At 54.5% G+C, this 228,507-nt stretch overlaps 3 protein-coding genes and 2 long non-coding RNA genes across 10 annotated transcripts; 2 read left to right on the top strand and 3 right to left on the bottom strand.

Annotated features, from left to right (window-relative positions):
* Positions 1 to 20,635: 20,635 nt before the first annotated feature.
* On the top strand, positions 20,636 to 103,770 carry PAPPA2 (pappalysin 2; the record flags this gene model as incomplete). Of its 3 annotated transcripts, XM_083846842.1 has the most annotated exons (22): positions 20,636 to 21,119; positions 24,189 to 25,248; positions 39,636 to 39,781; positions 45,976 to 46,269; positions 46,772 to 46,964; positions 48,086 to 48,207; positions 49,830 to 50,322; positions 50,874 to 51,002; positions 51,386 to 51,477; positions 51,745 to 51,938; positions 53,116 to 53,253; positions 56,222 to 56,357; positions 56,511 to 56,730; positions 66,554 to 66,725; positions 68,689 to 68,866; positions 70,742 to 70,955; positions 77,055 to 77,223; positions 77,338 to 77,470; positions 78,525 to 78,634; positions 81,188 to 81,259; positions 93,681 to 93,779; positions 95,218 to 103,770. In XM_083846842.1, the coding sequence occupies 22 exons, from the start codon at positions 20,651 to 20,653 to the stop codon at positions 95,290 to 95,292; spliced, it is 4,908 nt and encodes a 1,635-aa protein (XP_083702968.1). In that variant the 3' UTR covers positions 95,293 to 103,770. The 3 variants fall into 3 exon arrangements, with proteins under 3 accessions (XP_083702968.1, XP_083702967.1, XP_083702966.1); XM_083846841.1 differs by lacking the exon at positions 20,636 to 21,119 and having other exon boundaries at positions 23,678 to 25,248; positions 68,692 to 68,866; XM_083846840.1 differs by lacking the exon at positions 20,636 to 21,119 and having other exon boundaries at positions 23,678 to 25,248.
* Positions 98,279 to 143,516, bottom strand: ASTN1 (astrotactin 1). 2 transcript variants are annotated; one of them, XM_083846843.1, is made up of 23 exons: positions 143,202 to 143,515; positions 128,085 to 128,272; positions 125,356 to 125,749; positions 124,472 to 124,618; positions 123,986 to 124,093; positions 123,645 to 123,794; positions 123,058 to 123,225; positions 122,908 to 122,992; positions 117,422 to 117,496; positions 116,718 to 116,855; positions 116,387 to 116,537; positions 115,935 to 116,101; positions 115,445 to 115,639; positions 115,070 to 115,197; positions 113,367 to 113,471; positions 113,040 to 113,228; positions 110,183 to 110,451; positions 109,870 to 110,003; positions 109,373 to 109,524; positions 109,032 to 109,167; positions 108,851 to 108,951; positions 107,858 to 108,041; positions 98,279 to 104,777 (listed from the first exon to the last, which is right to left on the bottom strand). In XM_083846843.1, exons 1-23 carry the CDS (start codon positions 143,482 to 143,484, stop codon positions 104,543 to 104,545), a joined length of 3,882 nt encoding a protein of 1,293 aa, XP_083702969.1. In that variant the 5' UTR covers positions 143,485 to 143,515; the 3' UTR covers positions 98,279 to 104,542. The 2 variants fall into 2 exon arrangements, with proteins under 2 accessions (XP_083702969.1, XP_083702970.1); XM_083846844.1 differs by lacking the exon at positions 123,058 to 123,225 and having other exon boundaries at positions 143,202 to 143,516.
* Positions 143,517 to 143,620: 104 nt separating this feature from the next.
* Positions 143,621 to 155,890, top strand: BRINP2 (BMP/retinoic acid inducible neural specific 2). 3 transcript variants are annotated; one of them, XM_083846846.1, is made up of 8 exons: positions 143,621 to 143,690; positions 149,453 to 149,800; positions 151,325 to 151,515; positions 151,669 to 151,856; positions 152,198 to 152,303; positions 152,622 to 152,858; positions 153,427 to 153,649; positions 153,938 to 155,890. In XM_083846846.1, the coding sequence occupies exons 2-8, from the start codon at positions 149,520 to 149,522 to the stop codon at positions 155,052 to 155,054; spliced, it is 2,343 nt and encodes a 780-aa protein (XP_083702972.1). In that variant the 5' UTR covers positions 143,621 to 143,690; positions 149,453 to 149,519; the 3' UTR covers positions 155,055 to 155,890. The 3 variants fall into 3 exon arrangements, with proteins under 3 accessions (XP_083702972.1, XP_083702973.1, XP_083702971.1); XM_083846847.1 differs by lacking the exon at positions 143,621 to 143,690 and adding an exon at positions 145,201 to 145,359 and having other exon boundaries at positions 149,453 to 149,785; XM_083846845.1 differs by lacking the exon at positions 143,621 to 143,690 and adding an exon at positions 145,201 to 145,359.
* An 8,953-nt stretch (positions 155,891 to 164,843) lies between these two features.
* Positions 164,844 to 228,093, bottom strand: LOC310903333. Its single transcript, XR_014587460.1, has 20 exons — positions 227,794 to 228,093; positions 213,152 to 213,331; positions 211,268 to 211,311; positions 210,951 to 211,043; positions 209,522 to 209,725; positions 207,601 to 207,778; positions 206,743 to 206,839; positions 206,173 to 206,368; positions 204,798 to 205,400; positions 202,823 to 202,990; positions 201,436 to 201,503; positions 199,677 to 199,929; positions 184,062 to 184,220; positions 179,595 to 179,779; positions 177,735 to 177,809; positions 176,737 to 176,841; positions 173,387 to 174,342; positions 172,193 to 172,308; positions 166,865 to 167,039; positions 164,844 to 165,754 (listed from the first exon to the last, which is right to left on the bottom strand). It is a non-coding gene; the product is annotated as an uncharacterized lncRNA (long non-coding RNA).
* On the bottom strand, positions 191,437 to 195,745 carry LOC310903334. Its single transcript, XR_014587461.1, has 4 exons — positions 195,536 to 195,745; positions 195,241 to 195,340; positions 194,742 to 194,838; positions 191,437 to 194,143 (listed from the first exon to the last, which is right to left on the bottom strand). It is a non-coding gene; the product is annotated as an uncharacterized lncRNA (long non-coding RNA).
* Positions 228,094 to 228,507: the final 414 nt, after the last annotated feature.

Genomic DNA, 228,507 nt, shown 5'->3' with positions numbered 1-228,507 from the left:
TTTCCCTACGAGAAGCTGGTAGCCCCTGGTTTTACGGAAGCAAGGGCAGACCGCTTCCATATAGTTCCAGAAAGTTAATGCATAAAGCAATAATGAATGATGCCCCAAAGACGCTTTGCGTGTCATCAAGGGAAACGTCTCCTCCAGACCCAGGATTCCATGAGACAAACTGAAGGCAGAGGGCTTCATGAAACAGCACTTGCCTGCTTCTCAGCTTGGCCAGACGTACTGCAGAAAGATACCAGTTGTTTCATTTCTCTTCAAACGACCTGTAGAGGTGTATTGCCTGCTTTGCATTGAGTAACTGTATTGTCTGCCATCAGCTTTCCCTGTCTAGGGTTAAAGAGATTTTGAGGCAGCTGGAGAAACTCAAGGGCATTCCCCGAGGATGGTAATCCTAAACCCAGGTATGGGAAAACGCCCAGAGAGATCAGCTCTGCAGCACTCCTCCCAGTGCAGGCAGCAGAGTGCACCTTCAGTCGTCTGCAAAACCAGTATGAGAGCTGGTAAAACTGGTCTGAGAGAAAAAGGTGGCTTCAGGTAGGCAGTGTTGGTCAGATGTCTCTGGTGTGTGTGGCAGGGCTGGCCAGATTCTGCATCTCCCAAAGGGAGTGCAGTGAAACCCAGCTCTTGTTTTGCCAGGGGAGTGCTGATGTGCAGGGACAGCTGTGGAGTGCAATCTCTGATCTCCCCAAATGCAGCTGGGTGTTTGCTTTTGTGTTTGCTCCTAATGTTGAGCAGAAAAAAAAAAAAGAGTCTGGGAAGTCAGAGCAACTTTTCTTTAAGATCTGGGTCAACAGTCTCACCTTTACAAGATGACATCTGCCATTACAGTCACTCCCATGATTTAACCCTTTGTTGCTTTGTTGCTGCTATTGAAAAGTTTCCTTTTTATAGTTATTGTGGGTTTTGTTTGTTTGTTTTTGGGTGGGTGAGCCAAAGATTCTGTCCCCTTGTTTCTATAAATAGCCTTCTGACTGGCAAGTCTCAGGACTAATCCCACAAAGACACTGAAACACATCGATTCCCACTGATTTCAGTGGAGGCTAAAGACAAGTGCCAAAATATCTTTCTTTGAGCCTGACTAGACATCTGTGTGCATCACATTTCCTTTTGCTAAAAGAAAGGAAAGCAACAATTCCTTGTCTTCCAGAGTGACCAGAAGCTTTATGGATGAGTATCTGCAGTGGACTATTAAATTTTCCAGGGAAAAACAAAGTTTTAGTAAGCACTAGTATAGGCAGTAGTTTGTCTACACGCTTCATGCATACCGAAATACTGGCTGGTCCTTTAAAAGCCATGCAATTTTTTGATACTTAGTATTATTGGCTGTGCTCCAGGGAGGAAAAAGCGGCCCAGGTAAAAGCTTTTAAGGGTCGGATATTTCCCCTCCGAGGCCTCTGTGTAACTGGCCTTCCCTGCACCACCTCCACCTGCAGGCCTAGTGGTGAGTGTGGCACTCAGCACCTTCGGCGTCGGAAGACCAACTCCCTAATACCTGAGCTTCAGGATATCATTATGAACTCCCAGAGGCCCCTGAAGCAAAGACCTTTTCTGCACTGCCCAGATGAATACTGAACAGCCTCTGGCTTCTGCTAACCACCAGAGACCTTTCCTTCCCAGGGTTACCCTGCATTACCAGTTTCAAGCTCAATGTATGCAGCCTAAGGGAAGATTACATGCTACTTCTTAGAGATACCTGTGCATTGTAGCAGGATAAAGGACACGGTTTTAATGTTCACGGCTTTAAAGCTCACCACAGCTGGAACAGTGGCATGCCAGCTATCCTCAAGTCCCTGTTAGCACAAAATGAGCACTAAATTAATTTGTTACAGTCCAAATATTGACAACAGTTATTAGGCTCAGTGGCAGGGGTACAGGAGTGAAACAATAGATCAGCTGTAAGAGATTTTTCTGTTCCCTGCAGCAAGCTGCATGCCCATTGCTTACATTGCCCTGTGGCTGGGATCCCATTTGGGAGCAAAACTTGTGCTGGGTTCAGTGCAGAGGAGAGTGGGGATCTCTGCACCCCGTGTACTGCGTTCTTCCTGGGGTCCTGTTCAAACCCGTCCCAAAGAATCACTCTGTTTCCTCACTTAACCTGGGTGTTACGTTTGTATCTCCTCTTAAAGGAGATAAACGTGTCTGTACCTTCGAAGGTGTGTGGAGCACAGCAAGGCAAGTGCCTCGTACCCAGCCCATCACTCAGTGCCCTGAAACCTAGTCTGAAAACAGGTCGGTTACCCCGGGATAAGCTGCCTCTATCTGCCTTAGTGATTACTTTGCACAACAAAACTGGTGTTTCTAATAGGCGTACATTTTGGAAAACTGGCTGTAGGAACATGCTCTTATTTTACCACATTGTCCACCCTCCAAAGGTGATCACTGACCGTGTCCTGAACAGCAACGTTCTGGTTCTTATCCTGCGCGGGCAGGGGTGACACACTAGCCCTGACATAGGAAGGAGCAGAAAAGTTTGTGTCTATAGGTGAGTGAACGTTAATAGCAATGTAGGTTCTGCTCTTGTGGGTACATAAATCCCGCTCATTATAAGCCCCACTTCGTGACTTTTATATCTGCAGATCTATTTCCCTGTGCAACAGGCCGCTGCAGCCGTGATACCCACTGCTGGCACGGCTGCAGGAATCATGAAGGACACCAGGGAGCCTGCAACTCCTTCCACGCAGAGCAACGCTGGCCAGGTGTTTGGGGAAGCATTCAGGTCCCCAGCTCTGCTCCTGACTGCCGGTGACTCATTAGGAAAATTACTTCTGCTCCCGTTGCAGAGCCTGTGGCTGCCGCCTAATTTCCACCAGGGCCGTTACCCTGTTCAGGTGCACTGCAGCCCCCGCTAGGAGCTGCCATCAGGCTTGGGAATTGCTGCTCCAGAGGTCATTAGAGAGCCTTATTAATAACCATTGCATTAACCTCCCAGCTAGCCAGTGACAGAAATGCCATTTCTCTCATTTTCTAGCTGAAAAAAATGAAGCATGGACAGATCCATCACCTGGTTACAGAGTCAATGGCAACCCTTACTGCTCCATAAATCTGAAAATTAGGCTGTCAGCAGCTTCTCCTAAAGCAAACCTGCAGCACAGCTGTCCAAGAGACCCAGTTCCTACCCGTTAGGCACACTCCCTCCTCTGCTTACCGGGAGAAACCAGGACACACATCTCCAAACTTTGATTCCTGAAGCCAGCCACAGAGGAGTAGGGATCTGGAGGGCACGGTGGACGGGCAGTATTGGCTTTTTTCTTTTAAATTTCCTTTCTGTTTTAAAAGTGCAGAATCAAATATTGCTGGGAGGGAGGGTGCTTAGTGACGTCTGTTATAGTTAGGATTATACAGTGTTATTTAAAAATAGGTTTTTTTCAGTGCTTTATAACAACACCTTTGCCACTCCCAGGAGAAATTTTGTGCAGTAGCCTCAACCTAACTCCAAGCAAGTGCAGAGATTTTGAGCAAAAGCGGTTTAAGCATCATCTTCAGAAATAAAGAACCAGCAAAGTAAAATATTAACATTTACTGCTGCGTTTGAACAGCTCTGATCGTTTAAAGAAAATAAAAAGTGGTTATCTGGGAAAGGTGTCATCTCTTGGCTTCCAGCTGGACCGTTCAGGTCTTCTGAAGTGGGGTTTGATTTGGCTGAGCTAAAATGAGGTTAAAAACACTCGGTGGTTCTCCTGTGATACTGAAATGCTGTCTCCAAGGTTCCTGGGCGCTGCAGAGAGCCGACCAGCAATGCACGTGCGACTCTGCTTCCACGTATGTGGGCTGAGGCGAAGCTGCAGGGGAGCCTGACTTCATTTCTGACCTACCCGAGCAGAAACACCCAATTCCCTGCTCAGAATTTTGAAATCTCTTTTACGAGGGGAAAAACAAACAGATAGTATCTTATTACTAAACACCGCGTTGAAATGCGCGTGCCCAGGGGTAGGGTGAAGGTTGCCTTATGGGACGTACCTTTGCTGAGAGTCTTTGACCCTGCATTCAACGAGTGGGCTTTCCAGGAAACATTAACTAAGCCCCTGCCCACCGCTCAGTGTAAGCAGGGCTGCTGCAGGTTTCTCTCTCACACAGGCTTGGCCCGTCCTCGAGTTGAGCAGCCCTGAGTCTGTCTTGGGATGCTGCAGCCCTGCCGGAGCGTGCTGGTCCTCGAGCAGCATGAGGATTCCTTATCCATCGTGCCTGCTCCCAACTGAGCCCCCCGAATCTGGCCCAGTGCAGCCCCTGCTATCGCTCCAACTCTCAGCTAGCACACCGTGCCTAAATACATCCATGACCAAATGCATTCCCTCTGTAACTGTACTAATTGTTTTAATAAAAATGAATTTGACATCTCTGCCCAGGTTGATTTCTTTCCCACAAAATATAATCAACAATGATGTAGTTTGTGTGCCCTTATGAAGTAGAACAGGTCAATTTAGTGGCTTGCAATTGTTTTTTGAGCATTACCGTGTGCTGCTATCTCCTGTGAACCTTCTCCATTATGTTATGGACAGCGAAATCATCTGCCTTTCCTGTTACCTCCTGTGAGGACTTCCTTCATGGCTTGAAGTTGACATCTCCTCGTGGTCCCAGCTGCCAAGGTCTGGTGCTTGCCTAAGCCACGGGGCTCAGTGGTGTTTTTAAAGAAGTGTGTGCGTGGCTTAAGTTGTTGTAAGTTTTCAAAAAATCAGGAACTGAAACTCATATGCAGAAATCTATTTCAAATCTTGGCATTTTGGAGCCTGTTGAATGACCGTGCCAGGGCTGACCGGGCTGAATATGTTCCAGTCCACTGTCATTCACCAGGATCGATCCTCCTGGTACAGACCAACGGGTTATGAAAAGTTTCCCCTTCTACGGAAGGCAGCTGCCACCAAGGGCATGTCAGGGGGTGACGCACTGACCTGCTGAAGGTTTGCAGCCTGGGAAATTTCACGCTGCCCAGTTGTCAAACTGAGCTTTTCCCTCTGTCAGTGTGCTATTCTTCATCGCCCAAAGCCAGTGCTGGGTGCAAGGCAGTCCCTGGCGCATCTCCGCCTTGAAGTAGGAAGCAAAGTGATGTATGTGGTGAGAAACATTGTCCTAAGAGCTCTGCAGTTTTCATCACACTTGCACTTTCCTTCTCTGACCCCAGAGTGCCCAGGCACATGCAAGTGTGTGCATGGAGGGGAGCTCTACCCTTGTGCAGTGCCTGCTTTACAAGTGGATTTCCCTGAAGCTGGAGCAGCCCAGAGCTCTGTCATTGCAGGGGTGCATCCCTGGGGGCTGATTTTCAGCAGAGAAATAGGGGGGAGGTTCAGCTCTGCCTCTTGTGTCACGCTAGAAACCCGAGGGCACCAAAAAGCCTCAGTCGCCCTGAACAGCCCCACCTAGAACCTGCACCCACGCACCCACTGGCTGGGGATGTATTTAGGGTCAGGTCTGGGCCTCTCCTCCTGCTCTGAGCTGTGCTTGTGTCCACCACTTGTCCTGTCTTCTGGCTGGGTGTGGGGTCTGCTCCCCAGCCCTGCCTCCATCTTCTGCTGCTCCCGGGTGGGCTGGGGGCCTGACCCATGGCTGGCGTGCCCGAGGGACCCCCCTAGCAGCACCCAGTGCAGCCGGGGTGATGGCAGGGCTCGTGTGAGCCAGCGGCTGCTGGCTTTGGGCAGGCTGGCGGCTGGCTGGTGAAAGCTGCTGGCTTCCCCCTGCTCCCTGGGTGAGCTCCGACACCGAGGGTGCCCGCGCAGCAGCAGCACTGGGGGGGGGGGCGGACCCTGGCGATGGGAAGGCTCCCCCCGAGCCTAGGGGTGCGGGTGGGTGCCGAAGGACCGGCTTGCTCTCACTACCGGGCTTTGCCATCAGAGGGCAAGCTCAGCACGGGCAAAAGAGCTGCCAGGGCTCCTGCCTCGGGTACCAGCACAGCCAGCAAGCCCTTCCCTGCCCGGGACTGGAGACCCAGCAGAAATTGCATCCATGCAACGGACGTGGAGCTGGAAAAAAAAGGCAGTGCTGTCTGGTGTTTGCTTCCTATCCAGCATCCTGCTGCTCCCCAGAGTGGCTGCGCAGCCCCAGCGAAAACGGTGGTGTGAAAAAAGCACCCCGAGGGGGGCAGGGGGCTGAGCAGCTCCGGGTGCTGGAGCTGTGCTCCCCTGGTGCTGAGCTGGCCGGGACGTGGAGCACAGCGCTCCCCGGGGTGGGCTTGCTGCTGCCCACCACGCTCAGTTGGGATTATTTCCCAGCAGGGGAAATGCTCCCTGCACCCCGGGTCTGAGCGGCTCACACAAAGGCAGCCTCTGTGGGAGCGGTTCCCCCAAAGCCTTCATGCTGTAGAGGAAGGCAAAAGGCCTTTTTCTGGGCTTTTTTTGAGCCTCCCGCACTGGCACACGGTCCCCGCTGCCAGCCCCCGTCTGAGAGTCTCCCGGGGCATTTGGCGAGGGTCCGCATCTCGCCAGCCCCACCGCCACACGCTTCCCCCTCTCCTTGCCTCTTCCAATGAGTTTCAGCCCTAATCCACACCCCCCTCCTCGCCCAGAGTCTTCCTTCAAAAAGCCTGACGCTGGAGAGCTTTTCAGAGAGGAATAATGAACCAGACGCTTTCCCGGTGTCTCTCTTTGTTTTTTTCCAGCCGTGGGTCTCCCCTGAGGACAGAGGGCCCTTTGTGCTCCATGGGGTCCCCTTACAAAAGGGGGCTTGTGAACAGAGCATCCTCCCCTCGGGTACCACATCAAACCGAGTTTTTTCCACCTGCCCTCCTAGGCACGGCCAGGGTAAAAGCCCTTTCTGTGAGCCGATACCATTAGCCTCGGCACCGCACCATGCGCACATGCAGGATCGCTCGGTGCCATCCCGCTGCCCACCCTCTTCCAGCCAGAGGGAAAACGAAGGGTTAACCTGGCTGTCATCTTCTCCCCTGCCCGTTCGGTGTTTGGACTGAAGCCACGTTTCGTTCTCTAGATGGCTGATAATTGAATAAACTCTGCATCTCGAGTGAATTTAAAACCAGAGAGCTCTCCCCACCACAAGTCGATGCGTTCCCCTCGCAGGGATTTCTGTCTGGAGCGAACTCCTCAGCTGGAGCAGCAGCCGCCTCTTTCGGGGGACAAGGGCATGCCTGCGAGCGGTCGGTTCTGCCTCATGGGGCTTTACATTTAGTCCTGTACGTGCATAAAGGAGATCTCTGTTTGTTCCCTGCTGAAATGTAAGGCTGCAGCCTCAAAAATGACCTTAAAGCTGCTTAGCCATAAGCAACTCGCCTGTGGCTCGGTGATGTCCAGGATCCTTGCCCCATAGCACAGGGAGAGAAAGACAGAGGCTTCACATGCTACTGAAGTGGGTCTTGGTGTGGCTGGAGGAAGGGAATTATGATGTAGCTGATTAACATCATGCTAATTAAATATTGGGTACTTCTTATATACCCTCGCCATGAATCGCCCTTAGTTTCAGGTGGCAAATTCCCACTGTAACTTAATGTGTGGGCACACGGTGAACCTGAGGAAAGCTGTCTCCTGCAAAACCAAGACCGATGATTTATTGAGCTATTTGAAATATATTATCTTCGGTCCTTCTTTGTATTCCCTTTTCACAGATATTCACACAAATGCCTTTGAGTCTGGGAACCAGCAGCTTTTTGGCACGTGTTCACTTTGCAAACAGGGGCATTCACACCAGAAATGCAGTTCTAGGCTTCCGTATCCACGCGGCCGGCAGGCAGAGATGCTCCCTGCAATCTGTGCCCCAGCAGAAATACCTGGCACGGCTCATGTTTCCAACCTCACCCAGCAAAATAATTGCACAGAGCTGCTTACTGTCAATCTGCTGACTGCGTGTTATTAATAGGAGAGACGGATTGAATAATTAGGACTAATGATTAAACTAGAGAAAGTTGCCATCTACTCACGAATAGTTTGGGGAGAGAGGCAGCATTCAACAATTAAACGGATAGGCAAAAATGATTTGTTCCTCGTTGCAAGCATGCTCCTCTCCCACCGTCTGGCTTTCATCCCTCCTCGAGCAGCCACCCCGAGACTGGGGTGTTCGGGCGGCGTGAGAGATTTGTGAAGTTGCAGGATGCCCTTTAACTAGCTTCGACCATCCCAAAGCTAGTTGTGGCAGCAAAAGCTGTCATCTGAGATCCCTCAATTGCCAAAGGGATGATCAAGCAGATGTCTGAGAGTGATTTGTGCTGTCTTAGCCAGTTTCCTCAAATACCTGGGATAAATTAACCTCTGAACTCCTTCTCATCTCTTCACTGACCAAAGACAGAGCCTGGATGTTTTGCTCAGTTTAGACAACCAACCTGCCAGATACCTCACGTGAGGTGAGATGAATTCATCTCGGGTGTTGTAGAGATTTTCCATAGAGTAGTCCAGGGAAGATTGGATACCCAAGGGTCTGGTGAACATGTAAAAGTCTTCCCTAGACCACCCTGGGCTCACCGCTGTCCACAGACAACCCTCGTACACACTTTCTTCTCAGCCACCCTCTGCCCACGAGCACATTTTTGTTGAGACTGGTTTTCAGCAAAGGTGGGGAAGCTCTGAAAAAGGTCATCCCGTAAAAGTTCACTTCAAGTGTTGAAATCCCTTTGTTCCCAAGCGGGAACAGTTCTCGGGGTGGTTGCTCTCCCAAGAACTGTTGAGCCAACTCATTTTCTGGTAGGAAAGGTGCCAGCGTGTTGAAAGCTGAGGGAATTCTGTGGAACACGTTCAGAAAGCAAATGATTGATTCACGATCATCTGTGGTGGAAAACTGATTCCAGGAATTGCGTGCGTGCCAAGCTGAAGCCCATCAAAGCCAGGGAAAAGGCATCTCTGAATTCAGGTCATCAGTCAGCGATGGGAAATGTCCCGAGGCCCCGATACAGGAAAGCTGAAACATCTAGCGTGCGCTTAAGTTTAACCAACCTCCGTTAACGTCAACGGTGATAAAATTAAACATGAGGTCAAGATTTTGGATAAGGATGCTTTATGGCCCGGAGGCTTACGTGGCCGAGAAGGTCAGGCCGAAGAGCCGGGGCGTTCGATATTGAGGAATCTAATCAAGGAGCTCCTGCGTAAGCTGCCGCGTGAATCAGTGAATAATTTGGAATAACAGACACATCTGAGTAATTCTTGACCTACTGGCAGACAATTCACGCAGACAGGCAACATCCATCAGCAGCGTTATCCCTCACAGAGGTCCTCTTTGGAGGCTCACTGGCCTCCACCCAGCTGATGGAAGGAGAAGCCGGGGGCAGCTGGGGGACGAGGGGGAGCAGAGTCGGCCCTCCACCCGCCACTGTCCCAGGCACCACTGGAACAACAGGAATTTAGGGCAAAGGGAGACCCCCGGGTGTCTCAGGCTGTCCTTGAGAAGGATGGGGTCAAGGCAAAGTGTAGGGCGCCGTGATGGAGACGCAATGCCCTGTACTTGCTCAGCCTGCCCCATGGCCCCGTTTAGCCATGGCTTATAACCCCTTCTCCAAAGTGAAGCTTCGGTGCACGTCTCTGCCCTCAGCCCCCAGCACGCTCCGTGGGACCCAAAGACACCCTGATGTATGCGTGAAACGGGAACCACCGCAGGTATGGAAAAAGCCTAGCCTGGAGCTCTGACCGAAACAGGGAAGCGAAGATTCAAAATCTGGAGAAAGCCGAACTCGGTCCTGTTCATCCCAAAGCAACCTGTTTTCTGACGGACAAAGAGCCGCCTCCGGAGAGAGGCAGGGTAAAACCCCTGCCTTACCCCCCAGCCCCGACACGCGTAGTGCTGTGGCACAGTGTATTTATTTATATTCACGGTGGGGCTGTGGTCTGCTGTGCCTTGTGGTTCTCCGTGTGGTATCTGAGACACGGGGCTCTCCGGAAGGATGCTGCTGTAGTGAGCAAATCTAAGGGGATTTGTAAATTGTAGTAGGAGCAAAACAGAGCTGCTCAGGAGAAGCAGCCAAACAGCACAGCCTGCTGTGAGCTTCCCCGGGGGTCCCCATGGACCAGGGGGCTCCAGGCTGTACCGGGCATTTTGGGAGCAGGAGGACCCCATGTCCTGTGGGGACGTGGCCCAGCCATCGGCCTGGCTCCCAGCCGTGGAGAGGAGAGGGGTGCTGGGGTGGGAAGGGGGCATCGCGGCACGATGGGACTGGGAGCACCCAGAGCACCCAGCAGGGATGGGAAGAGCTCCCTGGGACCCCACATGGAGATCTGCACCTGCTCCAAGCAGAGAGGGAGATCTGCTCCAAGCCGTCATCTGTGGGACTGACAATTTGCCAGAAAGTCTTAAAAAAATAGAGTAAAACCCAAACACAGCCAGAACAAGAATCTATAAAATATCAACAGGGGGAAAGAGCATCTTCAATGCATTTGCTTGATCAAGGTCAGGCCTGGAGATGCCAGAGTAAGGGACAAAAAATATTTTATTTTATTTATTTTGTTTTATTTTTTTATATATTATTTCCAGTGGAAAGTGAAGCAGCTTGTACATCTCTTGTTTCCCCAGAGTGCTCCCACCGTGTCTCAGGGGTGGGCAGCAGCTCGGAGCCGTGCTCAGCCCCCTACCCTCCCATTTCTCCCCCGGTTTCTGTGCACCCTTTGTATCGGTGGTGCTGTGCCAGTCTTCAGTGGGGGGACAAGGCGCTGCCCCCGCCAGCTGGCATCTGCGTGCATGGCAGATAGCCATCGAGCTGCTGCTGCTGAGCTTTGAGAGCCACTATAAAAAGAGGTTGACAAGATCAAATGCTAATAGCGAGGTTTTCTGAAGGTCGAAATCGATCTTCTCGAGGGCATTCGTGACAGGGAGATGCCAGAAGAAACCAAATAACCAGTGCATCGTGGAGTAAATCATTTAATTTTAAATGCTCTCTGGGAAGGACCCTATGAGGGAAAAAAAAAAAAAAAAAGAAACAACTTAAAAACCCAGCCCTAAGTGCTTGGAAAGCTGCAGCTCTTCTATACCTCCCCTTCACTGCAACACCTATAGGGCATCACAGTCCTGAGCTAGAGGTGACAAGCTGGTTGCTGCTCCATGCTGCCCTGCAGGTGGTCAGTCCCTGCTTGTCTTCTCATTTCGGCTCACAGATCCACCTCTGTCCCCGTGGGCAGCAGGACAGGGCCCGTGGTTAGCCCTGCCTACCAAGGACATGTTCCCAGCCTCCAAAAACGCACGGCTCAGGGCACCCCGAGCGCCCCACTGATGTGTTAACAGCCCCTGCAGGACTTTCCTGGCTCAGCCCTGAGCACAGGTTTGGGTCCGGCCCCAAAGCCAACGCAGACATGCTTTTAGGAAGGGCTGGCCCGGGCCATCCAGCAAAGCACCACGAGGCAGCTCGTAGACCCAGAGGTCCCGCGTGCAGTCCCCATCCTTGCCTTTCCCCTCCTTCTCCCCCTGTTCCTCCTCTCTGTGGCTCTCTGCTAATGGATCCAGCGTGCAGAAGGGAGGTTTCCGAAAAGATCTCTGAACCCAAAGAGACAGCCAGGAGATGGAGAGAGAAAGAGGCTTTCTGAATATTGAATTAAGGCTGTCTCCAGTATTATTGAATTCCCATAAGAAGGCAGCCAGTGAGCCCACTGCTTTAGTGTCCTATGAATATTTCATTGCTTGACTCCAGCTCTGTGCAAACAGTTCCACTGCACAAAAGCACCTTTTTGGCTGGTGGGCTCCTTTCCGAGCAAGTGGCGAGTGCCACCAGGCTTGCACCGGCTACCAAGTCACCGCGGCTTGCGGATGCAGGCGTCTGACACCAAAACAAGCTAAATTTGTCAAAGCTGGGAGATCCTTTTGCACAACCCAGCCAGCACTTTCCAGAAGACAGCAGGTCGGGGCTCAAAATGAGTTGAGAAGGGGAAAGAAAAGGGGAGCAGAAGCGATAAAGAGCTGGGATGTGGCAACTGCTCTGCTGGCAGCCCTGTGCCCAGTGCTGACGGCAGTGGGGCTCGGTGCCTCCGTCCCCATCAAAATTTTGTTTGCTCCTGCTTTCAGATGGGCAGTAAACCCTGTTCACCAATGCTACGGAGGATTCTGGTGCGAGAGCATCGCTTGCCTACATTGCAAAAATGAAAAGGGGGCCTCGGGTGCTGCAAGAAGAGGTTTTCTTTTCCCCCAGCATTGTTTCTGCCTGTCTCTTGCCTGAATTCAAAGCCACACAGGGGGAAAGACAGAAAAAGAAAAATCAATCAAACCACTCCAAAACTCGTAAATGGCTGAGTGTGATTTGGTATTGAAGCTCTTCCTGGGTCTGCTCTTGGCTGGCTCACCTCATCGTTGTTTGCTTCCCCCTCTCAAGACGGTGTTTTTTGGCAGGGTCAGTGCCCTCCTCGTGCCACCCCCTGCTTCTCCTCTGGGAGCTTCCCCTGAAATCACTCTGCCATCGGTGATCCCGCTCGGAGGCGGCCGTGGCCAAAACCCCTCTCTGTTTGTCGGTGAGCTTGGAGCTCTCCCAGGCTCAGCACTTCACACCTCCCCGCGCTCTGCCAGATGCTGCTGTGCAGATCTGGAGTAATCCAAGTCCGGAGGGGGCTGGCTAATTCCATTGCTTTCTTCTTGTCTTGTTTTTTTTTTTTTTTCTTTCAGTCTGGAAGCGATCTTCAAAGGGCAACTTAATGAGAATTAATTATTTTATTGTAGGCAGGGCAGATAATGCTGCTTGTTGCTGAGGTTACCCAATACTTCCCATTATAAGGCTGTGTTTCCCATTGCTTAGAACAGCGCCCAAGGCACAACCGTTTAGGCAGAAATCATCTGCCAGAGGTTTGCCTCAGCCTGAACTCTGGAAAATTTCAGCCACATTGGGTCAGCTATTTCCAAGAAAGGCCGGAGGGATGACATTTGCTTTGCCTGTGCCCAAACAGCCTTCCTGAACCTCTTTGGAAAGCTGTAACGCCCTGCGCTTTGTCAGGGGATGGGGAATTTTGGCAACAGCCCTTAATGAGCCCTTGAAGAGTGCCCTTAATGCCGCCCTGAGCAGAAGCCCCATGAAAAGGCTCCTGATGGGACCACACTTGCGACCTCCTCCAGGTGTGTCCCGCTCCCTGGTTCCTAGGGGGAGCACGATGCCCTTGCAGCTTGTTTGAGCTGGTGGAGGTGACTCTCTTGGCTGGACCTGCCCACCAGAGTGCTGTGAGCGTACCTGTCCTCCCTGCGTCCTGTCCCTGGGCCTGGGCACCCTCCATGCCCCCACAGGACCAAGCATAGGGGTGGTCCCATCCACGGCTGCATCCCTCACCAGCCCATCGAGCCCAGGATGGGGAAGGGGCGCAGGGACCCTATTTCTCCTGCTGGGCACCTGCCTGGTGCAAGCGGGGGGCCTCCAGGCACCTTCAGCCTGTCTCAGGTGACAAGAGAGGTGGCACGGTACTTTCCGAGCATCCCACCTTCCTCTCCTCTGGGGCGAGAGGGAGCAAGGAGCTGCCTCTCCCGTGTGCCGGTGTGGCCCCGGAGCAGCCTGTTCTTTCAATAATGAATGAGAACACGTCGCTCCGGCACCGCGCCGCTTTTGCAATTCAATGAGGAGAAAGAAGAAGCCTGGGTTAAACGGGGCGGCGCGGCTAGTCCGTGCACATGCACTCCTCACGCATGCGTGGGGTCTGCACGGGTGGGCTCCTCCGAGGCGCCCATCGCATGCCACCGTGAGCTCCTGGCCCGGTTGCGGCTGCAGACGGCTTCAAGCCCAGCCTCGGATCCCGAATCCTAATCCTCCGGGAGGGCGATGGTGGGCATCCAGCTCGGGCCGGCGTCATCGCAGCTGGGTTTGGGCCGTGGGGAGCCGTGCCTGCTCCGTCTGCCCTGGCGGAGCCCGCGCGGTGCAGAGTCGTTTGGCGTGCATTAGGGCAGGCAAGATGGATTGCTCGGCTCCTAACTAGGACAGGGAGATAAGCATAATGGATGGACGGTCAAAGAGCAACCGTGCTTTAGACGGATGAATAAATCACTTTGATTGTTCATACGTAAACAGGAGATGCCAGTGGGACTTAGCTCTCCAAGCGGGGCGCATCTAAATTAAGCCCTATGATTGCTTTTGAGGATCTAAAAGGTGTCTGAAATGCCCCTTGTTAATTGAGGAACCCCCCCCTGGCCACACACCTGCAGCACAACCAGTATTGCTCAGCACTCGGCCATGAACCTGCATCCCTCCAGCCCCTTGGGGACCTCTACGCCACGTCCCCCTGCCATCATTTCTGGAGAAGAAGAAGGCAAGGGAGAAGGGCAGCATCCTTCTGCCAAGGGAGGTGCCTGCACAACCTTGCCTTCCAGCACCCCTCCTACCGGCACAGGCCATGGCCACCGCCCAGGACATCGGCCACCCCTGGCAGCAGGATGGGTCTTCGGCAGGCTTTGCAGCAGGCGCAGTGCCCTTAAGTCCAGAGGAAGCTCTACTCCAGCATCTCCGGCACCTGGAGATGGGGCGATGGGGTTGGGCAAAGCCAGCACTGGGACACATCCCTGGTCTCCTCTTGCTCCCAGCAGCCCACGTGCTCTGCACGGCAGTGCCCACCACGCTCCCGGCCCGGAGCACAGGGACATATTTCTCACCCCAGGTGGTGGAGAGCGCATGCCTGGTTTCAGCCCAAAACGGGGCTGGAACAGGGATGCTGGCTTGCAGCTGCCGAGCAGAGGGGCACGCTCCCGGTGCCCACCCGGAGCAAGGGGACCGCATGGTCTGCATCTCCACGACGAGCCCCAGGAGCCAGCAAGGCAGTGCTACCTCCATTAAGCCTCCCTCACACCACCAGCTGCTGGTCTGTCCTCTGCAGCCTGGCTCCAGAGATGCTTCTCACCTTCCCCCAGGGCTGAGCAAGCCCTGTGGTACCCCGGGGGTCTGTCTCCCATCGTTTCCCCCAGCTCCAGCCCCGCCGGGCCCTTGGGTGCCATCCTGCTCCCTTACCCAGCCCTCGTCCCGCCAGCCTCCCCCTCCTTCCCTGCCTGCTCGTTGCCTTAATCACCCTCTGATCAGTCTCAGGGGGAACCAGCAATGCGGGAATGGCAGATGGGGAACAGAGCATGAATATTAATTAGCACCGAATTCCAAACAGAGGACTTTAATTACATTAAAAGCACAGGCTCGGAGGCAGTGACTTACTTCCTGCCGTAAATCTGTTGACAGGCCATTTGCCTCCGTGGTGTCAGTGCTCCCTAACGAACGAATATATACATTTAGAGGGCTCGTGCATGTGGGGAAATCAGTTCTTGTTTCCTAAAATGCAAAAGCAAGCCGGCGCGCCGGCGAGAGGGCTTCGCTCTCCGGGAGGATTCGGGGAAATAATTATTAGTATAATTACCTGGTAACGATACGCCTGTTCTGGGAGCTCTGCTCCTCGGGCTGGAAAACTCCAGCGCACGGGTAAGACCTGCTGCTTTGTTATTTGTGGTCTGGTCACTGGGGGGAGACCAAGAACCGCAGCGTCCTCACCGGGGTTTGGGTGATGTGGTCCCCACCGAGCCGCCACGCGCCCGGGAGTGTCACCATCCGTCCTCTGTCCTCCTCGGGGGGCTTGGCTGGGGTGGCCCTGCCAAAGCTCGGCGGGGGTGAACGGGAGCCAACGGGGTCACACCTGAGCCTAGGGGCAGGAGGGGGCACGAGCACACGGTCGGGTGGCTGGCGATGAGCTTCTGCCACCGCAGCTGCTGGCTGCAGGGGATGGATGCCTCCGGAGATGCCTCCAGAGCAGCCTCCCCCTGAGCCACGCTGGGGCAGCTTGCCATGCACAAAAAGCGAACCCCACAGGCACGTTGCCCACATTTGCCCTTTTTCTGCATGGTTCTGAAGCTGGAGCCTCCAAGCCATGATGGGCATGGAGGGTGCACAACGAGCTCGCCACCCCTCTGCCCCTCCTGCCCCCACACACAAAGGTGGAGGTGCCGAGGTGCAAGGCGAGGTGTGAGCTTTATATTCCTCCAGCCCAGCCCCTTCTCCTCCATGAAGCGCCATGTTCCCCAGCAAAGGTATGGGTGCATCCAGCGAGGTGATCGCTGGGTGAGGGGGTTGTGCTGGGCAATGCTCCAAGGCCCGCTGAATCCTTGGAGCTCCCCCAGCTTGGCTCGGGGTCACCAGCTTCACGGAGGCCTCACGGGAAGGACCTGCCAGCAGACAGCTTCTCACCTCCCTAAAAAACAGGAACAACGCTGTGGGGTGGGCACCCACCTCCGAGTAACCTCCAGCACCCCGGGGACCATCTGTGCAGCTCCAAAAGAAGCCGCAAAAAAAGAAGTTGAGGGGAAAGAAAGGGAAAACCCTGACCTAGGAAGGTTAGAGGAGACTCAAGGGCTTATGTGGGCTTTGCCAACCAACAGAGAAACCACAACACGGCACAGCATTTCCTTGCCGTGATGCACAAGGCCAAAAGAAGCCAGGATGGCAGCGTGTTTTGGAGCAGCATTCAGGACGCACCTCTGAGTGCCAGATGTAAATGCATAGAGAAATGCAGGGGGCAGAGCAAAAGCTGTCTGGAGATGGCGAGGCTTGTTTCCACAAGGGATTGCTCTGACACACGGGGAGAGCCGCCCCAACCCAAGGCAGAGATGCTATCGTGAAGGCAGCACATCCAAGGGGCACCAGCGAGCAGATGTTGGTGCTGGCACAGGGAGGTTGGAGATGCAGCAAGGACATGTCCCTGTCCCACCTGGACCCGCCTGCTGGGAGCGTGGTGCTCTCCTGGAGCTCCTGCCAGCAGACCGGGGCTCTGCGGGGAGGGATTTTGGAAGCAAACTCTGCCTCGTGCCGTCTGTATCAAGATGCTCCTCCTGCAGGTGGCTGTGAGCTGGTGTCCTCCAGGAGCACGCCTCTGCTGCTGGCACGGGGACCACAGCATCCTGCCTCTTCCATCTCTTCCCCTAAGCAGATGCCAGGGACACAGAAATACGCTTACAAAACCCTGACTTAATGGGGCTGAAACTCCCGACCGACAGCGGCCCGCAGAGCCGTGGGACAGCCCCAGCCTCGCTCCTCGCATTTTCATGCACGCTGGAGGAGCTGCGTGGTGTAAAGGCAGCTACGTCCCTGCCCTGTGGGAGTCACTGGAATAATTTTCAATATCTGAGACACCCCATCTGGCAAAGGTCGTGCTCTGTTCTCTAGACGGTCTTAATTTAGCACCCGCAAGTTCTTGGTGATGTGCAAAATGCCGGGGCACAGACATTCCCTGCAGAGATGTGAACGTCTGCAGCATCCTCACCTCCCGGCTGGGAGCAAGTGGTTTGTACTGGGGGCTCATCGGGGCTCACTGGGTTCGCCCAGGGCTCCCACTACCCCTGCCGCAGACCCAGGGATGTGGGAGCAGACGGATCCTGCTGGGCTGCTCCTCGCTGTTATTTAAAGCTCGTTCTGCAGCTCTCTATCCAAAGGAGCTGAGGTCATGTACATCGCTTTTCAAATGCTTGAGCTGGTTTTAGACAAATCCAGCTCGGAGAAAGTATTGTCACATGGGAGCGAGTGGCATGGAGAGGGCTGCGGGAGCTGAGCCTTCCTATCAGACCTTGGAGAATCCCATCCAGAGAGCCCGCGGGAGGGCTCTGGCAGAGACAAGCAGCAGTTACCCCTGGCCCCGTTACGAGAGATGTGAGCTCGGCCATGAGGCACACAGGAGAGGGGGCTCGGGGGGGTTCACAGCCGGATTTTCGGTGCTGCTGGCACCGGCACCGGCCGTGCATGGGGGCTTCTCTGCAGTGCAGCCCGAGGCAGGAACCCAGCGAGTTCCCAAGCAAACCTCCAGCGTGCGAGGCCAGAGCCTGACCTCAGGAGTCCCGGCCGTCTGAACGGGCTCCTAATCTGCTTGGGAAAAGATGCGGCGGCCGGGGGGAGGCCGGGCTGTGCCCCCAGCCGCTTTGATTGCTCAGGCTTGCTGCCTCGGCCCGCAGGGTTTGGCTGCCCTGTGGTGAACAAAAAAGCCAGATTCTCCCCGTGTCTTTATTCCTACGTCGGGCTCTCCGGTGGTTTCCTACAGAGGAGCAGAGGGTGAGGAAGGCTTTTGCTGATGGCTCTTGACAGGCGTGGGGAAAGGCAGGGCTCGGCCTCGGCTCCCGCTGAAACGCTGCTGCTCGCCTCCCCCCAGCACAGGCAGCGTCAGGTCAGGCACAGCCCTGCCCCTGCCCCAGCTGTGCCACCTCGGGGGGCACCTGGGGCCCAGAGGGAGCGGGGGGCACCCGGCAAGGACCTGCAGCCTCTTCTCCTCCCTCCCCTCCTGCATTGGGCTCCCCGGTGCAAGCATCTCCCTCCCGGTGCTGCATGCAGGGCTGGCACCCAGCTGGGACCTCTGGCAGATGTCCTCCCCTCGGACACCCCTGAGGGAGCCCACGAGGCTGCATCGTCCCACGGCACCGCCGGGCTGGGGCAGGTGGAGGCCGGGGTCTGGAGCATCTTCTGCCACCTGCAAGCAGCAGGGGAACGAGGCTTGGCAACAGCTCGCGGTGGCAAAGAGAAACAGGGGTGGCTCTGCTCTGTACCCCCGTCACCCCGGGGAGATTTCAGCCAGAGATTTTGCCCCGATGCTCCTGCCCGCCTTGTCCTCCTGCGGAGCCTGCACAGGTGCATTTCTGCATTTCGGGTTTTGTTTCTGCGGTGCTGGATCCACCCCAGCCAGGCCATCTCTTGGGTGCGGGCACACACATTTGGGGCTCTCCTGGCTCCTTGGGGTGCAGGCTCCTGGTCTGGTGGCCGGGTAGCACAGCGGGGTGCGTGGCAAGATGATGAACAACTGCTTAACATCAGGTCACCGCCATTCAAAACGGGCCGTCCCGCGGGATCCGCCGTTATCAGGCCCTCGTAGACGGGGCTATCGGGAGCTCGGCTCATTCCTGAATGAGTACGCACTGTAAGCAATGCCTGCTGGCGTTTGCCCCAGGACAACACGCCCGGGGCCGCCCCAGCCGTGCCAAGCGCTGGGTTATCTCGCTCGGTGCTCCCGCGCTGCCCGGGGAGCCCCAAACCTCCCCGCATCCCTGGGTGCTGGACCCCGCTCACGCCGCGGGGCAGGCAGCTCCTTCCCTCCCCTCCTCCCGGGAGGGCTCTCCTGGGACTCCTGCTCCGGCTCTGATGTCCTCGCGTGCCCTACGTGTGTCCTCTCCCCTTCACGCGTGTCCTCCCCGTGCCCTTACCTCTCCCCGTGCTCGCACCTCCCTCCCCGCTTCCCAGGGGCTCGGCGATTCTCCGTGCCACCCCTCTTGGCCCTCCTGTTTTCCCAGCCCTACTGTTTTTTGTGCTCCCCCCCCCCCAGCTCCCTGGGAAGAAAACAAGCCCCCCGCGGCCAGCTCCTGCTGCTTGTTATTAAATCCCTTCCCTCCTGCCTCGCTGCTTCGAAAGCCGGTACCCTGGAAGGGGCCTCCCAGCTCTCGCTGGCAACCCTGCTTCGGACTGACCGCCACAGATAGTGTTTTGGAGAGAAATAAAAAAAAAGAAAAATAAAATAAGAAAAAGAAAAAGAAAAAGAAAAGCCTTGCTGAGGTTTGCGAGTGTACCTGCCTTGCCGAGCTTGCACGAGGGTTTTTTTTGGGGGGGAGCGCTGGGAGCTGCCGTGCCCACCCGTGGGCTCGGGGCACCCCTTGTGGGGTGGGTGCCCCCCCGGCCGGGTGGGGGCCACACAAGGTGGGTCTGGGGGGCTTCGCTCTTTCCCTCTCGCCTGGCCGAGGTGCCTCCAGCCCACCTTGCTGCACGTGGCCAACAGATGGGATCATTGTTCGGGGAAGGGAGACGGAAAGAAAAAAAACACCAAAAAACAAGAAGGAAGGAAAAAAGAAGGGCAGGCCGGCCGGGGGGCACCCCGGGGCCCTCTCCGGGCGGATTTCCCGCACGGAGCCCCCCGGCTCAGCCCTCGGGGGGGGGGCTGGGGGTGCCCCCTCCTCTCGCCCACCCCCGGGCGAGGAGCGGGATGGAGGCGACGGCACGGCCGGAGCCAGAACCGGAGCGCAGCGCGGGCTTGGTTCAACTTGGGAAGGAAATGATAATAATAATGGTCATAATAAATAAATAGAAAGAAAAGCAGAGGAGCCCTGCGCCGGACTGCCAGGCTGGAGAGCGGTGAGCGGAGGAAGAGGCGAGGACGGGGAAGGCTGCGGGGAGCGTGGGAGCGGCGGGGGCAGCCGGGGCTGTGTCCGCAGGTGCTGCCCCTGCTCCTGCTGCGGCCCCGGCTCCGCTCCGCATCCCGTCCCCGGGCCGTGCCGAGCCGTGCCGAGCCGGGGAGCAGGTCCCGGCGGGGTGCAGCGGCCGGGAGGGCGGAGGGAGGGAGGGGAGGGCGATGCGTCGCTCGGGGTTTATTAGATTGGACATAATCATCTTTAAATAAGGCAGCCCCCCCCTCCAACCCCTCCCCGGCGGGGGGAGCGGAGCGCCTCGGGGCTTTCTAGATAAGGGCGCCCGGCGCATCCCTCCCGGTGCCGGCGGGCAGCGGCGGCGCGGCGAGAGCGGGAGCCCCGGCCCCGCCGCAGGCACAGGGGGTCCCCGCGGCGGTGCCCTCGCCCTCCCCCTCCTCCTCCTCCTCCTTCTCCTCCTCCTCCTCCTCCTCCCGGGCCCGCAGGAGCGGACAGAGGAGAGCGGCGCCGGGGAAAAGTTGGGGGCAGCGGCAGCGGCGGGGACCCGGGGAGGATGCCCCGGCGCTGCCCCGGCTGCCGCCCGCCGCCCCCCTGAGCGCCCCCCACCGTCCCCCCTCCCCAAAACCCCGGGGTCTCCACCCCCGGTCCCCCCCCTCCCCCCGGCCTCCCCCGGCGCCCCTCTCCGTCCCCCGGGGCCATGCCGAGCCTCGGGGCTCCCCCGGCCGCGCTGCTGCTGCTGGCGGCGCTGAGCCTGGCCCGCGGGGTCCCCCGGCCCCCCCTCCCCGGCCCCCCGGAGCTTTGCGGCTTGGAGGCTCCGAGCCGCCGGGCCTCCCCCCCGCACCACCCCTACGGGCTGTACCCGGGCCGGGCCGCCCAGGGGGTGCTCGGCGCTGCCGCCCCCGGGAGGCCGCGGGGTCGGAGGCCGCGGGGAGCCGGGGGTGGAGGCGAGGAGGAGCGGGGCGAGGCGGAGGGGAGGCCGCGGGGCCGGGCGCCGCAGGTGCCGAGCCCCCCCCGGGCCCGGCCGCTGCCCGCCCTGTACTTCTCCGGAGGCCGGGAGACGCTGGCGGCGAGGACGGAGGCGCTGCCCGAAGTCCCGCGGGAGCGTTTCACCCTGGAGCTGTGGGTGAAGGCGGAGGGAGGACAGAGCAACCCGGCCGTCATCGCAGGTAACGCCCGGCCCGACGGGGGCACGGCGGGGCCCGTCCGGGGGCGCGGGGGGGGTCGGCGGGCCCGAGACGGGAGGGGGGACCCGGCCGGGGGGCGCGGGGGGGCTGCTCGGGCACGGGGACACCGCCGAGCGCCGGGGGCTGCTCACCTGCGGCAGGTGACATCCCCGCCCCGCTCCCCTGACCCCAAAACGTCCCCTCCCCGTCCCAATCCCCCCGCCGTCGCGGGACCCCAAACCGGCGCCCGGGCTGCGGGGCTCGGCCCCTGCGCGCCCCGGGGCTGAGGCACGGAGCCCCCCCGCTCCTTCCTCCACCCCCCCTCTCCTCCTCCTCCTCCTCCTCCTCCCCGCCGGCGGAGCCCCGGGACCCTGCGGCCGCACGGTGGCAGCCGCGCCGCACGCACGGCCCCGGCCCCGGCCCCGGCCCCGTTCCCGGCCGGGCTCCCCGGTGCCCCCCCGGCAGGCTGCGGGCTCTGCCCCCCCCCCCCCCCCCGGGCTCTCCTCTTCGGCTTTGGGGGGCGCTTGGCGCTGGGAGCGAGCCCGCGGCATCCCCAGCCGAGCCAGCGGGCGGGTGATGGAGAGCTGCGGGCACAGGGCACCGGCACACGGCGGCCCCTCGGGAGAGCTGGGGGGCTGCTGCATCCCCGTGCCGAGCCGGATCGGAGGGCTGGGTGGAGAAACCCTCCCGTTATCCTAACTCCCTTCCCAAATGCCATCCTCCCCCCGGGCGCGTTGCTTAAATTCCTCGCCCCCTTTTGCTGGGCGATGGCTGCATCCCCATCCCCCAGCCTCACCGCATCCGCAGCGCAGCTGTTTGCACCTGGAGCTCGGCCCCGCAGGTGTTAGGCTTAACTTTTCCCAGCTAGTTTTCTTTCTTTTCTTTTTATCAAGACTTTTTTTTTTCTCTTTTTCCTTGCCGGGGGTGGGCCAGTCGTTACACAGCGACCACTGGCACCCGCTCGGGCAGGCAGTATCTCCCGCTCCGCGCTCAAGCTCCGGAGGCTTGAGTCAGCCTCCGGCTCTCTGAGTCACCCGCCGCTTCCCACCCTCGCCCTGCAGCTGGGAGCGCGGGGCCGGCCGCGGGCAGCGGAGGGGGACAGGGCAGCGGGGACGTCTTTGGTGCAGGCAGGTGACACGGAGAGCTGCTGGCCCAGGGCTCATGCCCTGCAGGGACCGAGCCCCGGGGCCACCTGCAGCCGTGGGGCCACCTGCAGCCATGGAGGAGCTGGAGATGCTCCGGGTCCCCTGCGCACATGTGAGGGAAGGTGGGAGGAGAGCGGGGCAGAGCTGAGCATCTCCAAGCTTCCCCACCTTGCACCGGGCTGGGATTTGGCTTTGCTCAGATCAAAGGCGGTCTTGTTGGGTCGGGAGATCCCTCACCAGGAGCAGCCCAGACTTGTTCCCAGGTGTCTTCCTGGGGCTGCAGCTCCGTCACTTCTCGGTCCCCAGGGGCGACCAGGAGGTGACACCTGGGGACCTGGGTGTCCCAAGCGGGCAGCAGAGCACCTGGCCCGATGGAGAAGGTGCTGTGAACGTGCTCCTTACAACGTGGGGCACTTCACCTCTTTGGACACTTCTCCATCGGACATTTTTCCTGACAGCTTTTGTGCAATCGCAAGCTGCAGCAGAACCAACGGGGTTTATTATTTCTTGGCTGTCTCAGCTTCCCCAGCCTTACACTCTGATGCTTTGGGGGGCATTTTTGCAGCCAGTTTTTTCACATATCAGTGCTCAAGCAGCACTGCTTCTCTTCACTTTTTGCGCTGCTGCCAGCAGCCCTTGTTTTAAAACCCGGCGTTATCGCTCTAATCACTGACGGACGTCACAGACCAGGTTCCGTTCCCCCTTCCCCATCCTCCAGACAAGATCCAGGTCCAAACACCTTCCAGCCAGCCTTCTGTCCACGAGCACGCTCTGCTTTGCCTTCCCACGGCTGCCAGGCTCCTTCTCCTGCCTTCTGCTTTTTGGCTTTGCTCTGTCTCATCCCGGGGAGGTTTGTTGGGTTGGGAGCTTGGTGGGGTGGGGGGGATGGTGCTGATGGGTTTATCCCGAAGCCTTGCTCTGGGGTGGGATGCTGAGGTACAGGCTTCGGGGGGCTCGAGCTCTGCCTGCTTGCAGGATTTTCAAGATGGTTCAAATTCCAGCCCATCGCTGCTGGCTGGAGGGAGATTCAGGATGGGGCCAAGATTTTTTTTCAAAGCAAAGCAGCCCAGCTTCATGCCTGAGAAAGGCATCTTCAAGTGCTTGGCTCTTGCCTTCTGAAAAACCCGACCTGTCAACAGCCAGAGTGTCAAAACACACAGGGAAATGGGGCCGGCCCTGTCCCCATGCCAAGGTGCCACTGGTGGGGCTCGGAAGCGATGCTGAGCTCACCAGCCCCAGGTGACAACTCCACAGATGTCTCAGCTGTGGTGGCGGCCACCAGGCAATGGCAGTGCCGGAGCCGTGGTGGCCCCAGGTGCTTCCAGCCACCCATGGCAGCGCCACAGCCATTGATCCAAGAGGATGGAGGGAGACAGGGAGTGAGTCTGGGTGACAGGACACTGAGCTGCCTCGGAGATGGAGGAGCCCAGAACCACTTTGTTCAAGCAGTGGGTCTGTTGCCCCTTGCTGGGTCGTGCACAGCCTAAAGCTCGGGTTGGCAACGCGCTTGGGTGCACAGTGAGGTGCGCACTCCTTCCTCACTCTTTGGCCTCTCCTCCCCTCCTGGCTGCGCTCTTCCTCCCCTCTCCATCCGGCCTCTCTGGCTGCGGACACCTCCTGGCTCACCCAAACGGTGACCAGCACCCGCTGCCCAGCCTCTGGCCACCTGTATTTTTCTGCGTCTTTCCCAACACATCCCAAACCTCCCCCCACCCCTTCTCCCCCAAGCAGAAGCCCGGCGGTGTGGATTTTGCATCCTTGCTGCTGCCAGTGCTCAGCTGCTCCGAGAGCTCCTCACCAGAGCATCCCAGCAGGTGCAAGAGACCCTGGGATGCCACGAGGATGCTCATGGAGCTCCGTGGAGGAGCGGCGCTGCCCTCCAACCCTCACCGCCTCTCCTTTCTCTCCATCCCCATCCCCTCTGCAGGCGTCTTCGACAACTGCTCGCACACGGCCAGCGATAAGGGCTGGGCGCTGGGCATCCGCGCCCTGCGGCTGGGCGGCAAGAAGGACGCCCGCTTCTTCTTCTCCCTCCGCACCGACCGGGCGGCCGCCGCCACCGAGGTGACCGGGTCCCACCGCTACCGCCCGGACGCCTGGACCCACCTGGCCGCCAGCTACGACGGGCACTGGATGTCCCTATACGTGGATGGGGCGCGGGTGGGCCGCGCTGGCGGGCAGCGGGGACCCCTGCACAGCACCTTCATGGCCTCCTGCCGCACCCTGCTGCTGGGAGGGGACGCCTGGGGGGACGCCCACGCTTTTCGGGGACACCTGTCCGGGCTGGCCCTGTGGCGGGGAGCCCTGCCCCAGACCTGGCTCCAGCGGCCCTTCCTGGAGGGGGCGGCCGGGGGGGTGGCACTGGCGCTGGCCGCCGGCTTGGACGCCCCGGAGCAGCGCTGGGCGCCTTTCCGCGAGGGCTCCTTCCCCCGGCGCCAGGCGCTGCCGCCTCCCGCGCCCCCCATCCTTCGCCCGCTGGGTCCCCCGGCCTGCGGGCAGACAGCGTGCGACAATGTGGAGCTGGTCTCCCACTACAATCAGCACTGGCCGCTGCGGGGGGCCAAGGCGGTGCGGTACCGCGTGGTGAGCCTGGCCGAGGACGGCGGCGGGCGGCCGACGGTGAGCCGCGAGCAGGTCTGGCGGCAGCACCGGGCGCTGAGCGACGCTTTCCGCCCCTACAACATCTCCTGGCAGCTCAGCCTGCTGGAGGTGCGCAACTCCTCCCTGCGCCGCCGCGCCGTGCTGCTGGGCTGCGAGCCCAGCAAGGTGGGCAACGAGCGCTGCGACCCCGAGTGCGAGCACCCCCTGACCGGCTACGACGGCGGGGACTGCCGCCGGCCCGGCCGCTGCTTCTCCTGGAAGCGTCGCGACGGCATCTGCCACATGGAGTGCAACAACATGCTGGACGACTTCGACGACGGCGACTGCTGCGACCCGCACGCCGCCGACGTGGCCAGGACCTGCTTCGACCCCGACTCGCCCCAGCGGTAGGTGGAGGGGGCTGGGGGCTGCGGTGCCCCCGGAGCCGGTCGGTTCTTGTGCCAGATGCAGCAGCTTCGTGGCGTGGGGTCTGGCCGCCGGTGTGGGTGGGGGTGTGAGGTGCCCATGGGGCATCCGTGCGTGGTGTGGTGCCCCCGGACGCCCCCCGTGCTGGGGGGGCTGCCCTCAGTGCGCTCTGTTTGCCGCCCTCCTCCCCCGGCGCAGGCTGCCGGAGCCTCTGAAGTGCCGGCGCTGACAGCTTCCAGCGCTCGTGGCGCTGCCAGATGTGCTCTCTGCCAGAGACAGGGAAAAAAAAAAAAGACACGGCTTTTCCTTTTTTTTTTTTTTTTTAAGTCATTTCTATCTGAGCGTCAGAGAAAGCTGCTTGTTCCCCGTGGCTGTGGGGCTCCCCCCTGCCCATCCCCACCACGGGCAGCACTGCCCCCCAGGGAAAAAATGCTCAAGGGAGTGTTTAGGGAGGCGTAGCTCCTTTGGTCTCCCCTCTCCATCACTTTTACACTCTGGGCTGTGGGAGCAGGTAGGCTGTGGCCATAAATACTTTTTTCTTCCGGAGCCAGCCTCTTATCTCCACCAGCTCCCAGGTGGGGACCGCAGGGCAAAGGGAAGCAGGTGCCTGAGGGCTGGGCAGTGGCACTGGGGCCCTTCCCTCATTCTCAAGCTTTTCTCACACTCCAGGGGAGGACGAGGAGCCTTTCTCCCAGTGCTTCCCTCCAGCCACGGAGCCACACACGATGCCTCTGCCCAAGCACCCCCAGCAGATGTTTCCCCACCCCTGGAAGTCTCTTTGGTGACAGCCACCATCACCACCCCGTCTCTGCCCGTCCTCCTGCTTGCCACCGTGGTGAGCGAGCTCTTTCATAAGCACTGGGGGACGAGCGGTCCTCCTGCCTGCCCCACCGCTCTCCACGTGTGGTGGCCACCCATGGCCACTTGGCCACCAGGCAGGGCTTTGCTTCTTCATAGGAGCATGGCCAAGGCTTGGTCCTTGCCCTGTGTGCGCAGCGAGAGGAATGTTTTCATCCTCAGACAAGAAGGGCTCCACCTTAAATTAAAAAAGGCCAAATTTTTGCTGGTATGAATCAGGACTTCCATTTGTCAGGATTTTCCCCTGAAAGTTGGGAAAGAAAAAAAAAAAAACACAACACACACACAAAGCAAAACAAAACAAAAACCTTGCTTCTGTGGGAAAGGAATGGGAAAATAGGAACACTAGGGAAATAACAAATCTTTTGCAATTTTTCTTTCCGCAGACCTCGTTGGTCTGCATATAAGACAAGATTGATTGTAGGCTAAGCTCCAAAGGAGAAATCCAGCGTGCCCAGAGTTTGGGAAATGTGGGGGCACGAATTGAACCCTGCTGCTGCCGAGCTCCCCCAGGCTGCCGTTCCCTGCCCTCGGGGAGCGCTGGCACAGCCCTTGCCTCGGGCACCCCAGCAGCTGCGGTAGGCGTATGGAGAAATTGCACCCAGTTGTTTTTCTGGGAAAAACATTGGGAAATTGGTAGCATGGGTCTGGGAAATGGTGAGGTGATCCAGAGCTGCCTGCACTGCCGGGTCAGTGCCGTTCCCTGCAGGTATGTGGGCAAATCTCCAACTACACAAGCTCAAGGCATTTTGCTCAGGGAAAGCTCCCGCCGAGCCAGTACGTTTGGCTTTGGCCATAATTTGGCCAAATGAAGGTTTATGAGGAGTGGGGCAGCTGGGGAGCTTGCGGGAGGACTTTCAGGGCGGAAGCCAAAATGAGGGAAATAACGCAAAATAAAACCAAACCAACCGAGGAAGGGCAGCACGGGAGGAGCCGGGTGCTGGGAGGTGAGCGGTGGCAGGCAGCAGGATGTCCCCGGCACCGCTCTCCAGCTGCCAACATCTCCTTTCAGAGCAAGGTGGCACAACAAAGCCCCAGGATTTTTCGCGCCGTGAATCATCCCCATCGTATTTCACTTCGAGGCAGGGGTTTGGGTGTGAATGCTTCTCAGTACTGCCAAAAATCATCCAAAGGAGAAAGCTGGAGTGAGGCACCAGGCGATTTCTTACCAGGGCTGTCGACAGATGCAGTTTTGGTGAAGGGTCTTGGTACCTTGGCTCGCATGACCTTAAGCGCTTGTAAAAGCCTTTAACGTCTTAGCGGATCCCTCACCTCCCTGGGGCTGCAGCTTGGAGAAGGACAAATGATGTTTCTGGAGGGAACTGTGCTTTGTAGCTGGTGGAGGTCTCAGTGTGCTTCCCCTCGGTGGTCCCGTGGCCCCTTGGCCGTGCTGAGCACGGGAGGGAGAGGGGGTCTGAAGGAGGGGTGGCAGGGCTGCGGGGCAGGGAACGACACTGACCAGTGCTGTGCCAGGACACCGTGCCCAGACCTCGGGGCACCTCCTCTCGGCCGCCTGGGCTGGGACACGGCAGGTCCCACGGCACCCCCACGGCACCCCCAGGCAGGGCTCAGCCAGGGGCCGGGCGCTGGCGGCTGGCTCCAGCGCAGAGCCAGCCCAGAAGGCGGCACGTCAAGGACGTCCCAGCCACCCTGACTCACCATGGGAAGAGGGAGGGGATGGAGGACGACAGGAGGGCTGTCTGCTGTCATCCTTTGCCCAGTCTCACCCGGGTTTAAAGCATTTTCCAGGAGCTGCTGGCAGCGCGGTGCCAGGGGCCGGAGTAAAATCCACGCTGACTTGCTGCAGACACGCACCTCCTTGCAGCGCCTGAGTGCTGTGGTAATTGGTGTTCTTGGAAGGAAAGCAGCAACAGCTCATTAGCAGCAATTAACACTCAGCGAGGGTCCCCCTCGGGCAGCTAGTCAATGAGTCTGGTGTGTGACACAGCGAGCCTGAAAAGGAAAACCAGAGGGCTGCCCGGGTAAAGGCAGAGCTGCCGGGCCTCTCGTCTCAGCACCCCGGAACCCCGCAGGAACACCACAAGTAACAGCAGGAGGTGGAAAACCCCCGGGCTCTGCCAGCCCCACCAGAAGCACAGGTGGTGGAGGAGATGGTCCCTAAAGGGACAGCCACAGGGGACAACGGGGCTGTGGCACCTCCCCACTCAGCCTCTGCCATGGCCCCGAAGGCCGTGTGGGAGAAGGAGACGTGGGGCAGTGTCTGAGCACGGCTGGGCTCTCCCTGCCCCACACTTCCCCTTTCCCTCCTGTATATACATCCTCAGAGCGAGGCATTCAGCTCTGCCTCCCCTGGGACGGCCACAGCTGCGGTATGAAGCTCTATCTGATCAGCCGGGCGCCTGATGAGCCTTAATGCAGGCGTAGCTGGGCTCCCTCCTAAGGGAGGGATGCTTAATTGGGTTAAGGTCGTGCAGGAGCCTCCCGCTTTCTAAGCAGTGCCTTCAGAAGCTAACCCAGCTAACTCAGAGAACATCTCCTGTGGACACCCCGGGAGGACTCATGGCTCTGAGCTGCTCCCGGCCCTCGAGTCACTGTCAGGAAATTCGGCTCATTGCCTGATGGACACTAAAAGTGTCCAGGGGAGAGCAGGTGAGGCAAGGATGGCCTCCTGTTGCTTCTCCTCTCTGGCAGAGGTGCTGGAGAGGAGCATTGATTAACAGGGCTTTTTTTGGAGTCTGATGGATTTCTTGGTGGAGGCGTTAATGTTTCATGAGAGCCCTTGGACTGAGCCCATAAAAATCTTTGTCTTTTCTTGTGGGAAAGCCCACTCTCTCTGGGCTCTTCCCATTGATTACTAATTTCAAAACTTGGCAAAGGTAGACGGGACTGTCCTGGATAGAGCCCCTGATATCACGAGGACAGGCTGCCTGCCGAGGTGCTGGCGATGTGACCGAGAGCCCATGTCCTTGCGAACGTGCTTCTGGGTGCCTGAGATCCCCCCGAGCCCGAGGCTGGGGCAAAGCTCCCAGATTTGCTTTTGACCGGCCGGGTCCCCCCAGGGTGCCATGCAGGAGGAGGACAACCCAAATCGCCTGTGAGCAGTGGGAGCGGGTCCCTGCCCAGGGCCGCAGGCAGTCTGGGTGCTTTTGGGGGAAAGCAGCCTGCCCAGATGTGAGCTATTGTTCTAGGAGCTCCCACCATCCTGGGGCACGGCTGTATCAAGAGGACAATTGGGAAGGAACAGCGTGTCCTGGGGCTGGGACTGGGGGGGCTTGCTCTTTGTCCCGGCTTTCAGCACTCCCCGTGTTCCTCCTCACCCCGCCGTGCTCGTGTCTGCGGCTGCGAGCCCAGGAAACACCGCAGCGGGGTGGCCTGGTGGCACCCCATCAGCTCCGTGTTGGGGGGGTCCTGGGGGTGATTTATCCACGTTTGGGTTGGCAGGCTGGGCTGCAGACACGGGAGTCTAGTTTTCCTTGGCCCGACCAGCCCCGTTATTTAGGAAATCAGATCGTCCCTCTGCAGAGGGGACAGGACCGCCGGGTGCTCGGCATGGCTGAGCCGCCCAAAACAGCCCAAGGCTCTGCTGGGGGGCTCTGGATGCTGAGCGCTGGTGACTGTCGCCTGCCAAGGGCTGTGTCTGGGACCAGAGGCAGCCCCGGGGTTGGCTTTTCGTGTTTTTTGTTTGTGGTTAACGTAGAATTGTTACATTACAAAGCTTCCCCAATAAATTATCCCGTGTCCTTTTTATATCTGCGAGGGAGGCATTTTTAGATTGCTGGCTTGCGCGCGCCGCGCTCCGGCTGGGACACCCAATTGCCTGGACCTAAAAATAAGTTGGAGGCTGGGGACTTGTTTTTTCCCCTCTCCTTTTTTTTTTTTTATTTATTTTTCTTTAAGAAGAGGCAGAGATGTTTGGGCTGAACAGATTCCTTTTCCTCTCTTTGTCCATATCGATCCCCATCCCAACCAATGTCAAGGCTACAAACGCATGCCCTTCAGTGAGAAGCTCGGGGTGAATGCAGTAACGTCTCAGGTCTCTCCACAGCCCTGCCTTCTTCCCGCCAGCAATCTGAGGCACTTCCCATAGAGGAGGATGCTGCAGGAGGTGGAGGCACCTGGTGAAAAGCTGGACCCTTGCCTTCCATTGAACAGCAGCGGGATGTAGGTGCCTACTTTCTTTAATGCCTTTGAAAGCCCTGCACAGCAAAGGCTGTGTGTTCTGCGTTGTTTTTAAGCATGGGCCCACCTGCCTGTGCTGCAGGGAAGGGTAATACCAGCTGGGGAAACCAAGGCACAGAACTCCCTGCCACCATGACCCCTGGCTGTGCAGCAGCGCAGTGCCGGGGCTCTGTCTCCTGTCCCTCAGTTCCTAGGGGGGTAAAAGAGGCATTTAACGTGAGGAGATGAAGCTGTTCAGTCCTGACTAACTGCAAGGCAAAAATTTGCACTGGTGTCTGCACAGTCCTCCCCTGCCTGGGTTGCTTGGAGTCTCCTGGCCTCGTGCAGACCGTGCAGTGGCAGCAGAGGACAGGAGCCTTGCACCCACCTGTGTTGTCCCTGCTTTGGGCTCCGGGGGACACTCACTTGTTTGCAGAGACCCCTTTATCCCCCTGGGCTGCTACTTCATTTATTCTGATGTGAGCAAAAAGTGAGAGAGAGCTGATTTACAGCAGATCCCCTCCCACGGTCTGAATGGGGACTGGGCTTATCTGCACAGCCTGAGGCAGGGGAAGAGTGCCGCAAGGCTCAGCCCTGGCCCGGGAAGTTTTTTATTTTCCTTTGAAACAAACAATCCAGGCGGAAACTGAACCATACCTGGCTTTGTTTAGCTTGGAGCCTGCTCTAGAATAACTTGCCACTGTTGAGTTCAGCCTGGTGAAACCGCAAGGGGCTGCGAGCATATTCCTGCGCTCCCCCCGCGCGCACACATGTTCTGTGTAACGCAGCCTCTCGGCCGCCAGCATCAACAGCAGGAAGAGCAGGCGAGCGCTTATCCTGCCCTGGGGACGGCCAGGCTCTCCAAGGCGTGCTGGTGGGCGCTGGAGCCGGGCTGCTGCTGCTGCCTGCGCTGGGTTTTAGAGCCAAGCCGTGTGGAGAAGGGCTGCGGGGCTCCCTGCCCCAGGTCAAAGCCGGGTCTGGAGCTCTTCTCCTTGCAAATTCTTTGTGTTAGCTCCCCCAGTCCAGTGCTCTTCTCCTGTTCTCGGAGGTGATGACGCCTCATGCCGACGGCTCCCCTAGAATCATAGAATCATAACCACAGAATGTTTTGGGTTGGAAGGGACCTCAAGGATCACCCAGTTCCAACCCTCTGCCATAGGCAGGGATGCCACTCATATCCCTGAAGAATCTCATATCCCTGTCCCTGCGGGGTCCTGAAAATGGGCAGCCAGAAGAGGGTTGATGGGCCCAAGGTGAGGAGGAACAGCAGCTTGTGCTGAGCCCTTGGAGACCTCAGAGGCGGGAAATAACCTTAAATCTGTGTCTCAGTTTGGGGATTTGGGTTTCCTTTGGAATTTGTTCCTATTTATGGTTTTGGTCCATGTTAACCCCCAGATAAACCAAGTTTTCTGCCTGGGACTTTGAGTGTAGGATCATCAACTGGGAGCCTGTAGGTTGAGCTTAATCCCAGGCGTCTCAGAGGTGTGTTTGGCTTTTGAGCTCTCCCTGGGAGCAATGGGCAGCCCTCGGGGCCACAGAGGATGAAATGCTCTGTGTCCTCTGCTCCCCGCACAAGAGTCCAGCCCTTCTGAAAGCCCGGCTCTCCATTGCCACCCGCCCTGATGAAAGACGTCCTCCTACCTTTGTGGGTCGCGTGTTTTCAGATGATCTCACCCGTGAGGAAATTGCAAGTCTCTTTGAGGAAGAGATGGCCATGATTCATGCCGATAGAAATAGAAAGGCCAAACAAGCAAATGGAAACTCCCTATTGACCATGTCCCTGCAATTTAAAAGGGTTTTTACTACCTATTCCAGTACGCATTTGAAAATCATATGCATTTACTCTTACATACTACAATCAGATGGTTTTTAAGCCATTAAGGCCCATTGGGTCAATAACTACCATTTTCAAAAATCTATTAAATACCCATTTCCGTGGAAATAGAGCTTCTGCAATTGATCACTGCTACCAACTCCCATTAAAATAAACCCCAAATGCTATCAACTCCCCCAAGATGTAGAGCACTAAAACACAGATTGCTGGGACAAATTTATCCCAGGGGAAAGTTGATGGCCCATTATGCTTAAGCAACACAAGAATTGTCACATAAGCCAGGAAGTTTATGGGACTTGCATGGGCTTGTCTTCCCCGAGGGGTTGAAAAGGAAGGTTCATAGGGTGAATCAGTAGTACTAACACAAGCTCAAAGCCAGCCTCCCCGGGGATCTGTTTGGGAAACATCTGGAGTATTTTGTATTAACTTTCAAGTGAACGTAGCCTTTGGTTGTTTGGCAGAATGAAATGATGCTCTAGGGCTGAGGAGCTGTAAGAAATGATGAATTTGTGGATCTGTTCTTGGTGTCACAGGGTTCTCCAAGCAGAATTATACAAGGTGTGTGTGGGTGTGGTTGACACACACCTCTGAGGCTGTAAGAGGGAAATCTGTGAGGAAGGTCACCTTACAGAAATGAGGATGTCCTTCTTCCAGTCCTTGTCTCTTTGCTCTGGGAGGGAAGCTCTTTGGGGCTGCTGGTGTTGTGATGGACCCTAAAGTGGGCTGTGGAGGTGTGAGCATGGTGGGATTGTAGGAGATCCCTGCAGGTTGTCCCTCGGTGAGTTGTGGCTTGAGGTGGAAGGATGGTGCCCAGGGGCTTGGAAAGGTGGGGGAGAAAGAGTTCTGTTGGGGACACCCACTCTCCCACATGGCTGGTAGCTCTTCCCACACGTGGGAGATGAGAGCTGTGCAAGTCCCAAAAGCCACTGTGTAGCAGAGACTCTGTGTCCCTGCTCATCACTGAGGGCGACAGCTCGGGAAGGTACCCACCAGGAGGCGGCCCAAAGAGCTAGGCCCATTGCCCCAGGCTCCCACTACAAATACCCGACACCCACCAAGTTTTGTTTATCCATGAACACTTTCATTCCTGCACTTTAATCTCAATTACATCGAGCTTCAGCCCCCTTTCCTTCTCAGAGAGCTCCTCGTTCCTTCTGTTGCTGCTCTTATTTCTCAAAGGTTTTTTTACTTATTGCTTTCAGCCTGGCTTCAGGGAGTTCCCGTTTTCCCCTGCTCTCCCCAGCCTCTCAGATGCAGCCTGTCTGCTGTTCAGTCCTGTTTTTCCATTCTTAGGTCAAGACCTGTCTTTATCCCTCTATTTAAGTTAATCTCAATCAATCCACCATTAGTTCAGGACAAGTTTTCTTTCTTTCATCGGCTCTTTCATAATTCTTACACTGCTTACCAAAACCAGGTCTAAAATAGCATTGGCTTTTTCTGGTGCAATGATTATTTAGTAAAGAATTTTGTTAGCAAACACTTCCAGGAATAGCTGGATCATGCCAACGTTAGCAGCATTTACTCTTCAGCCTATCTCAGGGCAAAATGCCCTGCACGGCTTTCTAGTCTGACACTAACGTTATTGTTCTTTCTTACCCAAATCTGACCTCAAGAAGCTGCACACTCCCCTCTGATGTAACAGCTGCTGTGTGCTAACAGGCTGCAGCCTTCTTGGTCTCTTTCCCCAGTAAATCTGCACAGAAGGGTCACAGCCTTGAACCACAGCCCCTTTCTGATCCTGTCCGCAGCTTTGCCAGTGCAGCTCTCCGACCCTGCAGCATCAGCGGCTGCTTCAGTCCCAAAGCCAAATCCACCTCCCACGTGGAGACCGAGGGTTTCCTCTGAATGCAGCAGGAATTGCTCTTGTGTAAGGGAAACCCCAGATCCTGAAGGGACGAGATAGGGGTGTTTTGGACTGTCACCCTTTTTTACATCTTGATACTCAGCCCCTCGTGCTAATAGTAAACTGTCTCCTACACAATGCTGTTAGTGGTGGCTGCTTCCTCCTTCCTATTGTCCTTTCACCGATGGTGAGGTGTATGCGATGTTCTCATCCCCTGTGCACCCAAATGGCTTTGGGCTCCTTGCCTGGGCTCGGTTTTGAGGACCACCATCAGTCTAGTCTGGAGGCAGACCAGACAACCCATCCTGGCTTGCACTCTGTGCCCAGCTGGTAGCGTGTCCAGAAGGGAGGCAAGGTTGAGCATCACCTGGGAATTCCCGTGCTGGGAACAGGGATGAGGATTCACAAATTCTAGTAAGGAGGATTCATGCATGCGAACAGAGCCTGAGTCTGGAAGACTCTTCAGAGGAAGAGTCCTTTGGTGGGGTGAACTGAGGATGTTCATTTTGGCTTGCAATCTGGAAGAGCATCTCTTCACTGATGAAATGGAGAGTTGAGGGAGTCTGTCCTCAGAAATATTCATGCCACTTGATCTAGCACCTGTCTTCATGGATTGAGTTGTGACTCTTCCGGTTTCAGCTGATTTTTCAGAAGAAAGGTTGCTGTGCATTATCTTAACCCTTTGCAACCTTGGGGGCACATGTCAGCACACCAAAAATGTTACTGGTGCTTGTTCCTGGGAAGTCTGAGGGATTCCTCATTTGTCAAGCAGAGGTTTGGGTTGAAAAAAGGAGCCTCCCTGCTTGGCAGGAGCAGGAAGAGGAATTTCCTTGTGGTGGGTGAGGGACATGAAAGCAGAATCCCCTGTGACTTCATTAGGCTGAATGGTTAGCTAGGAGCTGGCTGGGTCTCAAGTATTTTCCAGCTGTCCATGGAGGGCACTTGGACAACTTCCATCCAACCCCACTCCCACATCCCCTCTGAAATGTCTACAGGGAGAAGACTCCTATTTTTGCATTGCAGTGGAATTCCTGTGGCATTACGCACTGCATCCTTTGCAATACCCAGAGAATTGGGTTTGATTTATGGTGCTGCATGGGGTACATGCTGGCCTTGCTTTTCATTCAGAAGTGCCATCTTTTGTCTTTCACTGGTAATGGTCATTTTTATGGCTCCAAGTCTTCCTGTTGTGATAAGGGTATCACTAAAACCTGCTGTTCTTGCTTCTCTTCTGCCACCTTAAACTGCTTATATTACAGTTTGCCCATTCTACTGCTGCTTGGAGAAACACTTTGTTTGCTCTGTTGGCCAAGCCAGCCCAGAGCTTTATGTACAAACACGAGAAGAAAGATGCTGTCTTCACTGTGGGCTTGAAAAAAAATGTGCAGGCAAACGCATGAGAAGGGAGGTGAGGGTTTCCCTGTGAGGCACAGTCTTCCTATTGTGACTGGGTGGCACAGAGGAGATAGAGGTTGGCTCTGAGAAGAGCTGCATGGTGAGAGAACAGAAAGTGATGGACACAAGTGAGAACGTGAGAAGTTTGTATTAGGCATTAGGAATCTTTGTTACCATCAGGATGTCTAAATGTTGGCGAGAGAGATATTGAACCCTCTGTCCTTGGAGAAGTTCAGGTCTCAGCTGGACATGGCCCTGAGCAATTTGGTGTAATTAGACCTGCTCTGAACAAAAAAGGGTCAGACCACTTGGCCTGAGGAGGTCCTCTTCATCTGCAGCTATGAGTCTTGGATTCCACAGTTCTTTGGTGATGTTCACTGAAGCTGCTTGACTTGCCTTCCTTCCCTTCCTTCAGTAGCCTGAAATGTCACACAGTGACAGCGCGTTGTCATTGCCCACGCAGAGCTGTGTGCTCCTGACCCATTGCCAGGACCACAGAAGCATTGCTGCTGCTTCATCGTGCTGCTGTGGAGCAACACAAGGTCCAGGCTCTTCCCCATCCTGCTTCTTTCCAGCAGCCACGAGTCCTGCAGTTATGCACGGGGTACCTAAGCCTGCCTTTGATTCAGATGGTCAGCTAACGTCAATCAGCAGAACTTTAAGGCAGCACTATCACAGGTTAGCACCAGCCATGATGGCAGCCCTCATATCTGTACTAATTCCTCCAAATGCCATCATTTCAGCTGGTGTTCATGCCCAGGCTCATTTCTAATAATGGCAGTCTGCCATCCTTCCTTCTTTAATCTCTATCTACTGTTGCATGTATTCTTCTCACAAGCTGTACTCTCCCAGGGATGCAGCTACTCCTCAGGCTGAGGTGGTCTTGCCATGCAGGTAGCTGCTCACCAGTGAGGTTTTTATGTTCTTGGAAAAATGTTTGTTTTGAATCTGGCAAACCTGATCACCTTTCTCTGCCTATCTTCTGTCTTCTGCTTGATTCTTTGGGTTGTGAGGTGGGTTTTTTGGTGTTTTGGCTTTTTTTCTGCTCAGCTGAAATCTATGTCTTCATGTGTCCTTCTGGCTTTCCCTGTGTATGTGTGCTGGTTTGCAGCACTCACCGTGCCATAAATACCATCTAGTTTGGAATACTCAGTCTTGAAGGAGTTGGGAAGCTATCTGGGGAGCAGAGGAGAGGGCTGTCGTTTGGTCCATTTGTGGAGACCAAAGGCTGCTCTGCTTCCCCTCAGGGAAAATCACAGAAGCGCCAAAGAGGAGGGAGAGCATGACCTTGGCAGTAAGTGACAGACCAAGACGCCAGTTGCATGCTCCTTGTCTCAGCTGAGGATGCCAGTGGGAAATATGGACTGAGGGGAATCAGAGTTGCCCATTCTAGAGTTGTTTTGGTCTTGCTCGTGTCTTTGGGGACACCAGCAGGATGATGTTTTGCTTTCCCTGTCATAGCGGGTGAAATCGGAGTCCTTTTGTCTCCTTCTCCACCCAACCCACGAGCATCTCAGTGCTGAAACTGCTCCCCCTACCCTTGACACAGCCCCGAGCCATCCAAATCTCTCAATGGAGGAAATTAGTTATTTATAATTAAGGGTTGACAAAAAATGTTGCTAGTGTCAAGGGAACAGCAGGCGACAGCCAGAAAAACATCATGTCTCCAGAAGAGAGGCGGCGGGAATATCCCTCTGAATAGGGCTGACGTCAGCCCTCGGAATTTGGACAGCCTGGAAGGCTTTGGGGCTATTTTTCCAAGATATCATAGGTCAGGAATCAACGTTATTTTTAATTCTGTGTCCCCCGAGCAGCTCTGGTGCATGAGGGAGACTTTTTCTCCCTGTTCCCCCTCCTTACGCTCTATTTCTATGAAATTTTTGCTTTTCTTCCTTCCGACTCATGCCACAAATATGTCCTTCAGGTTTATTTATTCTTCTCCCTATCTATTCCTCCCGGCCTGCTCCCGTCTTGGTTGGGTTGAAGAGATGGCGTCAGCGTGGCGCGTGTCTGGGATGCTCAGGCGAGACATCACAGAGAAGAGATCATGTTATCCTAATTTGCCGTTTCCGGTTGGGAGAGTTTTTCTCTCCGCAAGCTGATGTGGCTGGGGAAAGTGTTCTGGGAATGCTGCTTTGTGGTGGGAGATCTCAGGGCCTGGTGAAGACAAGCTGGTCATCTCATCGCATCGTTAAATGCTGCCATACGCATCAGCCAAGATTTTCTAAAGTAGGTGAAGTTTTGGAGCTCCTTTGCCCCTGGGATGGTGGGGAGATGCCCAGGCCAGGATGGCACCTCAGGGCTGACTGGTAGGGATGAGGTGGTCAGCAGCTCCCAGTTACCTGCAGGGAGAGGCAGTCAGCAGATCCCAGTTACCCGATACTTCCCGAGGCAGTAATGGCTTTTGAAAATCTTTGCTATTTCAGATGCAGGGAAATGGTCACCCCCGGGTTTAATGCACTCCTTTCCACATGTCATCCTGCTTTAGTATGCTTCTGAAATCTTGTTCCTTTTTTTTTTTTTATTCAATTTTTCCTCCTCCTCTTCCCTTTGCTGTAGCAACCTCTCTCTTTCTAAACAAGTATGTTAGTAAAATAACTTCACTAGGGATCTTGCCATTTCAAACAGTGTATTTGCACATTTCTCACTGCTTTCCCTGCTCGTTTCACATATTGGATGAGAACATGCCTTTTTCCTCTTAGTCCATGTTTAACTTTTTGTCCTTTCTTCCATAATTCAACGCGGTGAGGAATGTGCTAATGGATGCCACTTTTACAGAAGCTGCTCGCTCACATACAGCCAGTGTGCCTTCACGGCTAGTCCAGCGTAAAGAAACTCTTGTGTTCCCTTCGTGATCTCTCCATGCAGCTCGAAGATGCCAATTGCTCCTGGAAGCATGGGAATAAGTGAAATGCTTTCCACCACCTTAATGTTGCTATTGGCTTTATGCTGCAGATTTAGTCATTCTTATGACATATTTCCACAATGGTGCATTTCCATCATCATTCCACAGTGATGTACTTGAAGCCTTTCCATGCGTTTTTTTTCCACTTAGGACCTCTGAAATTAATGCAGTCTTCCCTTTGGCTTCATAAACTGTGGGGTCAGACTCCTCAGACTTTGAAGACCTGGAGACATGTCTTCTAGGACTACCTGTCCCAGTGCTGTCTCAGACCATAAGGGTCATGGCACTGACAGTGGAAACAGTAGTACTTAATTTAAGAGAGTATCTGGCACTTGCAGCACAGCCCAAGGCCCTGCAGTCCCACTACTATTATTATTGGAATTGTTGTTGTTATTATTAAGTTAGATCCTGATCCTTTTACACGGCTGAGGACATGAACTCTGTAAAGACCAATGCTGTTGGTGTACTGGTGAAGGCAATGTAGACCTCCGACCTGTGCAGAAAGCACCACACAGGGGAGAATAAAACCTAAATCTCCCGACTACCACTTTTCTCCAAGCACGGGGACATGCCAGACCTGCAGGTGTAGTGAGGATCATTGTCGTAATGCCCAGGTGCCCATGGTGTTACTGCTCTGCTGTCTGCTGTAGGACAGGCGCAAAGTGCCCTTTAGAAATGGATGTATTGCATATCCCCATTCCAGTATTTTATTTTATTTTTTTTTAACTCCTACAACTGTTTATCCTCAGCTCTGGAGACTGGAGGAGAGACAGCCAGCAGCGTCATTAGGAGGCTTCCCCCTCTAGGCATGCCCTTTGGTGGACCTGTCTCCAGACCTGTTCCCCTCTCCTCATTAAGCTTATTTTGGAGTTTAGTTGGTACTTCTCCTCCTCCTGAAGCCATCCCAGACCACCCCCTCTCAGAGGGATCTCTCTCCAAGGTCAGGCCATGCTCCGTTTTGAGCAGAACTGGAAGAGAGATGTCTCAGAGTGAAGTTGGAGGAACCTTTTGCTCATGTTCTTCTTCCCTATGCAACGTGCAGGCGTGGGGGAGAGGTGGCACCCCGTGGCACACGCCTGTGTCCTGCAGGGACTCCTTGTTCTTACCACCCGCTGCCACCTCCCACCAGACCGCTCGTACCGAGGAAGCGGGCAGAGAGGAAAGCCATGGCTGTGAAATCCTCCAGATTAGAAAAGCTGCGGAAATGTCTTCATATTTGCGTGACTGCATCCCACCTAACCACGTCTCTAACAGTCCCTGCTCCTCCTGCACTTTACCAAGTTGGTCCCAGGCAGTTGAGGATGGAGTCTCCAGGCCTGCTGCCCCCTTCCCGCCTATCTACAGGCAGCTCTTGCTTTTCCTCTTTGCCCCACTGATGTATTTGCTGACTGTTTCCTCTCCCTCGTCCTTGCAGGGTGTACATGAGCGTGAAGGAGCTGAAGGAGGCCCTGCAGCTGAACAGCACCCACTTCCTCAACGTTTACTTTGCCAGCTCGGTGAGGGAAGAGTTGGCTGGTGCTGCCACTTGGCCATGGGATAAAGAGGCTCTTAGTCACCTCGGTAAGCAAGTGAACATACCCGTGGCGTCTTGGGGGCGTTGGCTTCTCTCTCTTGGTGGGCTTGGCCAGAAGAGGCACTAGACTTTCCTCTCAGGTAGAGTGGTAGAAAAAGTTAGCTCATGTTTTGAGACAAAGCCTTTTGCCTTCAATTACAGGTTGCTTAGGGAGGTTTTGGGGTTGTCGCCTCAGTTTAGCCCTTCTGTGGCAGGAACTGGTGTTTTGGCACTGAATTGTGTTCAGTTCAGCCCAGCCTTTTGGGATGGGGGCAGCTGGGAAAGCGAGCACAGACTTCCACAACCATGGCTTGGCTCAACACTGAGGACGTGTAATGAACGTCAAAGGTCACGGTAACAGGCTCTCTGCTGCTGTAAGGAAAGGAGTCATCTGTTCCTAATGTCTGTATGGATGGGGCTTTCAGGTAGCCACAAGCTCTGTTAGTGGTGAGGGCAGGGAAACACTGGGGCAGGGAGTGTGGGGAAAGCTGCAGGTTCGCCGTCGGTGCTGGCTCTGGAGGGGGAATAGGAGTCGCATTAGTCCGGTTGGTTTAGGTGAGGAGGATTCTCCGAGACCTTCCTGACCCATCCACCAGGGTTCTGGAAACGGTGAACTTCACTCTGCAGTGCTTAATGACAAACATATAGACCAAGAGTCTCGGTGACCTCAGAGCCAAGGCTCCTGAGCTGAACAGGCAGCGAGCTTTAGCCACTTCCAAATCCAGCTGCAAATGTGAGGATGACTATCAAATTAAACCTCGTTTTTATAACTTGGCTTGCTACCTGCTGAAGGCAAGGTACTCTTTGGCTTCAGTGAATTCAAGGCAAACCATTAAGGTCATCAATCCTGGCAGACTGTGAAATTGTTAAAACGGCAGCTGCTTCGCTAGAATGTAAATGTACCGTGTGTTTTCTCCTATTTCTGTTGTCTCTTTTTTTTCCTGCCTCTCCCTCCACCTCTTCAATGTCAGAATTTTCTGGCAAAGCCCTTTACACTTTGTAGTCAAAACATCTAAAGTGTTTCTCAATAAGTAACTGGAAATAATTACTCGTGACACCTGCGCAGCAGACCTAGACCTTCTGCTTTTACAAGTGCGTGATGTTCAACCCTTTAAGTTTTACGCCGCTCTTAAAGACCTGTTTTAAAGTTCTTTTGTGCCAGTTTCCCTCCCTCAATGAGTTTCAGGACTGGTTTTTCAATAGCATATTGCTACAATTGCTTGTCGAGGAAGGCAAACCTCCATGAAATTTATTCCTTCGGCTTCCAGAAATCACTTCCAAGGCTCAGCTGGACAATCATCTTACTACAGCAAGTGCTTCAGCCACACATGTTCTTGTCAGACCCCTCCCGATGGCTTGCAAAGAGGTGTACCAAAGGGTAATCAGGGTAACTGGTTTAATCAAAAGCTTGCATTTAACTCTGGTCTTGGAGTTCATGTCCAGCCAGAGTCCTTAAGCAGGGGTGGCACCATCTGGAAATGTTGGATCAGGGCTTTACCAGGGAGGTTCAGGGGAAAAGGGGTGTTGTCCTGGCTCCGGTGCCAGAGCTGTGAAGTGTGAAGCTGGATCTGAACTTCTCTGAGGCTCTGGCACAGACCAAAGACTTTGATTCAAGACAGTCCTTGGTTTTAGATTTAATGAGCTGGGGAGGGAGGGTGACAGATTCTGTTCTCTGTAAACAGTAGGCTCCAGCACATCATCAAGTGTTTTGTACTAGGCACAGTGTATACCAGTGTCAGTGCAGAAGAAATTTAGGACTGAGCAGGAGATTACCTGCTCTGAGTAAATCTGAGTAAATCTGAAGGTACAGTAGGGAGGAAAGAGCAAAGAAAACCTTGGGAGGAGTGAACAGTAGCTTGAGAAAATTTCCTGAGCTTTAAGGCCCTAGCAGTGACCAGGGATGCCAACAGGCCTTTACAGAAGAGAGGCATCAGTCTCCAGGAAGACACTGTCCTTCCCTTCTTGCACTGATTCTTGCAGGTCTCCTGCCTCTCCTGATGTTAATGGCTTAGGTCAGCCCACAGGTTTTCCTCCCCCTGTGCCACTGTCTCTACCTGTGGAGCAGAAATGTCACCCTGCAAACATAGACCCTGCCCCATTTGTTCTCTTTTGCTTTGATTCTCCAGCTGAATCAGGTTAATTCCTTGAGTATCACCTGAGTTCCCTAAGAAGCTAACTTGCCTCTTGGCCAGACTTTCCTCCCCAGTTTTCTCCATTTGTCTCTCTGAAATGGACTTTCTTAGATGTTTTCAAGAGAAGTAACATGAGACTTCTCTCCAACTGCGTTTCCTTATTCTGTTTCAACCCCTTCTCTCATCCCAAAGCTCACTAAACATATTGTTTCCAAATTATCCTTTGCTTCTTCTGTAGATGGTTTTAATCTCTCCTCTGGACTTTGAACTCTGTAGAAACTGGTCTCTTTCATGACCTCTGAGTGTGTCCGTCAAGAAGGTCCTCTTCACCTTCCTGTTGGCATCGTCACCTTCTGGAAGTTTCAGAAAACTTTGTTCTTTCTTCCCTTTTGTTCACCTATGATTGTTTTTGGAGTATCAGAAATTACATGAACATTCCAGTGCTGATGACCTGCAGATCTATTGCTCTCCTCCAGGTTGTTTTCCTGAATAAATTCGAATTTCATGCAGTTTCTGCAGACTTACTGTCTTAGTCCAGCAGCAATACCAACAAACAGCAGCTATGTTCATCGAGGCGTAAAGGGTAATGACCAACTTGGAGAGGGTGAACTGGTCTGTGACATCTCTATAGGCAATATTTCAGCTGCTTTACAGCTTCCAGACAGAGACAGCTTGTACCCAGCCAGCAGCAGAGGCAAAATCTCAAGTCTGTTTGCAGCGCTCCATCTAACCATACTTTGTCTCAGTGTTTCCACCAAAATCACAGTCAGTTCTTCTCAAATTCAGAGTGTTCTTGCTAGGAGTCCAGAACTAATTTTCTGAGAACTTGCAAGTAAATCTCTTTAACTGCAAAACACAGAGATGAAGAACTCCTGTCCTATATAAAATTCATCTCTCCGCAACGGAAAGCCTTGCCTCAAAAATCCCAGCAATGCAATAATGTAGACACTTCAAACTTTGTCTAGTTGCATGTGAACGGTATTTGCATAAACATGGTTGAAAGGCAATGGGAGCATGAATATTTGATGTTATAAACATTTTCTGTAGTTATATAAGCTGAGGCCAGCTCATATATCTGCTGAGGTCATTGGATCCTGACGAAGGGCCAGTCGTTCCACCAGAGGTACCTCTAGCAGTGGCCATCTTCCTGCCTGACTAACCACCGTGCGTTTGTTCCACCAGAAGCCGTTCTCCAGTTGCCCAGCCTTGGTTTGGCAGGCACGTCCAAAGACGTCTCTGGTTCACCTGCCCTTGATGCCACGGGGACATGACATTGACATTTTTAGCTTGGCTGTGCAAATGCTGATCCTGGGGGGGTTCCTTGGTCTTGTCCTCAGGCATGAGAGGAGGAGGTCGCTTAACGTCTGGTTTCGTACATCTCCCAGAGCAGAAGGAGGTAAAGGTGGAAGGAAAGATCTGATGTGCAGAGGAAGGAGGGGGGACACTGGTCTTATTGCAGCGGGAGGTTATGAACACCTCCATATCTTGCCTTCATAGCAGAGACCCTTCAAGAGGGGAAATACAACTCCCAGGTCTAAAGCTGGGCTCCTAGAGCCCTTTGCTCACCAGGGAGCTGTGGGGAGAATGGAGGGACGGGGAAGGTCTGGAAGACAGGCACTGTTCTCATGCTGTTTCTAATCCTGCCATCTAATTAGCTGTAAGAAGTACTAAAAATATGACTGTCCTTGTGGAGTGTGGGGGAGGAATGGGATAGGGGAAGCCAGCAGAGAGGAGGGAGTGACAGGGTATCCCAGCCTTGGCATTCCTCTCCTGCGACAGTTTTCTCCCTCCCTACGTTGGAATCCCATTTTTTCCCCTGTTTGGGAAGAGCATCGGGTTTCTGGTGGAAGGAGGATGGTTTGGTCGCAGGGCCTCTGGTGCCCCTCAGGCCCGTCTTTGTGGTTAGTGCTACAGGATTCGTGCAGGGCTTTCACATCTCACTCGTCTTGTTTATGAACATTATTTTCTTTCCGCATGCACATTCCTCCTTTCAGACCTTTGGGCAGGCAGCCCCCTGCCTTGTTCAGGCTTGGGTTTGGCTGCAGAGTTGCCTTTTCTTTCTGTTTTCTCTGTTTTGTTTAAAAAGAGAAGTAGCTTTCTATATGCCCGCTAGGTTCCCGTCGATGGGGTGCCCTCTGCTATCTACAGCATTTGCCAGCCGGATAGCTGGGAGAGGGGCAGTGTGCAAAAACCTTCTGAACAACAGGACACAATCGAACATGAAGGTCCTGAAAGGATTTTCAAGCTCTGTAGCTTCTTGTGTCTCATAACCAGTCAGATCTATAGGACCAGGGTACAAGGTCCTTTACTCCAGTGCTCTGGTGCACAGGATCAGGGCACCAGAGCTGGGGAGAAAGGGCATGCGGTCACTTTGTGCCCCCTCCTTTGCCTTGGGCCAACAAAATGCCTGGGTTTAGCCTCCACACCGGGGACAAAGCATGAGGAAGAACAGCCAGCGCGAGTTTTTTGCTAGGAAGTGGTGCCATTTCACGTCGCTGCTGCCTCCCAGCCCCTCCATGAGCCACACGTGCAGGGCGCTGCATGGAAGGTGCCACCCTTACTTCCTCACCCTTTCAACCTGTTGGGTTTGGAAGAATTGCTTGGGGCATCTCAGAAGGCCCTTTCCAGCCCCAGCCCCAGCCCCGTGTTCGTAAAGCACGGCTCCACCAGAGGAGTCGCAGCCCTGCTGGTTCCCTGCCAGGGACACTGTGATCTGAAGAAAGCCCTCACTTGGAGGGAATGCCCTGTACTTGAGGACAGGAGGTAGGCCAGTAGCGCACGGAGCTGATTCAGGAGCAGATTTCAAGCTGTCTATGGTGTGGCTGGAGACAGGATCGCACGGTGGCCCTGTGCCAGTTTTAACTTTGCTGGCAGGGGCAGAGATCAGCAGCAGAGATGCAGTAGCAGAGGCTTTGCTGTGAGGTAGCTGGCACAGTAAATTCTCCAGGGCCTTGCAAAGGAGGGAGCAAGCTGTGCCGGAGCCAACTATTCACTGCACTGCCATCCGAGCTGTCTAGGTTAACAGTAGTTGGGTAAAAACAGCCTGCCATGCCATGGAGGTATTGCCTGGAGTTGGCCTGGGCACACGCTGGGAGCTGCTTTTTTCCCTCTTGTCTTGCTGATATTTCCCAGCCCTTGCTTCTGCACCACAGGGCAGCATGGAGAAGTGGGTGGAACAAGAAGGGGATGAGGAAGGAGATGGCCACTTAAAAGTCTCAAAACAGGGAGAAGAGGAGCAGTTTCCAAAGAAGTTTTGGTTCGGGCAGAATGCAGAAAAGAAAAGGAAGAGAGAGGAGATGAGGGGCAAGTTTTGTTCTTGAGCATTCTCCACAGAGAGCTGCCCAGCAGGTGCGGTGCACGTCTGTCATTACAGGACATGCATCCTGCCTTGGCAGTCATATCTGGTGGCGAGCAAAGGGAAGGCTCTGCTCCTCTTGGCTTTCCTCGACATCATTGCTCCTTCCTCTTTTCATCACGGGCAGGTGGGCAGGAGAGGAGAAACACCTTGTCCTGCAGGCTGCTCGGGGCAAGGTGAGCATGGGACCTACCCAATGCTTTTGGATCTTCTGGCCTCTTGCTGAAGGTGGCTCCCAGCTGGCAAAGCCAAGCGTGTCAAGACTTTGCTAGGCAATTTGTTCTCATCTGCTGTAGGAGCTGGCATGCTTTAGTCACCGGGGCCTGTAGGTGAGCTGTCTAATCTGTCCTCTGGTTCAAAAGATTGTCCCTGTAAGCCCAGGTCTCAGTTTGGTGCCCCGGCTCCAGACTTCATTTGGAGTTTTAAGTGTGAACCAAAGTAGAAAATGACTTATAAAAACAGACGGAAATGGTAGCTGAAATGACTGAAGACTTTCTGGGGAGCAATATGGTCAGAAGGGGGAACAGAAACCAGCCACCCTACTCTGAAGCAAGGGAGCCTTCTTCCAACCCTGCAAGGCCAATACTGGCCTCCACCTGGCACCTCCTTTGTGACCTGGAAGTTCAGTGAGAAGAATTTTAGCCAGCACAAGTGAGTAAGGGCAGCTGCTCGCTGTTGCTTTCTTACGATGATTTCCCTGTGCTTGCAATTCCAGGTGGTGTTGTCCTCAACCCTGCTTATTATGGTATGCATGGCCACACGAACACCATGATCCACGAAGTGGGACATGTCCTGGGGCTGTACCATGTCTTTAAGGGAGTGAGCGAGCGGGAATCTTGTGACGATCCCTGCAGGGAGACAACTCCGTCTATGGAGACAGGAGACCTCTGTGCTGACACCGCCCCGACCCCAAAGAGTAAGCTCTGTCGGGACCCAGACCCTACCAATGACACCTGTGGCCAGACGCTTTTCACGGGGACGCCCTTCAACAACTACATGAGCTACACAGGTGAGGAGCAGTCATTGTTAGAAATGGGAAGGGGTGACCTTTGTGAGAAACTTGGGTTTCTCTCCCTTCTACCTTGCTCCCCAGCTAACGTGCTCCCTCCTGGTGCGCGAGGATATGATTGCAGGAACCTCATAGCCCCTCTCTTGCTGTGGTTTCCATCCCTCCCTGCCTGCCTGCCCGTGGCTCTCTGGAAGTGCACTGAGGCTGCTCTGCCTTCCTGTTGGCATATGCTCGTTCTCCTGTCCTGAAGCAGCGTTATTATTATTAATTTATTTATGGTTATTATGACCAGAGCCACCGTGGCAAGCGCCGGGTTGTGGAGCTGCTGAGGCAGTGCCATCTTGTGGCACTGGGGACACACGACACCAGCCATCCCTGGCAGGAGAGCCACCAGGCGCTGGTGTCTCTCAGGTCTCCTCAGGGTTCTCCGAAAGAGGATTCGGGGATCAGGGAGAGTGCCAGCTGATCCCTGCCACCCTCATCCTGACCGCTGTTCCCCCAGATGATGACTGCACCAACACCTTCACCCCCAACCAAGTGGCCCGGATGCATTGCTACCTGGACCTGGTGTACCAGCGCTGGAGCCAGAGCAAGAAGCCTGCGCCCATCCCAATCCCACCCATGGTCACGGGGCAGACTCAGGACTCCCTCAGCATCTACTGGCTGCCTCCCATCAGCGGTGTCATCCATGAGAGGTGAGAGAGCAATGTCCTCCTCACATCGGTTTACTTGAGCAGGGATCTGCTGGCAAAGCTGTTCAGCACAGCGCTGGGGGCAGAGAGCCGGGGATGGGGGGAGCCTTTTGGGAGTCAGCGAAGGCACCAGGGAGGGCTGGCACACCCCTCGTGCCCCTTGCCAGCTGGTGAGTCTCACCCCAGCCTTAGCAAGCAGCCATTCCTGCAACTGCCCTGGTGATGGGGGGTGCAGATGTGGTCCTGGCACCTTGTTCCCCGTGACCGGCTCCAGCAGAGCTGGGCTGTGTGCTGGGCTCTCCCACCAGCCTCTGCCGTCGGGGTGCCGGGAGGCGATGCCAAGGAGCATCGGGAGGTGATGCCAATTCTTAAACCCAAGAGTGCAATCACGGAATGAAAAACGAGCTTCATTTAGCACTTATTGTATAAAATAGCCATTTACCAGGAGGAAATGCAGCCTTGTGGTTAAGGCAGGGAGCTGGAACCGCAAGAGCTGGGTTTCGTTCCCAGCGCTGTCGCAGACTGGCGGTGTAACTAACTGGGGGTAACCTGGGGAACGTTTCAAGCAGGAGAAATGGAATCAGAGTCATTTGGCCTCCTGGCCAGGCAGCTGTCTTCCTTTTATCTTGCTAATGCTGGGGAGTTACTGAGACCTGGACAAAAAACCGGTGCCTCTGTTCAGCAGCCCCTCTAACTAAAGCAGTTCAGTTTCCACCAATTTTCAGGTCTATGCTTTTATTATTGGACCTTAAACACGTCTTAGAGATTTCAAGCTTGTTTTAAAGCTGCTTCACAAAGCTGTCTTTTGCAATTTAAATGAAGTGTTTTAGGGCCATTGACACAAGCATGGTTCCATGGTTGCTGTCTTTTCAAAGAATTAATGTTCTCCGTGATGGGCCTTTCATGCTGGGGGTGGCAAGAGCCTGTTACCCACCCGGGCAGGAGAGCCTCCTGGTGCTGGGTGTTGTGAGCCTTTCAGACAAGAACAATGTGCCATGGGGCTTCCTGAGAAGTTGGGTTCGTTGGTTTTCTAGCTTCCTATCTGATCCTGCTTGGGTAAATTTGTATGGAAATGTAACTGGTCATGATTATACATACGATTCCTTTGTGTCTGTGGTCTGTAGGGAGCTGGACACTCTCTGTGATGACTGTGCTGAGGACGGCACTTTCCGTCAGTACGTGCATGAGGCCTCATCCCCTCGGGTCTGCGACTCCTCTGGCTACTGGACCCCAGAAGAGGCAGAAGGTACTCTCCTTCTCTCTCTTCTTGTCCGTGAATCCTCTGGGTGGAGATGAGGTCTTGCCGGGAGAAGGAAAAGGAGCTTTTCTTTGAGAGAGTGAACCCTCTCCTCTTTGGGGAGGCTTGCTAGTGCAGAAGGTGCCCAGAAGGTACCTGGGGACTGCCAGCTGGTTTGGGACAAACAAACTCTGATGCTACACAAGTAACACCAATTGCTCCCCTGAATGGTATTAACAAGAGGCATTGGGAAATGGAGCCAAGTTTCATTGAAATAAAAGGCTTACAATATAGATACTGGGGGCTCATCCAAAACCGTGGAGACATTCCCAGGCTTTGAGACCACTCTGTCCGAAGGGAACAGGAGAAGCCCCTTGCCCAGTCCCACGCATCCTGTACCAAGTCCTGGCTGATCAGGGTCGGATGCTATTCTTGCTGGTTTGCAGAGCCACCTCACGAGCTGCCTGGGCATGCTGGCTCACGAGGTCATGCAGCTGCTACAGGAGTTGTTGGGCTTTCCATGCTGCAGAAGGGGCAGGAGACCAGGTGAAACAATCCCATGGGCTGTCTGTAGTGTGCATGCTGCTGTCGAAACTTGTGGAGCCAGAGGAGCTGCTAGTACTGTGCGTCTGCATGTGTTTGAGCCACTAAGGCTGGCTGAAAATGCGCCGGTGACTGCTGAGAAAGTACAGTTGGGACTTCGTTGCCCCCTTGGGACGAAGCCCATGCTTTGAGAACAGAAATGTCAGCATGTAGCTGGGGTTCAGTGCCTGAAAACTCATCTCTGGATTCATGGGATTATCTCTTGCTAGCATTGCAAATCACACACACATGCGCGCACACACAGGCAAGTTAAAGAAATAATCAAATTTGTGCTTATTCAGTGATACCAAACAAATCAAAGCTTGGCTCATTTATCTTCAGTAGTTCCTGTTTCCCCTGCCTGTCTGATTCACTGGCAAATTAAAACTGCAGCTGGAAGTATTGGATGTTATTTTCTCCTTTGCATGAGCCTGTAATTATCACAAGCGCATGTTGGCTCTGGTGAAAAAGAGACAGGTTTTAAGGTTTTTAGAAGAGGAAAGTTGAACGGATGCAGGCTTTGAACTGCTGCTCCCTAAGGAACGCTTGCAGTGGTTCATGGAGACGAGAGTATTTCACTACAGGATGATGAAATCTGGTGATGCTTTCTGAGACTGAAAGCCCAGTGCTACATCTCTCTTGCTGAGTGCTAATCCTCCACCAGGGGAGGAAAGCCGGACAGCTGGGGCCAGCCTGGAGTCCTGGTGGCCCTCAGCAAGCCTTCTGCACCCATGAGACTGCACAGCAAGCTTTGTGTCCCCCAGCCGTGTTCAGGCAGGTGCTAGAGCTACTGGTGGCACCGAGACCTGATGCAGTGTGGGTACCAATATCCTGTCTGTCAGAGGGCTTGGCAGATCTGATGCTACCAGGAAATGGGAGACCAGTGGTGCTTGTTGCTTTCTGGGATGTCCACGACCTCTGGAACCTGCAGCTATAGCACAGACACATAAGCTCCTATGGGGACCCTGTGGGGAGGATGGCCCCTTTGGGTCCCCTGTAAGGTCAGCTGTAGCCTGGTTCTCATCCTCTTCTTTGTCTTTCCTGCCTAGGGCCCCCAGACGTGGATCAGCCCTGCGAGCCCAGCCTGCAGGCCTGGAGCCCGGAGCTCCACCTGTACCACATGAACATGACCGTGCCTTGCCCCCAGCCAGATGGCTGCATCCTGGAGCTGCGCTTCCTGCACCCCGTCTACCCCGATTCCCTCACCCTCTGGACCACGTACCTCTCCACTGACTCACCCAAGGCACTGTCTGACATTGAAATCCTGACAGAGCAGGGGGAGTCCATCCATCTGGGCCCCCTGGACACCTTCTGTGATGTCCCTTTTACCGTGAAGCTCAACATCCACAAGAAGGTGTCTGGAGTCAAAATCTATACCTTTGATGAGAGGATGGAGATAGACACGGCCCTGCTGACCTCCATGCCCCACAGCTCCCTCTGCTCCTCCTGCAAGCTGATCCAATACCGTGTCCTCCGTGAGCCCCCCTTCGCAGACGGATCCCCTGCCACGGCGGCACAGGCGCACCGCGAGTTCGTCGACACGTGAGTGCCACCCGCGGGCCCCCAAGTGGGTTTGTGTCTGGGGGGCTACCAGGCCCGGTGCTGTGAGCAGACTCCATGCTTGAGTTCACGGGGTTACCAGGCCCGGTGCTGCGGGCAGTTCCCTGCTTGAGCTCACGGGGTTACCAGGCCCAGTCACCGTGCCCTGCTGCGAGCAGCCTCCCCGCCCGCCATCGAGGAAGCTTGTTGCTGCCCCGTCGCGCTAGCGCAGGCCTTGGCTAGGAGCTGAGGCTAGCGAGAAGGAACTCGTTAAACCCGGAAACGTGGCTAGTAAAATGATTGTTAGAGTTCATGCAGCTTCTCCCCGGCTCAGTCCCTCGGGGAAGGAATGGCAGGCCCCTCTGCATGACCTGGCAGCAGCTCTCTTCCCACAGCAGCTGCCTCTGGCAGTTTAGGGTATGAAGACACGTGTCCAGCCATAGCACTGCCTGGGCACAGACGTGTGATTCCTGTAACTGGGGCGATCAAATTTATTACAGGTTGCGTGTGTTGTTCTCTCCTGCTCCTTGCTCACATCCTGTGTGTTCCTGCAGGGAAGTGACGCCCGGGCAGGTGTACCGCTACCAGGTGCAGGCAGTCTCTGGGACAACCTTGGGAGAAGCTTCCCCACCGCTCGTCCACGTCCACGGAGCGCCCTACTGTGGGGATGGGAAGGTGACCGCGTAAGTCAAGAAACTCATGCTCTCAGCTGAGGTACTTTAAGCTGGCAGGTCAGCCTGCCCCAAAGGGAAGTGCAGGGTTGGTCCTCCACCCAGGGGTACCGGCCTGAAGATAGCTGTGCTCCCAGCATAGGAGATGGAGATGGTCTTTGTGAGGAGCAGGGTCTGGATGAGGGGTCCAACCTGAACTTTGTCCCCGTTTTCATCCCCTGGGCAAGATGCAGTGTCTTTTCTCCTCCCTCTTACCCCATGTGGTGTTCTTCCTCTTCTCCCTCCTTCTATGGAAATGGACCCAAGACATGGAGTCCTCACTTGTTATGAGGTAGAAGCACACAGGGAGTGTGAGTCAAGGGTGGTGTTAACACATCCGGGTGCTGTCCTCTTAGGAGCCTGGAGGAAGAATGCGATGATGGGGACTTGCTGGATGGAGATGGCTGCTCCAGGAAGTGTAAGAAGGAAAAAGGCTTCAACTGTGTCGGTGAGTCTGAGTAGATTTGAGATATCCTTGCTAGGCAGAAATCAAAACAGTGAACTGCTCTCACTTCCCTCATAACAGTCCTTAGAGCACGTGGTGGTGCACGTCACTGTAATAAAATGTGGATCTGCAGCTGGAGTGATCTACAGGGTTTGTCAGGCCCTTGTGATGGGAAATCCCAGGGCCAAATGACCAGCACGCCTCCTGGGAGAGGAGCTGTATGTGCCTGCAGCCTGGTTTGCAAGCAGGGCATTCTCCATCTCCTTGCAGGAGAGCCGAGTCTGTGCTACGTGCACGATGGAGATGGCGTGTGTGAGCCCTTTGAGAAAACAAGCAGCGTCCTGGACTGCGGTCCCTACACGCCCGATGGATATGTGGACCTGTGGGCAGCAAAAGCCTATGCCTCCCATCAGGATGAGAAGTCCTGCCCTGCTTCCTTGGCCACTGGAGAGCCTGTTGCAAAGGTAAGTGAAGGCGTGATGAAAAAAAAGACTTTTCTAGCAATAAATCCCCACCCGCTCCTCAGTAAAGCTGGGGGATTTGCTGTCTGAGCAGGATTTTACTGAGGCAGAAATCAAAGCTTCAGAGCATCTCTGGAAGTGTTCACTGACTACTGTGCTCCCATGCAGAGAGCCAGTAGAGGACCAGAGCATTTCCTACACCCCTCTTGCAGTAGTTTCTAGGGCCAGGAAGTGCAGTCCATGGAGGGGTTTCTCATCAAAATGGGGGGCACCTCCCCTCTATGCAGTTTAGGGACCACCCCTGTCCCACCAGCTAAGTACACATGAGCAGTGGTCCCACAAAAAAACAAACAAACAAACAAAAAAATACCTTATAAAATTGGGGCCTGAAAGGATAAAATCACATGTACATCAACATCTGTGCTGCTCTCAGGCTGTCTGATCTGAAGCCAAAGAAAAAATCAATGGGAGAATCATCTTTCATATAGGCTTTGGAGCAGGGCCCTGGAGGTCCTAGGATGGGATTTCACCTGATCAGTGTTAACATGGTGTAACATGGTGTGTGTGTGTGTGTGTGTGTGTGTGTGTGTGTGTATTCTTTCCTAGCAAGCTGAAGAAGAGGATTAAGTGTGTAGACAGGGCACATTTTTAGCCATTTGTATGAGCACTTCAGCTGACCTAACGATCTGAGTATCATGAAGATGGTTCCTTACTTAGTTAAATTGTCCGTATGTATGTGATTAGTGGGATGCCTTGGGCTTGGGTGTCTAAACCTCTAGAAGGACACACTTATCTCCCAGGCTTTGTACCCCAGGCCTAGAGGGAGGCCTGGAACACCATAGGGCACCAAATGGTGCTGAAACCTGGTATTCAGGCAAAAAAATCTCATCTTTAGATCTTGTTGGCCCAGTCACAATCCAGAGACTATGGTCCTTCTGCCATCCTACAGCCTGGCTCAGGCCCACAGGCACCATGAGGTACTTCAACAGCATGTTTACACCACCCCAAAAGGACAAAGGCCTTCTGCACACATATATGAGGAACACCTCAGGGTCCTTACCTCTGCTTCACACTGTGTTGAGCCTCCCCTTAGGTTCTGTAGGTGCTCTTTAATTCTGTCTCTTGCTTCCCTCTCTTCTTTCTGGGTTGAAAAAAAAAATACAAACCTCTCTTCTTTCAGGCATGTAAATCCTACCTTCACGCTGTGCCAAAGGACCTTTCCCAGGCTGCTTGGTTCCCATGTTCTCACAGCCAAGACAATGCTCAGGATCCAAATGAGGAGAGGATGCCCTTGGGCGGTGAGAGAGTTTGGCTCAAGGTAAGTGAGGGCGTGTGGTCAGGCACAGAAAGATATGCTTGCCTTTATCCCAACACTTTGGTGACCAAGGCCAGTCCTCTTCTGCCCTTCAGTAGGAGCTATGGCAGTCTGAAAAGCTGCTTGGATGAGACTGTATACCCTACCAAGCTCTTTGCAAACCCTGGATGCCTGTGGCTGGGTCTTAGGTAGTTGCCCCATTCCCACTGTGAACAGCAAACCCATCCTGCGGCGGACTGCCAGGAGGAGGGCTGTGCCAGAAACCAGAAGCCCACAGAAATGTTTTGAGGCTGAGAAACAACTTGCTCCTGACTACTCCCTGCAGTCGAGCTGTGCTGTTACACCCGCAAAAGGGTGGGCGCAAGCTGGCTGAGCTGTGCTAAAGGCCCATGTTGTTGTTGTTGCTCCCCGTGGCTGGGAAAAGCAGCAGCGGGTGCTTCAGAAGCTGTGAGGGTTATATAGGAAGAGCAGCATCTTTGGGGATGCTGGGTCACCTGCTGCCTGAGCCTCCGAGAGAGGCTGCTCTTGACACACAAGGATAAAGATCAGAACATCTGCTTTTCAGCCTCATGAAAATACCACTTCCAGTTAGCTTCATCTGGAGATGTACTGTCCTCCTGCCCCGGTGACTGCACCTAAGGAGACGCTTTTCTGTGCCCAAGCTGCTGGTCCCCAGCCTGCGCTGGTCTTGGGAGGGTGTCTGGCACACCAACCTCTCCATCCCAGCAGGCAGGGCAGGGGAGAGCTGAGGGCTGGGCCAAGGCGGTTTTTACAGTGTTGATTTTCTGACTGCAGCCACAGTTTGGAGGTTTCGTGGCTGCTGCCTCGTGTTACTGGAAAGATGGGTTGTGGCTTGCTGCTTCCTCAGCAGCCTGAGGGACACCTTGCCCTGCTTGGCTGGAGGCTGTCTAGAGAGAACCTCATCCTGGGACTCAGAGCCTCAGGGAATCACCAAACCCAAGTCAATAAACTTTGCTCTTGCCTCTCCATCCTCTCTGAGGTCCTCTCCAAAGAACTTCCTTTAACTGATTTTTTTTTCCCCCTCTGTCTGTGCTCACAACCTACTTTCCAGCTTCAGTCTCTGGTGCAGGCCATGACAGACGTACCTCCTTTCTTCCTTTGCTAGCAAGAAGGCAGAAATCTCCCTCTCTGCCCTACCTAGATGAAAGCTTGCTCTCCGCTTCTCACCGGGGGTTAAAGCACGTTCCAGTTTTATTGGAGCTTGTGGTCAGTTCTCTTCCTCTATGGATGTTTATATGAAAGACTTTCATTACTGGTTCTCCATGCTCTCTTTAGGAGTGCTATTATTTTCCGCCCATAAAATTATTTATGGACTAGTAATAAATATGCCCTTTTCTTTCTTTTTTTTTTTTTTCTTTTTTTTTTTTTTTTTTTTAATAGTTTGCCTGATTGGTAACATATTGGGTTGGGAAAGACAGATTCTTGTTGACAATTTGCCTAGCACGCCCGCCTGTGCGGACAGGAATGGTGCTGCTCATACATGCATGCACATTTAATTTCGTGGCTACCACCCCCCTCGGCCATTTTAGAGCTGCACCTGTGTCACCTGGGTTAAAACCATGCTACAAGCCTCAGCACAGCGTAGGAATTGCTTCCTACCTTCTCAGGAGGTAGCACCAATGAGCGAGGAAAAGGTTGGATCGTGTTGTAGGGGGGCAAGAGGTGCACGTGGCTGTACTACCTAATGAAGCATCGACTGTGCAGATGGGAATAATTACCACTTGCAGATCTGCGGCCATGCTTTGTTCTCTGTTTGCAACACATCCGATGCAGGGAGGAATCAAAATCACTTGGAGGCAAGTCACGATGCGTAACACACAGGAAATTAAATGTGAAGGGGGGGAGGGAGGAAGAAGAAAAATTAAACAGATAGCCTGCTGTGGTCAAGCACAAAATATATAAAAATAAATTAAGAACTATTTTTTTTTTTTAAGTAAATTGGGATGTTAGGTAATCAAGCTGCCCTGGCTCTAACTTGGGGCCACTCAGTGCACTCCTGCAGGCTGGGAGACCTGAGCTGGCACCCAAGGCTTGCTCCTGTCCATGGCTGTGTCACTTTGGCTGCCTGGGTGGGATAGGGAGCGGTGGGGCAGGTGCCGTCCTCACCCCATGCTGGCACCGGTCGAGAGCTGAACTCTGTGGTGTGCATGGGCAATGCCCAGCATGGCTGGGCTGAAACGCCGCTTGGTGGCTGCTCTCCGGGCTGCGCCTGGCCAGCCGGGACTTGTCCTCCTCCCAAATGCAGCTTCGCCTTGAATTTCTGGACTCCATCTATGCCTGCATTCAACAAAAACACTCCATAGGGTGGATCTGGATTGAAACACATCTTGGCGCTGGGTGTGGGGGGGGTCTGGGGTGGGGGAGAAAAACATTTCTATCCTCTTACTTCCCAGGAACGTCTGCCCTGCCGTGATTGATGCCACCCATTTCCCGGCTGCCTCCTGTAGCCTTCAGGGCTGCAGACAAGTGGGGAGCTGTCAGCTCTCCGAGCAGGCAGGACTTCCTGCCACAAATCTTTCCACGTGTTGGCTGACGGACAGCTCGCGCTCGCTCCGGCTTCTGGGGCTGTGTCTTGTTTTTAATGGAAATAGCGTGGCAGCAGAGCCTCGCTCATGTAGAAGCAGGAGCCTGGTGAGGAAGGGCAGAGAAAGGGGGATCCAGGTCTCGGTCAAATAGGGCTTCGCTTTAACAGCAGCAAATGGGGAAGCTGGGGAGGTGCCATAAATGCATGGCAAGGCAGGACTGGTGCACGTGGGAAATACTAGTGAAGGGAAAGAAGGAGGGGGAGGACTGTGTTTCTGCACCCTCCCTTCCCTCCCCCTGCCCACTCACTGACCCCACACAGTGTGTGAACCCCAACCCTCCTCTCCCCACGTGCTCCCTCCTTGCCTTCCTCTGGTGCGATCAGGAGGGTTGCATCAGGTGTGCGTGCTCCGACTCTCTCACCCAGGTGTGCTTCGAGCGACCCGCGGTGCCCACCTCCATCCTGGTCTTCCTGGCCTCTGACGGCACGGCCCCAAGCGACCAGCACAAGCCGAGGGTGACCGTCCAGCTGAGCGATGTGGACGGGCTGAACCGCTCCTTGGGTGAGCACTGGGTGCAGTGCCCCTCCTTCCCAAACTGTGCTCTGAGCTTTGCTGAGACACGTGGGCAAGCAGGAGTGGTGGTGGAGCACCGAAATGAGACACAATGCTACCAGCGCTGAGCTACTGCCTTCTTTCCTCCTCTTCACCTCGCAGGGACGCACGAGCTGTCGTGTCAGCACAACCCGCTCGTCATCGATGCGACCCGTGGCCAGCAGGACCCGTCCTACCGGGCCGGGTCGGTGCTGCTCAACTTCTCCTCCCCGCTCGTGGGCGTCGCAGCCGTGGCCCTGCGGACGCCGGCTCTGCCGGGCTCCGCTGACCCCACCACCTGCCTGCTGCCACACAAGGAGGGACACGGCCATCAGCGATACAGGTATCGCCGCCTCGGGCACATTTCCAGGGGCTCTGGGCTTGGTTTTTGTGGGTTTGGCTCCGTGTGCTCATGCAGGGAGTGCCTGAGCTTGAATGGGGGGGAAGGGGGTGGACCAGGTGGCCCCTTCCAACCCTGGCTGTTCCGTGACGCACTCTCTGAGTTGCTTTGTGACTGTTCTCAGGTGGGATTTGAGATGTTACTGGAAAGTCAGGTGTAATTAGACTTGATTTGCTTATCTTGCTGCATGGGGGAGGGTGCAGGAAAGCAGACTTTGTGCATGGCCTGTGCATATGCACAGAAGTGCATGAAGGCAGTGTTTCCTGATGGGAAAACCAAGCTTTCTCTGCTGAGCAGCTATTACTGAGGGTGAAATGTAGGTTTCTTCTGTGTGCGCTTTGCCAACATCATCCCACCCAGTCCCTTCCTTCCCTGCACTATGGGGAACACGGACGAAGCTCCCCCTGCCACGGCTGGCAGCCTCCCTTTGTTGGCTTGGGCTGCCTCGCTGATAAAGATGATAGCTGCCATACTGCTTTGATGCCAGGCACTCAGCAGTGCCCGAGTGTCTTTGTAAAGCTGTGAACAAGAGGAGGTGTTTACAAAACGGAATGCTGCTTTCCAGGCTGGTTGAGCTAGCAAAGGCACAGGTAAGGACCATCACCCAAGATAGGTTAAGGCGACAAGGCAGCAAGAGCATGTGGACATGAGGAGGGACAAGAGGATGATGTTCAGCTTTGTCCTGGAGCAGTAGTGGGGCTGGCAACCGCTGGTTGCTAAAATCATGCAACTGGGAATGCTGAGTTTGGGTCTGAGCTATTGTGGAGGCACTAAGAGCAAAGGGCTCTGGCTAGGGTCATCGCATCGCTACTCCTGTCATTATCTTTCTGCTGCTGATGGCCCTGGATGGATGAACATCCCTGATAATGAATGAGCGTGCGTATGTTTGTCTAAAAGCTTGTGGGATCACGGTGCGATTGATTTATGTAGAGTTCTGGAAGCTGTGAATATCCAGCAGTTGCTTTTTACTTTTTTTTTTTTTTTTAAGTGCATGTGTGATTTATACAGAAACATAAATCTTAGTGAGTCAGCATATAAATATTATTCTCAGCCTTACATTAAAGGATCAGTGTCCACCTGAAATGCAGTCCGTTTCCTCCTGGTAGCTGTTACAGCTATGCACACACATGCTTCCAAGCCCCTAGCCAACTGATGTGGTTTTTCAATTACATTTTCTCATCCTTTAAAATAATTTTGTGCTCTCATTGCTTAAGAGCTTCCCCCTCCCCCTCAGAAGTGGCTGGAAGGATGAACAGACTGACCAGACATAGCTCAGCATCGCTTACGCATGGGCAGAAGTACATAAAGGGAAAAATAGAGGAAAGTAAATGTTTCTCTCTTAAAAGTTTCATAAAAACATATAGCTGGTGAGAGAGGAGAAAGTTCAAGGAGAAAGAAGAAGGTTCAAGGAGAGACCCTGTCAGCTCATTTTCTGTTAGGCACCAGTGGACCCACATCAGTAAAGATCCAATCCCACCTTCAGGAAAAGCACCCTAATTTACCACTTCCAGTGTCAGGAAAGAGGAAGTCAGCAAAGTCAGGCATGGGGCTGGCCTTTGGAGAAGAGATTTCTGGAGCAGTTTCCTCTGGCCAGAGGTATCATGAGGTTCCAGCCATTAACAGGATGGACACAGGGCTGAAATCAGCCTTGTTACAGTGTCTTAAAAATCTTCTGCTCATCAGCCAGGCAGGAAGAATGGCCAAGTGATCAGCTTTAGCCCTTCCTTATCATGAAGCAGCTTCGAGCACCCCAAATCCAGGCTGCTGGCCTCCCTGCAGTGACCTTCCCTGCTCAGCTGCGAGGGGGCAGGATGTTAAACTGCAGGTTATGCACATGTCCTTAGCAAACACGCTAAGCAAATCAGATCCCCAGAGTCTCAGGAGTAGGAAATGCTATTTATAGTGTTGCTTTTCTGGACAAGAGGCTTGAATATTTAGAGGGGGTAAGGCTTTGATTTACAGTCTGCAGTAGTCTCACTAATAATAAAGGATCTGCCTTTGCTAAGTCAGGAAAGGTCCAAGTATTTTTTTTCCCCTTTATTGTATTTATAAAATCTATTTCATATCCAAAACAAATGTTCAGCAGTATTTTTATTTTTCAGGGCTAATAATTGGTTTCACATAAGGGCAGGTGGAATCTGGGGAAAAGTATCCCTATTTAAAAAGCAAAACAAAACAAAACAAAACAAAAAAAAGGAATGTAAAATCTTTACAGGTTTAGAGATATTCAACTGTAAAAGATCATAGAAGATCTGTGTTATTCCAATAAAAAGTTGAATTGACCATTCGTGTGCACCCAGCCTCACATACACAGTACGTGCATGTAAGTGCTTTCCTAAAATAACCCAAGAAAGGGACAGTAACAAAAGCAAGAAAGAAACGAGGTTTCCTGACTTCAGCCTAGAAACGCTCATTGCCAAAATAATAAATATGACTGCTTGGTATTTCTGCAACATCTTTCATCTTGAAGGATCTCAAAGTGCTTTGCAGGCTAAGGAAAACAAAGAGATCACGTTTCTGCTGGTGAAATGCAGCCATCTCCAGGTCAGGATGCAGCAGGCGATTGTCGCTAGAAAAACACATCCTTGTTTTGAAGAAAGAGTTGCCTTCTCCCTTCAAACCCACCTCAGGCATCACAGGTGGGCAGAGCATTGGCAGACCAAAGTGTCATGGACCTTGCCCCTCGCTACCAGCACCACCACCCCCTCTCCACTGCCTCTGCCAGCACCCAGGGCTCTTTTTCACATTCTGCACCAAATTGCAACCACATGAGGTTGAGCAGAAACCAGACTTTTAATAAGTTTCCTGAAAATTCCCATCTACAGAGATAAATGTGGCTGGTATGAAACTGGATGCAGGGCACTCTCCCGTGGGTCTGTCCCTTCCAAACCAAGCTGCACCTAGAGCAGGGAGTGCTGCCCCTCGACGGGACTGCCATCCCACCAGGCTTGGGCTCTCCAACTTCCATGCTTTTCTTTTTAAAACTGAGCCACAATCCCTCCTGTTTTCCTTGGTACAGACTATATATTGAACCAGGGGAACATTGTTCATTTCCTCTGTTATTTTTATTTTTAGCTCAGTTTTATTTTTAGCGTGTTTTATTTCATGTTAGCATATGCTGGGAAATGCCTTGGCAAGTTAACAGGCAAGGTGCTACAAAATGCAGGCTGCGTTGTGTTTCTATTTCCTGCGTGCCTGCCCTCCTCTGCGCCCTCAGAGCTTCATTTCATGCACCCAAGGGGAGCCTGGCCAGGCTTCCTCCTTTATGGAAGGGGACTGTCAGGGAGGGAAAGTCAGAGGGAGGAGGGGAATTGTATCTTTTAGTGTTAAACTGCTGCCCATCAGAGCAAGCTGTGTCTGTGCGGCTCTGTGCGCATCCTCTCTCCTTGGCCTGCAGGACAAAACTTCTCAAGAACCAAGTGGTCCCAACCACCACCTTTCCCAGGGCATGGGCTCACCTCAGCCTTTGGCTCTGCCCTTAAACCTCTCAGGGTGCCTCTCCTCTGGCAGCAGAGGTGACGATGCAAACCCTCGGAGGTGCTAGGACCGTCTCCAGGGGCTGCTCCATACCCTTTGCTCTCCGCAGCCCAGCTTGCTCCTTGGTTTTAATGTTTCTTATATGGGCTTTTTTGGGATGCTCAAGGCCTCTTCTGCCTTTCCCTGGGGTTAGCCAGTCTCACCTGGGGAAAACAAATCTCTCAGCACAATTTATTTTCACCAGTTTGATCCTGAGAGTTGAACACAGTAGCTGAACAGCTCAGAAACAGGCTGCTTGGTGTCACTTTAGAGGAAGGGCTGCCTGGTCCCAAAAGTGTTCCTTAAATGTGGCCAGCCCCTGATACACAGCAGGAAGGTGAGCTGCCATGGACATGCTGTGTGTGATGCAAGGGACGTTTCCTTCCTGGCTCAGGCACATCTCCTGGTGAGACCCTTGAACCTCGGTCTCAATTCCTTCCCTCTCTTACAAGTAGGGACATTACGTGAATCACACAAAGCCTTCTGTCCTCCCTGTGTCCCATGAAGAAGGGAAGGAGCTCTGGGAGACCTGGGTTTGCTGCTGGAGCCCCTCAGTGTACCACTGCAGCCAGCCTGCCCCATTCTGTACTGCCTTCCCCAGTGTTGCACAGAGGCAGTGACATTTTCCCCAGAAGCTGGATTAAACACATCCTTCAGAAAGCTTTCCTATCTCCTATTACAGGCTGCAGGAGGTGATGAGTTCAACATCTCCCCTGCTGAGCTATTCTTGCATCCAGTAGCCCTCTGTGATCAGAAGCAGCCTCTTTCATGATTTCAGGATGAAAGCTGTCCATCTCCAGCTCCAGTCACTGCCTTTTGTTCCATCCTCCCCAGCAAGGGATTGTCCCCCTCTACTCTGCCCTTGTAAGGCCCCACCTGCAGTGCTGCCTCCAGGTCTGGGGCCCCCGGCACCAGAAGGATGTGGGGCTGTTAGAGGGGGTCCAGAGGAGGGCACGAGGATGATTAAGGACTGGAGCACCTCTCCTACAAAGAAAGGCTGAGAGAGCTGGGGATGTTCGGCCTACAGAAGAGAAGGCTCCAGGGTGACCTCATGGCAACCTTTCAACACCCGAAGGGGACTTATAAAAAAAGATGGGGAGTGACTCTTTACTCCATCAGATAATGACAGGACAAGGGGGGAGTGGTTTTAAACTTAACGAGGGGAGATTTAGATCTGAGGTCAGGAAGAAATTCTTCACTGTAAGGGTGGTGAGGCACTGGCACAGGTTGCCCAGAGAGGTTGCGGATGCCCCGTCTCTGGAGGTGTTCAAGCCCAGGTTGTATGAGGCCCTGGGCAACCTGATCTAGTGGGTGGTGACCCTGCCCATGGTAGGGGGTTGGAACTGCGTGGTCTTTGAGGTCCCTTCCAACCCAAGCCATTCTATGATTCTGTGATTCTTTCTGTCGTGACAAGAAGTTTTTTCCCCTTAAACCTCCTAGCATAAGTCCTGTAGTTGAGCTGTGGCTTCTGGCTGTAGTTCCCTTTAGAAATCCCTCCAGTATTCCTACAGCCTTCTTGGTGCTAGTGTCATTACCACTGCTGCATTTATTGCAAGACCACCTCCTTCCTTCTGGAAGGCATCCTTTATATACCCCCAGGAACCCAGCTACACGTGCAAAGCTTATGAGTGAACAACCTAGTGAGAAAGAGCTTTTCAGAGGATGAACCTAGGTGTCTCGCCAACACCTTCACATAGCCCAGAGCCACCGGGCTTAGCCCAGCTGCCACAGGAGAGCCAAAGACAGGATCACTCTAGAGATCAGGTAATAATTAATTAGGAGTCTAGCTCGATGTCTGTAAGAGAAAGCTGGCTGGAGGTGTGACTGGTTTTCAGGACCAACTGGCATGATGGAGATCGCTGTAGTGGGTCAGCCCTGGGTTTGTCCATCCGGCACCGTGCTGTGCCGAGGCTCGAGCTGCCCCTTGCCCAGGCTCGATCCCACCTCCAGACAAGACAGGAGGGGGCAGAAGCAAGGTGCAGCATGTTGTGTGAGGATCGGATGTGGGTAAAGGTGATCTCGGGGACAGCTGAGTTTCCATCACTGAGAGATACGAGAGATGTTTGTCAGCTGTACCTACCATAGGAAGATGTGCGGTGGTGGGTGTGTGGTGTTGGTTCAGCAGGTTGGTGGGCAGAGAACTGAGCGTGTATGGCCGTGGTGGGTGACTGGATAAACAGATGAACTTATGTGGCGTAGGATGCACTCATGTAAATGATAATGGCTATCTGGTGCCGTGGCAAAGGCCTGAAGAATTGTACTGAAGTGGCCACCTCTCAGTGGTAGGCCCGAGGCTCTGTGTCAGGTGCAGGCAGAGGAAGCCACCGCTTCCACCTGGGGCAGCTCAGACCAGAGTGGGTTTTCTCCATCTCCTCTGTGCTGGCAAGGGCTCTGGGCTCTGGTCACAGCAGGGCATGCGGCCCGGCAGACACATCCTGCCCACGCGCTGTGTTCGGGAAGGAGACAGGCCAGCTCCACACAGCAGGATGAAGGTACAGCCCATCCTGCCTCAGGCTGGGAAGCACAACAGCCCAAACCCGGCGTCCTGTTCAGCCCTGCTTTCTGAGCTTCTGTAAACCTAGTTCGGTGCATTCGACATCTCACGGGTACCTCCTCTCTATCTGTGAGGTGGATGACAGCAGATGACTCATAGGGATGTTATTTTTTTGGCAAGTTTCTCTGGGAGTCGCATACAGAAGCAAACATCTTTTCTTGAGGTGGCGGCCTCAATGAAGATCTTAATCAAGAAGTATCACCTCCGTTGGGTCTGTACATGCAGCCTGCTCCCACAAGGACGGTTGCCATCAGGTTTACTGTAATAGTGTGAGACCTTTCCCCTTCATGAGAAACATGCCTGAAGGGAGAAGAAATTTCCAAGTATTTCCAAAACACCTTTTCTCATTTCCCAGCTATCCTCGTTTGCTAGACCACATTGGGGTAAACATCTTTTATCTCACTGATGTTCAGTGCTGCAATCCAGACTCCATCGGAGTGTATGCACCGACTACTTTCAACCTGGGGAGATTTGGCTGAAGCCTTTACCTTTCCATCAACACCTCCTATAGCCCCCTCTCCCCCAGATTTGCACTATGAGATGAACTTCATATAATAATAATTTTCCCCTGTTAAAGTTGGAGCTTGATGTTAAGGGCTGTTTTAGGAGCAATGTTTGGGTTGAAAGCTTGGGTAGATACTACAGCAATTTATGGATGATTTATTGTACTTTAGGCAGCTGCACTGTATTTGGTTTGGCTTTGCTTGACTTGGGTAAATCCATCAGTATTTTCTGGGTTCCGTGAAATAATTGCTGTAAAATGCAAAACTTAAGCTTTTCAGAATTTGGGTTCCATTACAACTAAATGATCCCTTCTTACCAGCATTGTCACCACTGGTTCAACATGTTCCCTTGGTGGTGGTTGCCTCACACATTTATTAAAGAATGATGAAGAATCCCAAAGGAAAATCTTTACCCTAAGTGTATAGGATTGGTCCCATTTCATAAGAAAGCTCTTATCATTCCAGAGCACTTAAGGCCATCGCTAGGCAGAATTTCACAAATTTCCAGGTCTGAAATTCTCTTTCATGTATGAGTTATGGAACTCGATGAGCCCAGAAAGTCCTGCAGCCTGGTGCTGATGTGGAATAAGTTAGGAGAAAAAGCTTCGTATTTTGTAAAAATGTTGTTGACAAATCATTAGTTTGAGCTTCAAAGGGTGCTGGGATAAAAATGGAAATTTTTTTAGATGTTTCACATAGAAAAAAAAAATTATATTGGCTCACCATACGTCTTAAATGGTCTGAACCATAAATGGCCAAATGTCAGGAGTTTGCAGCTGTGATACAGAAATTTCATTTATCATCAAAAGGAGAAAGAGCTCCTTCATGCTGAGATCAGAACTGGGCTAACTACACCATTTCCCTGTCCAGCCTTCGTTGGGGTGTTCCAGCGGCTGGGAGCAATGATTTATTCCATTGCGTTACCCGAGCCATAGTAAGGCACGATGGAGCCAGGCCACATGGCTTTTCTCGTCCTGCACTTGTATGGCATCAGGCTCAAAGGTGTCCTGACCCAGAATAAATGCAAAGACACTCACAGTGGTGTTGGCAATGATAAAGGAAGTGATCAAGGCAAAGTGTGTAGATTGAATGACTTTTTATTTTGTTTTTAATTGAACTTACTGATGTATTTGAGAATAGCAGCCAGCTTTCAGTGATGAGAGCCCCTCTTCAGGTCTGGAATAGCAGCATCAGACTTCAAAGTACAGGCTGAGAGCTCAGAGCTACTCAGGACTTGAGAACATGCCTCAGATCATATCCAAACTAAAATGTAGTGTGTTTTTTTTGTGGGATGTGGGCATTGGTAGTCACACAGAGAGAACAGTGACAGGGTAGTCACCTTCTGGGGATAAGAGAGAAAGCTAAAAGATATCTCTATGCACATATAGAACATGTGCAAGATAATGCATGTGTGATGTATATAAAAAGGAATGTTTTGACCTCACATTATAATACAGTTATAAATCTCCCCACACACCTACCTCTACAGATCGTGGTGCATTTGTAATATAGTCAGAAACATGCGTGTTTCTTGGTCTGCTTTCTACCAGCATTGCCAGTTGTGTGTCCAAACTGGTGGAAACCAGAGCTGAAAACAATGCGTGCTGGGTTAGTGCTGTCACCAGACAGCAAACGTCCCAAGGGCCAGGGCTGTGTCACCGCTCCACCAGCACCCGTGGAGCTGCTCGAGCTGAGCCCTTGGCCTGGCTGGATGCATTTGGAGGTGCCACCACGATGAGCATGGCCTCACGAGCAGATGCATATGGGTCAGGATGGTGGCTGCATCCCGGGGAGGTGCAGCAGGGGCAGGGACCGCGTGTGTGTGCGCAGGGGGCGCGGACAGGGAGCAAAGCAGCCGCCCGGAGAAGGTAGCTGCAGGAGGGGATAGGGCCACAATTGGTACCAGATGCCCTCAGAAGCTAATGACCTGACAAACGCTCTGCTCATAAAACAAATTCTTTAAAAAGGAAGCAAATGGAAATATAAGCTAGTGAAAGAATTTGCAGCAGCTGCCCTGAAACCATTTCTCACTTCATAAACAGGTCTGCATTGAAAAAACAGCCCCTTTTTTCTTGTTCTCCTTTGTGGTCCCCTCCCGTGCCGTTCCTCCCCTCCGTCTGTGCCCACCAGCTCTTGCAGAGCTGTGGCCCCCAGGTTTCCACTGTGCCTTTGGCTCGGCAGACTTGTCCAGACTCAGCGGCACATTGCGTTCCCTTAATATCCATGTCAGCACCAGGTTTTTTGTCATTTGAGGAATTTCTAGCCATGTGTCCTCAGCTGGAGGGCTTGAGCAAATGCGGGAAGCAAAGGCAGCACGACATAGGCTTCCTGTCGGCCAAACATAGTGCACAAAATTGGGGCAGCCCTGTGCAAAGTGGGGCTTGGCCAGGGAGCAGGGGAGCATCAAGGGGCATCTTCTGCCCCCTGCTATTGCCTGGAGCTGCAGCACCTCTGCCCCGCTCCAGGAGGGCTGATGTCAACCTTAGCACCACTTGCAAAAGGATAAAAACAAAGAAACAAGCAAAAAACAAGAGTCCTAGCCACCAAATGTCCTAGGTATTCCCCAGCTGAGCCTATAGAGCTGGACAGATGCACGTGGAGGTGTTCTTGTTCCCGAAGAGCTTGGCATCACTGCAGCTTAGCACAGCCATGTGGACATGAAGCTCTGGACTCTGCTGCCAGGTCTGGGGGGTCTGCACGTAATTTGAAGAACATCTCATGGATGGCGTGGATCTGCAGGGGTTCCTTCTCCAGATAAACCTTTTTTTTTTTGCAGTTGGAGCATCCCCCGTGGGTTCTCTGATGTCCAATGCAGTGTTTGATGTGCCTGTTGCCCTTCTAGGAGTAGAGGTTTTAAAAGGCTTCTTCATCTTTTCTTCCTGACCACTTGTTGATGCTAATCTTGTCATTAAATAGTAGCACAGGGAACTCTTATTTCACGCTAAAGCTGACTGAAATTGAGGCGTGGGTTCAAAAGTTACTGGGAAGGAGGAACATCCAGTGTTGCTGTCTGGGCTTTGTTACCTCTGGAAAGCCAAGCCTGGAAGAAGCAGGGGCTGAGGGATAGGCACGCATCTCTGTACCCATCCATGACCTGCTGGACATCCCATGCAGGTGCCACCTGGAGAGCCGCCCCCCTGCTGCACAACGCCAGGGGCCTGCTGGCTGACCCCGTCCCTCTTCTTCTCCGTAGCTGTGCCCACGGTGCCTGTGCAGGGCCGGGAAGCTGCACGAAGCCCCCTATTGCTCACACCGCCAGCATGAACTGCACCTCTGATGGCCCGAGGCACATGGAGTGCTCCGTCACCTGCGAAAAGGGCTTCGTGCTCCGCTCCAGCAGCGGGAAGAGCCTGGGCTCCACGCAGGTGAGTGGGCACCGGGGTGGGGGTGAGTGACCGCTGGGCCAGTTGAGAAAGGCTTAAGCACCCCAGGGTGGTTGGTGTGGCCCCAGGACACGTTGTCCTTCCAAACCCAGGCTTTTTCAATGAACCTCAGTCTGATGGTGGCCCTGGCACTGGACCTCAGTGCTGGTGGCCCTGCTCCGGACCCTCTCCTTCCTCTGCTGCCATCCCCCCAGGCCCCCAAGCCCTGTGCAGCCACAGCTCTGCCAGGCTAAATGCCACTGCAGGGGACATCCCAGGCCAGGGTGGTGCACTCCCACAGAGGGAGAGGTAGGCATTTCTCTTCTCTGGATGGGCACTGCTGGGAGGGCTAACCATCCCAGGGACGTTTTCTCTTTTAAATTTGAAGTTAGTGGCTCGGGGAAAAAAATGACGTCCTTGCAGAGCGACTATATTTAGAGGGCTGCAGAGGAGAGCAGCCTCCAGGAGCTTTTCTTCCTTTGTGCCGCGCTGCTATACTGCTGCCCAGCCGCTGGGGCAGTGCAGAGGTCAGCACGAAAGAGCTCCAGAGGGCCAGGGGCTGCCTTGTAAAAGCCACGAGCCAGCTCCGCTCTCAGCTGGTGACCGAGGAGACTCAGGGCTGACAGGTCCTTGGGAGCTGAGTCGCCTTGGCCGGGTCATGGGCACAGCGTGTCCCATGCTTCTCCTGTTCCTGGGGAGGGAACAGAAGCCTCAGGGCTGTGCTGGCCACCATGCAGGCCTGAAGGGAAGAGCGGAGCCAGGCCATGGAAGCAGGGTGGACCTTTCTGCCCTCCGGAGAGCTGCGGGTGCTCGCCTCTGGCAGGCACATGTCCTGTGAGAGGTGCTAGAGATTCCTTTCCTGGTCTGCGGGGAGGATGGGCGAGAGCATGGTGTGGCCAGCAGCTTGCTTTCCTTGCCTGCAGCTCGCCACATTTCCCTAGTCTCCGATAGTCTGCCTGTATGACCCTGCATACCAGTATACATCTCCCGGCATTTTAAGGAAAAATGCACAACTCTCCACTGGGTGTCCTCTCCACCTGGCTCAGTTTCACCACAATCCTGCCATGCACCAGACAGTACCAGGCTAAAATTTAGGGACGTCCCTCAGGGCCACCACGTCCAGGTGCCATCAGAATGTGCTGTCCGGGAGGACAGACCACAGGCAGCGTGGTTGTGCTCAATCAACGAAGGGGCAACAGGAAGAGTTGAAATAAACCTCTTTTTATTTTTATTTTTATTATTATTTTTATTTTATTTCATTTCATTTCATTATTTCATTTTATTTCATTTCATTTTATTTTATTTTTCTGCAGACCCTCTCTGAGGAGTGCTGGATTTGGGTTAGTGGTCTGGGGATAGCAATTGTGGCCCGCCATCATGTTTTGGCAAGGTCCATGGCACTTATTGACCACATTTAGGCCTGGCACCCCTGGTAGTTGGGACTCAGCTTCTCATGCAGTCCCCCGGATTCATAATTACAACTTATAAATGCTGTTATACGAACCTCGGATTTCAGTGGGCTCCGTGGGCATGAAAGGACGAGGACATCTGGGGAAAACCAGTCAACAGGAGAGGTGTCCATCAACAGCTGTGTTAAGACTTGGTCTTGTAGGAGAGAAAATAGCAGTGCACAGAGCTGGGAATAACCTGTAGTTCAGGAAATTCTTGTGTATTTTGAAGGGATTTTTTTTGGCCCTTAATGTGCTCTAGCACCACTTAGACAATGTCACACTTGGAGGCAAGCAGTTGCAGACCAGTTGCAGAAGGCCTCTAGAGGTGACCTGCGTGTCACCCCAGGGACCAGTCACTGCTTTCACACCCCCAGCATCATGCCTTGAACCCCAAGAACGCCACACTGTGCCACACAAAGTCCCTGAAACCTGGGCCAGCCCGTTTGGCTGCAGTACTAAAATATGCTGTTAGAGCTCGGTTTCAGGGGTCTGATGGAGCCTCGCTTTCTCCGCAGCAGGACGTGGTTCTGACGTGCAGCTCAGGGCGGTGGGACCGATCTGTGACTTGTGACCCTGTTGACTGCGGTGTCCCTGACCAGTCGCATGTCTACTATGCCAAGTTCTCCTGCCCCAAAGGGACCACCTACCTGAAGCGATGCTCCTTCTCCTGCATCCACCCGGCCAAGCTTCAAGGTACGGTCTGGAGTGCCAGGGGATTTAATCCTCCCTTTTTGGTGCCACCTCTCCATGCGTGTCCCTAGGTGTTTCAAAGTGACCATTGCTACTTTGAATTTCCTGGTTGTCCTCGCCTCTGCCAGCCAGGTGAGCTCTTGGGAGACCTCCCTACATGGTGGGCATCCATCCCTCTTGAGCAGGGACACCATGGTGTGGGGATGCTCCCTCTGATGCTCACCCCCTGGCTGGCGACCCATATCCATCCCCCTCAGGGTGTTGGGATGTCTTCTTCTGAGAGCTGGTGAGGTCTGGCAGGCTCCGGTGTTATGGGGATGAGGGAGGCGAGAAGTGTAGGGATCCAGTGCAGACAAACAGGGAGGACTTCAGAGAGCCAAAAATGGGCTGGTGGCTGTGGGAAAGCATATGGTTCAGGAAGCCTGGGGCCTTATAAAGCCGTAGAGACTGATGCCCACAGCTGCAGAGCAGTCTCGGAGATGTGCACCACCCAGACACACAGCAGTCCTCCAGACACGCCATGGCCTGGCTTTCATTCTGCCGACTCCATCAATACCCACAGGAATGTTTTTAAGCCAAGTCGGAGAAAGAGAGCTACTGTTCCTGTCTATACAAGGCTGAGCTGGATGGGATTTCGTGGGTAATTGCCTTGACAGCTTCAAGCATTGGGACTTTATGTGAGTTTCCACCAGCGCCTTTGCTCCAAACAATCACATACAACAAATCATTTTAATGGGTGCCCTATTTTATGGCGACATTTATAGCTGAAACGTATGAAAATCATTTACTGTTTTTTTAGTTAAATCTACGGAGCAAAAACTGCAGGGAATTAAGGTCTCATTTCATGACAGGAGGGACGCCGGCAGATCCCAGCGTGAGCTGATCAAAGGGTAGTGCACAAATGACAATTCGACAGACCAAATTCTGCACAAAGCCATGCCATTGCCTTTGGTGGGTCAACTGAGGGCAGGGCTTGAAGCTGATATTTCCCTAACAGCCTCCTCTTGTTCCTGTTGAAGTCAATGGGAGGTTTGCCACGGGCTCCCTTGGCGGGAGGTGTCCCATCCGTGGAGTGCCCTGGGTGGCTTCCAGCAGCTGACACAAGTCCTGGTGGTGCTCAGCCAAGGCTGTCGAGGCGCGCGAGTAGACTCGGAGAGGTCCAGCTGTCTCTGCCGAGCTGTCGAGGCAGGAACGTGTCTGCTGCTTGTACTCCCCGAAGGCTGGCGTCCTTATGGGCAGCCTCTCAGTGCTAATAAATGCTAAGAACAGGCAGGGAAGGGATCGCATGGCTGCATGGCTCCTGCCACGGCACTTGGAGGTGGGGACAACCCATACGCCTTGCCGCCGGGAGCACCGGCCCATCGGGAACGCAAGCGCTGAGCGGAGCCACGGTCTTGCCCTTGTCCAAGAGCAGCTGTAGGCAGAGCGGTGATCCTATAAAAACAAAGTGATGCTCGGTTCCCTGTCAACTCTGAGGTCAGGATTCCCAGTTACACGAGGTAGGGCTCCTGCATCTGTCCTGCTGGCACTTCCCATCTTGTGCTGTACACATGGCATGGGGCGAGATGGCTTGTAAGGGCAGGTGTTGGACAAGCTGCAGAAAGCACCCAGGGAGACTGAAGTTGAGCTGAAATAAATATGAGAGAGAGGCTGTCATACACAAAGCCCCCAGCCCACTGACGGCTCTCCTGAGGTATCACCAGAGAGGGGAATTTAAGGGAGAGTTGGGGGAAGATGTGCAGAAACAAAATTGCTTCTCCAGCCCCTAGCTGTCCAACTAGCCCATGGTCTTCCAATTTATTGCTTCCCTTCGTGTCCATACCCACTCTAACAAGAGGAATTTTGAACCCAAACGCGCTGCTTCTCTCTTGGTGCCAGGAATGAACCAGTGGCTGACCTGCCTGGAGGACGGTCTCTGGTCGCTCCCCGAAGCCTACTGCAAGCTGGAGTGTGATGCGCCTCCCGCGGTGGCCAACGCCAAGCTCCTGGTCCCGCGGTGCCTGCAGGGTAACCACGACGTGGGCTCCGTCTGCCGCTACAAGTGCAAACCTGGATACCACGTGGCCGAGAACGCAGCAGGCAAACCGAAAAAGTAAGTCTCTGGTGGGTCTGCCACCACTCTTCCCTGCCTCCCCTCTTTCCAGCTTGGAGGAGGAGGACAGGCCATGGTACACTGCCTGTAGTGAAGCCCTGCTTTGGCTGCTGGGATAGACACGAGGCAGAGCAGCTCGCTCTGGTCATGCTTATTTCCTCAAATGTGAGAGGCATTCCCCTAATGTAGGTCACAGCAGGTGGGAACGAGATGTAAGCTGCTGTTGAGCACGTGTACGTTAAGTGCCTTAACCTAAAGCACGAGTTGTCCCACACACCTCAAAGCACTTGTCACTTGCTGAAAATGAAGCACGTGCAGAAGTGTGTGCAGGCTCTCAGGTAATTAGCTAATGACATACCAAGATGCTAGAAGACTCCTGGAGCTGCTGCCTTTCCTCAAAGCAACAAACCCAGCGCCGTGACCTGTTTTAGTTGCAACAAATGACAGCCTTCTGTCAGGGTTAACATTTTACCCCCTGCATGTCTTGGCTAAATTTAATCTCAAACATTTGTATTTCAGTTGGAGAAGATTTTCCCAGTGCTTCAGGGAAAAATTCCTGGTGATTCACTAGCACTGTGCTGGGCCAATAACATGATGCTGGTGGGTAGAGCAGCATTTTGTCTGCGATACCTCCAGCTGAAGTCCCTGTTGGGTCTGGTCACTACAGATTCCCTGGCACAGGCGAGGTCCTCCCCAGAGTCTTGGTGCTAGCCCAAATCAAGTAATTACGTGCTAATTGTTTAATGCCCCCTTCCAGTTTTAATTGGATGCAGACTTCAGCTCTACTTAGCTCTGGGGTAGGGTTGTTGTGCACTGGGAAGCAGTTGCCAAATTTCTTGCCTAGTAATGAAGGAAGTGGTTTCTGTAAACAGCTTTTCACAGTGTTAGGAGGATTTCTTGGGCCAGGGGGAGCTGAGCAAATTACGATTATGGCTACGGTCACATGGACTGCTTTGCAAACCGTGGAACAGCTTGGATGCCTGTGGCATTCAGGCACTGGACGTGCAATCAGATCAACACAGCTTGCACAGTTAGGCTGTCTCACCCATGCTGCCACAAGCACTGGGGAAAACAATGCCCTCTGGGAGACCCCAACGCTCCTCTGATGTATGGGACTTCCCTACAGGCCTGAACAGCCTGTAAGTCAAGTCAAGGAAAATCACATGAAATAGTTTATGTTTTCATAGCAAAGGATGTCGAGATAGCGCTTTCACATTTGCTATTATCATTACTACTAACTCACCCAATATCTTTGATGGTAGGGCACGATCCTATTACAGCAAGCAAAAAAAAAAAAAAAATTAACAGAAGCAGAAAATCTGTTGCTTTCTCATGTAGATTAACTGCTCTGTGAGTGGCCTGATTCAAAGCAAAAACCTCTCCCTGGAAGTGTCTGAGCACTGTTTCATCTGGAGCTTTGCGTATGCACTCAGCCTTAGTGCAAGCCCCTTGGCACGTGCAGCGAGCAGCAGCTACTAGTCAGTACGTGGGCCAGTACTAGGTTGCTGGAAATCCTTCTGGCATTTCAGGCCTGGCAGGCAGACCATCAGAGCTGCCAGCGGGGTTGCTCTCTGTTCAGGGACATTTTTGGAGAATGGAGTTGTCAGAGAAGGCAATGGGGAGCTCTGGAAGGGGTTGGCACTGGTGGGGTGCAAGCTCCTGATGTGCTGGTGAGGGAGTAGGGTTTCAGCTGATGACTCAGACATCAGGTTTTGGGGTGTCCTGAGATCTCTCTGGGCTCTTTCTGGGTTCAGCAATCTGAGTTCTTGGGCTGTTGTCTCCCCATCATCCATCAACCCAGCAAGAACCAGCCTCGTAAAAGATTTGGTGCTGTACAGGTGTTGGTGGGCACAAGAAAGCATGACTGCAGCTTCTAACCAGCCTTCTTCAGTGCCTTTCCCTTCCACACACCGTGCAGAACACCATGGCTGCTACACCCGGACTGGGGCTCCAAGCCCTGAGCCTTGCCCCTAAGATTGTAGGGCGATGGTCCCCACCTTCCTGAGCCCGGCTGGGATCCAGCTGTCTCTGTCCCAGTTGAGATGCTCTTGGACACAGATGCTCGTGTGATTTCCTCACTTCTGTTTTGTTAGTTGAATGTTACTGCAGGGGCAGGCACTCACACAAGGATGCTTAGAAGGCTTCTGCAGTCTTTTGAAGTTCATTTCCCATAGCATAGGTGGAAGAGAAAGAGTATAAAGAAATACGTAGGCTCAGAGAAGATGCTCTTATCTGTTAACTTGGGTGAGGAAAAGCCCTTCACAAATTTGTGCTCAATCAACAAGGGATCCCTGAGGAAACACTGACTGTGTAAGCAAAATCCTGCCAGAGATTTGCTGCCTTTCTGCTGGAAGGATTGTTTAACTGATGGGGCTGACACAAAGGGTGGAAGCTTCTTCAGCTCTTTCTAAAGGAGATCTGCTTTCAGGCTGGAGAGCCCAGGTGACAGCCTAGTTTCCAGCACGCTGATTTCTCTTTCACACTTGACCCCCAAATAACAGAAGTAGGGGAACTTTACATGTGCAGCGATGCTTTGTGATGGGAGGTCTCTGTTTCTGGGCAGTGTCTGTCCAATGGCAGCACCACCACACCTGGTGGTTCGTTTCCTGCTCCTGCTTGCTCCCTCCCTCGCTGTTACCCCTTCCTGGGGCTACTCCTGAAAGGGCAGAGGCGAGAGGCTGGCCAGCGTGACCAGGAGATGTGTCAGTGAGCAAGGAACAAACGGCCCCTCACCGGAGATCACGGGAGCCATGAGACAGCCCAGCCCCCTGACAAGCTCCCGCGGGGATGTCAGCCCCTCCACCCCCCTGCCCTGTTCAAAGGCCAAGGCGGGCTGATGGAGAGGAAGAGGAGGTGGAGGAGAACACGGCCTGGAAGAAGTTAGCAGCCTGAGGGCTGGAAGCGCATCAGAAGGACCTCAGCGGGCAGAGCAGGACAGCCCAACCCCGGAGCATCGCAGCTTAGCAGGGCACGGGGCCATTGCACATCTGTGGTGGGTACAAAGGTGTGGGGCTCCTGCTTCCCCTGCCCACATCTGGCCCCTTCCAGATAAAAGGCAAACACGCAGGCAGTGGAGAGAGCCAAAAAGCCAGGTAAAGAAAACACAGGCTGTCAACTGGGCTCCCGTGTCATTTCCACCTCTCAGGCCTCTGATGAAGATTTACAGCCCGGGTTGCCCAGGCTGTTTGGAGCGAGGGGTGGAAAGCAGCACAGGTCCTACAGGACGGCATTGCTTTCTTCTAATTTACCGGCAAATCTCCCTCCTTCCTCCCCTCTCCTTTTTGAAGCCATCGGTCTCCTGCCCTGGGAGATGAGGTGGGCTTTGGGCTCATTTATCACCGTTCCTGCGTGGTGGACCCCAGCCCAGGGCTGGATTCTGGCCAGGCCCCTGTGCTCTCAGCTCCTGGAGCTCGACGAAGCTCATGCCTTCACGTCAGGCACAGCCCTCGCTGGCCTCAGGCGTCTCCCCTGCCTCCTTTCCCCATCAGACGTTGGATTGCCCAGTTGGAGGGGGAAGCGTTGACTCCGATTTTCCTGGCTTCCTCGTTAATCCTCGAGAAATGCCGCTAACCCAGATCAGAAGAAGTCAGGGGGTCTGGAAACTTCAAGCTGCTACAAGTTGTTTTTTTTTTTTTTTTTTTTTTTTTACAATTTTATTTATTTTTTAAAGCCTCTCCCTTCCCTTCTCCGTGCCTGAATACAAACTGCCCACTTCACACGCCCGGCAGTGGTCCCCGCGTCACCTTCTGCCCTGGGGTCAGCCCAGGCCACCCAGTTTTGAAGTTTGTGGCGCGGAGGCTCGTGGTGGGGCGAGCCTCCAGAGCAAGGCAGGCTCTTGGCCCAGGTCTGGAGGGGATGCAGGGGGGGGGACAGGGAGAAGCTGGGACCAGCACCGCATCAAGATCAGGAGCCCCAGAGAAGGCAATGGGGCTGCAAACCACAGTGCGTAGCCACGCGAGGGGCCGTGGGGTGCCTTCTCCCCAGCCCTTCCCCAGGTCCTCGCTGAAGGGCCTCCACTGCTATGTGGAAGATGTGATTCAGAAGAGCAACAGTGACGTGCAGTGGCTGCATCAGTTATATATCAGGTGGCCGGGTGTGCTTCTGCTTTGTGAAGGTTTTTTGCTCGGTGCCAGAGGCTTTGCACCACCGGTTTGCAGCTCTTGCCCCAAAGCCATCGCTTTGACCTCCTGCGTGGCTGTGGTGCAGCCGTGCACGAAAAGCCTCCTCTGCTCGGATTTACTCCCTGCCTGCTGGGCAATGCAAGGAGGGGAAACAGCTGCGTGAGGAGCCAACCCTCCGATGCACATCAGTGCCCCGCAGTACGTGCCTTCGCTGGCCTTCAAAGGTGGGCAAAGTGTTCAGAGGAGCAGGACTGATGGGGACGTCTTTGAAAAGCAGTGAGCATCATCCTAGGGGAAAGGGCAGCAACTGGGAATATGAAATTACCAGTGGGCTGAAGCTGCAGATGTCCATGATGGGATCTAGAGATGTTTCTCCCCATCACCCTTCCAAAATCTGATGTGGTTTCAGTTTCCTTCTGTCAATTCGAGGCTACTGGTCTCAGGAGGGCTTTGCAGGACCACTCACTGCTGGGATGCCCACGCCGTGGCAGCCCATGTTCCCGGCGTGGTCTGGTGGGGAGGTTTTGGGCAGAGCTCTGGGGGCCCTGCCGTGTCCCATCCCCTCCTGTGCCTTCTCCTTGTTACTGGTTGGAGCCTGTGTTTGTCAGAGCAGGAAACGTCTATCACTTGTATGAAATCTCTAGGAAAACAAAACAAAACAAAACAAACAAAAAAAAACAGGTCTCTGATTCCTGAAGGGACAAGGGGACTCTCTGAAAGCTTGGGATTGCAGAAATGTGCACACCGCCTTTGGGGTCAACCAGACATGCTCTGGGGCTAGAGAGCGCATTTCTCTGTCCACAGCATGGTCCTGCCTAGGGTCCTGGGGTGTTCGTAGCATACTCTGAAGGGTGCTTGCATGGACGTGTGAAGGGCAGGTTGACCCCCCTCTGCTCCGTGGGCTCATAGGGACATCACCAAGCCCGTTGCCTCCCGCTCTGGTGGCAGGGCATGGGCACTGTCCCCTCGCCGCTCCAGGCTGCGTGACCCTGCACTGTGCAGCGGGGGCACCCAGGTGGTGAACAAGGGACAATTTAGTGCCTCCCCCGGGGGTTTCTCCAGCCCAGCACTGGGCAGCAGAGGAGACACCAAATCCCCTCTGCGTACCTGCGGTGCGCTACAAACGCCTGGAGCCCTGCCTGCTGGCACCCACAGGGGGAGCAGGCAGAGGCTAGCAGCCGGAGCAGGCATCTGGTGGAAAGTGATGGGAGCCTGTTACAGAGGGGGAAGAGTCTCATTAAGGACCTGCAATCAGCTCAGGGTGAAGCTCATCAGCGCTGTCAAAAGCCACGTGTCATTGTTGGGCAGCGGCGATGTGTCCCCAGCTCGCCCAAAGACTCCCGGGGGGTTTTCATGTCCCTCTGCAGACGATGCGACACCTGTATTGCTGCCAAGGAGAGGAGACGGAGAAGTGGGTGGGCTCCGCTTCTGGCCTTTTGCTCCTTTTCTTTTTCATCATCTTTTTGGCAAGATGTTCTCGCTGGGGCTGTTTCAGCAGCACAAGATGGTGTTGGTCTGCTCCGGTGTGGCAGCTCCTCGGCGAGAGCGGGATTGACAGCTCTGGCCGACGTACAAAGAGGAGCCTCAGGAGGAGCTGGGCACGGGCCAGCAGGATTTACTGGGGGAGGCTCGCTCCTCCGAGCAAAATATGCAGCTACTGGCGGCAGGACAAGGCAACGCGGCGCACGTACCCGCAGGGGCTGCAGGGCAGGGAGAGAGCATTTAGAGGTGCTGCAAAAGATGGTGGGGAGCATGAGAAGTGTCCGGGACTCCTAAACCGGTGCGAGGGGAAAGGAAGATCCTGGCTGAGCATGGGTTGTGCTGGGGAATGGCATGGCAAAGCCCCACGCTTGGGGGTTTGAGAACCAAGGAGGGGCATCCAGGCTGCTCCTGCCTCTGCAGGATGCCCAGCGTGGCCGAGAGAGAAGGGATGCGTTTTGGGAGGCTGCAGCCCAGCTTTCCACCTGTGTCTCCCCAGGAAGTTCCTGAAGATCCAGTGCCTGGAAAGCGGGCAGTGGGAAGAGGGGCACTGCGTCCCCGTGGTGTGTGAGCCACCCCCGCCGGTCTTTGAGGGCATGTACAACTGCACCCAGGGCTTCGAGCTGGACAGCCAGTGCGTGCTGAACTGCGAGCCGCCGGGCATGCGGGTGAGTGACGGGGGCAGGGGGAGATCGGCCAGGCGTTGGGCTTCAGAGCACCTCAAAACAGCAGGGCTCGGCGCTTGGGTGCCACCAAAGGGCCGCTGCCCCTCTGCTTTCCAGGTTCCCATCATCTGCACCAAGGAGGGCTCGTGGACGGAGGAGTTCACGCTGTGTGAGAGCCTGCAGGGCACCTGCCCGCCGCCCCCGGAGCTGAACCTGGTGGAGTACAAGTGCGAGCAGGGGCACGGCATAGGTGAGAGCAGGCAAAAGCTAAGCATAAACGCAAACCCCGTGTCGAGTCAGCCCTCCCGGAGAGCTAGCTGGAAGGTCACGGTGACTCCTCTCCGTGTGCCAATCCCCACTAAATCCATGGAAATGTTTTCTCTTCTGTCCCCTTTCTGAACGCAGAGCCTGTGGGTGGCTTTAACCCTGTGCATAGCCTGGTTGTGTTCATGGGCAAGACTGAAGCTAAAACTCTGTAAGCGTTTCTTCAGAAGGAGCAAGGACTCGTCCCTAGGGCAAGCCCAGCCCTCTGCAGTGTTTTTCCCACCCTCCAGCCCTTCACTCCCCCCCGCGGTCTCTGCCCTTGTTATGACTGCTGACATTTGCAGGGTTAATGAGGCAGGCCCTAGATAAAAGCTGGAGTGACAATTGTGTGTAACAGGGCACTTTCACCAGACGAGGGACCACATCATCCATTTCTTTCTCCAAGACTCAGTCGCTTTTCAGCTGCAATGCTCAGTCACAGCCGTTACATCCCATCTAGCATCCTGCTGGATAGGACATTTGGGCACAACCAGGGTCTGAGCAAAATTGGCTGAGGCAGGGCTGAGGCTGAGCTTCAGACAGACCTGATGTGAAGCTGGGAATAGGGCTGGGACCCACCTGGTTTTCTAGGGTGGCTTTTTTACAGTTTTTTTTTCTTTTCTTTTCCTCCTGGGTCATAGGAAGGTGTGGTAGAAAAACTATGAGAGGTGCTTCTTGACATGTGAACAAACATCCCATAACATCCAGGCCAGTTGTGTTTTCCTGCTGGATCCCACGTCCTGCCATCAGGGCTTGGATCTGTCTCTTAGGGCACGTTCAATTCTTATCTCATTCAGGAGAGGTAAATCAGCCATCAGAAAACTCCAGTAGGCTCTTCTATAAGTCAGGATTTGGGGAAGGAATTGTCAAGTGCTGGGGGACTAAGGGTCACCTTCACACCCACAGTGCAGGAGCCCGCAGGTTCGGACCTGGTGCCCGCCTGTAACACGCCACTGCCTGGTTCTTGCTGGAAGCCCTCACGGCTGTCTCTCCTTCCGCAGGTGCTGTGTGCACACCCTCCTGTATTATACCGCCCAGCGACCCCGTCATACTGCCTGAAAATGTAACTGCTGAGACTATGGATCACCGTCTGCAGCCCACCAGAGTCCAGGTACGTGGGGAGGTGGCGTCCCTGTAGCAGGGGGTTCATTAGCCACGTAGGTGGGGCCCTCAAAATATTTATCGTGTGGCCAAATCTGTCCTCCCTCCTCTGCATCTGGTGCTTTTCCATACCAGCGCTTTCCTTTGCCCATCTTGAGCCCTTCTGGGTAAATTGGTGTGGCAGTGGAGGAGCAGCTGGGCGATGAATGCGTGTGGCTATTCAGGCTCACCCGTGCCCAGGCTGAGGATGCTACTGCACAGCCTCCTGCTCTCCGAAACCAAAGCTCAGCGTAAGCCATCGGCTCTCGAGTGAGCTTTCCAGGACTTGCAGGATGCCTCCGCGAAGGAAGCTAAAGGCAGGAATCCCGCTGACTTTTGGGACACACCGCATGCCTGAATCTGGCTGTTACTGTCAGCCAAGGCACTGGGAGGATTGAGCACGGAGCAAAAGCCGCCCCTGGCACTGGGCAGGGTGCAAGCCCCGGTCCCCCCTCACCTGGCAGCGGCGAAGCAGCCCCGGGAAGGCGTCTCCGTGCTGGGGAGGAGGCATCGCCGTCAGCTGGAAGGTGGCTCCTGCTGCCAGGACCCGCTGGCCGCCCGCTCCCCTCTCCCTCCCCAGCCCTTACTCATTCTGTAGGCAAAACAGCTCAAATAGCTCGCATAGTTTGGATCTCGACAGCACGACTTTCCCAAAAAGCAGCTCCGCCGGGGTAATATTTCTTAAAATAAAACCGAGATGCAGAAGGAAGGAGGTGGAACAAAGAAAAGCAAACAGCCTTCCCCGGAGCCGGCGCCCCCATGCAGGCGCTGCGCCCTCCTCCCGGGGGCCCAGCATCATCCCCGCTCCGTGTCTGCGGGCGCTGCCCTGCCTCACCTCGAAGCAGCAGACCCGCAGCACGTCGCTGCCGGGGGCGAGGACGCCCGTGGCGTGTGGGACTGCGGAGCACGAGCCTTGGAAGGAGGCAGCGGGTGGCTTGGCCGCTGGTTCTCGTGCAAGGGAGGCAGTTTGGAGCAGGGAAGAAAGGCGTTATTTTAAGCAGCGGCGCTGCCCCTTGCCAGCAGCCTTGTTTTCCTCTCTGCCTTGTTCCCCTTTACACCTCCCAGCCCTCCTGCCGGGCTTGTGTTCCCAGGGGCTGCCAGGCTCCCCAGGTGACGGGGACGATGCAACAACCCGCACGAGGGGCAGCACCGGTGGTTTTCAGCACTGATCCATCGCATCCCACTGCCAAGCAGGTTTGGGGATTTGTTCAAGGCGTGCAGCAACCACGTATGAAATGTCCCAGTGGGGCTGGGATTCAAGCGTCTTTTGGGATGAGCAGGAATTGGCCATCCTGGGCTTCTCTGCCCAATCTGATTGCAGCTATTTCTGAGTCTGCCTTCTCTGCCCTGGCTGAGGACCCTGAGGACACTGGTACTCTGGACCAGCTTTGCTCCTGGCAACACATCAGGTTGAACTGGAGGCTTCCTGGTGCAGGATGGAGCTGAGAAACACAACAGAAGCCCAGGATGGTACATGAAGCAGATAGAGATGCCACCAGGCAGCCTGCAGATACCTTGCCCTTCCCCAGGCACATCCAAACCTGCTGCTAAAGCACAGACCCGGGCAGAGGTGCCCCATCCCGTGCTGCCGTGCATCCTGCAGATGCCAGAGCCAGGCTGGGGGAAGACATACGTGCCCGTCCGTGCAGCTCCTGTGCTATGGAGGGCATCCTAGGACACTTTCACAGGCCAGCTCTCGTTTTATGGGGCCTCAGATTTCAAAGCCTGCCTGAGCTTTACAAGGAGGAAATTGTCTGTGTGGTGGGGCTTTTCTTCCCCCATATAATCATGTGTGCTCCCAACAACCCCCTTCTGAATTACGGGGATGGAGCGTTCCAGTCAGATGAAACCGAGACCTCTGCATCTTGCTCTTGTGTCCAGTTGGCTGCAGCAGCTAAATTCAAGCCTCGTAAATACCAGCAATGACCTCAACGGCGGGGGTGAACGTGAGCCTGGTGTATCCAGACCCGGCCAAGTTCGGGGAGGTGGGTCCTCAGGTGTCCCCCCCCCCGCAGCCCTGGGGACACGGCTCTTGGAGCCTGAGCAGGACTCAATGGGCGAATTGATGCCGGCATCCAGCAACCGCTGGCTGGGCGAGAAGCTGCTAAATCCAGCTCGGTGCAATGAGATGAACGGAGGGCTCCTGTCTGTGGTGGCCACGCATGGCTTCTTCCCAGCTTGGCTGGTGGCCACCGTGGCATAGTGCTGCCAGCCAAACCCAGTTCCCTGGAGATCCCTGCCATCTCCCCTTGTCCTCTCCCTGTTGGGCATATATATGTATATATACATATACCCACATATCTATTTATCTAGCCTCTGTTTTGAGCAACGTGCCCTGCTGTGTGGGTGAAGCTGGTGCTACCTTGGGTTTGCTGGGTTTCAAGAGGTGAAGGGAGGGCTCGGGGGTGATGCTGCTGCTCTGCCCGTGATGTCGAGGGAACCCCTACGCCCCCAGGAGGCGGTCGTGGTGGCTGCCCTCCCTCTGCCACCTCCTCTAACTGCTGTTTTCTCCTCTCCTCCTCAGCACATCGTATGCACGGGCAGGCTGCGATGGTACCCAGACCCCTCCGGCATTCACTGCATCCAGTCGTGTGAGGTGAGTCGCGGCCGGGACCCTTCACCACGCGCTTGCTCCACATGGGGCCAGGGCTCGCAGGCCAAGCAGGAGACCAGAGCAAGCACACTTGGCAGCGCGTGGTGGAAGCACTCTGGGTTTTCAGAGCTACCACGGGCACCAGAGAGGGTGGAGGAAACTCCCCAGGCACACTGAGCATTAGTGGGAAATCAGCCAGAAGTTTCCAGATACCACAGGCTCTCAGGTGTGACTCCTGGCTCTCCGGGCTCTGCCAGCCCACAGCCAGGTCTGGGCCAGCAGAGTGGATTCCTAGAGATGAAGGGACCAGAGGTGAGATGCCTTCCCCCATCTGCAGGACCTGCAGGGACAAGGTGGGGTCTGCAACGAGCTGGCGCGGGGCACAGTGATGTCCTGGCGTTTCAGCAGCTGGGGCGATGCTGGGGTGAGCCTGCAGCGTGCCGCTCCGCTGCAGAGCGGGGCCAGGGCTTCAGACTGCGTTTCCTTCCTCACGCTCTTCTTGGCCAGCCCGGGAAGAAAATTCTAGCAAAAAGGATTTCACTGGCAAGGGGTATCCCCAAAATGTGCACGCTGACTCCAAGCCTGAATATTTCCTTAACCAGAACTGCAGTTCTGGAGTAATATGGGTCCAGAAAAGCCCGGTGTGACTCACGCGTCCAACCAAAACAAGGAGGATTTCCAACGTCGTGTGTGCAAAACAAACCGCTCCCCAAGAATCTGCAGACAAAGAATTCCTTGCAGAAATTGGTTAGCCGCTCATTTCGTTTTGAATAATTACCAGGCAGGAGAAAATCATAGGCAGCCTGGAGTCAGTTCGCAGAGGAAATGAAAAATAGGCAGTCTTTGTCGAGCACTATTTGTTATTATGATTGAGGGTAAAAAAAAAAAGGGGGGGGCAGATTTGGAATGTTGTATGCTGAAAATTTGGGATTTTTACCAAAAAGGAAAATGTAAATGAAGTCTGCACACCAAAAATAGCTTTGGGTTTTGCTGGTTTTTTTTTTTTTTTGGATGCATTCATTTCAATGCAAATGATCGGTTTTGCTCACTGATTCTGCCTAGCTCAGCTCTTTGTCGGCTGAATTACAGGAGAAGGGGCAGCATATACGACCATGTGTGACCATACAGCCTCAGTGCTGCAGGGGGCACGTCCCTAGGGAGGAAATGTTGTGCTCAACAGGACATGCAGTAGTTACTTCCCAAACCTGATTGTTGTGCTGTGTCTCTCCTGTAACCCATGGGCTACTAGCTTAGGGGAATAGGCTGTTGTGTGCTAGAGAGGCATTGGATGGTCGAGTACCATGGCTTGGTGGTGGATCCAGTGTCTTGGGAGCTCCGTGTCTTTCTATAGCATGCCTTTCAGCTTGGCTCTGGGGCAATGTATTTGAGCAGGATGGTTCTGCACCTCACCTTTGGTCTGTGTCTTCAGCAAGAGGTCCCATAAAGGATGATGGAAAAATGCCAGCCTGTTTGTGTGTGTGTGAGAGAGAGGGACCAACTACCTGAATCTCACACCAGGTCTCTGTCTTCTCGTCAGCCACCTAAACATTCTTGTGGCCAACACAAGCTCTTTCTGTTCCTGGATGCTTGTCATCGCCATTTACTTTTAGAAAGCAATCCCAGACAAAAGTTATAGCTACAGCTATAACAAGCAAGCCAAAATCTTGCAGTGTCCTAAGAGCAAAAAAAGGGTCTACTCTCATCTTTCCAATTGTATACTTTTCTACACCTTCTCTGTTTTCAATTATTCTTTCAACAGGAATGACCAAGCAGTACATACTCTTCCCGCTGAGATCTCACCAAAGCCCTGCAAGAAAGCCTTTGTGTGCAGGAAATCTCTTGTTTGATAGGACCCAGGAACATAGCTGTCATTTCTGCAGTTGCATCAGTCTGGCAGCTCAGAGAGATCCTGAGGTCAGCAAGTACACCCAGATCTTTCTCTGCATCCTTTGTTTCCAACTGATGAGCTCCAAGCTAACAGCAGATGTTTTACTATCAGTATAAGAGCTTGCCCTTCAATTTTACACAAGCGAATGTCATCCTGTTTCTCTCCCTAGTTCTCCAGGTCATCTAACTATTTGTCAGATAACCTGATCCTCCTCTGTGGAACAATGTCTTCTTCCTTGTTAGCAATTTCATCAGCCCAGGACTATTTTTAAGGTCACAGTCACTCACTGCAATACTAATGAAGATTCATCCTTCAGATTGTTTCTTTTGCCCTCATGCTTTCCTTTCAGAAACAGCTCACAGTCGCCTCGTCCCTGTTCTTCTCCTCCCTTCTCATGTCTTTGATTACTCTTTTCATTGGGTTTTCTTCCACAATCTTGCAGGTCATTAAGTCTTGCTAGACAACTCTCTTTTATTTTATTTTTTAACATGGGATTTATAGTAGTCATTATATTGCCGCAAAGCACAACTATTACCAAAACTGTCTCATTCAAAGTATTTCTCTGGGGTCTATTTGGCACTGGGGAGAAGAGAGGTGTTACCAGTCCCCTCATCTGACCAGGGGAAATGCCCTGAACATCATTCCCACCTCATCTGTGCTTGCTTGCACCCACATCGCCTCACTGCTCTTCTTCTCCTGCCTCCATCCTTGTGACCAAAAGCCCTGCAGATCTTGGAGGTCATTTCACTTGGGGCCAAATTCTTGTGGGATGTGGGGACATCAGATGGCAAGAGTAGGGTAGGGATGGCATACAACCCATTAATCTGGTTTTGCTGCATGACACCTCCCTCCCCATCCCTTATTTTTGTGTCTGCTTCATTTGCCTGCACAAGAAATGTTCTGCTTTTTTAGCTTCTCTTGGGTCTGACATGGTTCAGCTTTGACTTGCTAGCTGTGCAGGCCACCTTAGTCCCAGATTCCTCCTCATTTCACAGCAATCCCTCACCAGGGGTACCTCCTTTAGGAGCCCAGCCTCTGCTCTCCACTGAGCAGCCAACTGCTGTTCCAGGGGCCTGTGCAGGTCCCTTCAGGTCCAGGTCACCCCTCGGAGATGTCATTGTCTCTCCATTGACGTCAGAGAGCACGTTGGGTGAGGAAGCATTCTCATCCGGCCACCTCAGCTAGGGGAGCAGCCCTACCCGGGAGGAATGCAGGCCTCCTGCCTGCTGTTCAGCCTCTCCCTGGAGGACTCACTTCAGGCTGGGGCATGGCAGCAGCCACCAAGCCCAGGCTCAACCCACCTGGCCCCACTTCACCCATCTCCTGCTGGAAATTTCAAGTCACCGTGCAGTGGCATCAGAGGGATGCTCGCTCATCATTCTCAAACTCTGTCGGCGAGACCAGCCTGCCTGCTCATCCCTCTCGCTCCTCTCCCCACCTCCTTTCTCTTTCCATTTAATCTGGTCGTCCATCTGCCTCCCGGTCTCTCGCTGCACCTTGCCAAGTTCCCCATCCCCGCGGCGCGGAGGCACGTAGTTCGGGATGCAAAGCCTTCCAGGAGCTCGTCAGGAATACAAGTTAGTGCTGAGCGCACTTCACCTCTCGAGGGCCAGTGGAACATCTCATCCCCTGCCATCAGTAGAAAAACAGATGGCAGCACTTGGGGGGAGAGAGGAGGGGGCTTGTGGCTGGGTGGAGGAGGAGGAGAGAAGGCTCTCCTCCCCACCCTGGGCCTGGTGCTGTGCTCAGTCCGTGCATGAGTGTGGCCAGTATTTGCCACATCTCTGAGAGGAGAGCATCTTCCAGTCCATGCTACTCACCAGCTCTGCACCCCGATTTCTCCCACCATAGGGACTCCTCTCTTTTTATACTGTGGTTCTGGTAGAAAAGGTCACTTATTTTATCATCACCCTGTTTACTCAGCATTACTCACAGGATGGAGCCACCGCCACCATCCTGCTCAGAGGAACATGGGCTGCTCTCGCGGTGATCGAGCAGACACAGACAGCCAAGACCTCCTGAAACATGCTGACCTCACCCCCGGCTCTGTTTCACCGTTGCGTGAGGGCAGCAAAGGGTTAACTGTAGTTTTAATTGCAGTAGGTGCCATTTGGGGGGAAAGGCAGAGGGTGACAGCCAAGGGGAAGGCTGGGGGGCTCTGCCTGAGGCTGGCTTGGCTAGGGCACGCCTGGAGGCTTGGCCACAAGATGGCCGCCTGGTGCGATGGGTGCCGGCAGGCCGAGCTGCTGGGGCCTTCTCAGGTCTTCGCCACACGAGGACAAGGTCTCGCTGCCCTTGTGCATGCTGCCGACCGTGTTATCACGATCGTAAAATGCTAAGCTGTTCTCTCTTTCGTGGTTTTCCTGAGTAATTGCAGAGGCAATTAGGAGTTAGGGATCAAAGCATGGTTCTGGCTGCAAGCTGTTACCGCGGCTCGTGACCCAACAGGTAGCCGAGGACCCTGAAGGATCCTTGGCCCTTCTCACCGCTATGCATAAAACCCTCCCTTGGCATGTCCGTGGCCTGTGGCCAGCATTTGTCAGCCACAATTAACCCCTTTGAGAATGCATTCAATAGGGACGTTGGGAAGTCTCATCTAAAATCAGGGTCCCACCGTGCATTAAAGCGATGGGAGATGGGGTGTGGCACCCTGCTGGGGTGTCCTCACCATCAGTGGGACCCCCTGTGTTCTCAGACCCCCAGGACTCTGATTTTATGCCATGGCAAAGCTCAGCTCAGGAAACCAGGCAGGAGCATGATGCTGGTGGGATGCTGTGCTCCGAGAGAGACCTGCTTCTGCTCTCCTGGTGCTTAGGGCAGTGAGGACTGCAGGTGACCTACTGTCTTCAAGGAGACTCTCTGGAGCAACCAGGTACTTCAGCGGGGCCAGAATTTAAAGTCACCCTCTCATCCTGCTCATATCACCACTACCTCATTTCCCATCCCCATGGGAGCATTTTGTGACTCTTTTATCCAGTCTGCACTCTTCCTCTGCCTGCCACCTGGCTTTGAAAATGGGGAGAGGATCCTACTGCTCTTTTTGTAAGCAAACAAGAGGCTGTGTGACTGCTGTTGCCTCAGGGGTCTTGCCAAAGCCTACAAGCCCTTGTGGTCCAGGTGATCAGAAAGGACTCTGTGAGTTGCCCAAGACTCTGGTACATTCGCGTATTGGTTGGTGTGTGCCATGTTGGCCTCCACATCTCCAGAGGATGCAGTGAAGCAATCAAAGTGATTAGAGGGATGCCACAGCTAGGCATCCTTAAAAGACTGGGACTCTCCAGCTTGGAGAGCAGGAGGCTGCTGGAGGTGTGCCAAGTCACAGAGGTGCTGGGTAAGATGGATGCAGAACTAGGGAGCACTGGCAAGGGGGTTTCAAACAGGTGAAAGAAAATATCTTGTACACAGTGAGCCTTGAACTCTGAACCTGGCTGGCAGGTGAGGCTGCAGAGGTGGGCAGTAGCTTTAAGTTCAGAAAGGGATTTAAAATATTGGTGGACATAGGATCCTTATTAAAGAGATACAAAAAGGACCAGGCAGGGCTGTATGAGCAGGAGAGAACCTTTGTCCCCTGCACACATGTGGAGTGTGATTACAGAGATCACATTTTCTTAAGAGACAAAGCAACCAGAGGGAAGCAAAGCAATCACACAGGAGCATGGTGAAAGGGACAGGTTGCAGAGCCCCCCGTCCCACTCTCCCCGCTCTCTGCAGTGCCTTCGCGCAGCCAGGGGCACAGACAGAGGAGTGGAAAGCCACTGAAAGCACCCGCTGAAATAAAAATCAGTGAGTTGCATTGGATAATAAACAAACATCCCCAAGCATAGCCCAGCCAAAACGCTCTTCCAACACGAATATTCCCCTTCAGCTCCTTCATCCCTCGTACATTGTTTTTCTTTCTGTTTAAGATCTGTAACAAGAACTTGGCAGAAACCAGATACAAGTGGGTCAGGAGGCCCTTGTGGTTTTCAGGGCTTGTTTTCCATAACCCGTTCTATCCTGCAACATATTTTGCACGAACGGCTTGGCAGGAGATCCCCTGCTGGGCAGCAGGCGAGGTGCTAGGGCAGGACGGCAGGCTGGTGCTCGTGGCAGGGGAAGCCCAGGCTTCCTGCATGCGGGGGCCCACCTCGGGGAGCCCTGGGCTTGCCAGGAGCACTGTCTCTGTGCAGCATCTCCCTGTGCTCCCCCTTGCCTGCTCTCTGCTGCTTCTGGGTGCTTCCTCCCCTCATCTTCTGTGAGCACTGAGATCAGGGTGTAGAAAGGATGAGGCTAAGGGGGGCCCACCATGACCAGATAATGGACACAGATGCTTTTATTCAGGCAAAGATCTGCTCTCATGTGGTGTTCACCTACGCCTACACCACCTTTCCATCCCCTCCTTCCCTCTTGCCCCCGTAGGCTGTGCAGAGCCCTTTCCAGATTGCCATCTGCTGAGATGCAGGCTCTCTGAGGAGCGAGGGTCAGGGCTGAAGAAACATCCCTGGGCCCAGATGTTTGCAGGAAACCCAATGTCCACGGGACCCACTTTGCCTGCAGCACCTCCAAATTACCAAGGCTGCTGGGAGCCGAGCAGTTACTTGCTTGCCTTGGGCACCACAGTCCAAGTGATGGTACATAGGCTGAATCCAGACAGCAGGGTGCCTCCTTTCAGCCCATCCCTTCTTCCTTCAAGTATTCCTTCGAGTACATGGAGTGCTCTTTCTCAAGCAGCCAGCCTCTGTTTTCTTTATGAGGCGTGGGCCGTAGGATGCCAGAACTGGAGCAGATTTTCCTGAAGACCTGAGAAGGTGATGAAAGCAGCCTGCACGTTGTGCTGATAAGGAATGGTTCAGAGACACCAGCAAACTCAGAAACAACTGGTGTTTCTCTGTTTTGCTTTCTGGCTGTGTCAGAGGTGTTGGGGCGGGTCTGTAAATTCTCCAAGCAAGCCATCCTGTGGGCACGTGGCTCCAAGGGACAGCTGTGACTGTTCAAAAGCAGCACAGAAACTAGGTAGTGCAGAAATATTGGGTCAAGTGCTGGATCTGCAGGAATTTCTCTTTCCTCTTCCTCGAGCCACTCGTCCCAGGTGCTTCTTCCCAAATTTCTCGATCTCTCCTCTCTAGAGTTCTCTTTCCCTGGGTGAAGTCGGCCAGGTAGCACTTGCTTGCTGTTTGAAGTGGCCCAGGGCAGCGAGGCATCCAAAAAAAGCTTTTGAGCAGAAGCCAGCTCTGTTCCCTCTCTGTCCCTCCCTGTGTTTTTCGGAGCTGATTTCCTCCTTGCGTGCTGGAGAGCCTCAGGAAAGAGAGAGGGAAAGTCAGCGTGCTTGGGGTGTCGGGGAGGGGGGAGAAAAAATAATGAAATAAAAGACACGCTGCAACAGAGAGAGGGCCAAGAAAAATATTTAATCCAAACAATGAACATTGTCATTTCCTCCCACAGTCTGCATTCCCCGTCAACTTCCCTGGGCAAGCCAGGGGAGCCAAGAATTGCCGGGCTCTCTGCCCCACCAGTGTCAGTGTGTGCAAGGAAGGGATGTGTCCTGGGGACACTGTGCTGGAGCATCCCTTTAGCTGTGGCTGTGGCTGGAGGGACTGAAAGCAGCCTGTGTTTTCTGTAAGGGAACAGCGGTTTGGAGTGATGCTGAAGGGATGGAGACAGGGATTTTTCCACAGGGGAATTTTTGGGGACCCAAGTAAAGACTGTGGGGTGGTGGATGCACTGCAGGGTTGAGTGAACCAGCTTTTTAACAAGGCTTTGGGCACCCTTCACATCTTCCAAGAGACATCCTGAAATAGCAGAGCTCTCTGAAGCACCTTGCCTGGGGACTATGGGGGCCCAGGTCTTGTGCAGACTTCTTGTGCTCACCATCCTCCCTGCAGCAGCTTTCTCATACATGCTGTGAGATCTGCAGCTGTCTCCTAGGGGAGCAAGTGCCTGGTAGAGGTTTATCACTTAGTCACATCCCTGTCTCCCTCGTTGCACCATCTCCCTTCGGTCTTCTCCAGTCTTCCCACCCAAGCCTTGGGAGGCACTCGTGCCACAAGTGCAGAAGCAGCAATGACGAAGCCGATGCACAAGGTGTGGGGCTGAGAGCAGCAGCAGCTCTTCCAGGGCTGGTCCCCATGCCAAAATGATGCTCCTCCGGGGCTGCTTTGAAAGCTACAGCTTTCCAGAGAGGCACCTGTGGGGTGGCAGGTGGCCATCCTGGCATGTACATTGTCCGAGGCATTCCACATTGAAGCCAAAAATACTGCTGCCCAAAGTGACAGACATGAGGACCTGCGTGTCCTCTTTGGATGGGATCACCATGGCTGCAAAGCCCAGGACCTGCACAGTCTCCTGGAGGCTGGGGGAAAACATTTTGCTTATTGAGGCTGGATTTAATCCCCCAAAATGGGGATCTGGGCTTTTTCTAGCTAGGGGCAGACTGAAATCACAAGCATTTTCCACAGCAGTGCAGGAGAGCTGTGCAGTACATAATTGGCCAGGTACACGCTGCATTTTTTTTTTCTTTTTTTCAACCTTCCTCTGAAGCATCTGGAATGGGTCATTGCCAAAAGCAAGGTACTGGGGCTTCAGGTCTGCTCAACCAGAGCAAAACCTGCATTCCTGAGAAATACTGTTGACCAACTGCCCGTGACACAGCACCAAAATATGTGCAGTACTGATGGCATCTGTGGTTTATCCGTCGTGCTTCGCTGCCTTCCCCAAACCCAGCCTCTCCGGCTGTCTTGCTCACCACCATTCCTGTCACACCCTTCCAGGCTCTTTTGCAGTGAATCAACTCACTTATAAGGCGGTTTGAAGAAAGCATCTGGACCCTGTCCACCTCACCGATGACACTGGGGCAAGAGCCAAGGAGGTGGCCCTGGGGCTCCCTGCACAGTCAGATTTGGATCAGCCAGCCATGGGGACAGAGCCAGTGAGTTCAGCCCCAGCCCTGGGGGCTCTGCAGGGATGGAGGAAAAAGCTGTGAGCAAAACACTGGATGCATGGTTACTCTTTTTATTAGGGCAGCGCATCGCCCGGGCCCTGCAGTGCCAGATGCTGATCTCCACGTGCTAACACATGTCCTGGCATTGCTCCTGTCTGAACAAAGAAGATGGATGACATAGCCCGACTCATGGTGGCACGCAGCCTGGCTGAGCAGCTCCCTGTCACATTCTAAAACACTTACGGGTCCTTCTGGGATTCACCAGCATGCTCCAACCTCCCTTCACCCCATGCTGGCATTGCTTCCTGCAGAGCTGCATGGCTCAAAGACAGGCTGCGGGTGTCTGTCGGTGATTTTCTCTCTCGCATCACCTGTTTGTAGCTGGTTGCACTGCCCATGTCCTCCCTGGCCATGACTCGTGCAAGACCTCAATGAGACTGATGCAAGTATGGACAGAGGAAAGCCAAAGCCCACGGATGTGCCCCCGTAAATGAAGGGCATCCAGCAGCACCATAGTTTTCTCTTTCTGCTTGCAAAGACTGAAACCAGCTGGAGGCTCTTTGGGCAAAGCGACAGGATTCGTGGTGTCTCCCCTGGGGATCTGCTGAGAGGTGCAGCATCTCCTCACCAGCCCGTCCCTGGTAGCTCACCTTGATCTGCTGCAGCCCTGTAAGCACTGAGACTGTCCCAGCCCATCCCGGGGCTGCGAGGAGCAGGGCTGGCGGTCCCCAACCCATGCTCCTGGCTCTCTGGAGCCTCCGGTCCAATTAGTCATTTCTTATTTTCCCCTCATATGTTTTTCCAATGTAATTCGGAGCATGAGCTGTTAAGTTTCCCCAACAAGTGTTGCCATAGGAGCCTGTATTTGTTTAGGGTGGGGTACGGGCTCCGGCGGGTTGAGGGGAGGGGGGCAATTAGCCCTAATAGGTGTAGGGAGAAAGCAAGAGCCTCTTCCTGCTCATCCTGTCCCTGCCTCTGTCCTCCCCCACCTTGCACACAAGACACAATCTGGAAATCATTTCAGACCTGTGCAGCCGGGACCGGCAATCCTCTGCAGTAATTAGATGGAAACTGCAGGAGCAGCAGGTGTTGTTTTGCCAGTGAGTCATGACACATGGAGCAAAGCTCAAGGAAAAACTCCGCCGCGAAAGCAAATCGCATCCAGAGTGCGTCCCCGCCAGCAGCCAGACCCCAGCCTGCGTCCCCACACCTGCCAGCCCCAGCATCGCCACCCCAGCCCACCACATCTCGGCCCAGAGACATTTGCTCGCCGTCGTTTGAGAGCCACCGGAGCTTTTCTTTGGAAGAAGACGAGGAGCGTGTGCCCTATTGCATGGTGAAATCGCACCCCAGGGTCCTCTGGGCTTCAAACAGAGGTGGATGTCCCCATGGAGAACCAATGTGGGGCTCAGCTGGCCAAAACCAGCAACCACCCTGCCTCTCTTCCTCAGTTTCCTCATGGGAGAAATGCCAGCAGTCCTCCTAAGTTTCCCAAGGGGCTGGGAGTGCTGGTGACTTCTGCGAGGCACGAGGTGAGAGCCATCATGCAGAGCCCCCTTTCCCTGGGCTTATGCCAGCACCAGGGCAAGCTTTGCAGAGGGCTTGGCTTCGGGGCTTCGTGCATCTTCTGGCAGCTGTGCTGTTTGCCCACATTCCCTGGGAAGTCAGGTGCAGTGGTTCCTGGGGTGGAAAGAGGCTTGGATGAGCAGCTGGGGCCACGAAAAGAAAACCCCTCCTCAGCTGCCCGGGTTAGCCCCAGGGGCTGTAGGTGGCTGCAGCAGTGCTAGCGCCAGCGGGCTCAGCAGCTCACCATAACCCCCGCGCCTGTTCCCTGCGCTGGGGGAAGCAGAAGGGCTGTGTTGGGGCCCAGTCTAGGGCTGACAAAAAGACATGTTGGTTTCCTGGTTTGGGCTCGTCTCTGGTGTGAACTGGTGGCGTTATCACCGTGCTGGCCTCAGCACGGTCGATGCGGGGCGGTCCCAGTGCGGTGACACTTCTCTGCAGGCTGCTATGGGGTTCAGCAGCACTGTGGGTGAGTGGCCACCAAAGGCTGGGGTCGGTTATGTTTCCCTAAGCCCTGTTGTCACCTGGGGCCTCCAGACCCAGTGAAATGGGCCGGCTGCTTTCATGAGCAAAGGGATGGCCAGGTTTCCACCAGGAACCTCTCTGATGACAGCAGTCCTCCTGGAGGACGGCCACGGTTGCTGGGCCAGTAGCTACCAGCGCAGAGCGGGAGAATTATTTCATTACTAATCATCCAGCTAATGAATGGCCTCTCCGTTCTGTTAGCACATTCGGTTGTTGCTTGGCGGGGCTGATGTGGATCTGCGATAAATAAACCTCAGCTGCAGATCGTTCCTGACAGCTTTTTGCAAGTGCTCCACATGCACTCAGTTTGGTTGCACCCGTCGCACGGCCTCGTTTCGCAGCCCCACTTGGCTGCTGCTCAGCTCCAGTTGCTTGTTTCTCTTCTCTGATCAGATGACTCATGTAACTAAACATAAAAAAAAAAAAAAGGAAAGAAAGAAAAAGAAAATAAAGTGGATTTCTGAATGGCTGTTTGTGCCATTTAATATTTCTGGTCAGAAAGCTATTCTCTTGGAATAGCTTTCTGTTTCCACATTACAGCTGAAAGTACAGGAGGTTGCTAATGATGGGGCATTTGTCTGGGCTGCACAAGGGCAAGCTGGGCACTGTTACCCCCAGGGTACCAGGTGGGGCCCCCACTGATTCATCAGTAGGCTGATGCCAGAGTTGGATTTTGCCTACAGGGAGCTAGTGCTCGAAGATCCCTTCTTGTCTTCCCACCCAGACACCAGATAATAGCCTTGCAGTCCAACCTGGCAAGGTCTGGCAGAGCCGTGCACTGTGGACTGGGCTAGAGCCTCCACTGGAGAGCCTAGAGGAATCTGGGGGCATGTCCCCTGGGGTAGGGCCATACCAGGAGCATTCTGGAAAAGGCTTAGTCCTTGCAACCAGCACTTGCCAGTGTTGGCTTGGCTTGGGCACAAGTGCTTCTGGGAGACTCCTGACCTTGCCAAACCTCTGTCATAGTCCAAGGGATGCTCCATTGCTCCTCATAACAGCCTCTCTGTTCTTAGCTGCCCAAGCCAGGTCACCAGGCTCAACCTCAGAGCCAAGCTCTTTGGGAAGAGGGGTGATGGAGGGAAGAGCTGGGCCAGCCTCTCACCGAGCCCTGCCCTGGCAGTGAGCACGCAGAGAGCAGGATTACAGGGGCAGTGCATGAGGACGGTGTTAGAAGGTGGACGAGCAGATGAGGTGGTGAACTCACTCCTAGGTGGGTTGTGCTGGGCTCTGTGGAGAAGTGCTGCGTGGGATGGGGTCTTGTGGCACTCAGCCCGGGGCACTCTCGAGCAGTGTGGATTTGCCTTCTTGTTTCCTGGCACAATTCCCTTGGGCAGAGGAAGCCCATCCCAGAGCTGCTGCCCCGCGAGCACCATCTTCTGGTGGCCCTTGGCTTGAGGTGGGCTGTGCATCCTGGAAAAAGGCCCTGCCTCATCAGGGGTGCATGGTGGCCTTGCTGAGGACCAAGGATCTCTGCTTTTGAGGGGAGCCTTCCACTTTTGAATAACCCTTTCATCTACGACTCCTTTCTCTAGCCCTTCCAAGCAGACGGCTGGTGTGACACCATCAACAACCGGGCATACTGCCAGTATGATGGGGGTGACTGCTGCTCCTCCACACTGTCCTCCAGGAAGGTAAGTGAGTGCAGGCCTGGGTTTAGGATAAAGTGGTCACTGCTAGCCATGTTGTTCAGCTTTCCTGGCTGCAGAAACTGGCCTGCAAGGCAGTTCTCCCATCAATAAACCCATGATTTTAAACCAAAGCCAGCTGAAGCTGATAGACATCGGTTCCACTGATTACAGTGAGGTTTGGACCCACGCCAGTGGGTCTGAGAGCTCAACCCAGCTCCCGCTGAAGCTCACAGGATTCCCTCTCATTTTGGGAAATAAGTCCCAAAGAAATGATTTCCATCATAGTGCTAGTCATGGTGAGTCAGAAGTCACCTTGTTGTATAACAGAGCAATCTCAAGGGACTTTGGCATTTGGCATGGTCCGTTGGCATCTGCTGTGGGTTGTGTTTCCCTCCCGCTACTCAGGGGAAAGAAGGAGGAATAGCACAGAGGGAGCAACTCGGCGAAAGAGTTGCGCAGACCCTTCTTTGTCTCCCACCACAACCACCCCTCCCATCTAACTCGCTATCCAGTACTCACAGCCCATCCTTCCTAAACATATCCAACAGCAAAACAAACCATAGGGCATGAGATAATTTCTCACTGCAAAAATATGTGAATTTGGATCTTCTTGTCTTTGTTGTGGAGCTTGAATCATTTTTCCTTTCATCACACACACATACAGAGAGAAAGGGAAAAATGAAATCCTGGGAAGATCCAGTTGAGATAGGAGAGAAAAGGCTTTACACCCAAGTGATGAGTGAAACCTGTGTACCGATATCACATCTCAGAGCCAGGCATGGCTCTCAAGGGTTTGAGACATCTGCATTTTTGGCCAAAATAAAGGATGGGTTTGCAGTGGCAGGCAGGGGGATTCAGTCCCATGGCTCTCAGGAGACCCAGCCCCAGCTCGTGTCCCCCCCAGGTCCCAGCTCTCCAGCAGCATGAGGTCCTCCAAGGAGTGCAAAAGACGAGGCTGTGCTACCTCCGTGCTATGGCTGAGCTGGGAAGAGCCAGCAGTAGGTTGAAGGACAGCACCACGGGCTCAGGCGTGGATACAGGGGGCTTTCCACCATGGGTCAAAGTAAAACCGAAATCTAAGACGTGCCTCACCTAGTCCAAATGGTTAACACCCACCAGGGGACAGTTCTCCCAAGGGTTTGACTTTTGGAGCACAAGACTCAAGCTGACCCCGATGGCAAAATTTGAAATGCAAGTTACTGAAGAGGAAAACGCTAGGAACAAACCTCAGCTGTGGGTCGCAGCTACCACTGGGGACACCCCATGGTGGAGCTGTTTTCTGGTGAGCGTAGAGCCTAGCAGTCACCACCACACCAACATCAGCCCAGAGTCTGTCCGTACCGAGGTGGAGAGGGTTGGTGGGGCTGCAGGGCTGCTGGCAGGCCAGGGACCTCGAAGAGGAGGCTTGGTCTGGGCTTACCTCTCCCTTGTGTCCCTCCAGGTGATCCCATTTGCTGCTGACTGTGACCAGGACGAATGCACGTGCCGCGACCCGGCGGCAGAGGAGAACCAGTAGCGGGGCCGTGGAGGACCTCTGTCGGTCAGGCGAGCGCCTGAGGAGCGAAGGGGCACCAACGGGTGGTGGCAGGGTGCCGGGGGCAGGAGGCCTGAGGACGAGCCGGGCAGGAGGATGGCAGTGGAAGCCACCGAGCAGGTGGTGGCTGTGGAACAGGAGGCCAGGCGGTCCCATCCCCATCACCGCACCCTGCCCCACAGGCTCCTGCCCGGGACTTCAGGGTCTGGCCCGAGGGGCTCAGCGCAGGGTCCAGCACCAAGAGCCCAGACGCTGCCACGGACGTGTGTCCTGGACCGGCGTCTGAGCGTTTGTCTTTGCTCTGGATTTTGTCACTATTCACCCCCCTCCCTCTGCTGTACAGGCTTCTTTTAGCAAGGTCGAGGTAGTTGTGATCTTTGCAAATATTTAAACTTAATTATATATATATATACATATATATATATAATATATAAAAATATATATTATATTTTCTTTGCTCTTGATGAAGCTGAGAAAGGATACCCTTTGTCACACACCCATGCTGCTGTGAAGTACAAACCATTGGGAAAAGGGCAGGTCCGGGCGGGAAGAGCAGGGAATTCCCCCTCGTTTGCTGAGAGGGAGCTGGAAGGAGGACAGAGAGAGAAGCCAAACATCTCAGCCAAGCCAGGAGAGAGCTCCCAGGTGGGAGGCATGGAGGCCAGGGCCTCAAGGTATTCTCGGTATCCGCTGAAGGCAAGTTTTGCCCTTGGGATTTGCCTGCTGCTGGTCCTGGAACAGGATTTTGAGGTTGAGAAATGTTGCTGTGCCCTGGACTCACCACAGCTGGTGAGATCCAGCTAGATGAGGGATGTGACGGGCAAGCTGGAATAACTGTGATGCTCTGAGATGAAGGAAGCTGAAGTGGCCCTTCTTTCCTTTCCCCACATCTCCAAGCATGAGCTTTAGTCAGCAGCTCTTGGGGGAGACCAGGCCCTGTAGAACAGGGAGGGACAGGACCCGGATGACCTGTCAGGACACCTTGAGCATCATCTTCTCCTGCTGAGCTTTTCCTTATTGCTATCTCTGTGGCCCAGCCCATTGCGCTGCACATCCAGTCCATGAGTTTCTTCCTCCTGTAGATACCAAGTGAAAATCTTCAGATTCTCTCCTCACCCCAAAAAGGCCCGGCTAGAAACTTTGCCCCCCCAGAAGCTTGGCTTGGGAGCCCGGGCCAGCCCCATAATGTGGCGGGCTGGGAAGGGCCCAGCTCCAGCTGGGGCTGTCACCGATGGTTTTGTGCTGCTAAGAGAAAAGGAATGGAAGGAGGAGAGATGAGAAGGGACCCCAGAGCAGGAGCACAGAAACCCATCGGTGTCCAGGAGGCTCTGCAGCCCCAGGCTCAGGCTGGGAGGCCGAAGGCTGCTCAGCTGCATCCTCGGTGCCTGTCCTGGGCTGGCGGAGTCAGGCTCCAAGCCAGGGTTTGTCTGGTGCAGGAGCGATGGAGAGAGGGTGACACGGTGTGGAGAGACCAGGGATTTTCAAGGCATCCTTTGGCTTTTGCTAGCATCCTCCTCACAGCCCTTTTTGTCAGGCATCTCCCAAAGTTATATTTGGCTGGAGGACAGGAGCAGGGGGCAGAGGCACCTGGACATCGCACCAGCACCCAGGCAGGAGATGCCGTGTCCTTCTCCAAGCCCTTTCCCTGTCCTGAGTGCTCCAATTACCTGGGGCTGGTCACATCCTGTCCTGCCCTCGCTGCCTGCCCTGGCCCAGGCAGGGATGCTCAAGTGGGTGCTGGGGACCCATCTCCTCTTCACATTTCTGGTCCTGTCATGCACAAACAAAAACACCCCATCTTTTCACCCAAATGTACCATCAGTTTGGCAGAGTTGCATTTTTTTGGCTTCAAGCAACTTTTCAATCCAAAAAAAAAAAAAAAAAAAAAAGGAAATGGAAAAAAAAAAAAGCCCTCTGTGAGTCTGATGCCCCATGGAAGGTGCAGCTCAGGTGTCCCATCCCGCTCCATCACAGGGAAGGGAACCCCCAGGGCCCCCCAGGCGCAGGCACAGCGGGCGTGGGGGACACCATGGGGACCTGGTGGCCATGGGGTTGTGGTGGCCACACATACACAGGATGAGGGTGACACGCAGAGGGAGATGGGAGAATTTCAAGCCTTGGCATCTTGTCACCTACCTGATGTCAGCGTTACCTGGGCACCTATGTGTTTAGATGCTGAAATTGCACACTTTTTGCATGAAAATCCTGGTCTCAGTCATGGCTTGTCCCTGATCACCAAGGGCAGGAAGGGACGGGGGAGATGGAGGTGCTGGCTTGGCTGGTAGAGATCTGTGCTTCTCATGGCTGAATAGCTTCTACATACCGAAATATTGTTCTTCTATAGCGACACTGAGCGGTTTTTGTCCCCTTTAGGGTTTTATTCACAACGGAGGCTGCTGCTATTTTTATTTTTTTGTATTTGATAATTATTTTTTATAAAAATCTATGAAAAATAAATAATCTTCTCATCCACCACCTCTCCTGCCTCTTTGCTTCAGCTGATGGGGTCCGGGCTGGGGACAGAGGTGGTCCGGCGGCTCCTGCACCCCCCTGACCCACAGCCCTCCTCTGCCCCAAACCACGGACTCCCCCAGCACTGTCCCAGCCCACCAGGAGAAGGCTTTTTGGGTTTGGGGGGACCTCAATGCCCTCCACATTTAAGGCTACCACCCAGGCAGCTGTGCTGTGCCACCAGCTGCAAGGACAATTTTGCAGCCAGGCAAGAAGGGTGACCATCACCTCTGTCTTTTTGTGCCAAGTGGCCTTTCACTGCTTATGCCACAAACTGGCCCACAGCAGGTGTCTTTTGGTAATTAACCCACCATAAAAGTAGGAAATTTGTGTGTTTGTGTATTTCATGTGCCACCTCCCTGGGGACAGGGAGCACGGGATGGCTCACATCAGTGCCCAACATGCCAAGTGGTACCCTGGCAAGACAGTTAAAACCAAAAACAATAAGAAAGGTGCTTAATAATTTTAGAAAGCCTTTTATTAATTTAATTTTTAACAACCACATATTCTTTGCACATACAGACAAAAAGCCCTGCATGAGGTGGGTGGCACCATGGTGCTGGGCTCCAGTTCTGCCATCAGATGGCGGTGAGCCCAAGGGATGCCAATGACTTCAGCACCCACCATCGTGGAGTGTAATGGGGACCAGCTACCACATGGGACCACAGTACCAGCTGAGCCCGGTCCCATGGATGTCCCCAAATCCCACAAACATCCTATGTCCCCAAGACAGGGGACATCCACAGATGGTGGCCACATCCCGACCGGGACCAGCCCGCTGTTTGGTCATGTCCTTGGGGCTCCAGGATGGTTTGTTCAGAGGAAATACTGTTTTTTATAGACTTTGGGGAAAAGAGCTTCCAGGGCTTCTCTTTCCCGTTGCCAATGTGACTATTCCAAGCCTCTGCCCCCATCGGACCAGGGCTGTAGCCCACGAGCCAATGCCCCCTGTCAGGACACTGGCTTTCAGCGCTCACCTGCCCCAGTGTGGGGTGGTCCCCAGGGAGCCCCTGCACCCTCTGGCAGCTCCACGGCAGGGTTTGAGCAGCCCAAACCCGAGCTAGGAGCTGTTTGTCTTTCCTCCACCGCACGCCTCCCTTGCAGATGCCGGAGAAGGTGAGTCACGGCCGAGTGAGCGGAAAGGTTGGGAAGGACTGGAAAACACAAGCGACGGCAGCGGGCTGGGGGGCTGATGGATGCCGTGGGGCAGCGCCGAGGCTACAGAAGGCAGTAAGATCCCAAATTTCCTCCTGGCGTGAGCATGTCACTGGCCCCAGCCCCAGAGAGGGGCGATGGGAACAGAACATGCGAGGAAGAGCCCCTCGCGCTGGCTGTGTGCTGGGTGAGCCCCGCTCCATCACCAGACACCTGGGGGGGGCGAGGGCGGCTCGGTGCTGTCGAACGCCCGTCCCCTTGTCACCGCAGCCCGGGTGTGTGGGGCCCTTCCTTCTGCCAGCAATTGGAGCCAGATGTGCCGATGGAAACAAGCTGAGCTGCCCGGGCTCATGCTGCTGCTGGAAGGCAGGCAGACCATGGCAAGCCCTGGGGATGCCGGGTGTGGGGACACAGCAGGGCTGCCTCCAGCACTGCCCTTCACAGCATGCCCGGGGGGGTCTGGGGTGCTCCTGCTGGGGATGCTCAACCCATCCCAAGCCTCCCTCTGCATTATCTTCCATCTGCCACGTCCCTTGTCCTGCCGTTACACACTGCTCCCTCTCCTCCTCCAGCAGCCACACACCTCCCCCTGGTGAGCACCAGCCCCTCCTTTGCTCCTGGTCTTTGCAGGAAGCCTCTCGCCACTCCCCGGAGGAGGAACAGCAGTTCCCAGTGACACCCAGTGTCCCCAGAGCACAGATTCCCACCAGGACCAGATTTTCATGGAGGACAATTCATTAAGAGGCCCCACAGCCTCAAGCATGGGAGGGAGCCACCAAGCAACCAGCACTCCAGCTGTGGGGTTTGTACTTAAAACAAAACAAGGCCGATGTCTAGGGCAGTAGCCAAGTGAAGAGCAGTTTTTCCATCCCATCCCCTCCTTCCCACCAACCACCCAGCCTTGAAGCAAGAGAGGCCGGCCCCTGCGTCCCCAGGACAAGGGGGACATGCAGTCGAGCAGGGTGGTGGCTCTTCCAGACGCACAGACTGGGTTTTGGGAAGCTTTGGCAGCAGTTAGGAAGCCCAAGAAGTCCATGCCGAATTACAAAATGAGGTGGCTACTGGCACCATGGGGACACGGTGTCTTGCGTGAGGGCTGCAGTGCTGGGATGTTATTCATGCCTGCTCTAAAATGAAGAAATCCCTGCAAGCACCTCCTTGTAGAGGGTAAATAAAGTCTGCTGGCCAACAGCAGCCCTTCCGGCACACACACACGGAGCTGAATGGCACTTAAACCGGCAGATTTTCTTAATTTTAGAATGCCAAAATCATGGAATCATACCTGCTTGCTTCTGGGGAGCTGGGAGACACTGGTGGGAGCAAGGCTGGGCCGTGCCTGCCCCCTCTCCAGGGCCTAACGCTGCCTTTCCCTTCAGCTGGCGGTGCATCCTTTACAGCCCACTTTGCCCTGTTGGGGGTGACCTTCTCCCGTGGCTTTCACATCAGGGTCTTCTGACACAGCAGTTCATGCCTGTGACCCCATCTCACTGCCATGCAGCATCTCTCCTCTTCCTCCTCCTCCTCTTTCTCTTCTTCCTCCTCCTTCACAGGTCATTGTGCAACAAGCTGGTGGCAGCCACAGCAGTGAGCTGCATGGAAAATAGTAGAAGGAAAGTATTGGGTGTATTTTTAACTTATTTTCCTGCAATTTAGCAGTGGCAAGAGAGAAAAAAAATCAATTTGTTCCATGAAGCGGAATGAAGTCTGGTTTCCTATGGATTTGTGCTCCATAGCCCCTAAATCCCCCCTCTCCCGTATCCTGCCAGGCATCCTGTCTGCGCACACAGCAATCCCCAGCCGCCCCCGGCTCTCCCACCCCCTGGCAGGGCTGGTGGCAGCATGCAGCAGGCTTGGGGAAGGGCCCTGCTGCCACGAGTGTGCTGCCTCTGGATGCTCAGTTGCGTTGTAAGTGAATTTTAAGGCATCCTTTATGTCTCCCACACCCGCTCAGGCACAGCTTTTTGCATCACTTGTAGGAAGCTGATGTTCTCGATGCTGCTGGTCCTCTGCCAGGGGTCTGCCAAGTGGAGCAGGGGGTGGTGGACCATCAGACCGCATGATCCCATCCACCTTGTATCTGAGTACAATCAGGCTAAAAGGCATTTTTTTTTGGAATCCACTCCCAAATTCCCAGCATCCATGAAGGTTTGAGAAGCAAAGCCCCTTTCTGAGGGTGTGTTAACACTGTCCTTCCCCCAAACCCAAAGGGATCTGGACCTTCCTGTGCCGGTGGAGCAGGTAAGGGTAACCGAGGCGAGGCTCCTTCCGTGCTTTGGGACTTGGCTAACCTGGTGGGCAGACGGGCTAATGCTAAACTTGTTTGAAGAGGCGAAGAGTTCAAAGCCTGGGAGCTTTTCATCCGCTCCCAAGAGATGACATCAGCTGGACCAAAACTGCAAACAAACATCCCAGATTGCCAGAGCCACGGATTACTAACAGCTCCGTTTAATAGTCAGTTAAATTATCATCTGGAGTTGTACATAGTGCTAGTGAGCTTTTTGTTGTTGTTCTTTAAAACCTTTTTTTTTTTTTTAAAGTAATCCGGAAGGGTTTTGCATTTCTTGCCGTGTGGCTATCCAACCCTAGAGCACCCTACTTTCAATCTACAGTAGTAAAATGTCACATTAGAGTTTTAATATAACATCAAGGAACATGAATTGTAGCCATCTTTTTAAAGAAAAGGACCAAACCATCTTTATATGTTAAATAACGGCACGACAAGTAAAAGGTAGTAATGCTATTACAGGGGAACGGGTGCAGCAAAGAAAAGTTAATGACCCAGAGGTTCATCTCAGGTGAATGGTCATTCGTTAATTCGGAAATAAAACAAGGAGAGAGGGCAGGAGGGTGAGGGAGGTTGGGAAAAGGACAAAACACGTTGTCTTCTCCTGTGGTTGGCAGCATGGAAAGAGGCAGGAGTCCACGAGAGGAAACACTGTGCAGAGCCAGGGGTGGCTGTTTGGGGCAGGAGCCTTCGGCAGATGAAGTCCTCCAGCTCTGCAGGGAAGGGAACGCCTCAGGGCTGTCTGAGCAGCTGTCTGAGATGAGCATATGTGCTATAACTCAGGGATTCTGGCAAAAAAAAAAAAAAAAAAAAAACCCTACAAGTTTGGGCAAATTTCTGAGCTGCAAAGCCAGAGAGAGAAACCAAGCAGAAAGGCTGAACAAGGCCAGGGCTGCCACGAAAATGGGCACGTGCCGCACCGAGACAGGTGTGTGGCGACTCCGCAACGGTCACCCAGGTGCCGCAGAGTGGTGCCTGTCATGGGCTGGTGACACTGAATCCCACCCCATGCAAGGGTCTGGGTGTCCGACCTCGTGTGGGTCACCTCGCCCTCACCCTCGGGGTGTCCCTCTCCCAGCCAACGGAGCCCTCACCCAACCGCAGGGCTCAAAGGAGAGCTCCGGGTGGGGATTTCCAGCAGGAGAGACCCGTCGTGGCCAGAGCACGATGGCAACACCCAAGGAAGAGCCCAACCTGGCTCTGCAGGGTTTCAAGTGACCGTGCAAGGGCTTAGAAATAGTGGAGTGGGAGCAGAACGGAAACATCCGCAGGGCCCCATGGTAAGTTCTGCGTCCGGGTGAAAAAGCCACCGAGCGCGCGGGGTTTTCCTGGCAGAGTCAGGGTGCACGGCTGGCAGGCTGCGCCCCTGCCCCTGCTGCTGCACCTCGTAAGCAACACAAGGGAGGAGGCTGCTCCCAGAAGGAAAACCGTCTGCATTTCCTATAAAGGCCACGTAAGCGGTATTACATGGCCAGCTACCAAGTCGCATCCAGGCCAGAGCAGCCTCAGTCCAAGCATCCCTCCGAGGCGCTGCGCGGAGGTGCCCTTTGCTCACCGCTGGCCGGCTGCCTGGATGGAAGTTAAGGGATGTCTCAGCATCAGCTGGAAGGAGAAAGAGACCGAACCAAAGCGTCTTAGCCAAGATTCCCTGTGGCTGAAAGGAAACGGAGCACCTGCCCACGTGTTCCTGAGCATGGAGACGGTGCTGGGCTTGCTCCGAGCACCAAGCCCTCGGTGGCGTTTAGCACATCAAAATAGAAGGAAACACGTGTCAAGGGAAGCCTGAAGGCTCTGGTAGACTTCTGTCTTGCAAAAATCGGGCGTTTGCCCGCTGAGCCCTGCCAGATGAACTCCTTACACAAATGACACTCGGATGCCCAGGTAATACTGACTGCTGGTGGCTGCGCCCAGCTCTCCCACCCAGCCTAGCTGCCCCCATGTGAGAGCTCTGCCCATGGGGAGGAAAAGGCAAAATGCAGCGTGGCCCTGCAGGGGGATGCTCATGTGCTCTGATCGGCTGCTGTGTGACTTACGCGGCGCAGTGCCGGTGGCCGTGACCGGCTGCGGGCCACGGCATCCTCCCCTCCGGTGCTGCACAAATACTGAAGCCGTGTCCTCAGCAGGTACCGCGAGGAACGAGGTGGAAAATCAAAAGAGACAAGGCTGAAGATTGCTCCTGCCAAGACTGAAAAATGAAAAGGAAATTTTGCTCTGAAGAGGCATCGTAAAAAATCTCTCTGCGGGACTCCTGGCTTGTCCAGATCAAAGGTGCACAGCTGGCAAGTCCAGAGGTGCCTCCTCTGCAAACCAGGCTGGTAGCTGAGGCTAAAATGAAGCCGTTTGCTGCCTCCAACAGCATCAGTGGTAACGGGGTTTTGGGGAACGGTTTGCTCTGAACGGAGCCCAGCCTCCGTTTTTTAGCGTTTGACAAACGCTAGCTTGTCATTGCTTCTAAGTCTTTACTACGGTGGGTTAAAAAATAAAAAATAAATAAATAATAAAAAAAAAAAGGAAGGGATTTTTGAGTTGACTTCCTAGGAGTTTGGTCCCACGAGAAAAAAGATCGCAATGTCCAGCTGACCGCTGAACCCGCGGCCAGGCTGCCTCTGCCCCGGTGCACCCCGCGTCTCTGAGCCGACAGGGATCTGGCCGTGGCAGAGGAGCCCCGAGGAGATGGGCTCACCACCGCCCCTGTCTCCTCCCCTCACCTGGGCCGATGACACCACAGCTGAGCCAAGTCTCACCCAGATCTCATGCTTTACAATTGTAAAAATAAACCAAAAAAAAAAAAAAAAAAAACCACACCCCAAACACCCTCTTGGCTGCCTGGTGGCTGTTTTGCTCAGCGATAACCATTAGCATCTCAGCCCGACCTGCGTGCCCCATCTCCGTTTCACCAGCTCTCCCTTCCCACCTGTGTCACCGTGCTTCTCCCGCGACCAGTGGCCCCTTGCGGCTGGGGCAGGGACACGGGGTGGTGCAGAGGGCCGTGCCCCCCAGCCTGCCGTCTCCACGCCCCCGCGCCCACCTTAAGGAACCTCTTGGCAACATGAACAGAACAAACCAAGAAAACAGGGTCCCACAAGACTCCTAACTAGAAAGACTTTTGGCCAAGCCGAAGAAGAAACTAATACTGAGGCAGAACTGCGCAGAGCAGCCATTTCGCTCCCCGGTCCCAGTTTTTGTCTCCAGAGACACCCCCCCCTCCCCGCTGTGGGTCCGTATATAAAACCCTCCCCGCCGCCCCGGGAGGGCCGGCGTGCAGGCGGGTGCCTGCGTCCCTCAGTAGTCCTTGTCCCCGTAGTCGTTGTAGAGGACGCTCAGCGTCTGCTCCTCGCACGTCTTCTTGAGGTCCCGGCTGAGCTCCGACCAGTCGAGCCCGTAGGGTTTGATCTCGCTGTAGCGGCAGGCGAGGTACTTGAGGGACGAGCGCTGGAGGCTGATCTTGGGCTCCTGCAGGAGGCCGTGGCACCAGCTGCTGAGGTCTGCCAGCTGCGAGAGGATGAGGCCAGCCTTCCTGCGGCGGGGGCGACGGAAACACCACGGGGAGCGGTGGGGAGGGCAGGACGAGAGCGTGGGGAAGAGAAAAGTAAAGGTGGTTAAAGGGTGCCCGAGTCCCAAGAGCATCTCGAGCGGCATCACCCGCCACCGCTGCAGCTCCGGGACCCCACGTCACAGGGTGGGAGAGTGGGAGCGAAGAGGCAGTGGGGAGAAATGCTAGGAGCCGTCAGGCACACGCGGGGAGCATCGCTCCCTTGCCACCACGTGGCTGAGGGAGATGTGGTGGAGGAGAAATGCACAGCGTTGTGAACCAGCCTGCTGGGACGTCACTGAGCATGAAGGAGATTTAGGGAGGAAAAAAAAAAAACACACTCAAAATATCACGCCTGTCATCTGTATTAGGCTGGCTTGTGGGGTTTTGTTATGAGCCCCATAAGATGCGACGTCATAAAATGTAAGTACAGTCACTGACACTCCTGACATACGACTTATAATGCTTAATAACAGTTTAGGAAATGTGTCCCACAGGACAGCGTGCAAGCTAGAAGGAATACATCAACGCATACAACATCAGCTTAACCCAGAAAAGCTCTGAAAGAGAAATCCCCCTCTCTTTTGAACATGTATTTTCCATGTTTCTGGTTGCAGAGAAGGAAATGAGCAGTAGGGGCTGGTAAGGAGCTGTCAGGCAGCCCACGCTGCACCTGCAACCCAGCCAAGAAAGCCAGGGGAAGGGGTCGAGAGGCAGGGGAAGAGGGGGGCTGGGCACGAGCCACCCCCAGCAGCAGACCCCCTGCTGCACCCCCAGAGCAGCACCGCTTTGGTGCGGGCTTGTGCTGATAATGAGGAAGTGCTAAATCACCAGCCCGTCGTGTTGGATTAGTTATTGGAGGAGCACAGGCGATCCTGGCCAAATATGACCCAAATTGTCTCCTTTTCTCTTTAGGCTTTTTTTCTCTAAAAGTTGCGCTTCTAATGCTCTTATCGAGAGCAACACTTTGTTCAGATAAAACGCATTATGTTCGTTTTAAACTTGTCTAGCACTTCGGGTGATCTCAGGGGAATCTGGCAAATGTGTAGGTAATGGATCCAAATGAAGTGTCTTGCAGGTGAGTATTACATGTGCCTGGAATCCCAGACAAAACTGTCATTGTCCCAAGGGCTGGAACAAGTTTCCTAGCCAGCTTCAAGGTCACTCAGTGGGCTGGCATAGACAAGGAAGAGGAGACATGTCCCTGTGGTTGCAGTAACTCGGCATGGGGCAGGCAGCAGAGAGGCAAATCGTGATGCTGGGGTCAAAAACCTTTGTCACACTCTTGCTTGGATAAGCAGCGGCTGTGAGCCACAAGCTCCGGGTGGCTGCAGCCCCAAGCTGGCCAGGTCTGCCACCCAAAGGGAGGCACCAGGCAACAACAAGCCCCACCAGGATCTGCACCAAAGCCTCTTTTCACTTGTGGCTTGCTGGAAAACAACCCGCCTTCCTCTCCACGTCTTCTTATGCAAAGTCCAGGGCTCTCTGCAGCCTTTCCCAGACTGGGAGGGACCGTCTCGCTTTGGTAACCCTGACCGAGCTATCTGCACGCAATACTTGCTTCCCTCAGCCCAGCAGCCAGCCCTGGCGAGCAGGAGGATGAGCGTGAGCGGAGCCAAAGGCGGCACGGCAGCGCGGAGCTGGGGGAGCATTGCCGAGTTGCTCGCGTGGGTCCGCGTCCAGCACTTCAAAGGAGCAGCAGCAGCAGCCACACAAATCCTCTGTCTGCTGGCTAAACAATGTCATCTGCGAGTGATTTGTCCTGTCACCACCAGTCTGGATGCTTCGCCCTCGCAGACGATCAAACAGGAGGCTTGCTTTCCAAGATTTGTCATCACCAGATCCCGCTGCAGCTGCCTAAACCTCTCCTTCCAAGCAGCGCGAGCTGCAAGCACTTCATCAGCAACTTGCGTCACCCCACCCTAAGCTCTCCAGCATTTCCAGCGGGTGGAATTAACCCTCTGACTTGCAGCAAACATTAACATTTGGGTCATCCCATGGCATTTCTGGTCACCCCGCGCCAACATCACTCTGCCCCGTGGGGCTTGAGCAGACAGCTTCCACCCCACATCCTGGTGGTGCCGTGCTCTCCTCTCTGGCACCACGAGCACTGATGGCGATGCTTGCCCTGGACAGTGGCAGTGGCTGTGTGACAAACCCAGTGTGTCACTTTACTTGCTCCTCACACAAACCGCCGCAGCAGATGTCAGACGGGCTGTGCAAACCGGGGCTGGATTTCACGTGTGGCAACGGAGATGGTCCTACTCACGTCCTGGGAACGAAGCCATAACCAGAAGTCTCTGTACACTGGGAGGTTGCTCCCGAGCTTTGAAGCTCTGCCTTAGAGACTTCAAGTTTCTTAGAAAATAAATGGAAAAAGGGGAAAGAGGAGAAAAGCCAGCTTTGCCCCAGGAAGCTGAGGATCACTGGAGGGTTTCCCAGCAAAGCTGAACTAGGAGGGATGTGAAGGGATGCTACAAGCAAGACAGCCACCAGGTATCTGCTGAGACTTTCTGCCCCCCTAGTGGAGACTTGGAGGGCAGAAAAGGTACGTGTGATCTCTGATCCTCTGCTAGAAATCCACCAGTGATCACCTGGAGAAGCAGGGCTGGAAGGGAGCCAGAGGTGAGACTGATGAGAGGAGGTGTCGAGCGGGGGGACCGTACATTTCCCAGATGAGATCTGTTGCTGACGTACATCTGAAGAAATCCTGAATACGAGACGGGCTCAGGACTCCAGTTCTGTGGAGGCCAGCTGCTATGAAACACCACTGCAGCCCACATAATTTCTCAGCCCCGCTTGCTAAACCACCTGGAAACATCCACATTACTGGGAAACCACTCAGACAGGGGCAGACATGGGAGGAGACGGGCAGAAGGGGACATCTGGCCGCCTCCACAAGCACGGGGCAGGAGGCACCCAGGAGGCAGCTGCAGGGGTGATGCTGAGACCAGCACACAGAGATGCAGGCAAGTCAAGCCAAAGCCCGGGAGAAGGAGAACAGACACGTACGACCAGTGCATGTGTTCGCACACACAACAAGCCCACCCGGCTCCCACGCCTACCTGGGCCCCAGCTCGTCTTCGCAGCGCCAGGTGAACTCCCCGAAGCTCTCGTAGTGCTGGTTGTAGTGGTAGAGCACTCGGTGCAGGCTGGGGGAGCCCAGGTCCAGCAGGGTGTTGTAGGCTGTCTGCTGCTCCTTGCCACTGGTGTAGCCGTTGAAGAGGTTGTAGATCTTGTCGGCAATTTCTGGGCAGGAGGACAAGGGCTAGTCAGCGGGGTGCAAGAAATGAGCACAAAGAACAAAGCCCACCAGGATAACGCTTGGCTCTGGTGGAACCATGAGGCACATCTTCCGCGGCCTTTACTGGAGCCAAGATTTGTCCCCCGGGGTATGATTAATGTCGTATCAAGGCAATGGAGGAACAACAGAGAGGATGGCATCACCCAGACTCAGCTGGACTAATCAATCCAATTTAGGCTCCCGTAGTTTGATCCAATTAGGAGGAGAAACGGGTGGTGTCATCAGGTACTGGTGGTGAAATACCGTTTATTTACCAGAAGGAACACAACTGGGATTTCTTCGGGCATCACCTATGCTATCAGTCACTTGGGCAGGACAGGGCAGGCCTTCTCGGCTACTCCTCCACCCATGCCCAACACGTCCCCAGTGCCTACCCCTCCACCTGTCTTAGCACCAGCACAGAGTGCTTCTGTGCTTGTTTGTGGGGGGAATGGGTTCCTCCTGCTGCCCTCCGTGCCAGCCTTCAGCATCACGCACTGCCTGGGCCATCAGGGGTCGAGGGGACATTGCAGCCAGGACAGGAGCAGCCAGTGGGGACATGCCAGTGGGGGAACCCCCCGTCACTGGTCCCAAGCGTCATCCTGGGCATGCTCACCCTGTGACCACAGACGCACAGATTTGGGGTGGTTTTGAACCCCCTTTCCAAGCCCTGCCCGAGTCCCAGCCAGGTCTCCACGTCTTGCACAACAAAGCTGCTTTCCAGTACTCCCAGTTGTACAAATGATGTCTCGGGCCAGCACCACCTCCATCTCACCTTGAGCTTTCACATCATCTACCACGGGGCAGGGTGTCTTCACCGTCACGTCACTGGACCTGGAGCGTCTCCCCGTGTTGTCGACTCCCCAGAGGGTGAACCTGGCCGAGGAGGACAGCGGTGAAGGCTCCCGAGCCCTCATGCACACCCGAGCGGCGTCCCACGGGCGGAGGTGACTCACATGTAGGTGGTGTCGGGCTCCAGGCAGCGGATGATGAGGGAGATGGTGGAGGAGAGCCTGTCGGGCACCTGGGCTGGCATGGCGCAGGGAGACTTGGCACCAGAGATGATGTCGTCCACGAAGCTCAGCACCATCTCTACGGGGACAGAGAAGGACGCACCGTGGGTGACGGTACCGGTGTCCCCAGGGCTGGCACCTCTGCAGCACAGCAGGCAGGGAGGGGCTGCTTTCTTTTCCACAGGATAAGGTACATTTAGCAGCAACCCCTGGCAAAGAGGGAGGCAGAGGCTCTGCTCCAACGCCTCCATCCCACCCACCACCCGGAGGGAGCCCCCACTCACCGGTCTCCACCTTGGAGTGGTCCATCCTGTCGGTGACTTTCTCCTGGCGGAGCAGGTAGTCGACGATCTGCACCCCGATGGGGGGCTCCGAGTGCCCCCACTCCAGCACCACCAGCGTGCTGCTGGGCTCGTGCACGGTGGAGAGCCGCAAGCTGGGGGGCAATGCCGGCCTGTCAGTGTCCCCACAGGGCCAGGTCCACCAGCAGCCCCGTTGCCTGCCTGGACAGAGGTGATCCCCCTTCTCTGACCCCTCCTGGCTGTGGGCACGCTGCTCCCCAGGGCTCCTTCCTTGAGGTTGCTCTACCAGGATGGATCCAAAACCCCATCCAATGCCCAGCTGAATTTAGAAAAGGCATTGCATCTCTGCGCCCTCTGCCTGATTCCCACGTCCCCCATCTGCTCGCACACCTGCCCCACAAAGCCACCCCGGGCCCACCACCGTGGGGCCATCGCCACCCCCTCACAGGACCACCGAGGGTCCAGGCACGGGGACCTACATGGGGTGGGGGAGAGGCGCACAGGTGGGCAGCCCGTCGGCCCCGAAGGCACTCGAGTCGCAGCGGCACCAGTCCTCAATGACGTCCCCACTGCCTGAGCACCACAGCGAGCTCATGGTGGCCTCCTGCAAGAGCTGGGAGGGAGGAGAAGGGGGTGAACACCGGGTGGACATCCCACCACCAGGGCCTGTGCTCATCCGTTCCCCATGGGTGAGGCCAGATGGTTCAGCATGGCCCATCCACCCTGGGGACGAGGCCTTGGCCATGGGCAAGGGCCGCCAATGCCACCCTGATGCCACCCCCAGCTCCTCACCCGCTGGGTCTGGTTGTTGGTGACCAGCTCGTAGATGGGGGCCGCCTTGGTGACCTCAAGCAGGATGGGCTCGGCCGGCGCGTCGGGGCCGGAGGCGACGTGGCAGAGGGGGCAGGACGAGGGGCAGCGCCCGCGGCTCTGGCACTCCATCCGCACGCCGGCCGCCATGCGCTTGGTGCCCGACTCGGAGAGGCTGGCGATATACTCGGGGAAGGTGAGCACCTTGGGGTCCCGCTCACGCTCCTCCGACTCGTCCGAGGGGGAGTTGCCTGGGGAAGGGGGAAAAGAGGGGCACAGGGGTGGGCTCCAAGCCATCGGTCAGGAGATGGTCCCAGGAGAGAAGGCTTCATGACAGGCAGTGCCCAGAGGACCCCCTGTGTCTGTAAGGGCTGCTCTGTAGGGACGAAATGCTCACTGGCCTCGAGAGCGGGCATCAGGACAGGAAAATCCACTGTGGCCTCTTGTCTCCCAGTGCCTCAGTTTCCCCAGCCCTTGCAGCAGGTCCCCACGAGAGGGAGCCTCCTTCTTGCAGCTGGAGGCTCATGAGGAACAACCTGGATGCCTCCCCCAGAAATCAGCCTGACCGCTGATTTCTTCTCTCCACTCCCTTGATTCTCACAAGTCCCCACCAAGACCAGCAGCCCCCAGGCATCGATGCACTGAACGCCCACAGGGATGGGTGCAGAGCAGCGATGTGGACTCCCACCTCCAAAAGGCCTTCACGTGGCAGCACCCTCACGAATGCGGGCTGCAAATTGCCCCGAGCTGCCCTCAATCGTCCCCACGGCTCCGAAAGCTGCGGCCATTGCTAGAGCTGATGGGGCAGCCAGCGGGCTCCCAGATTGCCTTCCTACCCTGTGCTGAGGCAGCCATGCCTCACACTGCTGTGTGTGCCTGCACATGGGCATTTTGTATTGTTTTTTTTCCTCCTTTTTTATTTGACTTTGTATTGTAGCGTTGCTCTCTGCAGAGGCAAACAGCTCAGCCTGCCAATCCCTTCCAGAGGCAGACAAACCAAAAGCAAGGGATTCAGATCCGAAGAGCTCAGAATAAGCAGAAAAGATGTGTCAGTGCTTCCAGATGGCCAGGAAGTTCCTGAGATGGCTACAAAGCCACCCACCAAGACTTTCTCTGGTTCATCCATCGCACCTGCACTCGGTGTCCTCTGTGGGGAAGGGAGATGAGGAGTGCTTCCTTTTTGGGATCTGCTTCAGGGCTGGCTCTTTGCATCTGTCCACCTTTCCCCCCAAGAAATGTAGGGGGAGAGCTGGAGGGAGCACGTGTCCTGCACTGGAAAAGGGCTTTCAGACAGGACAGGTGGCCACAGGGCTTGGGAAAGCCTCTCCCTCCAGCACCACCAGCCCCAAATATCCCTCGTTTGAGTGGCAGAAGCGCATGCCATCACCCCCACAGTCACCAAAGACCACGACGGGTGTGATGGAGGTGGGCAAGGTTGCAGCCAGGCTGGGGAATGGGGTCTTTCCTAGGTTTGGCTTTCAAAGCATGGGCACGAGGCAGAAGAAAATGGTGAGATGGAGGCAGTCCTGCAGGTTCATCACCACTGCAGCCCCCAGCTGGGCTGCGATGGGGCTTTTCCAAGCTCTGCACAAAGGTGCCCAATGCCCCGGTGCCACCATGTCCCCACGGGGTCCTTGTGAAAAAAAGGCTGGCATTGACGAGGACAAGGCAGGCTGGTGGGGTGGGAAGAAGCTAAGGAGGCTGAGGCCACTGTGGGATGCTGTGGGGAGATCTTCCTATTGCAAGGGTCTGCCAAGCCAATCTCCGAGACCCCTGCGAGGAAAACAGGGCTGTTAGACAAAAACCTCGCTACGAGAGCATTGCTCGGCTACCCCATCGAGCTGGAAATGGATCACTTTGGGTTAGCTGTGAATTGCAGCTTCACAGGCACAGGGGGAAAGCAGAGGAGCCAGAGAATGAGTTGTCTCTTGCAATTTCTCAGTCGATATCCAACTCCTGACGTTTGCAAACAAAAAGGAAAGGAGGGAAAGTGGCAGGTGCCAGAGCGAAACCGAAATGTGATACTGTGGGTGGAAAGAGACTGCCAGACCTGAAAAGCCTCCAAGCAGGAAAATCAAAGAGGAGGAAATTGCAGGAGGGGAAAAAAAAAAGAAAAAAAAAAAAGTACTCGCAATCAAAAGATGCTACATCTGGAAACAGCCCTCAGCAAAACAGCAGCAGGTCTGGACTCTTGCAGGTGGGCTCGGGAAGGCGTCCAGGCTCCAGGAGGCCTCAGCCCGCAGCATCCAGGCTCAGAAATGAACGTTTTCCACCCGAGGGGTCACCCACACCCAGGATTTTGAGCTTTCCTGCTGTTTCTAATGCAGTTTGCAGATGCTTCCTTCTCTGTACTGAAGGCAGAGCCAGGACTGGGCTCCCGCAGGCTCCCCCCCTTTCCCAGAGCCCGGTGACCAGTTCGTCACTGGTTTGCAGACAGTAAAACACAGCGCTGGCACCCGGGGAGAGGAGAGAGCATTAGCAGGAGGAAAGTCTGGCCCCGGGATGCGAGTGGAAGAGAGCAGATACGGAGGAGACAAAGGGAGCGAAGGGACAGGATTAAAGACAAATAGCAGCTAAGTCCAGAATCAGACAGGACGGCTTGGTGGGATTAGCGCATTCATCTTTCATCTCCCCGGGGGTGTGGGTATTTATACGCCTTGCTGGCCCGGGCTAACGCCGGCTGCAGTCCATGGGGGTCCTTCGACCATGACAGCAGGGTGGAAATAAGAAAATGAGGTGGGATGCAGCCTCTACAAGGGCTGGGCTCTTTCCCTGCTGTGCAGAGGGCATACCCAGCTCGCAGTGGGGTGGCTTTGGGGTCCTGTCCCGGGGCTCCTACCTTTGCTGATGTCCTCGTACTCCAGCCAGAGCTGCCGCTGGACCTGCCTGTTGGGGTACCAGATGGAGCAGGACTCCTCGAAGCCGTACACGGCCTCCTGGATGTAGTGGTTGCCAAACTGGTCCAGCAGCGCCACGAAGTCCCCACGGGAGGTGGCCCCATCCAGAGAGTGGAGCGCGTTGCTGAAGGCTGGGGGGGAGATGGGGGGAGATGCCCAGATCCCTGCGGACGCCGAGCCCCTTGGGCCCTCCAGACCAGCCAAGCCCCGAGCCCACCACCCACCAGAAGGTGCTGTGTCCCCTCACCACCCCTTTTTGCCCCACTTACACTGGGAGATGGTCAGCTGGTTGAGCCGGACGTGGTACATGACGGACTGCACCTTCCAGTGCTGCAGGAGCGGGTACCCGGACACCTCGCTGAAGTTCACCATCCCTGCCAGAGAGAGGACACGGCGCTCAGCACTGCTCAGCACCACTGCCAGGTGTGGGTGCAGTGGGTGCAGTGCCTTGCGCCATGCCCAGCGCTGCGCACCCAGCAGGCTGGGAAGGAGTCATGGAAAGGACCAGCACTCATCACGTCCCCGCCATCAGCTGCTCCGTGGCAATTAAAATCATGGCTTTGAAGGAAAAATGATGGCCTCGTTTCATCCTGCCGTCTGGGGCTCCGCGACGGAAGATAACGAGCCTCCTCCTGCCCCCCTCCCGGCGGCCGCTCCCCAGACATGCCCAGGTGTGCTAATTACTTGGCTAATGAGAGTTGCGCTTTTTAATGAGCTGTTGGCAGGCCTGGGAACGGTCACCGTCACGCCACAGCTGCGGCCAACACGGAGGCCCAGGGGACAGAGCAGGACATGTGTGCATGGGGAGATCGCCTTCCTGTGCTCACGGTCCCTTGGGCACTGTGGCAATGCTGGGGCTGAGCAAGACCAGAAACCCTCCCGAGATGGCCTGGATGAGGATGAGGGTGGTCAACCCAGGGACAGACACAGCTCCCAAGAGCCAAATCCTGGGACGAAGCCCCAGAAAGGGAACTGAGGCCGCTCACGGCTCTGATGTTGGTGGCCAGAGCATCCCACAGCTGGCTGCACACCTCCAGCGCAGCACACCTCCGCTCAGCAGCCGAGCAGCAAGCTCTGTGGCTAAACAGCCAGGCAGCAGGGCTCGGGGAGGCCGACAACGTGCCTCCCCCCTCCGCAACAAGGAGGGAAGGCGGAGGATAAGGAGGATGCAGTCCTCTGCCTCCCAGTGCCGCTTCCTTCGGCGCTGGCTGCTGCCAACAGCTTCAAAGCCTCGCTCATCCCCGCAAAGTGTTCATGCAAAAACAGCCCTTCCTTACTCAGCAGCTCTGCCTCTCGTGTATTCACAGCAATGCCCAGATCTGCCTACTGACAAGCACAGAAGATTTCACTCCTTTTCCTTTTCTTTTTTTTCTTTTTTTTCCCTCTCCTAATCAGCCACAAAGAGCCAGCAGAGCAGTGGGAAATTAATACAGCAATTTGCTGGCTTCTGCCTTCCTGGCATCATTGCCAGTAAAGTCCACGGCCCCCAGCCCCTCTGTGATGCCATGGCTGTGGTGGCGTTGCCTTTGTCAGCTCCGTGGCACCCTCCAGGCTAGGAACCCACCATGACCTTGGTGCTCATGGTCAATGGTCTGTCAGAACAAACCAAAATATTGTGGTTTTGAATGCTTCTTTACACCGATTTCTGGTTTGGAAATAAAATAAAATGTATTTGGAAAACATTTTTGCCTGGAATAAGAAAAATCTTTTTGAAAACCCTCCAACTCTCCGGTGGGCACTTGAGCTGTTATCCACACAATTAATTCACAGCCTGTGCCCTGCAAACGGGCAGCCTGGCAGCAGGCAGCCTGCCACAGCAATGCTACCGACTGCCCCCGTTTGCAGGTGGCTGAAATAAAATCGGGAAACGTGCTGCCTTCCCCTTACAGGGCTGGGCACGGGATGCTGCAGCCAGGCAGGATACATCACACAGCATCCCCTGGAGGGTGTAGGTCTGGCCGGGCTCACTCACCGGTGAGGAACTCGGGGTCGGGCGTGGGATCTGAGAGCTCCTCTTGGCACTGGTTCTCCAGGGGCACCGTGGCCACCACCAGCCCGTCCGGCAGCTGCTGCTCCAGGCCCCGGGCAAAGTTGTTCTGCCTGCACGTTAATTGGGGAGAGAGGAGGATGGGGTGGGGGGACAAGGGATGGCAACACCTGGCTGGCGACCCACCCCAAAAACCCAGCACCAAGGCTCTGGGCGTGGGTTATGAAGACAGATGTGGCTTCAGATGTGCCCATCCTGCCAGCCCCTCTGTCTCCTGCAAAGCTTGGCCAGACGTAGCTGAACCAAGCACTATGCTCTTGGAAACCCCGCCAGCGGCCACCTCCCCGCATCCCCCCTTACCTAAAGGTCCCTTTGAGCACCTGTCCCGGGGCCACCTCCTTGGAGTGGTTGTTGTAGCCATAGAAGATCTCCCCAAAGAGCGTCTGGTTCATGGGCAGCTCGCGGGGCTCGCCGCAGTCCCCCGCCTCGGGGCACGACTCTGAGATGAGCTGGCACGACCGCCCGTCCATGCCCAGCTTGTAGTCCTCGATGCACCTGGGAAGCCAGCAGTGGGGCCCCCATCACCTGCAGCCCAACCAGCGAGGCCCGAGCCACCCCAGCTGGGATATCCAGAACCGAGGACACCCTCCCAAGCCGCCCAACCCCTGAAGCCACTTTGCATTTTCTATTTTGCTTGGGAAGAGGTTACGGTGCAGAAAACCCCACGTGCGAGCAGTGCTCTCATTTCAGTTGGCCAAGGTCACCTGCGTGCCCTCACGGAGCGAGGAGGGGTCTCCTGCTCCTGGGGACAAGGAGGTCCCCGTGCTGGGGACGGCGCTGGGCGGCTCACCCGCAGAACATGAGGATGTTGTAGAGCAGGGGGTCGTCAGGCAGGGGCACCATCTGCTGCAGGCACAGCTGCTCGCAGCCCCCATTGAAGCCGTCGGAGCAGTCGACGCCGATGTGGCGGTCGTAGCAGCCCGTGCCGTCCTTCATGGGGCTCAGTCCCGCCGGGCACTGGTGGAGGGGAAAGCAAGAGATGAGGGGGGCCAGCCAGCCAAAAAGTGGCTCCCGGGATGAAATCCCAGCTGGGCTGGTATGGAGAGGTGGCTGTGGAGGTGGTGGGTGCTAAGACGCTGCTCCCTGAGGCCCCTCCACCAGAATAGAGCATGCTACAGCTCAGAGGGACACCTGAATGAGCCACCAGGTGCCCCCAAAACACAAAAAATATTCACCCCGAGGTAATGAGAAGAGCAGGAGGAGGCATCGCTTCCTCCTCCGCCCTGTCCCCCCGCCACGCACCACGCAGCCCGTCGAGTCCAGCTTGCGGTCGGCGATGCAGCGGAAATTCTTGCTGCAGCCCCCGTTGTCCCTGGTGCAGTCCCGGACGGGGCCGAAGGAGTCGAGGAGGACCTCCAGGCTGTCGAAGGAGGAGGAGGTCATCAGCTCTTCCCTGCGAGGAGGAGGAGGAGGAGGAGGTCTTTCACTGCTCTGGTTGGCACTGCTCTGGTTGGTAGCAGACGTACCAACCCCCAAGCTCTCACCACCCCCACGTCCTTTGGGTTGTCCCCCTCGCTGCAGAGCCACACCAGCCAGTTAAAGACCCTCATCCCTGCTCTGCAATCGCACCCACCTGACCTCCACCGCATCCTCCATCACCGTCATGTCGGTCTTGCACTTGGCCGAGGGGTTGATGGCCAGCTCGGCCGGAGGGATGACGAAGCTCTTGCTCAGCGGCAGCCACATGCCTTCCCCCAGGGTGTAGGTGAACCTGGCAGGGGAGCAGGCACACAGGGGGGCACCGCGCCCAGAGGGCCGCCCTTGTGTCACATCGATGCGGGGACATCATGCAGATGTCCACCTCCACCGAAACCCAGCCTTGAACCCGTCCCTCTCCCTAGGGTGGTCCCAAACCCATCCCCAGCTGGATGCTGGTATCTCCAGCACCCATCCGCCGGGAGCATGCTGCTGGGGAGCAGGAGGAGAGCTGATGAGGGATTATTCGTGTATTTATTCCTCCTCTCTGAGGTGTCCAGGAAAAAGGAAAGCACTTCTCCTTTTGGTAGAAATCCTCCTTCAGAACCTACATCTTGCTCTCGTTGTGGATGGGGAGGAGGAACTGGCTGCTGGGCATCCAGCATCCCATGAAACCCACGTGGCCGCTGTAGCAGGACCACGCCAGCCATGCTCACAAGTCCCCAGGAGGTGGCACAGGACACCGTGCTTGGCCATGCCACGCAGACCAGCCTGCTGCACCCTCCCCAGGACCAGCATCGGGCAGCATCCGAACCAGTGGGGAGGTCCGAGGGGTGGGGGGGAGGCTGAAGCAAGGCTTACCGAAAGATCTTGTCGGATGGCTGCTCGCCCAGCACTAGGTCAAAGCCGCGCTGGAATATGGTGTACGGCCAGGGTCTGGAGGAGAAACACAAGGACATCACGCTGGCATCCCCAAATATTTCCCCAGCTGTGTGCTGCAGCAAGAGCCACTGCACCTGTGGCACACGCACGTGGGTGCAAGCATGGAACGGGTCCTAGGATCAAACAGCTCAAACCGAGCCAGGACGACGCAGGAAAATAGCCCTGCACCCCAGATGTTTGGCCTTTTTTTCCCCCCCCTATTTTTAGGATTTAGGGATTCCTACATGGCCGATGGGCCCGGTCAGTGGCATACCTCGCCCTTTGTTTTGGGGTGTGCTTGGCTCCAGCCCCCCCCTCCCACCACCGCAGAGCATCTGTGAGCCTCACACCCCTGCACCCTCGGGTACCACCCACCCGCTCCCACAGTGGAGATTTGCATCACATCCATTGAACTGCAAAAAGCAACCCGAAACACATCTGAAACCTTCCTCTGCGAGCCTTCTGGAAGGAAGCATCTCAGGCCCTGGGACAGTTTCACCCCCTTGCTTTATCCCCCTTCAGTTTCACAGTTTCAGGTGGAGTGGGTGCTAACCCGAAACCAGCCAAAGCTTTTATTTCCTTTAACCTGAAAAATTTACAGCTTTTAGCATCATTTGCACAGCATCTTTTGCGGAGTATTCTCTGCATCTTTTGCACAGCATCCGTTGCAGAGAGACCGGCAAGGCAGAGACCAGCAATAAATAAATAAATAAATAAAAAGAAAGAAAAAAAAAAGCAGGAGACCAGACAAGGGGAATCACAACCAGACCCAACCACATCCCATTTGTAAGGCAAACTCAGAGCTGGAAAGAGAAAGGGGTTTTTTCCACCCTGCCACCTTTAAGAGACCTGGTGAGAGCGTGCCTCGCCACAAGAGGCACCACAAGCACCTTGCCCCAGCAAGCCTGGGGATTTTCTCTCGAGGCAATTACAGCTCTCCTGCATAAGCACTTCAATTTCTAATCTGAAGTTATTTCAGCAAGGACAAAAAAAATAAAAAATCCTGATTGCAGGATTAGAGCACGCTGCTCATTTCCTGGCTGGGACACAATGGCACTGCTGTGGCCGGCTGGGTGCAGGGGATTAAATCCAGCGCCTCGCCCCGGATAAGGCCCGCTTGCTCCTTGCGCCTCGCCAGCGCCTTGAATGCTGCACATCCCCGCCTCCCTGCAGATAGATGGGCTTTATTCTTGCTTCTCCAGAGCGTGCCGGGCTGGGAACAAAGGCAGAGCACAGTATTGTTCCTTGCCGTATCGGGTGGGAAAACGGTGGTGGAGAGCCGTGCTCCGCGTGCCCCGGTGCTCAGCCCTGAAAGCGGCGGTGCCGTGGGAGCCCAGGGAGGCAGCACCGCCGTGCCACGCAGCCTCCAGTCTGCCTGCGAGGTGCAAATCAGCGCCCAGGCCACGTTACGCCCCAAGGGGTCCGACTTCCAACTGTGCCTAAAATTTTGGGCGATGATGGCTCTGAGCCTGGCTCTCCAGGAGCTCCACGCCGACTCTTCCTCCCATGCAGACAAAAATCCCCTCCTTGCCTACTTGTGCCTCCTGCTGCAGAGGATGGGGGGAGAAGTCCTCCCCCACGCACACCTCGCCCCCTCCATCGCTGGCATTTCCCCCCTGTGGTTCTGGTGCTGTTTCATCCCCTCTTTCTTCCCCCGTGCCTGTGCAGCTGCCTGCCTCCCCACCTCCTGTGATCCGCAGGCACCTCGCTGCTCTGCTTTCCTTGCTCTTGGCAGGTATTTTGGCTGCGTGGCCTTCCTAGCTCACAAAGGGTTCGGAGACGGCTCAGAAGCAGCTCTGCATCTGATCAGATTGGATTAAATGGGCCAGAAACGACAGCCCTTGGCTCCCTGCAAGCCTTGGCATCTGAAACAACAAAACGGGGGGTCCGCTGGGCAGCCGACAGCCAGAAAGCTCACCAAGCACCGTGAGCGAATGCCTACGGCCAAAGCTCTGCCAACGCATCCCCAGGATGGTCTTCAGGCCTCTCGGCTTTTTCCAGCTGGACTGTCATCCATGCTCTGCTCCAGAGCCAGGCTCGAGTGGAAGCTCCCCATGTGCCAGCCAAGCCCTCGGGACCTGGTGCTGTTGGCGATGCTCTGATCTACCTCCCCTGCACCCTGGAGCTGTACCTGCCTTGCAGCCCCACGGGGACAAGGCCAGACCGACCTCCAGCCTTGGGAACCATCCTCATTCCCCACGGGGCTCTTCTGCCTCTGCTGGATGAGGAACCGAAGCCCGGAGCCCACGGGACACAGCAGCGATGAGCTAACCTGGGGCTGCTGGAAAGGAGCTGGCAGGGAGAGCTGAAGGTGCTGAGAAGTTGCTGCACGTGAGCACGGCTGCGATGCCACCAGAGAAAAAGGTGGTTGGTGGTTATGTGCTTAAAATAGGTCCGGGCACCAGCCCCTTGATGCTTTTTGGGGTTTCCACCCAGTGCCAGCCCCACCGAGGCTCTGCCTGGCCAGGGGCTCGCCAGGCTCCGGCTGCTGTTCCCCTGCCCACCTCCCCGCCCGCTGCCGTCCCTTCCAAGCGGCTCTTTATTAAAAATGCTAATGCCGGCACTTTCTCCTGGGCTGCCCGTAAATCTGCGAGGAGAATGGGGCGGGGAGGAGGAGGCGGAGGGGTGGTTTGGTGAAAGGATCTGAAAGAAAGAGGAGCTTTTTATCTGGCCGTCCTTCCAGCTCGCAAAGCTGAGGCGCACAGCGGGGGATAGAAAGAGGCAGAGGAGAAAGAAAAAAAAAAAAAAAAGATAGGCAGAAAAAGGAGTGGAAAAATAAAAAGGGAGAGAAAGAAAAGAGCTTAAGCAGGGAAAGTGCTGTCCTTGTCACTTCGCCGTGTCCCCAGCTGCTCTGTGGGGTTGGAGGGGATGGGACACGGGTGGGTGCACAGCACAGAGGGGGACAGGGGGACAGCTGCCCGCAGAAGGGGCACCGTGGGGAGAGGGTGAGCAGGGCAGGGATAAAGGGGTGCCCTGCCCTGCTGGGGTGGCCCAATTCGGCTGTGGGATTTTGCTGTCCCCCCAAAAGTGAGAAGCATTTGGGGCTGGGGACCACCGGCAAATCCATGCTCTGCAGGGGGATGCTCCCAGTGCAAACCAGTGGTGAGTACAAGGATCCCACTGCCGACTTCAGGGGGGATTTCCCTGGGAAAAGCCGGGGCAGGAGATGCCCACAGCAGGAGCCGTCCCCACCAATACCCAGAAAAAGCAATTACCACCGCGGAGGGTCTCAAGCAGTACCCAAAATGTTGAAAGGGAACCATCTGCCCTATAGCAGTCCTCTGGGCCCACCTTGGCGCAGATCCTACCAAGCAGAGGGGTCTCACCTGGCAAGCAGTGGACAAATTCAGCCCACCCTACAACCAGGGGGCTGTCCCCACTGCTTTCCCCAGCCCATGCCGGAAGAGCATTAACAGCACATAGCCAGCCACATTGACCAAATCACCTTAAACTGTCCCCAAACCTCCCCTCGCAGTGGTGAAGAGCGAAAATAGAGGAAAATGCACGTTGAGGCCCTTAACTGCCAAGGGTGTTAGACCTCACTGGGGGTGTCTCAGAGGTACCCCAGGTAAGGAGACACCCGGCGAGGGGACAACCATCAGCCATCGCATTGCAGATGCAAGGGGTCAAGAAATTAGGGAGGTGGGGCAGGCTAACCGAGTGCACAGCTCGGTGATGTGACTTCCAGGAGAGCCCTACCATGGTGCCACCCTGGGAATCTGGTTAGATGGGCCAGGTTGGCCAGATTGCTGGAAAGCTACCTGAGAAATGTTGGAGAAAAAGCCGCGGGGCAGCTAATTAAAAATGCATATCAAAGTCGGGAGGCAGGCAGCTAACAAACAGACAACACACAGCAGATTTGTTTAAAACAGCTGAAGAGCAGCACACAAAAGCAGACGATCAAAATATATCTGCTGCACATGATCAAAAAGTTCTCGTTTTTGAAAAACCGGTGCTGATTTAGGGACCGGATGCGTTCAGTAAAGGATGCATGGTGATGGCACGGCTCTCGGTGTGGTACCCAAAATACACACAGCACACAAAGCCACTGCAAATAAAGTTCAGAGATGAGCTCGCCTTCACGAGCAAAATTAGATGCTGCTGAGTGCACAGACACTGACTCAAATGATAATCACTGTAAATAAAAACAAACCAATCGGAAACACATCCAGAGCCTCGCAGTGAGCTTTCAGATAAAAGCACCACTCTCCCAGCGCTGAGAGACCGTGCCCAGGCATCCCAGCAGCGCTCCCCAGCACGACAAAGGGGCTGGCAAAAGCAAAGCCCCCCCAGGTCCTGCTTTTGTGCCCTGCCCCCAAAAAAAAAAACATACACAAATCCTGAGTTAAGGTTGCAAGTTCTGCAGGGAATTGGGCAAACTGGAGGAGCCGCAATGAGAGAGCCCCAACCCATCAGAGCCCCCTGGGGACCCAGGGAAAGGCCGGGGGGCTTGTGATGGTCCCATCCTGGCCAGGCACGAATGCTGCTGCAGGACGAAAGGCGGAGCACGAACACAGCACAATCCTATAATGCCAAAACCACACACGGAAAAAAACAAGCTCCCTGGTCCTATTTATCCCAGGGACAATGCCAAAGACCCCTTTGAATTATGCCGAGCAAACAACTCCTTATTAAAGGGCAGGAGCAGATTTGTCCTTCCTGCCCTTGGCTTCCCTCCCGCCTGCTGCCATCCGTATTTTTTCCTAATAACCAGCCTTTTCTCCCCTCTCCCTTTAGATGGAGCAGCTAGGTCAGCAAGGAGCTAGCTCAGGTGCTCAGGAGCGAAGCTGCAGTCCCACACCCAAGCAGCGCAGCAGCAGGAAGCCAGCACTCATGGATGCCTGTTGGAGAACAAAGTCGTTCTCCCCCTCGCTCTGTGCATGCTGGCTGTGGGCTCCTCCAGCCCATCGTGAGACACCCAGCGTGTCCTGGGCAATCGGGGAGAGGGGAAGACCCCATCCCTACGCCCCCGTCCATTAAGAGGGGACAGGGGGAGCCATGGAGAGCCGGGAACAGCCCTGCCAGATGCTTGTCCCCTTTTTTTTTTGCTGTGTCTGGGCTTTCTGCACACTACCAAAACATCAGGAAATTTTGCTCTTGTGCTTCTGGGGGTGTCATGATGTTGAGCAGACATCTCCTGGTGCTGGCTGCCAAAGGAGAGCACCCAGAAGGGGAAGAGGAACAGCCCCGATGCTCTATGGGGGATGCTCACTCTGAAACCTAATAACGGCAACATCTGTGCCAGCGGTCCTCAGCTCTGATGATTTCAAACAACAAAAATCCTCACCTCCCGCGGAGCCCCTGCAGAGCCCACACCTCACGGTTCACCGAGATGCTTTTAACTCCTTCACCAAAGAGGATTTCCCACAGCCCTGCCACACTGTGCTGCCGTCCGAGCCTGGGCACGGCGCTGGGGGCACACTCACCCCTGGTTGGTCCCCCACTCGTTCCGGATGCAAAGGTGCTTATGGACGGGGTCCTTCATGTAGCCCTCGTAGCAGAGACACTCACCTACGGGGAGAGGGGGGACATCAGGGACAGAGAGCCCCGCAGGACCCCCACTGCCCCCGGCTTACCGGTCTCGGGGTCGCACTGGTGCTCGCAGGGGTCGAGGAGGCGGCGGGCGCAGAGGTCCAGGGCCCAGGGCCCACTGGAGTTTTGCTGGGAGAAGAGGACGACCTGCGCCGGGTTCAGCCAGTCGCTGGCGTCCAGCTGGCTGCCCTCCAGCAAGATAAACCGGCTCCCTGCCGCCCAGGGGGCAATCAGCGGCTCAACTCTCAGCTCTCCGTCCCGTGACAGTGCCCTCCATCCCGTGACAATGCCATCCATCCGATGACAGTGTCCTCTATCCCATGGCAGTGTCTTCCATCCCATGATGGTCCCCTCCATCCCGTGACTGTCCCCTCCATCCCGTGACAGTCCCCTCCACCCCACATCCATCTCTTGCATCCCTTGCCCATCCCCTCCATCTTGCAGCAGCCACCTCCACATTGTGTGCATCCCCACCATCCCCTCTGCCCCACGCCGGTGTCCTCCACCCCAAACCCATCCCCTCCATCCTGCACCCATCCCACACCCGTCCCCTCCGTCGTTCCCCCCTCCCCTCCATTACAGCTCCCAGTGCATGGCAGGGGGAGCTCGGGGGGAGCCATGGGGCACTCACCATCGGCGATGAGGTGCTCGGGGACGTGGAGGGTGATCTTGACGACGAGGGGGCAGCTCATGTGTGAGGAGCACACCAGGCTGATGACACAGCTCGTCACGCTGATGAGGGTCAGCGTGGTCTTGTTCACGGGGCTGCGGGGGGACCCCACTGCAAGGCACGAAAACGCTCTCAGGCCCAAGACCCAGCCACCCGGGGGAGTGTTCGGAGGGGTCCTGGGCTCTGCATCCCCTTCCTCGCCCCCCACGCCATGGGGCAAGCCCACAGAGAAAGCCTGATGAGCAGGCAGGGCTGGGGGACATCGGGGTTCGGGGACCTGCTCGCTGCCTGCCTGCACCCACCTCGGCTGCGCCTCCGGCTCCGTGAGGGGTCCGTGTAGAAGGTCAGCTGGGGATCGGTGTCCGCCTCCGTCCCCGAGTCCCCCTCGGGGTTAAGAAACGCCGAGCCAGCTGCGGGGGACACCAAGTGCAGTCACGGCAGGGTGACTGCACACACACCTCATCCTCCATCACCCTCTGCTGCTGTGGCCTTGGAGGCCGAAGCTGGACGCAGATCTTCTCCCTCCCCACCACAGCTCCTGTTGCCGTGCAGCTTCTCCCCCCTGCCACACACGAAATCTTAAACTACCACCATGGCCAGCATCCTCCGCATCTTTGCAAGCGACCCACGCAACCTCCCCTGCAACCTTGCCAAACCACTGCTCCCAGCCCCAAACCCCAAACCCCTGTTTCCATCCTGCAGCCCAGCTCTCGCCCCACCTCCCCTGTGGGTCTGGGCGATGCTGGGGGGTATTCAGGGGGGCTGGCACGTCCCCGTGCACCCTGTACCTCGCGCCTTGTTGTTGATGCGCTTGCGCTGGCTGCTGGAGGTGTGGGAGAGCAGCGTGGCCTGCTGGTGGTTGGCGTCCACGGGGCTGGTGGCGATGATGTTGTCCTTGTACTTGTTCATCAGGGACAGCTTGGCGTTGTCGCTCCCTAGGCGGGAAGAATCGAAGGCAACATCTTTCAGGGATAAAGACCGAAAAAAAGAAGAAAAGAAGGGAGGCGAGAAAGAGATTTCCTTGGATGGATCCCCAGCATCCGTGCAAGGTGACTGTGGCTGGTGGACCAGGCTGCCCCGTCCACCAAGCCCAGAAAAATGCTGAGGTTCAGCATTCCCCCTCTCAGGGCACTTCTGCATATCCAGGTCTGCAAAGAAAATCCCTGGAGAGCTCTGGGAACCACAGCATGGCCTTCCAAAACTGTGCCTTGACTAAGAGGGTTTCACTTGTACGGCTCAGTTGGCAATATGGCCATCAAGCGTGTTATGAGCCTCAAATAATCCCTGTTGGTAATTAGAAGAGCGTTAACTCTGAATCATACTGATGGCAAGTCTAATTTTGATATTAAAAACCTCAGCTGGTGCAGACACCAGGAGTTCTGGGATGGAAAAGGGTATTTGGGGAGGTCACCATGGGGGAGCTTGCAGGAAACACCATCTGGGTCCTCAACCAGGCCACAGGAACCACAGTCCTTTCCCCCAAAGCTCCACCTTGCCTTGTCCCAGCCGTGTGCCACTCAATGGGGACCACCCTCAACTAGCAGCAAAAACCCCACTAACATCCCACATGCGAGGGAGACCCAGAGAAACGGGCGAAACCCTGGAGGGAAAATGCATACACGCGAGGAAGACGAGGCAGAAAGGGCCCGGTTCGGCCCCATTGCTCCCCAACCTGGCGTGAGGTCCATGCTGGCCTTCTCGTTGCACCCCTGCAGCGAGTCCAGGGTGCGGGTGACCTGGCTGGCGAAGTCCTCGCCGCCGTTCATGCACTCGCGCTGGAGGTGATGCCGCAGGTCGGTGATGTCGTACTCGTAGCCGTCCAGGATGGGGGTCTCGCGGATGCTGAGGGTGCCGCTGGAGTTGTGGCCCTGCACGCGGGCGTTGCGCAGGCTCTCCCGCCCGTGGCCCCCGATCAGCACCGAGGGGATGTAGTGGATCTCGTTGGCCGCCTCGGCACTGGCGCTCTTCTGGGGCTGCGGCACGCGGCGCCGCTTGCACCACCGCCGGCGGGTGTAGAGGATCATCACCAGGCAGAGGATGGAGAGCAGCAGCGCGATCATCCCTCCCTGCGGGCACAAGGGCGAGCGGTGCTCAGGGGGGGTCCGGCAAACACCCCCAGGGCACTGGGAGGTGAGACAGGCTGGGAGAAGCCCGGCCGCGCTGATAAGAGCGTTCTGGCACTGGGGGGTGAAGCCTGCCTCGAGCTGGACCGGCTTTGAAGTCACCACCGAGGCGTAAAAAAGCAACGTTTAAAGTAGAGCGTGTTTTGTTTCGCGCTCCCGCGATGGCTTTGAAAGCGGAGGCCGGGTTTATTGTAGGCAAACACTCCTAGGGGCAACTTTTTCTGACCCATTTCCAGCCGCTTTCAGTGCTGTCGCTCTTAATCTTGGGAGATTTTCCCAGGGCGTCCTGCGGAAATTTCAGCATGCGGGAAGAGACGAAGGCTCGGGGGCGCACGGCTGGAGAAGCTCCGGCCCCACGGTGCTGAAGATGGCCAAAAGCACACCCAGCCCTGCCACCTCCCCGCTGTCCCCAGGGCCACCCCCCCATGGAGATGTCACTGCTGCAGCGTGGATGGAGGTGGTGAGATGAAAGCTCACACTGGCCCCCTGTGCCTGGTCTGCCAATAATAATAATAATAATAATAATAATAATAATAATAATGATGATGATGATAGTGCATGGAGCCAGCTAAGAGCTCCCTGGTCATCTGCGGCTCCAGCCCCCTCCTCTTTTTCAAGCAATAGGTGATCTTGATAAAATAAAACACGAGTAACAATCTGCTCCATTAGGACAAAACATTAAGGAAATTATTGAATGAGAAGCAGGAGAGGCAGCTGGAAAAGGAGCCGTAACGGCCATTATGGCTTAGCCCTCTTCCATTCCCGGGATAATGGAGCTGCAATGTACCCTCCCAGCCCTCCTTACAAAATTTCTTTAAAAGAAAAAAAAAGAAAAATACAAAGGAGGAGAATCCAGCGATGGAGGAGAGAGGCAGCCAGGGCCCAGTTCTCTATGGGGTTTAAATCCCTTTGGGTTCCTCCGATTCCTGAACGTGGATCCTATCCCCTCTTCCCCCCGGAGATGGCTCCCACGTCACGGCTCCCATCACCCCTGGCAGGGTTCACCCATGGGTGGGGGGGTGACACGGGGACATTCCTGCCTCTCCTCAGCTGCCCTCTGCATGCAGCTCTCACCCCGAAGAGCAGGCAGCTCTGCCTGCTGCCTGAGCTGGGCGGCTGGTAAACGAGGAGACCAAGCTGGAGCTCGACTCCAGTGGAAGCCCCTTGGCTGCAGATGTCTATAAAAGCCCCGTTATTTAACTGCAACTGTGTTTTTTCTGCCCTGGTAGTCCAAGAGCCCATGAGGAAAAGCAGACGGTGGCCACTTGAGGTTTCAAGATATTTCAAGAGTTTTACTCCAGGAGTAAAAAAACGAGTGGTGGAGTCCCCTGCCCAGCTGAAAGGGCCAGGGCACCACCTCAGCCCCCAGCTCCTGCCCACGGGAGCACAGAAATCCTCCATCCCCTCCCACCGGGCACATGGGCAAAGCCTCCGAGGGGTCCCGGTGCTGCACAGTTGCATGAGGGTTTCTGGCAGGGCCCACGTGCCGAGCTCTGCCATGATGAACACAGCCCCTCGCTCACACTTCTTCTCTCCGAAGGGGAAAGAAAGAAAATCAGCCTTGAACATTACACGTGACTGACGCTGGGCACAGAAGCCAACCTCTATTTGTCAGGATGCTGCCAGAGCAGAGCTGGGAGTGATGGAGAAGAGGGGGAGAGGGAAGATTCAACCCGCACTTACACATTTTGGTACAGGAGCTGCGGGCGTAATTTCCATCAGTTTGATAACAACTTTATTTCATGCACTCCTGCCTGGGTCTGGGTACTCAGTGGTGCCCAAGAGCATCAAAACAACAGCGGCAGAGCAGGGCAAGCATCCCCCGGGCGATGCACGCTCATGGAAACAGCCAGGATGGGACCAAAATAAGGAAAGGGACCAAAATCAGTTTGGGGTTGGCTTTGCCAGAACTTTTTCTTTTTTTATTTTTTTCCTCGAGACTAATCAAGCGCAAATGATGGAGGAGAAACCTGGCCCCGGGCTGCAATCTGGAAGAGCTACCGACGCTCTCATTAGGGTAGGCACCATTAAACAGCCTGTTTGCAGCCTCGGCAGCACATTGTCTCCAGCTAATTATCTTCCAGCGGCTCAAAAATTGTCGGTCCTTCAGATTTTTTCCAAGATAAGGAAAAAATAAAAACACAGCCCCCGCCTCCAAAACAGGCATCTCGGCGTGCACCAGTGGCCAGAGGGGTGCGTTCAGCCCGCCCCTGGGGCTCAGCTCCCCACCCCGGGGCAGGTGGAGCAGGGGGAGCAGACCCCCTAAACCAGCACCTACCATGACGGAGATGTGGAGGATCCTCAGCTCCTCCTCCGCCGACTCAGTCTGGGGCTCGTCGGTGGGCTCGAAGCCGGGCAGGTTGGGGGCTCCGTCCTGGTGGTGGATGTGGAAGAGCAGCGTGCCGTTCTCCAGCCACTGCTGCCGCCAGCGCACCAGCGGGATGTCGTCCGTGTTGCCTGAAATCTCTGCAAAAAAGAGCAAAGGCGTCCCGAAGGGAACGTGGAGCAGTGGGGGGACACCAGGGGTGTGTCTGCTTCTTCCCCAAAAATTGATGGAGGGAGCAGCCAGGGGATGGTATGTGACCACGGATACCCGGCAGCACCCCTGAGGCCCTAACTGAGCTGGGTTTTGCCCGTAAGCTTCACGCTGAACACAGCCCCGGCTGCGGGTAGCGGAGGATACGGAACAACCTCCCTGGGCAGTGACGGGATCGAGGGGGCTGTGCTGCTAATTATTGCAAACAAATGCCATCAATGGGGAAAGGTGCACGTGGCTGTCATCACACCTGCAGTTCCGGCTCTCACTGAGATGCGTTCAGAGGTTTCCAACCACATTTTGCAGCTCCCCCCATGGGACACAGCCTCAAGACCTGCAGCAGCACCTGCACCTTCTGCCCGAGCACCCTGACCCTTTGGCTTCAGGGTCCAGGGGCACTGGGATGGACGGGCAAAGCACTTGAGTTATTTCCCCTGCAAATGCAAGCTCTGCATTTGCAAGCACGCTTGCATTTGCAGCACGAGGAGCATGCCAAGGAGGCACAGCTTCTGCCCTGCACTGCCCCATCCGTGCCACCTGCTTTGGTGCTGGCGGGAGCCCACCCAGGCTCGTGCTGCAGATTGTCACCTTTATTTGGCTTTTCTCAAGCTGCCTTCAAATGAAAACCGGAATTCAATTACAGCGACAAAAAAAAAAACACAAAACATTTCAAATTTACTGTTAATTAATTTCATTAAGCTGCCTTAAGTGAGCTAACTACCTGGGGGGAGGGGGCTGCATCAGAAACCAGGTTCAGCCCTTCCAGAGCGATCTGATTAATCAAAAGAAACATTAGCTGCAGCGAGAGAGTTGGCAGGGTGTTCCTGCTCAGCACGGGCTCTGTGTCTGGCAGTAATCAGCACGCTTCCAGTGTCCCGAGCAGAGATGCTGAGCTCTCCTCGAGCCACCGCAGCAAAGCCGAGAGCAGCGAGAGCACCTCTGCAGCCAGAAGCACTTTTGAAATTCCCTCTAAGCGCCGAGCTGCGTGTTTTGGCACACGGATCCTCTTTGAAAATCTGGTCCCGGGAGCCACAAGGGTTTGAAACAGCCCGTCTCCTCCTCTCCCACCTGGTCTTTATTCATGGGCTGGAAGGGGAAAAGAAGCTTCCCTGCCTTCTCAGCTCCCCACGGCTTCCCAACTTCAAATGAACTATTTCAAATTGAAGAAAATATTCTCCCCGCACCTGCTTGCTAACGTGAAATTAGGAGTAATTAAGGCAAGGGCTTTTATGCACAACAGGAACTCAACGTACTGACATTTGGAAAAATGTAAATACCAGCATTTCCCCCATTGTGAAGACTGGAAATAATAGATACTAAGTATATGACATTGTGACATTTAGAAAGCTGGAGTTAAAGATGTTTTCCCCTGATCTGACATATCACTGAAAAAGCAGCACCCTTCAGCTCATTAATATTTGAGGAGGACTCCTTGATGGAAGTTATTTAAATGATTAATAGATTATAGTAAATTTAGGCCTTAAAATAGGTTGTCATAATTTCAAATTTATTTAAACGGGCTTATTTTTAAAAAGAAAAATGTATTTCGATAAAAAATGGATTTAAAAGATTTAAAAGAGCACCACCCAGCTGCGGAGCTCGCACGCGTGATCCCCTCCCAGCCCGCTGCGCTCCCTCCTGCTGCCGCATCGGCCGCAAGTCGGAGGTGCTGGGAGCAGGAATGCACCCCAGGAACCAGCCCCACCACCCCAAATGGGTGGGCTACCACCACCATGGCATCACACCATGGGGCAAGGCTGCTCCACCACTTCTACTCCTGCGGAACCAGATTGGAGAGCTTCATCCTCCTCCTCCTCCTCTCCCCAAGGGTCTTGGCAGCTCTCTGTCTGCCCCATTACGTTCAATTTTTGTTCAAAAACAGATTTATCCATGCTGTCCTGTCCCTTTGAAGTGTTCCTGGAGTTTGACTCAAGCAAGAGCAAGACCAAGATGAAGACCACGACCAACAAGGAGCCACCTCATATCTTTGCTCTCCCATCTCCCACTCCAGCGTGCTCCACCTTCATCTTTGTCTCGCCCTCCAAGCAGACCTCTCATCAGCTGGCGAGAGATGCTACCGTGCCCTCCAGAGCCCGCTGGGGCCATTTATCTGGGTGCCAACGGGGCTCGGCTCTTCATTGGAGCCGGTGGGTGCCCACCCCACCGTCCAGCTGGTGGGTGCCAGTCTGGTGCCACAGGCCCAGCACACCCCAGAGGAGATGAGGAAAGCAGGCAGAAAACCAACCAAGGGTGAAGGGAGGAGGATAATTTCAAGTTCAAAGTTTGAAAGATATTGATGACAGGCCTGGTCCCCGCCTGGCTTTCATTAAGGCCTTGGATTTGAAGCCATTAACGCTAGTATTAACTTCTTGCACCTCTGTTAAAAAATAGCCTGCCCGAGTCAGGGGTTAATAACAGCAGGAGACCACTAATTACGCTGTGCCACGCTCGCCTGGTACCGAAGGCAGCCTGGGTTCTTTACGTCCACAGGAGCAGCAGCCCCCAAATTCCCCATCTGGAGCCTCCAACATCAGGGCTGGGGCTGCCCCCCTCCCTCACCACCTGCGAGGGAGGCTGGGGAGGAGCGAGGCAAGGAGAGGAGAGCAGGGAGGTCTGGATGAAGTTGCTGGAGGTGGCAGAGTTACACCTGCTTCGTTATCCATCACCCCAATAAACCCGTTTTCCTGGGGAGAGCCGCAGCAAGCCCTGGCCTTCGCCTCTGCACGCTCCTTTGCGGCAAGGCCAGGTTCGTGTGTGCACAGATACACTGTGCCCAAGCCCAGGAAACATCAAAAGCAGGGTCCCAGCACCCACATGGAGCCATTCCCCCATCCTCTTCCCCCCACCGAGCCCCTGCAATGCCTCAGGAAGAACACACAAAATGAGTAACTCTCCTCAAAAACAAATGCAAGCCAACATTTTTTATGAAAAAAAAAAAAAAGGCAAAACAATTTTCCTTTTCATTTGGAAGTGTTTTGCACTAATAGATGCCTCTGACTAGTCAAATGAACTCTGCCATAATGTCAGTCTCTGCAGAGCGCAGCTTTTGACTTGGACTTATATTTCCTCATTAACATTTAAACCTGGCTTATTTTCCATCTGGAACCCAACTGTGCTTTTATTTAAGTTCCCCATTTGCTCCATGCCTGAACCTTGCAGGTCCTTCAAAAGGCTCTGCCCCGGCTGAAGCAAGCCCTGGCCCCCAAGGGCTCAGGAGCCCTCCCCACGGTGAGCCGCTCACCCTGCGCTGGGACCTCAGCAGTTCAGATGTCAGAATCCATATCCTGATATCGGAGCAGGTTTTACTTCTGAGGTTTTACTGACACATCTTTCATGGGATGATATTCATGTTTTTATGGGCCTGTTTAAACAAAATCACATTCATCACTGACTATCCGTATTTTATTTGCAATTTTTTTTCCCCTCCCCAACCTCAGGCAGGAAAACCAGCTCGCTCTGGAGGTCACTCTGCCTTTTTAAGACAACCCAGCTTTTCTGTACCAGCAAGCACAAACCTCATTTTACCCGTCAGGAGATGGCGTTTTTGGGTAAAATTTCCAGAAGACCCACAGGCATGGAACAACCTGGAGTCTCGAGGAAAAGGCACCCAGCTCCCCCCAGAGCGTCCTCTGGAGAGGTCGGAGATGTCACCCTACCACGGCGCCTGCACCTGTGGCTGGTGCATGGGGAGCCCTCAGCTGCTGTAGCCAGGCTGACAGCTAACCAGGTTTCTCCTTGAAATGTAGGGTGCCTTTGCTTTTGGCAAGGTCACTGAGGAGTTCCTTTTCAAAGCTGTACTCACACTCTACCCTCAAACTGGGGTTTTTATCCCAAATATGCCATGGCCCTCATGCATCCCTTTCTTTAACAGCAACCCTTTGGAGTGACACTGTGCCACGTTTCCAGAGCAAAGGACCCTGATTCACCAGTAACTGGTTCGAGTCGACCAGTTTTACTCCACAGCTGCTGACCCTACAACCTGCCGTGTCCCATTGCTCCTCTCTGCAGACCCACAGATGTGTCCCACCACAGCTGTGCAACATCCCCTTTAAAGCTATTTTCCACCAGTTCTGTCAATCTTGGCCAAAAGCTGGGAAAATCTTGGCTGATGCGCATGGCTGAGATAAGCAGGCCGGGACATGTGTCGGTGGTGGATTTTCACTCCTGTTTTGTTAGTTCAGTCCCATTTACCTCAACCAGGAAACACAGAGGGGCTGTGGGAAGAGAATAAACCCAGGTCCTGGACCAACACGTGGGAGACATGGTCATGTGAAAACCACACAAAACCCCACACCGTGACAGCACATGAATATATATGATATATAGGATACAGGCCAGCAACTGAAGAGATGCAAAATTGATGTTTAAATCCCCAAAAGGCCCACACTTGCAGCGGATATCCCAGCCCAACACCCTGCAATGCCATCGCATTACCTCCTCCTGAGGGAAGCACGGATCTCCACAGAAAGAGCCCAAATGACGGCAAAGTTCCCCGTTAGCCACAGCAAACTGCTGCCCTGGCCTCCCAGCAAATACCAGGGCAGACTCAGCTTTAGGAAACTGGAATCAGCATCCTCCAGATCCTTCTCTGCTCTTGTCTACTGGCCTGGAGAGCCCCACAGCTCTTCCACTGCCTCTGTGGGGCTCTCTAACACTTGAAATTAGGAAGCATCATGGCCAAAGAGCAAAGTACTGGGAAAAAGGCAAACTTTTTCAGCAAACAGCATGGAAACAGCCCACATCAGGAAGCTTTACAGGGGAGGAAAACCCGGAGGAGACGCGGCCGGGGGGTTCCCTGCACCGATCGGAGCAGCGCAGGGGATTTCCCATTGCCCAGTTGCGTCCTCCCCATGGACACGGCAGCAGAGCTGGCTCAATGGCAGCACTCGTGGAGGAGGTTTTAGAGCGAGGAGGTTTTAGAGCAAAGGGACAGAAGCAGAGCATGAACTGCTCGTCCTCGTTGATGCTCACTTATGAGCACCAGAGAGGACAACTGACAAACCACTTACTGTTCAGAGAGAGCAAGCAACTGCAGGAACAAAACTTGACGGAAAAGACCCCAATCTCTTAAAAAAGCTCCTGTGCATCACGGAAATTACAGACCAGCAAATCCTACTTCTGCCCGGCACAGTCTGTTAAAGGAACCAGTAGGTGCGTGGGTGAATGTGGGTCACGCAGCACTGTGAGCCAGCAGATAAGGGTGATCCAGTTTGATGGACTCGTTTCAAAGAGCTCTTGTCAAAATCAGCCCTCAAATTTTTTCCAGATAACCCAGGTAGGGACATTACAAGAAGGAAAGTCCCCTCAAAGCCCACCAGGCAGAGGAGGTAAGAGGTTGCTCCTTAAGAAGGAAGGAGGTTACCAAGGCACCCCATGGAGATCTTCATCGGGACCTCGGCTGCTCAGGAACATGCTGGAAGAGGAGGTGAATGACAAAGTTGTTCACCAGAGCTAAATTTAGGCTCCTTGAAGCCAAAGCTGTGAAATGCTAGAGGAAAAGCGGGCAAGGAAGTGGGCAGGTGAAATGCAAGTTTGGTGACAGCACGCCGCTCTCGAAAGCTGCCAGCAGGATTCAGGTCAGGCATCTCGTAACAGAGGCAGCAAAGGAGGGCTTGGCAGTGGGGGGGACAAGGAAGAGGAGATGTCAGAAGTGGTTTGTGGAGAGGAGAAACCGACTGTGCTAGGGCTCCTCGGCAAGGAAAACAAACAACTGAGCAGGGAGATGATAAAAGCCTATAAAATCATAAAGCCAGTGGAGCAGTGGAAACGGCAATGATTATTCACTATTTCTCACTTTGCAAGAATTAGGAATGGAAAAACTAACAAAAGACTACGTTTCATCCACCATAAAGCATGAAAGCACTGAGAAAGGAACCAATTTCGGGGAAGACAGATACACCAGCAGCGATTGAGGCCAGCAGCCCAGAGGCAAATCCAGCTGGAGAAACTCCTGCAGCGCACGGCCGGGGCCAGCAGCAGCGGTGGTGGAGCAGGCGGGGGAGGCAGGGGGATGCATTACAGCGACAACACGGACCTCACTTCAAGGGTAAATCCAGCCCGCTCCCGCAGACTAATTTGTTTAAGTGCTCGTTACACCGAGGCCAAGAGGTCGGGAGAATTAGACAGTATTTTGGCGTCCTCGGCACAGGAAACGAGCGCGGCCGCTCACTGAGTGTCTGCCATGAGGACCTGCCTGTCTGATGGGGCACAGGAGGGACGGGGGGGGGGCAAACGGGACCAAAATAACCCTGCACACTCCTGTGCCAAGAGTTTCTCCAAGAGGTGGGTCTCCTCTTCCTCCCATCTCCTAAAGACATTGGTCCTGGGGGATGGAGAAGGTGCTATATGGGCTAGAGCCGACTGCAGCCTAGTGCCATAAACCCCTTAGCCTTCAGGAGCACTTACCAGTTTCAAGCTCCACTTTGAAGTTTGTGGAGAGGCTTGAAGATAAAAGGGGAGGAGGCAAGAAAAAAAAATCAGGGAAGAAAGATGTAGAAGGGGAAAAAGTTGTCTGCGCATCCTGAATTTATCACTCTTGAGAGAAAAGCTTGTCAAGAGGGCCAGAGACCAGCCAGCGCGCGGTGATCAATGTGAGGACTTTTGGGTCTAGTCAAGCTTGTTTCAGATTTACAGGAACTGAATAGAGGTATAAATCTGTCACTGCCTGACGAAAATGGAGGTAATTAAATCTGCAGGTGTATATAATTGTCATATTGATGATCTGTATAAATCAGCAGGGCCAGCAGAGGCACCAAGCACCAAGTTGAGCATGGAGCCTCCCCACAAGGAGTTTTCTGTCCACCTGCATTGCAAGGGGCAGTGGGTGGGTGGGCTTGGGGTGAGGGGACACCTGTGTCACTGCCCCTCCAGCCTCCCCTCCCCTCCCCTCCCTTCCCCTCTCCGTGGGCCGATCTCCAGGGAATTCCCCATGGCGCCAGGAGGATGCAGACCCCAGGAGGATGAGGAATCCAAGAGGGTGAAGGCTCCAGGAGGATGAAGGCACGAGGAAGAGGAGCGGTTCAGGAGGAAAAAGACACCAGCCCCGAGCAGCTGCTCACAGAAAGTGGATGCCGCGGGGGCTCCTTGCAGACTCTTTGAAGCTCCGAGCCCGGGTGCAAGCAGGGCACTGACTTGATCTCGTAGCAATTTTTGATTTTTTTTTTCCCTCTCTTTAATTTATTTTAACCTTTGTTATATTGGGAACTTTGAAGCCTAAGCTGCTCGGAGCCGGCTGCCTTTGTCAGAAGGACACAAAGTGCAGAGCGGGGTCTCGGAAGGGGGGGATAAAAGGCAGGCAACCCGCAGCAGAGCTCTGCCCTTGCAGACCTCTGGAGACCCGCACCCCTTCTCCCCACGTTTTTAGACCCCTCTCCCACCCAGCTCAGGGGTGGAGACCATGGGCCCAGTCCCTTCCAGCTGGCTGAGAGCAGGAGCAGCGCGACGACCGAGGGACGGGGTGGCAGAGGAAGGCTTTCCTGCATCATCCTCACCCGCCGGGACCCCGCGCCCGCACGCCAGCCCCTCTGCTACGTAGCGGGGGGGGAAATGGGATAATTAAACATATAAACGAGGGTTCTGCATTGCAGTCCGAGTTATGTAACAGGGCTCTTCGTCTCCAGCACGCCTCGGCTGGAACGTGGCTGCGCGTCAGGGCAGCGCGGCGTTTACCTGCCGGGCTCTTCAGGCAGGGAGCGAGGCTGTGGGGAGAAACCCGGGGGGGCGAAATTAAGAGGAAAGTGTCCTGGTTTTGTTAGGGCGATGCTGCGATCCCGGCGTGCCATCGGGGATGGAGAAGGGGACGGAGCTGGGGGGCTCAGGGGGGGTCTGAGGGCAGGGCCGGAGGGAAGCTGCACCCCGTTTTGGGAAGTATGCAGCATTTCTGTAAACAAGCGCAATTAAAACCAGGCGAGGAGCGAGCTGTGTTTCAGGCATCTGGAGAGCGGAGAGCCCTGCCAGACTCCGGGCTGTGGCGAACTGCAGGCTCCTGCACTGCCAGACACAGCTTTGCTTTATCCCCAGGGCTCCCTTCTCCCCCCTGCAGCTGCCACTGGGGGGGTGGGGAGGACACAGGAGGGATGCTCGGGGCCAGATCCACCCTCACCCACCACCTCCTCTGACCCAAAGGATGTTCCCCGTGTTTGAAACCTAATTGAAAAAGACTTTAATGATTTTTTGTCCTTCTGAAGAGGCTGAGTCCTCTGGCTGCTAACCAGCCACGCGCCTTACTCTGAGCAAGGAAAGGGGGAAACGTCATAACGAAAAGCTTTTACAGCCAGATCTGGCCAGGGTTTGAGCAAATGCACATGATTAGAGTGATGTTCCTCTCCCAGACCCACCAGCATTGCCATCATCCACCTAACAGGGCTGCGGCCCTCCGGGTCTGAGTGGCCAAGGCGTGATGCACACCCAGGGAGAGAGCATCTCCCTCCATAAAGACTTAAAAAAAAAACAACACAGAAATGTCAGGTTGCTCTTTTTTCTTTTTTTTCTTTTTTTTTTTCCCTGAAACAAAGCTGCGATTGCTGCTGTGCTTGCTGGACCATGCATCTCAGAGACCTGCAGAAACTTCACCACCAACCTGTGCCAAAAAAACGGGTGCTCTCCAGCACCAAACCCGTCTGCTTCTGCGCTGAGCAGCGGGGAGAAGCCCAGGGAGCTGCGTCCAGGTGTGCTGCCAGGAGCCACCCGTGCTCTCCTGCGAAACGCCACCCCCGTCCCACAGGTGGGACAACAGCTTCCCACCAGCAACAGTGCTGCTGGGAGGCAGGCTCCGGGGAGGCTCTGCAGCACGTGGGCTCCCTGCGCAGAGCCAGCATCTCCAGGAGGCTTCCCCGTGGCTGGGGACGCTGGGGACATCATTAGGGGACCGGGTGCCATGGGAGCGCCGCGCTGCTCCGGAGCCTGCGCTGAGCCGGGCTTAGCCCCCCGTGGGAGCACGGCTGCCAAGCAGACCCTGGCAAGAAAACTTGGGACCACCACATCTCCCTCCCCAGATGTCCTCCCGCCCCACCAAAGCCCACCGGGCTGATTCGTCCCCCTGGTGCAGGCGCGTGGGGCACCCGGCGAGCCCCCCACAGAGGGAGGAGGGTGGCTCTGAGCCCCGGTGGCGCGTTGACAGCACCGTGCCCTCGCCCTCTCGCTCCCCTTGGGATGTTCAAATTAATTGGCTTGTCTCCTGGAGCTGTTAGCTGGAACAAATAAAAGGGAAAGGGGGGGTGCCAAAACCCATAATAAGGTCTACAGTTCCTCTGAGCTACAAGGGCTGCTTTAAATTTCGGGTTTCTTTCTCTCTCTCTCTCTTTTTTTTTTTTTCATTTGAAGGAGGTTTCCATGGTAACTGTCTCCCATCACACGAGAGCCTGTCCCCGGGATATTTCGGCGTTGCTAATATCTGCCTTCCCAGGCAGCCACCGTGTTGTGACGGTGACATCTCGGTCGGGTTTTTCGGTGCCCGCAGCTCCGGGTGCCACCACCGGCCCTGGCCGAGCAGGGGGGGGACCAGAGGGACACATGGCCATGAGGCCACCATTTGGAGCAGGGCTGCTTTGGGGGAAAACCAAGCTCTGCACGGCCACCTCAGGGCTGACCAGACCCTTCCAGGCTCCCCCATGCTCAAACACCACCAAATGCCACCCAGAATCTCCCTGCAAAGGCCCGGGTGGGCTGTGTGTACCACCTCCTGCCACCTTCTCCAACCCCTCTCCATCTCCTTCTCCCACCGGGTCAGTTTTCAGCTGGATTGGTTCCCCGCAGGAGCAGAGCCAACTCTCTACATCCCCGATATCTGCTTGCTCTGCTATGCTCATTAGTCATACTAATTACTGAAATGCCTCAGAGCCAGCCAGCAAAGGGACCGTGCCTCCTCCTGCACCACGGTCACGTAGCCAGGCTTCTGTGACCGACGTGCCACCACCAGCTAGTGACCAGCCCTCCTCGGCACTGAGCAGCCAGCAACCAGCAATCAAACCCTTCCCTTTTTTTAGGAAAATCCTCCCGACCCGAGTGCTGCTGCTGGGAGTGAGCCCCAGCAACGTGCCAGTAGAAGGACATTCAGTTTGCAATGACAGAGCTGTCACCACCCAGATGCCTCCTTAGTCCTGGGAGGTAAAAAATCCTTCATCCGAAGGGCTCCTCCGCAGCGAGATGCCAAGGGCAATGACTGCCCCGTGCCCCGTTTAGCTGGATAAGCAGCCCTAAAAAAATTAAACAGAAGGTGGGAAATGGGATGGGGCCCAGGAGCAAAACCTGCTGGCTTGGGGACAGCAGGGCAGAGGCAGGTGGCGGAGTGGCAAAGCTTTGGGGGCCTTTTGGAAGCACCCACGTGGGCAGCGTGCCCCCCTAAACTGCACCCACGAGGGACAGGGCTCTGCGGGGACGGGAGCGAGGAATAAGGCTGTGATTTCTGCAAGATGGGAGCATCGCTCTGCACACCCAGCGGCCAAAACGGGGGGAAACAGATCCCTGCAGCCACCCTGCCCCACAGCCAGATGCCCACAGAGCCCCCAGAGCAGCGGCACAAGCCCCGCCGCGGGCTCCCCCCGCTGCTTTCTGGGTCAGGGAGGTGCCCCAGCCCCGCTGCCGCTGGAGCCGGCTGGATGCGCGGTTGCTGTGGCAACGGGTTCCCAGAGACAAAATCCCAATTTTTTTTATTTTTTTTTCTCCAGAAAAAAAAATAAAAAATAAAATATGCAGCAGCCTTCCATAGCCGGTGTGCCGCCAAAACGCTTGCTCCTGGCCAGGGCGGCAATGGGGGGCTGTGAGGGTGCCTTCAGCGTGAAAACCAGGTGCCGAAGCAGCAGAGAGAGGAGATTTTGCAGTGCTGAGGTCTCGGTGATGACCGGCGGATGCTTGCTGGAGAAAAGAGGAGGTGGCAAACAGCGGCACGGAGGGAAGCACCCCGCACCGCGCAGTGTTAGGGCGCCAGGGACATCATCCCGCCAGCTGCGGGAACGCAGGAGCATAGATCATAGCGGCGGGTCTCGGTGCATGCGACAGTGTCCAGGATCAAAGCCAAGTTCAATTAATGGCTCACAATCTTATTAGAGAAATTATTTCAGGATCTTGAGTAAAAGTCCGATATATCCACTCCATTCCATTAGTCAGGCTCATTTAGTAATTCAATCAATCTAAGCAAGGCAATTGAGCTCCTCTGGTATAATTTAACTCAGTTATTCTCTGGGTACTTAAGAATTTCTTAATATTTGCTCCATTATTTCACCATTACACCTATTCCCAGGTGCAAGGTTAGCACCAAGGCGATGCTGTGGGTCCCACAGCAGGGTGGACCAGCCCCACTGCACCCCACTGCCGTGCCCTGGTCTTGGGGGACACGCAATGGGGATGGGGAAGGGGAGCTCCATCGGCAAAGGTGGGGTGTCCTCACCTCCCCAGAAACGAAGCCGAGCCATGGTTTGGGCATGGGGATCGCCTCGGTGTGCAAAGAGCTCCCCATGATTTTATTTCAGGGTGGAGGGAGGATGTGACCATCAGGGAACATCACCTTCAGCGTGATACCCCCGGCGGGCAAGTGATGGGGAGAAGCTCTGCTCCCTGTGGGCAGAGGCAGCTTTGGGTTTTGGGAGGTTTAAGGGCTCCCCGTGGCTTTGCCATAGGAAGGAGGTGCTTTGGGTGACCGAAGTAACAAACACCCCGTGCTCCTTGGGGGTCTGTCCCGCTGCCACCCCGACCTCAATGCCCAGAGCGGCCCCCGAGCATCCTCCAGCAGAGCCAAGAGCATAGCAGAGAAAAAAATAAAAGCATAGAAAAATAAATTAATTAATTAAAAGGGCAAGAAATGCTTAGGTATTTCAGGGAGATATCCTGCAGCGGTTAAATATGCCCAGCTCATCAGTGCCTTTGAAAGATCTCACCCCTCTAAAAAATTAGAATTGATTTTGTATTTAAAAAGGAATCTATTTAATTTGAAAGTAAGATAATTTGAAATTGTGACAGCTTGTATTAAGGCCCGAGTTTATGATAATCTATTAAAGTCACTGGGGCTGGGAGTGTCTGTCTGCTGAGCAGGTGAAGTGGCAAGCCAAGCCCCGGGCAGCAGGGGACACTTCTGGGGACACGAGGGGACACGGTGCCACTGTCCCAGAGCAGCTCAGTGTGGCTGCAAACTGGGCAGGCAAAAAAAGCTCGTTTGGCTCATGCAAACCAAGGGAGAACAGGACATTTTGGCATCGAACCCACCAGCTCAGCTCCCCGGCATTCTCGTGCTTCGAGCCCATTTTGTGCACCAAACGCATTTCGCGACTCCTCTTTCCACATCCCCGGTACGTTGATGAGAAGGGAAAGGAGGCAGAGATGCTGCCTTTTGTGCATTTTTAATTGCATTGCAAATGTCCTCCGAGCCCGCCTGGCCACGGGAAGCCGTGCTGCTCGGAAATACCCCGCTCGCCGTTTATAACCTGAGAGGGAAGGGACCAAAGCAGCCCGCCCGAGCGCGCAGCCAGCTAATGACATATCAAATGTGGATTGATGCCGCCGAGCCAACGGGCCAGGAAAAAGGGGTTGCAAAGGTTGGCAGAAAGGGAATATTGAGCTGAAAATTAGCATTTCTTAATGGCCACCGAGCAGTAAGAGGCAGCCTTCCTTCAGGAAAACCCATAACTAATGCAACGAGCACCAAGTGAGATGAAAGGCAGCGACTGAGGCTCCCCTGATTTAAATAAGGATGAAGCAGGGCGCTGCTCCATCCCCACCTCCCAGCGCGTGCCAGTGAGCACGGGAGGTGCTGTGCACGTGTCTGAGACGCTGCCGTGCGAACGCGGGGCACCAAACCCCTGAGCAGCTGCAGTCCCTGCCCAGTGCCCCCCTCAATAAACGGGGGCAATAAAACCCCACAAACAACCTGCTATCCCTCTGCTTTGGGAGGAACTCGGAGCGGGGACCAGCAAGCTCACGGAGCTCACAGACTCCCCTAAACAACTTTTCCAACCGCATGGGAAGGCTCCAAGGAGGGCAGGCAGCTGCTGGGGCACCCAAGGGGGTTGTAAAGAAATTGGGCCAAACTCACAGAGTAACGTGGTTATGCCCATGTTTGCCCTCGGATAAATCCATATTAGCTTTGGTGCAAAGTGAATGAAGTGCTCAGCACCAGCCAGGGATGCTCCTCTGCCCCAGGGGCTTCTTGGGCTGGGGGCTCTCCAGGTGCAGAGGATGTGGCCCCCAAGGCTGGGTCTTGTGAGACCTCTGTGCACTGGAGGGCTTCCCCCGGGCCAACACAGCACCCAGGATGATGACGACAGTGATGATGATAATAATGATAACAACAATAACAACAACAATAATAATAATAATAGCATCAACAATAATAATAATAACAATAATGACACTGTGCAAGGTGGCCATGCCAAGCTGGCGCATCCCCTGCTGGGAGGCACAGAGACATAGCAAGGAGTCACCCAGGCAATGCCACGGGGACAGTGAGCCCACGGGGCGCCCATCCTGCTGCTCCAGCACCCCCGCACCCTGCCACAGCCCCAGGCACCCGCAGGCTCTCAGGGGACCGATGTCACAGCAGAGCCCACCGCGACGTGCCCTGGGACCCCTCCCCACGCAGCACCACGCATCCCAACCCCGGATCCGGAGGGCGGGAGCATCCCACGCCCCAGAGCCGTGGGGGTCCGGCTCCTGGGGAGCAGGTCCGAGGAGGGGACGAGAGCCCGTGTTGCTTTCGGGGCGTCAACGCCACGCGTGCGCGGCCCCGCAGCATCCGCTGCGCTGCGGCCCTGTTGCCGGAGCAACACTCCCTGGCCTCCGCCGCAGCATCGCACCGAGGGGCTGTGCCACGGATGGGGACATCGCATCCCACGGCCCCCTCCAGCCGCCCCCCATTCCCCAGGCACAGAGCCAGGGGTGTCCCCACAACCCCCTCCCGAAGGCATCTCCTGCCCTGTGCCCTCCCCTGCCGTTCCCACGGGAGCAGGGGGATGCCCGCGCAGCAGCCAGCGCTGCTCCGAGCCAGGACCGCGGGTTTTCTGCGGGAGGAGAGGTCTGGGGGACGGGAGGGTGACAAAGCACCGGGGACACAACCCAGAGAGGGGCCGCCGCACAAAGCGGGCATCAGCATGCAAAGCCATGCACCAGCACATTATTCGGGGAACGGCACGCAGGCAAGGGGGGCATCCTGAACACGTCACGGGGCACCCAAAGGTGCTGGCGGGGTGCACAGGAGGCACACACAGACACGGCGGGGGTGCAGCGGTGGGGCCCACCCAGGGCTTACATGTGGGTTTGGTAGGAAATCGGTTCTCGGCACAAATGTCACTAAAAATTAAAAATCGCGGCGGCTGCTACAGCCCGGCTGGCGCCAAGGGGAGCGGGTGCCCGCGTCCGGGTGGCGGAGGCCTTGCTCTGATCCCAGCACAGACAAAGCAGCAAGCGGTCGGCTTTTTTGGTGAAAAAAATATAAATATATATATATATATGTATATAAAACACACCCAGCAGAATGAGGCCACCGGATCTGAGGAAACGGAGCCCAGGCAGCGCGGGGAGGTACCCGGCCGTGGGGGGTGTGCACAGCCTGGCCCACGCGAGCAGGCCGCGGCGTGGGGACCCGGGGGGCTGTGGCAGGGCCCCCGCGGGCGGAGCGTGGGGACCGCCGGGGACATTTTCCCACCGGCCTCCGCTCGGGGGGGCTCCGGCAGCCTCCCCCCCCGGCCTCGGGCTGCGGGCCCCCGGCCAGGGCGAGCCCCAGGGTGGCAGCCCCCGGGAAGCCCCCCCCAAACCCCCTCCCCGGCCCCGGCCTCCGGGGGCGCAGGCTGCGGCGGGGCGGCCGGGGCAGGGATGCCGCAGGGAGGAGCCCCCCCCGGGCGGGGATGCCGGGGACGCTCGGGAGGCTCGGCTCACCCAGCACGAAGTAGGGCAGCTCGGTGTTCTCCAGGTCGTCCACCACCACCATCTCGCCGGGGAAGTCGTTGCGCACGGAGAAGAGCAGCTTGGGCTCGGCGGCCGACGGGCCGTGCATGATGCTCAGGTCGTTCTCCCGCAGGAAGGGCAGCGCCGACACCGTGATGCTCTTCAGCTTGCACTCCAGCTCCTTGGCCGCCGCCTCCGCCGCCGCCTCGGCGGGGCCGCTGCCCGCCGCCAGGCAGCACCCGGCCAGCAGGGCGCACAGCCCGGCCCAAGCCATCCCGCAGCCCCGCCGCTCCCAGCCCCGGCCGGGCGGCGGCGGCGAGGGGCGGGGACGCGGGGCACGGCGCCTCCCCGTGCGGCACGGCACGGCTCGGCACGGCTCGGCACGGGTTGGAACGGCTCGGCTCGGCACGGCACGGCTGGGCTCGGAGCTGAACGGCACGGAACGGCACGGCACGGAATGGAACGGCTCGACCCGGCACGGTTCGGCACGGCACGGTTCCGCACGGCTCGGCACGGCTCGCTGGAAATTAAATCCCTACCCCGCCCCCGTCCCGTTCTCAATCTCAGCCTCGTTGAACGGGGAGGGTGCTTTCGGAGTTGGGAAAGGATGGAGGGGGGTGGGGGGGGGACGGGGGACACTGCACACACACAGCCCGGTACCGAACGGCCGCCGGCAGGATGGGGAAATATAAGGGAAAATAAAGGGGGGGGTGTAAGGGAAGTGTGGAGGAAATGTAAGGGGAAATAAGGGGGGATGTAAGGGAAGCGTGAAGGAAATATAAGGGGGGGAAATAAAATATAAGGAAAAAATATGGGGAAAAGACGGGAAAATATAAGGGAAAATATAGGGTAATATGTGGGAAAATATGGGAAAACGAAAGGGAAAATACGGGATAATATAAGGAAGAACTATGGGGAAAATATGGGAAAGTGAAAGGGAAAATATGGAATAATATAAGGAAAAGATATGGGAAAAGTAGGGGAAAATATGAGGAAAACATAAGGAAAAATATAAAGAAATCATAAGGAAAAATACAGAGACAAGATAAAGACTATATAATGGAAGATAAGGGGAAAAATCAGTAAAAATATAGTAAAAACCCACAGCAGTGTTTTGTAAGATGGGGCCTAGCCTTCTCTTTGGGGGCTGAAGCCCCCTGGCAGGCTGACCACGGCTCTCCGCCCAGCGGGGCCCAGAAACCGACCCCAAAGCCCTGCCCCAACCAGCAGGAGGCCGAGGGGACCCCCAGGGTCCCTGCTTGGGGGGGGCGGCTGCTGCCCGGGAGCATCCCCCTGCCGTGGGAGGAAGATAACGCGTGGGAAAGGGCACGAGCAGAGGGACAGCCCGTGGGTAAAGACACAAGTGGAGGAATTGGCCGTGGGAAAGGACACGAGCAGAAGAACAGGCCCTGGGAAATGACACGAGCGGAGGGATAGACCATGGGAAAGGGCACAAGCAGAGAAAATGACCGTGGGAAATGACACGAGTGGAGGAACTGGCCGTGGGAAATGACACGAGGGAGCCCCCCACGCCGGGCCCGCTCCCCCCGAACATCACCCGCCTCGTCCCCAAACCGAGCTCTGCAATACCCGGGCGTGGGACCCAGGAGGAGCGCGGGGCTGCGTGGGGGCCCTTTCCTGGGGGAAACCCTTTCTTGGGGGGGGACACCCCGCCTTTTGGGGGACACCCCCCCTTTTTGGGGGACCCCACCTTTTGGGGGACCCCCTCCCCTTTCGGGGGACACGCAGCCAGCGGGCTGGAGGCGGGGCGATGCCGGCTGTGGGGGCTCACCCCAAGCAGAGCCGGCTCCGCGCTCTCCCCGCCGCCGCCGCCCGGAGCGCCCCGCGCCCCCCACGCGTGTCCGCGCCCCCCGCGCCCCCACGAGGCGAGCGGCCGCGGGAGCACCAATGGGAGGGCCCGGGGAGGCAGGCGGCGCCGCTCATTGGCTGCCGCCCCTGCATATATCAGGGGGCGGCCGAGGGCGAGCGTGGAGGCGGCGGCGGCGGCCGCGGAGCGCGGCGGGACCCGGGTGGCCGCTGCCCGCCGGGGGGGGCTCCGCGCCATGGGGCGGCGGGGCCGGGCCCGGGGGGGCTGAGACGGAGCAGGAGGGGACGGGGCAGGACGGGACGGAGAACCCCGGAGCCTGGGGTAAGCCCTCGGGACCGCGGAGCGTCCCCGGGGGGGCGGCCGGAGCTCGGGATGGGGATGATGTCGCGATTATCGGGATGCCGAGGCAGGGCGGTGGGGTGCCCCCCCTCTGCCCGCGTCCACCCCCCGCTCCCCCCCGCGGGCAGCCCGCTCGGGATGCGCTGCCGCCGCTCGGTGACCTTGTCCCGGGGGGGGGACGAGCCCCTGCGGCCGGGTTTGTCCCGGGACGGAGCGCGGAGCTGCCCCCGGGGGGGGCTGGGGGGCACCGGGGGGCTGCGAGCCGCGCCGGGGCCAGGAGAGCCCCGGGACGGCGGCAGCGGGGAAGGTGCCCTCTAAAATGCCCAAACGCGTCCCCACCCCGCCGGGCACGCACCGATCAACAGCTGGCCCCTGGGAGCTGGGGCGGGGGTGGTGGCGAAGGGGGGGCTCCCGGCCCCGGTGCAGCCGCACGGTCCCCGGGGCGAGGGGGGGCGGATGCAGGACGCCAGTGTGGGGCCGGGAGCGGGGGCTCGGGGAGCGGGGGCTCGGCTCTCCCCCCGGTCTTTAATTTCGGGAGGAACCCAAACTCTGAGAGCTCTGCCTCCCCTTTTCGGGGGAGCCTCGCGTTGTGCCCCCCCCCCCCCCCCCGTTGCCCCCAGCGTTGCGTTGGGCACGGGCTGGGGGTGCTGGGGTGCCCCCAAACCCCCCTCGGTGGTCCCGGGGCCGGGCCGGGCGCTGCGGGACCTGCCGGCAGGTGTCAGTGTCCCCCCTCCGTCTGCAGCCGGGAGGGTCGGTGCCGAGGATCCCCCCCGCGCGCTCCCCAGGCCAGGTTTTGGGGGGGATTCAGGGGCGCTTTCGCTCCCCGGGAGCAGCGGGGCTGAGCCCGGCATGAGGGCAGGGCTGGGGGAAGCCGGGGTGGCCCCGCCGACACCCCACATCTCATCCCAGCACCAGCGCCGCGTTCCCCGGGCTGCCCGTGCCCGGCCGCTGCCCAGCCTCGCTGCCCGCCGGGACGCTCCGGTGCCGCGCTGGTGGCACCTCAGCGGGGAGAGGGGGGCTTGGGAGCGGTCCTCGCCTCGCACCGGCGCCCACCCAGACAGCGGGGAGGGGGACGGGGGGGTGCCTGGGGCCGGGAGCTCGGCCCGAGGCCGGAGGAGCCGCCGCTGCGCTGGGGGGAGCCGTGTTTCACATCGCTCTGCGCAGAGGGCTCCTGCCCGCGGGTGTGAAAGTCTCCAGCGAGCGAAGCCAGAGGGGCACAGCACATGGCACCGGTGCGGCGCGGGGCGCCCAGCCGCCACCTCCCTCCACCGCCGCCCGGGCTTCATCTCATTTGATGTCTTATGCAAATCCTTCGCTCCCCGAGTCCGGGGATTTTCTGACATTTTCCTTTGCTCTCACCTCAAAGTTCCTCGCTCTAAGGAAAGCTAATAAAAGGAGCCCAATTCATAGAGTCCTGCAGGTCTTTCAACCAGCCTGCCGGGCTGGGAGGGGGCAAGGCAGTGACTTACCGAAGTCCTTTTGCAATAGCAAGAAGCAGGGATGGGCTCAGAGCCGTGGCTGGGATCTCTAACGCCGCCACTCAGGCGAGGACAGCAGGCTGGGAGGTGGCTGTCCCCGCGCTCGGGAGCTGCGGGCCCGCTGCCAGCGCCCCGCCGTGCCCGCTTTGCTGCCCATTACCGTGCCGCCGCCGCCCCGGCGGTGCCTGGCTCGCGCCCGTCCTTCCCCTGGCAGATCGATGCGGCCCCGGCGCTTCCTCGGGACGCGATGCAGGCGCGGGTGGGAAGAGGCAGGGCTGGGTCCTGCAGGGCCCTGGGTGGGTGCGGAGCCGGGCTGGTGGCTCAGCTTGCATCGGCACACGCAGCCAAGTCAGCCCACTCCAGGCACTAAACTGCACTTAGCCTCTGCCCAGCCTCTTTTAAGCGGCCTTAATTTGACAAACCGTCCCCGCATTTAATAGGAAGGTGACTCGGTTTGGGTTGCGTGCCCACTAAAGCATCCCTGTGGAGCTCGGTGCTCCCCCATCACTGCTTCGTGGCTGGCCCTGTCCCAGGGGGTGCCGGGGCACCCGCACCAGGGGTGCTTGTGGGGTGCTCGATGCACCCTGAGCCAGCCCAGCCTCTCCCCCGCGCACGCCTCGCGCAGCGTGTACGTGGCCGGATCAGTGTCTGCAGCGTGAAAGGGCAGAAATCAATGTTAATGTCCCTGACAATTAGCTAATGTCTTAATTATTGAACTCCGCTTGATTAGCAGTGGAGCGCGTGGCTCCAGAGCTGCTTCGCCGCCGGCATCGAAGCGAGCGGGACACGGCCCGAGGCGGCAGGGCGCTGCTGCTGGCACGGGCACGGGGGCTCCTGCGGCTCAGCCCCGCTGCTCGCGGGCACCCGAGGGGCAGGAGGGAGCCTCCAGAGGTGGGAATTTACAGCAAGTTACTTTTGAGATGCAGCTTGTGACAACCGTTGTTGTGGGGGCCAGGCGTGGGACATCACCAGAGGGCCCCTGGGCTTCCTCCTGCGGGCAGTGGGGACGCGGAGGGCTGCAATGAGACCAGGCAGGCTTGGCCAGGAAGCAGGCTGTGGTCCTGGATGGGTCTGCCATGAATATTTGCATTGGCCTGCCTCTTCCTTCGCTTTAAGGTTTTTATAGAAAAAGGGGAAGAAAAAAAAATAATTAGCAAGCTGGAAGTTTTCCAGCTTTTGTGATGCAAACCCTAAATCAAAAAAAAAAAAAAGGGTAGTCAGATGCTTCTCATCAAATCTCCATTCTTTTGGATCAAGGATAAGTGATTAGAAAGTTATTTCCAGATCTAGTAGTGAGGTCAAGGGAGTCACTTGCTACTGAAGAGCTTTGCTGTCCCCTGCTTCTGCACGTCCCGATTTGTATGTCCATACTGGTTTCACTTAACCCACCACCAACATAGGCAAATAAATCCGCCTGGTAACGATGGTGCAGGATGGCCACCCCCGGTGGCTTCCCATCCAGCCTGGCCTGTCACATTTCTGTCAGCAGCGACGCTCACGTGCACAGCACCTAAAGCACCCCCGGTGTGCGCGCCTCCGCCCGCAGTATCGCTGCTGGGCTGCACGCAGGCGGCTGCCCTGGCACCCCTGGCGAGCCCCTCTGCTTTGTTCACAAGTGCCAGGGATCCAGCCGAGACCGCGTCATCGACACGCACCCTTCAGGGTTTAAAAATAGAAGAGGTGGGGAAAAAAAATAAATAATAATAATACGTGTTTAATCACGGTGATTCATCCGCCACAGCCCCTGTTCGGGAGAGCAGTTTGGTGGTTCCTGCTATGGGGAATAAAAGCACGGTAGCTGTGGGGTCCCCAAAACCTCGTCCCGACTCGGAGCTAGCCTGCTGCTGGGGGCTTCTCCTAGGTTTTAACTCCCAGCAGAGCCTGGGGATGGAGCGCAAAGCTGCCAGCCGGGCAGGGTAAGCCCCGGATCTGGCCGTTTGAAGTCTGGAGCCTTTGCTGGGCTCCAGAGATAAGCCCGGGAGCCCTCCCTGCATCCATCCCCGGCTCAGGAGTGGGCAGCAGCTCTCCCCGCCCTGGCCCAGTTCCATATTTTTACACCCAGCATTTACATCGGCTAATGAAGAACAAGTCAGTTCTGCTGTTCCTGCGCTGACTTTGAACTTGGCTCTGTTTGAAGCGGGTTTTCAGGCAGCCAACCCTCGTGGCACAAGGCAGGAAACCTCTCCCTGCCCCAGCCTGGCCAGCTGGGAGCCAGGCACCTCGTGGCTCCAGCAAGCACACGGCAAATTTGGGCTCTGACCCCGGGCTGCTGCTCCCGTGTTTAAGATGCTCAGCGCCGATGCTACCACCAGAAGGGTCTCAGCTCACGATAGATGCTGGTTGGCCTCAAGACACCAATGCAGTTAGCCCAGGCAGCTGCAGGGTAGATGAGAAGCTTGTGCAGCCAGCCAGCCACCCACCCACCCCAGATGACCCGCACATCCTCGCGATGCATCCCCCAGATGCTCCATGCCCCATGTCACTGGGGGGGGGGGGGGGGGGGAATTGTCCCCACCTGGCCCCTTGCTCGTGGCCAGCAGGACCAGGATGAGGTTGCCCCATCCTCACAATCTGTCCCCTACGTGGTGCCATTGCAGGGCAGGGCCCGTCCCCGAGGAGCGCGGCGGGGCGAGAGAATGAAGAAGCCGGCCGGGCGGCAGCAGCATGGGGCGGCAGGACCTGCGGCGCGCTGACGGGCCCCCGCCGATGCTCCCGTGGCCACTGGCCCTGCTGGCCCTGAGCGCGTGCTGCAGGGCGGGCGGCGCGGTGCCCGAGCAGCATGCCGCCGGCGCCGTATCCCCTTCGTCCCCATCCTCATCCTCTCCCGGCCGAGCACCCCTCGACTGGCTCCTCACCGACCGGGGTCCCTTCTACCGAGCCCAGGAGTACGTGGACTTCACGGAGCGCTACCGGCAGGGTTTCACCACCAGGTACAGGATCTACAGGTGAGAGGCAGCGCCGAGGGTGGTGGGGTCATGGGGAGGGGGTTTGATCCCCGTGGGTGAAGCCGTGGGTGCTCCAGGCTCCGGGTCTACCCCCAGCAAGGGAGCAGCCGGTCCCCAACCCACGCACGTTCGGCTGTGAAGCCTGGTGGGGTCTTTTCAGCCCATCCCCACTGTGTGCTGGGCTGGCCAGGATGCGGCCCCAGGCAGGTGTTTCCCCAAGCCAGCAGCAGGTTGCAGTGCAGGTTGAGATGCAAGCACGCAGCTAGGATGCTACAGGAGCAGGGCTGATGCTGGGGCCCCTCGCAAAGCCCCCTGCAGCCCAGGAGGTGTTTGTGGCACCAGAGCAAGCCCTGCTGCACCCTACCTGGAGACCTGACGTCAGTGCAGGGACGGCTGTGTTGTTATGAAGCCCGGCACCCCCAGGGAGCTCATTTCCCCCTCTGCCCTTCCTTGCATGCTGCCATCCTCCAGGGATGCTGCTGGTGACAGAGGTGGGACAGGAAGGAGCATCCGCTGGGACAGCAGCCGGCTTGCACTGAGGAGGAGGAGGAGGAGGAGGAAGATAACCTGCAGGCAGCCTCACTTTGCCCATGGGATGGGACCAAGGGGGACCCGGTGCAGTGCTGGTGGCCTCCATCCCCACACGTCCCACTGCACCCGGGAGAGGGAGCATCACCCCCCCTCACCCCAGCATCATGCTTTTTGAGCCCAAAAGTCACCATGGAAGGCAGGCTGGCGCCTGCTGAGCCCCTCGGCTGCTTCGTGCCCATCTTCCCTCCCTCCTCCTCCTTCTCTTTCTCTCCCAATCAGCTCTGATTAAACTGTTGGAGAGACACCGCCTGGTTTTAATTAGAGCAAAACGCTGAAGATTAGGCTGAAGCTGGCCGCTGGGCGTTGACGGGGCCGTTGGTTGAGGCAGCAGCAGGCTGGCACAGCCCGCGATGCTGGGGGCTCCCGGTGGGCACAGAGATGTCACCCAGAGCCAGCCCATCCTGCGCTCCTCCTTCCCCACTGCCATCCCACCAAGCTCTGGGTCTGCTCGAGGTGCACGGTCAACCCCCTGCCCCTACAAGGGCCCGCTGGTGGAGGGGAAAGTCCAGATCCTGCCCTGCTCTGAGCGACCCAAGCTTTCAGTGGGGACCAGCACCGGTGTCCCACATCCTGCCGTCACTGTGCCCGCCACCCCCAGCATCCTCACCCCATCCGCTGCCTCGTCCCGGCACCTCCAGCTTCACAGAGAGCGCTGCCGTTATCCAGAGACAGCAGACCTTGGATTTCCACTCGGATCCCTGGTGATGAGGAGGGAGGCTGGATGAGGCCGGCAGGATGAGGTCTGGCCCAGCAGGCTGGCACAGGCAGTGGAGTGGTGACAATTTCCCAGCAGAGGTGACACCAATGTCATGTGCACGGCTCCGATGCCTCCCATCAACGGCTTCTGGAGGGATGGAGCCTTGCACCCGGGCATCCCTTTCCTCACCCACCTCCGCGGCTCTCACCGCCGTTCTCCTCGCCTTCCTCCCGCAGGGAGTTCGCCCGCTGGAAGGTGAACAACCTGGCCCTGGAGAGGAAGGACTTCTTCAGCTTGCCGCTACCCCTTGCCCCCGAATTCATCCGCAACATCCGCCTGCTGGGGCGCAGGCCCAGCCTGCAGCAGGTCACCGACAGCATCATCAAGAAGTACGGCACGCACTTCTTGCTCGCCGCCACGCTGGGAGGTGAGCTGGGAGGTGAGCTGCCCGCTCCGGCAGCCGCCCCCGAGCACGGGGAAGGGGAACGGGAGGGCAGTGAGCACCGGCGGGGTCTGGGGGAGAAATGTTGGCCGCGAAGGGGAGCCCGGCAGCCCCCCGGAGCATGGCGCGTCCCCGCAGGAGAGGAGTCGCTAACCATTTTTGTGGACAAGCGCAAGCTGAGCCGCAGGGCAGAGCCCGCGGGGGCCGGGAACAGCTCGGCGGTGTCGCTGGAGACGCTGCACCAGCTGGCGGCCTCCTACTTCATCGACCGGGAGAGCACGCTGCGCCGGCTGCACCACATCCAGATCGCCACCGCCGCCATCAAGGTGGGCGAGGGCGCGAGGGAGGGGACGGCGGGCGGGGGGGACGGTGGTGAGGGGGGGGCAGCGTGAGCCCCGGCGAAGTTTGGCTCACCTGCGTTATTTATGGGAAATCGGGCGCGCTAATGAAGGCGCATTTTTCAGCGGGCCTGAGGCCGGGCTGCCAGCTGTCAACAAGGCAATTAGCAGGCAATTATTTCTCCTCTCCGAGCTGCTGCCGCAGCGCCTTACGAGCTAAGGCATGGCCAGGGCTGGCTGTCCGCAGCCCCCTCCATGTACGGTGCCTCGTGGCGGCACACGGCCCTGGCTCCCTGCCCTGTCCCTTAGCACCCGCGGGTCCCACCTAGGTGACAGAGACACGGACAGGGCCACTTGGCTGCAGCAACTACGACAACCTGGACTCGGTGAGCTCGGTGCTGGTGCAGAGCCCGGAGAACAAGGTGCAGCTGCAAGGTAGGGCCCGTGCCGCGGGGACGGCGCGAGTGCCACCGAGGGATGCTGGCGGGCGGGCAGGGAGGCGTGCAGGGTGCTGGATCAGGCTGCTGCTTTAAGAAAAAAAAAAACACTAAAAATAAATCAAAGCTGGCCAGGAAGGGGCCACTGCTCCTCTGCCAAGAGGAGCCGCGATCGATGGAGAGCCCAGACAGGCGGCTCCACTCTGAATGGATGTGGGCACCCAAGGGCGTTGCACGAGGGACACGGGTTGGGATGGGATCCAGGCTGGGCGTGCCGGGGGCCCTGACCCCCCCAGGGGCTCCCTCCTGCCCGCAGGGCTGCAGACGGTGCTCCCCCCGCACCTGCGGGAGCGTTTCGTGGCGGCTGCCCTGAGCTACATCGCCTGCGGCTCGGCCGGGGAGCTGCTGTGCCGCCGGAGTGACTGCCGCTGCCAGTGCCAGCCCGCCTTCCCCCACTGCAACTGCCCCGAGGCCGACGTGCAGGCGCTGGAAGGCAGCCTGGCCCAGCTCCAGCGCGCCTGGGAGAGCCATCACGGCCAGTTCGAGGAGTCAGGTGAGGGGGGGGGAAAGCTCCCCGGGTGCTGGGACCCAGACCCCAGAGCAGCTCCATGCCCGGAGCCCTCCGGCCGGCCCCAATCCTGTAGCAGTGGTGGGTGGCAAACACACCTGGGGAGCCCCCGTGGGTGCTCAGGGTGGGCGGGGGGTGCTACAGGGGCACCAGAGGGTCCGTGTGTAGCATGTAGGGTGGGTCTTGCCATGAAGAACGAGGAGCCTGTGGGCATATTTTCATGGGAAGTGACAACTTCTGGTGCCACCAAGGACAGGGTCCGGTCACACCAGCCCCCTGAGAGCCAGCCCGGACTGCTGCAGGGCAGTGAGGGCAGCGCTGCGTGGTGGGCCACCACTGTCCCAGCAACCCTCAGAGCTTGGGGAAGGGGGCACATGGAAGGAGAAGACCTTCCCTTACACCTCGTTGAGACCCATCCCCACCAACAGTTAGGCAGGGGGGGGTCCCTGGAGGAAGGACCCTAGCTGGAGGGAGGTTGGCTCCTGCTTTACCTTCGCTTTCTTCTCTCGCTGCTTGCCCCCCTGCCTTGCTGACTCAGTCTCTCTTCTCACAGAGGAGTTCCAGGCCCTGGTGAAGAGGCTCCCAGGGGACCGTTTCCTGAACAGGACGGCCATCTCCCACTTCTGGGCCATGGACCTGGACGTCCAGCACCGCTACCAGCAGCTGGGCACCAGCCTGAAGCTGCTCTCCAGGAAAACCCACCGCATCATCCGCAGGCTCTTCAACCTCAGCAAACGCTGCCACCGGCAGCCTCGCTTCAAACTGCCCAAGGAGAGGTAGGCTGCCACGGTCCCCGTCCCCCGTGGAGACACCGGTTAGAGCTCCGAGTGGGGCTCAGCCCCGTGGCTGGGACCGGAGGAGCTCCCACCTCGCTGGGGAGAAGCCTGGGGGTGGGCGGGCAGCAGAGGCAGCTTCGCCACCTGGGGACATGCTCCTCGGAGGTTGGGTTCAAGGTGGAAAACCAGGCTTGGTTCAGTTGTGTTGCCCCCAAAAAGCGAACAGGAGGCGGGTGGCCCTTCAGAGCCCCCCTAAGCGCCTGACCTCCCCCGGCCCTTCTCCACTAGGTCGCTTCCTTACTGGTGGAGCCGCGCGCAGTCGCTCCTCTACTGCAGCGAGACCACCGTGCCCGGGACCTTCCTGGAGGAAAGCCACAGCTGCACATGCCCCTCGGAGCAGCCCTCCTGCCAGGGGTCCATTCCGTGTGCCTTGGGCGAGGGGCCAGCCTGCGCCAGCTGCGCCGAGGACAACAGCACCCGCTGCGGGGCTTGCAACCAGGGCTACGTGCTGGCCCAGGGCTCGTGCCGTCCCGAGGTGGCTGACTCGCTGGAGCACTACCTGGGGCTGGAGACAGACCTGCAGGACTTGGAGCTCAAGTACCTCCTGCAGAAGCGGGACAGCCGCATCGAGGTGCACTCCATCTTCATCAGCAACGACATGCGCCTGGGCAGCTGGTTCGACCCCTCCTGGAGGAAGCGCATGCTCCTGACCCTGAAGAGCAACAAGTACAAGCCCGGGCTGGTGCACGTCATGCTGGCCCTCTCCCTGCAGATCTGCCTCACCAAGAACAGCACGCTGGAGCCCGTCATGGCCATCTACGTCAACCCCTTCGGGGGGAGCCACTCGGAGAGCTGGTTCATGCCCGTCAATGAGGGCAGCTTCCCAGACTGGGAAAGGACTAACGTGGATGCCTCTGCCCAGTGCCAAAACTGGACGCTCACCTTGGGTAACAAGTGGAAGACCTTCTTTGAGACGGTCCACGTCTACCTGCGGAGCCGCATCAAGTCTCTGGACGACAGCTCCAACGAGACGATCTACTACGAGCCCTTGGAGATGGCAGACCCCTCCAAGAACCTGGGGTACATGAAAATCAACAGCCTGCAGGTCTTCGGCTACAGCCTGCCCTTCGAGCCGGACGCCATACGCGACCTGATCCTGCAGCTGGACTACCCCTACACGCAGGGCTCCCAGGACTCGGCCATGCTGCAGCTGGTGGAGATCAGGGACCGGGTGAACAGGCTGTCGCCCCCCGGCAAAACCCGCCTCGACCTCTTCACCTGCCTGCTGCGCCACCGGCTCAAGCTGGCCAACAACGAGGTGGCCAGGATCCAGTCCTCCCTGCGGGCCTTCAGCGCCAAGCTGCCCAACGCGGTGGAGCAGGAGACGGGCAAGCTGTGCAGCTAACAGCCAGGGCTGCTCAGACGGCGGAGCGATGGGGACAGGAGAGAGGAAGAACACCCCCGACAGATTAAATCAAGGCCTTACCTTAGTGCCAACCGCGTGCTTCCACAGTACACCCAGCCACCGGCCGAAGGGACGCAGGGCTCGAGCAGAGGAAGGCAGCAGGACCTTGGGCGCAGGATGACTCTGGTGGGATCCCAGCGTGGGGACATTGCTTCTGCTCGAGCACGCCACACTGGTGGCCAAGGGGATGTGCTGGTGGCTGGGGGACACAGCTCAGCCGGAGGCAGCTGCTGGCCCCACCACAGCAAACCCTCCAAGACCACAACCCGGTGCACACCATCGGTTCCTCCAGCGGCGATCTCTGTGGTGCCCCAGCTTCGTAGGCTTTTTAAAATGTCTTTCTGCTGATGCTCTCACATCCCAGCCTTCCTATGGCCGTGTCCTCGCACGTGGCACGTGGGGGACCAAGATGTGACGGGCAGAGCCGAGGCACCACCACCCCGCACACGGGCAGGGACCTGGCGTCTGCCCCGCGGGCACTGCTGTCGCGGACACCAGCAGAGACCTCTGGGCCGCTTCTCTTCACAGCGAAACAAGAGCAAGAGAAGGAAAGAGAAGGAAAAAAAATGTTTTATTTATGTATTTATTTGGTTGGTTTGGGAGGGAGTTTTTTAAGCCTATTTATTTGGGGAGGGTTATTTCTTGTCGGTGGCTCCAGCCAAGGGACATCTTAGTAAAATGTATCTGTTTAATATATTTTTTAAAAAAAAATGCCTTTTTTTGAGCAAAAGAGCAACCAAAAACAACCGAGGAAAAGAAAAAAAAAAAAAAAAGAACACTCACTGTCATCTCTGGCCCTGGCTTCTCCATTGCCGTGCTGCAGGGGGGTGGTGAGGAGACCCCTGTGCTGTGCCCCTGGGGCAGAGGCTGGGAGCTCAGCCCGTGCTGGCCAACCATCTGCCTCCCATCAAGGGCTTCGTTAGCTGCCAGGGCTGTGCCAGGGGCTCCGAGGAGGCCCATTACGACCGTCGGATGCGCTCACTGTGGCACGTAGCACCTCCTTGGGCACGCCAGACGCGGCCCGTAGGAGTCTCGCGTGGTGCTCCTGAGATGTGGTGTGGAAAGAGACGGGCACTAACTGACCTCAGCCGCCCTTTCTGGGCACTCAGTTGCATAGATGATGGTCAGCACTGTGCCGTGGCTCCCTTACCTGGGCTGTGTAGGGAGGTTGCTCCATACCCGCGGTGTCCTCGTTGCCCTCCTCGTTCATTGTCCCTTAGAAGGGGCATGAAACCAGGTGCAGCCCATCCTGGATGCCCCCAGAGCTGCCTCAGCTCTCCATCAGCTAAACCCAGCACAGGGATCAAGGGCGTCACTGCATCCCACATCACAGGGTCTTCAAAAGACATCACCTCCAGCCCCACGGAGGTAAGACAGGAGTGGGAAAGCCCCGTTCCTACCCTGCTTCCTACCCCGGGGCTGAAGAAGAGCAGCAGCCCCACTGCTCGGGGCGATCTTCACGACTCTGCCAAATCCTCCCTGGCTGCCAAAACTCATCTGCGCGACTGCTGGAAGAGCCACGGCAACCCAGATTCATCTCTCCTGCTGCTCCCCCTCTCCTCCATCCTTGGGCGATACAGATAAAGAGATAAGCAGGAGGAAAATAAAAGCGGAGTAGATAAACTATATTCCCTGTCTGATCTATCAATCCATCAGGCAGCCTATTGTGCTTACAGCATCCCTCAAGCTGTCACCTGGACTTCTGCTCTCCGTACAGCTGCCTTCCTTTGCCTGTGTCTCCCAGTCCTAAAAACAGAAAAGTCATGCAATGAAACACACAGGGAGGAAAGAGGGAGTCAAAGCCATCGTCTCGGTGAGGGTCAGGGTGGGACATCTGCCCCAAAGGGGAGGGAGAAGCAGCCCTGTTTGTGCTAGGGAGGGATGGGATGGGTCACAGCTGAGCAGGAAAGCAGTGACCTGGGGGATGCGGTGATGGCAGCACCCCCTTCCCGAGCAGGTGGCACCAGGGAATGTGCTTGGAGTGCAGGGAGAAACCAGACTGCCCCTTCCTGGCCAGCACCGGGAGGCTTCCCAGCCACAGAGACCCTTTCTGCTGCTGCCACACGTCTTCCTCGGAGGTGGCACGTCGCTTTGCCTCCCCATCACCACGCAGGACATGTCAGGCTCACGATCCTCTGCTCCCAGCCCGGCTCCTCTAGACAGAGCATCTCCTACCGTGCTTTTCTGCATCCTTAACTGGTCACATATCCTGAAGCTGCATGAATACAAAAACGAGAGCCCTCAGGCGTCGGCAGCATCTCGAGGAGCTGCCCTCCCTCGCCACCCTCCTCCTAACGTGGGCTGGGTGCATGCCAGAGATGCCCCTGAGCACACATGGGATCTCCACGTATGCACCCAGCCAGCAAAGCAGACCATGGGATGCAGTCCCTATGGACCCAAGGGCACAAATTGGGCAGCTTGAGGCCTTTTCGCCTCCAGCTGCTCAGCCAACACCACTCTGCTGTTTGCAGGGCTCGGAGCTGCGCCGTGCCTCAGTTTCCCCTCCCGCACAAACACGCCCCGTGCTCCAGCACCCCCAGGGGTGTGCCCACACCACCCCACAGCCCAGCAGCACCCGCGTAGCCGAGAGGCGAGACGGAGCCTTGCCGCTCCTTTTTCAGCCTTGTCTGTTATCTCCCTGTCTCCTGACAAGCTCAGAAGTGCAACCGAGGTGGCAAATTAGCGCCAGAGCCTCGTTAATTGGCAGGCAGGAGCCTTCCCCTGCTGTTTGGGTTGTCATCAGCTGCTTCAGCACATTTTCCGTTTCTCTCCTTCAGTCTATTTTCTCCCCTTTCTAGTGGTTTTCCTCCCTGATCCCTCACTTTGAAAGCCACCGGCCCTGCACCAGGGGACCTTCCGTGAGCTCTCGGCTCTGCTCCTGCACCAGAGCCACCGCAACGCACGCACGTTGTTTTTCCAAACTAGTTTGGCTGTTTTGCTGACAGAACAGCCCAAAATTACAGTGTATAAACCACGGGGAACGCAATAAATCCTCAGCGGCTGCTGGGACGGGAAAGGTGCCCAGAGCTGACCGGCTCCTGGGCCGCGTCCTGACCCCGTCCCACGGGGGTCCCCTCTCTCCCAAGAGGTGGCAGCGCTGGGAGCGGTGCTCTCAGGAAGGCTCCTGGGGGAACAGACGCGGTGATTACCCAAATTAGTTTCTAATAGCTTTTATCTCCTAATTTCTACTTTGTCAAGTGCTAAAATCCATTAATAACCAAGAGACCATGTGGAAAAACATTTAACATCCCAGCTGCCAAGAGCTCCCACCTCTGTCACACTCCAGCAAGGTTGAGGGAGAAAAAAAAAAAAAATAAAAAAAATTCAATTTTCCACCCAGCACATCAGCGGAGCGAGAGGGGAACCGTGCACACAGAGCTGGGGATCCCACGTGCTGTGCCAGCAGCGCTGCGGTCCCCTGGCCACAGGCAGGTGTCCCCAAAGGTGACGTCCCCCTGAAACTGCCTGTTGGTTGCTGGGGTAAGGTCATGAAGAGAAATACCCCCAGACACACGCAGTCCATAAAACTACAGGCTGTTTCCCCTCTAATTGGTAATAAATGTAAATGTTTAGTTATGCCCGGCTTGGGAGCTATGAAAAACACATCTGGCTGGCTGGCTCCTCTGCCTGCCATCTGTGGCGCGAAGGGAAGGGGAACACACGTGTGTGTGTGTGTGTGTGTGTGCGCACACCTGAGTGTGTGCAGGAGCTGCAGGAGGAGAAGGTCGGCTGGGTGGCCTCTGCCCCCAGGCCCGCACCATGCCCTTGCCCAGCAGCGGCTCCAGCCCCACAGACGCCGCTGCCACGGGCCCTGCTGGGCCCACACCTCACCGTGCCCACGGGGAGCCCCTGGAGCCCCCCTTCCTCCTCCTCACCCTTCCTCCGGCAGCGCCGCCTGTTCCTTTGAAGCCGGTTTTTCTCGGAGCTGCTTTTTCTGGACTGTCCCAGAAGAGTCCACGCGCTCGTCCCTCCCCTTGCCTTGATCAAGGCTGAAGCCTGGCATCCGAGCGCGCTGATCAAAGCCGTGTCTCTGGGTGAGATTCGCTGGCAAGGAACAGCAACAGTTGGTGCCAAGCTGGTCCAGGAACACTGCCGTGGATGCTGGTGGGGAAAAAAAAAAAAGAGAGGCCACTGCACCGAGCAGGTGGGAGGCATGAAGGACCCCGCAGCACCCAGAGCAGTGAGCCAAAGGGGTCTCCACTGCTGCTTCGAGGTCCCCGAGGGTGGGCCAGCAGCCAAAGCACCTCCCCGGCTGCTCACACCCGCCGTCGGGTTTGGGTTTTCGTCCCCCAGGAAGGCTGGAGGCGGGAGGAAAGGCCAGCGGTGACGTCCGCACCATACTCCTGGCAGCCCGTGAGCCGCCGCGGCAGCTGGCTTTGAGCACTTTTCATCTAATTCAATGAAAATGAGCTGTTCGAGTGAATGAAGATAATTTAATAATGAATAGCTCCAACTTATCGGAGAGGCTCTCCGTTCCTGCCTGACAGTCGCTGCCTCTAAGTGCAATTTAATAAGGGAATCACCATCAGTCAGCCCTGTGGTTGGAAATCAGCACTTTGCTGCTCGGGGAAAACGCTCCGCACCTCCCTAAAAGCTGGGGCTGTTTCTTGAGGAGCCTAAAACCCAGCAACTTGTAAAAGGGAAAAGAAAAAGAGCAGGGGAAAAAAATAAAATAAAACGGCAGATCAGCACATCTTCAGAGGCAAAATGTAATTAAAAATAAAAGCCAGCTTGAGGAACGCTGTAAGTCAGCCCATGCAGCAGTGAGGGCTGCAGGAGGAGGAGACGCTGCCTGAGCTGGCAGGGGGCAGAGCGGAGGGGTCCCCAGGGGTCCCGAGGCTGCAGCAGGTCGGTGCGGGGGGCTCCGGGGAGCACTGCTGCTCTCTGCCAGCTGCTGCCCCATGTGCCACCGTCCCCAGCAGGAATGGGGACGTGCCAGCTGGTGAGGGCCCGCAGCATGCACAGGGGTCGTGCCAGCCCTGGGCGGAATGCTAATGGTCCTCAGCACCCCAAAGTCCTTCTGTTCCAGCAGAAGGTGGTGGTAAAACAGCCGACACGTGAGCCGCCGGCAGCACGTTGCTCCCCCGAGGCAGGGATCCGCATCCCACCGAGCACCAGCCCAGGCAGCGCGGGGCCTCATCCTGCTCAGCGCTGCGGGCGCAGGTGTCAGCGCGGGGAACGCCAGCCCGGCGGATTCCTGCAGACACCTGCCAGCAGCGGGCGCTTAATTATTAATTGCGTTTCCAGTAGCAATTGTTGCTCGCGCCAGCGGAGTTGGATGAGACATCAGAAGCAATTAGCAAGCCCTCTGCGCCGCTACAACGCCGCCTGCTCAGCGCCCTGCTCACGTCCTCCTCGGGCTGCTGCGGGGCGAAGGAGGAACCCAGCCTCGTCCACGGGCTGTCCCCTCCTGCAGCCACAGCACCGAGGTTGGGCAGGATCAGTCCCTGGTCCGGGTTTAACCGCACATCGCTCCAGCAGCCCTGAGCTGCTCCACGAGCAGAGCCACCTCGGGGCCCAGCGCCGGCCACAGTCCAGGTGCTCGACCAAATTAATTTTTATCATAACCAAAGTGACCGGTCAGTAGTCTCCAACCAGGCTTTTCCTCGTTATTGAGACTGTTTCATAGCGAGAGCAATTTGGGGAGCTTATTTTCCACTTCATTGAGTGTCATGTTACCGCAAATGAATATATTCCTTGGTTGGTGTGATGGAAAATACAGCTGTAAACGCTTTCTGCTTCATTTGGGCAAAGAGCTCCAGATAGGACTAAATATAAAGAGAATTTAAATGCCGTACTTCATTAAAAAAGTTGTTTCCCATTCTCTTTCTTCCTGAAAATATGGGGCTGCTGGTGGAGAGCGCAAAAGGGTTTAAATTTACATCAGTGTCACGCTGCCGGAGCCGATCGCCGCCCGCCTCCGACTGATGGCAGACGCCTGTCCCTGGAGGCTCAGGGAGGGAGGCCGAAGGCAGGGGACAGAGGAGGGGATGGGTTGGGATGCCCCATTCCCACCTGGGGGGTTAGAGATCCTTACCTGCTGCACAGCCACCAGGACCAGAGCGAAGACAAAGATCCTCCTCGCCTTGGTGGCAGCTGGGATTGTGTCCGCACACGGACCGTAACTCCCAGACTGCACAGGAGCAAGACTCAGTCCCGCAAGCCCACCGCTGCTGCTGGGAGAAGCCAAACCTCACCGCTGGAAGGCAGGGCACACCGCTTGGGCTGCCACGGTCTCCTGGGACCCCCCCTTCCCATACGTGTCCCACCCCGAGCAGCACGAGGTGCGACCAGGCGGCGCCCTGCTGTCCTTCAGGGGGTGTAAGGGGCCACCGCAAGCCCTACAGGCGGCGCTGAGCTCACCTGACTCATAAAATAGCCACCTCTTGCAATTATGATGAATTTAAAATCACAGACCCCTGCCCCTCCCAAGATTTAAGTAGAATGGCTAGGAGCAAGCTGTGTGTAGCCTGTAAGCTCTGTGTAATTGACTGGAGTTAATTGAGCTTGACATTGGAGTGGAGGATCCAGGGCCTTCACAGGGGACAAAACACCGTCCACGACGCTCTCTCTTATCCCCAGCACAGGGGTCTGGCCAACCAGCTGCTCTCCCCAGACCTGCAGCCATGGGTAAGAACGAGCCACAACGATCTCCTTTCCCTTCCCTTCATCCTCCTCTGAGCACAAAGCTTCCACCACTCGTTTGCCAGAAGCACCTAAGGTGCTCCACGAAGGTGGGGACAGCGGGTGCCGGAGGCTCTCCAGGTCCCACCTCCAGCCCTGTGCCTTCTCCCTTCTTTGTCCCATCCTCATGGAGGAGCTCTGGAGACCGGTGCCCTGGCTGGGACTGGCACGATGGCAGGGAGCAGTGACACAGCCTCCCCAGGGACCAGCACAGGTTCCCACATCCCACTGGGGTCACCCCATCCACTCTGCCACCTCCCTCCGCTTGCACCCAGTGTCTCCCGAAGCAGGTGTGAACAGCAACCGCCTGGAATCCGGATCAAGGGTGACTTGATGTAATTATTACCTTAATGGCATCTCAAGGCTATCGGCACCGGCTGGAAGTAAAACTTGTGTTGAACAAGTTTAATAAGCATATCATCTAGTACAATATTCGCACTGAGGGGCAGTGTGGCTTTAGGAAGGATTACAGTAGCTTTGCAGCTTTGCTTAGCTTTACATGGGATATTTCACACGCTGCAGATAAAGCTGGAACAGCCGATAGCAGCAGCAGACCCTAACGCTGCCTCCCAGCTGCTGTTCAGCAGCAGATTATGGGCTCGCTCCACACGCTGAGACCAGGCTGCAGGGGCTCTGGTCACCTCCTCAACAGGGGGACCCCAACCCCTGGTGTCCTTTCCGCATCCCCGCATCCCCAGCAGGAACCAGCTGAAGGCATCACACCAGCACAATGTTCTCCAGCAGGCTCCTGACCTGCTTCTGTAGAACCCATGGAGAAGATCTGGGTTTCCCAGATCCCACAGGCAGAGGCCATATGGGACCTGGAGATATGGGACCTGGAGATATGGGACCTGGAGATGGTCCCAGGGCTGTGTTATGGGGACCTGGAAAGCAGCGGCTGCCGAGCCCATGCCCCCAGGAGCAAACTCCCTGCCACCAAGCAAGTGGTTTTCCGCATCTTGAGACCTTTCTACGCCCAACACATCCAAAATTTTTCATTATAATGATGAAAAATCAGGAGAGAGAAATGCCTCCTCTCAGCTCCCGCGTGCTCACCCCGTGCAGAAGGTGCCAGTCAGCAAGTAAGACGCCAGGCTGCCCCGTGCTCCCCGGCCTTAGGTAATGTCCTATATAAAGCACTTGCATCCGCACGCTGAGTGTCTCAGAAATACTGCTTCTGCCTAATATATGCATTGGTTTTCGCTCAGCTTTTGAACCAGCAGGTCGCCTGTTGTTAATTAATGCACCGCTGAAATTATGTTTGGGGGCTACTAAGGTTTATTGGGTAGAAAATTATTTCAAATACAGAGAGCAGGCAGTAAAGATTGGAAATATGTTTTCAAGTATAAACCTAATTGCTACAGGGAATCCCTTTGGGATCCATTTGGAGCCCTTGCTTTTTTATTTCCTTCCTCTGTTAATGACACAGCCGAGGTTTGTACGACAGCAAACCCACAACTGCATGCTGATGAAGGGGCAGCCAGCGGCTCGAGGTGGGACCCCGGACCTGGTGGTGGCCCTGGTGGCAAGGCTCAAGGGCAAGGTCCCCTCGGCCACCCACTGCCTCAGGGGCGCTGCCCACGCTTAAGTGCTTTCCTGGACCACAGCCCAACCGAACAGAGGTGTTTCAAGTGGCACAGATGGGATTTCTCATCTTTATTTTTATTCCCTTGCCATGGCGGTGCCCCCCTGGATGTAAGTAACGGCACGCTGGTGACCTGCACAGGAGGCTGACCTGCACGAACACTGGAGAAATTTGCTTCTTGAAAATCATCCTTGTTTCTGGCTGGGAGAACAGTAACGTTTCTTCCCAACCACTGCCTTGCTCCCTTCTGTTTGGCTCCTCGAGGAAGCACCCCTCCCCAGCCCTGGCACACAGCCCCTCCGAGACACGCTCCCCATCGCAGCGTGGAGGGCCTGGCTGTCTGCATCCAGCCCCAATCTGCGCCATGCCACCCAGCACCACTCGCCCTCTCCTTCCATAAAATCACTGCCACCCCAAAACCACAGCCCAAACCAGCCCCGGTTATTATTTTTTTTTAAAGCTGCACGGCGTGAGGGAGGTCGCCTTGGGAGCTGCGGGCACGTCCAGTTGTTCCCGACTCAACCCGTGCTCTAACTTCAGTTCATGGCAGCCACTGCCAGCCTGGCAGGACACGCTCATGATTAGTAAGAAGGACGTGGGGAAACATGCCCTTTTTTCTTTTCTTCAAAGGCAGACGTCACAGGCTGTACCAGCCGCTGCCCCCCCAGTGGGAAACCGAGTCCCCAGCTGCCAGCATAAAGCCAGCCCACGCAGCCTCGAAGCCAGCAGACATCACCGTTAAAGCAGCTTCAGAAATTCCCCTGATTTTCAGGAAATCTCTCCCTGTCCCCCAGACGTGGCTCCAGCACCTTGGAGAGGTGAACACCACCGAGCTCAGGAGCCAAACCAGGCGTCAGCGAGGACGAGGACTTCCCCTGCACCACACGGAGGACAGCAGGTGCCCTAAGGCACAGGATTAACACAAGACAAAGACAGCACGAGCAAAGATCAGTCCAGTCTCGCTTTCAACACCCCAGGTGCCCAAGGACTCTCCTATCTGGGAAGACCAAATGGATAATCCTTCCTATGAATATTGAGAGTTATCTTGAAAGAGTGGACAGCCCTTCCCACCCATGGTCCCTTTTTAAGGCCCCTCCAGCATCATCTCTTTCAAGCCTCAGAAATTGCTTCTAAAAATCCAGGCTACATTTTCTTACAACCAGCTTACCAGATAGGGATGCATCTTGCTCTACTGGAGTCCTTACCAAAGCCGCTGCCTTAATGGATGTCCTGCAAACCCTACCGGGGGCTAACGCTTATCCCTCTCACTACAGCAGGTCTGGGATGCAGCCAAAGCATCCACAGGAACCCATGGTAGGATCCCAAACCCTTGCCTCTTTGCAAGTGATTTCTACCTCCCGTTCCATACCAGCAAGGACCACTAACACCTGCTGGAAACTTCAATAAGGAGCCAGAGAACAACAGGGGATCTACGTCCATGAGATCCAGCGGTGGAAGGAGGCGCCACCAGCCTCCAGGAGCAGATGCCGGAGGCTGGGAAGTGGCATCGGCTGCCCAGGAGCTCCTGGAGATGCTCTCAGTGCCGGCGCTGGCTGGGGACCCGGCCTCCAGCTGCACGCTGCAAAAAGCAGCATGCCCAAGCCAGCTTTTATAAGGCCAGGGGAATTCAGGGGGTCCTCGTACCCCAGCAAAACTCCGGGATTTAGATGCTCGGCGATATGGTTGGAACAATTTCCTTGATCTTTTATTACCCTGGTAAATAATTTATTGGGACAGCCATTTTAAAAAATCCCATAAAAGACCCATAAAACATATTTATCTCACACACACACACAAAAAAAAAAAGCTCTTTGGCTCCAACCAACAAGCTGAAAACTTGTTTGTATACTTCACTGCACATAAACTAACCAATGCCTTGTGACAGCTTTAAGCTTTTTAACAGCTCTCTCCCTGCTGCTCTTTATTTCCATTTTTCTCTCTGCGACTTCAGAAGAAGAAGAAAAAATAACGCCACTACGAGAAGTTTCTGCTTTTGGACAGATACGGACAGCTGGGAACTGCCCTCCACTTTTCCTGACATGCCGTACACGGGGATGGACGTGCACGAGCCCTGCACAGCCCGTCAAGCCACATCTTTATGCCTCAGTTTCCCCCTCTAAAAGGCCACCCCTTTTCTGCCTTTTCGTCCAAGTTCTCCCTGTGGAGCACCCACCAAACACAAAAGCAGCTGTCCCAAGAAAGAGCCGGGGTTCCGTGCTGGAATCGGTGCTGCGGTGGGACACCCCAAATCCTGGTGAGGATGGAGGGCTGTAGGCTGGGACAATTGCCCCTTTCCCGAGGAGCCTCCAAGATAAGGAGCATCCATGAGGCACTTCTGTCTTCTCCTGCTGGCAGAGCACAGGTTCCTTTTCTGTACAAAGACATGAATAAACGGAGAATCCAAAAAGAGGGATGAGGAGTGCCTTTTCCCACCAAAGCCATGCCCGAGCCATGCGTACCAAAGCTTCTTATTGCTCCCTTGGACACCAGAGGACCCAGCGGGCTGAAGCCTGGCCAGCAGGGCGAGATCTCAGCCTGCTGCCAAAGCACAAAAGCAGAACACAGCCGCGTTTAGTGCTGCGAGCGGGCTGCCTGGTGCCAGGCAGTCGCTGCCTCCAACAGCAGACCGATCCACATCCTCCTGCGCGGTGCCCGCAGACCCGGCCCTGCCTCGGGGACGGCTCTGCCCGCGAGACGCCAGCAGACGCCAACATCTCGGCAGGGGACGACTGACCTTCACGTGCGGGGACGGGCTGGGGTGTTTGTTCTCCTCCTGCGGGGAGAGAAGGAGACGTAGGGGCAGCGGTGGGGCTGGCTGAGTGTCCTGCTGCAATGCAGAGCAGCTCTGTGATCGGGGAGAGCGCAGCACTCCCGTGCTGGGTCAGCAGAGCCGGCCACCCAAGGGCTGCCAAGGCACGCAGCCAGCCAGGCGTGCACAGTGCCTGCTCCGGGTGGCAGCTGGCTTCATCCCGACGTGAGCCAAAGGGCTGCTGCCCACGCCGGCTGGTTCCCCGTACCAACCTCTCCTCACCTCCACCGCTCGCTCTACAGGGAGAGGAGAAGCTCAGAGCCAAGTCTGGCAGCCAGCAGCCAGGCTGACGGAGCACAGGTCATGGAAAGAAGGCGAGTGGCCAAAAGAAGCCGGGGTCTCTGTGTGCTGAGCATCACTTCTGCCCAGCTTGGCACGCATGGCGCACGAGCTCTCGGCCAGTCTCCCTGGCAGGTTAAAGCCCAGCAGAGCTTCAGTCTTCAGGTCTGCATCACCTCTCCCACCTCGTCCCCCTCTTCTCCAACTCCCATTGCTTCTTCCCAACATCTCCTCCCCATCCCGCAGCGCCACTGGGTTTCCTCCTTCCTCATCAGCAGTAAAGGGAGCTCCATAATTACCATCAATGGAAGGAAGCAAAACAGACACTGCGAGCTGCAGGATGGCTCACATCAGAGTCTTCCTGGAGCAGAAATGATGCCCAGAGCTACAAACCTGAGCAGATCCTTGCAGCCAAGGACAGACAGGCCTCCCCGGGAGAGGCTGAGGCTCCATGCTCGGCTCAGGGACCACACCAGCATCCCCAGGTCCTGCAGCTCCTTCGGCTGGCGCTTCCAAACTGAGGAGCACATCAGTGGTTAACTCCATTTGCAGATTTAAAAGTCAAACGCTGCCACAGGAAATTAAAAGATAATGCAAGGAATTATTTAAAAAATTAATCTTTATTACTCTCCGCTCCCAAGCCGCTAATAAAAAAATGTGTTCCTCATGCAGTCTCTATAAAAACAGGTTATAAAGCAGGGAAAGAGAGGAAAGCAGATGCTTTTAAAAAAATATCTTTCATCCCTCCGCCCTGTCTGCCCATCACAGCCTTTCATCTGCACCTGCATGTCAGCCCCCAGCAGTTTCGAACCCAGCCAGCCCCTTTTACCCTGGGAGGCAATTATTCCCCTTTTCCATCTCCTCCCCCTTGCCCCCCCCATTTTACATCTCCAGGAGATCAGCAACCCCTGCTCCAGAGAGCAGGCTAGAAGGTGTTTTTAATGGCACACCTTCCTTGCTCCAGGTATCTCTGAGCACTGTATAAAACAGAATGAATTATAGCTCATTACCAAAAGGGCAGGCATTGGGGAAGTAAACAAAGCAGCTATTACAGAAGCCAGCAACAGCTCCACAATGCCGGAGCAGGGTTGAAACAAGCAGAACACCATGCCTGAGAGAGAGGTCAGGGCTCTTTGACTGCTCTGAGAAGCCAGAGGCTGAGAGGCAGGTGGCAATTGCAGTGGTTTACTTGCAGTGGTTTATTCAGAAGATGCTTCTGTCTGGAGCTGCGCTCAAGCAAGAAGCACGCTCCTCGGTTCTCGCTGGTGCTTGAGCCCCCAGAGCCTGAACACTTTTACATTGTGACAGCTGGCATCAGCTAGCCAGGTTTTGCTTAAATTCAAGAGCCACCACAATTCAAGCAAGAGCACCCAGTCTAACACAAGGGAGAGATGGAGCAGCGAGAGCCGACGGCGCGCAGGAGCACCTGGAGCCCCGTGCCATGGCAGACGCAGAGGTGGGGTGTCCCTCTGCGGGGAGGTGGCTCGCCAAGGTGGCTTTGACTGTGATGGATGGTGCTGCGCTGAGTTCTCACTGATGTAGAAAATTAGAGAGAGATCGCTGCAGACACGGGCCCATCCGAGACACTTGTTGTCTGTCTCCCGCACACGGGCGCCTCTCCCGGGAGCTCCCCCTCCAGCTTGTAGGCTCATCATTCAGAGTGCTGAACTGGGAAAAGCAACACTACTGCTTTTTTCCCCCCAAAATTACTTGATTATATTATTCTTGGACACGCATGAGGCGTTGATTTCCTCACTTAGCCACTTGTTTGCTTCTCCTCAGCTAGGAAAAAAACCCAGCCCATTGCTTTTCTTTTTTCTTTTTTTTTTTTTTTAAATGTCTCCTTGCTCAAGGTGCAGAAGAGGCTCTAGCCAAGACAGGAGCCATTTTTTGGCTGGAAATTGCTCCCTAAAACCAGTGACTTGTGCTCCACCCTGGGGCAGATCTGATAGTTGGGAACCACACCGAGCAATGCTGCTGTAACCTCATGCTAGTGTCCTCCTGCAGGACGGACCCCTCCTGGCTCTCTCGTAACCAGTTACTGATTTTCTTGCCCTTCATCACGGCTGGGTTTGTTCTCCATTGCCTCTCTGCTAGACACCAAAATGTTTTGTAAAAGGTCTTGAAAAACCCATGTGTGCTTCCATACGAAATAACTCTAACGGTCTGCACATCAGCACAGGCTGGTGGATCTTCAGGAGACGTGTCCCACTGAGGGAGACAACCAGGCCCTTGCTTTAAATCAAGGCCAGCCCTCAGCAAGAGGTAACCAGTTTCTTCCCAGCCAGGCACAGCAGCTGAGCTCATTTCCCTCTAGCCCCAAGATCTCCAAGCAGGCACAGAAGTGGCAGAGGACCCGCTCTGACCACCAACAGCCCCAAAGAGGCCTCCCGCTCCCACCACGACCAGTCACCTCCCTGCCACCTTCCCAGGAGGCTACAGGAGGCTGAGGAGTACCAGGGGCTTTGCCACTCAGTAAGCATGGCTACAGCAGAAGGACCAAGAGTTGGGATGTGAGATCCCCACCGCTGGAAAGGGCAAGGAAAGAGCTGGCTTTCCTTCATGACTCCCAGCTCCTGCCAGCTCACGAGCTTGGGGCAGTTGAGCTTGTTTTCAATGGAAAAAGGGCAACTTTCTTTTTTGCTTTTGGGTAGATGGCACAAGGCCATCAGTGACCTTGGGCAGCAGCACCAGACTGGGGGCAGCACCCCCATTTTGCACCAGGCAGCCAAGCAGGTTGCAAATTTCCCTGAAACCCACCACCCAACAGCTATATCCAGGGTCCTAAAGTGGGGACAGTCACTAAACCCAACCCAGGATGACCCAGCCAGCAGCACAGTCCTGCTGCTGCTCTGAGCACCCCCACAGCCACCAAGCGCTGGGGGCTGGCAACAAACTGCAAACACCAAATTCAACCCAAACGCCTGAGGCACTCAAGAAAGCCATGCAGGAAGGAGACTTGGAACAAAGCATCCCTCTCCCTCCCTCCCACAGCCACCAGAGACTGACCCCAGCATCTGCTCCCTATTTCCCCAGTGGTTGTTAATCATCTGCCCCCCTGGAAGTCCCTTCTCGGGGTGCAGAACAAGCCCCACACGTTTCTCCCCCCCCTCCATCTGCTAATGACTTCCCTCCTCGGAGGCTGTGCCTCCCCCAGCCTGATCTAATGGTGGGAAATTAGCATTAAAATGATAGCTTGCTATTAGCAGCGCCTCAGCTCCCTATCACGCTCCAGGAACGACAAATGACAGGCTGTGATTTCCCCGCCGCGATGCAGGGGAGAGGGAGCTGCAAGGAGCGCTGAAGTTACCCAGGAAAGTTTGAGGCTCGTCTCCCCCCACCTCCCCTTCGCCATCCCCGTCACGTTCATCCGTAACGCAGGCGATCCTACAGCAGATGGCACCTGGGCAGGAAAGCAGACAAATTGGCTCCCACCTGCAGGAGCACGAAGAGCTTTCAAAGCAGGCTGGCACCTGCTCGCCAAGAGCCCCACGGCGTGGAGACGCTGGAGGAACCTGCCATCGCTCGCCTTCCTCCCTCCTCACGTGGTGGTTTGCAGCTTGGTGGATCCTGCTGCATCCCTGCCCAGCCAGAAGCAGGCAGCTGGCACCTCCCGTGACGGGTGGCAGGAGGGGACGGGCGCTGCCCCCGGAGCCAGGCACCCAGAAGAGGTAATTCAGACCCAGAGCTGACGGAGCGATGCTTTCTTTGCGTCAGCACAACGCTATGGTTTGGAGGGCTCGCAACTAGCCTGGAGCTAGAAGGTTTTCTTGGGCCCCTGCTGAACATCCATCTGCTTGTCAAAAAACCAGCTCAGCTCAAGCTGCCAGCTCTCTCCTCCTGCCAAAGTGGGGGGCCGCCCTCCCAGAAAATTCCCCCCCTTGACCAGATAGCTGTGGCAGGAGTGTGGAGGCACTCATTTCATTTTCTGCCTGCTCCTCCGAGCCCACCTGGCTTAAAGAATTTCAGTAAAGCCAGATTTTGGAAGCAGCTCACACCAGGCTGCAAGAAACCAAGAGTTAGGATGGAGGCGAGCACACCCAGCAGTGCCAAGGCAGGGTGTCACCTCCCCGGGGACACCTGGGTGACCTGCAGAGTTACGGCACCCGAGCATCTCCCTGAGCATCCCTCCCTGCACAGCCTCCTCACGGGGACAGGGGACACACCAAGGCCAAGACATGTGGGAGCACATGTAAGAGGTGTTGAAAGCACCCTAGGAGTCCTGTGCTGAAAGCTTCCATTCTAAAATCACATTTTTAGCTGTGTGTGTAGGGTTGGACAGTCTCCTCCCTCTGGCTCATCCTCGCTTCTATCCAAAACCACTTGGCATCAGCAAGCAAAGACAAGTGTCCTCAAGCCCCAGCCTGCCTGCTGCCCTTTAACGAGCCTGGGAGGTGAGATGCAAAACGAGATGGGAAAGGTTGGTAGGAAAAGCAGGGTGAAACAGTTTCCCCAGCATTCCCACCAGCAGCTCATATGCAGGAGCTAGGAGAGGACTCATCCGATGATGGATGGCAGAGAACTGAACCTTGGCAAGGTGGAACAAGAGCAGAAGGAAGCATTGCTCCCAAAGGCGATGCTCACACCTCCTCAGGATTAAAAAAACAACTATCAGAGGCACCAGCAGCAGAAGAAGGGAACGCGCCCACCCTCCTGCACGTTGGTATTCAGCTCTGGTCTGCTGGAAGGGGCCACAATCCAACCGCACATTTGTATATTCACTGAGCCGTACACCCCGCTCTGCGGACTCCTGACAGATGCAGATGGCAAAGCCATTTTTCATAAGGTGAGGGAAAAGGGGAGAAAGGAAAACAAAACAAAGATAGGCTCAGGCATCAGCTGGAAAAGATGCAAGACAGGATCAGGGCTAATAGAGAAGCAGAGTCAGATTAAGCTCTTGGATCTTCAAGTGCACAAAAAGGCCTGTCCCCTGCCTGTTTTCTAGCACAGCCTGGCAGCAGCAACCACCTCCATTCGTTCCTCCGTAACCAGCTGGAAGATGAAAGCTGGACCCAGAGCAGCACTCAGGCTTTGCTGAAATTGCCCTTGAGAACAGCAGGCTGCCAAAGGGGCTGCTGGAGCAGTGTGGGCACGGGCACTCTTCTACCAGATTAGCTCCTGTTTAGAGGAGTCAAGAGCAAGCCTGGGGGGAACATCAGCCATTAAAACACATTTGTCTGTCCCTCAGACCCCGACTTCTCTCAGGCCTGAGTTCTTGTGGCTCTGAGGGGACATCCCTGGCAGACCTCCTGCTGGTCAGAGGCTGCCAGCACGGCAAGGGACCCTCCTGCACACTGCTCCCCAGGGTGGCAAACAGCAGCTCCCAACGGCCCTGATTTGTCTCAGACAGGGACAAGCATCTGCCCTCTGGTCACCCACCCACCAGCCCCTAGTGCTGGAGAGTTACCAGCGCCACAGAGCTGCCTGCTGACACAGCGAGAAGCGGTGCTCAGCGCTGCATGCACCATCCCTCGGGCACCACACACGTACGTCCCACTTGGCGCTGGGGGCAAGCAGCTCTTGATGAGAGCCAAAGGGAAAGGCAAGGATGTAGTACCCTCGTGGGGGAAAAATGTCATCTCTCCCAGTGACGTTCAGCTAGCCACCGCCAGCCACAGCATCGCCTCCTCCACGTGCAATCGAAGCTGACAGTGATAATGCAAAGTATCAAAGCCTCTCCTGGCCTCCAGCCCCTGCACAGCACAGCCAGCGACATCTCACCATTTTATTGAGCAATCAGATCTTCCTTCTCAGGGGTAAGCTTGCCTTGAAGCTCCTGATCCTTCTGGGCAACTCCGAGGAGGATTTCATTGTGATCTGCTGCAACCTCTTCATTTCTAGAATGAGAAGCACACAGAAGCCAACACCTCCCTTTCAAAACACCCCCCATGTTCATAAGTTGAAGTCACCAAAGGTTTCTGGCTGCAAAGTCTGGCCCGTCTGAGACACCCCAACGCTGTACCAACAGCTCTGCCACAAGTCAGAGCCCAACAGACCCAGGAGGGAAGGGAAATGGTGGCCAAGGCCAGCGCATGGCGGGGACTCACCCCAGCAGCCCTGCTGCTGCCTGTGGCATTTCCAGCTGACATTCAGTCCCCTCGCCCCGGGAGCAGGCGAGCGTAGGGCTGGGGAAGGTTACTGCCGGGTCCTGGTGGAAATGTCATCCTACCACATATGCTTCGAGCAAGATTCACTCCCAAGCAGCCTCGCTCCATAATAAAAGTGTCAGAGCAGCTGACTTGGCTCCCCCCGACCTCATTGCCTCCAGATTTATCCTTCCTTGGGTCTCTCTCCCTCTGTAAGCTAGCACGTGCCCTTCCTTGCAATAGGCTCGCACTGAAATTCAGCCAGCTGAAACCGTAGGAGGGAAAAAAAAAAAAAAAAACAAGCCAGGTGAAGGGGTCAGGGGAAAAAAAGCTCAGAAGCCAAGTTTTCCTCTAATTTTGTCTGCTCTCAGTTCAGAGAGGGAGGAGGAGAGAGCAAGAGATGCCTCAGTACAGGAACGCGCTCTCTGCGAAAAAGCAGCACAGACACCCGGGAGTGCAGCTGGCTCCTGAGCACCCCTCTGGGTAGGGAAGGGAGAGCTTGGTGCAGCTCAGGGGAGGCATTCAGGAGCTTCTCTCCTCCGCCTCTATTTCACAAAAGAGGAAACTGAGGCATGAGGCACTCGGAAATTTGCACAGCCAGTTAGCAGCACAGCCAAAGCCTGAAGCCAACTGATTTGTGTCCCATGTCAACGCCTTGGCTGCGGGGCTGGGGAAGCTCAAACCAGATTGCTACTAAAAAAAACAAACAAACATCGCAGAAGAAGTGAATGTCCAAGCCCCTCGAGAGCTGTGCCGTGTTGGGCACCTGGAGAAGAGGCAGCAGAGGTGAGGCTCCCTGCAAGCCGCTGCCTCTGGGGTGCTGCATTACCTCTGTGGCAGGGCTGTGCTGGTGTGAGTGCAGCATCGCGGGCACCTGCAGAGCAAGAACAGTCTTCAGGGAGTTAGAGAGGGATGTTAATGGTCCTTTGCAAAGAACTAAAAATATCCCCACTGGCCAGAGTTTGTTGGTTTTGTTTGTTTGTTTTTTCCCCTTCTTTTTGGCCGCAAAGGTATGTGTCACGCAAATTAAAACAACTTCCCTTCAACCTGCAAGACAGGACCTGGTGAGGCATCCTTAAACTGTGAGTGGAGGACCAGACCCTGCCTGTGCCAGGCTCCCAGCCAGCGTGCTGCGTGCATTTCCCCAGCACAACTGACACACAGAGCACAAGTGAGTCCTGGGCACCTCGACTGCCACGGGGGGACACAGACTAAGAGAAGATGACTGCAGCAGCAGGCTGTGAAACGGCTTTCCTTGGAGAGAAGCAGAGAAAACCCCCCAGCCCAAGGTCAGTCCTGTTACATTTGCAAACACGCTGCAGGAGGCAGAGCCCACCATACCTCCTGCACTCCGGGACCTTATCGCCCAAGGACAACTTTTTCTAGCCTGTGCTGGGGCATCTGTTCACTTGTAAATAGGCAGGAGAAAAGCAAAGCCATCCACCAGGCTATAAAAGCCCTGTTCTCCATGTCGCGGCTGTTTTGCACATCTGGATGCAGCCAGCCCTTAAAACTTGGCAGCTGGCACGAGCTGCTCGGTCGGTGTTCGCTCGTCCTGTTAGCGCCAGGCAGGGCAGAGGTCCGGCAGGCGAGGTGAAGGGACACTTCGTCTCTGTCAGGTCCTCCTCCGCTAATGAAAATATTTCTCCACTGTGTCCTCCAGAAGGTTTCCTTCAGCTCCGGCCCCCGTGTGATTGAAGGCTGATCTCTGTTAGTCTCGGCTGAGTGGCAGCCCATGAGGAAGGTGATGGATTGCACTTCCCTTCAACTCGACGTTTAATGGTGCTGGCAAGAGAAGAAAGAGCCAGATGTTTTAAGAGCCAGATGTTTGCAGATTGTAAGCCAACTCCTCCCATACGGGGAGCTGGAAGAGCTCAGGGTGGGAACGGGCCCCCCCTGCCACCAGGGTGCCCCCCTGGAAACGCAGCCCTCCCTGAAGGGCCACTAGACACAACCTGCCCTATCCAGCACCCTTAACAAGTCAGAGCTGGGACTGAGGATCGCAGAGCTCCTCAGCCCCCTCTCTGCTGCTGCCCTGCTGTTTCTGCCCTTGCTGGAACAACCTAATTGCCCATCACGGTGCTCCCTGCACCCTCCACCTGCCAGGCTTCACAGCCCTTCTCCTCCTTTGTGCGCCCCCAAGCCACCAGCACTGCCGAGGACGCCCAAGCACAGTGCCTCGTGTTTGCTTTCCTTTCTCCTCTTCCTCATCTTCCCCCAGCCCTGCCCGCTGAGGCACTGGATGTTTATCAAGGAACAGAAAAAAAAACACATCCTACACTGGGAACAAAAGGAGAAACTAAGGATATGGAAGCAGGAGGGAAAAGGAAAAAGACAGACCTTCCAATTACTGGTAACCAGCCCTGCTGCATGCCCACGTGCCGTGGGCTCTGGCAGGGGGGCAGGCAGGCCGGGCACACTGTGCACTGGGTGCACGCTCTGGACGGGGGCACAGTGCTCGCTGCTCTGGGCACAGCCTTTCAGGGGCCTCTCATACACCAGCGGGGTCAGGAACGGTGCTTTTCCCACCCCAAACCTTGCAGCAGAGGTAGAGGAGCTTGCTCGCAACTGGGAAATCGCCCACGGGGCTACCGCCCACGCTCCCTTGGCCACCTGTCTGGGTTATTTGGCTAGTTTACCTTGGCAGGAGGGCTGCCAGCTACAGGCAGCGCCACGGGTGCCCGCTCACGCAGCCGCAGACCGCACAGCTCTTGCTGAGATGCCTTCCCCTCCGCGGGGGGACAGGCTTTGCTCCCAGCCGGGAGGAAGGAGGCACCCAGCACGCTGCCGCAGCGCGGGAGGCACTCAGCCAGCCGCTAATGCTTCCCACCGTCTCGGAGCAAAGGGAGGAATTAGCTTTTATTAGCTCTTAGGAAGAGCACATCACTCCTGCCCTCTCCTCCTCTCACGAGGCTCGTGCACAAGCTGCAAGTGAAGCAGAACTGACTTACCTCCTAGCCAGCAGCCCCAAACTCCTGTTGGGCTGTATAAATAACCCTGTAAGTCTCAGACAAGCTGGGACAGAGCAATCCTCTAAAGGGTACCGCAGCGCCCTCGCTGCCCAAAAGTGCTTTAAAAGAGATGGGTGCTGGGCTTTTACACCCGGATCTCCCCGGTGGCACTACAGGGGTCCCAAAGGAGGGCACGTCCTCCCTGCCAGCACAGCGTGTGGCTGCTCCTGCTGACAGCCGTGCCGGGGGCTGCTATTTGGGGTGAGGTCCGTGGCTCCCCGCAGAGCCACGTGCGGTGTTCCTGCCCGCCGGCACCCAGCCGCCAGCACGGTGAGGGATGGTGCTGCTCCATGCCAGCCGCTCTGGGGCTTGTTAGCGGGGTGATAAAGGGGATGAATGGCCCCAGAGAAATGCTCTGTCTCCTGCTGCGGTATTCATTATCTTTCAGCCAGGCAATTCTTCACGCCGGCCAGGGCCAGCAGCTCCGGGCTCTCTCTCGTTTGTCGTCCTCGGGGGCTGTTCCCGCAGAGCCCGTGCTCTGCTGCTCGCAGGCCCCTCGGGCAGTGGGAACACCGAGTGCGGCCCCGTGAACAGCCCACAGGACGGCAGCCCGTGTCTCCTGGAGGTTCGCCTTGCTCCCACACAGCCAACTTGCTTTCCCAAACTCACAATTGGGAAACCAGAACCACTACCACCCCCCAGGGCTGGGGGAAGCAGAGCCGGGCGCGTTTTTAGCCCGAGTTCCTACAGGATGCAGAGCATACGCAGTCCTGCCACATCGGTCTGTCCCCTGCCCACTCCCCAGGATCTCCTGGCACTGAGAACAGATGTCAACCTGTCCTGACAGAGAGACAGAGGTCTCAGAGACAGGCAGAGTCTATAAATTTCACGGGAACAGACTGTCAAACAGAGGATGGAAATTATTAGTACCTTCAAAACTGTAGTGTATCATCCATTATTAGACACCAGACATTCTGCGTGGGAGAGCAAGACGTTATAAATATCCCAGGAAGGGCAGATGCTCCATTCAGCACAAGCAGCTTACTAGACACCAGAGAATCCTAAACCCAAGCTATGGAGCCATAGGAGATAAGAGTTCATGGATCCCACCGCACTCAGTACAAGCGGGAGAAGGTTTTAGACACGTTTGGCTGATACGAGAGCCAGCCAAGAAGGCACGTCAGCCTTTGGCAAGCCTCTGGAAATGGGCCATGTGATTTTTCCTCACCTTTCTTCCAGTGACCAAGCCGAGGCCCCACTGCATTAACACCACCGGCCTAAACCCCCCAGTGTTGAACGCATCAGAGTCCATGCAGATATGTCCAGACGCTCCCTGAAAGAGAAGAGACATCCCCAGCTCCGAGGAGGAGCACTGACGGACTGAGTAGTTCTCCCCCCCTCCCGATCCCCCCGCAGCACCTCTCTGCCACACGGACAGAGACTTCAGCCTCCAGCAAGATGTTTCATCGCAGCCTGCTGCCAGCAAGTGCCAAGAACGCAGCCCGAGGCAGAGGAGGAGCCTGGGGAGCTCGCAGCAGTACCACTTGCACATCATTAGCGGGCTGCTGAATCACAGCACTCGCGCCTGTCCCCCTGCACACCAGCCCGTGCTCCACACCAGACCCTGACCAGCCTCAGCGCGACCACATTTACACATTTACAAGGCACTGACAGCATGGAGGTTGCAGGCAGCGGCACCCCACATCCCAGCCTGGCCACGCTGAGCTCCCCACCACCAGCAGGCAGCTCGCACACCGCTCAGCACCGCGCTGCTGTCGGAGGGCAATGCCAGCAGCATGGAGCTGATGGCCAGCCTGCCTCCTGCACCTCCCTTCAGTGACCCAATTAGGGAACCCTAATTAGGCTGTTTCAGGGTGGAAGCCGGAGCCATTCTTGACAGGAATTCCCACTGCTGACCGCTGCTCCCCTGGGTGGGAACAATTAGCAGCCAGCACGGCATGCAGCCAGGCAAAGGTCACGGAGCTCATGAGGCTGAGCGCAGCCCCATCCGCTGACTCCCGTGCAGGAGGACCAGCCCCACAGGCTGTATAGGGGCAGAACAGGCAGTCCATGTGCTCGTTTAGGACCTGCACAGACCCAGTCATCACCACCTCCAGCCTCAAGGCATCCAAGAGCCCTGGTAGTGGGAAACAGCCATCTTCATTCAGCTCCTATCTGACCACGGCCCAGCCGGCCAGACCCATTTTGGGGAATTCTTTGATTTACCTGGTGAGGTCAAGTCCCAGGAGGTGCTGTCAGCCCGGTAGATCACACATCCTACACATCTGAAGGGCTTCAGCTCTGCAAAACGAGAAGGTAAGCATGTGCTACAGCGCATCTTTTATTCCATTTACTTCAGGGGTGCTTGACTCCCTGTTCTGCCAAACAAAAGGAGTGACAGCAACTGAATCTAGGCTTGTGTTTCTTACAAAAGAAAAAAAAAAATAAAATCCAGAAATCCAGTCACTGTATCCTAATTGTTCTGATCCAACCTTTCACAGCATTGCATTGAGCTAAAGGGCCGCACCTGAAAATATGCCAAGAGCTGCATGAAATGTTAATGTTGCAATTAAAACAATATGAATATTGCAGCACCGCTCTGCTGCTCCCCATCCACTGAACAATTCTCATTCAATGGAAGTCAAGTTACATTTGAGGAAATAATGAGGTCTGCTAATTAAGTCTGGCCTAGGAAGACAGCAATCTTAAAAGGAAAAAAAAAAAAATCAGATCTCCCCAAAATGTGTATATTTGCTGCTGATTACCTGCAAAGGGAAATCATTAATGCTGTGCAATGCCAGGATCACAGGTCAGCACCATTGTCTTATTGCACACATCCAGAGGAAATTATCTTTTTAATGATAAAACACGTTAAGCCGTGACCCGCTTTGTCCCTAGGAGCCGAAGAGGAAATGCCAGGCTGACACTTTGCACATTCTGCAGGCAGAAATCAGACACCTGACAGTGAATGCCAAATTCGGGCCAGGCTAGCGAGAGGCAGGCGCAGGCTCCAAGGAGCTGAAGGCAGCAGCTAACGCTCGGCTGGATGGATCCCAGGGAAGGGATTCAGCCTGGGCTGTAGCCTCAGCCCCCCAGCCACCAAGACAGCTGAGTGACAGTGATAACAGCTCAAGTCGGGGGAAGCCACGGTGAAACAGACATCAAGTCAGTCCCTGGGGAAGGCAGGCTGGGCAGGATCATTGCGTTTTAACTCTAAAAAGAGGCAACAGAGGAATACCCCCTCCCAGTCCCTTGGTGCTGCCCCAGGACACAAGCACACGTTGCAATGCCACGAGGACACAGCCTGCAAACAAGAAATGTCAGATCCAAGGGGCCCCAAGGAGACCTATACCAAACACAGAAAACCCACAGCTTTCCCACCCTCTTCTCGTCTTTCATCATCCTCCCAAATTTCTTTCCCTAAGCCAGTGGCTGGGGCTGTTACTGATCTCCCATCAGGTCTCCTGTGTTATTCCCAGCCCAAAGAACTGGGCAGGGAGGGCCTGACACTATGAATTTTGTGGGGAACGCAGAAGGCTGGGAACGGGCCCATCACATCATTCTGTTTGCTGTGCTGCTGCTGATCTGGCTGCCCTTTCTCTCAGTCAGAGTTTCAGCAGCACACAACATCCACCCATCCTCTGTGAACTTTGCCATCAGACCCAGTCCGACTGAGCAGCTCGGAGCTGACCCGGAGCCGGAGAACACCTTGCTGCCTAACGAGCAGCCTACAGCAGCCCAAGCCACTCTGCCACTACTGCAACAGCCTTCCCTAATCTACCTCCCTGCTTTCCAGCAGAAAATTCATCCATTAGAGGAGAGAATGAGGCCGCTGGGGCCCTGGCTCATTTCTTGACCACTGCTGACTCTGAACTCCTGAACTTCAGCCTGTCTGAAATACGGACAGCCTTCCTCCTCAGATCCAGGCAGAGAACGAGCCACGCAGACGGGACCTGGAAAACCAAAAGATCCAAACGAGGGGGAGCTCCAACCATCAAGAAGGAAACGCTTCATGCAAAAGAGGAGAAAAACCCAGAGGAAAACATCGGAAAGGACTTCCCATGTCGTCCTAAGAGCCTCACATACCCTTTCTATCCATCTGTGGCCTCCTGGAGACGCAGGAGTTATTTCTGGCCACCGAGGTCCACCCAAGCCATGTCCCCCAGCAGCAGCTCACTTGGTCTGAGGGTGGGTAGGTGGTCTCCTGCGGCCAGCCCCCTCCTCGCCGCCTTCCCAGACACACCAGCACTTGCTGCTCTGAAGTGTCTGTTCTGCAATAAAGAGCAATAAACATGCCAGAGTAATTAATGTCTTAACAACTTATTACAATCCTCAGATAATTAATCACAAAAGCTAAACATGCTGTCTCACCCTCCTAATGTGTTAATGCTCTAATTATTATGCCTCAATTAAGGGGAAGTCAGCGCTCCTTGCTTGGAAGTGCATGTTTAATAAGGGTGCTTGAACGCCGGCACGTTGAAGTGGGAAGGGAGGGGGGCGACGGGGGTGAAGGGAGAGGACACCATTTTTAATGAGGTTTCATGGGTGGCTCTAGGCGAGGAATTGACAGCCCCTTTCTGGGATCTCACACATGGCTGCACGTGGAACTGGGGGCCATCTGCGGTGGCTCCGGGCTCCGCTTCCCGGCGGGCTATTTATAGGAGGAGCAGCATGTGGGGCACGGAGACGGCAGGGACTGGGGATGAGCAGCGATGTTTGGCCAGCGCCAAACAGCAGAGCTGGCAGCTCGCAGAGCCGGCAGCAACAGGAGTAGGTGGTGTCCTCCATCCAGCCCCTTTCTTGCTGTGTTTCCAGACACGCGGACACTTGTCACCGCTCCTGTCCCACGGGACGTATCCGCACACCCACGTATCTCCAGCACAGTCCTGCCTCTGTGCTTCACCTTGACCGAGCTACCCCTGGGGTGATAAGTACCGCCCCAGGGATGCGTCAGACCAGCTCTTCTGACTTCAGCCTTACCTGGTTGCTTTCCGCAGCTCCTTGAGGTGCAAGGACACGTGCAGCTGTGCGCCATGCCTCCGAGAGCACACCCCTTAACCATGCTTGTTTTACAGGTGGGGAAACCGGCGGCCAAAGAGATTCTCTAAGGGACTTTGTGATGGTTACCACCTCTCTGGTGCCTGGCTCTGAGCCTCACTGGCCCTTGGGAAGCCTCAGAAAGGGGTTCTCAGTGGTCAGGAGCTTGAGCAGACTGTAACAGTGCAGTGGGACCTGGGCCTCTCGCTGCAATAGCAGCAGGTCCCTGCTGTAACAAAGACACAGCTCTGCACCCATGTGTCCTCACTCCTGGGGAGGGCTTTTGGTGCAAAGCACAGCCAAGGCAAAGATGGCATCACCCCCAACCACCCTGCAGCAGCGGAGCCCCTGCAGAGCAAAGGGCTGCAGAAAGGGCCTGGTGAGAGGTGGCCCAGCCCTGCGACACAGCAGGCATCCAGATCTCAGCACCACGCTAGCAGCTCTAACAGAAGAATGGCTGGAGCCCAAATCTTCCCGACAAAGTCTACCAACAATTCCTTTTTCTGATAAAAAGCTTTTGAAACAACTCCTTCGCACCACCCCCCAAGTGGTTCTTCAGAAACAAGAAAGCTCCCCCCGAACCAGCCGGGTTTCTGCTCCATCCGAGCCTTTTTAAGTTTCTCAGACAAACAAAACACCAGAAGCATTTTCAGCCTAGGTTAGACTGGAAAACGATCACATTGCATTTCCTCAAAAATGAATGCACTGTGTAGGTTTGGATGGCTCCCTCTGAGGAGTAAGGGAGAAGGAATAAGGAACGAAACAAAACAAAGCAACCCGGAGGGGACATGAATTTTAAAATACATGAACAGTTTTGGTTTTCAAATAATCAAAATGAAAAAATATTTCGCATAGTCACTTCCACAAAAATATTTTTGTCACCCTGATTCTTTGATGATTTCTCATGAAAAATAGAAAGAAAACTCTCCAACTCTGTCCATTCCACCCGTAGCACCTCTGAAAGGGAGCTGAGGTCTCCCCACACGTGCAGCCTGAGGATTTCCCCAGGGATGAGGGCTCCAGAGGAAGACTTGTCCATTGGGCCTCCCTCGATGCTGCTCTTCATTCCAATATCAGCCTTGACCTGCCCAGGCTTTCCCTCATCTCCCTGATGCTGATGACTTCAGGCATCCCGCTCTAGTTCCACACGCTTGGCTGAAGACACCTAGCACAGCACTTCATCTCAGAAGCCTCGCTTCACTCCATGAGCTGCTACATAGAGGCTCCACCAGAACCCAACTGTACAGCCATCCAGGACCAGATCATCAAAACTGTTGAAGTCTGGGCAAGCACAGCTTGCCGTTACTACGTTTCTGGGGCTAGAAAATTTGGGTTGGTTATATTGGAGTCAGCCTGTTCCAAAGCATCAAGCCAGCTGAATATCTGGTGCCAGGAGTTTTGGTGAAGGTGACTGGCTTGTGTTAGCTTTCTCCAGCCCCACAGCACGCTATCTAGAAGGAAGCAGTAGCACACAGATCCTGTGCTGGGATATTCTCCCTGGGATGCTCTGGGCCCTGTCTAGCTCATACCTACCACCAGATACTGGACAAGGAAACAAACCTGAGCCTTCCTCCCTATGGGACCCACGTACCCAGTACCACTTGCTCTGCCAGCCTGAGCACTCTCTCATTCTCAGAAGCAAACAAAACAGAGAGGGGGGATGGCTATGCTCCTTTTCACCTTTTCCAACTGAACTCTGAGCATCGGCTGCTTGGAGTGAGCCGCTGCCCCAAAAGCATGAGCCGTGGTCTCTTGCATGCTTGCACTAAGCAGCTACTGCCATCAAGAACAGGCAGGCAGGTTCCCAGCACCCTGGAGCAGGGCCTGAATTTTGAGGGCAGACTCTGGAAGAAAGCAGATAACCACTGCATGAATAAAATATGAGATGAAAGGACCATCAGACAAAAAAAAAAGTCATTGCTTCCCAAAAATAGACAGTGGGTCCAAGGTGCTGGACCAAGGAGCCAGTGCCACCAGAACCCAGATGTCCCCAACTTCACAGCCCCCATCAACAAGAGCTTTCTGAGTTTGCCTCACCCTCTCCCTCTGCCTGCTGCCTTTAAGACAGTGAGCAGCACGACAGCTGGGAAACCCAATCTGGTCCAAATTTTGTTACAACCCTGCTGGTTTTTATCCTTGTTTACCAGCATTAATTTTAATGGCTTTCCTACATTAACTTTGTCCTGAACCAGTCAGAGGAAAATTTTTGCTCACTTGCCTTCTGGAGAACAGTCTGGGTAATTTTCCCTCGTCACATAACGACCTGCCTGGGCTCCTCCGCAACGACAGCCACACTGTGTACTTTGTTGAGGGCAATAAACTTCCCAAGGCTGGGGGAAGGGGAGCTGCATAGCCCTGAATATGTAAATCCATGAACCATTCATCCAGTCTTTGTTCAGTTTGGGGGTTTGGCTTGCACGGATCCAGCAGGTGGAATGTTCTTCCTCCCATTCAGCATGGAGGGGAACTGCTGAGCCTGCACCAAGGAAATGCAATGCTTCCAGCTCAAACAGCACCCTTCCCAAAACAGCACCCTTCCCCAGGTTTGGGCAGCTTTGAACTGGGTTCATCGCTGGCCATCTGTCTCTCATTTTCCCCTGGAACCATTAGAAGTGCCTGTAAAACAGGTCCCAGAAGAGAAAATGGTGCTCGAATATGCACGAAGAATGCTTCAGAGAGGCACCTTCCTGAAGGAAACTTACCAGCAGCATCCTGGCTGGGCTCTGCAGGAGAGAGACATCTTTCCCTTTGCTCACCAGTCCCTTTCCTTCCTCCAGCTCTCAGAAAGCTATGACAGCTCAGGCCATGGGAAGAACAAGAGACACTCGGTACTTTGTCAGCACCTTTCTCTCCCTGCTACAAAATAGGGAACAGCTCTTTCCACCAAAGAAACGCAAGGATTCCATTCGCGCATGTTTCCAAAGCTTTCTGTTTCAGAGCGTAGGAAAAGGAATATGGTTACACAAGAGAAAGCCATTTGACGCATCACATGGTGCCCACACTAAAAGTACAGATGTTCCCTCCGTGCTCCAAGGGGCGATTTGGAAGACAGAGGGGCTCAGAAATCCCAGTACATCCAACTAGGAGCACCTGGGCTGCTGTAGAGAGTGTTGCCATGGAAAGAAGAGGGAAGCAACAGTTAGCAGAGATGGCTGGATTATTCCTACCAATTAACGTGAAGAATTTTGACTGCTCTTCTGTGTTTTCTGTAAGAGCCTAGCAACCACCTCAGAAGTGTTACTCACACATCTCCAAAGTGTTTGGCAGGGTCACACGCATAGCAAGCTATGCGAGCAGGGAGGGATAGCTCTCCTTTTGAGGCCTCCTGAGCACGGGCACACTACAGGTGGGTGTTTGGGGCACCAGGATGCTCACGCAGCAGGTGCAGCCAGTCATCGGGGCACACGGCAGGCCACTCGGGACACCCAGGCTCTGCCTCCTGCGCCCCTCTGACATGCATGAGGCAGAACCAAGAGTGGCAAGGAAAAGGCTGGAAGAAGGAATTAGATGATCTACCCTTTTGGGTTAAAATTGGGCGACTTGGCATTGCTCTGGTCAGAGGTCCTGGCTGGAGAATGCCCCTCCCAGGCGATCCTTCCTGCTAACAACTTGTCAGCCTGCTGTATGGGTTCACTTCAGACGCTCTGCTTCCATGAAGACTCCTGCAGCTCTGCACTAATAAAACAGGAAGAAACAAGACCTCTGAGATACTTTGCAACAACTCCGCCACGCACTACAGAGTAAGTGACCCAGGGAGTCAGAGACCACAGCATCCCATCTTCTTCCACTGCCCAGGAGTAAGGAAAAGGAGGGCACTCCACGTGCACCAGTCTCTTGCATCTTCCACAAAAGGGGCATTACAATCTGACAGAGAACATCTTCAGCCTATTCATTAAGTTCATGGCATTAATTGATTTCTCTCCAACCAAGCCATAAAAACCAAAGCTGCATGCAAGCTGCATCCTAAAATATCCTTGTAAATCTCAGCCACCACATTCATTAATTACAACCCAGTGATAGTTCAGGCCATTAGTTCTGGATGGTAACTTCATTTATTCCCACGTTAATGCTCGATGTCAGTGGTTATCTCATTACCACTCTATTACTTACCTACTTAATCCATCATTACAGCCCAGGCCAGAAGGAAGGAACAGAGTTTACCCTGTGTTGTAGGAAGACAATGCATCAAGCATCTAGGTAGGAATCACAAGCAAAACACTTCTGTAACCTGCAAGCTAGGGTTATATCCATTACGAAGAGGAAACGTAGATGAGCGTTGTTAACACAAACACGTTCCAACACTGAAAAATTGTGGATATTGAGGATTAGGGTTCCTCTTAAATCAGAAGCAAGAGCTTTGGCAAGAGTGGAAATGCATACGAGCAGTCACACAAAAATGACCTTAACTCTGCCCTCCTCCTCTTTAGACTTTCCTTTCTCCAAACCCTGGGCCAGATTCGAACAGTTTCTGCCTTCAGCATGCTAAACACTTTGAAAAGGCAGGTCAGAGTATGGGCACTGGGAGCTGCTACCTGCTGAACGCTCCAGAAAACATCCAGGCAGAATTGCAGATACTGCTAGCCCTGAGCACTAGTGACAATACACCTAACGCCACATAAAGATGCAGTAGGTACTCTCATTTCACAAACACACAGCTGGAGTTGCTCTCCTTTGGTGAGCAGGCACTTCTGAAGATGTGCTTTATTACACCTGCAGTGCTCCTGCTTGTCCCTCCGCGCGACTTGACCTACTCGACGCACTGATCCAGCCCCCGGGGGTCCAATTTGGGTGTTTCAGCACAGAGAGCAACTTCTTCTTTTCATTGCTTCCCTCATCCCCCAAATAGTCTTGTTGGAGACAGCATTTCAACCTTTCCTCATGAGGAGGAGCACTCCTGCTTGACTGAGAAAAAGGGAAGCCCCCTGAGGCTGACCAGCCGTGAAACCAATGCAGGAGCCAAGGGGGTGGGAAAGGGGCTCACAGGGACATTTCTGTTGCAGTAGGGCAGGTTCTCCTAAGAGCAAACGAAGTACCCTTGCTCTGCCTAGATATGATGCCCTTACAATAGGGTGAATTCGGTTTTTACTGCTTCTAAGTGACACAATACAGAAGAACTAAGTCCTCTAATGAGGAAGAAACTGATGCCACAAAGGCAGAGAAAAGATACAGCCCCAAGTGATGTCAGGAGTGAAATATTACTGTTTTCCTCTGTGATCAGTAAACGCCCAGCTAATATGCCCGTGCTGCTCAAAGTGGACTCTAAACAGTGCTGTGGCAAGACAACTGACAGGGCAAGCCTGCAAAATGCTGCAATCAGATGTAATTAAAATACCTTCGCTTCCCTGCTTCCAACCCCTTGGCAGTGAAATCCATCACACGCTGTGGACAGAAAATAGTTAAAAATCCCCCTGAAGCTGGGCTGTTGACACCAGAGCGCACAGATTTTAATACATCCTTGATTAAACAGCTTTCTGCAGAAGGCAAAGAGCGCAGGATAGGAGCTGGGTGATGAGCTAGAGGACCATACTAGAAAGAATGGCCCAGGGAATGCAATTGCTGCTGCAGGGGAAAGCCGTCTCCCCAGCCAACAGACCAGAGTCTAGAAGAGCCCCATCCCATGGGAAACAGGCTGCAGCTCTTTGCTCCCATGCCAGGCTGCTGCCCCCAAGCTCTCTGCCCCCACTCAGGCCAGGAACACCATGCACACTGCAGTGTCCTGCAGCCTCTGATGAGAGGCTGTGGTGAAAGCAAGCAGCAGAAAGGCTCACACAGTGCTCAGTGGGAGACAGAGCCAGCATTTCCATCCCTGATGTTACACAGCACGGGTGGATTCTCCAGGATGTAGTAGGATACCAGCTTGAAGAGCGGTTTTCCCCATAGGCATTCATAACATCTCTTTCTTGTTCTACCTCACACAGATGCTCCTGGACTGATAAGGAATGAACTCTCTTGGCAGAGGGGGGCAGAGATAAAGTCTTCCCCAGCCATCTATTTATATCAAGCCAGTAGGAACTCATTATCTTTAAGATCTCTGGCACGCACAGCTGGAATCAGTCATCAGGCTGGAAAGTTATTAGAGGTGGGCAAGAGGGAGCCAGAACTCATTAACCCTGTTTTCTCAGAAAAGCAACCTCAAGATAAGAAGTAAGGGTGTTACAAGTGGGTTCGGGCAGCTGTCCTGTCCGACTCTGAGAGCTCGGAAAGAGAAAACCCAAATAGGACAGTGAATTGAGCATAGCCCACGAGCTCGGAACATGGCACAAGGAGACCTACTGCACCCAGAGCTGAGGTTACTGGGGTTAAATACCTTCAGTGGGCACACAGGCTCTGCAAAGGGTGCTACAGGCATAGGTGCAGGCCATGGATCTGCACAAACTAGCGACCAGTGCTTACCAGTCCTGTGCCTGTGTACTTCTGGCCCATAATGGTGGTCAAGAGCTCTGCAGCTGCTATTATCCGGTAGAGAAGACTTGCACATGTCCCAGAAGAAAAGGGGCTTTCCCATCATATATTCCACAGGCTTTGTATATGAAGATATTTGGTAAAATACTCCAGATCAGGAAGAAATTATAAATCAGAAAGAATAACATATTCAGTATTGCCAGCTCTCACAGTAGTAAAGCACCTGCTCCTGGAGTCAGCGGATTTGCACAACATTCATCTCATTCCTCATCTACTTCAAAGGGTTCAACAAGAGGCTTGAAATCCATAATCTCCCCCCACCCATCCCAGCCTGAAAGAAGCCAAGGCAAACAGCAAGAATCCCATATTTGGCACCCCCTTTATTGTTTTGCCAGGACTTGCCTGTCAGTACCCCATACAAACCTGACACTCGGGAACCATCAGCTATTTGCACTTACACATTTTGAGACTGAGAGGGCTTTTGGTCCCAGCCCTGCACTATGTTCAGAGTCCTGGTTCACAAGCACAGTACAAGAGATCTTCAGATCTGCAAATAGCTGAGAGGAAGCCGAGTTCCCTTCTGAGTCATCAGAAATCCAAAGCCATGCTAGCAAATGAACGGCCTCAGCAGCCGCAGAGAGCACTGCGCCTCCACCTTCCCTGCAGCACTTTAGTCTGGGTAAGTAAAATTGCGTCTCCAACAAGAAAGCAGGTGTTTTAAAAATGCGTTCACCAATACATCTCAATTAACAATGTTTTAAACACCATTTCACCCCCAGCCCAAGTGAAGATATAGCTGTATCTCGGGCTGAGAGAGGAGTGCCCTCCCACAAGGTATCACAGCCACTTGTAGCCCCCATTTTCGCACCTGGTAAAGGATTTGAGGCAGGTGGGCAGGAAGCATCTTTACCCTAAAGCTGCCTTAAGCAAAGTCTCATCTTTGAAAAGAGAGCTGAGCAGTAAATGTGACCTTCTTGCAACTTTTCTTGCTCAAAAAGTCATTGCCCAAAACTTACTGGGGCTATATGTATGCAGGCACCTGCTCGCAGAGACAGAGAGAGGAGCAGCTGGTGCTTGCCTTGGTCTCTTGACGGTCAGCTCAGACACTGACATTTGAGCATTTTTTCCCCCTGCAAACAAAACCCATCAGCTGAGCACTCCCAGGGAAGTAGCACGGCCAGAGCAAACTCCCAGAAAAAGCCTTGGCAGCATTCCCCTTGCTCTGCGGCTGTGAGCGAGCCGGAGTAACAGAGCACGCCACATGGAACAGCAGAAGCTGAATGATGCACGTGTTACTGCAAGGAAAATAAACAGTTTTATGGGGGCAGGGGGAAGGGAAAGCACGTCCCTAACAAATACTTATTAAAACACAACCTTATCCTCGTCTGACCCTAACTCCGACTGAAGAAAACTGGGAGACTGGCATAGCTGTCGGTGCACTCAGGCGATGTCACTGACCATCCATGTATATAATTGCCCAGGAGGTCCCAGAACAACCCCCTCGCCTTTCCTCCGGCGCACTTAGCTGCATCATTTTAAGTCACCAGTGTTTTTAAGGCTGCTCAGCCTTGCTCTCCAGGCTCCCAGAGCTCTCTGACATCGAAGCATCTTCCAGTTACCCCAGACAGCCTCTCGGAGCAGCCAGCTCACCGTGCACCTTGTTCTCCTCTGCCTGTCTTGGATCCAAAAGGATACTCAAGTCACAAGTCCTGCAACCCCTGTCGAAGATCTTCCATGTCTTTTGCAGAGATCAGCAAGGGAGGTGCTTCCCATCCAAGCAAGCCAGCATGCTCCGTCAAGAGAAGAGATAAATGGGTTTGGGGGCTTCAGAAAGCCCTCTAGCTTAGGACCCAAGTGTGTTTGCCCTATCAACAGCTACACCACTGCTTGACAGGAGCAGAGGCATGACCAGATTTTATTGATGCTAGGGGACATATGGATAAGAAATCTTGGGAAAGCTAGACATGTGCTGAAGGGTTTGACAGACTCATGAAAAAGGTCACCTCTGCTGACCACCCAGCCAGCAAAGGGCTTGGTGTAGCCTCCCCATCAGTCACTGCCCATCAAGCATAATCACAGGGCATAACAAGTCTTTAAATAAACTTCACATTTAAAAAGTAACAAAGAACCAGGAAAAAGAACACTGGAAGGGGAGAGCTGAAGTTCCACCACTATAAGAAACCATGAAGACAATGCTCATTTCACATTTTCAAACCTCTAAGAGTTGACTTTTTTGTTCCTCAGCTTCAATCACCTCTCCGCTAGTGAGATTTGGCACTAGCCCGGATCCCCTGAGGAAGCAGAGGCAAGGATTTTTCCAAAGGATTTGTCACCCACGTCTCCTGCAATGCTCCCCTGGGGATTTTCTAATGAGCAAGGCTCTCTTCTGAAAAAAATAAAATAAAAGCCTACCTTTAAAAGACTAGGCCATGGCCATGAGAAACCCAAGAGCAATATTTTTAACTTCGAACCTCGTGTTTGCCCATCAGCACTGCTGCCCTCCACCTGTTTCAGTAGGATGTTTTCATTATTGTTCAATTTGCAGTGAGTTTAGCTTCACGTCCTTCATTGGATTATTTTTATATTTAATGTCCTCTCCTCTCCTACTCTTCTTTTTATAGAATGGTAATCCAAGTCCCTTGGTAAGGCTGAGTAATCTTGATCAGATTTTAATCAAAGTAAGCCAGATCCTCAGCTGCCAGGATTGATGCATCTGCCTTTAAATATTTGAACTATGTTGCTTTACCCCAGCAAGGAGCAAGCCCCATCCTTTCAGAAAATTTAAATTCCTCCCTATGCATCAAACTAAAACAACAATACAGAACAAGTGACCTGCTGTGAAGGGGGTTTAATTTATAAAACCAATACCCAGGATTTCAGAACTAAATGAAAATCTGAGATAATCCCTCCCTAAATCCAGCCTGGGAAAAACACTCTGGACAGATCAGTATCAAGTAACTTCTTAAACACACTTTTTCCTCTTGTGAAATCTAGCGTCAAGCCTGAGTCAGAGGGAAGCTACCCACAGTGCCTCGCTCTGACATGACCCAGAGAATCACATTTTCCGCTGGTATAGAAATTGCATATTTTACCCATGCAGGCTTCTCCAGAATGGACCCGCTTCTGCTTTGTTCAGCAATGACCCTCAGTGTCGCTGCCAAACCCCGGCATCCAAAATCAGCATATTAGTTGAAAAATAATGAGATTTCTGGAATACAAAATGCTGGTTCCATTTTCCTTGCCTTTAAAGATGACATGTGCTGGCGTCCCTCCACAGATGAGAAAGATAAAAAAGTACTTACATGAAAGAGAGTCTCATCTAATCACCTGACTGCAGGAGACAAGGCTGAGGTTGAGAGGGAGGCTGTCCCACGGAACGTGTCAGGGTTTGGACTGCAGAGTCCAAGCGAAGCCAGAAATAGATGCCTGCCTGGCAGACTGGTAAAGGCAAACTAAGAGGGTTATACTGATTTACTTCCACATTTGGGGCTGAACTCCTTGGTAACATTAGGTTTTTCACAGGTTCTCTTAGGTCATTTTTACTGAGACAGAAGCTAAATCAAAAGCACATCTTGTACTTAAGCATCTCCTGAGGAGTTACACCGATGTATGGCAGTAAATATGCATTTCCATCCTTACTGCTAGGATGGTATATGGTTCTGGCAAAACCTGAAGACCTTTCTCTAGTTTCAGCCCACTCCTGAACAGGAGGAGGACAACTTGAGCATCTCATTCTGTCTTTAGACAATCCATCAGCTGGACCTGCCCTCATTACTGGCTCCAGCTGGGTTAGCCAGCGAGCAGGCAAGCTGGAATCAAATCCTGTCCTGCTCATGACTGTTTTTGCCATTCTGCTTCACAACCACACAGCTCACTTTTGCTCTCCACACCCCAAAGTCAAGGCGTGCCAAACCTGGTAAAAATAAAGTCATCCCCTTGGAAGAGCCCAAGACATAGCCCAAACCTTGAACTGCACTTGGATCTTTACCATGTCCTTCACGCAAGCCCAGTAAAACCAGTGACCCGCTCAGCAGAACAAACGATACAGGATTAGATGCTGCCACACTAGGGACAAAGCCATAGGAGAGTGCTGTTAAGATGCTATTGCTCAATAAGGGGACCAAAGAGGGGTTGAGGAAAAAAAAAAAAATTATCTGGTAGTTATGATAGTTCTAAGTAGAAAGCACAAAAAGACAGATCTAAGGATGAGGAGTTTGTTTCTTCCCCAATGGCTCCTCCACAGCTCTGTGGAGTAGACAAGTGCTCCAACAGACACAACCCCACCAATTTCCCCCATACAGAAGGAACCAAAAAGGCAGCAAAGCCCCTGCTGTCACATCCAGGGCCTGGCCCCAAGTCCTGCGGGTCTGGGGGACCATCCAGGCAGAGCTTGACTCTTCCCACCCACAGCCAGGCCAGGATGGATTTTGGGAAAGTCCTGGACTTGCAGTTAGCCTCTGTTGTTTGGGAAGAACCTTGAACTGTTTGGGAAGAGCCAAAGGCCATCGGAAAGCATAGAGCTGACAGCATGGGGCCTGCAGAAGGCAAGAGATAAGGGATATAAGAGATAAGAAAGCAAGGATAAGGGATCACTTGCCAGTTCTCTTAGTCCTAGCCATAGGGAGGTGAGAGACAACGATGCGTTTAGCAAGAAGGGTTAAATCCAAGTTGCTGGTTGCTCTTCCAGCCTCTAGACTTGCCAGACAAGCTGCCCACACTGCATCAATCTGGCTGCAAGCAGACAGCTGGGAAAGCTAAGGCGAATCAGCTAAGGTGTGACTCAACACAGGTTGCATATTAATAGGCATTGCATGCCTATTGAAGCGCCCTGCAAACAGTCTCATGAAGGAGCCTACACAGAGAACATCCACAGAGGGGTTAATGACCATCAGGTCCCGCAAGCAGGCTGCGTCTTTTGTCCGTTCCTATTAGCTCACCCGAGCATCCCTGATGCGAGCCACGGGTTCCTACAGCAGATGGTCTTATTAGTGCCCGTGTGCAGCAACGAGGAGACACCAACAGGTGGCCCAGACAGTAACCAAAACACTTCACCCCACTTGCCCCAAAACAGGTTCAAGATCATGCCAAGGGCGACCAGGATCAAAGCAGACAAAGATGTCACGCATAAGTGGTCCGGATTATCCTCACACGTCTTCTGCGCCGCTAAGATCTCAGCTGGAGCATAATGTCCTACTTGGGATGCTGATCTCCAAGACCATATGAACAACTGGAGACAGTCCAAAGGAGGCAGACAACAGCGAGTGGAAATCTATAGGAGAGGGTTGGCAAGGAAAGATGGAAAGCTGAAGATGTGGTTACAGTCTTCAGGCAAGCAAAAAGGAAGTAGGGGGAAAAACCTGTTCCTAGCGCTGCTGTAGGAAGGACAAGAAATCCTAATTTTAATTTAAAACACGGGCCCTTTCAGTCCAGGAGTAGTAAAAGTTTCCAAGCGTATGGACTGCAAAAGCACTAGGTAGTTGTCACTTCTCTGCTTTCTTCAAGACACCCGTACTTAAATTAAACCCTTTGGGCTGCACTACAGGAGACCCCATAACTCAGCCACGAGGCAGTCAAGAGAGTTACGAGCTCATTCTGCACTGCGACGTGGGAACAGATAGTCCAATGCCAGCAAAAAAGAAATTAATTTCCAGCTCATCATAAAAAACAAAAAACAAAAAGCCACAGAGCAGCTGCCGCTTAGAGGGACCTTTAAAAACCCTTCCAGAGTGAGAAGGGCAGCAGGGGAGGGAGTGAGTCCATGCCATTTAATGGCTGGCAGGAGTAGGGGAAGGAGTGGCAAATCTGGGCGCCTACAACATCTCCTGAGCTTTGGATCTGCTAGAATTTTGGCAGGAGACCAGGATTTGCACCATCCTCTTGGTTTTTTGTCCTACCTGCCCGCTGACTTCTTGTGAGTAAAAAAAAAACAAAAAACAACTGCTTTGTTGGCTGCTTCATCGTGAGTCTGCCCTATTCCAGATGTACTTGCTGGAGCTAATTTCTGCATCATATCTTCGTATTTGTCCAAGCCAAAACTCTTTATGCTCTGTAGCCCAAACCACCCTGGATTTCAGCTCTTCATATATTTTTGGCTGGATCTGGAGTTCAGGGAGCTTGAGAGATGCTTGGAGAAACCATGCAAGCTCTGCCTATTTGCCTCGCTACTCATCCGAGAGCAGCTCGATACAGAGCCACGGCAAAGCCTCACCATCCGATGGCAAGTCTCCTAGTGACGCAGATAAGGCTCGCAGCAGGTTTCACTGGAGATCCAGCTGTTCCTGAAGGCCAGCCTTAAGTTTTAAGCCCAGAAATATTTGAGTTTCTCCTCTCACGTTGCCTCGCATTCGTGCGAGGCTTGGCTCAGACCATCACACGCACATTTGCGAGGCTGAGCACAAAGTCAGCTCAGCTGAGAAGAAACTTCTTGACCTCTTCCACCTCTCCGCTCCTTCTGCCACGTGCATTGCTGAGAGAGCACGAGACACGTCTGCACTGCAGCGAACTATCAGGCTCTGTGCTCTGCCTCCTGCTTTGTTTATAGAGAGTTTGGGGAGATTTGCAGGCCTGGTGATGAATTATAGGGAGGAAGACAAACATATTTTACTGTTCTGGGCGAGGAGCGCTGGAGTCCCACGGACATCTGGAGGAATTATTTGCAGAAAATTAACATTGTTTGTCATTTGCATGATGAACTTCTGGGTCTCAAATGAATGATGGGAAGAAACCGGTGGGAGATGTTCATTATCCCTGATGGAGTGAAGCCCCTTGACATGATGCTAAGGTCGCCATGATCTATGGACCTGCTGACTGACAACTCCGAGTGCTCTGGAATTGAACACACGATATAACTGGGGGCGGAAGCGATCTGCCACATTAAATGCCGAGGCGTTAATAACTGTTGCTTGCCTCTGATTGCCGGAGTTTTGGATGCACTCGTTCTGGCTGTTTCACAGGGCAAACATGTTAACCCCTTCCTGACTACCGACTAATTTCAAAGGGCACAGCATTCAGCAAGACATCTACAGATATCCAGGCAGCATCACAGATTAAAAGTAGTTTTCCAGGCTTGCTTGTTTATCTCTTGATGTGTCTTTCGGGAACGTGTTCTCAGAAGTTCCCTGACACAGATTCCCCACCTCTGGCTCTGCAGCAGCTTCGAGCCCCAGACTGCAGCACACCACGTGCCTTCACCAGCCCTGCAAGGGAGATGCTCAAAGTCACAGCATGGCACAGAAGCCCCTCCAAGTTTTCCCAGTCCTCCAGCACAGCACACCTTGTTCCCACATCTGTTAACATTTGCCACTTGGGAGCTAACTTCAGATTTCTTCCTTGCGGCTCCAACCTGCTCTGATGCCAGGGAGCAGCTCTTCTCAAGAGCTGGGAATACCAATAGCTGCGAGGCAGGCACTCGGAGGAATCGCTTCTGAGAAACACCGTCTCGCTTAGGACATGGCACTTGGCTTCCAAGCATCTCAGTTTCTTCCTTTGAAAACCTGAAATATTCTTTAACCTGCTTCTGAATATTGCTCCTATGTCCCCTGGGTCAGCATTTCCCAAACTGGGGGGTAAGGTCCCCTCTCCCTCCCAAGCAAAGAGGCATGGCTGGGTACAGAAGGGGTGTGAGCTGTCCCCAGAGAGGAGCAGTGCAGGGGCATTAGATGTGCCAGCCTCATTTAAGAGGGCAAGAAAAGCAGAGGGCACTTGGGCTCATAGCGAATTCACTCACAGAAGCAGTGCCTCGAGTGCTTTTGTAAGCTCCTCTCAATTCCTTTTACCGGTGCTTTCACCACCTACCTCTAAGCAGAGAGAGCAGCGCTCCCCTTCCTCACAGAGCTGCTAGGAAGACAAATTCACAGACATTTTTGAGACAAAGGAGAATGATGGGTACTTGCTGAAAGACAAAAATCAGAAACCCAAATGTTGGCTCAAAATGACGACAGGACCACAGAAGCATCACCACACAACAAGGAAAGCAAGAGAAACCCTCAGCTGTGGACCCAAGCCTCCAGAGGAGCACGAAGGGGTAGAGATCTGAGGAGAGATAATTGCACCGACAATATTCTCTGTGCAAAGGTACAGCAAAAATATGCTGACACCTTGTCTCATATTAAGCAAAGCACCGTGCTGATTAACACGGGCAGAAAACTCAGCCCCTACCGCTCGGAAACATCTCAATGCCATGACACAAGGAACAAGTGGATGGGGCAGCATGGTTTGATCTCACCGGGAAGGAGAGGGACAGGAGCACTGTGTAGGTTTAGGGCAGGTGTGCGAGAGCCAGCATCGTACCCACCTTCGTGCTGTGAACAAACGCAGCCCAGGTAATGGCTCCACTCCAAGCTCTGTCCCCTCTTACTGGGATCGCAGCTGAGGCGGCGAAGAAAAATGAGCATCTGGAAGTCCATATGAATAAGCTAATGTCGCAGGGCTGTCAGTCATGTGCTAATACCCTTAGCTAAAGCAACATATTGATCCTGATTGCCTGGAATTGCACTTGAAAAGGGCTGGGTGACATTTCCAAGGAGACATGAGCTACTTTCAAGTCAATTAGCGGCATCGGAGGATTCATGCCGAGGGGACGCACTCACCTCTGAGGAATGCCAGGAGAGAATGAGAATTGAATTAAGCCTCTTCATACGCCGAGAAACAAATCCTTTAATGGCCTGTAACAGCTGACGGGACACTCAGGGTCGCCAAAAGCATGCTGGCAGCAGCTAGGTGAAGAAGCTTCCTATGATGAAGCTGGGGACTGCAGAGGAGCTGAATCCCTGCTAAGAGCCCAGGAGGGCACGCAGTGCTCCGTGGGATAATCCTCTAGATAAGGGAACAAGGGGGGAGCAAAGTGTAAGGTCCAGGTCAACAACACATGTAAAGCTCTCAAATCCTCTCCAGGTATCTGACCTCTCTTGGGGCTCAGCAGGAACACCACAACCAGCAGCAGCTCACTTAGGACCGAACAGCATGGGACCCTGGTAGAACAAGCCCTGAATGATAAGCCCAAGGACCAAGGCACAGCCAGGATTTAAATGAGATCTTCTGTCAGCTGCTTTCCCCAGAAATTCCTTCTTTACATGGATCCCAAAGACTCCTGCAGAGCCTAGGACCCCAAACAAGTTTGAAACCAGCAGAGCAAATCCCAAGGCAGAGAAATCAGGGTAATTTTCCAATCCCTGATCCTTTTTCTACTTGCGGGTGCTCCGACCTATATTTAGTTTCCATGGTTCCTTTTATGTTCCTATAAACATGAGGCTTGTACCTGAATTCAAGGCTTTCTGGACAGCTTTACAAAGATGATTTCCTGCTTTCTTACAGCACCTGCGGTCATTCTGTCACACAAACCAAGGAGCATAGCTCTTCGATCCCCGTGCAGAAGGGCGAGGAGTTCTGGTGAAAAGCACTTCAATCCATTTTGCAAGGTGAAAACAAGTCCAGCAGCTATAGAATGACCAGGAAGCCTCAGAGCTCCCAGGAGTATTTGAATCTTCCTGAATAAAGCATGGGGAAAAAAAATGTAAGAGAAACCAACCTGTTTTCTCCAGTATCAGTTCTGCAAGGAGCTCTGCAAGCTCTCAGATGCTGTAGGCTTTCCTACACGGACAGCTAATAACATCTGCCAGCCAGAAGCCCAGTGCCATTTTCAACATACTGGTGACATTCAGAGGCCTCAGAAATGCCAGTGTCATCTTCTGCATGTTGCACCACCCCAGGGAAAGCTTTCCCTTCCCTGCAGCCTCCGAAGCCAAGCAGCTCAGCCTAAGAGTCAAACCGTGTCCTCATCCACCCACCACACCAGGGATGCTGCTGCAGGAGCACTGACGGGGCTGATCCTTCTGGCAGGAAACCACAGCTGCAGCAGTGCACGTTTTACTGGGTGAGAAATCCCCCAGTTTGCTCCCCATCCTTGCCACGAGGCAGGTTTTCCTAGTCCAGCACAAGCCAAGACCCTTGCTGCATGCTCCTGGCTTTCCCCTTTCCCTCTTCTCCCCACTGCCGTGGCCCTGAGCTGAGGCACAGAGACAGCCGGCTCCAGTCCCCAAGGAAATCAAATGGAAGTAGTTCCTTTTAACTCAGCTGAAGAAAAGAGACTGTGTTCATAAACCTGCAGGCTTCAAGAATAAATGAATCTCCTAATAGCCCCTGCAGACAGGAGGAGACTTGGGCAACGGATTCTCCCCTGGGTGAACCACCGAGTGTCCCTCCAAGTTCTCAGCCACCATCTCTCACTGGAGATCCTAGCACAGCTGGTGATTTTCCAGAGCCAAAACTGAAAGCAGAATTATGACACACCCAACAAGCCCTCCAGAGCCAGGATCCCCATCCTTTCGGTGACAGGCATCACACACACCTCAAAACAGAAACGTTTATCCAAAGCACAGCCAGAAAGCTTAAAGAAACCCATTTTCACTAGAACAACACAGAGGAGGGTGTCAGGCTCATTTTGCAAGGACTGGTAGGAGCCCAGATCTCAATTAAAGCTAGCAGGGCTCAAAATAGCCTTTTGCAGTATTTCAGCCTGCACCATAAACTGCGGGTCATATTTCTGAAAGCACCTGAGCGACACAAACGTCCGAGCTGCGGTTTCAAAGTGCCCCTTGTTTCAGCACCCGCATATTTTCTTCCGTGGATGGAATATGGTTAGGAGTGACACATGACTACTGTGCAGTACTAAAAAAGTCCTGCAGATCACACTGGTACAGACAGAGGCTGTGCTTACAGGCTGAGAGCGGATGCATACAAGCAACTTTTCCAAGGCTGCACAGTAAATCCAAAGCACAACAGAGACTAACCCCAGGTCTTCCAGACTCTCCATTTTCTCCCAAACTGCCGCACTTTCCTTTGTCTGCTCTTAAAAGCCAACTTCAGGATACAGTATGGCAGCATGGACACACTCAGCAGCCATTCCTCTAGTGAGGAGCACAACAGAGAGAGAGAATCCGCTCTTTGTGCAGTAGGAAGAAAGCAGAGGGGAGCAGCAGGGTGCTCCTGACAAGATGGGAAAGAAAGCAAAGGGGGTTTATATATTTTTTTTGCCTTTACTGTGAAGAGACGTCTGCATTTCCCTTATTAACGGCAAGGCTCAGCCCTAGCTAGAGAACAGCAGGAGAGGCTAAAAAACGGGATCTTTTCAAAGCACCATTTATCTATAAATATTGAGCACAAGCTATTGCCCAAAAGAGCAGCCCATTAAGTTTCTGGGGCACTCTCAGCCATGCAGGAAGCCAAATTTGTTGACTTAATGACCCCTTCTGTGTTTTCAAGCAAAGCAACACCATCCCGCCAGCCACCAGCAGCCCAGGAGGACCCCACCCTCTCCAGGATGCCTGTAGTGTCTCTGAGGCTGTAGGCAGGGCAGAGGGACTGCCAGAGGTGCCAGAGGTGGATGCGCCCAGCTGGCTAGGTGATGAGCTGGGTTAAGGGTGGGCTCCGTGCTTGGTCAGTGGAAGAGGGAGTGAGAAGAGGGTCAGGGAAGCTGGAGGGTTGGGAACAGGGAAGACTTGCCCTGGTTTTTAAAGCTGTTTGCCCTCACCCTGCTTGCCATTATGAATTTCATCTGTCCTTGGCACAGACGACACAAAACCCAACCTTGTGTCAAGTTGGAGGAGGGTTCAGGTCATTTTCCTCAGAGCCAGCTTTAATTCTCTTCAAGCCCCAGTTCACCCCAGCACCCCCCTATCGCAGCAGCCTCAGGGAACCCAGAACCAGCGACCCCAGAGCCCACATCCCCACACCAGGAAACCTCTTCAATCCACACACCCCAGGAGATCCTCCCCCTGCCTTCTCACATCTAGCCCTGAGGGCTCAGCTGTGTCTTTTCGCATACATATTTTTATGGAGGCAGGGGAAATTAAGTTTTATTGCAATCAGGGCTGTGATTCTCTTTGTCACATGCTCCTACAACACGGGGCGTCGACATGACATGTATCACCAGGAGGGCCACCAGTAAAACCGCAAGAACTAGCAACCGAAAGACCTCGGTTCAGGCCAGAGGCAAGGAAAAGACACGACATGACAAGTGGCTGAACATCTTGTATTGCTCTCGCGTGTGTCCTCGGGTCAGGTGTGGAGCACAGACAGTAAGCCAAAGCGATGAAACAGCGCTGAGCATGTTTTCCTTGCCCTGTGCCATTCATACTTGAAGGCTGTTACAGCTGCAGCCACACGCTCCCCACGCAGCTACAGACAACGAGGGTTTTTGCTCTCTAAATCTACATCTCTAATCTAAAAGCCTATGGATAAAAACCAGGCTTGGGAAAGAGAGCAAGGTCTAGCTTTCACCATCCAAGAGCTGGCTGAGCAACAGCCTGAGTGCCAACAGGACAGAGATAACGATACCAAATTGAATAAAAAATATCAATTGTTCTATAAGGGCTTTCTGGGACCACTAGTTAATTAAGCTGGCAGTGGATAGGAGTCTATATAACAAGTTCTGATCACCTTCAGCAGGTGAGATTAAAGAAGAGGAGTGGGTTTTGGTGCCCACCCTCTGCCTGCCTGTAAAAAAAAGCAAACCTATTCTTTCTCTGCATGCTCTCTACTTTCACAGAGCAGCAAGAGTTAAAACCAAATCCAGGCTGCTTCAGCAAAAGCACAGACACTGCCAAGCACATGAACACGAGGGAGAAGGCGAGCACAAGCCCGCGGCTTGCAAGCTGCCCAGCTTTATTATTTTCTGAAAAAGAGAGACATCTTAGTGCAAAGGTTTGTCAAGAAACACAAGGGATCCAATACCTGTGAGGAGCTCCTTCTGAAGCAATTCTCCTCTTGGGAGCATCATTTGGAAGCTGAGGAGCAGCTTTTTGCTTTGCCCCTTCTCAGCCCTCCCAGCTTCCCCCGCAGGTGCTGGTGCAGCATCATTAGCGCCCACGGACCCGTGGACCTGCCCGCTCCGTGCTGCACTCCAGTGGCTTCAGCAGAGTTAATCCCAGGCAGGATCTTCCTAAGTTTGTGCCCCATCAGAACGTGTTCCTTTCCACAAGGTGAACTGAAAAGGAAGAAGGGATTTGTAAAGCCAGCCATGAACAGGAACGAAGAGGTGCTGTTCTCTAAAGGCCCTCAATAACAGGGTTTTCTCATGGAAAGCACAGAGCACCACCATGTCTCCGCACACAGGAAAGCCAAGGACTGCAATTACCTTTGTGAACACCCTTCAAGACACCACAGCACTAAGCAGCTCTCTTCCCAAACCCAGCCCTCCCAAAAGTGATGGCTTCCCATGGTACCTTCAGCCCGCTGGTGACCCACAGAGCCCTTGTAACCACAGTCCCATCCGTGGGTTTAAATCTCACCCAGGAACTGAAGCCAGAAAAGCTAAGTGGTTTACACACTGCTGCTGAGATGACGAGTATCGTTTTCTCCTGGCTCCCCACATGACTTACAGCCCCCTCTGGGCAGTGCAGAATTGCTTTTGAAGAGCAGCTAGAAACACTTCAGCACTTTCTGAACAGATAAAAGGAGAGCTTGAATCCAGCACATTCTGGGGAAGAGGGAGATTTTGCTTCCCAGCAGCTGTTTACAGTGGCAGCACAGCCTGGCCAGGGCGGCACTAACCACCCTGGTGCCCCGGCACAGATCCCAGCGCCACCCCGCAGTTGTGTTTTTGCCGTCGGAAGGAGCAGAACTGGACTCTGCCAGCCTCCAGTGAGCACTCAAATCCTACCGCATTTGTACACCCCTGCAACCACCCAGCTTCTCTCTCCAAGGCTCTGACTGCCAGCGTGCCCACGGCAGAGCCAGCCCTGCTTTCAGAGCCAGCTTGGGGGCAGACGCTGCAGAGGCTGCGAAGAGGAGCTGCAGGGAAGAAGGCACCGGCACATCCCAATGCTTCCCCGAAGCACAGCAACGTGATGGGCTCTCGGCAGATAACAGCATGGTGTGGACACAGAGCAGCAGACCAGTGGCAGCAGGACCCCAACAGGGCGAGCTGCACCCCAAAACCAGCAATGAAACCATTGGACTGAGCAGCAGCACGCTACCCCTCCTCCCTCCGTGTCTTGCTTGTCCCAGTCTCATGAGGCCTTCCAGCAGTTCTCAGCTCAGGGACATCTTTCATTAGTTTGTTTAAATGCTCTCCAAACCCATTTAATCTTTAGCATCCCCAGTATCCTGTAGCAATGAGTTCCGCAGTTTGCCTGCACACTGCAGCAAGCAATTTCTCCTTTTGAAGCATCCATAAAGTAATTTCACTGCAGATGCAGAGTGAGATGAAAAAATCGGGAGGCAGTCCGGAGGAAAATAAATAAAAACAGTCACAGCTTTAGGAAAAAGAACAGGCAAGTAAAGGTTAAATGAACTAGGTTCATTCAGCCCAAAAAAAAATTAAGAAAAAAAGAGAAGACTAAGGCACAGAGGCATAACAATCTTCCAATAGCTAGCAGGTTATTAAGACAGAAGTCGATTGTTCTCTGTGTTCACAGTGGCAGGAGAAGAAGAAATAATTTAACTTTGAGCAAAGAAAGCTTAAGTTTAGACATTAAAAAAACTTTCTCACCGGAACAGATATCAGGGAAGTTGCAGAATTTTTCACTGGAGACAACTACAGAAAGGTTAAGCAAACACCTGTGAGAAGGGGAAAGGTGTAATTGATCTTGCCTCAATGCCAACCTACAAGGAGATTTATCTGCAGCAGCTCATTCCAGCCCTCTGTTCTGCGATACGAACAAAACTTTCAAAATGCTTTCTTCATGCATTTTTAATTGCATTTTAATTTTTATCCTCGTGTAGCTTGAGACACGTATAAGAAGCAGCCATGTCTAATAAATCAGGAATTACATGTTTCCCATTTCTCCAATGGAATAAAAAGATGTAAAAGTTCCAAATCAGAACAGATATATGTTAAGCTATACAGTCACATCAATAAATATGTATGGGTGTCGCGTCCCCTTCTGCTTTGCCAAAAATAGTACCAAATTATGCCAACCAATGAGAAACTATGTTTCATTAGGAAATGAACTTTAAAATACAAGATTAAAATGTGCTTTTTAAATCAAGATTTCCTGCTTGTTGATTTAAATCATGATTAAAATGGGTGATTTAAATCAACCATCCTGAACAAAACATGCATCTTTCTTAAGTCTTCAGGGTGGAGAAGACAGCGGTATCCTAAGGATCAGCCAGATAATTCTAGTTTCTACTACGCTGCTCATTCTCCAGCTAAGCAGTCCTATTGCATTCATCTTTTCTGAACTAAAAGCAATTTCCCTACCCAAGCCTGACACCCTGAGTCCCTTCCATTAACCTTCCCCAGACCTTGTGCCTGTACACTTCTCCTGCCCAAGGAGCATCATCAAGGAATTTCAAGCTGATGCTGAATCAGTCTCAAACAAACTTCCCTGCTACAATTATAATCAGATCCTCCCTGGATGCAAATAACAGCCCCCACCCTTCCGTGCGTGGGCTCCAATCACGGCTCGTGAATAATTACGGCAGGATTTCAAGAGCCGCCCTCAAGAACAAGTGCACTGTGGAATCAACATGCCTTCTCGCGGGGTTCAAAGGGTACAGACAAAGCGGGAACTGCCCGCCAGTGAAGCAGAGAACGGAGAGCCCCAGAGCCTTCACTACAAACAGATGCTGAGCTTTTCAACCCCAAGTTAGACCTGTGACACCTGCGAGAGATGCAGTGTACCTTTGCCAGACCCCCAGCGTGACCTCAAACATTTCAGCCAGGGGTGGCTGAGCCTCTCATCCCAGCCTTGTCTCGTTTTTCTCTTCCCATCACGCATCCACTTCGCTGCTCAGCAGACATGGTAGCCAGACATTGTTAGGAACTGAGCGGAGTTGGTCTAAGTGATGTTTGCAGGCTGAGGTAGCTCTGAAAACCCCACTGGGAGCTATAGCCATGCCTCACGTTTGGGTGGCACAACGCCAAAGCTGACCTGCAGTCCCAGGAACTGACACAGCCATGTAGCTTGAACCCCACAGAGGAAAAAAGGTCACGGCCAAACACAGCAAGAGAGCACCGCTGGGCATCACACTCCTCAGCCCCACCGAAGAGCACCAGGGTCCCACAGCAGGCAGTGGCTCCAGTCTTCCACAGAAGGGACCTGAGACAGAAGAAAAAGCCCAAGGGGTACATGGCCAGGACACCTCAGAGCTTTCTCTTTCCTTTCCTCCAAACACCAACCTATGGTTCAGAAGACAGCCTAAATGGCTGTTACCTGTAAGCTATTTTTAAATATATATATATATATATTTTTTTTTTTTTCCCAAACTGATCTAACAGATGGGCAGAGTTAGCAAGGAGGCTGAACTTCAGTTACTGCAAATCCAGAATGACTCTCCAGTCACTCCAGGCAGATACAGCCACCTGACCGACGTACACGGGCCACGTGGAATATCCCAGTGCCAGAGCCCACCTTGCAATATTAGACTGGGAGAGAGATGCCCTGAACTGAACTTTCCAGCAATAATGTGCAAAATGAAGTCAACTTGGTCAGCCCAAGAAAATAGCTCTGGGAATCATAAAGATCTCAGCCCCAATTAGTCCGTCCAGGAAGGAAACACCTCAGTCATTTTAACAGTCTTGACGGTGGTAATTTTAGTGGAATGGGAGGAGGAGTGGAAAAAAGGCGTCAGCAAGGACAGAAGGGAGAGACACAAACAGTACAAGAGATGTAAAAGAAAAGCAAAGACAAGCACAAAGAAATAACCAGAGCTCTAAGAGGGAGTAGACAGCCCAGAAACAACTCGAATTTTTCTCAGTGTATACCGAGATTTCATCAGAAACAATACAATTCCACCAAACAACACTTCAGTAGGAGCCCAGCAAAAATGAGGATTCAGATTTTTTTCTCCTCCCCATAAAATTGTGATTTTCTCTCTTTTGGCTTTTAAGAGTCAAAAATCAAAGAACTGTGAAGAATTTGAATGCTATTTTCTCCTTTCTTTCTTCTTATCCCTGCCATTAAATGAAACAGAATGAATGGCACCTAGGCAGGATTCACCTTCCTTTCCCTCCCTACCTATTCTAACTTGCCAAGACTTTTTTTTAAAAAAAAAAAAAACAAAAAAAAACAAAAATAAGGAGTCTGTAAAACGAAAGGCTAACTAGTGTTGAAAATTACATTTCTAAAAGTCAAAGCTTTGAATATAAGCAAAGAATGGAAACAAAAGGCATCAAAAACATTACTAAAAATAACTTTTAAGCTTCCCATTAAGTCCTTCTCCTTTTGTGTACAATGGAAGCTCTAGCATTTTTCTTTAAATTGGCTGCTGTGTTGTCTGTTGTTTTTACTGATTTAGTATTTCCCTGCGTGTGAAGTTGGGCGTCACAACCGTGCGCTGAGCAAGTCAGGCTTGGGATTTCCACCTCTGTATCAAAAGCCAAAATATGTTCTTGATCTCTTGGGCAGAACAGAATAGAGTCCAGAGAGAGCATTAAAAACAAATTCAGCACCTTCCACGGAACGAGAGGCATCTCTTCCCTTTCTGTCTGTCATCCCAACCAATTCTCCTTGCCGCACGAGAAGCAGGCCAGCACCTGAGCATATTTTGCAGATCCTCCTGTGATCTGCAAACTCGCCCTGTGATGAGAGAAATCAGCAGCACACTAGTCTGTGTCTCCTGCTCTCAGCGAGCAAACTGACTGCCTGGCCCTGGTTTCTGTCATTAGAGACAGTAGTCGTTAAGAATTCATGCCCACTGCCAACGCTGCATTTTTGGAGAGGTCTTGCACTCAGGCAGAACTAATGAGCAGGCAAAGCAAGAGAACGACAGCTAAAGCAGAAAACACGCACACAAATATATCCAAATTGAGAATGCAGACTTATCTGAAGGTCTTCTCCCCTCCAAGGTACTTCAGCAGCATCGCATAATGAAATGTTTACCCAGGGGAAAGGATGATTGTCATACCTGTTATATGGATGGGGAGGCTGAGGTAGGAAGAGTGTGACTTTATCCAGACACACTGGAGGGCTGTGTTCAAACTGGGACTGCGTTTGAAAGGACTGGTCCTGACATATTCATTCAGCTGAGGAGATCACCAGGTGAAGACAGCACCATCACCTAGATGGGTCTGATGGCTGCGAATTCTCAGCTGTAAAAATAGGCCAGATAATGCCTGTCTGTCGAGGATTTACCCGCCTGTACTTGCAAAATACTTTGCAGTCATTGGACAAAGGCTTTTTATCAAAATGCAGCCAGAGGCTGGACGAGATAATAGCTTCCCCATCTTCCAGCTACTGCAAAAAATCCTGCCGGTTTCTGCGAGCAGAAGGCAGTGCTTCTTCCTGTAGTTCTGCATGCAAGAGCCATCCCGCGGAGCATGTGCTTACCGCTAATAAGAGCCCTAAGTGCAGTGGGCGAGCAGAGAACTTAATCACATATAGGAATAGGGCATGCAGAGAAAGGACTCTCAGAGGGCCGGGCTCCCTCCGTGCCTGTGGAGCAGTTTGCATAACGAAGGATGCTCTCCATGTATACATGCCCACGTACAGCTTCCCTGAATTGTGGCTGCTGGGAGAATCGTAACGAAAGCATTTCTCACTCGCATCTGTTTACATTGTAAGCCATAACGTTACAGCAGCATTTATTCCTCCTTCTCTTCCCTTTCTCTTCCCTGCCTGCTTTTTCCCCAAGCATCCCATTTTTTAGACCTATAACCCTGAAAATGATGCAAGTCTCCCATTGATTTCAATTGGCTTTTGTTTAAGGGCTTGATAGCAGAGAGAAAAATTGAATGATCATTCATCGAAAGAGACAGATTTGGCCCAGTTCCCCAGCTGGTGTAAATCAGCACAAGCCCACAGAGCTCGGAGGCTCCCTGCCCTCTGCTGATGGCTTAGCCCACTTGTGTGCACGCGAGGAATTTCAATGCTGCTGCCCTGCCCGTACCGCACACAGACCCAGCGCGCGGCTTTCAGCGCTGCTCAGCAGCTCCAGCTCAGCACTGCACGGCCGGGGCTCATCCTGCTCCCTCTTCCCACCCACAGCAGACACCTCCACGGTCAAGGCATCCTCACTCTGGCTTGGGAAGAAGGAGGACCTGCTTATGTATTTACTCTGCCTCCCTTTATCTCCTCACACACCAGAACCCACCCAGCACCCCACGGGGAGGCTGCCTGTGCTGGGAGCATGGCACAAGGCACCAGGAGGATTTACAGCAGCAGGAGCTTGAGGCAAGACAAGACAAATACCATGCATGACTCTGTAAGCCATGCTGCTGCTGGAAATCCTCTGGAATTATCTTCCCCTTGTGATGCAGATATCCCTTCCTTCCACAGCTCACCTGTACGTCCAGCCTGAGCAGGATGCTCCTGCGAGACACGGATGAAGGAGGACCAGCAGAGGATGCTGCACACCACAGCACTGCCATCTCAGGGTTTGGGGTCAGCCAGAGCTCTGAACAGGAATGAGGAGACGGGAGAGGGCCAAAGGTACCCAAACCTCTGCCAAAAGGTCCTTCTCCATGCATTTGCATTTACCTGAATCAAGACATATTGCAGGAGACAGGCCCTGGGAAAGGTAACTATTTGCCTACAGCCTCCAGCACTGATCAGCTGGGTCCTTCCTCCCCCCAGAAGAGATTGCTTTGGTAGTCCAGGAAAGGAAGGGAAGAGCCAAAGCCACGAAACGATCAAGCTAACAAGAGGAAAATCTCCTCTGGCTGGCATGTCTCTTGCTCACCTTGATTAGCCGAGCAGGATATAGACATAAAATTACAATTGCTTCCTCCATTCCCCCTTGCCCCCCTTTGTGTGGGGAAGATGTTAAAAACGTCAGGCTTGATTTACCCTGACACTCTGACTGACTCACGGTACCTATAAATCCTCCCCACCAAAGGCAATCTCCTCTTTACCTGCTGCACAGCTGCGGATGGCAGGGGGAGGAGGTGGGGAGACGGTCTCCCCCTCTCACCATGTACATCAAGTCCAATAACTTCTTCTTTCACCTGCCTCAAAAGAGGAGACAGGGACCTTTTGTTCGGGTTGCTTATGCTTTCATGTGAGTGTGTTTTAAACAAGGCCGAGTGATATCCCTTTTGCTTTGCGGCTGTCTGTGTTCATTTTTATTGATGCAAGAATCTGGGTATGTGCTGGAGCACAGACGTTCAGCTCAATCTGACCACTGCCAACTGCATTACAGCTCAATTTCACCAGGGTGATTAGCTCCAAAAGGAGAAGGGGGAAAAAAACGACAACCTATCCTTGTGCAAACTTCCAGGCAAGAGAGGCAAGAAAAGCAATAGCTAGGGTGTGTTTTGGATAGAATAGCAATAGAAAGCTCTATCCAGGAGGGAAGGAAAAGGGGTGGATGAAAGGAGAGAGGGAAAGATCTAATAGGAGAAGTGAATGCAGTGCAATCTGGGATACAGTTCTGGCACATCTCCAGAGGCCACAGTAGTTCCTACAGGATGGAGGCTTTCTTTTAAAAATACTAATGGGCTGATTTGCAGAGCTGCCTGGCTCCCAGATCTCCCACAGAAACTACTCCTCAAACATCATTAACATGTGCACACTGCTGAGAAAGCCTTCCAAATATGACCCTGCAGCCGTGCTGCCTGCCTGCAGAAACCAACTCCAGCAGTACCTAAACGAGAAATGGAAAGGATCTGCCTTCTCCTGCCCAGCCACCACGCGCCATCCTCCCGCTCAGGTGTTTGCTGTGGTACCATCGAGTCCCATAGGTGGGCTGAAATTCACAATTTGGCTCTTACCTCTCAAGCCCACTGCCAGGCTTCAGCCCCATGTGGTGTCCGCTGCCCCACCGAGCCCAGATGTTTCTGGTCAGGACCATGATGTAACCCACCAGCATCACACCCCTCTATCCCTGTGCTTCCTCAGCCACTGCACAAGGCCACACGCTGTGGGAGAAGACTCTGCAAACGTCTGACCCTGAGGATAGAAAGTGCCGTCAGTGAGACCTCAGCAGCTATGTCCTCCAGGGCTCAGCCCCCGAGCCCCTGCTTCACAACAGAGGATGCTGTGGACAGAAGAAACATGGCCACAGCCTTGCAGAGGGGAGGAGGGAGGAAGCAAATGAGTGATGGAACATTTATGGCCCTCTTCTTGTTGCAAACCCTTTGGTTATGCTCTGTGACCCCCTGGGATCTGCCTTCCACAACAACCTAGTCCCACTTCACATCTATACTACCCTCTCGGACTCCCCAGCAGCCCACAGTGATGAATTACATATGTAATTATGCACTTCAGGAAAATGTACTTCCCTTCATTTGCTTTAAACCTTCTGCTTAATGAGTTCACTGGGTAACCCTCTTGAATCACAAGACATGGCAAACAATCATCTCTGCCGCCTCTTCTACTCCACTCCGGACTACATGATGTCTTGATCATACCCCTCTCCTACCTGCCTCTTTTCTAAGCTGACACATCCCAATCTGCTTAATCTCTCCTCACTCAGAAGCTCCCCCATACCTTTGATCACAATCTCTATCTTTTTTGACGTTTCCTAGATCCTTCCAAAATGGATGATGACAACCCCAGCGGTGGCAGTCTCTCTCTCCTGGTAACGCTTACGTCTACTGCTGGTTTTGACCACCACAGAACACGTGTGAGACATCCAAAACACACACCAGCACTGGCAGAGAGCTGGCCACCACGCACAGCTATTTGCACAGCCCAGCACCCCCTTGCCACAACTGTTCCAGATACTGAGGGCTCAACAACATTTTTCATGTTGTACTTTTAGGAGGTTGCTGGAAGGATACTTTGTCAAATTACTGGAGGGACCAACAAGACATATTCCGGAGCTTCAGGCTGCTTGTATTTACTAGCAGAACCACTACGGAGTTTATATCTTATCTACAAAAACAAACACAGAAACCTCTCCGTCCCAAGGGGGAGAAAACACCATTTGCACAGCACAATACAACCCAACAATTCTCAGTGACACTGGCACACTGAGCTCCCTTGCAATCTCCCGGTTAAGAGAAGTTCCAAAAATGTGTGTTGTGCGATAAACAAAAGCAGCCCTGCTGGAACTCTTGTGATATGGAAGCCTGTTTCTCTGTAGTTATTTATAAACTCTTCTTTCCAATAGTCGGTACCTTCATAAACTAGAGCAGATCAATACAACTGAAAAGTTAGAGGCAGATCAGAGAGAATTACATGGCATCTTGTATGCATCTTCAGAAATTGAAAGAGAAGAGCTGATCAAAATGTGTAGGTCACTAAACCCTTTTTTTTTTTTTTGAAAACAAGTATTTTCTTCATTTCCAAATAATTTTTTTCTGTTTGACATGAAAAATGTCTTTTTTTTTTTTTTTTTTTACTTATTCTCACTCTCCAAACCAAGTAGTTTCTGATCTTTTTTTACTGAAAAATGCCATATATTAGAAATCAAACATACCATGCTTTTGGCAGGGGGTGAAGAGAAAAAGAAATCTGACATGAGTTATTGTATTCCAAGCCTTATTTTAGTTGTTGTTTTGTTTTTGTTTGTTTGTTTGTTTGTTGTTTGTTGTTTTTTGTTTTTAAATAACTTAAACCCAGCCATTGCTTGGCTTCTAAGCTGTTCAAGAAAGAAAAGAAAAAAAAAGAAAAAGTACTGTTTTCTCAGTGGAAGCACTGCAGCTTGTGGATAGCCACGTGGTTATTGTTCATGTGTGAAAAACTTACGGGCTCCAGGCTCCTGACACAGAACGGAGATCACCCCCAGCCATGGAACTGTGAGCACGGTTTGAGGATTTTTATTCTGCGAGGCCAGAAACCAAGTCCAACTCTCCAAGTTGCCTCTGAGCCACTTCCTCAGGCTCTATGCAATCCAAATCAAATCACATCTGACTTGAAGCCAAGACCAGAAAACTTGATTATCTTTCTCCCCTATCCAATGGGAGATGGCAGGTTGAGGGGAAAGAGAAGGGAGGAGTGAAAAATTAACACAAGCACTTAAGATGTTATGAAACTGCAATATGCATCTCTAGCCTGCCCCCTGGCCCTGAAGCCCATACATTATTTAACAGAAAAGAAAGCATAAATGAGCCAGAACAATAGCTTGAGGGAGGGAGAGGAATATATATACATATATTTTTAATTCTTTAAACCATGCCCATTAGTTTTGTTTCTTATTTAGGATACTGCATTAATCATGCTAATATTTTACAGCCGGGCTGTACACTTTAGCCATTACTTTAATCAAACCCATCAGCGTACCCAAGAACACGCTACCAGGTGGGAATAGCTGCTACCGCTTGCTGTTAATTACTTTGCATTTTACAGCAATCAGCAGCAGGGGCTGAGATCATAATAAATTCATGACTTATGGGTCCATAAAATCATTACCGTAGGAAAATATGTTTTATCAGGCATTCGTCGGGCTGCTGCTCAGAGAGAGATTTCTTGAAGGAAATGACACCCATGAAATTAAACCAATCCTTGCAGTCAGCAGAAATGCTAATGTGGGCACAAACAGAGCCGAGGCTTGTGCAGAGCGGCGGGGTGTGGGAGCGGAGGGATAGGAAGATGGAGAAGGGCTTAAGAGGGAAGAAGGGGAAGGGCTGGTGGGCAGCCAGCTGCCCAGGGCAGGCGGGACACAGGGAGGACGGGGCACCGGAGGGATGGGGAAGCAGAGAGCACGACATTAGGATGCTAAGGGGAGACTCGGGGTAGCGCAGGAGGATGAGGCTGGGGAAAGCACAGATGTGGAGACAGAAGCAACACCGGTGGCAGGAAGGAGGTCTGCACGAGCAGGAATTGGTGAGGGGAGATGGCCATGGCATTCACACCCTGCTGTGCCCCCCGTGGGCTGGCCCCTGCCTTGGAATTCCGGGGGCAAGAGGAGAAGGAAGGCAGGTCTCAGCGGGGAAAGGCAGAGCACCAACAGCTTTGCAGCCCAGAGAGACATTGCTCCATGGGGCGATGTAAGCACACAGACATGGAGGGAAAAGTCCCTCTCACGCTTTTAGTGGGAGGGATCCTTCCAGCTAAAGATGCATTGATTAGTTGATGTGCAGAGGCTTAAAGAGCCCAGGCTACATTCAGTTTCCCATGGCAATTTTCCAGAAGGAAACACCACATTCATGACAAATCACAACACCTCTTTGCTTACATGATGCGCCTGTGATTTTGCACATAGGTAACGTCAGCTCAGCCGGAACTTCCTATCCCCAAATAGGGCCATCTGAAGCTTTAATTCAATCACCTGAAATCCCACACAGATAACATGAGATGTTACAGATGTGATTGGTGTGGGACCAACTCAGCACCAAACACTGCAGTGCCATCACAGTAAAATCAAGAACGACAGTGAAATCAAGCAGTGTCAAATTGACATAAAGCAGCAATAAAGCAGCCTCAAGATTTGAGAAGCATGAAAGGAGCCTAAATGAACTTGCTGAATAGTTTCTAAGTCTTTTCTGCACTCACATAAAATCCCACGGCACTTCTGGAGTCATTAGCCCTGCCAGTTCCTAAAAAAAAACAAACACATACAATAAGTTCACTTTTAATTTTTTCTTTTTTTTTTTTTTCAGTCGAAGACCAACTGAGCTTTCTTTGGCAAAAAGCCACTAGCTCTTCAAAGCTCTTGCATTTCTTGGCCTGTGAAAATGAAAAAGTGGAATGCGAGCTAGAAAATACCCCCGAAGTGTTAACTTGGCCAAGCCCTTGTTTTTTACTGTTTGTTTCAGTTTGAAAATACTACGGAAGCTCAGTCATAGCTGGTTTGTTTGGTTTATTCGCCTCTTCCAATTACGCTGTGCAAACAGGGAACATTATTTAGTGTTATTTAAGCATGAAATTATAACAGATCATTTTAAATATCAACGTCCTAAAAATAAATTTTTGTATCACAGCACAGCAGGTCTCGATCTACTAGCTCGTTAACGTCCACCAGGGTGGGCAGATGGCAGGAAAACCACAGTGGAGAGGTATCCACGTACAAGATATGTTGCTTTCCTTCGTGGGGATGGTGAGAACCTGGCCAGCTCGGCTCCAGGGCCATGCTGCTGAGGAGGGTCCCAGAAAGGAGTAGACACAGCACCCACATGCCTGGTGCCCTCCTGAGCATCATCCAGCACCGAGCCCAGAAGAACAGCACCAGCTGAGGGTCCCCTGCCACCTCCGTGGTGCCTGGATGTCACCTCTGGGGGAGGTGGTCTGTAAGAGGGTTTGTTATTCCTTCACCCCGGGGAGTCTTCCTGAAGGAAAAGCACCCCGTGCTGCTCCGAGCAGTAGCTATATCCCCACTCCTTGGAGAATGGGGATCCCCACACTGTGATGGGGAAGTCAGGGCTTTGGCCACACCACATTACAGTTCCTTCAAGACTTTACACCCGGATTTCTTTCCTTTAAAAACTTGGGGAACACCTGGAAATAGAGAAAAAGACAGGCCCATGCTGACTAAACAGAGAAGGGATGGGCCTATGCCTACAGCTGGGACATGCTCCCAGGCCGTTTAAACCCAGAGGTTTTCACAGCACAGGAAGAACAGCCCCACAGCTGCATTTGGCTGGCACCGACCCTCAGCATCCAGCCACCCGGTGCCTCACCAGAGCCTCGTCGGCACCGCGCTTGGTGCCTGAGAGCAAGCCCCCGGGCCCGGCCTGCAGCACTGCTTACACCAAGGCCCTGCGCGGCCCCACCGGACCAAAGGCCACCACAGCCACGTTTGCTGGTCCAGCCCCTGACACGGTGAGCTCCCCGAAGCCTGCAGCAGAGCCACCCAGCCCCTCACCCTCCTTCTGGTCTGCCGTAAGCCAGAACTCTTTGTGCAGAACAAACCGGGGGGAAGAGCGGGTTGCGGCAGAGCTCTGCTGTCCCCAGACACGCTGCTTTTTCTTTGCAAGCTGTCTTTACCTTAAGAAACCTTAATCACTCTAATCCCAGGCAGTAACCTGCTCCAACCACAGCCCAGACAGCTGCTCGCTGCTCCGCATCCCTGGCCTGGCATCAGCCCTGGCTGAGAGGGAGCAAGGAGAAACGAAGACCCAGAGCCAGGTGCTCCGTCAGCCCCCAGAGCTCCTAACCGCACAGGGCGAGCGAGCCAGGGCGTGAGGTGCTGCTTTTCTGGGGGTTCAGCACCTCACCTCTAGTTAATCCCCTCCCCGCCTCCCACAGTGGCAGGAACGATCCACACCACGCTTGAAGATCTCTGTATCACTTCCCTCAAATTTCAGAAGGGCAAAAAGCGCAGTAAGCCATATAGAAAATGGTGGATTTTTTTCCCCCCAGAAAATACCATGCTCCAGCCAAGTCCACCTCCACCCCAAGGGCCTAGGCCAGATAACCTGGGTGTCCCAGGCCCCTCACCTTCCTTCTTCCTTGCAGCAGACTCCACGTGTGCTGTTACAACGGGGCCCATAAGTAACCTTATCTGACAGGTATTGCAGCCTGGAGATTTCCCCGCTACAGTCCTACCCGGCTATAAATATCTTTCTCTTCTTCAGGGAAAGAGCGTCTGACCCAAAGTGTATGAAGCTTCCTGACAGGCTGGGAAAGGAAGAGAAGAGGTTTAAATGTCAGCTAAAACAATCTTCATTTTCTTTTCTAAATTTGCAAAGCTCCCCGAGTCACTGGAGTGAGGCATTCGCCTGTTTGAAGTTCAGCTTGAAAATCCTTTTGCAAAATATTTGCTGAAATACAATAATGCCGGAATTGGAGGGGATTAAAACTGCTTCTGTCCTTGCCCCCATCCCCCCGAAGCCCCTCTTTAAGAGGGTTTTTGTAGAGGCAGGGACTTACATCTCCATGTCTCGAAGGCGCAATACAAAAGAGAGAGGGAGAGAAATAAAAATGTAAAGCTCCTAACATTACTATTATTGAAATGCCTCATTTGACATTTTGACTGTTTCAATTAGCTAACAAGGAATGCTCCGCTTAATCCACCCTCAAATGCTGAAGGAAACTAAGTCTTTCTCTGCCTGCCCAGCCCCAATCCCTCTCTGCAGCTCTTCCCAGCCTCCCCCACCCCAAAGCGGACACACAGGTGATGCTCCGGCCCCACCGGCTGCCCCAGGGAGCTGGCTGACATCTGGGAGCATCCTTCTCCCAGCCCCTTTGTGCCTTCAGACACGGCGCCAGGAATTCCAAGAAGCAAGCAAATGGGCACCCCGAAAAGCCCAGAACAAACAGCTAGTGCCTTTTCTTACCACTTCAGGAAACACAGCACTAATGGGGCACTTCTAGACAGACCATCAGAGAACTGGCCTCTCTCCCTCATTAGCATTAATCAACAAGGACTGCTTGCTGCTTTGAACTGCAGCACGCTGAAAAATTACCTGCAATGATGTGGTAGCCACAAGAGAGGGCTAAACACAGTGAAAAGGTTCCCCACCTCCTGCACGTGGTCCTTGGTTAATTTCATCGGGTTCATTTTATTTCTCCGGGATTTACCTGCCACTATGATTTTATGCCAAGGAAACTGAAGTGCTGGGAGCTCTCCTGCTGGCACGCGGAACAGCCGGAGCTTTCTGCCACGAAGCATTTCGCCACCTTTAAACGCACGCACGCACACACTCCATCCCATGGGTGAGCCATCGCGTGCTGCCGGTTGGAGGGGGGCCGCGGGCATTACAGGGGAAACGCTGCTCACTCCATAAAGCCAGGGCCACCACCCTCAGCTGGGGGAGCTCTCGGGTGGATTGATTACTGTACGGGGAGCAATTGGCTTGCCTGGGGCACAAAAGCAATTTACTAGCTCTTCCACAGCTCAATTTCCACAGACAGCTCACTGGGCACCACAAAGTGTGTTTTCTCCCAAGTCTGCAGGTGGAGGAAGGCATGGGGATGGAATGATGCACACATGGCCATGCAGATGACGTTTGATGTTCACAGCACGATGACTCGCCCAAAGGACCGGGCTCCTGAAGGCGGTAGTCTCTTACAGACCTTGGTCAGGCAATACTATCCATCCTTCCCACCTGCTTGAGGAAGCCAGGAGGTTGAGAACATGAGGGAGATTTAAGTAGGGGGAACTTCCAGGGATTCTTCCTGCTCTAACTAGAAGGCCTTTCAGGTCCAAACTCAAACATCTGGAGGCTGGCAGAGGGGAGGGAACCGCCTGTCAAGCCAAGTATTGATGGACAACAGGAGGTAGAGGCAGAGTGTCAACAGCAAGTAAAGGGCCTTTTTTTTGGTTTAAGACCAAACCTCCCTTCCTGCCCATAAAGAAGGGCTTGCACAACTGATGGGACAGATCCAGCCCATTTTATACCAACCACAACCTCAATCTCTTTGTCCTGTCCCAATGAAGATCAATGCGCTCCACAGGGAGAGACCAAAATCATGCTCATTCAGAATAGCCTTTTCATAGAGTCATTGAGGTTGGAAAAGCCCTCCGAGACCACCTGGTCTAACCATCATTTTATAACCAATGTCACCCACTAAACCATGTCCCCAAACACCACGTCCAACCACTCCTTCAGCACCCCCAGGGACGGTAACTCCACCACCTCCCTGGGCAACCCGTCCCAATGCCTGACTGCTCTTTCTGAGAAGAAATGTCTCCTCATTTCCAACCTGAACCTCCCCTGGCACAACTTGAGGCCATACCCTGTAGTCCTATCACTAGTTACCTGTGAGAAGAGGCCGACCCCCAGCTCCCCACACCTTCCTTTCAGGTAGGTGCAGAGAGCAATGAGGTCTCCCCTGAGCCTCCTCTTCTCCAGACCAAACACCCCCAGTTCCCTCAGCTGCTCCTCACAGGACTTGTGTTCCAGGCCCTTCACCAGCTTCGTAGCCCTTCTCTGAACACGCTCCAGGGCCTCAATGTCCTTCATATAGTGAGGATGTTTGAGTTTTTCCTTTGCTACTTCAATAATTCCCATGACCTCTGCTTGTCACAGGTATGTTAGCAAGATTTAATTTCCTCTAAGCATGAGAAAAAATCAAAACCTATACAAGTGCTTCCAGAACCACCCTTCCCAGTGCAGCCTACCTTCCTCTAGCACGGAACCAGCTGGCTTTGTAAGAGCTGTGCCAGATGCCGCTGGCACTGCTGCTCTTCAGTACAAAGTTAACTTCCATCACAGGGATCTTTGCAGCAAAACACTTCTGCCACAGTTCAGGAAAACATTCGCATGCCAGGCAGCACTTAATCAAGAGCAAGCGTGTGCCAGGAGAACAAACAACTAACAGAGGGGCAGGAAGGCTTTGCAGGAAAGCGACCCAGTCCTCTCCTGAAACATCCTGGCTACTTTTGAGCTCCCAGACCCACAAACGGCACGCGGACTGTCATAAACAAGACGAGCAAGAAGCCCCACATCCCTGCATCCAACCTCTGAGCAGTGCTGGAGTCCCATCACATAATGACTCCAGCTCAGCTTCACCTTAAAGAACAGGGATGTGCTTCCCAGCTCTGTGACCAGCGCCTTTCTGCTCCGACATGCAGGAGCCTTCAGCTCGCCGCCAGGTTCACTGTCAGCACGTAACCAGCTGTCTGTGTGCTAGCAGCTGCTTAATCTAAGCACGTCTTCCCCCTGCCAACAGTTCCTGCCCCAACACACACGCAGCACATTACCTCTCAGCCTTGCTTTTGTGAAGCCAAACTCTAAGTGTCTGATCTTCGTGCCCCTGAATTTCTTTCTGGTCTCCTACAAACCTGCTCCCTTTTGACTTCAGAAAAGGTGACCAGAGCATCCTCACTGCTCCTGATGGGGTCTCGCCAAACCAGCTAATGACGGTGCTGCCATGTCTCCCAGCCTACCACAGATACCTCACTGGGGCTTCCTACAACTCCATCTGCTCCAGCCTCGGCCGCAGCTCATCATCCTGGTGCCTCATACTCACCGGGGAAAACAAGTTAGCTAGGTTAAAGGTTGGACTCATTAGGTTAAAGGTTGGACTAGATGAACTTAGAGGTCTTTTCCAACCTAAATGATTCCATGACTCTAAGTGACCAGAAAGCTATGGAGGTCCTAGGACAAATTTCCCTGGAAAGAAAAAAAAAAGATTGAAGAAAAACAAAACGATAAATCTAAAGACTGGGACTGGAGACCCAGCCCACCCTCATGACAGCTTTGAGAGGCAGGAGATTTACTGTCTTCTAGCTCTGTTGGCCAGGCAAAAAGATGAAGCACATGCTGAGAGCTGGGCAGGATAACCAAACCCTATCCAGAGAAGAACCTTGGAGCAACCCTGAAAATAAGAGACTTAGTTTCCCATATCCCCCAGAAGGGATTACCCCTCTGGGACAGTTCTTCTCACCCCCTTGGCATGGTGACACTCATGCGTCCTCATCTGTGTGCTCAGAAAGCCCAGGACACTGGGGACACGAACTTCCCTCAGCACTTCCCCAGCATGGACACCACCAAGTTTGTTTAGACAAGGTCGCCTCACTCCCCTTTGCTCCTCTGCATTCCCACCACAGAAAGGCGGGAGGTGATCTGGAAAAGTCCTTAATGTTCGGGAAGGGCAGCTGAAGTCCCACCAGCTCAGCACAGTGCCCAGGAGCTACCTTACCAGCAAACAGAGCTGTGCCTTCATGAAAAAAAGCACCACTGTGCACGCAGAAGGGAGCTGGCAACAACAACTCCCTCCCAGGCAATTGCCCAGATGATGCACAGGCACAAAATACCTGGTGCATCCCATCGAGAGGCACCCCTATTAATCATACCCCTCTGCAGTTAAAGTTATTTAATTCAGAGGTGAGAGAAGCTGCTCAGCTGTTTATGTCCAAGGGTTAAACTTGCCCCAGCCGCACACTAAACACATTTTTTACAATCTGGCAGTGATCCTTGCCTATTAAGCATCTCTGGCTTCAGAGAAGAGGTATTGATTTATTTCACTTTTATGGCTGGAGGTATTTATTCCTATTTGCTTTCTCGCTTCTTCACCCCACCTGGGGTGGGGTGGAGAGGGATGAGGAGGAGAAAAAAATTGCAAGACTGGTGGAGCCAAGAGGTGATGACTCGTGGTTTTCTGATGGAGGGCATGAGGGCTGGGACAAGGGAGGTGGGAACCAGCTCCTGAGCTGCGTCAGGTTTTGTCTCAGCTTTTATTTTCATGACAGAAAGGGGCAAATATGTGGCTGGAAGAAAAGGAAATCGCATCAAACTTCAGAGGGAAGGCTCCTATCGAAGCTGCGTCCCCAAAGGGTGCTTTCTGAGTTACAGCTTGATTGATCTGTACCAGCCAAGGACCTCAGCAAATTTCTCCTGTGGGAAGAACGTCAACATTTTCCCATATCTTAAAATGAACCTGGAAAGGAAGATAAAACCCTGCTGCCGCCAGGGACAAGCCTGGACTAATATCCCTGACCCTCAGCCCATTCCCCATACCACCAGACACCCGTTTCCAGGCAGGACTCACGGGCAGGGCCCCCAGCACAGTTTCTAACGCTGCATTTCAGCATTCGTCATCTGGCTTTGTTCTGCAGTGCCAGCACAAACGCACTTTTTGCATTTGCACCACCTTTGCACACTCAAGCTCAAGGCCTGAGAAGGCTCCGGCTGCCGGGTATCTGCCTGGGGTCAGCCACACTTCTCTTGGCCTTTCTTTCCACGGCATCCGTCCAGCTCTCAAGCACGGGCACAAACACAAAACAAGCTTCACCCTCCGTCTTGTACCAAATTCTTCTGCCTCCTAGTCTGGGGCTGGCTTCTCAGAAATGCCAAGAAGTCAACAGAAGACACCAAACACGTCTATTTTCAGCAGCATCCAACATCAGCGTGACCCCCTGAAGCTCTGGTGACACAGGAACAGCCCCCTTTGCCTCCTCACACCACCACCCTTGCAAGCAGGAAGGAACAACGCATCCCACTCCTGGGCCTGCACGGCCTGTTTTGCAGCAGGCAAGCTTGCAGACATGATGCCTTCCACCCCTGTGCGCACGTAATGTGTACACAGCACACAAGCCTGCAGTCTTCAGGCACCACCTTGGGATTTAGGGAAACAGCTGTATCCAGGTTTCTGAAATCCCACAGCACTGGGTCTGGTGACAGAAAGCAAACAAGGACTTGGTTGAAACACTCCGTGCTGGGAGGAGCCGGGGAGAGGAGCATCGGGGCAGGAGGGCAGGGGTACCTGGGGGGAGCGGGCTTGCTCCAGCAAGGAGAGCTGGGGAAGATATGAGGGAGGTGGGAGGCATGTTTTGGGAGCAATGGGGTGAGCAGGGCTGGGGGCTCAGGACCCTACAGAGAGGGTGAAGCAGTTTGGGGTAGGTGAGCACAGCCTCCGGACAGCTCTGCCCACCTTCCCCTGCTGCCAACAGGGCACGGGCCACGCAGGGCTAACGCCTCTCCTCCTGAGCAGAGATGAGAGAAGCATGTAACAGCATCACCCAGCCAACAGAGCAAATGACGGGGAAAGCCAAAGCCCCCCAGGAAGGGGCAGAGGATTTCTGGGCAGAGTTAGGAGCCACCCAGAGACCCCTTCTCCGCACCCCACTGGACCTGCATAAGCCGGGGTCTGCAGTCAGCCCCAGAGTCCCTGTCAATCCCCCCTAGATGCCTCCTCGTACATCTTAGCCTAGCCCAGGGAAAGCAAAATTTCAGTCCCCACCCTGCTTGTTTGCAATCCCTCTGCTTCAAAGAGAAGCCCACAGTCATCCAGAGCCAGGCAGACAACATGCAAATACCAAAAGAAGGAAAGAAAGGAGCGGGCAGGCAGGCGAGCTGGTGGCAGATAGCACGGGAGCTGCCACAGAGCGCAGCCAGTTCATGCTTCATTAGCATCCCCTCACCAAGCTGCGAGCACAGCCTTTCAGTCTGGCTACACACAGACAGACTGGGAGGGAAGGATGTGCATTTTCCATACGGAGCTGATCTCCCCCTTTCCAAAAGCCAGCCAGCCCCCACTGAGGCTTCCTTGGGCTGAAAGGTGCACAATTCTGTTCCAGCATCTCCCGCGCTAGTTAAATATACCTTCAGGCAAGCGTCAGGAGTGAGCCCAGTTTGAAACTTATTGTGTTGTCAAGATGACAAGTGCTCTGCCAGGCTGTTAGTCTCTGCTGCCCTTCCCATGTCTGCTCCCCCTCCCCTTCTGCTCATTAGAAGCTCCCTTGATAAAGCAAGGCTGGCTTTTTTTTTTTTAAATCATTTAAATGTTTTCTTAACTTCAAAACATCAACAGCTGCGGGACTGAAAGAAGAGCAGCAATGACACTTTCCCTTCCATGCAGACGGAGGCTCAGCCCGCTGTAAGGCAGAAAGGCGGCTTGCTGGATACGGAGCCATGGCGCGCGGTGCTCGCGCGGCTCTAAGCGAGGTGCCGACCGGCTGACATCCACCCATGGATACCCACACAGCAGCACAGCCAGAAAAAAGAGAAGATGAGCTAGCCCAGGGTGCTGGGGCACCAGCCAGCACCTCCTGCTGCAGCCTCGCCTCCCCCGGCTCTCCCGTTCTCAACTCCAATGGGACCTCCGTGCGATGACCTTCACGGGCAGCCCAAACCTATGTTCACACAAATCTCATGGGCGGATCCTGAGATGGGACCACACTCAAAAGCATCAACATCACAAAGCAAAGAGTCCCAGCAAAGGACAAGGCTGGGAGTCAGACACCTGAAGCCCAAAGTACAGGCTAGAGAAAAGACCGTGCCCAAACCTGCAGCTCGTGCAGCGCAGGGTGGGAGGAAGCAGAACCACATCCAGGACCGCGAGGATGAGGCTGGAGCTGAGCTGAGCCCCATCTCAGGGATGGGACTGGCTGCAGTAAGCAGAGCACAGAGGCTGCCTACAAAAACCCGTGAAGACCTGGAGAGCCTTTGCTGACTCCCCCTGGGAGGCCGCTACGGACTGTGCAAGGGGCAGAGCCCAGCACCCAGCACAGTCACAAACAGCGGATAGGACTGCAGTGACCCCCAGGACAATTTGGTTCACTGTCCTCAACGTCGTTCCCTACATCTGCCTTCAAAAGTCTGGGCACATTGCTCCCACATCACCTTGCCAAACATCAGGCCAAGGGGAGCCCAGATCCTCACCATCAATAAGGTGCAGAGAGAGGGGCTCAGGGTTGTCTCTGGTCTTGGCTCTCCATAGGACAGACCCGAGGGGACAATCGGCAGCTTGACGCATGGCTTTCTCCTTCCTGGCCTGCTTCTCAGTCCCTGGGCCTCCATATTCTTGGGTTTCCACTCCTAGCTGTGGGGTATTTTAAGCCTATCAGTTAAGGATGGAGTTAACCAGCTCTGAGAAGCACAAACTCTTCTTGAAAACAAGCTGGTGTGCTGACCCTTCCTACAGGCCTCCTATATTGCATCCTCCTGCCTGGGTTCTGCACAGCAATAAAATAATAATAAAAAACCCCACTACTCTTTTGCCCCTTTAGATGTGTCAGAAAGCACACCAACTAGCAGCCCAAGGCCCTGGCAGAGCTTGCTCTAAGTCTTGGCCAAGCTACTGAATCAGAGCAGCTTGAGAGGAGAGATGAATTAAGCACTCTCCTCTTTGCCTGCAAACAAAGGCCTAGGGGTGAGGAATAGAGGCCCTCGAAAACAGAAGGGACCTGGAGGACTGTCAGATATGCCTCTTGCCACAATTTAGCCTTCCTGTCGAGCTGCACTCCAGACTTAAAGCTTTCATTTTTTACTTTTACTCTGGCTTCCCCTGGAAAAGAGGTTTATGGAGCCGTGCGATGTGCCTGCCCATCCGTCTCCCCCAGCACATGCTCCCGGGCAACTCTGAGAGCAGCAAACGAGGGCAGAGGTACCACGACGAGGACAAGCGGGCAGAGGAACGATCCTGCTGCTCAGAGCAGCCTCTGCTGAGTGACGGAGGATCCCCAGGGATCTGCTGGCTCCGGTGACTCCTGCAGTGCCTCCAGGCAGCAGCGAGTCCTGAGCTGCCGTGGGTGCCTCTCCTGCGTGGCCAGTCCTTCCCCTGGGGCGGGCTCCGCTGCCTTCCGCGGGTGTGCGCAGCACCCGGCACGGCGGTCCCGAGCCTGGGCCTTCGTGGTACTGCCGCCATATAAATAACCACGATTAGGTACTCTAAGTGAGCATCCCCATCTTCTAATAAACATCATAAAAATAGGAGAAATGGGCCTTAATTCACTTTTATTGTCACAACTGACATGTTGCAAGATCTTAATTGGACTGAAAAGAGCTTCCAGTAAGGAGACGCTGTTTAACTAACTCATTAGGAGCAGCCTGACAGAGACGGATGCTCCAGTTTTAAGAGGAGGTGAAAAGGAAAAACAGATCCCACCCCATCCCCACCTGCCCACGGCCTCAGACACAGCACGTCTCCCAGGCAGGGGCTGGCACTGAAGAGCCTCCTCTTTAACTCGGGCACGCAGCAGCCAGCGTAGCTTGCACCCATTCAAACACCCGCCCCGTGTCCCCCCACAACATCCCCAAAACAGGGAGTCGTGGGCCAGAGCCAGAAAACAGCTAGGCTAAATTGAAAATATCGAGCCCTCTGCTATGCACTGCTCTCAGGATATTCAGAAGTCCCAGAGTAACAGGTACTCCCGGGGTCCTGCGAGGCAAGGCAAGGCGTGCAGCTCCTTATCTTCCCCTCACAAAGCAGAGGGACTGCTTTGCCTCGCACATTAAATAAAATCACCCTAGGGGCCAAGGCAGATAAAACATCACCCCCGCCAGGCAAACTGTCTAGTAAACTCTGAAACCCAGGGGCTGGGATGGAAAAAACTGTGCGGTTCTCACTGACGCTGCAGCATCAGCAGCACCCCGAGCACCTCCCGAGCCACGGACAGACAGACAGACAGAGCCTCGTGCTGTTTGCTCTCCCCAGCAGATCTGGAGCAGTGCCTGGCTGGTTTACTCCAGCTCGCTCTGTCCCGATGCAGATAAATTTAGTTTTCTGCTCTCGCTGCCTGGGGAAGAGTAGGGAGGGGGAGCTGACATCTTTCAAATGAGACCTTAAAAATAAGCTGTCTGCACGTCTGGGCACTGAAGAATCCCGAGCAGAGCTTTGTCTGGCTAAGCCAGCTTGCTCCAGCACCCTAACCAGGTTATATCCTAACCAGCCTGCTCCCCACCCAGCAGCAGCCGCACTTGTGCGGTGTAACAGTCCTTGTTCGTTGCACAACTGTCATCTCCAGCATCTCTCGCTGTGCCAGGGATGCTCCTGGGGTGCCATCACGCTACGTGCTGCACACACACGCAGCGACAGTTCCTGCTCTTCGTCTCCTAAGGTCTTGACGGAGATCTGGAGGATGAGAGGCCAGGGATATTGAGCAGACCACTTACAAAGCCATACTCCAGGGCAGCACAGGGCTGGGAATAAAGCCCAGATCTCCTGCCTTCCCCAACCGTGACCCACTCTAACCACTACACCAGCTTCCCTTCCAGTGAGACGCTTACTTTCCCTGGGGGTGAAAGCTCCTCTGTGAAAGCAAGTAAGCATTTGATAAAGAAAATAACAGGATGAATAAAACCATGTGTTTGTACAAGAAAGCTTTTGCTCTGATCTTTAGTGCTGCAGTATGTTTTGACCTACTACTGCAAGACTCAGCTACATCTTCCCTCCCTCCAAATGTGACAGAAGGCAAAAAAGAAGCCGCGACTGTTGCTGCAGAGCCCTGTGCTGGGATTCCAGCTGACAAACAGCATCAGCAGAGCTGCCCACACACACGGATTAAAACCCACACCCTCCTCTCTCCCGTCACCTGCAGGAAGTGCATGCACACACACACGGGGCCTGATTCCCTGCTCAGCCACGCAACGAAATATCAGCAGCCTCCAACAGGTTTGTGCGCAAGGAGAAACACACCCACGAGATACATTTCCTAATGAGGGCTGACATTTACCAGCTACCAGAGATCCCAAATTGCAAGGAATAAAACTTACAGGCAGAACCGGCTCTGCTTGGACAGGGCTGCTCCCTGGCACCGCAGGCGGAGGTGGGCGCAGGCTCCAAGCAGTGGCTCAGCGCGGATAAGGAGCCCAGGCTGGTTTTGCTTGTGGCATCTGCTCTCATGCAGCATGCAAGGGAAGGATCAATGACTAAGTGGCCTTTTTGCAGCCTCTCCAGGCTCTTTGGCTACTGTGAAACCCTGTTGGCTTATCAGGTCTGCATTGATACAGAGGTAAGAGGGACACTTCTCACCACCAGAGGTTCACGGAGCAACAAAGGCCTCCAAAAAGCACTAAAACTGCTGGGATCTCACCGAGAACAGGATTTCGACTCAGAGGTTTGTTCCAGAGAGCTTCAGTGCCAGCTCCTCTTCAGCATGGGCCAACCCTGAACCACACACGAACTAAGTGCATTTTGCATCGGACTCCAAAACCCTGCTGGACATGCCTCATCTGATTTACTATTGCTGCCAAGGAAGGTGGATTTATTCCCAAATTTAGCAGCTGCCAAATCAATGCGAGAGTGCTCACATGGGGATTTGCCACAAGCTTTTGTTAAGCCAGGGCAGGATTTTCACACTGAACAGCCCTTCCCTCGAGATGCATCAGGCCCACGGCTGGCAGTGCCCTCGCTCACTCCATCACAGCCTGGGCTGCTCGTCAGGTGCCCTGCTCCTGCCTAAATCCAGCGGTGATCCCGCCTGGAGCCAGTCACCCACCTTTCTCGGGTGACACAGTGACAGAAAACGAGCAGCTGACGAGGAAATGAGGTCAGGGCTCCAAATTGCTCTTCTAAACTTCCCTGACTTGGCATGCGTGGCACATGGCAGTGGGTTTATTTTTCAGCAAACAAGTTTCCTTTCTTCCAATCAACTCAGAGGCAATAAGAGGTGGGTTTCAACGAGGCATAAATCTGCCAGCGGCATATCAAGGCTTCTGAATAGCAAGGGCACAAGACAATTGTCCAGTGGAAAAGAAAAAAAAGGTCAGAGCAGTAACTCTTGCAGTATTTGTTCCACAAACAGAGAAGGTTTACACAGCTTTTCTGGGCAATTATTGGGTAGGAAATAAATCTCAACAGAAACTCATCTTCTTCTCCTGCTTTGCAGCTGAATCTCTTTGCCTCACGCCCCTAGCAATGTCCCCAAAATGCTTTGCAACAAGATGTCAGTTACACAACCCAAGGCTGTGCCCAAAGAGCCAGTGGAGAACTGTATTAAATTTAATAGCATTGCTCCAGGTAATCTACGACCAGTTATAATCAATTGTCCATGCCCACTGCAGCATGACTATAGCCGTCTTCAGTGCTGCAGGTGCAGGACTAGCTGAAAAAGCTCTGCGTGGGTTGGAGACAAGAGATAGCTTAGCACAGCCTTGAATACCTGGAGAGGCAGCGAGGAAGCCCAGCCCGCAGCTGCTGGGCTCGTTTCAGGCCAGGGTTCAAGGGCGCTCGATGGACTGGAGAGCCATGGTGTGAGCAAGCCAGCCCCGCATTTACTGTTATCCTCGCGGGGGGAAGCCAGTCTCTCCCCTTTGGTGTTAATTCAGCAAGGCAAGGACAGGATCACAGTCTGTTTTACACAGAGGGAACGACGCAGAGGGAGGCAGGAAGGCTCTCCCTTGCTGCGATGCTGGGACAGGATGGGTGTCGCACTGCACCCTGCATCCCCCCCACGCCACCCAACCACAGTATCATTCCCCTGCCCAGGGCCAGATCCAGGCTCCTCTGCAGCGCTGTGGGGGCAAGAAGCCCAGGTGAGGAGCTGGGACTGGCAGAGACAGGCCAGGAAAATGCTTCCCAGGCCCTCCAACCACACCACAAGCCCTGGAGCTGCCGCTTCATTCCCCTGTATCTACACCCAGCCCCTGACAACCTGACTGTAAATATTCCAACACCTCAGCCTCAGGGAGAGGCCCTTTCAGAGCACATTCCAAACACTTGCACACAACGGCAGGCTTGAGGCAGAGGCATTAACAGCTGAAGTCCAGGCTGGTGACCATGACTGAAAGCCAGAGAGGAAGACCCAGATCCCAGGTCAGCTGTTACCACGACGCCAGACTACAAGTCCAAGCAAGATCTTGGTCTAGCCTCTATTTCTGGTCCACAAAACAGAGTCCTCCCAAGATGAGGGTATAATTGGATTCATAAAACTCTGAGGAGCCATAACGTGGATGAACTGCTTGTCTGATCTTTGTTGAATACGGTGCTTGCTTTCCACCCTGCCCAGCTAGGGACTTCAGAGAGGGGCTGTATTTTCTTGCCAGCTCCTGGGAGGACAGTAGAGGGAAGGGTTACAGGATTCCAGTCTACACGTGCTGCATTTCACATCGCTCAGAGGCAGGAAGACATCCCCAGCTCTATGAATCTTCCTCTCCTCTTTTTGACTGCAAGTGGGTTGAGCCCATGAAAAAGCACAGCCAGGAAAAGCCCAGTGAGCTCAATACCCCTGGGAGCTGCAAGGACATCAGGGAGATGCTAAAAGCACATGGCAGCTGGCTCCTAGGGCAGCCTGTCACTCAGACCTGCTTTTGGAGGGCCCTGAAGAAGGATTTGTAGTGCAGGCAAGACAGATTTTGCTTGATCTAATGCTGTCTGTGGGGCCAGTGAGGGACAGCAGATTTCTGGTAGGCCTCCAAGCCTCCCTCCCTTGCCAGTGATGGCCAAAGAAAGTACCTGTTGCACTGGCACCCAGAAGAAGAGATAATGAACACGGGCACAGCCTCCAAAGCTGTGGTCTCCATCCAGCATCATGGCAGGAGCTCTGGGAAAGGCAGAGGGCATTTATCCCAGCATCCCATCACTCAGGCACTGAGCAGAGCAGAGCTAGGTGCAGGAAAGAAGTAGCGAGTGACAGCTCTAAGTGTGAAGAAGTAATTACAGTCCTGTTTCCAGTGACATTTCCCTTCCCTAACCTCCCAGCTTTTCTCGCGCTGAACAGCAAGGCCCTGTTTCCACACGCGCTCCCTCCAGGCAGGCTGACTGCAGTGAATGGAGCTGCCCTCCTCAAGCACCCCTGCATGCCCTCCTTGAGCACATACGGGAAGCAAGCTGCACATCAAAAACGCCAAGCACTTTGCCATCAGCTCCCAGTCACAGCATGGCGTTCCCATCACTCCAAAAAAGCTGGTACCTCCCAGACTGACAGCAGTTCTCGGAGCGATCGAGCCAGAGCCAACTTTATCACGTGGAAGAAAAGAAAGCCAGAAAACTATTGTCCAGCCTGCTGAAACCACTGGTCCCCTGAGGTCACAAAATCCCAGCCACTTTCAGGAAGTGATAAGAGGCAGCAGGGTGTTAAGCTGTCCACTTCAGCTCCGAGTAAATCTCAGAGCTTCCCCAAAGCTAGGCACAGAGAAGAATGGCACAGCTTGCCTGAAAAGCAGCTCCTGGCCTCCTGAACAGTAACATTGCCATCTAGAGGCCCTCTTGGCTTGCTTGTGGAAGGGCCTGGGAAAACTTGGGAGGCATTTCCACCCTCCCCAGGCTCCTGCATGGAATAAGAGTAGAAGAGCACCATGTGTCACACTCCAGGAAATTTCAATTAATACCAGATAGGGAATTTTAAGGGGTACTGCAATACTCAGCTGTCTTATTTCCTTGGGAGAACTTGGACAGACCGAGGCTCAGCCAGAGCAGGGATGCTCTCTGCATGGCTCTATCTAAGGCTCAGAAGGAAGAGCAGGGTCCCAGGTCCCAGCCACGCAAGGGGGGGAAAGCAGGTCAGAAAGTTCTCCCCCCCAGTGAGGAAGCCAGGCCTGCACCCAACCTTCCAGGTCTCCAAGCCACTGGTTGGAGGCAACATCTGGAACCAAACAGGTCTGAACGGAAGATCTGGAAACCCAATTAAATCCAACACTGAGCAGTCCATGCAGAAAAAGCCAGCAAGCAGGAGGAAAGGACAGCTTTTGGAGATGCCAGCTGAGAGACTCAGGCTTTCACAGCTGATCAGACAAAAAGCAACTGCAAATATGGTCCTATGGAGAGCTGCAGGACAACAAATGCTGTGCAATCCAGCAGGATAGGTGTGCTTGGCTAGCAGCTGCCAGGAAGCTTGAGCCAGGAGATTTCAGCCCCAAAACCCAACAATTTTGTGGAGCACAATGCAGACCTAAGCCCTAGTCAGCCACCTCCCCACAGCTCTAAGGTTGTGGAGCCAGAGTAACCCCCAGAGGCAGTAAAGGACCGTGCCTAACCTGTCAACATGTCACAGACTGATGTCTCAGCTTCCTAGCACACAGCTTCTCAAACGGCAGAGCTCGGCCTAGTTACACACACTGCGAAGGTCTCAGCCACGTGCAGCCCTCCGTGCTCACACCCAGCTTCTTTGCACCTTCAGTCAGGGGTTACCCAGCCACACTCATCCTTTCTGAGGGCTCTTTTTCATCAGAGATGAAGCCAGTGGCCCAGGAGTTGGAAGAGAGAAAGCCCAGTAGCAGTTCTACACCCTCCACCATGCCACCAGGACAAGGGGCCAGCAGCCCCCCCCCCTTCCCCCTTCCCATTTAACACTTAGCAGGCCCAGCCCCAGCAGCAGCCACTCGAGTGAGGGCCCAGCAACTGCTAAATCACTCCTTGAGCAGCATCAGCTGCAGCTTGGACATTAATTGCTCATTAGCACGAGTCCCCTCTCACACGGCGATCTGGGCTGCTCCCTGAGTACCACAGCCCCCTCCTGCCCAGCTCCTGCGATGGAGGGCACCGTGTGGTCCCGGAGAGGTGGCCTCAGCCTCAGAGCTGTGCTGTGACGCTTGGGAGCTCAGCACCCATGCTGGTGGTGGGTGCTCTGAGCCCTTTGCTGCCAGGTTCAGTCAGTAAATATCCAGCTTCAGGCAATTCTGCAGCCAAACTATGATTTTTGTGCTGCATGGGGCTCTCAAGGACAGTCTTAAGGATCTAGGCAATATCTG

Source organism: Anser anser (assembly GCF_964211835.1).
Source record: "Anser anser genome assembly, chromosome: 8".
Lineage (NCBI taxonomy): Eukaryota > Metazoa > Chordata > Aves > Anseriformes > Anatidae > Anser > Anser anser.
Note: the sequence above shows the minus strand (reverse complement) of the source record. Positions and strands in the feature narration are given on the sequence as shown.

What these genes read in the sequence shown, in the direction of transcription:
- ASTN1 (XM_083846843.1), bottom strand. Translation starts at nt 143,484, where the DNA reads ATGGCTTGGGCCGGGCTGTGCGCCCTGCTGGCCGGGTGCTGCCTGGCG. An exon ending in GAGGATGCGGTGGAGGTCAG is followed by an intron (nt 116,538 to 116,717) that starts GTGGGTGCGATT and finishes TCCTCCTCGCAG; the next exon opens with GGAAGAGCTGATGACCTCCT. An exon ending in GAGCCCGACACCACCTACAT is followed by an intron (nt 108,952 to 109,031) that starts GTGAGTCACCTC and finishes CTCCTCGGCCAG; the next exon opens with GTTCACCCTCTGGGGAGTCG.
- BRINP2 (XM_083846846.1), top strand. Translation starts at nt 149,520, where the DNA reads ATGGGGCGGCAGGACCTGCGGCGCGCTGACGGGCCCCCGCCGATGCTC. An exon ending in ACCAGGTACAGGATCTACAG is followed by an intron (nt 149,801 to 151,324) that starts GTGAGAGGCAGC and finishes TTCCTCCCGCAG; the next exon opens with GGAGTTCGCCCGCTGGAAGG. An exon ending in TTCAAACTGCCCAAGGAGAG is followed by an intron (nt 153,650 to 153,937) that starts GTAGGCTGCCAC and finishes CTTCTCCACTAG; the next exon opens with GTCGCTTCCTTACTGGTGGA.